We start from the raw sequence: 286606 nt of genomic DNA on the forward strand, positions 1-286606 counted from the left end.
TGTTTTTTTTCTTCCCATCATTAAATATTGCATTTATCATAAATGCATAAGCAATTTCTCACACCTTTCTCTCCTTGTTTTGGCTGTATTTATAAAAACAACTATAAGAAATGCACATCACTTACAAAACACAATTATTCTTGTCTGGTTAGAAAACATTAAATACTTCAAAAACGCAGTCCGTGTCAAAACTTTATTTCTAGATTTGGTGTTTATTTTTTCTGTGTATGAATGGATTTAATCCTGCAAATGAACTCTTGAAAAAATAAACAAAAAGGAACGTACGTAATGCTCTTATCTCATTTTTATTGCAAAGCTGTCATATCCCAGTCAACATTAACAAACTATAGAAACAGACCTGAAAAGAATTGAGGCAAAGTCTGATTTATTTCCCTACAAAGAAGAGAATTACATCATTTTTAGAAAGTTCTCAATGGCTTCGTTCACTTTCTCCAGTTCAGTTTGGCTCTGCCGTAGCTGTGGAGAAATAAAAGGTGTTATTTACCCAGAATCAACGTGCTGCACAGCCTGAGAAAAAAAAAACACTGCAGTTCAATTTCTTTTTCCCACCTTTTCAGCATCCTGTTCCTGTACCTTCACTGGCACCTTTTTCACGTAGTCGCTCTTCATCATTTTCTCTCTCAACTTCTCCATCTGTTTCTCCAAGTCACTTTTTTTAGTCTTCAGCTTTGAAACTTCTTTCTCCACATCGATCAAACCCTGGGGAAGAAAATGGCCACGGTTACATGATCTTTTTTATTCGTAATTAAATTATTCGTAATGAAAGTGTTCCGTTTCTTGTTCACATACATAAATTAAATAGTAATTCCCGAATTGAGGTTGACATGAAACAATTGGTTTATTCCGCTTTAGGTCGGGGGTTGGGAAGGGCTCAGATTGGACAGAGGGAGAACGAGACGTGTGACTTCTATCAGGATAAATCAAACAAACCTTTTCTTTTCGGCTACAACATAGAAGACCACATGAGAACTGTTTAATCTTTTATTGTTATTGTAGTTTTGAAGCAGCAGCTCAACAATAACACACCATTTTGCTTTGCTCTGCAGAGTAGAAGAGAGAGAGACGTCCGTACTTTGGTCAATCAAAGCCAGCAGTTAATCCTACAGCTGTTCTACCTCCACTACACAGGACGTAATCTTGCTTCGTAACAACAAAATGTCCTCAGGTTACCCAGGGGTGCTCAAAGCATGTTCAGAGTCTCCATAGAAACTCATGAAGGCCTGGGAAGAATGAGCAGCCTGCACAGAAATTAATCTTTGGACCATCTTGTAGGAGTGTGCTATCTAAGGAACCTTAAGATTAGATTACGATTCAGGCTGCTACTTAATATATATAACGATTATCACAATTTTAATGATCATCATAATTTGAGGCATCTTTACCCACCTATTCAGGGTTTCTTTTTTTTTTCCCCTCACTATGTGGTTATTTCATACTTTTAAACAAGGTATATTTGTCAGTATCCATTAATTAAAGTAACCAAACAAAGGTATCAACATTATCTTTTATTTATGTCAAATCTAACAATACAAAGGAAAAAATAACAAGCTTATTCAGTAAAAAATAAATCAAGTCTTCCAAATGTCAAAGAGCTGCATAAATCCCATAACACACTAAATATTTTGCTATCCACTTTCGTTACGTGAAGTAATCGTGACTGAATCGTACTGTTTATAATGTCTATTAATAGAACAATCAATGCATTGACACACTTCTACCGTCATGTTGTGAACCACTACAATATCTTCATGAGAATGTTAAAAAAAAAAAAAAAAAAGAACGAGTAAAGACCCAATGTGTGTTTTAACTGACAGAAAAACACCCACCTTGAGTAAAAGGTTGACGGTGCACCTGTCAGACGCGATGGCCACAGCACAGCCTTGTGGAACGGCCTGGTTGGACGTCAGAGGAACGACTGCCTGAGAGTAAGACAGGGTTTCAATCTGCAGACTGTATTTCTGCACCATGGAGGCCGTCTCTGAATCACTGCACTGCAGGTAGCCTACGAGGAAAAACAAATGAGACACATTTAAAAACAAAGAACTGCAGCTTTGCAGTCCCTGTGTGTGCAACTATTCATAAATCACTGAGTATCTGGGATAGTGATGCAGTTCTATGTAAACGTTTACATTCTCACCCTATAATAACATTGACTAGCTTAACAGGCTGAACACAAACTGATGTGAGAACTCAAATATTTTGATGAACAAATTTTAGGAAACTAATGTAGATTTTTTAGATATTATATCGGACACATTTGGTGTAAATTTGATGAACACTGCTTTCATTTAGTTTAATCCAGCATTAAAGTTGCATTGTTAACTTTACACTAGTGCCGTTTAAGATTTAAAGAAGCATAAAGTAAATAATTACATTCTAAAACAAAAGAAGTGCATATGAAGGCGTGCAGTGTTTAGTGGTGGGATAGCGTGTAGTCTTACAGTCGGCTCTGGCCTTAACCAGGTTATAGTCAGCACGGAGCGAACGGATCGTCTTCACCACAGTCATGATGAACTCCATGTCTCGGTCCACTTCCTCGCTGTTCCAGCAAAACTGCAACAAATCACACAAAGGTTCGGTGCTTCTCACATTAAAAAACAATCCTAAAATAATAGATGAACCTGTTTTTTGGTTTTAGTGTTTTTTACATGATTAAAGTTTAAGTCCACCCTAAAACCACTTTTTCTGCTGAATACATATAGGATTAGGTATGAAGTAAAATGAAATCAAATTCATTTTAGTTGAGGGGCCAAATACAGGCCAGTTTAATCTTAAGTGGGCCACAGATTATAGGCGGTAAAACAAGCAATTTTAGCATTTAATTTAATTTGGAGTAAAATGTCAGGAAAATTATAGGATTTTGGAAAAACTTACAATTTGAGATTAAAAAGGACTAACATCATGTGATATAGGCATGGGACAACTGAGCCCTGTAAAAAGAATTGTAAAGTTTCATGAAATTTGTGTATTTGGTTGTAATGAGATTTCAAAATCGAGTCATGTTTTCACTGTCATTTTTACTTTCTCCTGCGGGGCCGAATGGGGAGCTTTAAAGGGCCGGATTTGGCCCCCGAGCGTTGAGTTTGACACGTGGTCTAAGTATTTTAATTTAGTGTATTTAGTTGTGAAATGTCAGAGTGACTACTCTCTACGGGTTGAACACCGGCTATTACAATGGAATTTTGCTATTGGCTGAGATTAGATCAGTAGGTCAGTGAGGTCACTAAGACTGTTGGCCCCGCCCCTCCTATAAAAGATGGTAGGAGGGACTGGTTTCCTCCTGTTACAGCACTCAGTGAGTATTGATTGAAAGCTCCATGTGGAACTGTGCAGCGCTGTGGAGGCGGGGCTACTGTGACTGGGTGTGTCTTAACTACTCTAGGAGAAACGCCCATAATCAAGGCATTTTTGAATTTCCCCTAAATTGATAGCTGTCATCCCTGTTTCTACACTCACCTCCTCCCTCTCGGGGTAGGATGTGATGCAAATGCTCGGTGGGTCGGACTCAGGCTGTCGCCGTGGTAACCTCTGGTAGAGCTCCTCGGTGACAAAGGGCATAAGTGGAGACAAAAGGCGCAGACCAACTTCTAGACAGGTGTAAAGTGTCTGTCTACACACTCCAGCTTGCTGCTGGCTCACACTGTCATCTTCTGCTTTACTGAAGACTGGCTTCACACTTTCCTGGTTAACAAGAACACTTTGTTAAAATTCTTTCAAAGACATGAGGAAGGGAAAAAAAATGCTGTTCGTTGGAAAAAGTAGCAGACATGTTCAGATCTTTGTTCTCAAAGTTTCTTACAAGGTAGACGTCACAGAGCTCGTACAGCCAGAAGTTGTAGATGGAGGTGGTGATGGTTGGAAAGTCATAAGCCTTGAAGGCAGCGTCACAGAGAGAAACAGCAGCGCTCAGTCTGGACAGAATCCATCGGTCTGATACGCTCTCTTCTCCAGACAACTGAAGGAATCAAAAGACAGAGTTTCAGGAAATAATCTGTTGTCCACACACCAAGAGTTAATGCAGGCCAGTCTATGGCTGTGTTTAAAATAGCACACTCCGAACTATACACTACAAACTCAATGAGTAGAAACCGTCCACTATATACTATAAGTATAAATAGGATGGTTAGGATGATATGAGCTTTCCCACTGAAGAATACTTCAAAGTTTCCCAAGATTCATTTGGAACCTACAACAAGAAAAACCTGAAGCACATTGAGGCTAAATATCTCCGTTGATTTGAAGTGAGAAAGTGGCCAAGTAGAATATCAACATGTGCTCATTTGATTCATAAAACTCATGGAAACATTTCATACCGACATTTCAGAGACCCTCCATTGTGCTACGGACAAAACTTCCGGTTAACTTCGTAGTACCTTAGTATGCTATTTCGAACACAGCCTATAGGTCTATCCATCAGGAAAGACTCAGAGTCAAAGAGTTGTCCAAGTTGATCGCTCACCTGGGCTTTTGCTGATGGTACAAAGTTGTCTCCCAGTGTCTTCATGGTGAACTTTACAGCATTCCACAGTTTGTTACAGAAGAAACGGTAACCCAGGATTCGGTTAACGTCCAAGTTAATGTCCCTGCCTGAGGAAAAACCAGCAAAATCAAACTATTTGGTAACTATGATAGTCATTATTTTACAAAAGAAACTGAGTGAGATTGATGATGATAATGTAAGTATGGAAAGAAAAGAGCACAAGTTCACCTTGGCTGGTGTAGGCACACAATGCAAACCGTAGAGCATCTGTGCCACATTCAGGGATGCCACTTGGGTAGTCTGACTTCTGGCCCTGCTTCGCCTTCTCCGCCTCCAAAGGATCCAAGTTGCTTTCCATCAACTGGGCATGTAGACCCTGGAGGACGGGGGAAGGCAGGAAAAGACGAGTGTGTTCATTATTTTTCTGTTAAGCTGCTAATGAAATCACACTGTAATGCAGAGAATGTATGGAGCAATGTTCAGATAACGACAAGGTCTTCAGTGCCCTCTAGAGGACAGGTCTGCAGTGACCAACATTTCCTCCCACCCCCCAAGTTGGACAGAAGACTGATGGACTCAATAAAAGCTTGTTGAAAGTAGAAAAAGTGTTTAATAAAGATTATACAACAGTGCAGTCTGCTGGGGGTTGGTTGCCATGTTAAATGAAACCCAAATGAGAGAAAAGAGGGTTGTGTGATGGGCTTTACCTCTAGGGAGATGCCACTAATGACATCTAATGGGTCAATGACATTTCCCAGAGATTTGCTCATCTTCCTTCCGTGAGCATCTCGCACAACAGCATGGAGATAAACCTTCAGAAAAATAATATGAAACGCTGTTAGCACCGAGTCATCACATCCGGTTATGTTAGGCGTTAGAGTGGGCGGGCAAAATGGGTCTCACCTCTTTGAAAGGCAGCTTCCCTGTCAGTTTGAGGCCCATCATCACCATGCGAGCGACCCAGAAGAACAGGATGTCATGGCCTGTTTCCAACAAGGTGCCAGGGTAGAAAACATTCAGATCCTGATTCTGAAAAGAAGAAAAAACAACACAGTTCAGGTGAATAAATTGTTGAAGCTTTTATCTGATAACAAAGCCTTAGTAGGTTCAGTGAACATATTGAGCTATTCATCAACAGAGATTGAGATGAAAAAAAAAAAAATTGCTATGTTTTTAAAAACAGCAATTAATCAGACGTCATGATGAGAAACACGATTCATAAACGTATCACAGTCCTTATAATCGTAATGGAATCAAATTATGAGATGCCTAAAGATTCACATTTTTTGAAAAATGCAAGGTCGTCATAATGACACCAAATGCGTTTTGGGTGTCAAAATCGTGCCTCACGCCCATAGTTGGAAACTTGTGCACATTGAATCAGTACGCTTGTCACCAGCGTCGAAGATGCTCAGGACAAGCTTCCAAACAAGTTGGGAAGGGAGCGCGTTGAGGGGAGGGGCTTCTCTGATGCTGGTGGTGTTCATACAATGGATGATATTGTGATGATCAGTTACGTTCATAATTCACCTCGTGACTGTGAAGTGGTGGGGAACATTGTGTTGAGAAGGCTGTTTCCGGTCAGATGTATTTTTGTGTGACTCAGTGCGTGCACTGTGATGTTAGAGGGCTATAGAGAAGTGCGGTTGAATGGAGAATAAAGTTTGGAGTTCCTTGCTGAACCCTCGTTCATCGGCTCTATATTATCCAGAGAGTGGCTTGGCTTTATTAGAGCCTTGGCGCCGTTTCTGGATTCACCAGAGCTGCGCTCGGACAAGAGTGGCTTTCAGCGCTACTTCTGTCTCTCCCAGGCCCAGTTTGACGACCTGCTGACCAGTATCGGCGCTCGCATCTCCTACCAGGACACCAACTACAGGCACTCTATTCCAGCAGAAGAGTGCCTGTCCATCTGTCTACGCCTCCGGTTAGTGTTTTTTTTTCATTATTCTGAATACATCACCGTTGGTGAACGCTCCCGATTGGTCGACGCGCCACAAAATGCCCCAAAAGTTCACGAATGCCAACTCCAGTGTCGGCCGTGTTGGAGGTGCCGGATGCACGTGAAAAGCTTTAAATCCCAAAACTCACGGCGTCCGCCGTGCGAAAAGCGGACCTCCGACGCTCCCTAGAAGCGCGCCCACCATATATTTTCGATGTAACCCTGATGTTGTCGACGCTTTGGACGCGTTTGGTGTGAACGTGCCATAAATGGATTTAAACACTTTGTTTTGCTGCTTTTTAACATTTACTGTATTTCTTTGTTTTTTGGTTCAAACATGCCCTTTGGATTGCTGGTCAACTTCTTCCTAAAATAATGTCAAGTTAAGACCAGCAATATTTTGTTTAAAAGGAAACTAAATTTGTAAATATGCTATAATTTTTTTTACTGAATTTAAAAAATGAATAGGCAGAATTTTGTAAACATTAAAAAGATGTCTACTACGGTTCATCGTGTCTTTACTCCTTTTAGAAACATAATTCTGTAATAGCTGCCTAGTAACAAACAGGATTAGTAACAAAGCTCTGGTTTTCCCCTCACTGATTCAAATACAACCAACTTTGCATTCAAACTCCCTTATAATATACATTTATATATCTAAAGCTCTCAGTGACGTTATGATAATAACTGCCTCATTGTGAGAACCACTGGCTTTAAATGTTAAAATGCAACAGGAGACGATCCTCTGCAGACAGAGCTGACTTTTGTTCTTACCTCATTCGGCCACCCAAAGATGGAGAATGGGAAAATTCCAGATGAGAACCAAGTGTCCAGGACATCCTCATCTGAAACAAGTATAAAAAGTGTTGAAATCTGGAGGTGAGTGAATATAAACGTTAGCATGCTTGAGACAAATGAACAAATGTGAATGAAAGGTACCTTGTTTTAAAGTGATTTTATCAGTAGACACGTTGAAGCGCTTTGCCGCCTTCGCTCTGGCTTCTTCCTCTGATCTCCCACTCACCCAGTAATGACCGTCAATGTCCTGGAGGGTAACACATTACAAAAGGAAATAAATCTCAGAAACAAAGACATTCACAGTCCGGATGCAAACCGCTTTCATCCCTCATCAGAAAAGCCTCCGGAACTTGATAATAATGATAGAAATCATCTCACCTCTCCTTGATTCACTGAGGGATCATCAACAGTGACGAAGTAAGCGGGGATTCTGTGCCCCCACCACAGCTGGCGAGAGATGCACCAGTCCCTGAAAGGAAGACGGATGGCTTCAGTGCAAGGCAGAACTCTGCATATTAATATTCACAATTTGCTGCTTCGTGGAGCTGAAATCGTTTGTTGGTAATTGATCAGATGATGACAAAAAAAAGTTACCTGACAGTTAATTTATAAATCAGTTGAACATGAGTAATCCTTTTCAAAAAAAATTAAAAAGAGTGCAGTTTCTGCCTCTGAGAATCAGCCACACAGGACTTATAGCCAAAGACTAAAGAACTTCATCACAATTATTCTACCATCAGTTATAGGATGCTTGAATAAACAGTTTTGCTGATAATAATTGATTTCCCTGTCGAGGTTGGAACAAAGTTTTGCAGTGACACCTTTCATTTTTGATGAATGGTTTGATTCCTGCTGTTTTTTTTTTTAAACTTGTCTTTTCACTTGGTAACACTTTTTCTTGTACGTATTTCTCTGAGTACGGTAGGTAGAACTGTAATAAACACACACTAAAGCAGTGTTTTTTTAACCTTGGGGTCGTGACCCCACGTGGGGTCGCTTGGAATTCAAATTAATTGTAATTTAAATGTTTTAATTGATTTCATTCTTTTCAAAATACCGGTAAAACGCCACACACAATTTCAAACAATTGTATTATACACTTTCTCAAATAGAATAGAATAAAATTTGCTTTTGCCGCAACAATTAAAAAAAAAAGAGCAGACAGTAAGAAACAAATAAATACCAACATAAGATAATAGTGCAAAATGTAAGAACTGTAGGGCATACATAAATTAAAAATTAATAAATATATAAATCTAGTTCAAATAAAATGCTGTATAAGAATATCTGAGTTGGTGCATCTTGTTGCTGTGTGCACTAATCCGGGCTACTTTCTATTTGTAACACATTATAACAAACAGGATCAAAAACTAATTCTAGAGAAAAAAAAATGGCACTGTGGCGTCGCCAGAAATTTGTAATACAAAAAATGGGCTCACGACCTAAAAAAAGGTTGTGAACCACTGTTGTAGGTCTGATCACTAACAATAAATCTCCATACAAAGAAGTTCAGATATTGACAGCATGGTGCAGTGCCAAATTGCCAACCCTGTCCTTCTCAACAGCAGGAAGTAACCATTGACTTCTGAAAGCGTAACGTCGTACACAGGTATCAGCATCAATGAAAAGAAGTTGAAGCAAGTGAAGGATTTCCAGTTTCTTTGAGGTCACACCTCAGAGAGCCTGAGCTGGATGGGAATACAGCTCACACTGTTCCAAAAGCTCAGCTTAGTCTCTTCTTCCTGCAGACTGAGACCAAACAAGCTCCATCCGGCAACACTGATAAACCCAGACTGCTGCACAATAGAGAGAGTCCTAAAAGACTGGTGTTAGTTTCCTGCTTTTAACTAAGTGGGTTAATGGATTTGCTCAACATCCCACACTGATTGTCCACAGTGGTTTGAAACCAGCTACCCTGTGTCCACGAGACTGCTTCCTTAACCATTAGACTACCACTGGCCCTAATAAGAAAACACTGCAGCGGGTCGATAAGACGGCTCTGTGGATTGTTGGCTCCACCACTCCAGTGTCTTCACCACATCTGCTCACATAGTTTCACATTTATTAGTTGTAGGTATTGTTTTATTTTAGAAATTTCATGACAACTTTGCAATAACAATAAAGTTTCTTCTTCTTCTTGTACCTGATAACACTGGTCAGTTTACGCATGCGTTTACTTTTTTGGCTAAACAAAGCAAGCAAAGCTTGGTTTTCAGATTTCACAACTACCGAAGTGACAAATTTGGTGCTCCATCAATGTACGTATGTATATATGCATGAGGACTGAAGGCTTTTCAGCATGTTTTAATTTAACACTGTAAGAAAGGATGTTTTAATGAGAAATGTAGCAAAAAGACAAAGCTTGTGGTTGTTGTACCTTAAAAGCAGAAGAAAATTAACGGACAAAAAAAAAAGCAGGGAGCTACCTGATATTGTCCATCCAGTTGAACCACGTCTTGAGGTGGTGGTCGGGGATGATTTTGAGCCTTCCTTCTCGGACTGCATCAGCAGCCTGTTTGCCCATATCTGTGCAGCTCACATACCACTGAGGTTTCAGCAGTGGCTCCACAATATCCTTAGATCGACTGATAAGAGTGAAAACACAGCAGAATTTAATGCTAAAAAAAACATGTCCTTAACTTGAGTGCATAAATTGATTTCACCTGCAGACTGGGACAACCATGGGGTTGTCTTTGGTCTCTTTAAACTGGCCTCTGTCCTTCAGCGCCTGCAGCACAGCTTTTCTGGCCTCAAAGCGTTTCATGCCCTAAGGGCCAGACAGAGGAGTTACACTGAGCTCACTCTGAGCGTCATACAGGAAATGATGAGACACTGTACCAGGAAAGGAGGAGGCACATTGATGAGCAGGCCACTCTCATCCAAGATGTTGATGAAGGGCAGATTGTGTCTCACTCCAACCTCGTAGTCATTGTGGTCGTGGGCAGGGGTAATTTTGACAGCGCCTGAGCACAAAATGTTGCAGTGGAATCAATGTTTGTTAAAAAAAAAGGACTATTACTTATTCTAATTGCACATAATGAACAATTATGACCAGCAGACAATGCCACTGCTTTGAATATCAATCCCTTACCAGTGCCAAAGCTCATGTCCACAAAATCATCAAAGACGATGGGCATTTTGCTGTCAGAGAAGGGGTGCAGCACCATTTTCCCCTTCAAATGCTGATATCTGGGGTCAGCAGGATGGACAGCTACAGCTGTATCTCCGAGCATAGTCTCAATACGAGTCGTGGCCACAACTACCTCCTCATCTATGGCCAATGGGGAAAACAAATAAATTAACCAGAAAAACCACCCAAAAAACATACGGGCACCCCCGGATCATAACGATAACATTCAATGCTGTAACCTGACATACCTGAATCAACCACTTTGTAGGCAAATGAAACCAGAACCCCAAATTCCACTTTTTCCTTGTATCCAGGCACAGGCAGCAGAGTTCTGCCAGTGAGCTCCTTTTTATCCACCTGAACAACAAACAGCACATTTAGCCACATAATGAGATTGCTTAGCACTGTTAATGTATGCAATACCTTTCTCAACATTTGCCTTAGAAAATCAATTCTAAAATAATAAAAAAAATTGTCCAAACTGTAAGTGTATCCCATCTTGAATAAACAGACTTAGCTCAACAAAGTTTCATAACATCTCTTATTTGGAGGCAACTTATCAACATAAATGACAAAGAATGTACAGGTGTGTTAACAGAGAAAAGTAGATGGCTACATTTGGGAACTTGTGCTGTGATAGAAAAAGAAGTTAAACTAATGAGGACTGGTTGAATATTTAACCAAAAGCCTTTTAATTTAGACAGTCTTACCTCGATGTCAGAGATGGCAGAGTTAAGGGTGCAAGACCAGTTGACCAGCCTTTTACTCCTGTAGATCACTCCCTCTTCATGCAGGCGGATAAAAGCCTCTTGAACAGCGTAGGAGAGTTTCTAACGACAATAAGAGAGATGTTAATTCAGGCACAAAAAAAAAAAAAGAGTCCATCTTTGGATTTTGTTCTGGAACAACAGAACACTTACATCGTCCATAGTAAAGCAGGCTCGGTCCCAGTCCAGGGAGGAGCCCAGTTTTCTCAGCTGGTGGTAGATGCGGTCTCCCTTCCTACAAAAACACAAAAGAATCCATGCATCTTGTGTTTCTTCTCAGTGATTTGTTCTCATTCCGTCTGCTCCGTTACTGCCCTTCTACTCACTCGTTCTTCCATTTCCAGATCTCCTGAATAAAGCTGTCTCTGCCCAGATCGTGGCGGCTCAACCCCCTCTCTCTCATTAGCTTTTTCTCCACCACCACCTGGGTGGCAATGCCAGCATGGTCACATCCCGGGTTCCACAGCGTGGTCTCACCTCGCATCCTGTGCCTGGACAAACAAAGACAATTATCAGCATAAAACAAAGTAAAATGTCACAAAGAAACCAGATGGACTGTAGTTACCATCTAGTCAGTGTGTCCTGAATGGCGTTGGTAAGGGCGTGGCCCAGGTGAAGAGATCCTGTCACATTAGGTGGAGGGATGCACATCATGAAGACGCCCTTAGGGTTCTCCTCACTAATGTTCCTCTGATAAAAAGGTAATAGTGGACAGAAAAGTTATTAAAGACAAACCTGAGGAGCATTTTCACCATTCTATAGGATAAACTCCCTCACCCCGTACTCCGGTTTGAAGAATCCCTGCTTCTCCCACCAGGAATACCAGGCAGCCTCCACATACTGAGGACTGTAGGAGTCAGGAAGTGAACTGACAACATCTGAAACCACGACAGCAAAAGGAAAAGCTTGGAGAAGTCAAAAAAAAAAGCCAGCCTCACACAACGTTAATTCTAGTCGTACATAATAATACCTAAACGGGTACAAATCATGTCCATTTCTATCCAATGCATGTTGATTAAATAAACAAATGTATTCCATCAAAAAATTTGAGTGTTCCTTGATGTCCTTGACCATAATGCAGTCTCGTATTTTATCTACATACACAAACAGTTTCTGTGTTTATGTACCTATGTTTATTTTAATTGTCGAACAGGCTTGTCCTTGGCCATGTCGTCATTTTTTTGCCTCAAAAGGACATTAAAAAATCTATTAATGTTCACCATCTCTCCTTATTAATATATTTTCAAAAAATGGCAACCATTTTCGATCTTAATTGCAGTTCAGATTGTTTTTACAAGCAGACTTAAAGCATTTCCTTAAAAAACTGAGTATTCACGCCCATCCTATGAAGAAAGTGAGCTGCTTTTTTGCTACTTTTTACACTATGAAAGTTAATTCTTCTTTGACTAAAGTAAACAAAAAATACCTTTTTTTTCTCCCAGTGGAGTCTGGATGTTGTATGTAATCACCCCCAACTCCTTTTTCTCAGGTTTGGCCTTTTTCTACAAATTAGTTAAAAAAAATAAAATATTTAAAAAAGAAAAAGAAAAGATGAACTATTTGCATTAAAGAGATTTTCCGTTAGGAGTTTAGGGGCATCTGTACCTCTGCTGGAGGCTGTGAACTTTTCTTCGCCTCCATTTCTTTTTTCTGTTGAAACTTTTCCAACTTCTCTCTCTTTTTTGCTTCTTTCTTCAGTTGAGCTTCTGTCTTTGGTGCGCCTGAAACAAGATTTTGAAAAGATAGCATAAGCCCTGCTAATGCTAACAACTGCTACAGCCTTGAATGAGTTCTAGGACATTCATACCATTAGCTGTAGACTTAGCAGAATCAGCAGCAGGACCAACATCAGCAGCTTTTGTGTTTACAGGAGCGTTTGGTCTCTGAGTGACGGGCTCCATCTTCTCACACAGCTTGACTTCGCCCAACACGTTCAGGAACTGTGGTTGATTGATGCAGGTTGTGAACCATCTGGTAACGTTGGTCACAGCCTTCCTGTCCGATTGCTCCAATGACTGGAGATGAGAAACATATTTAATTGGGAGCATTAAGATGACAAAACGTGCACACACCACACTTACGTATTTAAATGGTAGAAGAACAGCTGCTGCTACAGCCATATCAGCCACGGTAATGCTCTCCCCCACAAGGTAGGTTCTTGGTGCCAAAGCCTGATCAAGAACCTTTAAAACACGCATCAGCTCTGCTCGCGAACTCTGATGAAGCTGAAATAAAAAAACACACAAAATTGGTGTAAAGAAATGGAACATCACATGTACGCCATTGAGGATATGAAAGAATTTGGGTACCTTCTTATCCATTCCTCCCACCCCAATCAGAGGAAATACCACAGCGCAAGATACTGGCATTAGCTCGTTTTCTGCAAAACTGAGCCACTGCCACACCTGGCTTTGCTGCTTTAGGTCTGACCCCACCCTCTTCCCCTGAAAAGCCAAATACCAAGACACAGCAGTAGACCCACACAGGACGGAGTCAGGACCCCCAGTGCCCAGCACCAGGGTGGGTCTGCAGCGAGCATTCAGCGACCCAGGAGGGTTTTCTGTGAGAACACGGGGGCGGGAGGATGGATTAAACTCTGCAGCTATGAGAGGCAAGAGGCTTCTGAAGTCATCAGGGTGATGGGTCACGTATAGAGTCGCCATCTCTGGAAGAGACATTTAAAAGACACTGAAATACTCAAATTCCTTCATAGTGTAATCACCATGCTTCACTATTGTTGTATGATGGCCCACTGCCACCTCATACCTCAGATTTTAAAGATTTACATTATATACACAATGTAGCTTCACTTTGACATCATGAAGCCTTACCAACTCCTTACCATCTGTTTTTCTAATCAATTTCTAGCAATAGATGTATTCTCATTCAAAGACTACCTTTTTACAAATGTTCATTTAATATGACAGCATACTCTCCCATCTTAAATGGCATTAGCTAAAAGAAAACCAGCTCAGAAAGGTGACGACCTCTTATTGTACTTTTAAATAGATGGTTCTGTGAATGTAATACATATATGTAAAATACCCAGCCCTAGTTTAACCAGTTTCAACTAATGACAGCTTGCTGTTAATTTTGATTGATTTATTAGGGCGTTGAAATGAAAGAGAAACCAAGCTCGTTGTGCAGTTGGATCTGTGCCGACACTGCATTCATATTATTAATTAAGTATTTTAATATGCGTCGCTGTTCAATGTTCTGAAACTAGTGAGAATTCGTAGTTTATATTTATCAAATGGTGCATGTGGGTAACATCGTAATGAGCGAATTCTCTGTGTTGTCTTGATGTTAAACCTCCATCGCAGCCACCTGTCAAACACCGACATCAACTGTTATCGGAAAGGCTAGTTAGTTAGCTTCAGCTATTCTGTCCAACTAAAACTTTATTTTTCCCAGACCCTCTGTGATTTGTATCCTGCAACTCTGCGTTACATTGACTCTACGGAACGTTTAAAGGAAACCTAATAGGGAAAGTGGTAATAACCTGTAAACAATGAGGGAAACGTACCTGTGAATGAGCGGCTAATAGACGTCAGCTTAGTTAGCACAGATGCACACACGTGAGTCCGTCACCAGCCTAGCCGACTGATGACTGATGCAAGTGGCGGAGGGAGACAGTTCCGGGTGTCACTGACGCTACTTCCGGTGCAAACAGGAAGTCAACAACACCGCTATCAACAACAAATCAGATTAAAACATACTATTAAATTCCCCTTTCGTCAAGGATCGCATTTAACTTTATTGTTTATTACTGTGTGGGGTTTTTTAATCTGTTTTTTTATATTCTAAATAAATTACATCTTCATTGATATTTGTTTACTATCGTTTCATTTTTAATGTGATTTTCTTTTCTTTTTTCAGATGTGCACAAACGGTATTCCCTGTTTTTTTTTTGTTTTACATCAGTGTTAACCATAATACTAATTCATCTTAAATGACATGAACAAATTATGAGTTTGCGTTAAGTTGCTGTTCCTTTGCCAAGTTCAGAATTTTGGTATTTTGTAGTAAACCGTGAAATGCCGTATTTGTTTTGTTTTGTTTTTTGTCGGAGTCAATTTAAAAAAAACAAAAACAAAAAAACACATACTATTAAAAAAATATTGAAAGTCAATAAGTAAGTAGGTAAATAGTAACAACAAACAAGACTGGATAGTTTTCTTTCTACAAAATAATTATGTATATTCGAAGAAAAAAATTATAATGAAGACTGTCTTTTTTGTTATCATTAGCATGCTTCCATTCCTTTCACACTTTCATTTTGGTCAGTTTTACAGGGTGCTCCAGCCTCTCCATCGTAGTTTGCCTTTTAAATGTTAATTAATTTTATCTAAAAAATGACTAAAAGTCCAGAAACAATATTTTCCTCACACAGTATTTACACCTGCTGCAAGTTTTAGGTCTAATTTAGCCAATTTCATGTTTATTTGTGTTTTTTTTAAATTGTGTTACAACCAGGAAAACTGTCCTGGGTACAAATCTACAATGTTCTATCTTTCATGCAACATTGCCAAACACCACTCAATAAAGGCCCAACATTGGACTAGTTAAAATTTCACATAATATCAGTTATCTGGGTGGATTTCTGCTCAATTGTGTGTGTCAACTTTACCTCGTCTTCCCTCTCTCAAAGTCACTGATTGATACCTGATCCATTTCACCATAATATTAGTAGAATTAGAACTAGGGATAATTTTGACACTAAATGTACGACTAATAATCATAATAGCAATTTTCAATCAAATTGGGTTGACAACTCTTTCATTGCTTCATTTCACTTTGCTCAGCTAGTTTAAACACCAAATGCAATCATATCCGAGTCTAATGCTAACTCAAGTAGAGGGGGAAATTGTATTGGCTATGAAATACCATGGAGCAGAACAATTAAGCAAAATAATGAATAAACAGATGGACTGGCATCTTGTCCAGGGTGTACCCCGGCCTAATACCAATGAAAGCTGGAGATGGGCACCAGCAGACCCTAGCAACCCTGAAAATAGGGAGCAAGCGGGTCAGAAAATGAATGGATCAATGAATAAACATGGCACTCAAGTACTGGTCATCAGATACATACAAGATTACAGGAAGGGGAAAAGAACACAACAAGACATTTCTTAAATTTTATTAGGTGTGTGCTAATGCAATGGTTTTCAAATACAACATTTCTTCTTCTTCTGTGTAGTTTTACGGTGGTTGGCAACCAAGGCCAAGAGTATTACCGCCCATACTTCAAAATTTAAACACTGTAGATCTTTTTACAGTAAGTTAGTAACTATTAGATTTGAGAGTCTCTTAAGAAAAATAAATCCAGATTTTTTTTAACCTACTAAAATGACATCATATTCATACAAACTAACTTTTCCCATTCCCACAAACAAACAAACAAATAAAAATTATTCAGATCTTTCCCCAAAGAACCAACCCAATCCACCGAACACTAAATCTACAAGACCTACGACAAAACCACCTCCAAGTCGAAATCCTTTGAAGACTCCATCCCCACTCCTCCAAACGAGCCTCCCCAACCCTCCACCCACTGTTAGTGCTTGACTTCCCATTTCTGATGCCACTGACCCCACATAGCCCCCGCTCTCCTTGCACAGCCCTCCTCCAAAACGCTTCAAAACCCACCAAGCATTACCTATGGTGCCACCAAATATCCCCAGTGCATCTCCCATCAAAGTACCCGTGCCCATAACCCCTGTATAGCAGCTGTTTAGCAGGGCCCCAAGCATGGAAGAAGTGCAGTAATAAATATTGTAGAAGCCATTGTATCCAATTCCAAGTACAGTTTCAACAGCTGAGCACATCCCTGACAGGAGGTCGGAGGTCAAGAGGTAAAAAACGTTGCAGGTGTCTCCAGGCAAAGCACAAAGCACTCCAAGGTCTTCCTGGAGAACATAGACCACCTGAAACAAGAGCATAAAAGTGCCGTGAGGTTTGGGTTTTTTCTTAAAGTTTAAATAAGGAAGTGACCCAAAGGCGCTGCAGAGACTCAGAGTGAACCTAACCTGCAGGTCATACCTCATTCCAGTGTCAAAGAGGAGCAATCTGAAAAGAGGAGATCTAGGTGGGACATACTCATCACTATGCCAATAACTGTGGCTACAATGAATTATTCTTAATATCTATATATATTGTTTAAAAAGTTACATTTTTTGACAGACTGAAATATTTAATTTTAATGTATTTTAATGTAATGTACTATTTACATTTTTTATTTGTAATATTCAGCAAGTGTCTTTAATTTTGAGAATAAACCAATTTTTTTCTCACTGTAAAAAAAGTTTTTTTAAAAAACTTAGTTGTTTAAAAAACTTTAAATATGAGTATTTTATTTTGGATTATTGTCTTGTGTCATCCTTTTGTCGTCTTGTGCATTTTTTATGTAGTTTTGTGTATTTTATTTTGCTCATATAGTGTGTTTGAGTAATTTTCTGTGTTTCTGGACTTGTTTTATGAATTTATGCTCTCCAATTTCTGTGTTTTTGTTGTATTTTTTTGTTTTTGGAGTAGTTTGGTATATTTTTCAGTGTTTTTTAAGTAAATTTGTGTATTTCTGCCATTTTATTTTCCTCTCATTTTGTGTGTGTCTGTTTATTGATTTATTTATTTGTCATTTTGTGTGTTTTTTTTGCTTGTTTAATTTTTTATCCTTTTCTCCAATTTATGTGTGTTTTTTTTTCTTCTAATTTTGTGTTTTTGTAGCCTGTTATGTGGTTTGGCATATTTTTCAGTTCAAGAAATGTGAATAAAGATTGAATTTAGATATATTTTAATTACCTGTCCAGGAAACTCAGTGATTCTAGAGAAGATAGGGTTGAGCGGGGCTTTGAAGAGGTACAAGGTGGTGGCGAGGACGTAGACTATGGAGCTGCTTGAGTTTGTCTCCTGCTCATCATCCGTCTCAAGCTGAGCTGCGTCTGACCTGACAGCTCCTGATTGTATTTTCTTAGCCTGAGAGTCACTGCTGGTCCTCGACGCTTCTTGAGTGACATCCTCATCATCGTTTTCAGGATCAATGACTTTCTCCTGAGTTATTGATGACTCTCCGTCTTTGCTTGCATCTGTGTTCACGTCTGCATCGCCTCCTTCTTCACTAGCCTCGTCTGCTTCAGATTTTCTTATAACGTCCAGTTGCTCAATGTTGTTTAAATCTATTTTGGCAAAAAACGCTCCACTGTCTGCATCTCCACAGCCTTCAAAGAACAACTCTGTCACTCCCAGCACTTCCTCCAGCTCCTTAATGCTCACTGGCCTCAGCCCTTCTCCTGTCTCTTGGATTATGGCCACACTGAAGCCATCTTTCCCTTCTGGGGCAGAGCAGCAGACTGCAGACCACAGTGGGGTGGTCTGACACTGTTCTTCTCCATCCTCCGCTGCCCCAAAGCTTCCCGCCCCCATCAGAATGTAGAGGTCACCCTCTAAAGTGGTGCAGCGAGGATAGATGCTTGACTGGACCAATGTTGTGACTGTTGAGTCCCAGTTTTGAAATGGCGAGTCTGGGGGTGACAGAGCATGAGATGATCCCAGTCTGAGAAGAGCTGGTATGGCTACTTTTGAGTTGTGTACTGGTTCCTCTGGAATCTGACAGAAACACAAACAAAATCAACACATTTGTACAGTATGCTGTTTATAATAAGTTGTTTTTAAGTTAAAAATTAGTCAATTTTGTTGTATTGGATGAGTGTTTAGCAGAAGTGAAAGTAATGAATCACAGGTACTCATGTTGCTTTAGGCGTACTTGTACTTTTTTGAGTATCATTAATTTTACTTTTTAAAAAAGTAAAATAATTAATTTCTACACCCAACGGTTACTGAGCAAATTATTATTTTTTGTTTTAAAATAATCAACGGACATTGTTGAACTAAAAAAAAAATTAAGTGACCAGACAACAATCAAATGCATCACATCATAGCCGACCAATCAGATTAAACGTAACGCACCGCGCCACAACAGCATTGAATGCTGGGTATTTTCTCAATTTTAGAGTTCATAAAGGTAGCTATACTTAGAGCCTGATAGTTTTATTATTTTGAATTGAATTCATTGGTGTTATTTTATCTTGAAAAAACATTTTGACAAACCATTTGTTTTATACAGATGCCTTTGTAAAAAAAATAATTAAGTTACAATTGTGCAATTTATTTTTAAGTTTACATGTTAATTGTATGTAAGGGAACAATGGCAAAATTTCTTACCAAAAATAAACATGTGGGGTGGAAGAAACTTTTACTTTGAGTACTGTTTAATGGATCTACTTTTTACTTGTACTTGAATATTTTATATATGACTTTTTTGCACTTGTACTCAAGTACAATTTAATTCAAGCAACAGTACTTCTACTTGAGTAGGATAAATCAGTACTCTTTATACCTCCGATGTTTAGTAAGCCAAGCAGCAACCTGAAGGTTGGTGATTTAGTTCCCCACTTTCTCTTTTGTGAAGTTTTTGTTTATTTACATTTCATTCAAATAATACTCATTCTGCATTAATTTGCATCTGTTTCTCTTGGTGAGTTTCTGTCCATGCTCACTCAGAGTAAACCTAAACCTTCTTTACTTAGATATTACCATCCGAGAACAATTACTAAGATTAGGAATCCCAAACTGTGCAAGGGAAAAAAAAATATGAATGTTTTTGCAATATTAGGTTACAGTTTATCACAATGAATCTTTGAATAATAAACGCATTGTAAATAAGCAATAACCAAGTAGTAAAATATGCAATAACAATCTTCATTTCATTTGTTAAATAGTTAATCATTCCAGATTACTTTGTCTCGTACGCGCGATTACCTCATTATCCACTTTATTACTGAACTGCTACTGTCGTTATTATTTAGGGGACAACTTCCTGTTTAGTAGGTGAGGTGGCAGTTTTCAAGTGACATGTAAATAATGTGACCAATTTCTTAAAAAGTTTTTGTTTGTAGTAATTCATAAATTCTTTCACTAAAAAAATAAAGATTGTTTTATGTTCATTACAAGTGTATAGTTTATGAACAAAACTCTTATTTTGAAAGGCTAGAGCTGGACGTTGTAATTCTGCATCTAAGGCAATGACAGTAAACTGCATTTTAGAAAGTTGGGCCATCTGTTTACACTAAGAAAGCTAAGATCTTTATACACATTTTATCAAACAGGAAGTTGAACCCATAACTAGAAAGTAGCACCCCTGGAATAAGATGGATCTCACAATCAAAAACTCTGATCACATTAACACAATTAAAAAAAAATTTTAAAAAAAAACCAACAAAAAGTTAGAGTACAACATTTAATATTTTGAAGTTGAAACTTTTAGGAGCAAGTAACTCAAATCTGCTCCTAAGATATGTAACAGATAGCTCCAAGTGTTCCATCTTCATGGTGTGATATAAATTAACTATTTAATGCAGATTTACACACAGTTCCTTTAAACACAGTGACAGACGTGTCTTTACCTCAGGCTCTTTTTCTATTACTTCTTCTCCTTCTCTCTCCATCCATCCATGGCTGATATGGAAGGCAGAGTAGACAGCAGTGTCACAGGCCTGTCTGGTCAGAGAGGCAAATGTACGCCCCCCAGGCAGTCTGTGGCAGAGTGAGCTCAGCGACGGCCCCGTAGAGGCTCCCTGTGGAGGCGTCTGTCTGTAGAAGCAGCAGCTGCAGGTCTGCAAGTCGCCCTCAGAGCCATCCTCATCTGGACAGGACAGGCCTGGGCCCAGCAGTGCCAGCAGCCAGAGAGCTGCAGCTGCTGCACTGACAGCAGCAGCAGGACGCATAATGGAGGTGGAGATGTGATGAGCTCAGCAGATCTCCCCTCTCTCTCCCTTACTCACGCTCGGACAGAGCGAGAAGGAGAAGCTTATAAATTATCCAGTTTTTCCCCCCGTGTAGAGATGGAAAAAGATAAGTTGGCCAGCATTTGCTAGCTCGGCGTTTAAATCACCCACTCCACGCGTCGTCTTCCAGCATGTCTGCCTCCTTTGAGTCATCCACAGTTCTGCTTACTCCTTCATTACCTTTCACTGACAGCCTCAGCCCCTCCCTCCTCCACCCTCTGGCTGCACCTCTCCTTTACCCACACTCTGATGCTCTCCATGGCTACACCTACAACTCCCTGTTAAGTATACAAACAGAGCCCACACCCTTTCTTTCTTGCATTTACCTGTAAGTCCACATTCCTTTTAACAATGTTATATAATCTTAACTTGATTGACAAACCTGTGCTGCTCAGTAATCCTCCCAGTGCTGACTCTGGAAATCAAACAGTTGCTATAAATCACGAAGAGCAACTCATCGAAATCTAATGTGTATATATACACACACACACACACATATATATATATATTTTAAGTCTGATAATAGAATTGTCCAGTGTTCAGTTAACCTTTAAAACTGGGCCAATCACACACTCTTTCATAGCCAACGCCTTTTTAAATGTTAAGACAGGCCTGTTCAGGCCTGACATTGGCACTAACTGCAAATTGTAAAAGTCAGCATGAATTCCCACATTCCAGCATTGAATATGTGTGGGAAGGTGGAAATTTGGCAAGTATACTACATGTTGCTACAGAGCTCCAACCAACATCAGTCAAATCAAAAGAGCAACCAGGATTCCTGTACAAAAAAAGTCAAGCAAGCAGTCCAAAGTTGTGTAGTAGTAGTAGTAACCCAACAATGGCAGTAGTTCCTGCTCATAGTTTCAGAGCAGCACACACAGCTTAAAGAGAACAAAAAGAACACAGAGCTGTGCATTCTTCAGCCACTGAACAGTGTTGCACAGTGAAGCTCTGGAATGAATGTTAAAGGGTGTGATTTCGGGTGGGGCATTAATTCAGACTACAACATGTGTTTTAAACCTTCACATGTTTTAAATGATTGAATGTTATCAAAAAAACCAACAAAAGACTGTAATTGTTAGTCCAGTTCTGAGCTACGCAGCAGGAATGCTGTGTTTCTAAAAGTGCAAACTACTACACATTATTTCTTTGGCTTCACTTTGCACTTCAGCATTAAAGCACTTTAATTAGCACTTTATAATCAACGATGTATAATCGTTATGGTCCCAAAATTTCTAAGACTATCTTTTTTCTCAGCACTATATGTCACTTAGATTGTTCACGGTTGTTGTATGTTACCTGTCTTTTTTAATATGCCCTGTGTGTTTTATTCCTTTACTGATGTTTGTTTTATTATAACACCAACATGCAAATGAGGGAGGGGATGGAAATAATCCCTGTGGCTACAATCCCACATATTTAGATGAAAATGTTTTCTTTCTTCTCATATTGTCCCATTTTTAAAATAAATAAATAAATAAAAATCATAGGTTTGGTTAGTGAAGGTTAGTAAGTGAGTTAAGCAAAAGTCTGTTGGACTAAAAAAAAAAAAAGCATCTGTGTGTATTATTTATAGTATTTATAGCAATAATAATATTTAGCATAAACACAGTAAGAGAACTGTTGGACAGATTTGAGGAAACCAAGTAAAATACTTTTTTAACCTTTGCAATAACAAATAAAGGATAATTATGGTACCAGAATCATACAACAGTATAATCACAAAACAAGTAAAATATGTATTACTACGTTTGACGGTCAGTCCTCTCACTGAATAACAAAGCAAGTTGGCTTAAAAATATAAGTGAAACATATTTGATTTTGTATCATTCTGTTTATTATGGTGTGAGAACATGACATTTCCGAACAAAAAATAAATAAATTAAGGGTTTTGATTATGACGTGTTTTTCAAATAATGAATTTGAATTTCAGTCTTTGTAAATGTATCAATTTTTTAAATTGGAACCACTTTTAAAAAATATAACTGGCGTCTGTGAAGGAAACCTGAAGAAACACGAGTCCAATATGTACTAATTTGGCCCTTAAATAACAACATGCTTTTATTATTTATATTAATTATTAGGATAAAAAGGTTATTATCAAGTCATGATGCAATATTTCAATGCGTTTGACATTTACATGTACTATAAGCTTATATATATATATAAGCTGTTTTTTTAAAGATATTTTATCTGTGTAAAGGAAACGCACACCTTTTTACATTTACAATTTTCAAACTGAGAGTGAGTTTGTATACAAAGTAGAAACTAAGATTCCATCTCTCTACTTTGCTTAAGTAACTTTTGTTCAGAGTATTGACTATATAACACATTTAAAAAAAAAAATCACAGTCTTCTGGTATTTGGGGTGCTATTACAACTCTGGGCCACAGGGGGGCGTGTGGTTTTCATTTAGCTTCATTTGCTCAGCCCACTCCGTCCCCTACCTCACCCCACTAGTAAACTTTGATGGACACTCCGGGTTTGCTCCCTTTAAAGAACAGCCAGCTCACTCATTAGGGATGTCAATGACCAGCTCAGGCTCGTCTCCCTCTCCTCCTTCATCCCCTCTGTCGCTCTCTCCATCACTGTCGCACTCCTCCTCCCCTGCATCGCCGCTGAGCATCTGTCTGGGGACCCAGCTGAAGTGGCCACTGGCTGTGGGAGGAGCTGCAGAGGCTGATGGGTAACTACCACCCATTGGAGTGACAACCTGAAAGGAGCAGAATGTAGTAAGATATGTCGGGGGTGACACCAGGGTTGGGCTCAATTAAAATTGTAATTGCGTAATTGATAATTAATTACAATTATGATGTAATTATAAATGTAACTGTAATTGAAAAATTATGTTGCTGTTGTAATTAATTGAATTGTTTTTGTTCTTGTATTTTATTCTCTTCTGGAAAGTTTGTTGTTGGGAGCTTGTAGAGTGAAGGTGTTTGAGGAGAGCCAGTGTCATGGACTGAGTTTCCTCATACTGAGATCAATTATGAGCATATATGCGTGCACATGTGCACTACCGGAAAATGAATTTTTTTCTAAAAAAATAAATAAATTCAGTTTTGTTTATTTTTGCTTTCAAAGTGAATGGACACGCATTTTATTAGTTTATTGGATTAGGGTTTGGGTTAAGGTTAAGGTTAGTGTTTGTGTTAAGGTTAAGGTTAGTGTTTGGGTTAAGGTTAGTGTTAAGGTTAAGGTTAGTGTTTGGGTTAAGGTAAGGGTTTGGGCTAAGGTTAGTGTTTGTGTTAAGGTTAGTGTTTGTGTTAAGGTTAGTGTTTGTGTTAAGGTTAGTGTTTGGGTTAAGGTTAGTGTTTGGGTTAAGGTAAGGGTTTGGGCTAAGGTTTGAGTTAAGGTTAGGGTTTTGGTTAAGGTTAGGGTTTGGGTTAAGGTTAGGGTTTGGGTTAAGGTTAGGGTTTGGGTTAAGGTTTGTGTTAGGTTAGTGTTTGGGTTAAGGTAAGGGTTTGGGCTAAGGTTTGAGTTAAGGTTAGGGTTTTGGTTAAGGTTAGGGTTTGGGTTAAGGTTAGGGTTTGGGTTAAGGTTTGTGTTAGGTTAGGGTTTGGGTTAAGGTTAGTGTTTGGGTTAAGGTTAGTGTTTGGGTTAAGGTTAAGGTTTGGGTTAAGGTTAGTGTTAGTGTTCGGGTCCTTGTCCCATTCATCATTTTCCTGAAAATTGCATCTAAATCCATTCATAACAGACTGACAGACATAAACGGAGGGTAAAACATAACCTTAACGCAATTATGTCATAATTGTAATTAATTATCAATTACACGATTACAATTATAACTGACCCCAACCCTGGATGACACAAAATAAAAAGACAAATGCTGCACAAATGATAGCAGCAAAATCCCTGATAGAAAAGAACTATTAGATATTAAGAGCAGGATGTGTATGAATAAAGAAAAAAAAAGATGAAAATTGCATGAAAAAAACAAACAGTACGATGCTTTGGAGCTTGTAAACAAAAATGAAACAGACATTTGGTTTCAATGTAGTTCACTCTCTCTTTTCTCCTCTCTCACCTTTCCCATGGTGTCTTTCTTGTTTTTTGGCGTCTTTGTTTTTCTCTCTTTCTTCATTCTTTCTGCTGATGGAGCCAAATACTCAGGTGGGAAGGGCATCTGCCCACCACACACACACACACACACACACACACACACACACACACACACACACACACACACACACACGCACGCACGCACGCCCCAAAACCAACCAAAACGTAGCACAACCACACACACATATTCATAAAGACAGTGGAAAAGACAGAGAGACACACAGAAAACACACAAACAACAAAATGAAAAATACAAAGATGTGGAGGGCATCATGAATCTTGAATAAAGGAAGTCAATGACATACATTTAAATTAAAATGAGCAGAAAATAATATTTTAAAAAATTAAAATCGTGAATGTGTTCTGATGGCTACATGAAAACAGCAGCAATGGTTGCAGATGGGTGTAGGAACAGAGGAAGAGAACTTACAGTGTTTAGATATGATCCTGGAGTGGACGACTGCAGTGGATTTACACTGGCACGAGACAACAGCGACAGATGAGAGGAGGACGAGGAAAGGCACGCCGCAGGAATATTTCTACGCCTGAAAAAGAAAAAAAATCAATGTGAGATCAAAGTTCATTTTCAGTGGAATAAATAATGCATGTGTGGACAAACCCTGCTTTATACTGCACTGATAAAAGGGACACGTTTTTTGTCCATTCACTTATTGAGATATATTTTCTGCTGTCGAGTATATATCATTTAAATCGGCTCAATACATTTCTGACAACCCATCTATTCTTAGAAGATTCATTTTTCAACAAAAAAAACAGTTTGTTACAATAAATGCAATTAAAAAATTTTAGTATAGAAAAAAAAACAACAGATTTAGGAAATTGATTTTATTAAAATGTTAATAAATGGAAATTATAGTAAAGCACAATGAATCAGATGTACTATACTATACTACATTTGCTATGGTTTGAAAGTTTAAAGAGAAGTATCTAAGTTTCTACACTCCACTGGTTGCATTCAGCATCGTCCTCAGGGCTCTAAAGTCAAAAATTTGGGAGCATGAAGAACTATTTGGGGGCATTGAACATATTTATTAATAGACAAAAACATGCAGCACCTCACACATTTGTAAATAGCATTTTCTCTGTGAAGTTAACACAAAGGATATTATTTGTAAGGGTAGTTATAAGCCCAGTTACAAACCACTTTTTGATTATTAATGATCATCGATGAAATTTTTGATCACTGCTGATTATTGATCTGCCCATGTAACATCAGTGAGCTGCTGATTTATTTTACTCCTCTTTTGAGTAACACCTCACAGCACCTTCAGTATCGTTTAGTGTAATGGAAATATCCCAATTAGGAGGACTAGCCTGATTTGTTTTACAATTTGAAATATGTAAACAATCTTTGGAAATTAAGAATAGATTCATAATTGTCAATAATAAAACCGTGGTTATTGATTGTTTTTTCTCCCCAGTTGTAAATGTTTTCTTATATTTTAACTTTTTTATTAATATACATAAAATATAAACCTATATATATATATATATATATATATATATATATATATATATAATAAAACCGATACATTTTCCCAATTTCAATATTAAAAATGAATCTATTGTAAAAGTTCTCTTTATCAGAAATAAAAAAAGGTGATTTGGTCACAATCGATGAAGAAAAACTGTTAAAAATAATATGCATTTATTTATGTTTTATTTATTATTGCAGTAAAGCAGCCTAATGTTATTTTATTGAAAGTGTCTGGAGGTACGTTAAACGTAGCCATAGTCCCCGGGACTATAAATACATTTCCAGTCTAAGGCGCCCCACTCTCCGCTAACATGGGTTCCGCTAATGTGGGTTCCGCTAATGTGGGTTCAAATCCCACATTTGACAAATAATTTTTTTCATTTTAACATATTTAACACGGCAAATTCCACCTTTACGAATACATATCTGACAAAAATAAACATTTTAGGGTTAGGGATAGAATTAGAGTTAGGGATAGGGTTAAAATTAAAGGGTTAGCGGGGTAGCTAAAAATAAATATGAGCTAAAAAACAAATGACATAACTTTCACGTGACCTAAACCGGCCAATGAGGGGTGCTGCGTATCCATAGAGTGGCAGTCTATGGAAACATTTAACGTACCTGTAGCCACGGCCTATTTTATTTCATTCTCTTTTTAGTTCACTGAGTAGATCTTACTGTGCTTTTATGCATTTTTAGATGCTATGACATAAACTCTGGGTTATGTGAAAAATAATAATACACACTAATTGGCACATTTTTTTTTTTTTTTTTTAAACTAATTTTACTTTGTGATTAGCTTTAATAATTGTTTGCAAGCTGCAACCCGCTACTAAGACCTACATATTTGAAAAATCTTGAAACACTGTCAAGTTATGCACACGAGATGCTAAGGTATCATTTATTAAAACTAAATTTCCCAGAGAATGTGATGTTCATCTCATTTCCCTGCAGCTTCTCTACAAAGTTAAGAAACATGTATGTTTGTTTCATTTAAGTCTTTTCATTGGCTAGAAATGATTGTTTTTGTCTAAAAAATTCTATATCACTCATGTTGCCGTATATTTGTTTATCTATTTACTTAAACATTCTTCTTACTTCTTTGCAACCTCTCGCTCTCGTTCTCTTTCGCGGGGTACCTCTCCTTCACTGTTATCCGAAGAAACTGTTGCTTCTGAATCTGGAAGAGAAGAATAAAAACTTAAGATAAGAGATTGAAAGTGTAAGGTGAGTAAGAAACACTGGAAAAGTCCCTCTCAGTAGTTCTAACTTGGAAAACACCAGGTTTCTTTTCGAGATCAAGTTATGGACAGAACAAGAATTTGCATTTGTGTCTCTATTGGACAAATCATCAAATTATCCTTTAACCTGCTTACCAGATTGTATCGTAGTATCGGCCTCGGAGCTTTATTAGACAATTTGAGATTCTTTCTTACAAAAATAATATGGCACAATAAAACGAGGCTCTATTCAATGAAAAAGCAACATAAAGCGTCAAACTTCAATTAAGCTCATATATTTACTGTGACATTACTAATAAACAAGGCGGATATCCCACTTTTTAATGTTTTGTGTGTTACAACAATGAAGCATGTGACAAGGACATGAAAACAACAAATCTCACCCAAAACAAATATTTGGTTGGGAACGGTAGAGCAAACTTGATGTGATGAAAAAATGACATTAAATATTAAAGATAACTTACAAAAATTAATAAAAAAAATTACTCTCAAAAGAGACTAAGTAGTGGACTACATCAAAAGATGTGTGACAAAAAGGCACTCTTTTTATTTATTCACAATTTATTTGCATGTATGCCTTTTAAACTTTTGTTTTGTCATTTTTTTCATTGTTTTCTTTGTTTGTTCTGTTCTGTTTTGTTTTGTACTGTTTTCTTGACATACTTAATTAATACATATATAAAAAGGAGTGTATTTTTTCAATGACAGTTTTCTGTGAATTTTTTTTATCTTATTTTTTGTTAATTATTGCAATAAAGTATTTAAAAAGTGTTTGCTATGACTGGTAACTGTTTATATTTACTAGTATCATCTATGGCAGGGGTTCTCAACTGGTCTCACCCTGGGACCCACATTTTACCACGGTCAAATTGTGACCCAGTTTTTTTTTTAGAATTCAACCACAAATTAATTTTTTTCTCAATTAGCTGTTTAAAACACACGTATATAATCTTTTTTTTAAAACATAAATCTCTATATTTTCCTGTGCAACATGCATTTCACAGCAAAGTTTCTTTCAAAATAAAAGACAAGTCCAACATGAGAGATATTAAGTATTAATTTATTTTTGACCAGCTGTCCGTGATCCACCCAGTACAGGTCTGCGACCCACTTTTGGGTCCCGACCCACCAGTTGAGAATCACTGATCTATGGAAATGTGTTAGTTTAAGTATGTTTATACACGTTTGATTAATGCTACCTGATGAATCTTCGTCCACTCTTTCATATTGCAACAACCTGTCCAACAGAAAACTGGAAAACAAACCAAAGGTGTTATTTATTATTCCCTTTATCAGATTTACATCCCAACCTTTAATTTAAATCCTGAACCCACCTTTTGTCTCTGGAGACTTTCAGGAGTTTTCTCTGAGCTCTCCTCAGTTCCTCCTGAAAGCATTCTTGCTCCTGGGAAGAAAAAAAACAATTATATTTTGCCACGTAAAATTCTGCCCCAGTAACAGACATTTAATCGGACTATGGTCACTAAAGTGCAAAGAACTCACATAAACGAGGAACTTCAACTTCCGTTTAAGGTTTTTGTATTTTCGCTTGTAGTCGACATCGACGTCCGCCTGTCCGTTCATCTCTAAAACACAACAAAACCACGAACCCAACATACAATCTGACATTGGTTAAAAATAAACACCTCTTCCTATGATATTTAAAAATCGAAGACTGTCGACAGTGTCACCAAATTTGAGCACATTGGGTCGGAGGCTAAACCATGTTAAGCTAAGCTAACCATTCTGCCAGTAAAAATGTTATCTCAGGACGCTAGTTTGTTAAAGTTACATGGCTGTGACACAGTGGTATTTAGCATAACATACATACATTATATTCTTATGTATTCGTATAACATGTAAAACAGTTAGAGAAGATGTTTAATACCTTTAGCTTGTGTCAGTCTGTGCGACATTTTCTTTGTTTACATCCGTGACGTCATATTTACGCGTCGTGATCGCTCGGAGTTCATTTTTATTTATAGTTTTTAATTTGAAAAATCGCTTTGTGTTGCATATTTTTACCACTTAAATAACCAATAATTTCATGAAATTTTTTGATGAAGAAAAGCCCAAATATAAATATACTGCAAAAAGTAATGCATATATTTTCTTATATAATACACCAAAAGACCAATCATTCTTTAAATGTAGTCTTTTTAATCCCTTTTTAACACAATTTATACTTTGTTAATTCTTTTGTTAAATAAGTTTTCTCATTACGATACTGTTTGTTTCATTTCATATATTTATTATTTTGAAGATTTTGTTATTAATTGTGAAAATCAAAAATCAAGAGATCAATTACTGTCAAAATGCATTATCTTAATACTGGAAAATTATTTTGTAAAAAGATAACCCTAACCCTAAAACAGATAACTACACAACATATTGTAATGTTGTATCCAGTTGTTAAAATCCTTAAACATTTACAGCTTAATTTTGACCTGTGACCATACCGAGTAAAACACCTAAAAACTAAACTATAAGTCCTAACTATTTTTTTTTTTCTTTTTCTTCATTTCTATGATTCAAAACCTACAATTTTACAATTATTCGAGCAACAAACAATATCTGTAGTGTCAATATGTGAATTTGTTTACTCTTCAAATGTATTGGAAGTGTTTGGGATGTAATAGAATTATAAATAGATTTAGAATCTTTATTGTGATTCCACAGTGTGCAATGAAATTCGGGTACTGTACCCACGTAAGGTGCAAATGGAGTTACACATCTATAATGTATGTCTGTATATGGAAATGTTCACGTTTGAGATTTGTGACATGCTCATCTGTAATGAATAGCATCTAAGCCAAACCATGCAGTGTAGTTTTTGTTTTCTGTATTATTATTTTTTAGGAAACTTTAAATCTGTGAGTGAGTGTTGATATCTGATTTTAATGCATTAAGAATTTTTATACATCCCTTGGTGAGTGTTCATACTACAACGGACTCGAGTGTGGTGTCTGTTTACTTAGATTAAGAACCACAGGACACCATTATTGGAGTGTCTTAAAGCATCTCTTGTGGGTTTTTTCTATAATCCCATTGATTGTTTATGCTTTTCTTTTTGCTTCCCTACAAGCTACATATTGGTGTTTACAGTTCATTCGTGGGAAAGTGCAGTCACTTTCCAAGTCCCACCATTATGAATTATAGATGAAGAACATTTGCAGAGCTGCTGCTTCAGTGCACGTATTCTCAAAGCCCTCTGCCAGACCCAGCCCTGAGTGGACGTTATGGGGTTGTTGAGCAGAGATCTGTAAAGTCTCAAAGATGGTTGAGAAACCCAGCGAAAAGTAAACACAGGAGGTGTGTGTATTGGCACTAGAATAGAGCTGATGTTTATTGAAGGACATATTAATACCGACACTGCATTTAACAGAGGGCACTCCCTTAAAACTGCACTGCACGAAACCCCGCATGAAAATCAAAGCCAATCAGCATCTTCTAAAGCAACATCCAGGCTCCACAGCTGGTGTGCTGCATCCTCTAGCCTTTCACAAACAGTAAAGAGCTAACCTGTAATAATAAACATCCTTTGTGACTCATTAATGGCAGGAACTGCCAACATGATATATAATATCTCCAGGCTGGCAGCCTTTCTCATTGTTTCCAGAGACACTGGCAGACAGAAATAGACTCTTCTATGTCTGCAGTCATAAATTGTCACTGCCAACTATCCGGCAAGCCCCCATGGCAGCTGCAGTCATCTGCAACTTCACAACCCCTTCTTTTCATTAGTTACACTCGATGGATTCATATATTATCACGTCGAGCTGTGACTACTGATCTGAGCTTGTCAATATCTTTTTTTCTTGAGAATTTTTGGCTTGATTGTATGTCCTTGTTTGGTCACCCATGTTTTTACCGTTATTTCTTTCTTTAGCTGGTTGAATTGACATGTTCTTGTCACTGTTTGTTTTACAAGAGATTGCTTTAGGTCCTTGTTTTGTTTGGAAGTCTGGGAATCTGGAATGTACCAAAATCACGACAAAGACACCAACAACAACTGCAATAAAAGCCTTCTGCGTGATCATAAGGTAAGTGACACGTTTTATGAGGTCCACCTGCTGCTGTGTGTGAGACAGCTGAGATAGTTCTTCTCTTACCGTGCAAATGAGGACGTTTAAAGGTTGAAATTCGATAGCAAAGCCACTTCTTATACCTGATATGTTTCATTAATCTTTCCTTTAATCTAATCTCTGTGTGTGCGTGTGTTTTTTGTTTGTTTTTTTTTTTACAGGAAAAACTTATCCAGGCTATTAAAAGAATCAAGCATGAGGTAGATGTTTGCAAAGACGCTGAGAGAGAAACGTACATAGATTCAGTGGAAGTCGAGGTACTGTGAATGACTACTTTTCCACTAAAATACATATGTCACATAAATACATTTCGTTCAGAGCTTACAAAGGTCATCACCGATCTTATTTACCCTTTAAAAAAAACATTTAATGCTTTCAGACAGAAATGTGTTTTGGTTTTGTTTGTTTTGGTATCAGGACAGGTTCAATGAACTGGAACGGGAAATCAGAGCAGAATTTCAGAACCTCCATCGTTTCTTGGATGAAGAGGAGAGTAGAGACCTGGAGCGCCTCGAGAGGGAGAAACAGAAGCAATTAAAACAGCTAAAAGAGAGGGAGAAGAAGATAGCCCAACAAGGCAAGGACCTGGAGAGAGGGATGATGGTACTGAACAATAAACTAACTGAAGACGACAGTCCCAAACTGCTCAAAGTGAGAAAATATGAAGCTATACTTGTTTTGTTACATCTGAGGGGTTAGATTTCTTTTGTTCTGATGCAGATTAGGTATACATAGTTCCATAATTCCATTTAACCCCACTCTAGCCAAAGTGACCATCTAAGATGACCTCTGCAACTACGATACTGAAATGTCAAGGATTGTAACATCAAGTCCTACTATGGATTCTATAATAAAGCAATCAGGGTTGGGGTCAATTATAATTATAATTGCGTAATTGATAATTAACTACAATTGTAATTTTAAAAATCTGTTGCTGTCATAATCATAATTAAATTGTTATTGAGCTGAGATAATTGACTTTGTAATTGTAATTTCCACAAAAATTCTATAAAAAAATGTAAATTTTAATTTAACGCAAAACTGGGGAAGAATGTTAATTAAAATTAAATTGGGCTTTAAGCCTTTATTGTCATGTATATGTTGTTACACATATATTGAAATTTGTCCTCTGCATTTTAACCCATCCCTGAGGAGCAGGCGGCAGCCATTTTGCGGCGCCTGGGGAACAGTTCGGGGTTAAGGGTTTGAACCGGGAACCCTCTGATTACAAGGCCAGCGTTACCGTTCTAAGTACAGTTCTACACATATGTAGTCAACAATTATTAAGATATGTATCATATCAATCTTTGCCACATTTTACCATTTTCATTGATTAGGAAGTCTATCAAGGAAATCAATAAATAGGAAAGAAATTAGATGATAGATATTTGTTTTCATTGTATTCTACAGCTGATTTAGGACCTGTTATTATAAGAGATGCTAACAGAAAGCTAACACAAGAGGAAGGTTAACTTTTATTACGTTATTTATTTCAGGCTCAGTAATTGTGATTAATTGTAATTGAACTTTAGTAATTGCCATTCTGAGCATAAAAAAAATAATTTTAATTTAAGAGTAATTGGGAAAAAAAAGCTGGTCACTGTAAACATAATTAAAATGTAATTGAATATGGGTAGTTGAAAACATAATTGTAGCTGAAAAATGTAATTAACCCCAACCCTGAATACATTAGTTATACAGGTACTGTGATGTTTCTTAGTTTTGATGCTGCATCTGACTGGTGCTGTTAAGCAACCGCAGGCGTGTATTGACACAACGGTTTGGAGGCTTGGTTTGGAAAGTCAAAATCAATTTCTAATTTAAAAGCAAGCGCTGAAAAGATGCTATTGCATTGGTCAGCATTTAAGAAACTGCGTGATGATGCAGAGTACGCATGCCATTTAAATAATGCCACAAATTTTGTTTTGCTTTTCCCATTTCAGGAAATACAGGATCTCATAAAAAGGCAGGTTTTTTTCATTGTGTGGTTTTAATCACCCTAATGAGTGTTTTTATTTCACTGTCCCCACCTTTTCCTTCTGAAACTATCAATCATGTGTGAATGTATGCATGGGATCAGTCAATCTTTCCTAGCCTCTCTGTGACGTTGTCTGATTGAGTGATCCAACCATTCATCATTCAGCCATCCCTCATCCCGCTCTCTCTATAAGCAGGTCTCAGGTCAGCTTTGTTCCTCCACCAGAAGTAGACGCAGAGGTTCGCTCTGGTCAGTTTGTGGGGCCCATCCAGTACAGAATATGGAAGCACATGAAAAACTGCCTCTACCCAAGTATGTTTACATTTATTGTTTTCTTTTTAGAAATCAAGTCAATCAACAAAGAAAAAAAAACTCACTGCAGTTCCTTTTTTAATTGCCTGTAGATGTAACATCTATGACCCTGGACCCAGAAACAGCCCATCCTGCCCTGTCCTTGTCTCAGTCGTGCACGTCAGTTTGGTTTGAAGAGGATAAAGACATAACCGGCTGCACAGCTAACCCACGACGGTTCCATTATTATTACTGTGTGCTGGGACACCAGCGTCTGTTTTCTGGCCGACACTATTGGGAGGTGGAGGTGGGCGGCAAAACAGCCTGGAGACTCGGGGTAGCAAGAGAGGACGTCCCTAGAGGGGAGATGGATGCTACAGGAACATCCAACGGCCTCTGGACACTGGCCCTAAAAGGTGGGTCAGTCGTAGCCTGCACTGACCCAAACCCCACCAAGGTCACCGTGTCTCTACGCCTTGTTCGCATTGGCATCTTCTTAGACTGTGAGAAAGAGGAGGTGACTTTTTATAACGCCGTGACCATGTCACCAATTTACACCTTCTCCATGGAACCAATCACAGTCCCTTTATTTCCCTTCTATAACCCATGTGATGCAGATGATGGAAAGAACGTAGCGCCAATGAAAGTTTTTACTCCTGTCCTGTAAAAGGCTGTTGTTCCCTCATTTGTGTAACAATGTATGCTGATGACTCTCCTCTTTGTTTGGTTGAACATGTTATTTGTATTCAATCTTGGCCAAGAAATTGAGTTGGTTTTTGACTTGATAAAGTGCAAAAAAAACAACAACATAAATTTAGCAAAACCTTGTATTCTGTACTTGCTCTTCATGTACTATTGAAGGTGTTGATGTTGAAACTGCACTGATGGGCAGTGTTTCCAACCAGTGTTTCCAACGTAAAGAACAGATTTGTGCATATTTGGATTATTTGAAGGCTATTTTAATATGTAGCCTATATGTCTCTTGATTAAAAGCTGTTCATTTTTGTTTTTGCAGCTCCAAATCGAACAAAATCCACATATTTTAATTTAAAAACCTAACATTTCCACATAAGAAAGCGTGAAGGAAAAATACCCTTTTAACAGGAAGAAACCTCCAGCCAAATTGGACTGAGAGGTGACAGACCATCTGCTGGACTGGTTGCAACCAAAAATTGGTTGAGTTAATTTACAAATTGTGAGGTAGTTTAAAAAAAAATTATATTATTAAGTAATTTCATTTTATCTTATACTTGTATGAGATAATATTTTTATACGTACCACCAATATGTAAAAAGAAAAAGTAAAGGACCACGTGAGACCAAAAGTAAGGCCATAATTTGTAGCAATCCTGAGTCTTCCAAGTTTTAAAGCAAGTGGAATCCACATTATGCTGTTACCTTTGGCCTGGCTGTTCTTATTTATATCCCTACCATGACATGCCAGGGTGAAGCCATGAAAGCCCAAAGGAAGACAATGTCCATAGTGAGGCCTGATATGTGACAGAGGCGCGTGATACATGCAATAAATCATTCTGTAGTGACTGGGACAGAAAGAGAACTCAGACATCAGATATACTGAGTGTGTTGTACAAACAGGCAGAAAACACGACAGCATGTGACACTGACTTTTATTTTTAGTATTCCTTTAGACATGAAATAAAGAAGCTTTAGAAAAATTCTGTGATAGGTTGTAAGAGACCACGTGGGATGTCCGGCACAGGCAGATCAGAGAGGGTTGAGAACACAGCCACACTTTAGAAACGACAGGAGGCCTTTCCTCTCATGGAAAACACTCAACTCCCTCTTGCACCCGTTAGATTTGAGAATTCTGGTCCCACCAAATCAAGCCTTGCTTGAAATTTAATGAATGAGGAAATCAACCGTCTGCATTCTCACCATTCCTTTTGTGCCTTTCGCACATACAATCACTATTAATGCTCATTTTAGCTTGACATTCATATCATTTTAAACTGCTTTTTTCCCCCTTTCATCTGAACAATAACAAGCTCAGCCATTTGCAACAAACTATGCTACAAACATGATAAATAAAAACAAACTGTCGTACATGGAACAGCCTAAGTTCACAACTCAATCCAGCTCCTTTCCTTAAAATTGTGCACTTTTAAATTATATTTCTTTCACAATCAGTGGTATCACCATTCATTTGGCTCTGCAACCAAGACATATGGGCCCAAACGAAGGAGTGTATGACAGAATATCGGCTAATATAAACTATAAGGCAATAGAACCAAAACAGGGGTCAATCAAACATCCTCATTTTGTAGTGACCATCACACTTGACATGAGTACAGAAACAATTCTCTTACATTGTAAGACAAGGGGGAAACAGGCACGTAGAAACTTTGCTCACAACAGATCACGTGTATAGAAGTGTTTTTTTTTTTCTTACTTTATACAAACTGGTTCTGCATATTTTAAACACACTAATAAATATCATAGTGTTGACAAAAACACAGAAAACCCCATCCTGTGATGATGGACACACACACACACACAAAATAACAGCCTGTGGACATGCTGCAGGTAATGCATCACTGGATGTTGGTTAATCCTTTTATTATTACAACGTGTAAATATTGTGCGATATACAATAGTGTGAAATTATAACTTGTTATAAGGAATAAGTACAAGTATGTTTAGCAATACCAATTAGTTCAGGAATTTCAGTAGATATATATATATAGTTAATAGTGGATATATTTATATATTCTATACAGTATATTAGATCAAGGGATGATGAGGAATTCTTATTAGTTTTCTTTATTAACAAGTAAAATACAAGAACTTGTCTATACAATAACATTAAGTCAGAATGGGGTTAAACTGACATGCAGTATTTACAAAGTGTGTTTATATCTGTATTAAGATCAGTGTTAGTAATGTTAAAGGAGACCCTACTTTCCCCCATGGATCCCCTCTATACTGTCATGCATTTCCCTATATAAACCTATAATTCATGAGTTTTACATTGACCATGCGAGATTGAGATTGAGGCACAAAAAATGCTTTTCTGTCTTTTTTTGTTTTAAAAATTGCGGTAATCTAAGTATCAAATCTGACATCTAAATCTAACCATTATGGCTTGTTTTAGATACTGACATGACATTGTATTGTGTTAGAAAACATTGTTCAGTTTTCAATGAAAGCTCTGCAGAAAGGTCAGTGGATGCTATGGACATTTGCCTTTACAAGCTGTTTGTTTTGTGCTTATTTTAAAGGCTTTTGTCGATTTGAATTCAATACTTAACAGTCATTTATTTGCCTGCAGTAAGCTTTGGACATGCATCAGCACACCTCCTTTATTTAGAGTCAAATTATATTGAGGCGTGGCTTGACGTTTAAAGTCAGTCAAAACCCACACAAACACACATACACCAGATTTAGAGTCTCAAGTCCAGACAGTGTGTGTCAGTGACATTTATATAGTTTTATACTTTCGTCGAGCCAAGAGGGGCAAAGAGAGCATCTTGAAGCTATTCTTTAATAGTACAGGACTCAGGGGAAAATGTATGAGAGAAAAAGGATCCCACTTTAATTATATAGGTTAGTGTTAAAATTCAGTTTAAAAATGGAAAGTGAAAACAAATAAAACGGAAGGAAAAATGACAATAAATGAACAAAGAAGGAAATGTAAATTTGGCACTGACTAAAAGACTAAATCCAACCACAAAAAATGCCTTTTTCTATGGGAGAAGCATCCGATTGAATTATTTAATTGTTTTTAATCAAAGAGCCCATTACTGACTGGGAACAAAGGATGTCCAAATGAGCATATTTCTAATTATGAGTTGTAGAGACTTTTATGGAGTCACTGGGAGACAACATTGCTTCAATTTCCGGATTATTCAGCATTGATCACTATAATTATCTACTATATCCAAAGGGAGGGTGAATCTCAAACATGAGACATTGATAGCAGTGTTTGTGTTATTAGTAGAAGTGCTGTGAGATTTTTTTTTTTTCTCTAATAAAACAGGTGAGATGACGGTGGGCTGTGATGTTAAGCCTCCAGAGTACATTTTTGTTTTTCTATGTACTGACAAGCTCAAGCATCCAAAATCAATTTAGATCACATAAGGGTATCTGGACAGAAATGTTGTAAACCTGTCTGAATAAAGGCCTTACGTGGAGTCTACATTTCAGTCGTAAACTCTGCAAAGACTTTAATATTTGCAGAATGGCAGTTTTTACAGAAAAGTAAGCAGGTGTGTACAGCTAAAACGTTTACCAATCAACTGCCCTGTTTGTTTGCACAGAATGAGTTAATATTAACAAGGTAATGCTCAGGCATTAGTTGTGGTAGCTCTAAATTGTGTTTTAAGAGGCATTTGATTGTCTGTGGGTGGTGATAAGTGGAGGAGAGCAAGAGGCGGGGCCTACTTTGTGGGGATTTATTGTTAATTTCTCAGTTGGTGGTGGTTGTATCCTCAGTCGCAATAGAATCTTTGCTGGCTTCAAGTACCGCACCACCAGATTTCAGCTCCACTTCAGGGCTTTTTGGTGGAGCTGCTTTAGGAGCAGAGCCTAGTTTTGAATCCACACCTGGTTCTGGTGTACCGTTGGTGATGGGTTCTGGTGTGGTTGGTTTAAGAGGTTCGGGTTTGGGGTTTAGGGGGCTTTTACTTACAGGTGTAGAAGTGGGAGCCTTGGGAGAAGCAGGCTTTAGCTCAGGACTCGGACTGGGTGCTTGTGGCTTTGGCTCAGCTGGACTCAGACCAGCTTTGGGTTCAGGGCTTGAGGCTGGGCTTAGTTTGACGTCTGCTGTTTTAGGCACATCCAGCTTCACATCCGAAGGCTGATCAGGGGTTTTCTTTGTCTCGGGGGCTGGGCTGACTTTAGCTTTATATACAGGACTGTGCTTATTGTCCGTAGCTGGTGGAGCACTGGGTTTTGAGTCAGCAGCAGGCGAAGGAGTTGGCATGGGTTCAGGTGCTGAGATGGTTGCGTCCTCAGAGTCAGGGATCTGATCGGTGGCATCAGTGTCAGTGTCCAGAGGAAGGGCAGTGTTAAAGCCAACGCCAGAATCACTGGTCTCTAGGTTTCCAACCCCAACCTCTTTAGAAGAAACTTCCAGACCCTGCATGTGTTGAACGAGAAAACGAGGGAAGGAATATTTGTAACTATAACAATCATCTAGAAGAGAATAATCATCAGTGTTTTTTGGACAAATTGCAGAGGGAGGATATGACAGGTGTTCAAATAAACTGGAGGATTAAATTAGAGTAAAACAGGAAAAAGCGGCTGTAATGCATTGCAGGGCTTCAATGAACTGAACTCATAGCATTGGCAAACACAAATGTTGTCAGCCTTGATTTGGAGGAACACAGTTGGAGTAGACCTGAGGTTTTCTGGGAGATAGTTTCAAATATTTTGTGCATACAAACTGAAAGCTAATTTATTCTTTTATTTTTATTTTTGGTAAATATTACACTGATAAATCCCAGAAAACCTAAAAGGTCAAACCAGTGAAAAACCGAGCAGGTATAACTTGACCCTAAACCGTTCAAAGCTCTATAAAACAATAGTTAAATCAATTCATTCTTTATTTCACATGAAGCCATTGCAAAGAAAAGACCTGGACTGATGTAATCCACTTTCCTTGATCTTAGTGAGGACTCTAGCAGTAGCGTTCTGTATAAGGTGCAATATTCTAAACGTAGAAGACAGCATAAAAACACCATTAAAACCTCTGAATGATAAAATTTAAATGAAAAAACATGTAAGTGCAATGTCTCACTTTGATGTCCACCTCAGTGCTCTGAGACTTCTCTGTGGTGTCGGCCTGGGAATGCTTGGATTCCTCGCTCAGTTTGGTGATGTTTTTCACCACCTGTGCAAATGCGCAAAAATTTAAAATGAAAAACTTGAATTGCATACAAACATGCATTATCATCCAACTACCTGTCGGAAGGCCTCTCCTTCATCCTCTTTTCCTGCATTCTGAGCAATTTTTTCCAAAGCTGCAGATCTCTTGGCTCTTTTCTTTATTTTGATCAGGCAGGACAGAAGACAAACCAAGAGAAGGAAAGCCAGCAGGACCGACAGGGCAATAATAGCCACATAGAGAGACTCCAGTTTGTAAGCTTGATAGAGGCGTTGAAAAGCAAGAGAAGGACAAAACAAAGGGATGAAATCTTTAGAACTTCCACTTATGCAATGTATCACAGATTCCACAATAAGTTCCTGGGCTTTAAACTTTCAGTCGCTCTTTGCTTCAATTTTTTCTTACGTTCAAGCACCAGATGAACGGTGGACACAGTAAATCCCCGCATGTCCGTAATTTTGAACTGGCCTGCGTCTGAGCTTTTGACCTGATCCAGATAAACCACTGAACCATCCAGTGAGAGACGGTCCTGCAGACCCAGTTCGGTTTGGACCTGCAATGAGGAAATTCTTTAGTTAAGAAGGTTTAACCATATCATTATTACCACGACACAAAAACCATAATCCTAGCACATCTACAGCAATTAGAATATTTAACTTAATTATCTTACTAATATAGCGCAGATAGTCAATCAGTAACTTGGGTGCAGCTTTTGTAGCTCATGGTTCCCTTGTTACAAGCCTCGCAGTATTTTCACATGACATTAACTTTGGTGGCTGGTTTGATCAAAGTTTAAAACATATTTACAACACTTTTAAAATTGACTAACTACTGTACAGGCTACATACAAGCATACATCTGCAGCTACCATATACTTTTTTTGAATCTGTGAGTTTCATAGACATGACAAAAAGAACAGTCCACCTTACATCTGTAAACTCTCCATTTTCCATCAGGAGACGAGGAGTAAGGTCAGAGCTGGGGGTGTAGTAGAGGTGGACCAGTGCCTTGCTCAGTATCAAGTTGATCTTCAACCTTTTACCGAACTGCAGGGTCACAAAGTTGTGGTGCTCTGAGAAAGATGGAGGAAAGGGAGGACACTTAATAAATACATCACAGCTCTGTTTACAGGCCTGTGGATCATCTAAAGTGCATTAGCCTACAAGAACCCATTAACGAAACCATTATGACAGACAAGTGCAGCATTAAAACAGGGTGGAAGAAAAGAGCAACATCCTGAATGAAAGCCATGATGGTTAGAAGCGAGGAACACGGATTCAACAAAAACAAAAGTAACCGCCATCACTTGCATTCTCACCTTTGACATTGAGACACTCTTTCCTTTGAATTAGACCTTTATTGTCCCAGATGGTGTAGCTGCCCTCATCGGCACCTGTGACAGTTTTTAGGGTGACGTAACGTTCGCTGACGCTAATGCGGCCACGGTAGGCCTCTGGGGACGTCTCTGTCGTGGTCAGCACCACCAGAGCTGGTCTAGAGACAGGGACGTACCAGAGGATGATCTTTAAAGGTGAAACAGTCTCATTTGTACACCAAGAAAATGAAAAAAGATGAGATTACTTGGATGTCTGGTTGGCCTCAACAGCAAGGGGCCGATACTCAACGGTAATTGGACCAATAATCCCGGTTAGAGGTATATGGTAGTTGTCTCCATATTTTATAATTTGTTCATTGGTACAATCTAGGAGATAGAAAGCAAAGTAAAGATCATAAGGTCATTGTAGGACAGAAGAGAAGGAGTGAAGAAGATAGAGGCAGATGTCCTGAGTCAGGAAGCTACTAAAAAACAGGACAGACTGCAGAGAAATGAAGCAGCAATGATCCAAAAATATCAGGCTAGCAGGAATAAAAGAGGTAGATGTGCACACATGGTTAAAGAACAGAGGCAAGGACACAAAAAGACAAGAAAACAGGAAGAAAAAGAGGAATGGGAGGCATTGGATTGTGGCTAAAAGCAACATAATTACTGCCTGACAGCTCCACCATACACTTACATACTGACAAGTTACACACACACACGCGCACACACACACACCTCTTTATCACCCAACAGCACGTTGCACCCTCCATATGTCACTGTATTTGCTTGTTTCTGTACTAAAGTAGCATTTGTCCACACTGGGTTTGAGAAAATAATTGGGCTCAAGGCAAATCATGACGTAATAACGAGTAATAATGGTTATCAGCGACGGTGGATTTAATCTGCATTCAGAAGTGGAAGACATTTAATTTCCTTGTTTTCCTATAGAAAGTGTCATCTCAGCCTCTGCACCTGCTTTTCCTTTACAGAGTAGCAGGGGTTACTAGATTATCCAGGTTGACAATAGGCTCATGAGGAAAACTAGACACTAGTCACATAAGACAGACACACATGATTAAACAATTTGTAGGATTCAAGGGAATGAGTTGAAGGGAATGAGCTGACAGGAGTTGAAGTGGTAGTGTAGGGATGGCTGAAACTCAGCAACCATAAAGCTGCAGTTTTTGTGGAGTATTCCAAGCCAGCAGTAATTTGTTTTTTTCCAAGAAATTAAGCTTTGTTTATTTATAGAATTATATTTAACCTTTATATTGTTCCTAAAAGATAAATTGCAAAATGTGTGGATAGAATTCTTTGATGCAAAGTTCAAGAGGCTCTTATGGTGTGTGTATAGTTGGGACTCCCAGTGGGTTTCCTTACCTCTGACTATGAGCCTAATACGCTTGACATCCTCTGGGGTGTCGGGATTCCTCAAGGTGTACACCCCCTCGTCTCCCTCACCCACGGACTCCACTACAAGGTGGCTGAGTTTCCGGTTGAGTTTGACCCGGGGGTTGATAGTTGTGGCGCCCCTCATCAGGACCACTTCAGGTGAATTATAAGCAGACTGGTTGCGAAACATGACCTCCACTGTAAGCGAGGGCAGCTGGATGTGCAAATCCTCCCGTAGGAACAGGGTCAAGGAATCCTCATCATCTAGATCATAGTATGAAGGACAAACTTTTAATTGTAGAGCTTAGTACATATAGCTGATGACTTCAACTTAAAACACTTTTTAAAAAACTTTTTACCTTTAATTGGAGCAGAAAGAACTACAAAAAAAACAAACAAACAAAACATTCATTAGTATACTTTAGCTGACCAAATTAACCTGGACAGTGCACATTATTTATTATTAGCAGTGCCCCCTGAGGGCTATTTATGCAAAATTCCATAACTATAATGGGTTTAAGTATTGATGAAAAAACATACATCATTGCCTGAGCGTACCTGTGCTGATCAAAACACCAAGCGTGATAATGCCGACTGTCAACATCATGGCTGATTTGTCCATACCTAAAAAGAAAAACGTGTCAGATTTTCTCTGTAAATAATTCAAGTGTTATACATACTATATGTACAGGAATATATTAAATCATCTTTGTTTATCACAACCCATGATTAAATATTCAATAGTAGTCGATATTCAGTTTGCAATACATATTTACAGTACGTACATGTAAATACATAACAACAAAAAAACATATTTTTTGGTAAGAAAACAAGACAAAAGAAGGTTGGAAAAATAACCATTCTTTTGTTTGACTTTATACCACTGGATAGAATTAAAAACTTACCTTTTCAACTCGATAGGAATACGAAAAAATAAAAACTAACCATAACAATCTGGTGTGTAGTAAATTGCGTGGATTTTTTTAACTGACCTCCCTGTTGTGATACCACTCATACCCACTACGATACATCTTGTGGCGTTTTAACATCACAATATCTCGTTGCACAATATATATCTTCCTACTTTTCATATGTATATGCAGTATGAATCCTCGATAATCGAAAACTGTTTGTAATCCCTAATGATATAAAATGCTTGTTTTCACCCAATAGGGTAAATCCTCCTTTAGGTGTGAAACAGCCAATTAATTGCTTAAATATAGATATTCATTGACCTCTAATTGAGCCAAAGTTTCCAAATTTATCAAAAAATTTATCAATATTTTTTAAATAATCTTGCTAACATGTGCAAAAGCATTTACACACCCGCTGACCCCTGGAAAAACGTTAAATCAATTAGTTAAATAGAATAAAAGACATTTAAATCCAATACTGTAAGAGCTGAGTCATTCAGTAATGTCACTGTCAATACTGAGAAGTGTAAAATTTTCCACAGTGTCGACATGAAAATGACTAACATGCACTTTGGTGCCATCATATCCTCTGAGAGGAGTTATCCTGAAGTGACCTATCATGATCTTCCCAACACAGACACAGACTGCAGCTTTACCATATTCTAATATTTAGTATTGGTCAACTATAAAGAGAGATAATTTCTGCAATAATCAGCTTCAATTTACAGTTTCTGTAACTGATGGTGCACTGAAGGTGTGAGTGATTGTGAAACATCAAGGAGTGATTCACTGTTGAAAGCACAGGAAACCCCTGTGGGGATTACGGTTGGATGGTGCAGAATTTAGGTCGCAGAAGGCCAAGGTTATCGATATGCATGCGGAACACCAACCTCATCATAATTGTATGAATGTGTCGCATTAACTGAACTGTAAACATCTGTGTATAAAGAGAGTTATGGGACAATATTATTTGTCTTTCTTTCTTCTTTTATCTGTGTACATTTAAATTGAACTTGTTCTGCTTTTTTTTTTTTTTTTTAGAACTTTATTTTTCTCTTTTTAGTAACAAACATGAGAAAACATGGCAATGCAAGAAAAAAATATAATATAAAAAAAATAAATAAGGAAAAACATGTTGGGTCTCAGAAAACCAAACAAAGCTGACATGAGACAAATAAACAAATAAAAAGACGGGCAACTGTAACGTTGTAGTTAAAGCCTCCATTCAATACACCGCCCTCACTTTTTGTTTCCACTGTTCCACCGTTGGTGGCTGTGAATTCCTTCACTTTATTGTCACCATTTTCCTAGCAGTCATCAAGAGTATATGTAGCCGGTGCTTTTGATCTTTTGTATACATGTTTTCAGGAGTCAAATCAAAAAGAATCTGGCTTGTCGTGTACAGTAATTCATCTCCCATAACTTTATTTATCTCCATTTTTACACCCCTCCAGAAAGGAATCAAAATTGGTCAGTCCCAAAATATATGAGGATCGTCACCAACCATTCCACACTCTCTCCAACAAATTTAGAAACCACCAAATGTGCGTTAAAGAACCTTATCTTTGTCTTCCAATCAAACTCCTTCCACATCTTACTATTAATTCCTTTATGGCAACCACTACAAATTGTTTCCCACGCTCCATCTTCTATTATCAGATTCAGCTCTAGATTCCATTTAGTTTTGATGAAATGAGTATTGTCCGATGTATCCAGTAGCAGATTTCTGTATAAATGAGAAACATGTTTTTTTGGGGGGTAGATAATGTTTTATTATATGAATCAAGTAAGTTTCAACATTTGATGTGGCAGTTTTCATTGAATTCCAATTTTTATGGTTTGTGATATAGTGTCTAATCTGAAAGTAACGGAATATGTCACTCCGGGGTAGAGAGAACTTGTCTTAGAGATATGAGGATGACTGTAGAACGTTATCACAGAACAGCTGATCAATAACCTTGAGGCCTCTGCCTTCCCATCTCTTAAAGGTAGTGTCCACTGTGGAGGTGGGGGGAAATCTGAATTTCCGGTAATCTGCATTGAATTTGCTCTGCTTTTAAACCCTAGATAGTGATGCTTGTTTCTTTCTTTCGTTCTAGCTTTTTATCTCTATCTAATCAACCCCTAAAAACTCCCCATGAAAAGATAATCAGCTTCCAATCTCACTGATGCTTTAAAAATCTAATTAATGTGGCTCCGTTTTATTTTTAGATGACAGACATTCAATCAGTCTGTGATACAACTTGTGCAGAGAAATCCATTAGGATTTGATTAAATACCTGAGTGCATTGAAAATTTAGGTCAAGACCGGGTTTAAATGTCAAAGATCGGGCTTTAGTAATCAGATGTCCATATCTCATAAAGGAGAACTTTTATGAGGGCCACTTGCCTTTGGATCATTATCAGGGACTGTGTATTGATTATATGCCTCAGTTTAAACACAGAATAATTCATGAATCTCAAGATAATTCAAATCACAGCGATCTGAGCAATGACTCGGCCGGCTTTCCTAATCGGATATGTCCAGAACAATAAAAGCAACAGAGTATCTGATCTACGGAAACCCATAATAGCGCTCGGTGGTGGAGGCAATGAGCTAAAGCACTGAAGGGGATTAAGACGATGTGAAGTCCTCGTCTACCGTGGAAGCAGCAAGTGTTTGTGCAAAAAGGATCGTGCTGCGGTTTTAAATTTACAAAGCTCAGCAGTGGAGAGGAAGGGATCACCTGCAGTGCTACCAGTCACACTTTGCAGTGGCTATCCTATCACACACACACACACACAACACAGAATACGGTATATGTGTCATTGTTACAGGGAAGATATCTCTTGTTCCTGTTGGACATGAATGCTGTAGCATTAAGACATTTGCACACAAAACATCCATCCAGCATGTGCAAAACAAGACCCAGTTTAAAAGAGATACGCTAAATAAGTTTGTGTTGTTTTCCAATCTTTCAAAGTGCAATTTCCATCCCATTAACTTTCTAAACAGAATTTGTAGCAATCTGAAGGCCCATTTCATCTTTAGCTCTGTGTCTGTACCTTCACTTTGGCAGAGAGCCAGGAAGCCATGATTTATTGCATCTGAAACAAAATATGAAGCGGAGCTGAGTCACACATGTACGGAAGCGGATTAGGGCCGATTTTGATGGAGAAAATAATTTTGGGCAAATCAAGAATAATGTCGAAATGTCAACAATAAAGTAGAAATGTTGAATTTAAAGTTGAAATTTCGAGAATAAAGTTGAAATACAAAGTTGAGATTACAGTAGAAATACTCAAAATACCACATTGTGATAAAAGTCGAAGGTTTGCTAATAAAGTCAAATCTACGGAAGCTGACGAGGGTCAATTCACCATATGACAACAAACATGCTGTGTATTGATGAATGTGTTAGATTAACACTTCAAAGTTGGGTTTAATATCAAAGACATTCTTTCTCTTTTAGCTCATAAGCATAGCGTTGTAATCTCTTTAAGGAAAAAAAAGTCAAGTTTGGAAAAGTTTCAGTCCAGTCTGTGGCTATTGAGAAGCTACGGAAACAGATTAGGGCCAGTTTTGATGGAGACTGTTGTCTTATATAGTGAAATGGGCCTAATGTCAGCTTCCGTACGTTTGACTTAATTAGCAAACCTTTGATTTTCATCATGGTATTGTATTTTAAGTTTATTTTAAACATTTTTACTTTATTTTCATCTTTTTGGTTTTAATCTCTATAGTATATTTCAACTTTATTCTCGGCATTTTGACTTTATTCTTGATTTGCCAAAAACTGTTTGCTCCATCAAAGTGGCCCTAATCTGCTTCCGTACACTTGACATCGTCTCTTGTTAAAGAAATTCTGAGAGGCTGATTTACTAAGATCTCAAATTAAGAGCGTAAAATTTGATGCACACGCTAATAGTTTGCACGGGGTGTTTGCCTGTTGCATTGCCAACAGGCCAATGCAGTTATTAACAGGTCTAAATGCGGCCAAGGAGAGTGACCCACGGGTGCAATATGAAGTTTAGCAGGTGTGAGGGGAACATATTTGAACAAATGTTGCAACCTGATATTTCATATATTTTATTATATAGATTTAGGTTTAGATTTTGCTTGCTGTTGCTGAAAATAAACATGTTTTGTTTTAATTATACTTTGATTTTGCAAAAAAATAGTGCATTCAATGCATTCCCTCAGTCTGCAATCAATTTCATTGACTTTTTTGCTACTTCATCTCTTTCTCTACGACTTTATCTTCATTTTCCCTACATTTTCTGACAATACATTCTATTTCAACGACAGTTTCATTTTTACACCTGCCATTTCCATCCTGCTGACTTCCATATTTTTCTCCTTATCTTATCCAATCAAAGCCAGTTCAACTGACACGGAAATTAAAGCCCCAGTATGTGCCCCCCCACCCCACCCCCAAACTCACTGCTCACCACAGGGACAGACAGATCTTTGTCTGCAGCCTTTAAAGAGACGGAAATGCCTTCAATGACTGCAGATGTGGGGAAGCTACAAAGCAAACCCTGTCTTATACACGTTTATTTTTCACAAGCGTTGGGAGAGAACTTGAGGTCACGGTTCCACTGATGAGGAGGAGGCACACTGGAAGTTTACGTGTGTAAATCACGAAAAATAAACAAAGACAAAAAATCATTGTGTTTTAGACAATAGCATTAGAAAAATGTTGCAGGGGTAGAACAATTTAAACACATGAGCTTTCTCTTTAAATAAAAAAGAAGAGGTTTCTGTTTAGTATCTTTTATAGCAGGGGTTCTCAACTGGTCTCACCCTGGGACCCACATTTTTCCAAAATCATTAAATTGTGACCCTTTTTTTGAGAAATCAACCAACCAAATTTATTTTATTTTTAAATAGCTGTTGAGAACACACACGTATTATCTTTTTAACACATTATAACATAAATTATATGTTCCTGTGCAAAATGCATTTCACAGCATGCCTGTCAAAATACGTTTCTTTCAAAAGAGAGGACAAATCCAACATAAAACACACACTAAGTTTTGATCTTTTATCAGCTGTCTGCGACCCACCCAGTGCAGGTCCATGACCCACTTTTGGGTCCCGACCCACCAATTGAGAATCATTGCTTTATAGTATGCTTCTTAGTGTGCACAGAGGTGCACACTGTACCCTAAACCCACAGTAATTTGTGTGTGTAAATCATGAGAAATAAACAACAACAACAACAACAACAACAACAACAAAAATCGTTGTTTTAAACAATAGCATTGGAGAAATGTTGCAGGGGTAGAACAATTTAAACACGTGAGATTTCTCTTTAAAAAAACAGGTTTCCGTTCAATAGCCTGCCCAAAAAAAAAAAAAGTAGTGTTGTATTTATCCATCCTAATTCAGCTTTAGAGAACTGAAGCTTATTGCACGTTTCCACCATATCACTTTCATCTGTCATTTTAACTCAAATCCATCAACATTAAAGGAGTTACTCAAGTTATTAGGAATATATGAGTACGATGAATGTACAGACTGAGTGTATGAGCAATATGACGCTAAAGGGGCTGCTGTTAAATGGTGTTGTAGGGGTGAGACAGCAAAAAACTGGGAGTATAGCAACTCCTTTGATAGCGTAAGCTGCTGCTTTAAAGCAGGGATGCTAAACTCATTTTAGTTTAAGGGCTGAACACAGAGCAGTTTGATCTGAAGTGGGACACAGGTTTTATCCAGGAAAAAAGAGCAATTTCATAAATGTCCTAGATTGTATTTGCACTTAACGCAATGGCACAGACAATATCCAAGCAGTAAGTAAAAGACATCAGTCACTGCAGGATCTTCACTAGAATTTCCTTGATTTTGTGACCAATTTTTATTTAAAGCTGAGGAAAATTTCAGGATTTGGGAAGAAGTTCAGAGTTTCTTCTAGAAAATTTGACATTAAAAATGGCTGTCATCATGTGCTGGCATGGGAAAACTATGCATCCTGGCAGATATAGTGGAGTTTGTTTGAATTTGTGAATTTGTATGAAGCGGAGATATCTACAACTGAATTAGTTATATGTTAGGGTTAGTTTTATGTTTATTTGTTTTAATTGTGTGTGAACTGTTTGACTCCAAAATGAATATACAGATTTTAATGACATTTTCAGGAAATGCTGTATCACAAATAGGATAAGAAAGAATGGATTCGATTTTGGGGATGGTCCAGATCAATATACTGATTATAGATCAGTAATCAGTTTTAAAATATTGAATAATCCCTATGTGCAGCTCTTTGGGCTGGTTATACAACACCTCCTGCTGGTGACTTTGCACATTACATGCTCTAGTCATAATTTTCTGTTTTCAGGACATTAACAGCACAGCCATGTGCCAGAAATTTCTTCCACTTCCACCACAATTGATCCTGGCACCATGATCAGAATCACTGATCCATTTAACTGTCATTGTCAGGCAAAGAGGAGTTTTGGCTCTTAGAGGAGGTTCTCGCACTCTGAGTGCTCATGTTTTTACTTTCTCCTGAGGACCAAATTGGATGCTCTACAGCAGTGGTTCTCACATTGTTTTGGCTCAAGTACCGCTTCTGTCTGACGACAACATTTTGCCCAGAATAGTATGAAAAAACAATGATAGAGCATAATGATGGGATGAATGAGTAATAACACACATTTTAAGCATTCAAACTTTGTAAATTAGTGGAATGAAACAGTATTTAGTGACTCATGAATAGATATATTTCTATAGTTTTTCAGACTGACACTTGTATTTTTAGTTCAAGATTCTTTCCATCATGATTGTCACTTTTAACAAAAACAATTGACGTTAGAAATCGTCATTTTTTTTCTTTTCTTTTTATGACATTATTTGTTAATTTTCCGCTCTTTCTCTCTCAAGTACTCCATGTAGTGCCATTGTGTACTCGTACCCCCATTTGAGAAGCTTTTCTCTACAGGAGTGGATTTGGCCCCCAGTCCTTGAGTTTGACACTTGTGCTTTAAAGTGTTAATAATAGAGCATATGAGTACATTATTTCATTTTAGCCAGACACAATAAAAATGAGCATTGCAATAAAACGTTTACACTCCTAATACACTTTCCCATTAACTCTGACAAACGTTTGTAAAATGACAAATAAGAATGCTAATAAATAATAGACAGAAAATGAAGGGTATGAGGTATAAAGCTGGCACTGAATTTGAACAGAAACATAAACCGCTTCATTTCTTGCTGCAGAGGTAGAAAATAGTTCAATCTCAACCATCACCAAAGTCGCCAGTTTGCAGATATTTCCACATGGTGAACAACAGCAGTCAGTGATGATGATGATAATAATAATAATATAATAATAACCCAGTCGGCTCTCACCTCTGCACCGGACAGTTGCTGAGCACCAGCCCCAAAAACCTGCAGAATTTAACCCGTCGCGCTCCGGGCAGGTCCAGGAAAGCACCGCTGCACACGTATGAAGGAGAGGAGGATGAAACACGTCCACACTGCGGGACTCAGCGGTGGTGGTGGGGGCGGACGATGCTGGGCTTTGGCTCCAGATGTGTGTGCACGTGTCCACTGGGGCTCAACATCTGTAGGAGGCTCTGAATAATGGAGACGCTCGACCCGCGGCGGAAAACACCGTCCGGCCACCCTTCGACTGCTGAGGACACCCACGGTCATAGGATGGAAGGAGGAGGAGGGAGGAGGAGGAGGAGGGAGGAGGGAGGAGGGAGGAGGAGGAGGGAGGAGGAGGAGGGAGGAAGGAGGAGGAAGGAGGAGGAGGTGACTTCATCCAAAGAGATGAAGAGGATGTTGCTACATCACACAGATCTGAAGCCAGAAATGAGCGTGCTACTACAACAAACTACATTTCTCTGCAGGTGAAGCTACTGTTAAATTACATTATCTCAAGGCCGGAAAACCAATTTATGAAAAACACATGACAAAATTTGTAGCGATGTCCCGATTCAACTTTTTCACTTCCGATACGATGCCGATATTGCATCCTTGTGTGTTGACCGATACCGATATCGATCCGATGTGATATCAGCACGAATCACATACTTTTGTTACTGATTTTGTAGTGTGGAATGTTAGAAAAGGCTTGATCAAGTGATGTTACTCAAAATCTCACCCATTTATTATTAAAGCTGGGGTACTCGCTTTATTTTCTCTATATTAAAAAATCTATATATATATATAGTGTATCGTAAAAGTATTAATTTTTGAAAAAATCGTACGTCTGCGCCTTATAATTAAGTATTTTAGTTAATAAAAAGCAGAGCCCACAAAGGAGCCTCATCATTGGCTGCCTTGATATATAGTGAAGCGTATGCACGGTGCGAACTTGTTTTCAGTTTTGGACTAACTTTTTTAGTTTTCCTTCTAGACAGGTAATCTAATGTTCCATTTTCCTATATTTTGTGCGCATCCTTTTGCGTGGCGACGTGATTTAGCGGTAGTGCACGTTCAGCTCTCGTGAACAATTGTGTGCACTTCCGTGAGAGGAGGAGACTGGGAGGGATAATCAGAGAGGGGGTTCGAATGCAGCCATGTCCCTCTGTCATGGTTCAAGAATCAGGTAGTGCAGCTTTAAACAATTGGTTACATAAATATTAACCTTCAACATAATATCTAAAGTATTCTATAGAGGTGTCCCAATCCGATATCGATACCGAAGATTGTAGATTGCAGTCCGATAAAATCTAACATTTGTTTTCTGGCTGATATCGAACTGATATCCAATATCAATATTGGACCGATATCAATATCGGATCAGGACACCCCTAAAAATTAGAATGTAAGATCCAGCCTGCAGAAATAGTTGACGGAATACAAATTAAAGGAAAAGCATTGATCGTTAAGTAAAACACTATTTGGAACAAATTAAAAAAATTTAAAAAAATAGATGAAAACGAAAAGTAATTAACAAATCTCAATAGAAATCTCTTTAAAATAAAATAAAAAGTTAATTTTAATATAATGCATTTGATTCATTCGACAAGCCAAGTCTTTTTCCCATTCTTCACCATTAACAAATGCAAAATCCAATGAAATAAACGAAATGGATAATACAAATAAAAAGTCCAATCAAGCTTTTAAGAAAAAAAGAACAAAAAAAAAAAAAAAAAACACAAAAGGAACAAAAAAATAATTCTTTTAGTTGACTTACCCTGGACTTCTTGGAAACCTTGTAACTCAAGTGAATATAAAGTAAATATAGAATAAACAATAACATGAATAAGATCAATGTTATTTAAAGTACAAAAAGAGCCACTCTGCAAATAAAACACAGACACAAAGACATTCATGACAGTTCAAAATTTAAATCAAATCCTGTCATCGTGACATTCTTCAAAAAATTATAATGTCTATGCAGGAACTTTGTATAAAAGGTTTTTATAACATCCCCAGCAATGGGAAATAACATATTCAAATACATTGTATATATATATTAAAAAAAAGATAAATAAAAACCTTACTCATGGCTCTAGTTGATAATATTTTATTTATTGTTGCTTTATACAGACAATTCATATCACTTTAAGCATATGAAAGTTTCTTGTTAGGACACTAGGCAAAAAAAACACAAAAAAACAAGACAAGCTGATCGCTCAAATCTCCTTAAAACCGCATGGCTAGATTTAAGGATTCGGCATATTACCATAATAAACATGGTGTTGTCTACAGTTAGAGAACAGGCAGTAGATGGAGATGTCATGGACTTAAGTGTGTTATGTTGTGTCTGAATCTGACTGTAGCTAAAAGGATAGATGGAAGCCCTGAGGGAGTTGGTGGTCCAGGCTAATGGAAACAAGTGCAACAAACACATCAGGAGGTTCATGATTATCTGACAATAAAAGGTACAAAGCTTTTCTTATCAAGACAGGAAACATTATTATTATTATTTTTCTATTTACTCATCACAGGCCGATGGACTTAAACAAACAAGCCACTGGTATTACCTGTTAATCCAGTGACTTTTTTCCACATCTCACCATCGTCACAATGAAGAATCGATTCAAAGATCACAGAGGTGCAGGCTTTAAACAGCATCACTTCCTGTTTTTCAGTAGTTGAGCCAATATAACAAGACCAAAGTGTGGAGGATGGATGGGTAATTATTGCACATAGCATAACATCAACATTACATACTTCAATAAGTCCCAATTACTGTTACAGTCAATGTTACAGAGGGAAAACTGACAAAATCTGAAAGGGTTTTTGACAAAGTTTATTAGATGGTTGAAAACATTTCTTAACCCACGTGTCCTCCGTTCTTTAAAGTTGTCAACCTTGTTAAAAATACTAAATAACTAAATTACTATGATGTTGATAAAATATTGTCATACATTACATACATTAAATTTCATGTTTTTCCATCAATTCATTCTCAAACCAGTAAGAGAGACAAAGCTGACTTACAAACGGTTTATCAGTCTAGTTTGAAAACAAAATCCAAACTAGTCTGCAAAGTATTGCCAAAACTCTCCCTGACCTTAAGATTATGTCTTCTTTCTGCTTCTTCCTCTGCCTGCTGCAGGTTGCAGGTTAGCCATTGGAGCAGAGAGCTTGTGCGTCTGGAAATCAATACTCTGCTGTAAGATCCCGGTGAGAATGAACTCAGCTGTGACGACTGGAAGTGACGCGGACAGAGCCGGTGCGCAAAGTGGCCAGTCGTCCTCACAGGAGATCACCAAAGTCTGTGGCTGAAAGAGAGATCAGAGGAGTTAAGAAGTAGCATAACGGGAAGTCGGCTCGATTTTTCTTTTGGTCTTATCCTTTACCTATGGGTACAGTTTCTACTTCAATCTGATTAAAACTAATGACTTTTTTTTTACCATCACATATAGACATAGGCTGTGTTCGAAATAGCACACTCCGTACTATGGGCTACAAACTCAAGTAAGTATATACTGCCTACTATATACTATAAGTATGGTTAGAATGATTAGGATGATGACCATTCCCACTAAAGTATACTTCCAAGTTTCCAAAGGTGCATTTCGACAAAAAGTGGAAGCACACTGAGGCTAAATATCTCTGTTGATTCGCCACCTTCAAAAGTTCTGAAAGCATTTTATCAACATGTGGTCATTTTTCCCATAAAACTCACGGAAACCTACCGGTATCTACAAAAAAGTTTAAAAAAAACTAATGGGAGACAAAAAAAAATGCTTTTATTTTGAAAAGGGGACACTTAATTTTTAGCTTAAAGCTGGTCCCAGGACAATTTTACATTCCGCTCACAATGCATCATGGGGCGGTTGAGTATGACTAGTGTACCCATCGTGCATATTTTAAAAATGTCCCGATATAGTATACGTCTGGGTAATTCTCGTGCACTCAGGGGTGGATTCACTAATATCTGAAATAAAGGGCGGTGGTCCAGTTGCTTCCCTAAATCCTTTAGTGATGCAGGTTCCTCACATGCTGCGCAGAATTCACTAAGATTGCAGCAATCATTAGTGCACGAGCAGAACTGGTGCAGACCGCCCCTATATAAATGAGCGTTTTGCTCTTTTCATGTGGAGACATCGGTGCGCACAAGCACACTGACATTTGAGGAAGTTAAATTTGATACAGATTGACTTATTTGTCTGCTGCAAATATTTAATAATGTACTAAACTAAATAGAAACATTTTAAGTTTTTTTGTTTGTTAAAAAAAAAAAAAAAAAAAAAAAAAGAAAAAAACTTAAAAACCTCACGATAGTTTTTTCCCTTAATTTAATGTGGGTGCTCCACCAGGACCTGTAACTTTGCTCTGATCAGTCCATGAAAAATAGGCAGATTTGGACCGAAACCGTCCTATTGATCTACCATTGATCTGAGTTAATGCAGTGTTTCCTCACCTGCACCTTGCTCCTCCCATATTTTTGTTCCCCTTGGGAGATTCGCCTACTATGCATATTCATTAGAGGGAAACGCGTTAAATGGAATGAGGGCGCATTCTGACGCGCTGAAGTTGTGCAGTCCAGATTCCCTGGGCTTTGTACTCCATATTAATGCATGGAGTGACGTTCGCACACGTTTTAATACCACTAAACCTTTTGTAAATCTGCTCCTCAATCTTTCCATACCATCTAATGTGAACGCACTATATACTCATTTTGACATCAGACTTAGTATGAGTAGCACGTTAGTATGACATTTCAAACACAGCCATAGTGTAGGCCTCATTGATCAAGAAATCAAAAATAATTTCCTTGATGATGTAATGATGTGAAAATTTAAGAAAAGATGTAAGAAATAGCAGCTTGAAAGTTTGTTTTGATCTCTACTGTAAACACTCACTTACAGTTTTGTGCATTGCATTGTGGGATGTGGAGTCCCATAGTCGGATGCATAGAAGTGTTTTTACTTCACGCTTACCGTGATTTCTTGGGTTTGCACCAGAAACTCTGCCAAAGTGACTTCCCAACATATTTCTGGTGTGTTCACGGACTGAAAGTCGTGGCAAAATATTGGCATGTTTATTTTGGGGTTTGCACTGAACGTTCCGAATCCGGTTGAAATTGAATGCCTCGCAAAGTGAGGTGATATCATGAGGAATAGCGGAAACAAACTAGAACAAAAATGGTGTCAAGCGAATCACAGTCCTTCTTGTCTGGTGAAGAAACACAAGAAAATCACTGTAAGAATGAAGGAAAAACACTTGTTTCCATATATGGGACTCCACATCCCAAAATACAATGCGTGAAACCTTTCCAAAAATGTCAGTAAAAGAGTGTTTACAGTGGAGATCAAAACAAACTTTCAGACTGCAATTTCAACATTTTACATCATTGTTTTCGAGAAAATTATTTTTAATTTATTCATCTATAAGGCCTACACTATGTCTTTATGAGATTAAAAAATGTCTCCAGTAGCTTTAACAGTTGTAACTCAAAGGAATGAATGTTACAGGAATGTCCCAATGACTGATTTATTTTGCATGTTGAAGTGACTGAACTGAATTCCTGATGTGGCCAAAAAAAAAAAAAAAACTTGTGTCAAATTACAAGTGCTAAATGTCTAATGTCAGCAGACACAGAACTGCTGATGAAAAAAATGTATGAAGGAAGCCTTAGAGAAATCTAAATAAGTCGTATCAAACAGTGAATGCAGTAATGGTCCATTTTATGGGTCAGTACAGGCTCATAAATCTTCTTTGAGCATAAAACTAATCTTGAATCAGCCAGGTCATTCCCTTATAAGCTGATTTCTGAATGTGAGCTACAGTACGTGAGAGGCTCTGTGCTCACCAGCACCTTTTGAGACGAGGGCATCTTTGATAAAAACGTCGCTCCACTGGAAGAAATGATTTCCTTCATGTGAGCTGGCTCTGGCTTCACAGACTTTGTCACATGGATTTCATATCCCTGAGGAAAAAAAGACAACACATACAGTGGAAAAAAGTAAATGAAACAGTTGTTTTTTTGTCATGTCATTCAATCTTGGGGACAGACAAAAAAACAAACAAACAATAAGACACTGTTATTTGTCATTGTATAACAGCTCCTATTATCTTTAGATCTTCTAATATGCCACTCCTTTCGAGCCTTGCTGAAACAAAGAGGCAATAGAAACCAAACACCTGACACAGTCATTGCACTACCAGGAAATGTTGTATTACAGTATATGCCACAAGGATGTGGAATGGATGAAGGATAAAAACAAGAGGCTATAGTGCTCCGCCTCCTGTCGGGTAAAGGCCAACGATGACAGAGTTACCTCTGGATTCCCCTCATGATTTACTTTTCCCTACCACACATGCAAATATAAATTGATTGGAATTGCATTGACTAATGAAAGCACTGGGAGAGTGCAAACCTCCGCCAAGCACCAAATATCCTCTGCCACATTCTCAGTTATCTAGATCAGTGATTCTGATCATGGCATCATCATCATTCACAATTTAAAGGCTTGGAAGAAATGTGTATCTCCATTAATAACAATACAGTAGGTCCAAATGTCTGGGCACACCCATTTTCTTTGAAAAATTGCAATTTTGATCCAATCTTGATTAAACTTGAGGGGATAATTGAGGAACCAACCTGACATAACCAAGTAAAATTTAATAAAGATCAGTACATTTTGAACGAAGATATTAATTCTTTCAAATTGAACCAATAAAGAGCAATAGTGATTTTTTAAACCGATCTAGAATCAGTGTATTGATACAGATCACCTCCAAAATGTAATGGAATGTTCCATAGCACAAGCTCTGTCTTATCTAATCTGTTTAGCACTTCTGATGTAATTCTTCTAACAAATAAATAAATGAAAAATGTATGAAATTAGTACCTCCTTGCCCGAGGTAGTAATATTCATCAGTTTCCGTCTATAATATGTAATCTAACTAAACCTAAACTAAGAAGAAAAGCTTAAAACATGTCAGATGACATAAGCTATGACTATAATGCCTGACTTTTTTTGTTGGCATGTAAAAAATAAGCAAAATTCCTCTTAGAGATAGAGGATGTGGGCGGGGCATGATGTTAAATGAGCTAATCAAAAGTCTTTGAAGTGTGGGAAGAAAATACATAATCAGAAATAATTTAAGTCGGCTAAGATCATTGTAAATGAAGTCCAATAAAGAAGCATTCTGATGACTAAATTAAAACTCAATCAAATGTCCATCACTAGACTGAAAGGAAGACTGACTGACTGGCTTGTGATTTGCTCTGAAAAGTTACCTGTAGAAGAAGCTGCTGGTGGGCATTTTTCAAAGAATCACTCAGACAGAAACTGAACTTTTTCTCTTGCTCTGGATCCTTCACTAGGAAAGCATTAGGATCCAGGAAACTCCCAGCTTTCCCACTCTGATGCACAGACAGAAGGAAAACCAGTCAGAATGTGTCCTCTGTATGAACTTCTGCCTTCATCCAACAGTCATCTCACCTTTTCCAGCCAGTTGGTGGTGACCACGGGCACACCTTTAGCCACAGCGCACAGGAACTTGACGGTTCTGCGCACTTTGTCCGTCACCAAACAGTTCATGTCGTCCACGCCGTTTGCCACGACGCCGCCTAAACGGGCCAACACCTTCTCCCCAGCTTCATCCACCACACCTGTGAACAGCACCTGAGAAACAGAAGGTGGTTTTCCATTATGAAGGATAAATGTTGATTTAAACCATTGGTTTTAAAAACTCTCTGCCACAGGTTTAAATTCACATGTGAAAGTTCAAGTTTTCTACAAAAGAAGAAATACTATTGGGTCATTCCCTGTAATTTTACAAAGGGCCCCGTGCACTTTGGTCTATGACCATTTTTTTGTGATTATTCAATAGGCACACTCTACATTTTAAGTTTGATCGGATGAATACTTTTTGCGATATGAACAATTTAGTGAGGAGGGGATGTGTTGATTTTTGTTTGTCCTTGTTTTTCTTTCATTTTCAGCTTCCAATATATCAGGAACTGCACCACATAGGAAACTGGAATTTGGTATAGTAATACAGCTCCACCTACTCTCTCAGAATGTACAAAAAGATCTGCTATACATCCGATCTGGTGGACATGCCAGCCCCCTTGGAGCTATGTACATAGACTGTTCAAATCATTATTGATTAGTCACATATATGCATTGGTTAACTTATTAAGTGATAGTCTGTTGAAATCAGAATTTTTTTTTTTTTTTTACTATTTTCATATGCCCATAACTGCATGTGGGAATGTAACAAACCAAATCAGATCTGTTTTCATTTATAGTATAAAATAACTATTTCTTGGGATATTATATCCCATTCTTTATGCAACTTGTTCATTTTTATTTTGGATCCCAACTTTGGGGTTATTTCATCACTAGCTGATATTGAAAATCCTTTACATGAGGCCATTGTAGCTTACCTCTGTCCTATAATCATTTCTTCTTTATTAGTTTAAAAATGGCTCAATAAATAGCAGATACACTGCCCAACTTCATCTACACACAGAAAATAGTGCAAGTGATTGTCTCATCTAGCACCCTCCAAAAAAGCAACAGTATTTCATTTTGATATAATTCTATCAACAACTAACTTCTTATAATACCCCTCTTGTGCAGACTTTGTAATAAAAATCTCCAAGAACTTACACACACACACACACACCTTATAAACCTGGCTCACAGCTCTTAGGCGACCGCTGACTGATGCTGGCGAAGCAGCAGAGGAGCGAGGACTTTTAGCAGCTGGAGATGAGACAGCAGAAGCCTTTCGCTTCCTGGATAAATGACTGGTTGGAGTCGGGGGAGGCTGCACCGGAAACAAAGACAGGAGTGGAAAAAAAATTAATAGTGGGAGATGATGAGAGAAGGCAACAGGACGAAACAAACAAACAAAAAACGGAGTAGGAATAAATTTAAAAATAGAATAAAGATTTAAATGTATGAGTAGGAAATGGCTGCTTAACTGAATTCATTTAGTTGTAATAGTGGTGATAAGAGGGAAAGAGAAGGAAACACAGACTGGCTCTGATGGTGATGGTGGTACATAATGAGGATTACAGAGGCTGACTCACGAGTGCAATGAGGCCTGCAGCAAAGGCAATAGCTTTCTCTACAAAAATGGAAATCCTACACACTAGAAGAGTTCCTAGTTTTTATTTTTTGGAACTTCACATTATTAAAGACTAAAGTTACCTCTGATGCCTCCATATTTGCATCTTGGGTCACGATGATGTTGGATATTTCCTTTTCTTCCACCTCTTTCTTCATCTTAGGGACGGCTGATGACCGACCTCTTGCTCTTCTGCCCAAATTTCCCACTTCCTCTTCCTCTTTTGATGGATTTTTGCTCTCTTCCTTCTTTGCTCGAGCACTGGATGCCCGGGTCCTCGTCTTAACTTGAACAGCAGGACTTCTAAATTCACTTCCAATTTTTCCTTCACTCTCTGCAGCTTTTTCTGTCCCACCATCATTATTATCAGTGGTGTTAAACCAGTCCTTCTTTTTACCTTTCCCTTTGCTCTTGCCCTCATCACTTCCCTTCCTCACATTGGGAACCAAAGCTTCCTCCTCATTGTTCTTCTCTGGTTTTTGACCTTGCCCTCTGACATTTCTTTTCAGATAGAGTGCTTCTTGTTTGGGGAATTCTTCCTCTTGATTTAAGGATTGTTCATCTGTAGCTGCAGGTTCAGAGATACTTATGGTAACTTGCTGCTGCTGCCCCCTAGTGGTAGAGGAACGCTGGGTATATGCTTGACTGGATGATCTCTCTGTTTTTCTTCTCCTACCGACTCTTTCAGGAGGAGTCGAGTGTGTATCACTCTCACTGATCACTTGATTGTGAGAGTCTGACACCAGTTCTGTTTTCCTTCCTCTTCTTCCTCTGTTGGCGGAACTCACAGAGCTTTGAAGGTTAGGCTTTGAAATGACTTCTGGTGGATTTACGTGAGTACTCTGAGGCTCTGCGGCAGGGATTGTCCTTCGACGGGTGGTCCTGACTGGGGTGACCTGTGGGGTATCACTGAGCCTCTTCCCCCCCCTACCTCGACCTCTTCCTTTACTCTCCTTTGTTATGCTGCTTAATGCAAACCTCTCTGGGCTAACAGAGTTTGAAGAATTTGAGTGAGATCTGGTTCTTCTTGCAGGAACGTCATCTTGTGTCGAAACTGGCAGCTCGGATATTAATGGAGCACCTGTTCTAATTGTACCTCTTCGAGCTCTAGCTGGAGTTTGTGGCTCTTTTTCATTCTTTTCGTTTTTATCTTTTGCTAACACCTTACTTTTCTTCACTTTTACCTGTTCACAGTGTAGTTTCTTCTCTTCTTCCTTCTCTTTCTGTTGCTCCATTTGAGCTGCTACTTTTTCCTCATTTCTTTGAGCCAATTTTGCTTTTTTTCCTCTCTGTGGTCTGCTCATCTGCCCCTGATCACGGTTGTTTATTCTTGTATCTCTTTGAGATTTTTCTCTCTGGGATCTCAGCTTTGCTACATTATCATCCTTGCCGCTTTCCATTTCCAGACTTTGCTCATCTTCAGATTTCCGAGAAGCTTGATTCAAGTTCACTTCATGACTTTGCTCAACTTTACATTGATTCAGAGGCTGAGTTTCACCAGCACAGACTTCAGAGGAAGTTTGGGACTGTGACTCGTCTTCAATCTGGAGTGGCTTTGCTTTTCTTTTTAGTGGGCCTAAGATCAAGTCTGGACTGTCTTCTTCTTCATCAATAACTGCTGGCTGTGTGTCAGCACAAGCAGCATCCATGCTCGGGGCAAGTCCTGTCTTCTGCTCTTCAGCTTTCTGATTTTGACAGCCCTGAATAAGGTCTTCCTCCTGGTTTTGTCCATTCTTGGATTCAGCAGTGCAGCCCTCAGCACTCATAGAGGACTGTACCTCGTCTTGTCTTGGCAGTGGCTCTGCTATACTTAGATTTGATTTTGGTATCGAATCAGCATCACTTTCTACATCTTCACCTACATCAGTGGGCGGACTTTCATGGGCTTGTATAGGCTGCGTTGCAGCAATAATCAGCTCATCTTTAGGTGACTTTTCTTTTTCGTTTAGTGGAGGAGAGAATTCTCCACCATCGCTGTCCTCAGTGTCTGTAGTTTGCATGGGCTGAGTTTCACTTAAGGTATGTTGTTGGTCTTCTTCCTTCTGATGTTTTACTTCTGAGTGTTGTGCAAATCTAACATGACTAGAAACATTTAAGCTCACTGCCAAAGAAGGAACCATGAGCTGGGTTTCTGCCATGGTGGGAGTAGAGGAGTCTGTAAAATCCATAGGCTGAGTATCAGTAGAAGCAGAGTTTTGTCTCTCTTCTTCCTCTTCCTCGCACCCCGCATCATAACAGGATGCTGAGATGTATGCTTGTGTGGCCTGCAGTGCCATGTCTTCCTGCTCCTCTCTATCAAACACTCCTGAAGTCATGGCTTCCTCCTCCTCCTCGTCATCAGTTGTATCTACAGAGACATTGTCAGCATTGGAGAAGGCAGCGTAAGCTTGGGTCTCCTCCAGATGAACTCCTACTTCCACAGAAGGAAACGACTGAGGGCTTTCTATTGCTAACGCTTTGTCATGTGACTGCAGGTGGCTGCTTTCAGACAATCCCAGTTGGAAAGACTGTACACGGCTGGTGTTGTCCTGTGATTTGTCCAAAGCCGAGTCATGCACTAATGCGTTGGTTGTCTCCATACTCATCTGATGAGCTTGAGGGTGAAGGATAAAGGACTGTGTCTCAGCTACAATAAAGTCGTCTTCTGCTTGGCTGTTTGAGCCGGGAGACATTTGTACAGGTCGGACCTCAGGTGCTACTGCACATGGAGGACAGAGTAGTCAAAAAGAAACAAGTTGGTTTTCTATACATCAACAACACACAGAACTGTTTTTGTGGTTATTACTAAAAATAAATTCCTTACATCTAAATGTGCCTGAAGAGGAGCTTGTGAAAGCCTGAGTCTCCATTTCTTCAACTTCATCTAAAAAAACCAAACAAACAAGGAAAGCAATTTTTTAAACATTTTAAACACTGGGATTTAGTTGGTTGCAACATGTTTGCCTGTAACTGTTTAAAGTAATTACGTTTTAAATTATTTATGCATTTGTCCAAAACGGGTCTCTGTTGACAATGAGACCTTGCTGTCTCTCTAATGGGGCTATCCTATATGTATAAATAGCTGCATCTTTGAATAATTTTGACTGAAGATCACAGCAGCCATGACAAGGGATTACTGAAGATTAATGCTACAAATATACATTTCAAACTACACTTGGAGAGGCAGTTGTAAGCATATGAATGTGTAGATTACTTTGACATAGTGATACTGTAATCATTATTACATGTAATCTTCTCTTATTATCATCTGTACTTTCATTGTTAAGTGTTTTTTTTTAAAAAGCTCTATATAAAATAAAGACATTATCATTTTTATTAAAGTTTAAGTGTGTCTCGGTGTCGGTCCAATATCAGGAAAAAAACAAATAAACCAAAAAAATGAGTACTGGATTATATTGACCTGCATCTAAAACTTCTGATATATTGTAAATATAAATTGTCTCTTAATTTCTACAGTAAATCATATTAATCTGAAAACCTGTGATTTTTAACATCTAATTGTACATATCCCTGATGAACAAATATTAAACCAATGAGAGTTCGCAGTATGCACCCAAATACACCTAACAATAGAAAGACACCAAAGTGCAGCATTTACTTACTGATAAGTTCTAAAGGACTGGAGGATTTACCTGTTAACTGGATAGGAGTAGAGCAGTTCTGCAGGAAGGGAGCCAGCATCCCAGGAGTGTTTTCTCTCTGCAAGCCTGGAACTCGTTCCTCTTCGATATCTGTATCCTTACCTTCCACATCTGTATCACTATCAGCACAAACATCAGGTGGGTTTGCACCATCCTCCACAGGAGCCACAGCAGACTCATCGACATCAGTATTTGCATCAGAGTCGGACTGTGCAGCTTTTGGCTGAGGAGAGACAACGGCCGCCACTGGAAACGGAACGTCATCATCATCCACATCTGTGTCACTGTCAGAGAGAATGTCTAACTCTGCACAGTGTGGTTCGGTGACAACAGCATCTGTAGCGGATTTATTGATGGTTGATGCAGGGAGATCATCATCTGTGTCGCTTTCAATATGTAAGCTTTGAGGGACAGCAGGGACAGGTTTTGGCTCAACTAACCCTAAATCTGAGTTTTCCTTTTGCTCCGTCTCCTCATCCACATCTGTGTCACTGTCAAGGTGGAAATCGCTGAGCTGCTCTGAGGAAGCACCATCAGCTGCACTCTGAAATGATGTGGACTTTGCTTTTGTGGCAGCATCAGCATCTGACATGACCGCATCTTCACCCTTGTCAGAATCACTGCTCACTGCGATGCCTTCAGGCTGAATATGTGAAATTACAGGAGGAGGGGTGTTGACACGCTTGTGAGAGGAAGGAACACTTTGGAAACTTCTACAAGGCACGTCTTCATCCTCATCGATGTCTGTGTCACTGTCAATGTCAAACCGGAGCAAATGAGGAGGCCTGTCAGATTGCTGGGCTGTGTTGCCTAAGGATGGAGCTGCTTCCCCCTCTGCCACATCAGAGTCACTGTCCATGGTAAATACAGGAACTGCATCATTGGTGGATCCTGAAGGAGAATCGTGCAGGCCAGATTTGTCTAAAACAATGTCTTCTTGAATCTGATGTTGGTCACTGCCCTTAGAACGTGTTCCATTCTCTAATACACTATCGTTTACAATCTCCGTCTCCTCAGTGGTAAAGCAAACGTGTTGCTGTGACCTTTTACTGGTGGAGGAAGACGGTGTGATGATGCTTTCATCCTCACTGTATAAATAAAAACACATTTGAATCAAAAACTGAAAATAAAACATTAATGTGGAAATAATTTCAATCACACAATAATATAATCTAAATATTTTTTTAAAAATTTAAAAAAAATGGGTATTTGCATGTATACCTTTCAGGTACTGTGGTGCTTGCAGGACTCAGGAAAGTTGAACACTTTGGACTGGATTTATGAGAATCTGAATCAGACACAAAGAAACGTGTGAAATCTTATTTGAAATTCATTTTAAATCATATGTGGACATGTTACATACCGTAAGTCTTCTGCAGTCTTTCGCCTCCTGTTTGGTTTTCTGAATCCGAATCAGACTCTGGTACTAAAGTCCCCTGCTGCTGGTTTGGAGTTTGCTCAAAAAGTAAGCAGCTTTCTCTGACAGGACTCCTTTTGGGTGACTCTGTCAGCCTTAAACCCGAGATGCTTGTGTCTTTTCTGCCTTCCTCCGTGACACTGTCCTCCACTCCTGAATTTGTGCTCCCAATAGTATTTGCGTCTGCTTGAGAAGATCCAGCACCGGGGCCACAGCTGACATACCGACAAGGGATGTCAGCCACCAGCAATCCGTCAGCATCACTGAGGGCGTATCGCACATTGGGTGTTAGCTTCAGCCGGCCTTTATGAGTGCCGTTCATGCTCCCTCTGTCCCAAACCAAAGCCTCCATGTCCATTTCATTGTGAGCGTGTCTTCTTCTATAGACGGATACACTGATGGTTGCATGCTGCTTGGATACAGAGGGTGCTGACAGGAGCAGAGTGCAGGTGCTGGGATCACGACCCAGCACGTTCTCTCCCAAAAACAGTGGAAACTCTAGGTAACAAGGATGAAAGCAATAATTTTAACAGAGGTGTGCCGATAGAACTTTTTCACTTCTGATACGATACAGACATTAGAGCCTTCACATGGATCTGATGCAAAATCAGCAGAAACATACATACTTTTATTACTTTTATTTGTAGTGTGGATCGTAGAAAAGTCTTGATCAAGTGATGTTACTCAAACAGAGAACAACAGCCAGCAACATGAGGGAACAACTGACCCATTTACTATTAACAATGGCATACATGAAATCTAACCTTAAAACATAAGAATATTCTACAACTCAATAAATTAAATTCAAAATAAATTAGAAGACCCTGAAAAATAACTTCAACTGTACAGGCGTCATAGTCAGTTAGGAAATGTTTGTGTTGCTTGGCAACAGCCTCTTCTCCCTTCCAGTTGTGGACCTATTTGTTTTGGCGGAGCCAAATAAATGATTAAATATACAAATAATTATACTTTTGACTAATAAAATGTGGGTGTAGAACTGTTGTATAAAAGCAATATCACACTCGAGATTGTGCTGAATATCAGACCGATATCAATATTAGATCGGGACATCCTTAAATTTTAATGTTCACAATTAATCATGTTAACTATCTTTGAGCTTAACGAGAAAAGAGTAAGGGGAGAAAGCAGCACATTTTGAAACATTGTATGTAGTCATCTTTTTAAGAAATTCAAAATCGTATATAAAATCCATTAATTTTAAGTTGTAAAAGCGTATACGAGTACAAACGAGGCTAACTGTACAGTTGACTTGATTGCTCATCATTTTTGTATTTCTGTATTATGTCTTGTTTTTATTTATTTATTTTATTTTATTGTGTGCAGGAAAGCATTGTAGGGTTAAAACTTCAACAATAAACTTTTAAAACCTAAAGTATCAGCATGAAAAGTGAACTCCTCACCTTTCTCAGGGATGTGTTGATTTTTCAGGATGCACAGCTTGGCCAATGGTTTCCCTCTTTTATTCTCATTCTCTTCCTCATCTGACTCCAGGATTGAGTCACTGATCGCCTGTGTAGCATCCATTCCTAACAAAGTGTCAGAAAGCTTCATCAGCACCACATCCCATAATAAACGAGGGCAAATCCAGACATGTCCAGAGATCCACTGCAGAGCCACTCCACCAAGCTACTCATAGCCAGGGAAGCTAACTCATTTAAACTACAGTTACACTATCTGAGCATAGGATTAAAAAAAAAGTTGCATTACAATACCAGTTTAACGTTTTCCTGCTGTTCTCAGCTTTCAGTAGATGCCAATGTAACGTTTAATTAAACTTTTTGTTGTACATTTAAACTAAAACTGCATTAGCAAGTCATCTTCCGGTGTTACAGATCATCTGGTTCCCCCGTTTCATTAGTGACTATTTTGCGTTTTTGTAAATATTTGTTTGAATATTCCTTTAAATAAAAACAAACAAAAAAAACACTTCTTCTGAAACTTAGTTGAATAAAAACAACCTTATCAGTTGCAAGGCGGGGTTGAAATTAATTCATTACTTAAAATAACGTGTCGGAATACATTTTATCAACACACAGCTACCAAACACGATCACATCCAAATCGAATATTATTCACAGTGATCTACAATGGTCAAATTGTCTATTATTATGTTTATTATACTTATTCATTATGAGCGTCCTCTGTAACCAATAGCAACAGCTGACACAGTGGAGGAAACAGTCTCTAGCTAACACGGAAACCGATCTAGTCGAAACACTTAATATATTGAAAACATTAAGAAAAATATGTACTTCTTAAGATCAACTTACTTCATAAAGCATGTCACATCACAGTTAAGTGCAATACGAACCTTAATATTATGTAAACCGTTTTAGCTTTCAGCACTACTTGTAGTTTTACTTATCCAAACACCACTGGCTACCTGCAATGGCAAAAGTCTAATTACATTCTGTAACTTTGACGAACATTGATATGAACAAATAAGAAAATAAGCTTTGATTAAACACAATGCTTGCACCAACCTTTACATGCCTTGCTTTCCTCGTCCAGCATAAACAATGTGCAATGACTTCCTGGTAAAACTATCAATGTCGACAAGAGGGCAGCATGGCTACATTTGATTGGTCAGTTAGCCTATCACTCATCATTAAACCTTTTTCTATTGGTTTGTGCAGAAATCTCTGGATTCTGATTGGACCAAAATTGCTTGACCGTTGTCGCACACCTAGTAAGTTTCGCGCCATTCACAATTACAAATAAGTGTACTTTAATAAATAATAAATGGAAAAAGTAAACTATAATTGCAAAAGAGACGTTGACTTTTGTAAATCACTATGTATATGAAAATATGTCAGTGTCTGGTAGATAATAGTTCCCATTATTTACTTTACTGGTGCCCATTTTAAAGATAGTTGTGTGAATTTTACTTGCACTGTCACTCAAGGGCTAAAGGAATTTATCTGGATAATAATCTATTTCTACTAAAACAACACAAATAGGTGCCTTGCTTTGGCAATACATTGTTACAGCCTAATCAAAAAGTACTCCAACATTTTTTTCTGTTTCCTAAGACATTTCATCTCGTTCCAGAACAAGATATTATAGTATTTGTTATTTGTAAAATAAAAAAGAAGAGAATAGAAGGCTTTTATTGTCATAATACACAATGTAGAACGAAACTGAAGGACAACTTTGGTGGTGGACGAGTTCAGGTATAAAGAAAATATAAAATTACCAGTATACGTCAATGGTGTTGTTTTGATTATGCATTTCATGTGACCTTATAGTCACACATCTACACTCTTAAGCAGCAATTGTACATTAAAAAAATTGGGGGTTTTGTTCCATTTCTATAGGTCTTGATATGTTTTGTTTGACATAAATGACAACTGGAGAGCAGAGAAAAGGCTAAGCATAACATATTTGATATTCCAAATGGAATTTGGTAATTATTAAACTCTTGCAATCACAAGTTCCACATGTTAAGACCAAGTCTCTAAATAGATATTTCCATTATTGTAGCCTTCATTGTGTACTTTATTGATTTTATAATCTGCATATTTGCTGTTGTATATTTAATATTTCAAAGACTCCTTTATTTCTGTTTATAATGATGTAATTCATACTTTAAGACATAAGTTGATTTATTTGTACTCACATGGTGCTTTTAGTACTATTTGAATACTGCTGTTATAGTGAAATATTTTTTCTACTAGGGCAAGTATGGTTTTATATCAAGTGAATCACTGCTTTCTAGTCACTTGACTCAGTTATGTCATACATCAGTAAAATACTTTATGGTTATAGATTTTTTAAAACATAGATGAAGGAGCAAAAGAAGAGCAGTCCAAAGTACAGAAACGGGATACGAAGGAATATCAGAAAAGAAACAAAAACAAATTGTTTTTAAAGCTTTTATTTCAGGTGAATGATGGAATAGCTACCGTAATCTTTTTTTCTTTTTCTAGCTTTGCTTTTCACTATCTTGGTTTCTTGTGGTGGTTTCAACTTATGCGTCTTGGATGTCTCGGCTAAAATATCTTGGGTCCCTAGGCATCTTCTTCAGCCTCCTCCTCAAATTCCCCCTCTTCTTCTGCTGTGGCATCCTGGTACTGCTGGTACTCAGACACAAGGTCATTCATGTTGCTCTCTGCCTCTGTGAACTCCATCTCATCCATACCTTCTCCTGTGTACCAATGCAAGAAAGCCTTACGGCGGAACATGGCGGTGAACTGCTCGGAGATGCGCTTGAACAGCTCCTGGATGGCTGTGCTGTTGCCAATGAATGTGACGGCCATCTTGAGGCCACGGGGTGGAATATCACAAACGGCGGTCTTGACATTGTTGGGGATCCATTCGACGAAGTAACTGCTGTTCTTGTTCTGCACGTTGAGCATCTGCTCATCGACCTCCTTCATGGACATGCGGCCACGGAACACGGCGGCAACCGTCAGATAACGCCCGTGTCGGGGGTCGCAGGCAGCCATCATATTTTTGGCGTCGAACACCTGCTGGGTGAGCTCTGGAACGGTGAGGGCACGGTACTGTTGGCTACCTCTGCTGGTCAACGGAGCGAAGCCGGGCATGAAGAAGTGCAGACGGGGGAAAGGCACCATGTTGACGGCCAGCTTGCGAAGATCGGCGTTGAGCTGGCCAGGGAAGCGCAGGCAGGTGGTAACTCCGCTCATGGTAGCGGACACCAAGTGGTTCAGGTCTCCGTATGTAGGTGTGGTTAGTTTGAGTGTGCGGAAACAAATGTCGTACAGAGCCTCGTTGTCAATGCAGTATGTTTCATCTGTGTTCTCTACTAGCTGATGAACTGACAATGTGGCATTGTAAGGCTCAACCACGGTATCTGACACCTAAGGGATGAAATATAAACAATTTGATTCAGCCTCGTGGATTACAAAGGAAAACAAGTTCAAATAAGCAACAACACATGGCTATCACAAGGCTAGAGTTACCTTGGGGGAAGGCACCACGCTGAAGGTGTTCATGATACGGTCAGGGTACTCCTCCCGGATCTTGCTGATGAGCAGGGTTCCCATGCCAGACCCCGTACCCCCCCCAAGAGAGTGTGTGAGCTGGAAGCCTTGGAGGCAATCGCAGCTCTCTGACTCTTTACGGACCACATCAAGGACAGAGTCCACTAGCTCTGCTCCCTCTGTGTAGTGACCCTTGGCCCAGTTGTTTCCAGCACCGCTCTGACCTTCGGGGCAGAAAGAGAAAAACTGTCAACATCCATCCACATTTTATATAGAGGCTACTTTATTTATTATTTTAATTTATTGATTTTGCTGTACCAACCGAACACAAAGTTGTCAGGTCTAAAGATCTGGCCGAAGGGTCCAGACCTCACAGAGTCCATGGTGCCAGGCTCCAAGTCCACCAGAATGGCACGGGGCACATATTTGCCTCCTCCGCAGGAAAGGAGACGTGAGATAATGGGAAGAAAATAAATATCAGCTTAATATTTCAATTGATTTTTTTTTTGCGTCACCTGACACAAACTGTAAAAAAAGAATTATATATGTATTACAGGGTATAAATCATTTCAAGGGTAATTATAATTTGAAGCATAAGATATGCCAATGCCAGCTTACAACTAACCTGATGCCTCGTTGTAGTAAACACTGATCCTGTCCAGCTGCAGGTCACTGTCTCCGTGATAAGTCCCAGTGGGATCGATGCCATGCTCATCGCTGATCACTTCCCAGAACTGCAGACATAGAATTACAGGCATCATATGACAGTCAATCACCAAGGAATGTACGCATTTGTACATTAGCTTTGCAGTTTATGCATCAGGGAGTTTAAAATGTTATTACAGTGCATCTGTATATTTGGGATTTAATGGACATTGTAGAGATTCCTTCATTCTAGAAAGCCAAAATTGTCATTTTTTCCCCCTTCAACACAGCTGGTAATGTTTCCATTCTGTAACTGATGACTTGGCAGAATGCAGCTCTCTCATATGAAGAGGGAACACAAAGAAGCTACAGATCACACTGGAGGCCAAACTGAAAATAAACTATCTGCAGGGAGTCACACTACACTGAGCACTGAATATCTCCTCATTAGTATTCATTTTGTCTCTTTAAAGTGTCCACTTAGACCCTTTAACTGCATGCAGAAATTACAGTAAATTGTATGGCTTTGTCATATAGTAGACTATCATTCCCATGTACATCTTTTTTTTTTTTTTTTAAATCCAGGGATTTCTGCCAATAGCCCTAGGAAGAGGATTTAAAGCAACCTGAATAAGCAGAAGAATTAGCATTATTTTACAAGCAGGAATTTGGCAGAAAGGAGTACAATGACCATTTGGTATTTTTAAAATTAAATTGAGAAATAGAATCTTAAAGGTAATTACAGTACTAAAAATTAATCAGTGAAAGAATGAGGACAATAAGAAGGCAAAGCCACACCCTGACCTAATTCACAACAATGTAACCCCTCAGCAGATCTATCAATCATATTCACTGGACATCTCAGTCAAAGGACACAAAGGGGAAGCCTTGCTGATCAATTCAAGAAACCAGATAAGGAAAGTGAAAAAAATAAATCTATGACCAAATTATTATTACTCTCCAACACCCCTGCAACAATAACCTCCATTGGATCCCTTTTCATATTAACCATTTGAGTAGCAACATTTTTCACAAATACATACTGACATTTAACTACAAAAGCTTTCATCAAAATTTGCATATTCGGTCCAATTGAGGATGCACTGACTTCACCCTTTGTGCATTCAGCTGTTTCCACCAGCGACCCCCCACCCACCCCCTAATTTGGTTTGGGAGGGGAAAACATGGATTAAAAAAGAAAGGCCCTACTTTGCTAGACATGAACATCTGCCAGTAGATAAGTCTCAGTGTACTATATACCGTAAAACAAAAAATAGGTCATAAAGGGATGGGGTTGCTGTCTGTGGCCAATAAGCAGTTGTAAAACTGTAATAATGGAGCAAATAAATTCAGCAGATTACATTGATGCTGCTAGACTGGGTTGGTGTGGTAATGGAATACTCCTTTATGATGAATTGGAGATGGAAATTGAATAAAGTGTAAAAAAAAAAAAAAAAAAAAAAAAAAAAAAGTTATATGGAATCATGATACTTATAGAAATGTATTCTTTATAGAGCATATGGTATCTCTGAATGATGATCCAGTCCATCTTTTCTTTATCAATTATCCTTGCCACACCCTTTCACACTCCCCCTACTCTCTTCTCTCCATAAGCTGCAGTCTACCTTTACAGCCCAGGGATATAAAATGTAATCTATATGAGATACTGAACCATCAGGCTTTGAGTTAGATTTTTTTTTTCTTTTTCTTTTCTTAGTTAAATACCAAGCCTCTCATCTCAGTTTTCTGTCACTGTGTGCAATACCAGTTAAATCTACCTTGAGCAGGACAAAGAAAGCAGCCCAGCTGAGTAACAGAAGTGACACACAGGCTAGTTTTCTCCTCTTCTTTTTTTTTTTTTTTTTTTAACCAATTAATGTCCTGTGATAATATGAATTCACAGTGTTGGGACACATACACGCCCGCTGTGAACAAAACCATGGCACAATGACACAGTTATGTCGATCTATGGCTGAACACACCCACCTACCCACCACCTACCCACCAGTTACCGCAGTGCACTGACTGGAAAATGAAGCACCACCATACGAAGGATGTTTTCTGATTCATCATATTAAAACCTATATATATATATATACTACATTTCAGAACATCTATTTGCAAATAATTGATATCATCTTATATTCTCTGAAATGAGTGAATGCACCCGTGCTTAAATAAAAAAGGGGTGAATTTGTCTTAAAATGATGAAAAAAAAATAAAATAATAATAATCACAGTTGTATTCTCTTACCTTGGCACCAATCTGGTTACCGCACTGACCAGCTTGGAGGTGCACAATTTCCCTCATGTTTGATGCAAAAGTTTATCAACGAAGAGCTGAAAGAGTGGAACCGGGAGGATCCTAGTAGTAGACCGCAGACTCCGACCGAAAAGCAGGACAATGGATTTATAGGGTCTGGGACAGGAAAGGGCGGGACTTAACTGGAGAATCAGCTGAGGCGTCTAGTGATTGGCTGAGAGGATGAGGGCCCGCCCCGAGGTTGGAGGAAGAGGAGAAGGAATAAGAAGCGCTGCAGCAGTGGTGGTGAGATCATCAGAGTTTTAACATCTGGTGTCTAGATACACCCCTAACAACTGAAATGTTAGCTTTCAAAGACGCATTTTAATGACATAATTTGGTGTGTACATAATATAGATATAGAGGGGTTAATATGAATTTGAAATACTTTATTAATCCCTGAAGGGAAATATGGAATAAAAGGTTAAAATTTACTGGAAAAGCTTTGCACAAGGTCTAGAAACGTATTTACGGGGATAATTTCTAACCCTTCATCTAGAAACATATTAGTGAGATCAGGCACTGATCTTGAATAAGAAGGCCTGGCTCACTGTGTCCATTGGTTGAAAACAAAACTTTGATCACGTCAGCAATTAGAATAATTATTAATTTGGAAAGGAACAGGAAAGAAACTTTATTTTGTTGATGTTTTGTGTATTGCATATTTTTGGTGTGTTTTTGTTGTCAACTGGGGTGTTTACGGAGTCATTTTGTGTATTGTAGGATTCCATTCATCCAATTTCTGACCCGTTTGCTCCCTATTTCAGTGTTACGTGGTGTATTGTAGGATTAATTTCGTTTATTTTTGTGGCATTTTGTGCAGTTTTGAAGTAATTTTGTGTATTTTTGTAGTAATTTTGTGTTTTTAAAGACATTTTGTAAATTGTTATTTAAGTCTGAGTATTTTTTATATCATTTTGTATATTTTGTTACTTATAATTGTGTATTTGTAGCCATTAAGAGGATTACTTCTGTATTTTTTCAATGTGTGTTTGATAGGCCCTGAAACACTATTTTTGGTTTGCATACAAGTGTTTACATGACCTCAAGGTCAGCAAAAGAGTTGGTCTGCATGTGATATATGACCATGTTTGTGACACCTCTTGGAACAAGGAGGGTCCAATTATGAAGATATACAGACAGACGCAGAAACAGAGAGAGAGATGCATAGAGAGGCAGATATGGCAATGACAGGCCATACCTGCCTGCCATTGCCTGGTTGGTAGTTGGATGGGAGACCACTGAGAACTCCAGGTGCTACAGTGGGGTGGCAGTCGCTCTAGTGGTATCTGTCATTGTATCCTTGAGCAAGGCACTTCACCTACATTGCCAAGTAAGAATGTTGTGTGTGTGTGTGTGTGTGTGAGTATTGGTGGTGGTCAGAGGGCTGGATGGTGCACTATGGCAGCCTCACTTCTGTCAGTCTGCCCTAGGGCAGTTGTGGCTACAAAAGTAGCTTACCACCACTAAGTGTGATGTGAAAGAATAATGCCATGTAAAGCACTTTGAGTGACCAAAAAAAAGATACAAATCCTATGCGTTATTATTATGGCGGAACACAGACCTCTTCCTCTGTCCACGTGTGTGTGGGCTTGGTCTACTAAATTTTGCTTGTGAATAAACCTCATTGAAATTGCACTATATACTCTTGTCATCTGTCCTTGGAGCTGTTCAATTAAAATAATTGGGAAGTAGGTAGAGAAAACCTTACAAAATCTTGTGTAATTCGGGGGTAAAGTTGTGTAATTTTTCTGTCATTTTGTGTGTGAGGGCCACTAGCTGCCCATGTCTGCCACCCTAGGGGCACGTAACCTGATGTTAGAAACCACTATCTGATGGTTGATGGATTGAAGATACAGTGAAGATGCACTTGTGTTAGTTTCCTCTTTCTGCCTCTAAGCGGCGCTGTTGTCCACATACACACATAGTGAGGATGGGAGTGGTCAACAGGCCCCGCCCTCAGCTTGCTCACAGACATTTTTGTGATTCTCGTTGACTGGCGACGACTCACGAACTCAGAAACACGTCCTCCGTGTATTCAGAAGATTCGTCAATTTCCCTCGAATCCATATTGGTAAGTGAAACGAAAATACAATGTTTAATCGTCTTCTTAACGCAGACCGGTAGACTTTTTTTTCTCTCTACACGGACGGTCGAATTACGTTGGCTAGCGTTAGCACAGAAGCTAGCTCTCATAACGGATTACCAACAGTTTTCTTCTTGTCCATCTGGTTTCAATACTTTATCATGAATGGTCCAGAATGTGTCGCTATTGTTCGGTTTCCTGTAAGATGGAGGCTGTAATTAACTGGACTGACAGGAGAGGGAGGAAATGGCGATGTTTACGGTGGAAATGATTGACATTAGCGTGTGTGGTACAGTGCATCCGCGATGCATTTATTATCACCACACGAATTTACGATAGTAATACACTTATTATTTATCATACATTTGTATTGCCTTCGCTCGAGTTGACTGAATTGTGTTGCTGCTACTGATGTAGTAATAAATCATTAACATGGCGTTATCCAGTTCTAATAGTAGTAATTATATTGTAATAAAATTAATGTACTTATTTTTACAACATTGATTGGTAATCAATTGATTAAACAACAATACATAATGATGGACCATTAGTCTTTTTTAAAAGACTAAAAATTTTAAACAAATATCAAAGACCATAAATCCATTTAAAAAAGACATACACAGAGCTCAGAAATTGCATTGAAAACATAAATAAATACAAAATTATGATTATATTTGTTATAAAGATAAACAACACACACTAAAATAAGAATACTGCATACCTGACATGAAAATTAAAGGCCGTGGCTATGGGTACATTTAAAAAATCCATAGACTGCCACTCTATGTATACGCAGCGCCCCTGATTTGCCAGTTTAGGTCACGTGATTGGTGCACCACGTGACTTAAAGTTCCGTCAGTTTTATTTGAGCTGTAACCCTAAAATGTTTTTTTTTTTTTTTATCCATATATGTATTTTTAAAGATGGAATTTGATATGTTAAAATGAAGAAATATATATGTCTAAAGTACGATTCGAACCCACGGCAGCAGAAGGAAGAATCTTTGAGTCAGGCGCCTTAGACCACTCTGCCATCCTAACACGGTGAAAACTCAGCCACATTACACTTATGTCATAAAAGGTCCGGCAACGTTATCGGTCGTACCCATGGCTACGTTTAACGTATCTATAGACACTTTCAAAATTAATCTAGGCTTGTTGCTTAGTGTAGTCTGTAATAAAAATGTAAGGTTGAGGCCCCAACAGCCTGCGTCAGGAAATGTTATATTGTTCCAATAAAGAAAAGATGGTTCATTTAATGAGCTATCCAAGAATGTTCATATTTCATCTTTGCAGTAACACAAAATAACATTATCAAGTTAATTTTGTAAATAAATGATGGAAAGATTTTACTTGTCTGACCCTTTTTAGCATAGATTAGTAGATGAAGCTCTCGACTAAATTGTATATACCAGTGTCTCAAGTGTACAACAATGGTTGTTTACTGGGGAAAAAATTCTAAGAAAGTGCAAAGACCAGCCATCTTTACAGATCTATTAAATTTAATTAGTATTTGTGTTTACAGTTTTTTTTCCTATTAACTAATTTCTCAGTCCTCTAAATATTTATTTCCTTTTTGTTGTCCTACCCAATCAGGAATCAAGATGTTTTACACTTGTGGACCCAATGAAGCCATGGTGGTGTCTGGTAAGGGCTGCCTCAAGCTCATTCGTTCATGCTGTTGATTTGGTGTCATGATAAATACTCTATTATCACTAATAAAATACTTCTATGACCACTGCAGGATCCTAGTATTAAAAAGGGTAATGGCACTACATACTCTTTGGTACAATTAAATGTCAAAGACATCGGGATGGATTTTGTCATCACATGATATTTGTTTACTTTAATTGTGCAATACACACAGAAGGTTTGCTGTAACAATGGAATTTTCCATTGTTGCGTAATGGCTTGAAAATTACATTCCTCTTTCACCTGATTGTGATTTGTGTTGAACTGGGTGAACGTACCCTGCACTTCTTCAAAGGTTGGAGTACAGTACATGTATTGTTTCAGGGTGAGGTCAATTACATTTTTCAATTACTGTACAGTTACGTCTTCAATTATTCTTGGTCAATTACAACTAAATTATGATTACAGTGACCAAACATTTTTTCCATCTAATTTTTTTTTTTTCTTCCTTGGAAGTAAATTACAGTTACGTTCTCGATTACTACAGTTCAATTACAATTAATCACAATTACTGAGCTTGAAAGAAATGCACCTATAGAACGTGACCTTCATCTTGTGTTAGCATCTCTTATGATAACGGGTCAGTTTGGAGTCTTAAATCAGTCTTAAATCAGCTTAAATGCACTAAAAAATATAATCTGTCATCCAATTTGTTTTTCATCTCTTGGTAACCTTGGTATTAATATTTTTCAGTGTGGGTCAGTGTAGCCCTAGATTTACATTTTTTTTTAATTGTATAATGATAATCAGAATTCACTGACTGGTAGTTTAAGGGTTGTTTAAATTAAATTAGATTAAATGAAAGTGCAATTTACAGTTTTTATAGAATGTCAATGACAATTACAAATTCAATTATGATTACGACAGCAACATAACGTCATCATTCTTAATTACACAATTACAAAATTAATTGACCCCAACCCTGGTTGTTGTGTAATGTTTGTGTCCCTCCTCAGGCTTCGGTCGATCACCACCTCTGATGATCGCTGGTGGACGCGTGTTTGTCTTCCCGTGTGTTCAGCAAATTCAGAGGTGATTCATTACCATTCAGTGTGTCAAACGAAGCTGTCTGACATGACAGAGATGAATGTCACTTTGTAGATGCTATTGATGATGTGTGCTCACTGGTCTGCTGCTGCTGTCCTAATTTCACATTCATCCCTGTCTCTCGGACTTCCCATTTTTGCAGTCAGTTGTTTCACCGCATTCTTGTTTCCTTTTTTTTCCAAAGGTCTTTTTTTTATTGAAAGTTAACAAAAAAATAGCTTTTACTGTACAGGGAAATTTTTTTTCTTTTCTTTCCCCCACCATAAAAAAACACACACAGGTCACCAACCATCCAAGCATGAATCAAGCTTCGTCTATACGACAGAAAGGCATAGCAAAAGTCACATTCTAACTAATAAAAGTTTAGGGTTGCAATATACAAGTCAGTATAGATAAGGGCAGTCCTCCCTCCGAGCTCTGAAGGAAGCTGAGTTGTGTTTAAGATCTATGTTTCCTTTTTTTTTTTAATTATTATTTTTTTTATTGCTTTCAGAATCACACTCAACACCCTGACTCTTAATGTGAAGAGTGACAAGGTCTACACTCGCCACGGTGTACCTATCTCCGTCACTGGCATTGCTCAGGTATGTTTAAATAATGGTCCCAAACAATTTAGAAGTTTGAACAATAAAAACTTTTTCCTGGATTTATATTTTTTGCACGGCTGTGAAGATAATCAAACAGTTACATGCACATGCTTTATTGTGTGACATTAATGAGGATGTTGGAGAATATTTATTGTTTGTTGATATGGGTTAAACCCTGGTATTAATCTTTATGTGCAGAGATTAAATATTCTCCTTCTGTAGGCCAGGGGTTCTCAACCTTGGGGTTGTGAGAGACTGGGAGGGGTCCACCAGATGCCTTAAAGAAACTAAGAATATTTTCTCAACATTTTGAGCCATTTTTGTTTAATTCTTTTTCTGCTATTACTGTACACCAAACTTGCCATTTTTAACCTATTTTCATCACTTTTACTTGCCATATTTTTGCTCCTTTTAATGCATTTTTTTCTACATTACTCCCATTTCTGCCACTTCTCCATCATATTTCAATGCATTTTTTGCACATTTCTTCCCCTTTCAAGACATTTTTGTCACTTATAAACCCTGTCCACCACTTTTCCCACCTAATGTTGCATATGTTGACCCTTATTATCACTTTTAACCTGTTTTCACCATATAGCATGCTTATTTTTTGCCAATTTAACCACATTCACGATTTGTCATGCCTATTTTTTGACAGTTTATACTAATTGTTTCTACTTTTTAAATTGCATTACACACTTTGAACCCTTTTTACCACCTTTTCTTTAATCTGTTTTTGACCACTCTAATTTGCAACTTTTAGAATCAGAATCAGAATCAGAATCAGAAGAGCTTTATTGACCAGGTACAGTTTAGAACAATACGAGGAATTTGACTAGGTAGTTGCAGTGAAAGGAGACACATCAACACACCGGAGCAGCCATTTGCGGCGCCCACAACCAAATTCTGTGGTTTCTAAAATCCTTCTCCACCATTTTTGGTCATTTTATTTCTGATTAAAACAAGGATTTACATCTTTAAGATGACTATATACTTTGGTGCAAATAATAATACACTTCCTGGATAACAGTGGCTATTATTCAGATAAATAAATAAATAAATGTGGTTATTACAGATTTATAAGAATAATGGACCATAATTTTGTTGACTTTATGGATGGGCCCCAAAACACTCTCCACATGACTGTTCATGTTCAACCACCTTCAGGTACAGTGGTGGACCTTGGTCTCTGGCACCTTTATTTAGGGGGTCGTGGGCTGAAAAGGTTGAGAACCACTACTGTAGGCAACTTTGAGTCAGTTTTAGATGGATTATATAAATATTCTCTGCTAGCTCTATTAGAAAATGTGCACTTGTTAAAGATAATTTACTTGTAAATTAGTGCATCTCATTATTTATGACAAAGGCACTGTAGAAAAATGAAATGGTGACTATTGTTAACACTCATGTTAACCTAGAAGAGCTGCTGCTTATTTTGGATGTTTTCTTTCTCCATCCTTTCCCAGGTGAAGATTCAAGGTCAGAATAAGGAGATGTTGGCCACGGCCTGTCAGATGTTCATGGGCAAGTCAGAGATGGAGATTAGTCAGATTGCCCTCGAGACCCTGGAGGGACATCAGAGAGCCATCATAGCTCACCTGACAGTGGAGGTTAGTGTTCTACTGTTTGTTTCAATTATCATATTTATCTATAGACTAAAATTATATTCAAGCTCTTAATAATACTCAATTAATTGTGTTTTTCCACCTTTTTTTCTGGCGTACAGGAGATTTACCAGGACCGTAAGAAGTTTTCCGAGCAGGTGTTTAAGGTGGCTTCCTCTGATCTGGTCAACATGGGGATCGGTGTTGTGAGCTACACGCTGAAAGATGTCCATGATGATCAAGTATGTTCTAATCACTGTGCAGTGTCAGCCTGGCCTTACATCATCCTCTGTTCAAAAGCTTTTAGTGTGCGACTATGTCATTGGTTACTGTAAAGCATTGGATTGATATTGACTGTCTTTGGTTTCCTGCCAACGTCTCTTTGCAGCTGAGATGAATCCTCTCTAAGTGCGACTGTAATACCCACAGCATTTCCTGCTGTAGCTTTCATCTCAGTGTGTACAGTACACACACAGGCTACGTTTACATGAGGGCTTTATTCCCCTTCAATACAGAATAAAAGTTAAATCTTCTTTTTAAAAAAAGATTAAAAATCATATTGTAAACACATAATTCCGAATGAAAATGGCCATTCTGAATTGAACTTAAATCAGAATGTAATTTTTAATTCACAATAATAATAAAAAATCCTCGATATTGTAAAGGTTAATTCACTTTAAATTAACTCCGGTCGTTCTGCGCATGCTCATCGTGTGGCGATGACGTCCTGGTGACGACATATTCCAAGATGGCGGCCTAAAAGCAAGCATTGGACTTGAACCAAGACTATTTAATAAGAGCCTTCGAAGACATGTTTATAATGAAAAGAGTGGATGGACGGAAGCATAAACATGCGGACATTCAGACGTAACACACACACACACACACACACACACACACACACGGACACCAGCAGACGATCGGGGACATGAAGCACGGCATCAGGACACAGAGCTTCAGAAATATAGCGTGGATCGTCATAAAGTTCTCCTTCTATTCAAAATCCAGTAGAGTGGAGGCATTGCAGTTGTTGCACTAACCTCTGGCTTTGATTGGCCTAAGTACAGTCATGCACCTCCCTTCTCCCCCTCAGTTGACCAAAGAGAAAAAGTATGTTATGGTCAAGTTGCTGCTTCAAAACTACAATCAAAATAAAAGTAAAAATATATATTATGAGGTCTTCCATGTTGTAACCGAATGTTTTTTTTCTTTGGTAAATATGAATACGTCAAAGTTCACCCTTTGTCCACTCAGAGCTCTTCCCAACTCACAGACCTAAAACGGAATTAAATAAAGGCGAATAAACTTGTTTCCATGTAAACCTTAATTCGGTATTACTATTTATATGTAAACATGATGCAGGATAATTTAATTCCAAAGTAAAAAAAAAACATCACGTAACCGTGGCCACACTGTTAATGTGTATCACTCTCTCCACAGGACTACCTGCACTCACTGGGCAAAGCCAGGACAGCTCAGGTGCAAAAGGATGCCAGGATCGGTGAGGCGCAGTACAAACGAGACGCTGTCATCAGGGTATGTCCTCATCTTTACTGCGAATAATCTTTTTAATAAACATGTAACAAACATAATCTGACAATTGGTTTACAGGAAGCTCATGCAATGCAGGAGAAAGTGTCAGCTCAGTACAAGAATGATATAGAGATGGCTAAAGCCCAGAGAGACTATGAGCTAAAGAAAGCTGCTTATGATGTGGAGGTGAACACCAAGAAGGCCGAGTCTGAAATGGCCTATCAGCTTCAGGTATGTCCGCTTTGTGTCCAAGGTTGAAATGAGTTTGAATTCATGCTTTCTTCTTCATTCATTCATCATCAGGTGGCGAAGACCAAGCAGCGTATTGAGGAGGAGAAGATGCAGGTGCAGGTGGTGGAGCGCACTCAGCAGATCACTCTGCAGGAGCAGGAGATTATCCGCAGAGAGAAGGAGCTGGAGGCCAAAGTGATGAAGCCTGCAGACGCTGAGAGATACCGTCTGGAGAAGCTGGCAGAGGCTCAGCGGTTTGTAGAAGCAGCTCCACACACTCTGTTACATGCTGTGTAGCTTTAAGGAAGGGCCACATAAATCAGCCTGTTTTCACTCCCCACAGCCTGCAGCTCATCCTGGAGGCTGAAGCTGAGGCTGAATCCATCAAAGTGAGTGCTGTCACAAGTTTGACTCTCTTTCTGTTGTGAAGTAAGGTGTTAATCTACAGATGTCTTCTTGTTATTTACTATATCAGTTTAATGTTAGTGGCTGTGTGTTTTTGCAGATGAAGGGTGACGCAGAAGCCTTTGCTTTGGAGGCCAAAGGTCGTGCTGAAGCTGAGCAGATGGCCAAGAAAGCTGAAGCTTTCAAGCAGTACAAGGAGGGAGCCATGGTGGACATGCTGCTGGAGAAGCTGCCTCTGGTTCGTACTTAAATAATCAGACGAAACTAGGGGTGGGCATTGACACAAAACAATATATCCTAATACTAAACAATATGATATACATCGAGATATCAATAATTACAAATTTTACCTTTACAAGTACAAAATGGTATGAAATACCATTTATTTAATTTTTATTAAAACTTGCTACAACCAGTAAATGGTAACTAATTCCAGCACCAATATATAAAAAACAAGTGTTATGATGAATAACACATGACTAATCAACTTCCAGCTAAAATGCACTGAAAAGTGAAGTAGTTTAAAAAGGTCTGATGTGGTTCACTGACATCTAGTGGAAGGGCGTTTACGTGCTATGTATATATAAATAAATGGATTTGGACATTGTTTTTTATCAATACTATAATTGCGTCGTAAAATATTGCCATATGTCGCGAAATCGATTTTTTCCTACATGTTTGGAGACTTTAGAAGAGTTGGTCATCTTCTTGTTTTTGCCACTAATTTGTGTAAACACTTGTTGTGCAGATGGCCGAGGAGATCAGCAAGCCTCTGTGCCAGGCTAAGAAGGTCACCATGGTGTCCAGTGGAGGCTCTGAGGTGGGAGCTGCTAAACTAGCTGGAGAAGTCCTGGACATCCTGACCAGGCTGCCAGCCACTGTGGAGAAACTCACTGGAGTCTCCATCAACCAGGTACAGAGGAGGACGTGTGTGTGTGTGTGTGTGTGTGTGTGTGTGTGTGTGTGTGTGTGTGTGTGTGTGTGTGTGTGTGTGTGTGTGTGTGTGTGTGTGTGTGTGTGTGTGTGTGTGTGTGTGTGTGTGTGTGTGTGTGTGTGTGTGTGTGTGTGTGTGTGTGTGTGTGTGTGTGTGTGTGTGTGTGTGTGTGTAAAAAGGGTTGGGGTCAATTACAATTGCAATCACATAATTAAGGAAAATGAAGACGTAAGTATAATTGTAATCATCTGTTGCTTTTGTAATCGTAATTTCATTGTAATTGACCTCAGGTAATTGACTTTGTAATTGTAATTACCATTCTATAAACACTGTAATTCACAATGTAATTAAACACAAAGCATACATACATAGTTAATCATTAAATATGTTTTCATAGTCATATCAAGTTAACCTGTTAATTCTCTTGTGGATCATTTTACCATTTAAAAAACATTGAAATCGAGGACAGACGTCCACACCATAAATATGAAAACCAATATTTTTATGGATTTGGAATCCTAACAAAGTAAGAAAGAGATGAAAAACTAATTAGATGATAGATCATATTTTTTAGTGTATTTACAGCTGATTTAAAACATGGATCAAAACTGACTTGTTATCATAAGATATGGTAATAGAACACTAACACAAGAGGGAGGTTATATTTTATGGGCTTATTTATTAAAAACTCAGTAATTGTTTTTAATTGTAATTTAACTTCAATAATTGAGAATGTAACTGTAATTGAATTACAGGCTGGAAAATAATAATTGTAATTTTAGAATTAGGAAAAAAAACCAGGTCAACGTAATCGTAATTGAGTTGTAATTGAACATGGATGATTGAAGACGTAATTGACCCTGCGTGTTATGTGTTGTGACCGCCTCCACAGAACACGCCACAGACCACTCGTGTGCATTAAGCAGAAAGAAGTGATGAAGACGCCTCCACGCCTGCCCAGTGCCTGGAAACACTGTATTAACTCAGTACCTCTGTGGTCTTGTCATCTTATGTGTTGGTGCATGTTTCACACACGTAGCTCTCTGTAACATCTTTACAGAAACAAGCCATTTCTGTCTTTACGAGGTTCCTTCTTGTGTTGTTTTTAAGTCCTAACATTCGCCGCCACATGGGGGTGTAGTTACAGATTAAGGATGGAACGCCCAGTGACTGGGTCCATAAATATTGATTCCTTTTAAAACTCTTCTTCATTTGGGAAAAAAAACCAATATCGTTCTTTAGAGCTTTTATTGTTGTCACGCTCCGTTACAAAGGTGATTTTATGTCTCCATCTGTTTTTGTTTATGCATAACATATCATATTCTATCATAATGTTGTGCATAATCTTACCCAGATTGCCCCAGTTTGGCATCTGCTTGTGTTTTCAGAAATATCACGTCCTGTTCTACCTTTTTTCCTCTTCTTTGGTTCAAATGGTCTCGTTATGAATCTGACGCGGCAGGTGAAGGTTTTACTTTGTTTGGAGGATGTGGTTGATGGAACAAAGCTGTAGGTTTCTTGTTGAACGTTTTGGAAGTTAGTTTTGGTGGACGTTTATTGCTGCTGCAGTGTTTTCTTCGTCGCCGATGTTGTTATTAACAAACATGGACCATCGTAGATTAACCAACCCACTAACCAACCCGTGGCTTCTCTGCTTGCTTCCTTGAATCTAAACTGAAGAGTAGCCATGTTGTGTTTATTGTATTCCTAGTAGTTTGAGTGTTTTAGATTTTCTACGCCAGAAAAAAAAAAACAGCACTTCTCGTTCAGGAGTTTTAAATTTTTATTTTCGTTGTGAGTTTTTAATTACTGTTTAAACTGGTTCCAGGTGCCAAGCCCTATGCATTGTTACCGTTAAGTGCCTGGTCATGGGTTCTCGGGTCAAGTCGATCTTCTGCAAAGAAACTGTTTAAATATTTCTTCTCTGTCAGCGAATATCGTTTGATATCCAACTGATGTTTTATGTAATCCGTCATCACTATTGATGACTGTAGATGAAAGCCAAAATCCACTTCACTTCTTTTGTTCTTCTTACTAATGCTTTTCTTCACAAAATTGTTTTTGCATGTTTGTGCTTAATTATATATAAAAATAGATACTATATACCGAAAGCTAAAGGCTTATGTCAATTATTCACAATCTTGTGTATTGAATTATTAAATATGGTTTAGTCACTAAAAGCGTGTTTTTTTTTTTTTTTTTTTAATCTTACTATTGGAAATGTTGAATATTGTGTGAGCCTGTTTTACCAAGTCAACATATTTGCTCATATTTAAAACCTGTTAAGGATAAAGGAACTACCTTGTTGCACTTGATGCGAGTCCATAGGGGACAGCACTTACAGTGGGAGCCAAGATATTTTCTCCTCTGTTAAGCTCCACATGCCATTCTTCTCCAATATTATAATTACTAAATGGTTGTTAAGTAATTATTAATCTTTCTTTTTGGTCTGTGTTAAGTCTTATGATAAAATACCCTGTGCTGCAGCAAGTAGGAGGTGCTAAAGCAGAAGTTCCCCACCTTTTTCTTTTTCCAAGTTTGTGTGACCCCTGGAGGCTTTTCTTCCCTCAAATTATTTTTTCCCATCATGTTATATTGTGTTACTAATTTATAGTAACCACTATTACTACATTTTATTTTAACTACATTTATATTTGAGAAAATGAAATAATAGAAATATAGATTGTAGATTGTGTGGTGTTTTTATTAATTAATTAAATTGTGCAAAATATATATATATATATATATATATATATATAAAATATACCGGTAATTTAAGTGAGTTTTTTTTAAATACACATTTCAGGTGATCCCATTTTATTTCCAGGTGACCCCAAGGTTGAAAGACCCTGCAGACTTAGCTACAATCCTGGTTAGAAACACTTTGTTATCCTGGGTAAAATAACCCTTCTATCCTGAGAGTAGTAAATATAAATACTAGAGATGTCCCGATACAACTTTTCCACTTCCGATATTGCAGCCTTGGGTATCAGCTGATACCGATATTGATCAATACGATATCAGCACGAAACATACATACTTTTATGACTTATTTTGTAGTGTGGAATGTTAGAAAATGCTTGATAAAATCTGATATTCGTTTTCTGGCTGATATCTGACCGATACCCAACATCGGATCGTGACACCTCTAATAAATACATTATGTATTAAAAAAATTTAACAAAAATAATCAGACCTCTGTAGCAGCTGCAATCCTGTAAAAACTGACCAATCCATCTCGAGCACCAATAAGGATCAGAAAGGCCTGAAAAATGATGCAGAGTTAATGGTTTCAATGGTATAAATACTGTTTTCCAATGCATTTTTACTCTGACATCAAATCAGTCCAAGATTGGTTAAACGTCACCAAAAAGATGCTAAAAATGTGTGACACCACGCATTTAAAAAAAAAAAATAGAAAATTGCATCAATTACAGTTTGTGTAAAATACAGACTGGATTTATTTGAAAAGATTACTTTTATTAAAACATCTACAAAATTAGACAGCACTGTGAATTACAGGAGCATCAAGGTAGCAAGCGTTTTAACAGACGCAGAAGACCCCAAATGTAAGTTTTCCATATATTAGTACAAGAAAATACAATTCTATCCTTAAAATATGTACATGCTGTGATGTTGATCTTCAAAAAAGGGAGAAAATCAGACATGAGGGAGCGTCTAAGTACGTACAGTATTTATATAAAAATATGGTTTTGTTTTAACTACAGTGTAAAAAAATGACTGAGGGGCACAAGCATTCATTCACAATCAGTAAACGTGTTACTTCATCATCATTGCTGTGCAGTAATAAAGGTAGACAGCAGCTCTACCACAGTTAGCCTAATATAGAAAGGGAGTTCATTTACACTAAAATCAGGGATTACCACATTCTCCATTTCCTCACTAAAACATCCCCATCAATGATGGCTTTAAAAGGCCAGAGACAGAATCTAGCCAAGTTTTTTTTTTTTTTTAAACATGTTAAACATAAAAAACTGCTAATTTTGGCTGCCGCTCCATTGAAAACAAAAAAAAATATTTTACATCTCATGGTTTTGGCAAAAGATTGAGTTAAAAACAGGTTCTGTCCCACATCAGACACCTATTGGTAAATTCCTGGAAAGCACAGCAGGTCAAGTTTAATCTGAAATGCACACGGACAGGAATCATATCGTTCAAACTCATCACAAAAAAGGAGGTTCATCAGGGATTCAACTATGCATGTGGGGTTTAAAGTGCAGCTGGTGGTGGAATTTGTTCTTTTTTGTGACTGAAAAAACAGCCAGATACAAAAACAAAGAGTAACACTTCACTTGAAGTTTTATACATAAAGGCTGACATTACGCTGTCATTATTATAACAGGACACCTGTCATTGTTAGCATGAATAAGGGATCATAAAGGTTGCCATTAAGTGTCGTTAGTTACCCTAACCCCAGTAGATCCCTCCACCTAACCCAAAAAATGTCAACATAGCTCCCAAGGTGTCACACTTAATGAAAGCCTTAATAACACCTTATTCATGCTAATGACAGATAATGACATCATAATATCAGCCATATGTATAAAACTTCAAATAAAGTGTGACCAAACAAACAACATTAATTATTGGACGTCTGAAGACAACGCACTCACAGGATTGTCTCTGCGCTGGAAATGGGTTCAGTCTGTGTGCTGCAGCGTTAGTCATTCCTCTGTGGTCGACACGTTCAATGGGAGGTGATTTGCTTTTTGGCTTAAAACTGGTGTCACTGGTGAACTTTCTGCCATCACTGAGCAGAGAAAGACAGCTGCTGTCGTCTGGTCCCACAATGTGAGAGCTACACATGAGTCACTGTTGGGGCTGAGATTTATCACTTTGGTTCAGGATGTATTTTATGCACGACTGAAAGAGTTTGATTAGGTGAGTGGAGCTGCACAGAGACCCATTCACATTATAAAAATACACAGACAATCCCTGCAGTGTGCATTATTTTAACCTGCTGCGTTAACGATCATCTCCTGGGGTTGCTATGGTCACAGTACAGAGTGAAAGTTGGCTTTCTACAGCTAAAAGTCACCAGATCACACAAAGCATCTGTGATCACTGAAGAAGACAAAGATCCCATGCAGACAAGCACCCACCACCACCACCAGCTCTAATATGCAGCTCTACCACAGCTGGGCTTAGCCTTGTGTTGTGTTTGGGGTCTGACCTGTAAATGAACCGATCCAGCGGCCTCTCAGCCCCATCCACCCTAAATGTACTACAGTACCTACAACAGTAACTCCCCGTCGCACTGCAGCTAAACAGCCTCTCCACGTGAGCGGTTTCACATCCTCAGTGTCTGATCCTACTTTACACCATGTTCATGGCGTCCTCTGTGAGGAAGGAGTGGATGTGAGCGAAGGATGGGCGGAGTTTGCAGTCTCTGTTCCAGCAGCTCAACATGAGCTCGTAGAGACCCTGAGGACACACGGCTGGTCGGCTCAGATACACCTGAGGACAAGAGGAGGAGCATAATGACACTGAGGACAAGAGGAGGAGCATAATGACACTGAGCCACTCCACTGTTAATAAACTACAGCATTGGTTCAATAACTACAGTGTGAGAAAGAAGATTTACAAAGAATACCTATCACTTCCTGCTCAGTATTGTGTACCTACCTGTTTTATTTCATTTTATTATTACACTGACTAAACAGTCCAATACAAATTATACTCTTGTGTGTCTATGTACACACAAAAACCAAATAAATAGAACTCCTTAAACAAAATGGAAGAAGAGATGTGCACACAGTGTTCACATCCCAGCACTTCTTTGAATCTTTTCATCATATATCATCACACTTTATACTCCACAATACTGAATCTTTAAAGGTGCAGTCTGCAACTCATAAAAGTGACTTTGTCATATTTACCAAAGCTGTCACTATGTAAGGACAGCTTTACCTCAAACTAGTAGTTTGTGTGAAAAAAAAACAGGCTCACTGTGTGGCTGCTGTGACACGTGTTGTTGCTGTTGCTGCTGCTGAGGTGTGTGCACAGAGAGAGAAGTGCTGCAGTAATATGCTTTTAACAGAGCATGTTAAATTGCTGTGTTGCTCTCGGACTAACGTTAGCTTGTTAGCTCCTCTAAGGGAGGGACTTTGGAAAGTTTGGAGGCAGGCAAAGAGAGCAGCAGGGAGGGAGGTGGAGAGAGGAATTTGAGAGTTGCGGACTGCACCTTTAATTGTTGCATGTGGAGTAATGTGCTACAGCACAGTTATTAATCACTTAACCTTAAGTAATCCAATGAAATTAAAGATACTCAACAAAAAACAATGATCAAAGATGCATGTGAGCAGAGCTGCTATGAACCCAGATAATAACAGTTTTGTTATTGTCATATGTTAAGGTTTTAACAATAACAAGTTTTACTTTGATCTCCTGACATGTTTCGACTGTCAACTGCCAGTCTTCTTCAGAAGCGTGTGCTGATCGCTTTGATGTTTCCTTGACTTACGCATAATCATTCCCGCATTTTAGTCTTGTGATGACAAAAATAACCTGCTGGAATTATTGTTACAGTTATCTGAATGAATGAAACCATAACATATTATTCAAAAAAAAAAAAAAAAAAAAAAAAAACAGCTTGCTGCAATAATTACAGTTTAGTCTTTGTTTGGTGGTGAGCAGCAATATTTTAATTTAAAAAACGTATCCGATCAACCTTTCTGCATTACAGAGATCAACCACAAGAGGGCAACATCATCAAAATATCCAGAGTCAGTACTTTACTAGGTAGAGAGAACATTTGATGTGAAGTGAGAGAGAGAGAAAGTGAGTGAGTGAGTGAGTGAGTGAGTGAGTGAGTGAGTGAGGTACCTGTCGTCCTTGGTCTCTGAAGAACTCTCCAGCGTTGTCGATGACTTGCTCGTCAGTGAGGTTGGAGTACGGCTGCTCCTTACAGACGCTCAGCATTTCCCACAGAGTGACCCCGAACGCCCACACGTCGCTGGCTGTGGTGAACTTACCCTGAGAGTAAACAGCAACAAACACACTTAGGTCACCATCTATTAAAAAAAATATTACTAGACCCCCCACCCCCCCTTTCAAAAACCTCCCTAAAAGGTCATTTTTGAGGATAGAAATTAAAAGTGTTTTCAATGACTCTACAAAATGGAACCAACACCAGTAACTAAGGGGAGTCATGGATTTACATAATCATTTTTGGACTTGAAAGTTTAGGTTAATTCTGTTAAATGAGAGGAACCAATCATAGCAATGCCCTTTTCCATATACGCCTAATCCTATAAGCCACTTTTTAATCTTTTTTTTTTTTAACCTTTATTTAACCAGGAAAGTCTCTGAGATTAATCATCTCTTTTTCAAGAGAGTCCTGGAAGTAATCAGGAGTAGGGAACTTGCTCAAGGTCCCTCCGGTTACAAGCCCAGTTGTGTAACCACTAGGCCACCACTGCCCCACTTTATGTAGGAAATGGGTTATACCAGTACCTTTGCCTTGTCTGTATTTCATAAATGCCCATGGCTACGGGTAAGTTAAACGTATCCGTAGACTGCCACTCTATGGATATGCAGGGCCCCTCATTGGCCAGTTTAGGTCACATGATAGGTGCACCACGTGACTTAAAGTTCCGTAATTTGTATTTTAGCTCATTTATTTTTAGCTACCCCGCTAACCCTTTTATTTGAGCCCTAACCCAAACATACTCGGGCTGTAACTAACTCTATCCCTAAAATGTTTATTTTTGTCGGACGTGTATTTTTTAAAGGTGGAATTTGCCGTGTTAAATATGTTAAAATGCAAAAAAATTATTTGTCAAATGTGGGATTCGAACCCACGTTAGCGGTGAGTGCAGCGCCTTAGACCACTCAGGCACATTGCGTTTATGTAGAAAAGCTCCGGAAATGCACCCATAGTCCCAGGGGGTATGGCTACGTTTAACGTACCTCCAGACACTTTCTTCATAAATAATGTCAATTTATGTGTCTGTGAAGCATGAAGCGTGTCAGAAAACAAACGTTTCCTCACCATGAGGATGCACTCCCAGGCCATCCAGCGTATGGGCAGCACCGCTCGGCCCTGGATCCTGTAATAATCTCCAGCGTACAGATTCCGGCTCATGCCGAAGTCAGCTATCTTGATGTGACGCTCTCCTCCCTGGTCCTCACTGCTCTCACCCTTCTCACCTCCGACGAGACAGTTCCGCGTTGCCAGGTCTCGATGCACGAAGTTAAGAGACGACAGGAACTTCATTCCAGAGGCGATCTGGCTCGCCATTGAGATGAGAGCTGGGTAGCTGCCGCGGGAACAGGGGAGAAAAGGAGCTTTAAAAAGTCATTGTGTCCATTTGTGTTCTAATAGATGCGTCTTCATTGATCTCTATGGTTACCTGATGGTGGGAGAATTATGTGAAGGCCCCGTTTTATCCAGAAGCACTCGGTGTGATAGATACTGGTTCAGATCTCCACATTCCATGTACTCGGTGACCATACAGAGCGGGTCGCTGCTCACACACACGCCCAGCAGACGGATGATGTTCGGGTCTTTCAAGCGAGACAAAATCTTCACCTCCTTTAGAAAGTCATTTCTGGAGAAGGAGATGACAGCATGAAATCTCTCTGAGAAAAAACGATGTAGTCCCAAATATAGGCAAAAAACGCATTATACCTGTGCAAAAAAAGACAACCCAGAAATACAACCTCAAATATCTGCTAATGTTTGATCCAAACATTGTTTATTCTTGTTAAAACTGTATTTATGTTATATATATATATATATATATATATATATGCACAGTATGTATGTCTGTGGTTTTTTTTTCACCTGAAGTAATGTAGAGTATTAGGGCCACAGAAGAAGAAAAAAAAGCATCATGCACTTCAAAATCGATGTCAACTTGTTTTTTCATTATGATGCTGACTGTTTGTTCAAAATGCCTGCCAGGCAGTTTGAGGAACTGGTTAAACTATACTTTAGAATAATTATGGATGACTGTTACTTCAAAGTGCAAGAACTGCGACTATGCTTACGTGCTTCATCATTAGTATGATGGTCAGTGTCCCCGCCTGTCACGCGAGAAACCGTGATGGGTAGATTACATCATTATTCGTCCTGTGCTTTTTTCTTATATTTACAGAACATGACATTTGTTTGGATTACCTTTCCAGGAATTAACAGTGTTTTAGGTGTGATTCAGTACACCTTGTTTATTGTATTTTTGCAAATGCAATTTAAAAATCTGCAAAATGGTGACTTGTACTGTACCTGCAAGGTGACTGTATAAAAATGGAGAAGATTTAGGATGTCCAATTGTGTCCTGGTTTACAAAATCCTTGATGAATAGGATAATGGTAAGAATAGTTTAACCAGTTCCTCAAACAGTTAGCATAATGAAAAAAAAGTTGACATTGATTTTTGACTTTTTTCTTGAAGTGCATGATTTCTTTTATTTCTTTTTTAACCTTTGATTTTTATTTTTCTTCTTCAATGGCCCTAAAAAATCTCAACTTTGATTTTTGACTTTTTTTCTGGTGTATGAGGTTTTTTTTTTTTTCTTCTGTGGCCCTAATACTCTTCTGTAGTGATGTGATTGTCTCAATGTGAATATTTAAGTGTGATTCTACACATGCAGACACATAAGAAACTTGTATTATTTATAAGCCAATAAGAAATTATTGGGGGTTTTTTTTTACACTGGGGTGGGCTCAAATAAGTTTTACTTCATCCCACTTCATTTCTGGGATTTATGTTTTACTTTATACAGACTTGATTTGCATAGAACACATTTGCTTTTTTGTGCAACCTTTTTTGTGTTAGTTTTATTGCCTCGGTCAAAATAAATCCATTTTAAAAAAAAAAGGGGGAAAAGTGTGAGACAAAACACTGGTAGGACAACAATAACAACACAACAATGTCTTCATTTAAAATAGCAAAAAAACAGCAATATTGTAATGAATGAATGAAAACTCAGCTTTGTACATTTTATTCTTTATTTTAATGTATTTTTATTTTTGTAAAAAAATTGATGGAAATAAATAATTAAATGTAAATCTAAAACACAAAGAATGTGCAATATTTTTTTATTTCAAACATTCCTTCATTTCCACTAAATATTCTCTGCTGTCATAAATCTCAACCATCTGCAAAAATGCTGCAGTTCAGAGAACATTTGAGAAAGTGAGAAATAAACAAACACTGACCTGGCATTTTTGGAAGCATCTGGACGTAAGATCTTTACGGCGACCAAAAGAGGGCGACCTTTCCTGACGTTGAAGGGAAACTCCAGGATCGGGAGGTCCTGTGGGTTCTCGATTTCACACAGGTGCACCTTTTAAAAAAACCAAAAAACCACAAACAGCTGCAGCAACAATCCCTCTCTTTCTCTCCCACCTGCACAGAGTGCTTTAATCAGGACTCTCACCTCCCCAAACTGCCCCTCTCCCAGTTTCTCCTTGAACATCAAGCACTGTCGCGGCAGTTCTGGCAGTGGAGCAGCATCTGCTCCGGGGCTCGAGGACGTCAGGGCGGGAACGGCATAGGTGTTGTTACCGCTGACCCCTTGAAGGCTCACAATGTCAGCCTCAGCGTAGTGGGGGACGCTGGGAGGCAGTGGGGGAGACACGGGCGGAGAAAGCGAAGGGTAAGGGGGAGAGCCGGGGTAGGGGGGAGGCTCTTCATGCGTGTGAGGGAAACCCTTCTCCATGTCCAAGTCTAAACCACAAGCTAGAGCGAGAAAGAAGGGACAAAGAGAGGAAGGAAACTGATGGTGAACTATTTGGAGTGTCTGTAAACGACTGGAGAAAGAACAGGTGAACACGTCAGGCTTGTTGTGAAAGGATAGTTTGGCTTCCAAGTGAAACAAAAAAGATTATTACGAGCGCACTAAGAAACTTCAGCCATTCTGACCTGCTACGACACGTGTCAAACTCATGGCCCGGTGTCACGGTCTGAGTTTACCTCCGTACTGAGATTATAACCATAATCCTAACATAATCCAATAAACAAATAAAACACGTGTCCGTTCAGTTTGAAAACAAAAATGAAATAATTTTTTAAGCAAAAATTAATTTTTTGGTAGTGTACATGTGCGCACTTGTGCATATTTGCTCATATACAATCTCAGTACAATGTGAACACAGACCATGACACCGGGGGCCAAATCCGGCCATTTGGAGCATCGAATTCAGCCCACAGGAGAAATTACATGGAAAACATGAATCCTTGTGTCAACGAAACTTAACAGTATTTACAGAGTTTTCCCACTGCTTATATCACATGATGGCAGTCATTGCTAAATGAAATACTGGCTCTTTTTTAATTTGTCAATTTTATAATATTTATATCATGCACTTTTATATCAATGCACTTTTATTCAGATTAACTTTTATACTGATGACCTTTTTATTCCGACAGACTTTTATCGTACCCTGTTGTTGTACTTTGTGCAATGACAAAAAATATTCTATTCTCTATTCTATTCCATTTTTAGTGTTGAACTGTTGAAAAAAAATCTAAATTCTTACAAAATCCTTCAGTTTTCTGCAAATTATTACATAAATCACCCAACCATCCATTTTCTGACCCGCTTGTTACTGTTTTTAGGGTCGCGGGGATTATTCCATAACATTTCATTATTTTACATAGAAATTGGTCACAAAATAAAAAAAAAATAAAGTGAAGATCCTGTTGCCACTGATATCTACCAATTATTGCTTGGATATTGTCAGTTTCTAACATATTTTGTATTTATGTATATGAAGAATTGCAAACTAGGGCACAATAATGTTGAAATTGCTCGTTTTCCCTCCTTAAATCTGATCTGTGGCCCACTTGAAATCAAACTGCTCCGTATTTGGTCCCTGAACTAAAATGAGTTTGACACCCTTGTGCTGCGGGGTGAAATATGATTGTAAATAAACATGTGACGCTCTCATTTATCTGCAGGAATAATGATAATAATAAACTATCATCCAGATGCAGATCCAGCACACCCTGGGGACATCTAGATAATGTTCATTTATCACCAGTCATGAACAGTGGCTCTTTCCAACTTCCTAACACATACATCAAAAAGTTATATGTACCATTTTGGTCTCCAACTTGCAAAATAAACACATGCATAGGATGGTTAAGGCTTGCTCACTGATAATTAGAGTCAAACAGAGAGACCTGTGTTCTCTGTGGGAGACTCTGGATAGCCAAGAATATCAGTAATACAAACGGTGCAATGGTAGCCTTACATTAGAGAGGTGGGATTATGACTGTTCATGATTGTTAGTTTGACTGCCAGTACTGGCAGCAAATGACGGTTGGCTAGGGTCGCCTGCTACACCCTCACAAATCCTTTCACTGGCTTATATTCTTAGACTTCATGAGGAAAACTAATCCAAAGGAAGGAGACTGTCAGCTCGTCTCATCTCAGGTGAATCTATCGTTCATGTTACAGAGATGTTCTCAGAAGTAAACATTCGTACTCTCTGGAGCACGTCCCAACTGTTCGTCCTTGACGTCTCAGATGCTGACAGTAAGCTGTCTGAGAGCACAGACACCCTGCCAGAGGACGGAGCTGCGATCTCACAGGCATTATGTCTCTAGAAACCTCAGGAATATTAAGAGCTCTGTAATGAAACGGCTTCATTTCACTTCTTAGCTTTAAGATCCATTAGGCACTGTGAGAATGTCACTCTAACAGATCTCAACAGGTTATTGATATATTGAATGTAATGAAAAATATTGTGCCTCTCCCTAGTTTTAGGCTGCAAAACTAAAAAAATATTTTTTTTTTTTTTATTATTAATGGGGGTAGGCTGACATACAGTTTACAAGACGAGATTATTTACAATATTGCGCTCACGACAACGATACAATGTTTTTGGAAAGGGAAAAAATACCACAAAAAATGGAGTTTGAAAAATAACCATATATTTATTTGTCTAAGTCTCTACATACTTTTACTTCGGGACAACCTTGATTACTTCATAAGAATAGATATATATAAAAGAAAAACAAAACAAAACAACTAATAATAAGAAATAATATTTCCAATTGATGTTCTGCATCTCTTGTTATTCAGACTCATTTTGGTGAAGTTTGACAAAGTTAAGAGTGAGGCTATGTTCTAAATGTCATACTAACATTCTAGTTATACTAAGTTTTAAGTCAAAATTAGTGTGTAGTGCGTTCACATTAGTTGTATGCGTAGTACGCGATAAATACCCGAATCTATACTATATGAGGACATTTTTTAAGTATGCACGGTGGGCACACTAGTCATACTCAACCACCCCATGATGCATTGCGAGCGGAATGTAAATTTGTCCTGGGACCGGATTCAAGCTAAAAACCAAACATCCCCTTTTCAAAACAAAAGTATCACTTCTTGTCTTTTATTAGTTTTTGTAATCGCTTTTGTTAATAGGGCTCTTGTTTTGAAGTTAACCGGACGTTTTGTCAGTAGCACAATGGAGGGTCATGGAAAATCTGTGATGTGTACACGTAAGTTTCATGGATGAAATGAGCACATGTTGATAATGTAATTCACTTTCTCCCTCAAAATGCTTTCAAAACTTTCAAAGGTGGAGAATCAAGAGATATTTAGCCTCAGTGTGTTTCAGGTTTTTGTCATTGTAGGCTCGAAATGCATCTTGGGAAACTTGGAAGTATATTTCAGCAGGAACGGTCATCATCCTAATCCTATTTATAGATTATAAACAGTGTATAATTTATTAAGTTTGTAGTGTATAATACTGAGAATGCCTCAGAGCCATGAGATTTGTTCTTGTGTTGTATCAAGTCTGAACAGCCAAAATATCCCGTCAAACAAGGCCCGTTACCCTAAAGGTGGGTGAGATGAATAAACAAGTAAGAGATGAAGGTTCAATGCAAGCAAATGAGACTGATTAGATCCAGGATTAAACTAGTGTGACTTTACATCCCAGTGAGTTACACATACAGACACACAGTGTGGTCAGGCTCCAGCTGACTGTGCGGCCTCAGCCGGGCGACTCTTACCCTGGGGCACATTCAGGCTCTTTTCTGGAGCCTGTGTGACGCATGGGACCACTACGGCTCGGGAGCCATTTCTGTGATCTGGTAGGAGCACGTGATAGGCCGGGTTGTTTAACAGCAAGGCTGGGATGGGGGCACATACAGACAAATACACGCAAAAACACACAAGAGGTGGGGTACACGCAGGCATGGTACACAAGAACACAAAATAGACAACAACAACAACAGCCATTAACATGACTCTGTTAGCATTTCCAATGTGAAGTCAAGGATTAAGTGGGGTTGCATTGACACATGGAGCACAGAACAGAACAGCATGGCAAGAACAGGCAAGTTAACACAATTCAGGCCACAACCAAACATAACAAGAACCAGTGGATGAAACTATGTTTTCTTGTTACTGTTGCTTCAAACCCACACAGGCGCCCAATAAACCCGACATGCCGACCCCCTGTGGCACAGAGCAAGTGAAGGAACCAATGTCTCTCTACTTTTCCCTTGTTTTTTCCCTTTGCTCAGAACAATAGCTCCTCTGTAGCCCCTCTGTGAAGTGCATCTTCTCAGGCACTCTTCCACACAGGGAGTTTGGTTTTACTTACTGTTGTTTGGCTTGCTCAGATACCATCAAAATACAATTGTTTTCCTTGACATGCAAGCCACAGTTAGGCCCCAGCTGTTTTTTTGGGGGTTTTCCTTTACTCGCCGAACAAGTTGATACACTCTACTGTGTGCAATAGCACGAACATAGCCGTGCAAACAAAAGCTGTCAGAAGAACCATATTCATGTTTGCAGATGCTCAAATCCTGCACATATGGAAAGTTGCACTGCTTCACATTTTCCACTGAGCCAGGCCAGCTGGAGGTGGCATCATGTGGTTTGCATATTCTACTGCGTTTTCTATGTCAGGCTATTTATGTTCTGAATCAAGCCAATAAATACAAATGTTGAAGACCCCCTGCAGGGTCTGATCATTTGGAAAGCAGATCAGCATGCTGGTCACATACCTGTGCTGTCTCTAGGATCTCTGGGTCGGAGCAGAGCGCTCGGCTCCTGATACTCTCCTTCTCCCTCTCTGTCATGCTCCCGGTCGTCCGGGAACGTGTGGATGCGTTGGTAGCGGCTAGAGTAGCTGTGCGTGTTGTTGATGACCACGTTGTCTGATGGAACAGAAAGGTGAACCCGCAACTCATCTCTGGATAAACTTCCTTGGGCCTAAAAAGAAAAACACATTTCAATCCAGGACATCAGGAACATATTGATATTGATAATTAATTACAATTATGGTGTAATTATAATTGTAATTTTTTTAAATCTGTTGCTGTCTTAATTGTAACTAAATTGTAATTGAGTTTAGATAATTGACTTTGTAATTGTAATTGCCATGACAGTTTTATAAAAGTTGTCATTTATAATTTAATGCAAAACTGGGCAACCATGTTACAGTCCTATACACAAAAAAAGTCTCAGATGCCCACACCAAAAATATGAAAACCTATATTTTCATTGATTAGCGGGTCTAACAAGGTAACCAATAGATAGGAGATAAATTAGATGATAGTGTAATTTACAGCTGATTTAGGACCCGTAAGAGATGCTAACAGAAAGCTAACACAAGAGGAAGGTTAACTTTTATTAAGTTATTTATTTCAGGCTTAGTAATTGATGAATTGTATTGAACTTTAGTAATTGAGAACGTAACTGTAATTGACTTTGAGGATAAAAAAAAATACTGTAATTGAATTGTAATTGGAAAAAATGCTGGTAACTGTAATTGAAATGTAACTGAACATGGTTGACCCCAACCCAGTTGTAGGCTTCTAAATAAAAGTAAACAATTGGCAGAAGTTTTTATTGGAAATAAAGAAAGAAAATATTTTGAAGCTTGTTGATTGCATCAGAGCTTTAAATGTGATCATTTAAAAATGTGCTTGTCTGAAACATCATGTGGACTTCAGAATAGGAAAATATGAATCCCTGATTTTGAAAAATTGTTTGCGTAAACAAAACAATTTAATTTTCTATATAAAAAAAAAAAAACAGGCTGATGAAAAGCTTATTTTCGCAGTCAAAGATGTGTGCAAAGCTTGGATAACCTTGCCAATGCTGCACTTTGGAGTGATAAGGTGGTGCAGCTACATTAGCCTCGTACAGAGATCTTGTGTGTTGATGTTTTTGGTGCTGGGTGAGAGCTTTATAATGTCAACAGTGGGAGTCAGCTGACTACTGCTTCCTGTGTGAATAAGAATTAGCTTCTTCCTGCCGTGCTGAAGGATCTCACCCGATCCTCCGCTGGTCTCCAACGGATCATTTATAATCAAAGAAACTTTTGTCCAACTCATATTTGTCATGTGTGTTTTCCCATTTGTTCTGGTTTAGAGACACACAATATCAAGTGTTTTTACAAACCGTAATTATTTATCTGCAGAGTTACTAACTTTTTACTTTACAGGCATCTTAAAGCTACTTTCTAAATTTTACTCCACCCAAACTAATCTTTTGCTACATCTTAAAACTTATCAAAGCATTCCTGTCTAGAATTAGAAATGGCTACACAGCTCATACAAAGTGTCTGCACACGAGAGGAGGTCAACAAAAATCAAGGTTTTCCACATTCAATGAAACAAACCATGAAAGGTTTGGCTAACAAATAGTACTACATGTCTATTCTAGAGGTTTGCTTTATTTTGATTTCTGTTATAGTTTTAAATAATTCTTCAGCTAGAATGTAAATAAAAAAATCACACTTAATATGCTAAGGTTTCATTTATTCAGACAACATTTTTCAGGAAATTCACTTTAATTTCCATTGCCAACTCAGTCAGTCTTCCTCAGAGGCGTTTGCTGATCACTTTGATGTGTCCTGAACTTGGCATAACTGTCAAGTTGGCCACGTCCAGAAAGAACTCATAAGGACACATCAAAGTGATCAGCAGACGTCTCTGGGGAAGACTGACAGTTGAAATATTTCAAGAGATTCAAGCAAATTTCAAAGTAAATTACCTGAAAAAAGTTGTCTGAATAAATGAAACCCTAACATATTATTTACAAAAGACGACAAAATGAACTTGCTGGAACTAAGATAGCCCTTGTGACGCATGACAGGAGACAAAATTATTTAAAATCAGTTTATGGTGATTAGTCTACTCTGACATCTAAGGATTGATGTGTTTTCTAGCTGTTGCTGTTTCAGGAATCAAAAGAAATTCAATCTAGCACTTTGTCCCTTTGTAAGGCTATTAAAGACTTGCTTATTGTATTTGGTTTGTGAAATGTTTCACAATAAGAGAACATCAGCTGATACCTGTAAACTCCCAGATTACATATTGCAATCTTTATTACTTAGGGAAGAAATCTGTGAAAAATGAGAGGTAAAATAACATCAATGAAAAACTTGTTTCATGCTTTTTTATTTATCCCGTCAGACCTTGAATTGAATCACAGACCGACTACTTTCAGTAACTAAAACGCTAAATGAGATTTCTGCACTCACCTTTCCAAGTATCTTCTTCCAGTACTGCCTCCAAAGAATGACAGCAATCACAGCCAACAGCAGGAGGATGATTCCCACTAGGCAGCCGATAAGTATAGCTGTATTACTGCTGTCATCTTTGGCGACAGGAAGCCCAGCTTTTAGAGTGACGGCAGCATATTCAGATCCTGAAAGAACAGGAGATAATCGTAAATGATTATGAGTACAGATCTATTCTCTATTTACCATGGCAACCGTGTGAGGATCTGTTGTATATGGATCAGGATGTTTGGGTATTTTTTTAGGACTTAATAAAAATCTGATGGTGAATGTTTGCATGACCACACGTTTAGATCTTTCTACAGCAATGAATCAACACTGCTTTGTTGTCAAGTTTTAATCGCAATCATCCAGGAACATCCTCCTCCCTCGAGGGTCACACGTGGCTCGTCATTTGAAAAACGAATGAAAGCGTTTCATTTCTATACTTTGGAGTGAACTCTGCTTTCAAACACTAAGCAGCCTGGGCTGAATAATTTAGCAGACTAGAACATGCACCCGTAATGCAAAGCGTTTATATGCAAATACCAAAACTCAAATACACGCATACACAAAATACTTACAAATGTTCCTTCCTTTATTAGTTTAACACCATGTGAGTAATAAATAAACCCAAACCGCAGCCAGTAACGAGTACACAGCAGCAATATGCCACAAAAACAATTTCCAGCTTTATAACAAGACTGTTATTGTTCAGTCGTGAGGAATAAAGCCAAAAAGACTTGCAGCTTATAGGACCACTGAAAGCCAAGCTGGTATTTAACATAAACAAAGTTCAGTAGAGCTCTGTTAGTGTGTTTTCCTCAGGCTGTACATCTTCAAACCCAGGAGGCAAAGCCCAGAGCCAAAGCCGTCCCAGTAATCTCTCCTTCATTATATTTCACTCTCCTCTGAGCAGTGGGACAGTTTTAAGATGCTGGAAGTTGGCCAGAGCAAATAGAGCACACCCCACCCCCACACACACCTTTGCTTTAGCATCTCTCTCTCTTTTTATTTTTACACTTTCTCACCTGACAGCGTCCAGTTACCAGTGGTGTCCATCATGGAGGTGTTGGTGGGGGGTTCTGAAGGATTAAAGGATGGACAAAGGAGGAGTGGTTGAGAAAAGAGGAGATGGGGACAGAGAGCTGAATGATTAGGGGAGATATTTACCCAGGAGTGGATTGTAGCTCATTTTTATCATGTTAGTAATTCAAAGTGTGAACAAGTTTACCTTTTTTTTTAACAAACATACAACTCTGTAGGGGTGTGCATTGCAAGGCAAATGTATTTGTATATCGCATTTCATACAATGCGCTATTGCAATGAATCTTACGATACAATTCACAAACTGCATGTCCCAATACAATATATCCCAATACGATATACAATACATCGCGATTTATAGTGATATCAATAATTACAAATTTCACCTTCACAAGTACAAAATGGTATAAAATACAATTTTGTTTATCAAACTGTCAAATTTCATTTTTCAAAAAAGTTAAACTTCTGCTTATACAAAAAATTCTGATTCTGGTAAGTTCGGAAATTAATAATAATAAAAAAGTAACCACATAGATCTATCAAAGTGCCCAGTATGTTTTATGAAAATAAAGTGCAATCAACTTCTAAGCTAAAATGCATTGAGGAGTGAGATCATTTAACAAGGTCTGATGTGGTTCACTGACACCTACTGACTGGGCGTTTACGTGTTATGCATATGTTAGTGCTATTAAATGTTTTTTTTTTGCATTATAAAAAATATGATTACGAAAATCGATTTGGATCTGTCTTGGATCGATACGATAATCGCATGGTGAAATATAGCAATATATTGCAGAATCTATACGTTCTTACACCCTTACAACTCTGACATTTATTTTTGAAACAAAAAACAAAAGAACGGAAGCTGAATCTCATCCCATTACCGCTCGCTATAACAGGGAAGCAAATCAAACTTGGGCCTATTTTGGCAAATCCTGAAATTGGTTCCGTTTCTGACATATGGCATATTCACACTGCCAACATGCCTGCACTGAGCACAACTGGGTGGAAGATAATGGTGTTGGGTACAAAAAGGTCAGAGACAGCAGAGGAGGCCGTAATGATGTGGGAGCAGGAAAAAGGAAACCAGGAAGAAAAAGTAAAGAAAGGAGGAAGGAAATCTCACCTGAAGGTGTGCTGTAGGAGGAGTTTTGGCTTGTTGTGGGAGAAGAGGATGTGAGGTTTATTTGAGGAGGAGACAAACTGGTGTCTGCAATCCCAGGAATATTGGGTGGAATTAAATGAGGGTCCTCCTCAAAAGGCTCTGGATGAAAATAAAAAAAAATAAATAAAAGTATGAGAGGAGGATGTTTCAGGTTTTTATGGGGGAAAAATGTCATTGTTGTCACAGTGTTTCAAGATGTATGAAAAACTTGATAGTGTTTTGAATGTGAGGTGACTTGTTACTTATTAAGCATAATGATTGACTGTGTTAACCTATTAACAGAGTAACACTGTTTAGTAACCAATACAAGTTTGTTCAGTCGAGTCTGAGTGGAAGGAAAACGCAGACTGTGTAGTTGTTTTTCAAAAATAATTAATCTCCAAGTGTACATTTGAGCACTCTGACGTGATCGATAGACACACATAGATGCGTGGCTGAGGGGCAGAAGAAGAAGAATCTGATCCCTAAATGCCTGAATCTCTCTGGATCCACGCCCAGCTAATGATTTTAGTCTGCAGAATATTCCCCTCACAAACAGCAGCAGAACTCAGTTGGTGATAAGGGAAAAAAACACTGCAAACAGATGATGGCTAACTCCAATAAATATAAAAATGCATTGGTTTATAACTCAGTTAATATTCTGTGAATGCAGACTTTACTTTTTGCTAAAACGCTGTTTTAAGAACATTGACTTCCAGTTTATTAACATTTAATTTCGTCCTTTACGGTTTTACTTTTATCTATCGCAATAACACAACCAAGACAAGAGTTTTTGCAATGTTGAAGGCATATTGCTTTGATGCACATCTCCCTCTCGGCACTAACAAGAGGTGATAAATGGATCGCTACCTGAGAGGAAGGAGATCTCACTGATGAGCAACCATCGGTCTGCAAAGTAGAATTTACAGCGTAGGATCTGAGCTGTCCGTCCACCGAGTCGTAGAGAGATGGGTCGTGATGAAGGGTCCTTCAAATCCTCAAGGGGGACGGGCAGGGTGAGGGAAGGAGACGACCAGGGCTGAAGCAGGCCAGGCTTAAACAGACACTCAACTTTGCTGAAGACCCGCACACCTTGTGTGTGACGATTGTTACTGTGCACCTACAGGTGATGGACGAAGCAGAAAAGGGCGTGCGATTAGTTAAGACCATGTATGGATGCTTGCAATTCTCAAACTCTTTGTATACCTGACATTTATGGAAATTTTAAGATTATAACAAATGTTTACTTATTTTATTTTAATAACATATGGCTCTTAGTTAGAAAAAGGGTAAGTTCAGGGAAACTAATTTTAACAACAGTTGATCGTACACAAAAAAAACACGTTTCAAACAATGTGTTTTTTATTATAGGACTGTTTAAATACAAACTTCAGTGATTGTTTCACATCTCACTGGTTGTGATCTTTAAAGTAAAATCACCTTGTTAGAAAAAAAAGCATAGCAAACGTGAAATGTCAAATAAAAGTGCATAACGCACGCAAACAAACGCAATAAGTTTTATTTCTTAACTGATTTAATTTCTCTTAAGCTTTTTAGAGTTGTCATTATGCATTATATTTTATTCTTTATTTTTATATTTCTTTTCATCATGAGAAGGAATGTAACTGATGAAAATCACAAGAACAAGGAATGGGACCAACCATCTTCCTGTTATAACAAGCAGATGAAGATGAAGAAGAAAGCCTTTAGGGATGACAGGAAGAATAATGACAAAGTTGAAAAGCTGGACAAACGAGTGACAAAGTGCCCAGAGCTGCAGATCTGAGTCTTTTTTTCCTCTCTGTGAGAAAGACTTGGTGCTGAGGCTGATTTGACAGGCGAGCTGTTGACCACACAATGAAGGCCCAGCTGCTTTAACTAGACCCACATGTAAATTCACACAAGATGCGGAATGAACAGCTGCACCAGATGTGTGAATGCCTTAAAAGTATTTCTATCTATAATAGGGTATGCAGTGCATCTTGGTTTGAAAGCCGGGGTCTACTAAGTCAACAAAACCACAGATATGATCAACTCCTTCTGAGAGTGGAGACCCTATGGACCAAAAAGCCTAATTTCAAAGCCAGCATTACATTATGAATTATGTTTTTCTTGTTTCATCATAGTCTTACTTTCATTGTGAATTCTCTGTGATCTTTGGTTAACTTTTTCAAGGAGCTTACAAAAATTTTCTGCAAGTCCCAAAGGATTAAACTGAAGCTCTGTAAAAGCAGACGATAGTGGGTTCACTCTCTCTGCTGGAGGGGGGCAGGTCACGACTGTGTGAAGGTTAAAGAGCAGATTTCCCAGTGGGACAGTGATTAGGCACAGGTTAAAGAACTGTAGCCTGTAGAGATAAGTCCATTCAAACTTAGCTTCAGGTTCCCACTCCTTATTTATTTGACCCATGTGTCGAACATATCCGCTCGGCCAGGCCGACATAATGGTGAGTGTCAGCTGAGGTTAACGTGGACATACCACAGGGGAAAAGGCAGGAAAACACTTTAAGTACCATAGAGAATGTCTTCTCAAATGCAACATGGGTATAATAGAATGAAAGACTAAAACAGAAAAGCTAAGATCAAGAAACTGGTAAACCTTTTACCAAGCCCTTTAACGGGTACCTGGAGTGAATTTTAATTACAAGCTCTACTAAAGGATCACATATATTATATGAGGCCTGTGAGAGACAGAACCACCATTTATGCCCCAAGTCGTAGACAAGTGTTGTGACAAAATCTGTGACCAAGAAAATGATGGGTCTAGTGAAGAGGTTCCCAACCTTTTTTGGGTTTTGACCCCATATTGATATGACAAATGTCTGGTGACTCCAAAGACATTTTTTGTCAAATGTATTTTTGATCATGTTTATTAAAGTGCTACAAAAATCAATCAGATATTTTTGTACTGCATCTAATTTGAAATAGATTTATATTTGAGAACTTTTAAGTATAGGATAAAGTTATTTGCTATTTATTGTGTGTGATGTGTATTTGAAAATGTTTTTTTTTTTTGGGCGACACCATTTTAATTCCAGGTAACCCCAAGGTTGAAAAACACTGCTTTTATGCATTTATTAGCAGACTTCGTTCCCCAGAGCCACTGTTTTGTCGGGTCACCTTTCTTAAGTCGTTAATATCTGTCACCCGAGAAAATGGCAACTTCGGTGATGGAAGTCCGCGAATAAATGCAGAACCGGCACAGCCACCATTTTCTTGGGTCACAGATTTTGTCACAACACATGTATAAGACTTGGGGAATAAATGGCGGCCACAGCTCTCACAAATGTGCCAGTTTTCCTCCTTCTGGATGCTCCACTTTTAAAGAAAATAGCCTGACTAATTTACAGTATATTATCTTCTGATTGGGCTTGCAAATAAAATTCACTACAGCTACCTTTTAAACACTTTGAAAAATTACTTTAAAAGACAAGCAATGAAATTCAAACAATTCAGTTTGCTCTAGTAATGGGTCAACAAAGTTGCAACTCAAACTATGTTGCTGTACATCATCATACCACTGGTTGCGCCACAAATGAACCCAATAGAAAAACAGTTAACCAATAAAGCCGCAGTGTGAAACAATTCAGTGACACACAGAGACAATAACAGACACACTGTCATAATAAACAATGGTGCAGTGAAACTAATAAATTAGCCTCAGAACCATTCCAGAACAAATGCCACCCCCTGAGATTGCAATTGAACAATGTTATCTTCGTTAAAAAAAAAAAAAAGGGGGGGGGAAAGTGGAGTTTGCTTGAGAGGTCATGCTGCTTGAAGCTACCAGCACATATTAGGAGTTTCATCTGAAGAAATTATCTTCCTAATGTCTTTACTCAGAATGGCACGCTCATTTTGGTAAATGAGATAATTAATAGACCAAATAAATGTGTTTTACGTCATCTAAACCATTTTTTTAATATAATGACAGAAAATGTAATGGATTATTTATAAGCAATTATGGATCTATATAGAGCAAAAATGGTTAAATGTACATTGAAACAGACTCAGTTAACACCAGATTTTTCATACAGCAAAATTCTCTAAAGCTGCAAGCTGTGCACCAAAATATGCTTTTGCATATTTAATTACACTTAATGTTTCAGCAGAGATGACACTGACCTACACTAGGTGTGACCATGAAGTGCTGCTGAGCTGATTGTTTAAGACACTGTAAAACTTCGGAGTGTGGCGAGTGGCCTGGTTTCAGGACTTTTGTAGCTTAGCTTGATCCATATTGTACAGGATACCTCTGAACTATATCAACCACTGGGCTGATTTAACATCTGTTGTATACTTGTGGAACATCGGCTGAAGAATATCAGACATTGCATTAGTGTGATACAGTATTATGAGATAAAGAACAGCTCTTGTGCATTAGCCACTATTAAAAAGAGATACTAATATTTAGTGCATAAAGTAACCACTGGTGGTTATTGCAGTGTATAAGCACTCATCTGTGTGGGTCAAACTTTTTAAACACTATTTAAAAAAAAAAAGTGAACTTATTTAGACTCACCTGCATATTGTGGAAAACACGTGGCTTCTCAAAGTGGAACTCAATATCCACACTGCCTTGCCCAAGGGCTTCCCGGCTCCAGCCCAGGTAGTCGTAGCCCGGCCACACCCTGAGTTCCTTAGTTTCGATGAAATCGTCTCCTCCGAGGACACCATCGCACAGTTGACCTAGGCCTCCAAACTGCATGCTGCCAACACAAACACACAATGGCTCTCATTTATCAACGTTGGGTGACATCGGGTGTTGATAAATGCGACAACTGCATTTCATCGTCATTAACAAATTACACCCTCAAATATTCCTGGTTCAGAGACCACTGAGTTCAAACAAACACTGACAAGGAAATAAACATTTCCGAGATGAAAATTAACATCTTCACAGCTGAGGTAAAGAAAAACAAAATATGTGCTGTTCAGTGGTGTGAAAACCACTGTTTTCACACCACTTAATTTAAGGAGCTCATTTGGAACGCTCTGTTGAAGAGAATTACGAAGGAAGTGAACAGTGTTTCCATATTGGAACGGATTCGAGATGGTTTAAATTACATTTTACTCATCAACAGCCTAAAAGCGTAAATCCCTGATTTTTTGATCAAGACAATCCTTTACACTTTGGTCAAGAAAAAGTAGATGAGTCAGGCTGGCAAGCACGAGCCCGTGGACCCCAGATCTGAACATACGAACAATTGATAAATGAGGGCTAAGGACCCTAATCAGAACTGCTGAGTTTCAAAGGAAATGGGTGCACAACACACCACGCACATGCCCCACATGCATACAGTGTTTGTTTTTCTCAAACATACATGTCATACGTACAACAAATGCAAAGTAACACAACAAGGTCACTACCCCAGCTCTGTGAGTTCTCTCACATCTGCCCTGAAAATGTCTGCATTACATCAAAAGTGAGAGTTCCAAAAAATTTCAGGCTCATTAACTCCACAGCCTGTGCAAGTGTGGACGCCCACCCCCGAAAATTCACTCTTCCTTAGCACATGCCAAAACATTATGGCCAGGAAACGCTGCTCAAATCCCAGAGCAACTCAGAAAAATAATGTCATTCCCATTTGATTAGGCAGTCAGAATAAACTTTGAGGGGAGGATTTGGCTGAGAGTGTGCTTTACTGCTTGCAGATGTGATGAGCCACGTAGACGAGCGTTTGGCGTGCCATTGATGAAGTCACATTTTTTCACCACACATTCCTGGCTGTTCAGTTATCGTTATGATGGCAGTGTTTGCACAGCATTGACTGCGTCTGTACAGTGGGTGTGTAAGCATCCATTCAAAAGGAAAATGTTTCAGATGCTCAAGTGGGTGAAGATTTTACCCTTGTTCGGTGCTTCCATCATAGGTGGAGTCATTAAGGTAAACCGGCATCCCAGGTAAGTGCATGACATGTCCCACTGGAGCGGTGTAAGCCTTCAACCCATCTAAGAGGAAACAAAACATTTGATTAAACTCAGGACAAAGAGAACTGTGTTTGATAAATGAGATATTTAAGCTTTCCGTTTCAATCCCAGGCAGCTACACGTCTTGAGAACATTTAGTGGAAATTAGTGCTGCAGGGAAATGCCTACAGCTGGTTTTTAGGCAGTAAAACAAATGAAGGGTCAGCTCCTCTGGACCACTCAGCCCCAGCCACAATTAACCAGGGAAACCCAAGCCTCTTAGCTCCAATATACAGCTAATCATCCCATTCCTGGTTCTCGGGGCTGACGTCAGCAACAAGGACTACAGCCCACCACTTTGCTACAGATAATAAACATTACAGGATGTGTGCAGAACCCTCTGTTTTCACATGTGCGTGTGTGTGTAAAGAACAAATTTTAAACCATAAACATAAGAGAAAGCATTTCGCTGCCTGATGAAAAAAATTCAAGTACTGTATGAGCTATAAAATGCTGAAAGTATCTTTCATCATGAAGATTCCACATGAGCTCAGGCCTAAAGATGAATTGAAGTGCATCACCTCAGAAACCACAAGAGAGCCCATTTTAAAACGATGCTCTCTTTAAAGACAAAGTCATGATTTCACTGTCAGGGAAAGTCTTGATTCACAGGAAGGCCCAGTGCTAGATGAGGGAGGCAGATGGGGCAAGAAAGGAGGTGAGTGATACTCGTAAATACTCAGTACGTCACTGTTGTGATTTAGAAATGAAGAAACTTAACACCATTTATCAACGTGAGGCGGCTTTCGTCCAAGTGATCCCACTGGCTGCAAATTACATGCAGTGCCTCAACTCACTGTGGATGTATAGCAAAGACATGCAGGTTTGAATCTGAGATGGTTACAATATGATACAAAAGTTAAGCAACAATCTTCAGAGAGAGACACCAGATGGAAAAACATTAAACAGCCCACACTGTTTGCTTTGGGATTTTTTGACAAATTTTGTATGATTTTAACAAAACATTTATTCAATCATTTTTGCAGTTAAACTCAATGTTTTTAAGAACTGCCTGTATCAATTTACTATCAGCATGATTTTCTGGTGTTAATTTGGAAGGGGACAAAGAAAGAAACTACAGTATTAATATGTGAAGACTTCATGACTCTTCACATATTACACATATTCTGTATACAATTCAGTTTGTATACAGAAGTTTATCTGTAATTCAATTAGTAAGCACATTGTTATCCATTGTTCTTCTAAGGACACTTACCATTCCATACGCAACCATAAAGCTCTACCCGAAGGCACACGCTCATGACCCGGTCAGCCAGGGGGTAGAAACGCACCATCCGGGCCACAATGGGAGGTCCGAGATCTTTCAGCACAACATCATAGGTGTTCTCATTGCCTGAGACCTCCTGGAGGAGGAGAAATACTAGTATTCAGTTCTTGTAGTTGTATTACTTTCCTGTCCCGGCTGTAACCTCAAGGATTTTAAAACTGTCATCTGAAGGCACTCAATGAATTTTCATCACCACGTTTTCTTAAAAGTGATGAATATATAAAGAATTTAAAGAATGATTTCTCTTTTCCTCACTATGCAAAGATGGTAAGACAGACCAAATTTTAGATATGGAGCCCAAGGCAGATTTTGATTTAGCAAAGCCCACAGGCTGAATATTTCTGAATATTTGTTGTGTTAGTAAAAGGTCAAGAAAATATGGTTGTGCTGGGAAACAAGCAGCATATTCCTTTATTCCTTAAACAGGGCCAGACGTCCACTCCCATCCTATCGCATGAGAGTGGTATAAAACAGTGAGCACCCAAATAATATTGGACATTTACCAAATGCAACAAGATGTGCTTTAACTTGCACAAGGCAAGACATTGATGGCATTGTTGAGAAATGAAGTCAGATCTTGCCAGAACAAAAACATTATTAGACAAATCTTAGCTGGCGTAACTTCAAACAGTTTGATCCCCAAAGGAACAATATCTAAAGTAGGAGCAGATGAATAATAAAGTAAGACTTGATTTATACTTAATAAGACTAAACAGCTCTGGGATATTGAGTCATTTCCTGTCAATAATAAAGAAAACTCCTTCACTGTTTCTGGAATTAATACCTCAAAATCTAAATTTCTGACATTCCCATCCCTCAATTTGTGTTATGCCATAAAAGACTCGCATCAACATCTAAACAGTACCTACCTCTTGGCTCCAGCGGTCCTTCCAGGTGATCCATTTCTTTCCATCTCGGGAATATTGGAGCCGATAATTGCGGGCGAACTCCTGGCCATGACCGTCAGCATGGCGACCTTGGGTTCCAACCAGAGCCAGGAAATGGAGTTTGTGGAGGTCAACCTAGATGTGATATACATCAAAAAGTCACATTATTTCAATAAAGACAAGGTGCACTATGCATGAAACACATAACACTTGAAGATTCCTTTAAACAGCAGATCGATTGAATTGATTGCACTGTAATTTAGCATTAGCCATATCATTACAGCTACTACGGACAATAAATTCCAAGGGTCACTCTTTAAGTAGAGGACATTAGCTTAGCAGATGGGCTCAACTGATGCAGTAGTGATGAATGAATCTGTAGATCAAACCAACCCTAACAACGAATTGTTGGATAACAGTTTGTTGTTCCTTGCAGTCAACTGTTTCTCATGAGATACATGATGAGTTACCAGTGCAGGTGGAGCAATTTAGGCCAAACATTTTGGGTAACCTTAGTAAACCAATGTTTTTAACATGCATGTTTTGTTTGGGAATGGGATCTGTAGCGTAAGCCCCTCTGGATTACCCCATACCATAGAGTTTTAAAGGGTAACTAAACAAAAAAAACCTTTCTTCTGCTGAAAATAAATGTATTTGGATATGAAGTAGTTTTGTTGATTGATTCATGTCCAACTTTTGGCCTTTTAGTTAAAGTATTTTGATTTAATATATTTTGTTGTAAAAATGCAAGAGTGAGTGCACACTATGGGTTGAAACCCAGCTAATACAACCAAATTTTGCTATTGGCTGAGAACAGAGGTTTGTTACGTCTGGAACCACCACTGTTGGCCCCACCCCTTCAATAAAAACTAGCATCTGTTGACTCTAATCTGAGGCGAGTAGGTTGGATTGAGAGAACTGTGAATAGAGCTCTATGGTGAGTATTGAGTAGGTAGTTAGAGTATACATTGCAATGAATATGGATGGGATCTCTACAATTCATATTTAGAATTTCCAGCCTAGAAATACCTCAGCCAAACCTCTGGGTTTAGTTATTATTTAAGGCCCACTGTCAGGCTTTCAGAGAAAAATTCAATACATTTGGGTGTATTGGAGCACAAACACGTCTGAAATGTGCACAATTGAAGCTCACAAGGAATGAGTTGAGATATAGAATTTACATGTGTCCTTACCTAGATAAATATAGAGTTTACAAACAGTATTTTAGGAGCTGCAGTTTCTTTGATATGCAACATGCTACACCGGCTCCCAGTCAGCCTCAGAATATACTTTAAAGTTATGCTGCTGCTGATGTATAAATCTGTGAATGGGTTTGGTCCAGAATACATCACTAAGCTGTTAGTCAGGTATGAACCCAGCAGGTGCCTCAGATCTATGGACACAGGTCAGATAGTGGAGCGCAGAGTTCACAGTAAACATAGTGAGGCTGCTTTTAGTTATTATGCTGCAAAGAAGTGGAACAAACTGCCAGCAGAGCTGAAGTCAGCATCCGATGAGAACATATTTAAATTTAAGTTAAAGCTCACTCTTTTTCTACTGTGTATGATTGAGAGGGAGATTTTGGTCATGGTATTGTTGATGTAATGTGTGTGTTGATGATTTTAAATGTTTTTACTGATGATTTTAATGTTCTTATTGATTTTTAGCTGTTGAATGTTTTCTGTTGCACTTTTATGATCATGTGAAGCACATTGAGTTGCCTTGTGTATGAAATGCGCTATACAAATACATTAGCCATGCTTTACTCTATGCATAAAAATCCCTGTGCAACCTCAGTATAAGGCGACATCGTCAGCGAGAGTCGCAGATGTTCCAACTGTTTAATCTCTGAGGAAGATCATTGATGTAAACAGCATTTCTCAACTGTTTGTAAACAGAACCAAACCTGAAGGTATTCTGATGCACTAGGAAAGACGGCTCCAGCTGGACACCACGCTCCGTCGCCCTCTCCAGTGCTCAACCTGAATAATGAGAATTTAAGGGTCAACATCCAAAATGGCAATGTGAGGCATCTCACCTAAAATTAGGAGTTATTTGCTCCAAGAACAAAAAAAAAATCCCTCCTACTTTGCCAAACATTCCCAGGCAGATAAAACACACACACCTAATTTAGTAGCAGGCAGAGGCACAAGTGAGAATTTATATCAGTGTTTCTTCTTTCCCACAGTCACACATACTGGAATCCACAGCAGCCATGTGTTCATGTAGAAATGAGATAATGCTGCATGACTGACAGATGATTAAAAGCTCATAGTGAGGCTGCAGACGGATAGAAAAACCAGGAAACGCATAGTGACCATGAAGAGAGCTAAGTTGACGAAAAGAGCAGACTGAAAATTACTGTCTCCTCCACATTCTTGAAACCTCAAAACAAGATGTGGTCTAGACCAAGCTTTGCCAACAGGCTTGCCACGACCACACACAAAAACACAGTGCAAACCTTTTCGCTTGGTTTATTCATTTTCAATCCAGCCCAAGAAGTAAAGGTCAATCAAATACCACATGCTAAACACCCGATGACCACCAGCTTGGCTACGGTGTGTCTGTGACATTAGCTCGACTGACTGGAGGAGCTTTGGAAAAGATGGCAGAAAATATCTGCACACAGATGACTTGGTCCTCAATCAAAATTAAAGTTGTTGCTACACGGTCAAGCACTAGCAGGTGAGACTCAGATTATAATTAATCCTGAAATGTTCCTTCAGTTAAAATACGTCCAGGAACCAACGTTTACATGTTGCGAGAAATCCAATCCGCCTTGTAATGTCACGTCACTAGGCAAATAGAGAGTCTGTAAAAAAAATATTAGAATGCATAATTATTGAATTGCATTGATCCCCTGCTTGGCTACTCAGGTGGATGCTTTGCTTAGCAAAGCTGACTTACAGCCTATTCTGTGTGAAATTTCTTTGTTCACATTATTTCTATGGTACTAATCAATGAAATAAACACTTTGGGCATGTGTATGAAGCCCAAATAGCACTTTTATGATGTTTAAAGCACAGAAAAGTAGATTTAGCGAAACATGAGCCCTTAAACGCACAATTCAGTTTTTTAGGGAGAAATCTGTTTTGTGTGCTCGTTCATATTACACATTAAATGCATCTTCTGTCAATTTAGAGTATGAACTGAATACGACCCTGAAGTGATCCGCATACGCTAAAGAGATCCTGAGGAAACACGTGACCACGCATCACACACTGGCCCTCACTTACGTTCAGATCTGAGCATACGACATGCGTTCGACAATATTCAAGTATTTATCAATTCTGACGTAAGCGTACGCTATGATCTGGGACCTCATGTACAAAAGGTACGTACACCCAAACACGTGCGTACATCAAAATCCTGATGATCAGAAACTGGAGAGGGCGTGAAAATGTGCGGTCTTTCTGAACACTAACGCTTTCACTCCAGCGATCAATAACTGCCACACACACTCCAGACTGATCATCGCGACCAACTTGTGCGATGTGTGAGCGCGGGGGGTGGGGGGTGTGGCGTTGTATCGGTCAGAGGAGGGAGACAGTGGGGTTGGTGATTGACGTACCAGTGAACAGACTTTACTTTCATGGATTGATGGCTTTAATGATCAGGAAACAGAGACACACATTAAGCCTGATGTACGCGATCAAAACGTCATATTCTGCGTTTATCATCATTATGGTAGTCGTATAGCATTTACATGTCTTCCTTAATCCGCTATCCAAAATTCTTAACACACACACACAATCAAGCATTTAGCAAACTGTGTGTGTCTATATTAATGATTATATTAATTCCAGTATCTTCACTGTTGAATTATCTCCGTCTTACATGTTGCTGTTGGTCTAAAATGTTTCAGAATCCCTTCTTTCCTGTGTTGCTGGTGGTAAGAGTGCAGATTTTTCTGATGACGCTGAGGGGAATCCCAGCGTCGATTACATTTCAATATGATTTACATATGTAAATGTGGGCGTGAACAGGGAGGGACATATGTGCACTCACATCCACACTGATTTAGATGTTCAAAGGAGAGGTGCGTGGAGCCCGTCCTACGCACAGATTTAAACATCTGAATTTTTATGAGCGTACGCCTGTCTCTGGATTGAGACGTACGCTTTTTTTTACAACATTTTATACGCAAGTCTTTGTACATGAGGCCCCAGATCTCACGTCAGGTCTGCCCCCGTGTACACAAATCTGAGTTTGTGGATTTGTGGAGACTGAAAATAATTATTAGACAAACCTCAGTTGTCATTTCAGGTAAGTACTGTCGACAGTTAGAACAGATAATAGATTAGTTTTAAAAATTAAACAAAATAAAATGAATTTTTAAAAAGCCCACATTATGACTGATACCACTTTTTTGGTTTTCCTTTCATGGAATAGCGTATAACCCCCTCTAATAAAGTCTGCACAACCAACGTTTGCACAATAACAGTCAACAAATTTCAAGAAGATTGAAAAACAGTTTTTTCACCTGCTGCTCCTTTTTGGACACAGAATTGTGACGTTTATTGCATTTCAATCATGTAAAGGTCGGATTATACGACCTGGCCACTCAGACAACAGTCGCATTGCAAAATATCAGATTTAGGACCATGTATGAAATTGGCCTGGGTCAGAATTGAAAAAAAATCTGATTTGTGCTGTTAAAACCGTCTGTAACTGATCAGATACAGGTTGCATTTGGGGGGAAAAAATTCCTGAGACATTCCTGCAATAAATTGATCTTAGAAGTGATTTTGTATATGTTTGGGTGTACAATAAGTGGAAGGATGCCAGAAATCACAATAATTTTATCTTAAAAATGAATAATTGTAGTACATATCACATCAATAAAATGTAGTTGCAACTTGTTTGATACATGCACACAATTTTTTTTAAAAATTAGGATTATAGTCCACACAGCTCCGCAGAGTATCAGATTTTCAAGCTGTGCTTCCTTCTTCCTGACAAACTACCAGCACACTTTAAATCCCTCTCTCATTGTTCTCATTCACAACGTTAAACAAGAGCCCTAATTTGTCTGACCAAGAGCTTTAACAGCAGTGGAAAGAAATCAGCATTTGTATCTCTCCTCAGTCACTGTCTGTCAAACCTTGTGTTTAGATTCATTCGTCCAAAGTGTTCAGCTCACCTGCAATCACAGTGAGCGTTCCCTTTTCTAATGTTGAACGTCCATCCTCTGCTTTTTCTCCTCCTCTCACTGGGTCTCCCTAATGTGTCTTAAACTAAACCTTGGCTAATAATCATTCCCACATGTTTAACACACAGCCAAAAAACTGAGACCAACAGACAGATGGAGACAAATGAACACACATACACAAAATGCTTTCACACGTGGCCGTAACATGTTACAGGTCCAACTAGGCACCCATAAATCTGACTTCACCACCAGACAGACATGGTGGTAATTCAATTATCAGGAGAAGACAGAAAGCACCACCTCTAATGATGATCGGAACTTCCTCCTACTTGAGTAATTTAATTGTAGTGCAGGGAAACGTAGGCACACTCATTGCTCCACAGGTGTATAGATCATCTCCCTCTTATAGAAGCAGGGCTCTGACATTTTGACTTTTACTGTTGCTGCATCATTGATTAAGTAGGTCGGATAATCGTCAAATAACAATCATGTTTTTACAGAATACAGAACTTCTGCTTTAGGAGCTTGTGAGTCAGTTTTCTTAATAAATGAATCATTCATATATATATATACACTGATTACATGTAAAATGGGTATACACAGCATTTAAAACAATAACCACCCCAATTTTAAACATACAGCTATACACCCATCTATAAATATTTATTTTAAATGGGATTCTTAAAGGCACACTGCTGACCTTTTGACCTAAATAGTTGACCCATATGTGTTATTTTAAATGATTCCTCAGGCCAATATACAGGGTTTGACAGTATCAATGCTCCAAGCAGGGATACCCTCTTGAACTACCTACCATGTAAGTTTGGAGAGATGAACCACCTTTGGCCAGGTCATGTGACCTGGAGAACGTTTCACTTTACGGCAGTCACGTGACCACAGGCTCGGATATACATAGTTCCCACATGACGTCACAACATAGGGGCATTTCCCGACCCAGCACCATTGTTGTGGGCAGCTGAAACAAGGTTAGCCTCAGTTCACAGCCAAAAGAGCACAATATGGTAGTTTTCAGAATCAGAATCAGAAATGTTTTTAATGGCCATGTACAGTTTTAAGGACAGTACAAGGAATTTGTCTTGGTAGTTGGTGCACAAAACAAAAAACAACAAAAATAAATAAAGAAAAAAAACAAAGAACAACCCAGCAACAATAATAATAATAATAATAATGATAAATATAAAGGATGAGGCATAAATAAAGGATAGATAGAGAATAAAGGATAAATATATATATATATATATATATATATATATACAGTGCAGCAGATAATGTCATCATGGAGGTGGTGTTCGGGTGGGGGGGGGGGGGGTTCAGTGGGTGACTTGGGGTGTGTTCATGTGGATGGTGGCAGAGGGAAAGAAGCTGTTTTTGTGTCTGGAGGTTCTGGTCCTGATGGACCGAAACCTTCTTCCAGAAGGGAGAGATTGAAACAGTTTATGACTGGGGTGGGAGGGGTCGGCCACAATCTTTCCTGCACGCCTCAAAATCCTGGAGGCGTACAGGTCCTGGAGGGAGGGTAGATTGCAGCCGATGACCTTCTCTGCAGAGTGGATGATACGCTGCAGTCTGGCCTTGTCCTTGGCCGTAGCTGCAGCATACCAGATGGTGATGGAGGAGCAGAGGATGGACTGGATGATGGAGCTGTAGAAGTTCACCATCATCTTTGTTGGCAGACTGAACTTCTTCAGCTGCCGCAGGAAGTACATCCTCTGCTGAGCTTTTTTGATGAGGGCGCTGATGTTCAGCTCCCACTTGAGGTCCTGAGTGATGATGGTCCCCAGGAAGCAGAAGTACTCCACAGAGCTCACTGTAGAGTCTCCCAGGGTGAGGGGGGTGAGGGGGGCTGGGTTCTTCCTGAAGTCTGCCATCATCTCCACTGTCTTTAAAGCGTTGAGCTCCAGGTTGTTCTGGCTGCACCAGGACACCAGCCGGTCTGTCTCCCACCTGTAGTCAGACTCGTCTCCATCAGAGATGAGACCGATGATGGTCGTGTCGTCTGCAAACTTCAGGAGTTTGACCGACTGGTGAGAGGAGGTGCAGCTGTTGGTGTACAGGGAGAAGAGCAGAGGAGAAAGAACACAGCCCTGAGGAGATCCAGTGCTGATGGTCCGGGGAGCAGAGATGGTTTTTCCCAGCTTCATGTGCTGCTTCCTGTCAGACAGGAAGTCTGTGATCCACTTGCAGGTGGAGTCTGGCACGTTCAGCTGGAAAAGCTTGTCCTGAAGGAGAGCTGGGATTATAGTGTTGAAAGCAGAGCTGAAGTCCACAAACAGGATCCTGGCGTAGGAGCCTGGGGAGTCCAGGTGCTGGAGGATGAAGTGGAGAGCCAGGTTTACAGCATTGTCTACAGACCTGTTGGATCTATAAGCAAACTGCAGGGGGTCCAGGTGGGGGTCGGTGATGTCCTTGATGTGGGAAAGCATGAGGAGTTCAAAGGACTTCATGACCACAGATGTCAGAGCGATGGGTCTGTAGTCATTAAGTCCTGTGATCCTCAGCTTTTTAGGGACAGGAACGATGGTGGAGACCTTAAAACAGGCTGGTACGGTGCATGTCTCCAGTGAGGTGTTAACAATGTCTGTGAACACTGGAGACAGCTGATCAGCACAGTGCTTTAAGGTGGATGGAGAGACAGAGTCCGGTCCACAAGCCTTACGGGCTCAGGGTTTTGTCTCCTGAAAAGTCTATTTACATCTCTCTCTTTGATGGAGAAAGGTGTCTCTGTGGGAGGGGGAGGGGGGGGGTGGAGATAGGGGAGAGAGCCTCTGTAAGCAGCTGTGTTGAGACTGTAGCTTTGATGTGGGGAGTGAAGATGTTAGAGTGAGGCTGGTCAGAGGTGTGAGGGGGGTTGGAGTCAGGTCTGTCCCATTGTCTGTCAAATCTACAATAGAAGTTATTCAGACTGTTGGCCAGGCAGAGGTCGTTAGCAGCAGCAGGGGCTCTGTGCTTGTAATTTGTAATTTGCCTGAGCCCTCTCCAGACAGAAGCCGAGTCATTCGCAGAGAACTGATGTTGTAGCTTCTCTGAGTACAAACGTTTGGCTTTCTCACCTCCTTTCCAAACGTGTACTTCGACTCTCTGTACCTGGCTCTGTCTCCACTCCTGAAAGCGTCCTCTTTGTCTGCCCTCAGCCCTCTGAGCTTAGCTGTGAACCAGGGTTTGTCATTGTTATAACTCAGCCTGGTCTTTGATGGAATGCAGCTGTCCTCACAGAAGCTGATGTAGGACGTCACAGCGTCTGTAAACTCATCCAGAGAACTGTTCGCAGACCTGAAAACATCCCAGTCAGTACAGTCCAAACACTCCTGGAGTTTCTCCACTGCTTAACTGGTCCACTGTTTAGATTCCTTCACCACAGGTTTACAGAGCTTCAGCCTCTGTCTGTATGAAGGAATCAGGTGGACCGTCACATGGTTGATAGGCCCAGTGCAGCACGGGAAACGGCGTGATAAGCACTGCTTAGTGTGGTGTAACAGTGATCCAGTGTCTTCTCCTCTCTGGTCGGACATTTAATTAATTGTCTATATTTGGGGAGCTGGTGTGAGAGGTCCCCTTTATTAAAGTCACCAAGCACTATGATAAAAGAGTCCGGGTAGGTCCGCTCCATGCACAGGATCTGGTCGGCGAGTGTGCGCTGTGCCTCGCGCACATCAGCTGACGGTGGGATGTACACACCAACCAGGATGAATGAAGTGAACTCACGGGGAGAATAGAAGGGTTTGCTGTTGATAATCAAGGATTCCAGGTGAGGAGAGCAGTGCTGGAGGATGACTGTCACGTCGTTACACCAGTTGCTGTTCACATAAAAGCAGATTCCTCCACCTTTCGTCTTCCCGGTGAGCTACGCGTCTCGGTCCGCTCTGTGAAGTTGGAAGCCGGCCAACTGCAGCGCAGAGTCCGGTACCGCTCCACACAGCCACGTTTCCGTGAAGCACAGAACAGAAGATGAGGAGAAGTCTCTGTTTCTACCCAACAGCAGCTGGAGTTCGTCCACTTTGTTACACAGTGAGCGCACGTTAGAGAGGAATATCCCCAGTAACGGTGTGCGTCGGCCGCGCTGGCGGAGGCGCACAAGCGCACCAGCTCTTTTTCCTCTCCTCCGGCGCTTCACTGCGTGAGCAAAGGTGAGCGCACCTTTGAGTAAAATGTCCAGTAAATCCACAGAGGAAGCGATGAAAGTGGGAAATAAATCTTTGGGGATTGTTGCCCTGACGTTCAAGAGCTCTTCTCTTGAATAAGAGCAGCCAGTTGCGGATTTTACGACAAAAACAAGACAAAAAAGTGCGCACTAACACACCACAGCAGCCATCCGCGGCGCCATCTTGCCAAGTAAGATTGGTGCACCAATCGCTGTGATAGTCGAGTTGAACATGGATTCTTTAGTAGGGGAAGTCGGCAAGTCAGATCCGTAACTTTGGGATAAGGATTGGCTCTCGGGTCTCGGTCGAGCTAGGGTGCAAAGCGGGGCTGGGCTCGCCCGCCTCGCCGCGTCGGTGGCACTCCCCCTCCACTCCCTGGCCTCTTATGTGTAATTTATTCTACAGGTATTAAACCAATCACTACCAACATCTCACACACACAAACATACTGCAGTGGTCAAATTCTTTTGCACTCAAATGTCCTCTGTTACATATTTGAAAGCCCTTTCATTGTTTTTTTTGGTATTTAGTAAAAATGTGACAAAATGAAAATTTTAAGGTAATTCAATTATGTGAGCATGTCTGCACTGCATTATATCCCCAAAACAAATCAGGGACTAACAGGAATGATAGAAAAAAACAACCACTGCAATCCATTATCGCATCGCTGTAATGTAAACCACATGGCGTCTGTCCTTTGGATGATGTCATCCCCACAGTTATAAAGTGTCAAAACTACTGATATTTTTGCTAATTCAAACCATTTAATCTCCATCCGATAATCTTCTATGTACTTAAGTCTTTGCTTGTTGTGATTTCCAAACGTACTCTAGGGAAAGTCAGTGTGCTGTGCCATTTATGACATCATCACTGTTACTGAAAAACGCTTTTCAGACCAGTGTTCGGTTACTGTTTAACTCCAAGACTAATTACAATTTATTTTTACAGAAGTTTTTTTGCTGGGAAATGCACACACACAAACACATGCCCACACACAGACGTCCCACCTTCCATGTTTGGCTTCAGTGGAGTCCGACCAGGCACTGGAGGCTGTGATGTCAGAGTCTGGGATGGTGCCATCCTCCATCCCGAGGGCGTAGCGACACTGAGCTGCAAAAAAAAAAAAAGCACGAGACATAGCATGAGATGGAGACAGAGGCCAGATTAATACACTCGTTAGATTCTCATGGGTATGAAGCAAACCTGGGAGAAAGCCTAACATTTCCATTAGACGCTCCAGCCGGTGCTGGCCATGGTGTGTATGTTATGTCATCCCAAGGAAAACTGGTGATTATCATGCTTCATAACCCACCCGTATCGGAGAAATATAAATCTTCCTTCACTGTTATTTATTACAATGTCTCTCTCAGGGTTTGTCCCTCCTAATGGTTTATTGTAATGTTAACCGCCTCTGCTAAATCTCTTTTGTCCAGTCAAAATGGGATTCATATAAAACAGTCATTAATCTCTATATACATTTCAAAGTGCATGCATATATATCATCCCCCCAGTGAGGCCCTGTTATCTGTTTTATTTTATTTTATTCTGTTTGTTTATTTTTTCTCTTCTCTTTTCAAGAGGCTCTCAGTCAGATACAAAGTCACCCCTGCAGGGATACTGCACACCTTCCTTCCCATTTAAATTACTTTAGGGTTAACAGTAAGAAAAGGAAGCAGGCAGGACTCAGTTATCTGCAGTGACGGCACACCAGCAACAGCAGTATCAAATGATACAGATAGCTGGGTCCAAGGCAGGATTATTCAACAGCTATCTGCCCTTCAGTCCATCACGAGCAAGAGATTGGTGGTGGGTGAGTGGCTAAGGGAATGTTTGGTCAGTGATAAAGTGGAAATGGGTCCCGACAGTGATATGGAGGGTTGGCTAAGGGTAACAGCAGGAGGCGAGGAGAGCAAGGGGGCTGGATCTAACTCAGATTCTGTCATTGAGTCAGCGAACAGGAATGTTGGGCTGCATGGCGAGCCCTGAGAACCCCCATCGAGTAAAAACACACACAAAGACTCACAAGTGTACAAGCAACTATACGCACACATACCCACACACACACTGCAATCTAATTTGGTGATTATATAACTACATCCTTCCCATTATTCTAACGCGTGCCAGACACCTGCCATCTGCAGTCTTTACACCTTGCACACTCTCCGACTGTCTTTGTCCTCAGCTCTCACCTCCTCCTTTTTTCTTTTTTCATAAGATTTTAGCAGATGAATGCATCGCATCTGCCCACATTGTCGAGCTTGATCCAAGTCCACTAACAAGATGTGCACGTGTTTCCATTCATTAACCAATGTGGCATCAAAGTCATTTTGTGACAACAGGAAAATGCTATAAATCAACCTGTCAGTGTCATCTGACAGAAAAGTCTGTTTTCAAAACTATTTAGGCAAGGCATGAGAAATCTATTTGTATAGTGCATTTCATACACAAGGCAATTCAATGTGCTTTACATAAGTAATGGTGTAACATTTAGAAAACAAGACAGAGTTTTAAAAAACCTACATAAAACATTAAACAAGAGTTCAAAATAAAAACATTAATGATAAAATGGTTGAAAATCTCCCTCTCAGTAGAGAAAAGGAGAGCATTTTATTTAGATTTACAATGTTAATACTGGATGCTGACTTCAGCTTTGCTGACAGTTTGTTTCACGTATTTGCAGCAAAACAACTAAAAGCGGATTCACCATTTTTTGTGTCAACTCTGGGCTCCACAATCGGACCTGTGCTACAGGAACTTTCACTAATCGAGCAGTTTTCCTTTTCTAAGCAGTCCCACAATACCTCTATCAGACCATAGTCCTCTGGGTTCAGTGATATAGTTCCTATTACAGTTTACAAGATACATTTCCAATAATTTAAATAATTATTATCACAAGAACCTTGTTTAATAAAACAATCTGTAAACAAATACTTACTTGCTTCTGCTGCTTATCTTATACCATACATTTGTACGTGATATGTATTATTTTTACATCAAAATTACAAACTATTTTCTTAAAAATATACATATTGAAAGCAATACTGTAATTAATGAATAAAGGCTAGGAATTGCAGTGAGTGATTAAAACAGGACTCTTTACGCTGAAACAAAATTGAAAATCTCATACAAGGCTTAGGTTTCATCAGATTAATACATACATACATTTTAGGAAGTTATATAGAAAGTTGTACAGTTCAATCTGTCAAACAATTATCCAATCAATAGATTCTAAATGGTGCGAAAGACATCAAATCGTTATCTATGAGTTACAAAGTAAAGAAGTGTACTGCTCGTCTAATGCACACTGGTTCCTCCGGTTGTACCTGAGTGGATCACATTCACAAACTACCTACTTTGCCCAACATCTTGACTGACACTTTTATGAAGTGCCTGTGCGTTATGGGTCTTGACGAGAAGGCGGGTGGGTGGGAGGGTGTTCGGGGGGGAGGTCGGCATGGCTACCTTACTCTCCTATTACACAAGACTGGCAGGCAGACGGGGAGAGACACAGGATAGCCTGTTGGTAGTGGACAAAGAATGAGCCTTACTGATCTGGGAATGTGTGGAGAATGTCGAGCACAGGGTGATGAGGAAAGTACAAAGTTATAAAACAATGCCAGGGTTTGGGAAGGGTTAAAAAACAAACAAAAAAATGAGCAACAGGTTAGCTGATGACGGTGTGCTCTACTCCCACAGGTTTGAACCATGGTGGAAGTCAATATACTGACTGTAGAGGTGAACATGCGTGTCGGAGGATGGATGTGTTTTTGCTTTCTCACTTTGGGTCTTGTGGAGGTGTGGTTGGATTTGATAGGCTGAGTAATTTCACCTGCATTCACCACTTGTTGTGATTCAGTTGGTACAAAGAAAGTGTAGCTGGATTTCCATTACAGATTTTCGCAAAATAAAAGCGATATTTCTAATGTAGACAAAGTATAATTGCGGTTTGAACGTGTTTCCATTGAAGGTTGTTTTGGGCAGGAGCCTCATAACTCATGTGAAATCTCATCCCGCGAGACTTTGCTGCAGGAAGATGGACGCTCCTTGTTTGCTGTCTAAATGTGGCAGTAATAATTTTTAAGTATAATGCTAAGAAATTTCTCGGTTTCCTCTTCTGTTTACACGTACCGCACCATGTTTTCTTAGAGAGAAGTGGTCATGTGACCAGGTACGTCAGGTCATGTGACCATGTGCGTCACGTCGTGTGACCATGTGCGTCACGTTCTGCTGCATGTATTTGCGGAAAGTGCTTCCATAGCGCTTTTGCAACATTTCAATATCGAAATGTCAGAAATTCCGCCTCATGAAAGAATAAAAATTTTAGCGATATTTCAGTGTTTTTCAAAATTCAGGTGTTTCCATTACCAGTTTTTATTGCACTATTTACATTTTGCACATTTCCAAGGATAATGGAAACGCAGCTTGTGAGGCAAAGAGCAAATATCTTTTGTTGATCGCTGAAGTAGTTGAAGTTGCCGAATTTGTGTATAGCTGCTGAATTGTTTGATCATTCAAATCAATCTGTAATATATGTTTCACTGAAAGGGTTTAAATAAACACCCTCCACTTTGCAGGAGAGTCTTCAGTATTTCTCTTTCAGGGCATCAGACAGAACCCGCCCTCTGCTCTCAGTGACTAATTTAACTTGTTTGATAGTCATTCATTGTCTTGCTAAACATGAATAAGCTCCATGAATGGAATCTGGATGATGATGAAGTGTTACCCACCTGGGTTAAAGTGCCACTCGTGTTCATCTGAAGATGACACCGCCACAGCCAGCATGGAGACCACAACAACTGGCACCAGCCGCAAGCTTGTCACAGCCATGACAACAGCAACACACCTGGTTACCTGTCCGGAGACACGCTGATGACTACAGGCATGCCTGTCACAAAGAAAGAGAGAAAGGTGCAATTAGAGCAACATCCATCTCCTTATCCCTGCCTGGGGCTGCTTAATCTGTGCTGGCCACCATCAAATCCCAATTCAGCTCTAGCAAGTTTACATACAAGCTTACACGTTGCATGACACATTCATTTGTTTTTAAGCTGTATGGTTTTTCTCACTGTCACCAGCATGTTGTGGTGCAAGTATATATTTCTACACTTGAAAAGGGTAGTAAAAACAGGTTAACTCTAAAGATGTGATTGACCCTTCCTCTAGAATGTTGATTGCCTTGAATGAGCAAATTGCAGAGTTAAGGAATCTTGTAAGGAATAAACACTAAACGGATAACACTGTTGAATTGGACAAATGAATGCCAATAGTAGAGAGGGAGAGAGGGCAAAGGGAAGGGGTTTGTTGTTTGAATGTCATTATATAAAAAGTAACCGAACATGGTCTGTGATCATTTAGAGTCCATGTAACGTCAACATGATGCAGATGTTTTTCATATTTTAAAAAAACAAAAACAATTGACAGCTACATCCTGAGCAGTTCCAGTTTACCCAAACTAGAGCAATCTAAAATAAGATCGGCCATAAATCTCATTTTTTAAGTTTATAAAGAACCTGCTAGCAAAAGTAGATATGATTTTAAGGTCATTTGGGAGCAGGAAGTTTGTGGTACTGAATCATTATGTTAACAGTGAACATCCAAATTGACTATAAACTTAAAATTGGTACTGCTCTGTTTTTTAGAAAGACAGTCGGCTGTAGTCTTTATAAAGGTGGGATTTACTGCAGTTCTGCCGTCTCTGGATTTATAGTAAATTTTAGTAGACTTGAAAGTCAGTCTAAAGTAATTTCAAAACAAGCCAAAATGAGTGCTTTTTAAAATAAACACTGATGAAATTTGGGGGGGGAAAAAAAAAGAGTTTTAGCTTTAAATTATGGTAATGTGATGTCAACTGTGGAATCAAGAGGAGAAGGGACCATGTGATAAATGGATGTCTGAAGTGGGAGTGACAGCTGGGAAAGAGAGAAAGGACCCACTTTCCTCCCAGTAGACCCTCTGTGTTTCGGCTTCATCTCTGACTAGCCGACAGCTGACACACAGCTGCAGTGACAGAAGATCTGTGGGGGGAGTGGGGGGAATCACTGAGAAGGAATGGATGGAAACAGAAGGAATAGCAAAACTGGTAAGGGCACAAAAGGGCGGAGATGGCAAGACAAGGGCAGCCAGCAATGACACGGGTACGTGTGTGAGTATTTGGGAAGAGGGAGGTGTTAGAGAGTGACTTATGGCCTGGTGGTGTGTGTATGCATGGGTGTGAGGGGTGCATATGTGGGCATACAGAGATTTTGCAGGGATCACAAGTGCAGCTGTCCTGAATGGGAGACAACCTGTATGTGGTGCTTGTGTTCAAGTTGCCAGACAGAGTTGGACATGCAGCTGATGTCCTTTTTTTTTACTGAGTAAAGAGGAAAAGAAAAGAAAAAAAACCTTGTCTTAATTATGAGCATGTAAGGGAGTACATGAGAGATGACATTATGCTGAAATATGGGGCTTACTGTACAAAGACCAAGAACTAGGGCCATGATTCCCATGCAATCCTCATATCAAGAGTTTGTTTCAACAAATATGAACAGCACATCATCACCGTTTCCTCTGCCAACACGAGACCAAATGTTTCCAGAAAGAAAAAGGATGTCCAACAGTGACCTCAGAACATTAAACTAGTCTGAAAGACAAGCCTTCGCCAGTAGCAACAAAAGAGGTCCCAACCATCTGAGAGCATTGTTGTTGGAAAAGTCAAGTGGTGTCGAACAGCTGTGGTTTGAGCTCAGAGAGAAGAAGAAGGCCCTGCTGTGCTCTGGAGGCGGCGGATCAATCTACGCTCACATTCTGTCTCAGATAATCCACAAGCAGGACTAATGAATACTTATGAGCCACGGCTGTTTCTAGCCAAAGCAGAGCTCACCTACAAAGTATACACATTGCAGGTCTGTTTTCATGAAGCACCGGTTACATCATTAACGATTCTATAAATAGATCACTTCAGTGAAAAGCTGGCAGTAGCCCTCAGTTTGTGTTGCATCAAAACACAAGTTTTGCTCACTATTCCACCAACAGCAAACTGTGTTCGGTTAATATCACTTTTGACTCTGTTGACTGTTCTCCAGAGCACATCACAACATATTGAATCCCTTTTAATGCAGGTATTTATTTTACTGGCTTTGAAATGAAAAAAGAAAAGCAATTTTTGTTTACAACGCAGAAGAGTGAGACTCCGGAGAGTGACTGAACAAGATTTTACAAAATTCTTGATTAAAACGTGTGTCTGATTCTCAGGAGTACCAAAACAACTTCCCACCAGACGACTCTACTTGTGTAAACGTCACCTGGTGCTTAAATGTGTGCTTATTTCTCAAATTATGTTTTGGTCACACCAGAAAAGATACAAGATATTAGTTTGTGACTTTGTATAATTGCTGTAGAGAAAATTAAACTGCAGTGTCAAAGTGTTGCTGCTTGATTGATGGTTATTGCACTTGGAACTCCCTTTTCCCCTTTAATTTGTAACCTTTGAAACAAGCTGTTTTCAGAGATAACTCAATGCAATCAATGTATAGTAAGTAAACAAAAACAATTAGAGCCAGAGCTTACTTCTATTCTGTCAAATGCTAGATTTCCAAGGACATTTAAGCTTAACTATAGACACAAACTAGCAGTTATTTCAGAAAACATTCTACAAAAAAAATGTAGCCTTCTTTAAGAATGTTGGTGTCCCAAAGTGTGAAGTATCCAGTCCCAGCCAGAGTAACATGCTGCCAGTTAGTCATGAGTAATGACCGTGGAGAAAAAACAGACTTGTGAGCTTTTTGTTTTGGATTTCCGTCCAAAACAAAGTTTGTGTGAAGGAGCTGGGTGAATGCACCGCAACCCACTCCAGAATCCTGGAGAGAAGGAAGCACACGGTTTCAGTGTTAACAACACTGAGGATGGTAAAAACTTTGGCAGACACAGTGACCAAGACCATAAGACAGACTTAAGAGGCTTCCCTGCCTCTGTGTGTTTCAGGGAAAATGACTGAGATCCTGAGACTTTGGAAACTATCGTTTTAGTCACACTTTATTCACAGAGAAAGAGGTTGAATCAGCAGAGTCAATTAGAGACATTAAAGATGCTGGAGGCAAAACATTTTTATAAAATAGACATAGTGTAGGCCTTACGATATCCCGATAAGAATGAAGGAAAAAACACTTCTATGCATCTGTCTATAAAACTCCACATCCCACAATGCAATGCAAGAAACTTGCCCAAAAATGTCAATACCGTGTTTACAGTGGAGGTGAAAATGAAGTTTTGAGAATCAATTTCAACTTTTTTTTTTTTTCTAAGAAATTATATTTAATTTATTTATCTATGAGGCCTTTAACAATGAATTTATCTGACTTTTTTGTCTCAAGCAGCTTTAAAAATAACTAATTTAGATGAGAATAGTGCAGTGAGCACAAACAGCACAGCAAAACACACAAAGCCAATAAACAGAGGGCAGGTTCAGTCACAGCAGATCAGACAGAAAACAGTGCACACCGACACAGGAGTGAGAGGAAAAACAAAACTGCAATATTGAACACACACCAGGGAATGTAGGGAAAGCATTTCAGTGATGCAAAGACTTGAAATACTCTTTCTCAGATAAAAGACCGGGGCTTAAATCCACACAGAGCCAAGAAACTCTGAGCAGAGGTTGCATGTTCTCCTAAGCATTTGTTGATTTTATTGGTCTTTCCAAACTGATTATCGGGAGGAAATGAGTGTGTGATTGTCTATTTCTCTGTGTTAGCCCCACATTGAACTCAAAATTGGCAGAGTTCAAAGTTCAAATCTGTTCAGCTGAAGAAGTAAGAATAGAGAAATTATTAAGAGAATAAATGAGGGATTGAGGCTTTGCAGCAAGCAAATCAACTATATCAAGCTAGGCTTTTTTTAAAGATACAAATTAAAGGGTAATCTAAAACTTAGGAACTGTGTATTGAGTAACATATTCTTGGAGACAGCAGAAAAGAAAGAGCAGTATTGAGGAAGCCGAAGTTCTTCGCTCACTTAAACAGTGGTTAACTGATCACATAAAACTTGACTCTTTACACTCGCATATACATTTACCTCCCTTTCCTTTCTGTTAAAAGACCACAATCTCAGCACTGAGTATAGAAGCTCACAGACCTGCAAAATTTGATTGCCTGTGGACCATTGGAGACTCTTTTTATGTTTGTTTGTTTAAAGCCAAATGCTAGCAGCAGAACTACACAGAAGTGATAAATGTGTTTAAAATGTGTTAACGGTTTGCTGAAGGCAATGTTCAGGAACCTCTTAGACAGTTAAGGGACTTTTCTTGGCAGTTCTTGAAAATGATTATAAAGCAATGCAGTATAATTCTGAATCATTAAGAACATTTGGCAGTTAGACAGAGATAAACATCATGGCAGAACATTATGGTCGAGAAAAGAAACAAATCCCTGACCTGGATATTCAGTCCCATTTCATGCCATTGCTAATGTTGACGGATAGGGTAAGGGATGTTTCCTATACTGGAGGCATCGTCCAATGCCATGAATAGGCTATATGTGTGCAGTATATTCATGGGCAGTGAGTCGCTAAGGCATATAGGAGCAAATACAATATATAGCACTGTATTTAGAAATGGAAGTAATCTGGGCTTTTGCGTCATCACAACATGCCTAAGGCTAACTGATTTGTTACATCTGCCTTTATAGACAAACATACAGTAACTATGTGTCATCTGCATATAGTAACAAATGAATTGTAAACAGTCCTTCACTGATGGGTAAGCATTACTTTTAATTAAGTACACTAAAGACATTTGCGGTGCTTGAACAACATTAAACTGAAAAGGAGCAATATTTTGTGTGTTTGTCATACATTTATCATCAATTTTCCCATTCATGAGTCACAGCATTCATCTATTGAAGGAAGAGCGACTCATGGCCTTAGGTAGAGGTTTAGCCCAGTTTTACTACAGGATGCTGTAGTTAATAATGGATGAGTCAATGGAGAAAGAGGAAGGGACTGACCACCGGACCTGAGTCAGAAAAACAAATGACAGTGTAGCGAAAAGAGAAAGTGCTGCATGTGATAGAAGAAGTATTGAAGGGGGCAGTGGGATTGGAGAAAGAGACTGTTTTAGTAAGGATAGAGTCATTCTGTAAGTCATTAGATAACCAAACTGAATTTAAACAACCATACACATGGGAAGATGGTAACATGCTACCATAAAGCTGTGCAGTCTTTACAAATCTAATTCCCCTGCATTGTAAAATATAGGAGAAGAAAGTACAGAACAAACAATAATGCGCAATATTTATTATTTCATTCATTCAATCATATTCTGTACTATTCTTTTTATTAATCGTGGGAATCTTTAGGCACCACAATTCATTTGGATTACAATTATAGGCACTACAGATCAAATATGAATCAAAGAGATGCACCTTTTCACAACATTTCTCTATTTTTCTGTGACCACTGATGAATTGCAATTTTTAAAAATAAAGCATTTGCATTTAGACACAGGAGACAAATTTCCCTCTGTTACACTTCATCAAACCAGCAGAAAACATCTGTAGAACGTTCAGTTAAAACTGCATAACAAAGTGCCAACATAGCAGCATCATTGCTTGTAGCATATACAATACAATAACAAACATTAAACAAAAATGGCTGTTTTAAATTATATATTATACACAGCAGCAGCTCAACCATATTGCTTTTACAATACTAGTGCAGTGCCCGAAGGAAGTATGTATTGCTATAGAAAAGTGTGAGGTTAAGTATCTTTTTCATGGATGGTCAAATGAGGTTGTGTTTGAAGGTGGGACGTAAGGCCCTAAAAAAAAAAAAATCAGTTTTATTTTTTCCCAAATTCCATTTTATTTCTTCCCAAATTCCGTGTTTTCCACTTACATTTGTTAAATTCTGTTTTGTTTTGGGGTTTTTTTTTACAAATATTCATTTTTTTTTTTTTTTTTTAAATATATTAGCTTTTATCTTCTGTGAGGAAACAAAATACATATTAATTTAAAAAAAAAAACCCATACTTAAACAATTCATTTTTAATGTTACCTTTTAAAAAAACGATTATTGGAAATGTATGCATTGATTATTGATTACTGTTTCAAAATGGCAATGCATTGATTATTTTGCCCACTTCTTCTCTCTATATCCCACCACCTATAGGACATAGAAGTTATCAGGTCTTAATCCTTCAATAACTGAAACAGTAGTACCATACTTTCCCCAACAATGTAAAGCATCGACTTATTTTTGCATGAATAAAAAAATCATTGTTTTTCTGAGTTTGCTCGAGGTGAAGCGTTGCTCAGCACATTTTTTAGCCGACAGAGACAAATGGTGACTTTTTTTGTCTGTAAATAAAAAGGCCTTCATCAACAGAAAGCTCACAATCTAATTTGTTAGTGTGGAGACAAAGCATTACAACACATCTACAGACAGATGCACAACACAAAGAGGTTGGACAGTTTGAAGAGCAACAAAAACCAATCACTTATTTGTCTATTTTAATGTTTGTTTTGTTTTGGGGGTTTAGTAATGGGGTTGTGAATCTTCATTGGTCTCACAATTCGAATCTATTACGATCATCATCCCAACAATTCAATTCGATTCCGCGATGCAGAGCAATCTGTTTTATCCTCTTTTTGCTACATCACTGCCTATGGTTGCCTATGGTTACAATTCCATTCCTTATCATTTAGAAAGTGATTCAAATCAAAGTAATACTTCTGTAGTCTAGCTGCTGCGTCTAGTGTTGGTCCGGCTGAAAAAAATTTAACTGAATGTGACAAAAACTTCAAACTTGAGTCTAAACAGTAGAGTTTAACAATTTGAAATTAAAAATGACTGCCATGAGAAAAGCACAAGAAAACTGTCAGCCCTGACAAATATCTTGGAGTTTATTTGAATTTGTGTATTTAGAGGGCTGAGATATCTGCAACTGAACTAGTTGGTAATTTCGACAAAGATTCATGTTCTCTCTGTCATCTTTACCAGTAGCTTCTCATGTGGGCTAAAATGGATGTTCTAAAGAACCAGATTTAGCCCCCAGGACTTGAGTTTGACACAAATGCTTTCAGGCTACTCATTATAATGAAACACAATCTGAGTGAAGTTGGCAGGCATGCAATATATAATGTATTTTTTACTATTTGATGCACTGATTTGTATTCTGATCCCAAAAATCTTGAGGGTAAAATGTCTCAATCTTTTCCGGCTTGACTAGTTTATATGGTAAAGTAAGATGGTTTCTAAAGAGATTTCCTGCTTTTTAGACATGAACTGTGTCCTGTTCTCATGCTTGTCTTCTATTTGGTCAGCGTGACCTTTAGAGCTCTTAGTAAATATGAACCCTCTACAGACATCTGTGTGACTGCAGCACAGATAGATAACACCTACTCAAGGTCCTTAGAGGAATGACTTCACTGTGTTTTGGTTAGTAGATTTAGTATATCCGACACCACTAAATATACAGAGACCGAGGCAGTACTCAGATACGTAATGAACCCAGACCCATTTTGCTGAAGCTCCAGACATCTGGGCCTGTTTGTCTGTCTCAAATAAATCCCATTTTGTGTGCATCTGAACGACAACGACTCTTCCTTTGGCTCTTGGTTTGTCTCTACAAAAAGCCACAACATTTCCCATAATCAATCCAGTCTCCTGTTATTAGCATTACAGGACATAGAAAATACATTACTTAAGGTCCTTCCCATTTCACCCATTATCAATAAACGGAAACCCACGACTGATCACATACACTTCATCTGTGCCATTAAACAGGACTTTGATTGAAAGTACGAAGAGAAGTACAAGAGTCCAACCCAGAGGAAACCTCACTAAAATTTGGGCAATAGTGGCCTAGTGGTTAAGGAAGTGGGCTTGTAATCGGGGGGGGTCACTGTTTCAAATCTCACCTGGGCCATCACTGTGGGATGTTGAGCAAGTCCCTTAACCCTAACTGCTCCCCAGGCACTACACTGTAGCTGCTCACTGTTCCTCGGGGGATGGGTTAAATGCAGAGAAAAAATGCTGTGTATGTACCTGTACATACACGACGAAAAAACCTTATTATTAATTGTAAAAATCAATACTCTTAAACCATGAGTATCACCACCTGCTGAGGAAGGTAGGTCTCAGGAAACATCTTTCTTTTGTTACAGTTCATTTATAAGATGTGTCATTACAAGTATGATGCTACGCTTGAAGCTTAATTTAGAACGAGCTTTGCGTTGGCATCGAATCAAATCAGGAGAGCAATGACGAGTCAAACTTCAAGTAAGTAGGCAGAACTTTTGCGGGTAGCGACTCATGAAGCATTATTAATAGTAGAACTATTTTCAAATCAAAGCTTTCTCACAGTTTTCAATGCACTGCAGAAGGACTCAAAAAAAGATACAAGTATTGTGTAGGAGGTAGAGATTGTTTGCATTACTCCCCCCAAATGAATTAAGACATAACACATTTTTTTAAAAGCTTTGAAAAGCAGAATTATTTAAAAAAAAAAAAAAAAAAAAAAAAAAGGAACATACCTGATCAATGGGAATGAAACTCTAGTTTGTTAAAAAAAATTGCAGAGCAATCTGTGAGAAAACAGTGAGAAAATGGCCTCAAGCTTCACCTGCTGTACCTGTCCATACATGCTATTACTGTGAGTAATCCATCTGGAATGAGGTGAGATCCTTCTCAGCTCCAGGTGAAAGTGAGTTAATGAACAAGGGGCCAGTGTCACGCCGGCGAGAAAGTGAAAGCCGAGTTATCTAGTGCCTGAAAATTAACCGTCACCACCCCTGTGATGACAGACGAGCTTAGAGCTTCACCTCAGTTGAAGCGCTCGTGTGAAAAGTCATTATGAGAAACCAAGTAGGTATGAAATAGCCAGTGACGTACCGTGAGCACTAGGATTGGGTAGGCAGGGGGTTGCAAATCGAGACCACCAATGTCAACACCAATGACAATTTCATATGTTTCGGCTGGCAAAGTGTTAATCTAACAAAATCAAGATCTTAAACACCATGAAAGAAACTTAATTATTTAATAGCAGCCTCCATACTCTCCCAACAAAATATATCTTATGACATGGCAGATCATTCATTGTTTGTGTTGGAAACACGAAAACACAGAAACAAGGAGAAAATGACGAGAACAACTCAAAAAAGCCAGTTCAGTGAGGTGCATCCACAAAGCCAAACCTTCCTTTTGTACCATTCACTGTGGAAAGTAGAAACAATTTTCTGACCTTTCCTTTGCTGAAGGTATGGTAGCTCAGGTGTTGGTCTCCCATCTTTTAAAAGTTGTCATTTTTCCTCAAAAGAAAATTACTTTATCGTCTTTAGTGTGTCATCCTGCCTATATTGCTGCTTCGAGCTGGAAAACATACAGCGGCCACGCTTTATCAATTCAATAATGCATTGTGAACGTACGCATAGCATTTAGAATAGCACGGATACGTCCAAAGGCAGCATAGCGATCTTCCTTCTTAAATATATGGTTTTCATATTGGGGAACTGACTGCGCATGCGCAGACACATAAACACAGGATAAGGGGCCAGAGGCAGAGCAGCCTTGTGCCTTTGGGAGAGGGTGACCCCCAATTTCCACTGGATGGGTCTCTGCTGCGTTACGTCTTCACCGCGCCACCGGATCTGATAGGTTTCCAGTTTAGTCTATGTGTTAACGGGTTTACTGCGGTGCGTATCTGCTCTTTCCCAGCTCTGACAATCCAGTGCCCTCCGCCAGATATACGCAGGGCTTCTATTTCTGGCAGACACCGGAACACGACGCATCAATCAGCACAAAGCAAATGAAGCTAAACAGGAAATTAGGCACGTACGCCGCAATAAAATTACTTTTGAAAATAAAACACTTCAGATTATATTTCAAGTAACTACATCACCAAAACATCATAATGTGTCAAAACAAAATCACATTCACTATATTGTTTCCTCTCATACTGTAACTGCAATGTAAACTGCAGCAACTTTGATTTGGTTCATGTTTTACTGGTGCAGTTTTATCTCTTCTCTGTTGGCTGTTACTAAAAAATGTGGCTATGACAAATCCAGAGAGCCCAACCTTCTTGTACTCCTTCGTTAAAAACACTGACCCGTTTATCTGTTTATTGTTAGGTTTATAACACATACCTTTAACTGCGTTTTTGTGCGATTATATAAATATCGTGAAAATGCCTCTGTCTCGTGACGTCACAGTTGTCCAACCGGAGTGCACCGTGCTGCACTCAAAACGCAACCGGTGGGGATTCCCGAACGGTGCACAGCGGGGCAAAACCGGAACGGTGTCGTGGCGCAGCGGAGACGTTTCCAGTGGAAACCCCCAGTGCGGCCTCCTCCTGCCTTAGAGCGGAGTGAGACTTGTGCAGCGTCTGTGCCGTACCAGGAAAATTGAAAAATAAATTATAATTATATTATAATTAAAACATATTTAAAATATCAATTCACCCTTGGGTAGGCACTGCCTACCCTGCCTCACTGGAAGTAGCATCAGCAAGTTAATGACAGGGGAGTCTGCAAGTGTCTCTGGTTTTGATTTTGCACACTGGATACTTGATGGCAGCAGTGCAATACTGAGCCGCGGTCCAATTCCCTGAATTCAATTTGCACAGTCCCGCTGCCACCTGTCACAAAACAAGTGAGAAGAAAGAGGGGGAGAAGGCATGTGACAGCACAGTGATACTCTCACGATGGGCAGAGAAAACGGCCACAAACCGAGGCAAAGACAGGCCAACAAAGACATGTCGTGAAGGAAAATCCCCAGCAGGGATTGAACAAATCACTTCAGAATGACAGAGCGAGCGAGCAACTGAAGCCACTAAAGTTTGCCTGCAGGAGGTTTGACTATTCTGGTTAAGTATTTTTCATCGAGTGAGCAGAAAGAGAAATGAAGACAACAAGAATGAAATGGAGTGAGGGAGGGAGTGAGGGAGAGGGACAAAGGGTAAAGAAAAAAGGGAGAGAAAATGCTTCGAGATCAGGTTAGACAGGAAGAATTTAGCAAGACTAAGCATTTTGAGTCAAAGTGAAAAAAACAGTCTGAGTTCACCCAGCCCTTTGACGAGACTGTTCTTGTCAAATGGAAACTAAAGCGAAGAGGTCTAATCAGACGTTTCTCCTCTGTGTAGTTTAATGTTGAGCTACTGCAGCAAAAAAAGAAAGAAAGAGGTAAACACTTAACATCCACAAAATCTATAAAGAGTCAGAGCTTTCCTGAAACTTCAGCCACACACACCAGCACAAACACCTTTTTGATAAAGCCTCAGGCAGAGGCTGATACCTCTATCACACTTACACTCCTCGCACTACTTCTGCTCCTCTGCAGAAAAAAGTCTCATAAAAAAGAGCTAAATTACACATCTCACAACGGATTCTTGATGCTAATGTGTTCTTCTGAACTTCTCGGGGGAAATGTAGACCTGCCTCCATACTGAGGACTCAAATCAATCACACACCACAAGGACATAAAGAAAGAAATGAAAAAACTTTGATGTTAAACACCTTTTCCCGTCATGTTCCAAATGGATTTCAGGAGCACTGACTTTTTGCCAAGAGCCATAATTAATTATGTGTAGTTTACTGAGCCACAGGAGGTACGTGTGTGCTGACAGCTCAGGAAAAATCACCAGAGAAACCTGGGAAAACTGCAAACTGGAGAAAACAAGAGGAGGAGAAAGGAATCTTTATTTCATTGTTTTTCCTTCAAAGTTTTGTTGAATACATTTAAACTTGTTTCACATTGTCTGTTAATCAACTAATAACACCGAGAAATTAATGATGACATGTTTTTTGTCTGTGGAAGGAAACTTTATTGGGCAGACTGGGTAAACAAACATGCAAGATCCGCACAAAGGCCACCAGAGTTTGAACGAGGAGTTTGTTAGGTTAATAAATCCAAGTCTCTAAACTAAGACTAGAAGTGATTATACTGTCTTTGTTTGTCCGTCCCCTGCAGGGATCAGCTCTACCTGAAACAGTAATTTCTTCACGCAAAACTGAACACAGCTTTGGGCCACCCTGACAGATAGAGCAAACCTAAATAAGATGACTCAAAGACTGAGAGTGGAATAGATAAGAGAAGGAGAGAGGAGGAGGGTGTACGACACCAGGTGCTGCTTCAAAGGCATGAAGAAATAAATGATGGCAAAATCTGCATTGAATGATGGATGTGGAGAAGGAGAGTGATTACCATAACGATCAATTATAGAGCATCAAACGTATGCTGGTTGTCAGGGAGGGGTGGAGGTATGGGCAATTGAAGCACTGATCTTGACTTTTAGCTAAAATCACTAATGATATCAAATAGATTTAAAACTCTCACTGAAGTGTCAGCACTCATTTTACTAGGTTTAAAATGACTTGTCAATTTAAACTGATTAGGAAAATAAGCCGATTATCTGACTCAATGCATCATTAACTACCGTAGTTAACGGAACAACCAAATTATTTTCATTAAGCACTGCTGCCATTACTTCCCCAACCAACGACAAGAGTTTACCGAAAGAAACAAGACCTTGAGTGTCTAAAGTGTGGGACCAGTGCGGCATGTTCATTATGCAGCATTAGCTTTTCATACCCGCACAACAAAAAGCATCTATTAAAAACAGCAAACTCAAACAGGTCAGGTATATTTTCTCTTCAAAACAAGCATGTTTGTTTTGCGCAATAAAAAGAGTTTAAAAGGATTGTGTCACATAAATCTGTTAGTTAAAGACTGCAAAACTTCAACTGTTTAAAAAGATTTATAGATTAATCGATTATTAAAAGAAAAAAGAAAAAATTGTTTACAGTAGCCCTACATTCTACATGTTTGTTAGTGTGAACGAGTTGTCAAACTTGCCTTGTATTTACCCACTCAAACCACGGATGCAGTTGAAAAGTCCAGATGTCAAGACGCTACAGGAAATGGTTTTGGACAACAGGACGATCAGTGGAGATGTGCTTTTTTTCATTGTACTGTTGAAGGAGGAGAAAAGCGTGCAGTGGGCTGTGGCCTAAAAGTGTTTGGCTAGACTTCTCACTCTGTCTGTTGGGAGCCAATTACAATTCCCTATATGAGTGTTGTGGGAGAAGTCCCATTAAGAGCTAACTTGGACTAAAGCATCGTTATCATTATTGTGTTCTTTCAGCTGCATCCCCATAAAGACAAGGACACTCCCTCCTTAGGTTCACAGTCTGCTACCCACAACCTGCTAGGAACCTTTTCAGAGAGGTCAACAACCAGAAACACAATGACAACGTTACAAAGGAGTGGGCACAGCAGAAACAATGACCTCAATATAAGCAAACAGACTGAGGTCAATGATCAACCAAATGGGGCAAGCAAGTTCCCAGCTTGGACTAAAACCTTACACACAACACATTGTAGGTTTTCCAACAGCTAAAGAACAGCAAATACATACACATTCTATTGTTTTTTTTCATTCCTGCACAGAATTAAGAGCTTTCGGCGACTTTGGTTGGAAAACAAGAAAGCAGCTCTTCTTAGCAGCTTGCTAATATTGCTGAACAGATCACATTCAACAGTGAACAAACTGTTCATAATGTTTGATACATTCAACAATCAGTTAAAAGATACTTCTCAAGCATGCATACATGCACCTACTCGCATCACAGCTATATCCAATGTCTTGTTGCTTCTGCTCTCCCTCACAGAACATAAAGAGCAGATAAACAATTCTTATGGGGTGATGTAGGACAATTAACAGCCAGATGCTTATAGACAGCAATTTAGCAGACACTTGTGTGCTTGTTTGGAGATGCCGATTATCTGTGAACACGGAAAAAGCAGAAAATCCGTTTTTTCTTCACTCTCTTTATTTAAAAACTGGCACAAGACACTGAAACACCTCCATTGCATGTTTTGGGACAATTTCACACATTTATACTAAATTATTCCCGGAAAACAGGTCACAATATGCAGTATTTCCATGGTAACGGATGGCCTAGGGACATTGTAAAGCTATTACGACATAATCTTGTGTGATTTCAGCTTAACACTCCCGTAGTTATCTGAAGCATATACATGTAAAATTAATAGGATATACACGATCAGGATTTTTGGGCCGATTACCAATCAGTGAGTTAAAAAAAAAAAAAAAAGGTTGTGGTTTTTTTTTTTTTTTTTTTTTTTAGATATTATAGTGCAAATTCCTTCGGTACTACCCGATACAGATTCAAGTAAAATCAAACGGTACCAATTTTTGGGACTTAAACGCATCCTTATGACTGAAGGAGTGGTAGAATTGATGGCCATTAAACTGCAAATAAATGCACTGGTCGCTCGACCAGTGTGCAGAGTGAGGGAGCGTGTGAGACCGGAGCAGATCAATTATAAGCTGTATGCCGTTTTTGAGTGATTGACAAAATAAACATTGGAGCTGTTGAATGAAACAATGACTGCTGCAAAGCAAGGGAGTTAACCCCAAAGCTGACACTAGCTTCGGCCCTTAGTGCATGAATAACCTAGAATATATTTTTTAAAAAAGTTATATAAAGAAGTAAATGTTTATTGAATATTATGACATTTTTTTAAATATTCCAGTAGCCTTTGATTTTCAGAAAAAGCACAAAGTTTCTCATTTATATTAGCCCTTCAAATAAAACAAAACATGCATTCCAAAAAAAAGAGGGCCTAAGTTGAAAACGTTCTGTTTCCTCCCTCGTTATTCCACATTTTGTAAGAAGTCAGCTCCAAACGGGCGAGTTGGATTTTGCCCATGTTCCTAGAATGTGAGCTCCTCCCTCTTCAACTATCTAACAGCAAAAACAACACTGTGGTTTAATATAGAATATATATTATACTTTATTGCCATATATGTAAACACAAACTGCACCACTGGATGCCCAAACTGCACTACTTTTTCTGCTGCCGATCGTGTTGGGAGTCACTGCTTGGAGCCATTGTTTACACACCAGTCTATGCAGCGAGACCCGACATCGCTTGTGAACTGAGGAGGAAACATTGGGGATGTTTACGGATTCCTGGCTCACAGCGCTAACAACGGACTCGGTTGTGGAATTGGACAGCTTACAACTTTAACGAGGTGACAGAGAGCGGTAAGCGGAAAGGAGAGAGTCTGGCTGCGTTTGTGTGCGGAAAGAAGAAGCTGCTGCTGCTGCTCTGTTCCTGCAGCAACACACACACTTTTCCGACTCAAAAATTACTGCACGTTGTTTGATTGCATCATTACGTCACACGCTACTATTCGGCCTTGCTTTTAACTCACTAAACCGAATGACGAATGTGGTTTTTTAGCAATATTCGGTCGAATATATTCGGCCACGGAATATTCGGTGCATCCCTAACAGGAACGCATTGCTCCGCTCTTTTAACATGGTCAGGCTGAATAAACAAAACAAGCGCACGCTCACAAAAACACACGCATACAAACACATTCAGAAACTAACAGCAGATGCGGCCCCCGCTATCAGAGCCAGTAGACTGGGGAAGAAGTCCGGTGCTCAGCCGCTCCGTTTCAACCGAGAGACTTTTTTACCATTTGCTCATAGGTTTTCACCAAAATACTGGCCGATCTGACATATTAATTTTTAGGTTTTACACCGATCTGATTTGCTAACAGTAGTTGACTCCATTAATCCTTACATTAGCCTAGCAAGTTTAATATGATTTTGTAATGTTAAATATCCAGGAAAGTCTTCAAAATAGGTAATCATGGTGAAACAGAAGTAAAGCAGAAAACTAAGGAAAACCTAAAATGGAATACTTCTTGTGAGATGCAAAGCATCAACAGTGAGTATTTCCAACCTTTGCCACACATGCACAGATCGAGGCCTACAGAGAGAAAGTTATATTTTACTGCCTTTTTTGTTGTTAAATTGTTCAAGCAACCTCATCTCATTCTCAAAAAGTTCAACAATACTTCACCTCCTCGCTGCCTGCTCATTCCCCAGAGCCTAGTTTTTACACATTTCAGTCAGGTCTAAAAGGTGACGGCTTGCTGCACCACACACACCCACTGAAACACAATATTAAGTTCTCAGTCAGGCTGCCTTCACAGAAACCTAGAGGGACACACAGGAATAAGATGAAAAGGATAACACCCTAATTTTTCAACTTGAGACTTCCCCAATACCTAAGATGGTAAAGTTAAAACAAATATCTGACCACAGTTGCCACTTGTTCTGTAGAATTTACTTGTCTGAAATTTTTTTTTTTTACTAATTCACTATTGTTTATCTCGTTTTTCTAATTACTTATCTGCCTATCTAACCAGACCACTACATCTCCAGATAGAAAACACCAAGAAAGTACGATAATGTTTACAATTACTGAATTATTTTTTTTAAATCCTATCATGAATATCCTATAACTTTCAACGATACTAGGTCCTTGGTTTTTTACACACACTAAAGACTTAAAATTTCTAGAGCATTTAAAAAGCTTCAGGATTCGTTTGCTTGGACAGTCCGCCTCGTTTGGTGGTGTGAACACGCAAACAAAGCCTAGAGCGGATCAAACAGACTATTGTTTCTGCTGATCTCTGAGCGTTTCCAATTGAAGCCTTGCGCTGTGAACAAAAGTGCACTCGGCGCAGACTAAAAACAGGAAGTATATCGAAGATGACATGGAGAACACAGCATTGTTTGCTGGTGATGGCACAACACATGGCATTAAAACCACCAAAAACATGGCAACTTGTTGCTGCTCCATTGTTGAATGTTGTAAAAGAGGAAACGGAAAAGGCTGAAGTTTCTGCGTATTTTTAAGTGCTTGCTTTGACCCATAGTTGAGAGCCTCTTCTTTGGGTTTCTGTTTTTCTGCCTAGAGAAGTTTGTACGGCACCCTCAAGCGGTTAGCTCATGCAACGTCACAAGAGGCTGTTTTGGATTGGATTAAAAGTTGCATTTGGAATGAAAACCACGGTGATAAAATTATCAGCTGTCCTCTTTCTGCCGATTTGGAACGAGTCCACATCTAAACTGGTATGAATTGGGCCATATCCTCGCCAATACTGGCACAAGGTAAAATACACCAAGAGCAGTCATGGCTCTAAGTAAAAGTACCAGAAATTACTACATCCAAAACAGTCAAATCTTTAATAAATCTAATGTACATTTGAGGAGAAAACCACAGGCCAAAACTCATATTGGAACACTGCCCTGCCCATTTGTAAGCAATACAAAACAGTATCTACATCCTGTTCAAAGTCCAAACAAGCTGAAAGCGTATCCCCAGAGCCTGAAATGTTGACTGTTTCAACACAACTCCTTCTCCTCTGCTAAAGTCGGCTGCCCTGAGCTGACTTCATGTGACTGATTGGCTCCACGGCGGAGAAACACCTCATTGGGGGCAAGAGGTGAATGAAACCTGAGCTGATGCTTCTGCCAAAGGTCACCAGTGGTGCAGTCAGGCCACAAGGTGATGACCGCCAGCTGGATGTGCTGCCGTCATGCTTAAAGTTGTGCAGAGCTAGTCACAGAATTACTGCAATCCAAAAGTTTAAACTGCAGGAATGATCTGGTTTAGCTGGGATGTTGTGTGACTAAGGTGAGGGAAAGGAAGAGGGATGACTTATAGAGTTTGGAAAACACAACTCCTATTGGATTTCATGGAATTGTTTGTAGGCTACTCAGTAGTGTGATCATTAGCAGCCTGCCCTCTCTGCTAGAAGGCAGATTCTGAGCATGATACACAAGTTATGAAGGACAAGGAGTGCCACAATTAAAAAAATAAATACATACATAGTTCATTAATTAAATGCATTTTACATTTAACTTTCATTCTGAAATGTATTAAGTATAAATAGTTCACTAATTATTTATTTATTTCATGGTGTGGTGTTGCAACACTTCATAAATTAATTTAATCTGTCAAACCCTCTCGTCAAAGTCTGTGGGGGTGGTTTCCTAACACTTGATTGGTTACCTGCACATCAAGTCAAGCTCAATAGATCCCTGATAATGGATTGAGGTAGAGCTATTAAACATTGTTCTGATACACTGGGTTGCGCTATACTAAAAATGTGTGATATATCGTCGTTCACAATATATCGTCAAAAAAAATGATCACTGGTAAGAATATGTAATCCCATGGTAGAAACGATATTAGCGAGGGGCACGGGCCATTTGTCCCTCAATTTAGCCAAGAATGCCCCTAAACACCTTGTTCCAGGGGCCAAAATTGCTCACAAGGTTGTTGTAAACAACTTATTATTCTCTGAAGCGGAACGCTGTTTATGGCAGCATCGATTATGAACTGGAAACTCAACTAAAGCTAACCCACCAACACACAGACTGGGCTAAGAGCTAATGCGAACCTCTCCATATAAGTAATAGGCCGGTAAAAAGTATACGTCTTACTGTCATCAAACCACAGAGAGCCACCGTTTTGTTTATGGTCAGATTTAACACTTGTATGAAAGGATAAAAGCTAAACATGTCACACGTTGTGTGAAATAAATGTTAGCATAAAAACTAATGTCACTATTCATCCATCCCAACTTGTAAAACGCAATACTTTAATTATATTTTGCATGTCCACAAGACAAAGCTGGCCTCATTAGACTAATGTAACTATTGTGATTATTACACCTAAATACACTGAATGAATAAATCATCAAGCTTGATCTGGTTTAATTATAGGAAATCAGAGAAATGTATTTATCAAACATAACTTTATGTAACTCATAAGATAAACGAAACAAGGTTCAGCAGTAGTAAAAACACTAATGAAGTTATTTTTGCTTTTCATGTGTTTTTTTTTTTTAAGAAATTAATTTCATTTTAAGTGAGGAAATAAATGAATTACATATATAACAGAGTGATCCACGTGCACTAATATATTCCATGAAATATCAGCTCATGAGCTTTTTTTTTAATGAGTCTAGTGTTGGTGTATTGAAATGTATTTGTGTTTGTATGGAACCTGTTTACACTTTGAGTTGGGAATTGTTTTATTTATTTATAGTTAAAGGATGTTAATTATGTGATGTTTATCGTTATCGTGATAAATACCAGAAATTATTGGGATGATTGCTTTAGTCCATATCGCCCATCTCTACGCTATACAATCTGTACCTTGGTTTTGCGCTACATTCCTGCTTCTACATTCTCAGCGAGATCTACTAAAATCTCTCTCACCAACTCGATGGAAAGTTCATGCACATCCTCCATTGTCGTAGCCATCATGATTGGCAGGAGTGAAAACCAAAGCAATGGTTTTGGCTGGATTGACGTTAACCCCGCCCCCACAGACTGTGACGAGCGAGTTTGACTGATAAAATTAATTCATGAAGTGCTGCAACACCAGACCATGAAATAAATAAATAAATAGTCAACTATTAATACTTCTTGCTTTTCAGAATGAAAATGAAATGCAAAAGTGATTTAGTTAATTACTGGCACATTTAATTAATGAATAAATGGTGTATTTAGTTATTTAATTGTGGCACGCCTCGTCCTCCATAACAAGTAACCCACTTCTAATAAATACAGATCAGTGAATTTTGGAGGAAAATCACTGAAACCTGGCCAGGTTTTCTCTGGCTTACTCTAATTTTCTCTCAATACTTCACTTTTGATTCCACAACACCAATGTGAACATGGGCCAGGCCCAGGTCACTGTAAAGTAAAAGTAGTTCATAGACTTTGAAAAAGAATAAAAACTGGAACACGAAACAATGCAGTCTAAAAGCATGATGTACAAGCTTCTTGCATACAATAACTCTACTCCTGATAAGTAAAGATAGACTATTGACGAATAGATAGACTTTTGATGAATTTAAGTTTTTCCCCCTCTATTTATTAAAAAGGAAGTCGCACTTAAGCTCTAGCCTTAAACTTAAAGTGAATGTTTTAACTGCGTCTGTAAAAAAAAATCTGTGAGAATACGTTTGAATGAGGTTGTCCCATCCAGAGTTAGTTTTGCAAACTAAATATTTTTGTCATAGACAAGGCAATGATCCAATAGGAAGTAAAGTGATCGTGTTTGCAAATGTAAGATGGTTCGTGGTCATACGCATTGATCACATCCAATGTGTGTGTATTTACAAACATTAATACCATCATATATCAGCTTAATAAATGCTAATTGAATCTTTCAACAACAAAAAAAAGAAAGTCTTGATCCAACGGCTGGACGATATGAACGATACTCATATTTAAATATTTTTCTCAAAATGGTGATATGATATTCAAGACTCAATAAAGCAGAAAGACAATTCTGGGTTAAATTTGTTGATATAAAATGCCACACAGACATTTATTAACCAATAGCTGCACAATATGTTTTCTCTTATAAGGGACAACACGTGTGAGTAAGTTCTCCTAAAGCAGGTATTTTAATACAAAATAAGCTATAAAATAACAATATAGTGATATAGGAAATATTGTTATTTTTAATATAGTAGCTTACCACGACATTTAATATAATCTTGATATAACTTGAATCTCGATACAAGACAAAACCTGGACCAGGGATGGGCAACTTTATTGTGATATCTGATCTGCCAGCCACATTATCAACATTTATGTCAGCATTACAATAACGATTGATCTGAGCATTAATACGTGAGTCTTTGTCTGTGGTTTTGTTGTTGAGCCATTGTGTGTGTTTGTCATTTTGGTGTTCTTATTGTTGTAATTATGTGTATTTTTCTGCATTTATGTTGTCGATTTGTGCCTTTTTGGGGCCACTTTCTGTATTTTCCTGTCATTTCGTGTATTTTAGGAATTTTTATTTCTTCAAACTTCTTGAAATACAATTTTGGGGGATTTATTTTTAAGGGCTGCACAAAACTTGACCAGTTGCCCATCTCTCACCTAGACTATAACTGAAATAGACCTGATGGCTAAAACTATGTTGCATTTTAGTCAAAAACAAGAAAAAAAAAAAAAAAAAGAAAAAAAAACTTTGGCAAAAATTAAATCAAATTATCCTGTGAAAATGATCACTGTTCCCAGTACCATAGACTAGTAATTCTTTAGAAAGTCATATTTCTGGACAAAACAAACGCTTTGTTGGGTGTTCATGGATTAGGATTCTTTGTGGTCAGAGGTAAGAAAGAAAAACCTGCCTTGGCCCCCACACACTGGATGATGACGTTCTCACCACCTCGTTGAGAACAATGTGGATCAGCACAGTTTGCGGTAAGTGTAGCCCATGATGTAGTCTGTCAGAGTATCTCAGCCATGCAGTCTCTAAATGCCACCATATATCTGTTGCTCAGCGCTGAGCGGAACGTTACACTCCTTCACACACGGTCCGTGGCCAGCGTCCAGATCAGCACCCGGTCCACGACCAGACTCACAGACGCCAAGTCACAGAGCGACGGACACACGGATACAGACAGCTGGGCTTTTAGCCGCTGTAATAATATTATTATTATGGCTGTTTATTAGAGGGCGATACGCTCTGCCAGAGGAGACACACTGAGGATAAACACGAGTTTGTCAGCACTTACTTACCTGGAAAACAAGGAGAGGTGAGATGTGACAGCGCTGCGAGCTTCGCATCAAACTCTTGGATTTGTAGAGCCGTGAACTACACACGCCCAGTAGATAATCCAAAAGTGAGCCGCTGGTGCGTTCAAGGAGCCGCAAACTCAGATAACGGAGAAATTAGTCCGAGGGCAGGCTGCTTTTCTTTGTGTCGGTCTTAAAGTGAAGAGTTAAAAACTTGTGGACAGTAGCGGTGTTAGTGTAGTGGAGCCCGTGCGTTGTTCTGCCCTCAGACTCACACTATCTGCGCCACTTCCACACAGTCCGCTCCACACCAGGTGCTCATTAACATGACTGCACCGGTCACAGCCAATCACAGGCAGGGTAAGGTGTCTGATTGAATATTATAACAAACGACTCGTCCAATCACAGTCTGCAGTGGGAGGGATCTGTTCTATGTAATATTAAATCCAAAATAGGCGCTTTTGTGGGCATCGGGCCTGATTAATGTCATTTTAATAATTAACTAAAGCAGGGGTTCTCAAACTTTTCAAGTCCAGAGATCCCTTACAGGAGATAATAATTTTGAAGGAACCCTCATACTCCTTACGTCATTTAAACACATTTACTGTCATTTGTACCTCTAAATGCAATAGGAATAATCTATTCTTTGAACGTGTATTTTAGATAATTGTAGTGGAAATTAACTTAGTAAGTACCTGTACTAGTCTTGTATGTAGGATTACCAACAAGAGCACTCAGAGAGTGCAAACCTCCACCAAGCACCAATATATCCTTTTTTCTAGATATTATCTGGATCAGTGATCCTGATAATTGTACCATAATCATTCACACTTCAAAGGCTTCTAAGAAACGTCTATATGTATATGGTACATATACTATAGAGGGTTTTCATGGCTCGTCATCAACCCAGAAGTCGCCATTTTGGAGATAAAGCAGCAGGTCTACAAACAGCACGCAGACAAGAAAATCCCTAATTTTGAGACGAATTGGTGAACTATTGTCTAGTTTTTGGCTGTACCAATCGGTCAAACAGTGAGACACATTTGGAATTTCCTAGATCCTGGTTTAGCTTTGCAAGCCACAAGCGCTTCCTTTCCTCTGATAACTTGTGAGATTGTTCTCCCTGATTTGTTACGGTTTTTAGGCAATCTATAAAACTCCAAATGTGTCTCACTGTTTGACCGATTGGTAGAGTCAAAAACACGGCAATAGTTCACCATTTTGTATCGAAATTCAGGATTTTCTTATCTGCGTGCTGTTTGTAGACCTGCTGCTTTATCTCCAAAATGGCGACTTCCGGATTGATGACACGCCGTGAAAACCCTATATTAGTAACAGCACATTAGGTCCAAGTGTATAGAAAGCCATATTTTTTTTTTCTCAAAATCGCAATGAAATGCTTAATCCAGACCTGATCTGGATGAAACTCATGCGATAATCGATAAACCAGTCCATTGTAGCACAGTCAAATTTGATAAAGATCTGTAAATTATGGACCGAGATATGAATGTTTAAAATTTCACCTATGATGAGATAATTTTTTTCATTTTTTAAAATGGATTCAGAATCAGTATATTGATCCAGATCCCCTCCAAAATGTAATGGAATCTTTCAAAGCTTAAGGTCTATCTTTAGTAAACATTTTGTCAAAATCTCTTTAGTACTTTTGACGTAATCCTGCGAAAGGACAAACAAAAAAATAAAGGCCCATGAAAACATTACCTCCTTGGTGCAGGTAAAAACTAAATGTGCACATTTATTTGCACAATTTTTTAGCCATTGAGATGGCCATCGCACTTGACAGTGATACAGCAGTGTGTCATGCCCAAAATCCATATACCGTACATGTATGAATATTTTTGTTTGTTTTATTGGTGTATTGGTCCCCATATGGAGTTATACACTTTTGTAATCATACAACATGAATATTGTTATTATTCCATTTTAAATTATTTATCATTCCCCCAAGCTAAGGCTCGAGGACCCCTCAGGGTCCTCGGACCCCAGTTTGGGAACCGATGCACTAAATAACCATTTCTCTATATGAACCTGTCAAATATGGTTTTGGCTAATTCATTGCCATAACAGTTCTGAACCATCAACTATCTGACCCCCAGAAGGATGTTGGACCTATGGATTACATGACCAACTTTGATCTTCAAATAAAACGCCATTTTTAGTTCCAGATACTGGTTAGTGAATGTGTTGAACAAGTTGGTTAACCTTCCACAACCTTTGCCCATTTCACATACTTCTAAAATTCTATAGACAATAAAATATTTACTTTCTCTGTAAAGTTTCCCACTGGTGCAATGATGAAGAGATCAATAACTAGTATTTACCTAACATTACTTGAGATATTTGCTGACGGGATTAGAATGTAACATTATCACAGTACAACATAATGATTTATGTTTTTGATAGTATAAACAACTTCAATAAGTTACACAACCTCTAAACATCTGGTCAGGGCCATTTAATCTAAGCTCACATCTGTGTGACTTAGTATTTACCTATAAACTAAGGAAACTTTATTACAGACTTTTGGTGGTGTAACTGTATACCATTACTGGCTCAGGGCTATTATACCTTGGATTGAAGGGTTTGTAGCAAGACACCAAAAAGGACCCACAACTGGGACACTTTCTTGATGCAGGACACAAACACAAATATGAGACGTGAGAAAACATTATATATTATGTAGGCAATATAGACAATATCAAGAAAAAACAACTTCAAAGAAGTCAGAAAGAGATGTAGGCGACTGGGGGTAAAAATGCAGTTTGGCTGTTGGAGTTGCATGCTGGTACTTGCCTGTCTGACTGAAAGGGGAACACTTAAGCAGGTGCTCCATCAACAGTCAGGGACGATAAAGCACATTTAAGACTCTGAACTCCACCTTAGAAAACAGGAAGGAGGAACTCTTGAACAAAACTAAATGACTGAAATCTTATCAAATACATTATAACTTACTAATTGAATGTGAAAGTAATAATAGTGTATCATTTCACAAAATATAAAGCCAATCTTGTTGTGCCTGATACATACTGTACACCTTTTGGTCGTTGACTACTGGATACCCCTGGAGGTATCTGGTGGTAAATCAAAGGCCAACCAACCCCTTTAAACTATCCATGACCCATTTTTGTTTGGTCATGTGGTAGGATCCATTGTCATGCTGAATTAAAGCCACTCCCACCAGAGAATACAATATCCATTCACTGGGACCCTAAGGACCAAGAGTTTCTCTGCAGAACAGTGCCCATATCATCACATACTCTCTGTAGCCCTGCGTACTTCCTGTTATCAACGAATGTGTTGTTTTTTGTCATGTAAGTCATGCACACGCCACTAGCCATCGTGTCAAAGAATGCGTCACCAGAACCAACCTAAAATTAAGCTATCCAACATTTTTAAGTGGACCAAATATGACAGCTTTTACAGCTTTTAAAGCTTCTTTCCCCCTCAAACAGGGACACTCCAAAAGAGCAGGAAATGCTCTGATCCAGTCATTTAGTCATAATCAATTTATCCTTGTGCTGGCTCATTTTTTCTCTCCATTTAACACTTTTTGAGAATAATTTATTTTCTTGCAGCCAACTAATGAGTCATGCACTAACACCATCAGACACAAAAAAGATGGACATAATGTTTGAAATGATCAGAATGTAAACTGGACGATAATAGTGATGTATAAAGAAAGCAAAAACGTTCAATGAGGATCAGAAACAGACCCGCAAAATACCGAGTCGTTATTAGTTGCACATGTATTTACAGCAATATGTTTTTGTATTTGAGACTGTTTTCATTACATTTAATGAATTTCATCTCGGACTTGAAAAACACATCCTGTTCTTCTAATAATGCTACATTCCTTGCAGCCGACTTTCATTCCTCTCTCCCTCACCTTTTCACCCTCCCCTCAGTCCTCTCCCCATCTTTCTCCATCTGTCTCCAGCCCTCTATGTGTTTGCAAAGACTTGTCATCTGGCCTGGCCTCTTTTCTCCTGCATATCATTAACATTCTCTCATCACTTTTTAATTCAGAGGTGAAGCAAAGCAAAACATTACTCTTTCTCTGAGTTTAATCTTTAAACGCTACTTCCCCTGGTTTGTATTCACAGCATAACCACAGCAGAGTTTTCCCATTAAGCGACTCTGATATCATATGTTATTCGTCCTTGTTCTTTTCTGGAGTCTGTTTCAAATGGTCAGGGCTTTATTTTCTCATCTCTGTTTCACAGGAATGCTAAGCAAATAAAAAAAGGGTGGTGCAGTTATTCTTGAGTAAAGAAAAGGGATATTGTGCAAACCAAGGTGAATATTTAAGAGTCATTATCCATGGCGTCACCTGCTCAGTGATCACTGAATCAGGAAAATGATCCTGCTGATGTGGGCAGTAATTTTAAAGCTTTTGTTATTCTGCTCTCCAGAGCCTCTCCCTTCTGGTTTTCATCCCTGTTCTGTCATGGACTTCATCCAACTGGCTCTGCTTTGTTTGTTGTCCCGGTAACCGTAAATCCCCTCGACAGAAATTATGACTTTTTCACTATTATTCCTTTAGTTCCTTGTGCTGCCTTTCTCCTTTTATTCTCAGGGCTCACTTTCTCTTTGCCCTGATCCTTTTTTTTTGTACTTTTTTCTGCTTTCTCTTTCACAATAAAGCAGCTCAGTCTTGGCAAAGTTTGGGTTTGTTCTCACTAAGCACCTCCTCTTAACCCCCACCCACCTTTCCTTCTTCACTGACGCCGAGTGAAAACCAGTGGAGCATAAAAAGCAGGTCTGATCCTGTGAGGAATTCCCACAGGGAGAGATGAGCAGGGAAAGAAGAGAAAGTTATGGTTGTGTATAGCAGGTCTCGTGAGTCAGCAAGAACGGTCAAGGTTTTATCGGTGTGAAAGAGTAAAGGAAAGTTATTCATTTTCAGTAAAGATCCATCATAAAAAGGAATCAAATGTTTTAAATGTAGAAGGTTTCATTTGAAAACGTCTCTGTAGTCCTAAGAGTCTTGTTTCTTTCAGTTGGAAATGATGGTTAAAAACTCCCTCTCAGAGGAGGTGACAGTTGATCTATTGCCTGTCATTCACCTCCCACCAAAGTCCACACATGTGATATGGAAATTGAAGAATTCAATACAAAGTTATTTCATGGAACAACACACAGAGACATACACTCTCTCCATGGGCAGTGGGTTCAACCCCCTGTTGTGGTCTGACAGCTGTGCAGATTCAGACAACACAGATCAGTTCCAGAATGCAAAGCTTGCAGTATGTTGGGAACCAACACAAAATCACATACCAAGAATTCTACTCTCTAAAACATGTCCGCCAGAGGTTTCTTCTCTGGGAAAACCCAAAAACCAATAACTGCCATTCATTAACCACGGTCAATGAAGCTTCATTTGGAAGATCACTCACAAGCCAGTGTTGAGCATGCATGTGTTTATGTGTGCATGTGCGTGCAGTTGTGCTCCACATTCTTCAACCCATTATTGTGTGTTTACTGGAACTTGTCTGTGCTCTGTCAGGCTCCAGGGCAGGATGTGTTTGACTCGCCCCTGGAGAGGATCTGGGAGTGTTGGAGGTGTCAAGGGTCACAGGGTCCACAACAGACCCTGAGGGGGGAGTTTACTGGGTTGGGCTTGATTGGTCTCAGATCTTTCTCCTCTGGTGTTTGGGAATGATGACAGATGTCATATCTTGTACACTGTTGTGTAGTTTCTCTGTTTTATTTTATTGTTTTGGTAATTAAAGGACATTTGTTGTGCTTTAAATGGATTTTAATAGCACTTTATTTTTATTTAGGCTTTTAAACTCCTTTAAGTCAAGTGTATCATTTTTTTCTAAACACATGTTTTTGACATTGACCAACTTTGGAAAAAAAAAAAATCAAACACACATCGACACATTGAACTATTCATTCATTCATTTTCTGTACCCACTAAAGCCTTTACAGGTTCACAGGGGACTGCTGGTGTCGATCCCAGCTCACATTTGATGAAACATATGGTACAAGCTTTACTGGACACCACTTTAATGCCAATCCAATACAAAGGGGCAGCGAATCCTTCAAACACACACATCAACACTCCTCTAGCCATAGAGACTCCAGCCACACATATTGATTGCGGTAGGAAAATAAAGGGGTACATGCAAACATCTCAAATAAACATCTGTATACTAGATGGATTCAATGAATTGATTATTGCTTATATTTTTGATCAAGGGCCTGAAATTATTTCATCAGGGAGTAAGGGTGTATGAAAAAATCGATTTGGCGATATATCGTGATATTTCACCATGTGATATCATTTCGATCCAAAAAATGCCCAAATCAATTTTTTTAAATTGCGCTAACATGCATAGCACGTAAACGCGCAGTCACTATGGTTTCAGTGAACCACATCAGACCTTGTTAAACAACCTCACTCCTCAATGCATTTTAGCTTGGAAGTTGATAGCGCTTTGTTTTCATAAAACATACTGGGCACTTTGACAGATGTGTGTCGTTGAAATAATTTAAGAACTTAATAGAAATAGAATCTGTTGTAGAAGCTAAAGTTAAACTTTTTGGAAACACGCAATTTGACAGCCATACCAGCCTGTCATTGCCTGATCTCGTTAGATATCAGAAGCTAAGCAGGTCTGGGCCTGGTTAGTAGTTGGATGGGAGACACTGAGTATTCCAGGTGCCACAGTGGGGGACAGTTGCTCCAGTGGTATCTGTCATTATGTCCTTGGGCAAGACACTTCACCCACATTGCCTAGTGTGAGTGTTGGTGGTGGTCGGAGGGGCCGATGACGCACTATGGCAGCCTCGCTTCCGTCAATCTGCCCCAGGGCAGCTGTGGCTACAATAGTAGCTTACCACCACTAAATGTAGAGTGACAGAACAAGGCCTTAATACTGTAAAGCGCTTTGAGTGTCTATGATGAAGCGCTATATAAAATCCAATGTATTATTATTATTACTTGTTCTCGCAAGTTTAAAAAATTTAAATAAATTGTATTTTATATCATTATGTACTTGTAAGTTGGGAAATTTGTAAGTACTGATATTACGATGTATCACAATATATATTGTATTATTTATATCGGGATGTATCATATTGTGACAGGCAAATTGTGAATCGTATCGTATCATCAGATTCATGGCAATGCACACCCCTCGCAGTATGTGGCCTAAAGGATGTGTCACTGTGTGTGTGTGTGTGTGTGTGTGTTTCAGATGAAGTCAGGAGCCTCTGGGCCCCCCCTCAGCTGTGGTACTGCACTTGTGCCTTTGCTTCCTCGTGTCTGGAGGTACAAGGGTGGGGGTAAGGGCGAGGGGCGGGGGCATTTGTGTGTGATGAGGAATCTGTTTTGGTGTCATGTTTCTTCCCTCCTCTCTCTGAAATCCCCTTCTGTTTATCTCTACACACTCACATCTGACAGCTTAGTGGACTGCAGTCTCACTTGTGGCATTTGGTCGGCTCCTACAACTGTTGCCCTCTGTTCAAACTGTCACTGTCAGACTTCACTTCCTCTTTTTTCCTTATTCCCTCCCTCCTCTGCTCGCCTGTCTCAACCAGCCGCTCATTGAACACACCCCTTTCCTTCTATAATCCTTCTGCTAACTCCACCAACACTTTGAAAGAAAAGTAACTATAATTATCTGAATCTTCTTTTGTCTGCCTCTCCACCCTGTCATCTAAGAAATGACACGCTTGGATAAACAGTTCCTCTCTTCTACAATATCTATACGTAATGCTCCCAAAGACAGTGTGTGAAGATGTAGCTAAAGTTTTCCTTTAACTGCTTTAATTACTATTCACATCTCAGAGTAGTCCTCTTAAAGTCCTGCTGCCTGAGGTCTTAGTTTCTATGGTAACTTAACCCTGCTCCACTTCCATGTTCTCCAATCCAGAGTATCAAAAAGTGCTGTAGACTCCCTGGCAGGTTGTTCTCAGTGAGAGTGAACAACGCGTCAGACTGAAAGGCCTCGATATGTGGGTGACAAGAAAGAAGAAGAAGAGCTGATGTGTGTTGTGTAAACATGCATGAGTGTGTTTCGTCTGTTGGAGAAAGGGGTGGACCATGGAGAGAGGCACTGGCATTGCTCGGCAGTGGGAGGTGGTGCTAAAAATACCTATTGACACATAGGCTCCAACTCACAAACAGGGTCACTGAGAAGTACACAAACCAGTCACCATTCATGCATCACTAGGTATAGACCAGAGCTGGGCAACTTCTATCGCAGAAGGGGCCACAAAAATGTGTTTGTTTCATCGAAGGGCCACAATATCAACCTTAGGGATGTCCCGATACAATTTATTTTATTTTTTTTTCACTTCCGATATGATACCGATATTGCAGCTTTGCGTATCAGCCAATACCGATATTGATCCGATGCATTATCAGCACGAATCATACATACTTTTATTAGTTATTTTGTAGTGTGGAATGTTAGAAAAGGCTTGATAAAGTGATGTTACTCAAACAGAAAACAATAGTCAGCAACAGTAGGTTACTGTGTTGGGTTATGAACCATAGTCACCTATGGATAGAAGAGCTGGAGCGGAAATTTTTTTATCGGAGAGCTTATATCGGTGATTTTAGATGCAATCTGATAAAATCCAATATCCGTTTTCTGGCTGATATCGGACCGATATCCGATATCAATATCGGACGAATATCCGATATCAATATCGGATCGGGACACCTTTAATCAACCTTCATGTCAGCATTTAAATAAATGATCAATCTGAGTGTTAACACAGGAAAGAACAAAGAGTTTTTATAGTAATTTTGTGTGTTTTTCAGTCATTCTGTGTATATTTGTTGTTGTCTTGCCTGTTATGAGGCATTTTGTGCATTTCTGTTGTACTTTTGTATATTTTTCCTCTAAAACATATGTTTTTTGGAGTCATATTGTGTATTTGTGTTTTCATTTTGCGTTTTTTTTGGAGTAATTTTAGTTTATTTCTGTTGTGGTTTAGTTTGTTTATTAGTACTGTGGGTTTGCAGTGTTATTTTTTTCTTTCTTGTCTTTTTGTGGACTTTCATTTTGTCATTTTCTGTAATTTTGTACATTTACAACAATTTTTGTTGTCGCTTTGTGTTTTTGGAGTTACTTTGTGTATTACTGTTGTCGTTTTGTACATTTTTTGTAGTAGTTTTGTATGTATTTTCTGTGTTTTTCTTGTCTTTTGCTGTATTTTCCTGCAATGTTGAAATTCTTTGTGTATTTTTCTGTCTATTACTTTGGGGGCCGCATGAAATTAGATCTAGGGCCGCCAGTAAGCTGGTCAGAGGGTTCAGTTAAATGGTTAAATGGACAACAACCCACCGCTTTCCAGTGTTATAAAACAATGAATCTCTTTGGGTTTGCATTGGCAGATCTCATGTTTTGGTGAGCTAGATGTCAAACAGAGAGCAGGTCTTCTCTAAACTCAAGCTCATTTCTGCTGTACAAACAAGCCCAGCTGCACTCAACAGCAGGAATATGGGAAAAGCTGCTCTGTACACATCACACTAACGGTTTACTTGAGCAAACACTGTATTTGAATTGATCCCACGGTTACAAACTGCCGAGACAGTTAGCGGCGCAGTAATCCCTGAACCAGAGAGACTCTTATTATTCGGCTTCTTCATAAACGTAGCTTCACAACATGAGTTCATGACTCGTGTCGTTTGGGTCAGTATTCAGTGAGCCATGATAAATGAACCAATTCTACCCTACAGGGATTTCTAATGTATAAAACCTTTTTTAACCTAAGATAGAATTTAATACCAAAGTCGGAATCTCACTGATAAAACAAACCCAAATGAACCCTTGCTTAACAGTTACAAAAGTACATAATCTGTGAACAAACTTCAATGTAGCGTACTTGTGCCTTATTGAACTTTAAAACCTTATCATATATATGTATATTTACATCAGACCCCTCTGAAGAACACTGGCCGTTGATAGTCGAAACATGTCAGGACTGGAGATCAAAGCAAATTTCCGGGGAAAAAAAGTTGCCTGAATAAATGAAACCTTAACATCTATCTATCTATCTATCGATCTACTGTATCTATAAAGCAAGCAATGTGTCTGTCTGTTCCTCAAATATCAAATATGCGAATCAGGCTCAGATTGAGCTGAGACTTTCAACATGGCTGCTGCTTAGTTCAAGGGTGTGCAACATCAGATTTGTTTGGACTGCAATGATACCGTTCATAAATCATTTCATAAAATTGTCTTAAATGCAGCTTTGCAGAACAGCTCTGACAGGTAGTAGTCATGGTAACTCATAATGAGTTGAAAGCTACATAGAATCTACAGGAGTGACTACACAAAGGGCTTTTAAAAAAATAACTAAAGTTGGTCTAATATCCTAAAAAAAAAAAAAACACCCATAAATACTGACCAGCAGGTGAGTAATAATAATAAAAAAATGTGTGTGTGTAATTCAGAATTAAATTTGCATTAGGAATTGAGTGTTTACAAGGTCAGTTTAAAGAGGATTTAACTTTTATTCTGAATTAAAGCTCTCATGTCAACCATCCATGAAAAAGCTACTTAATCTCCCACTGTTCTATATCAAGACATACTTGATACGGGCACTGCACTAGTATTATTTGATAAGGAGACAAAATGAACTTGCTGGAATCGCCTCTGAAGAAGACTGGCAGTTGACAGTCAAAACATGTCAGGAGATCAAAGTAAATTTTCAGAAAAAACATTGCCTGAATAAATGAAACTGTAACATATTGTTCAAAAAGAAGACAAAATTAACTTGCTGGAATTAGTACGCGGAAGTCGGGGACACATTGAAGCGAACAGCAGATGCCTCTGAAGAAGACTGGCAGTTGACAGAGAAACATGTCAGAGGATCAAAGTAAATCTTAAGGAAAAAAAGTTGTCTGATTAAACAAAACCTCAACATATATGTACATTTTAAAATGAAATAGTGTCTATAAGCACAGCACATGGCATGTTGCAGACATTCAGCCTTCCAGCCCCCCACGGTGCTGCAGCAGCACCAGGACGCCAAGCCGGAGGACAACTGCCTGAACTGTAAATCAGTGTGTGATGAAGAGAAAGACAGGGTGGGTGTGTGTCTTGTGTCTGTCTGTGTGGTCTGTGCATAGGCGTGACTCTGCTCTGGACTTCTTGGACCATTCACTACTAGAGTACACAGAGAAGGCCCCTTGGAGCTCTTTATGAAACTCTGCATAAACTCATGTTTAAACCTCAGAGGTGAAGGCTTTGCCAAAGTGACAGTGCTGGTTATGTCAGTAAAATATTTCAACACATAGCGACAGTGAGTACTATAAAATGGGAAGCCTAATCAGCATGGCACACCTGACTGTAAACTGTAGCAGAAAAAACACAAGTTGAGCTGGATTTGATTGTCCTCTAGTGACAACAGAGGTGCACCTGCCAGCTGGGAGAAACTTACTGTAATTTATAATAATGAGACACTTTTTTACTGTTTCTATGACGGCACCTGGGACTTTAGACAATCTCACTAATGTGGCTGTAGTTATTCTTCCACATCCTGAAAAGTTTGAGTAAAATTCACTCTCCTGTAAAGGTTTTTTGTGCGTGCATATGCGTTTCTGTCTGCACCAGTCAGAGGACAATATAAATCCAGACTAATGAACTTTTTCTGCTCTGCTTATGCTCCAGCACTCACATATAAACAGTTCATTACTCAGAGGTCACAGCCCTGTTTGTTGGGGTCACCAGAGGAGCAAGAATGGGCCAAATACGCTTAAGGAAATGGGGAGAGAAGGGGAAAAAGAGGGCGAGAGTCCCCACAACAACCTGATTACATCATGAGAAAGGTTCTCCTCCCTCAAACAAGCAGGGGAACACTGAAATTCAAACCACATGGGCAACACCGGCGTGACCAACACTGGCAGCAAACACAGCAGAATTGAATTAACAGTTTTGAAATTGATGTTGTCGTGCAGCAGTAAGTCTGAGGTCTTTGTGTGACAATGATTACAACCATAATGTTTAGAGCTCTGACTCAGGCTAAAATAATTCCAGTTCATTACTGTCCTTCCCAGCTCTGAGTCTACCAAGTTTACAAATTGCTTCTGCGATTACTGAACTAATTCATATACAGGTATAATACAAACTGCACAGAACGAGGCAATTTCACTCATTTCTAACCTTTGTAGTTCTGAATGTTGCTAAAACCACATTTCCTGATAGGGAATTGGAGGCATTGACTTACACTGTCATTCAGTCAGTGCACTGTTCACTCAAGGAGGATATATAAATATGTAAGGTTCACATTACAAAAAAAAAAAAAAAAAAAATCAGATTGCCAAAAAAAAGTTATTTAAATTTTGTTGAGGGTGTTTCTTTTTTTCTTTCTGTCATATGCAACACTTTGAGCCGTTCTGTTGTTTAAGCAGATCCTTTCGCTGCCAAGCTTAACGTACTTTATTAAATACAGTTGTGCTGAGCATAAAGTGGAAAAAGATTAGGTTGGACCCTGCACTTTTTTTTCACAAGATGGTAGACTGTTGTTATAGCATTTATTTCTTTCTTCCTGGAAATAAAACAGTCAATTGCTAAATCAGAGCAATAAACATATTCAGATATTTCTTTAATTATTCTGAGAAGTCTCCAGAATCATGTTACAATATGTTTCAATAGCTCCATAAATACTTCAGCTCAGACATTTTTTAATGGAGGGTGTTTAATTGTATGTGTAGATTTTAATAGACCATAATTGACAACCCAAAAGCTGACGTCTGTTCAGATATAAACACTTTATTGCAGAAAGCAGTCAAGTCACAAGTAGACAGGAGGAGGAATGAATGACAAGCATCTGTTTATGCAAAAACTAATTTTACACAAAGACCAGCTGGAGAAGAGCAGAACATTTATTCTTCCAGAAAATGAACTCATCTTACCTTAACTTTATTCTACCACGGCTTCCTTCGCTGTCAAATCTCTCTCTGAACTTTAACTGAGACTTTATTATTTGGGAAGGTCCTGCTGCTGACATTTTAAATTAAAACATGTCATTATTCTGTCTCTTTTTGTCCTTCTGTTCTCTCTGTAATAATCTAAATGTGTTGACAGCAACTTGTTCAAACATTTCATTGAAATGTAGCAATGCAGAATGTGTGTATGTATGTGTCTGAGATTGTCAGTCTGTATCCTGCCATAACTCTAGGCTCCAGCACTCTGGACCTAATCTAGATAAATGAATAGAAAATAAAAATAATTAAACACAAAATGAATAAGCAATATGAGATTTGGTAGAGGATGTTATTGAATCATATTAGCAGTTACTAATCTATCCTATATTATTTGCAAACACAAAACTAGAGAAAAAATGTCAGATGCAACGTCTGATGACGCCATTTTTTCTTCTGACCATCACAGAAAAAAGGAAAAAAAAAACCTCATATAAAGATGTGCATTTCAAAGAGCCAGCTATCTTAAAATTAGAAACTCATTCAACATCACAACACAACTTTGTGCAAAGCTGCGTTCACTTTCACTGCCAGCTGATCTGTATTTACTGCATAAACACAGCAGCATCAATCTTGTAATTTTGTTTCTCAGCCAAATACACTCTTTTCCCCCCATGATGTCAAATAAGCCCTAAATAGATTGTTAAGCAGTCTTGGTTTGGATCAGAAAGACAGCACTCTTACTTGCATATAAACATGCTAATTATAAACAAACCCGTTGCACTTCACACCAGAAACCCATATCTGCACTGACAGAAAATGTGCTGGTTTTAAACTCTGTGCTTTATCTCTGGAACAGCTTTAACCAGCATTCAACCCTCACTCTGAACAAGGATTTAACGATCATTCCAAAACTATCACTCTGAGACACAATAAGCGAGTCAATAAAGTACTCTTGAATAGAGTCATAACACTGCTACCTGCAAAACTATATGAAATATTGAACTAAAAGTCTCCACAGGCTCAGATCAATAAAGATTGAGAGGTGAGAGTCACATGAATACAGATTAGAATTTTGTTTTTTTATAAATCCGTACCTTAACTTTGGCATTTCAGCTGTGAGGTCACCTATCAATAAAATGATTGAAAACCAGCAGGTTTATTACTCCAAGCAGGAGGATAGTTACTCTGTTCATTTGTCATGCAAAAATAAATAAGATGAAATCACACCAAACCAAACCAAACCTATTCCTGGGAACTATGCGGAAAACAACGACTTCCAGGTCTGAAAAAGCAGAGGCACAGCATGAAATACATGAAGACGCTCTGTTTCTCACTAAGAGACAGGCATGATGGATGAGAATATATTGCGTTATTGTAGTTGTTAAGTGAGGAGTAATGATGAAAAACAAGAAGAAATGCAGGAATAGGAAAATATAGGAATGAATGAGTGCTTAAGCAGACAGAGAGGCTTCATTCATTCTGTCTGTCTAGTCTGTTCGTCCTTTATTCACTCGCACTCATTTTCTTGGAGGACATTGAACATGTTGACAGCAAATCCAGACGGTTTATCATCCTCTCGTCTTGGCTGTCTGAATCCCTCGTCTTCATCATCCCCATCCTCATCGTCATCTGCATCCCGGTCTCTCTCTTCCTCAGGCTCAGTGCTAGACTCTCCATCCTCCTCTTCTTCTCTGTCTCCCATTCCCTCTTCTTCCCTCAGCCTTCCTTGAAGTGCCATAATATCTGACAGGTCCGTGTGATTTTCCCAGTGTTCTGCAGACCAGAAATTATCCCCAAATAGAATTAATCCCAAGCCTCAGCTATTCAAAGATTATTTTTTTTCCCAAGTGGAGGAAAAGAAAGCTTCTCATACCTCTAAGGCAGCTGTATCCAGTGGGTCTGAGGCAGAGACACAACCTGCCATCAATGGCCAGCCTTAGCAGACTGTTAGCTGCTCGGTACACGTCGTTACGAGCCGCTTTTGCCGTTTTATAGCCTCGCCTCTCTGCCCAAGCTGAAAAATAGAACAGCAGAGGGACTATATTTCTATTCTCAAAAATAATGCATGTCAGAATTGTCTTCATACCGAAATAGCCTTTGTTATTGTTACTAGAGATAAAAAGCAGAACCAAAAGCTGCCAATCATAAGGTCAGCATTATAAACCATGCATGACGATCTGGTTTAAAAGACTTGCTGCTGTTCTAAAGACTTCCCCCTTTCAAAAAAATAGTTGACTTTTTGTATCCATATTTCATGACTTTTCCTAATTTGATGGGTACAATTGATTAAGCATAAAATTATCATGATATATATATATATATATATATATATGTGTGTGATGAACACATATTGCACGCATTGGTATTCCTCTGGGGTCAATTTGACCTCAAGCTGTCTTAGCTGCGTAAAACTTGTCTGTCTTTATTTTGACCTGGTGGTGGCGCTGCAGGAAAGGTCATCACCACAACCAATAGGCTTCACAATCTTCTGGTCATTATTGTTGTCAGTAAGAAAGTTTGGAATATTCAAGATTAATTTATTTTAATTTAAAAGAGTGTCCTGATAATGGCCCAAGAAAACAGGTCAAAGTTTCATTATAAAGAGGTTATTTATATATTCAACATATAAACAAAGTGCCTGACACAAAAACTTGGTCAACAATTTTCTGAAAATCATTTCCTGGAGGCAAATCTCCCTGGGGTCAGATTGACCCCAAAGGTTAAATGTATTGGTAATATTTGAGGACAATAGGAGGGTTAAACTTATCACAAGCAATAATAAGGAACAGTGTGGAACCTTTTTTCCTCCCCTTTATGGAGACGTATGTGGCTGTTGGTAATTTAAACAGAGGACAGAAGTATCTGAGCTAAACATTGCGCACTAAAAAATAAAAACTGCATAATCTTTCGAAAACTACATCAACCAAATTGTAATTTTGCTCTACCAACAGGCACCCAAAAGGAAATTGCTTCATGACTCATGTTGGGGGGGCTGTGTACCCGTTTACCCACAGTTTAGGAAACACTGTAATAACTAATGGGTCAATCTCTCACCAACAGTGACAGTGTGAATCCTGCTTTCACTAAAGTCTATCTAAACTTTACCTCAGTAAACGTTAAAAGAGAGTTATAAATAGGGATCCAGCTCACCCTCACACACATCCCAGGCTGTCCAGCATTGATCCTTTGACCCATGGTCACCATGATAAGGCTCATTATCCAGCAAACTGGGGTGTTTGAGCTTCAACACAGACAGGAAGGGGGTCCTCTCGCAGAGATACCCAACGGAGCTGTACGGTTCTTGTAGCTGAGACACAGGGTAGATACCTGCCAGGATCTAAAATAAAGAAAAGAACAAGAGCCACAGTTTCTAAGTTTTGTAGAAACCTTTTGAGTAAAATGTTAAACCTGCATAAGAAACATTGACTTCTGTAGCACATATTTCAACTCAACAACGTGAAGATCACTGTAACAACAAAGAAAAAAAGCAACACCTAACACGATAAAAGATGTGGAAAGGTCACTAAAACATTAACCACAGCCATTCATTTACAAATATATCGTATGAGTGCCCTGGTAGGGATTCATGTCATTCTGGAAGTGGGCCTTTGCCGTACCTGCAGCGGTCCATCAACCAGGGAGGGGAAGACCAGCCCGGGGCAGTCACAGAGTTTGACCGTTGGGGTGAGGTAGTATGTCTGGAAGTACTTTGTGTGGCCTGGAGTTCGAGATACGCTCACGACCTTCCTCCCAACCAGACTGTTGATCACAGATGACTTTCCAACATTCGGAAAACCTGGAGGAGAAAGGAGTTAAGATGACCATGAAAAAAAAAAATACATTACAAGAGCAAACTGAGCAAACTATTGGACTAGTGAGTTATTTTCACAACAACACAAAAAAAAATAGATTTTGGTAAACTCAAAAGTCCTTGGTGTTTAAATAGCAATATGTTCAAACTCTTTGCTGCTTTAACACAAAATAATCAAAGAATATAGCATGATGAGCACTTTGGTATAATAAACCATTAAGTATCTTTGAGTCAATGTGGCTACCAGGGTTGGGGTCAATTACATCTTTAATTGTCCACGTTCAACTACAACAAACTCAATTATGATTACGGTGGCCAGCATTTTTTTTTACAATTATGATTTTTCTCCTGAAAGTCAATTACAATTATGATCTCAATTACTACATTACAATTAATCACAATTACTGAGCCTTATCTTAAAAAAAAATCTTTCCATTTCCTCTGAAATTTGGGCTTTTTACCATTTTTTTGTTATTTCTCATGCCTTACTGCATTTTCACCCCAGTTTTAAGTGTGCTCATCATATTTGAATTTGTTTTAGCGTCTTATAATAGCCTTATTTCATTATGAAAAAAAAAGTCCAAAGTTGTTATATTTTCATGCCATGGCACTGAGTTTTTATAGATTTTCCATGCCAATGACAAAGTCAATTATTTGAACTCATTTACAACTCAAATATTATTATAACAGCAACAGATTTTTTCAAATACAATTACATAATAATTGTAATTAATTATCAATTACAATTATAATTGACCCCAACCCTGGTGGCTGTATTCTCCTTAGATATTACCTATGCAGCCCAACGTGAGCACCCCGTTTTTGTAGAGCTCCTGTGTGGGGCTGCTCATTTCCATAGCACTGTCACTCTGATGCTCTACAAGTACTGACTCAGCACCTTCATCTGCACCCTCTCCATCTACTTGCTCAGCGCTAGCATCTCTCTGAATCTTCTGTTCCCAGCTGGACAGGTCAACTAGAAAAGATAAGCAGCACAAATGTTAAATATGAGGCCAAAATCTCATGAACAATCTTGCATGTTCACTGTTAGGAGAGGAAATGAGGAGCAGAACAACCTCTTCCAGCTGTTATCTCTCGGCAGGCCTTCAGGATCTCTAGTGGACCTCCGGCGTGACTCCAGTCAGCCTTTCTTCTCATCTTTTTCTTCTGGAGCACTTGAAATATTACAAGGATAAAAAAAAACACACCCAATGTTAACATAAAGGTGGCTGTAGATGAAGCAATATTTATTGTTATCAGAGCTAGAATGAATAAATCACAGGATGGAGGCTTTTTGGTCCTTTTTTCTTTCTTGCACTCAGAGGATCTTCTTTTTTCCCTCGCTCCCTCCTTTCCCTGCTTGATGCTCTTTTGTCTTGTTTTAAACTAACAGGAGCCTCTATCAGCATCCCGACACTGAATGTAATCATGGAATAATTATTTGGTTCTTCGCTTTTGATCAAATCTCTCTACTAAATGGACGGGCAATGAGTCCGCAAGTCCTGAGGACGTGGAAGAAGTCCACCGCCAGATTGGAATTCATGAAATCGGGTCTTCTGCTGATTGGATTTGGCATTTTCCTGATTTTTCACAAAACTGGATTACGTTGGCAGCACTATTGGAAGCCGCAATCATCGACGAAAGGAGCCGAACTCTCAGATGGATTCCACGTGGAACTTTAAGAGGTGTGGATAGTTTGTTTCAAAGGAAATGGCCACACTATTGGATTACTAATCGAACTGACCCGGAACAGTAGGGCTGGCAGTCATGTTATAGCTAGCCTGTCTCAAAACACCTTTTCTATTCGCATTCGCCCCCCCCGGATGTACAGCCTGTCAAGGTCTGTTTTTCTTCTCTCCAAACTCTTCAAGGACAGAATGTTGATTCGACGCTCTGACCTTTCCCTCACACACCTTCCCTCTAGAGGTCATCTCTACGGCAACACCGTCCCACGTCATTGGCTTTTGAGGTGCACTGTGTGAGAGTAAGCAGCAGAGTCTTGAGTAAACAGGCCCATCTCAACGAACACTTTCATCACTCTTCCTACATCACTACATATCCTGTCTTTGTCACAGATTCCTCTGGCTCCTTCCCAGCAGTTGGCAGTAGGAGGCGCGCCATAAGGACAGCGCCATACTGTGGCTGACCTGCGAACTATACATCCTAAAGATCCATTCCCTGTGCTAACATGTTGTATTATATTGAATGTTGTGTTAGTTTTTGTCACGATGTTGAATTGAAAGTTGTTAGTTTTTGTCACGATGTTTGCTGAAGTTTTTACATTATCCCAAACTCCGCCCCTCTCTACAAGGGCCTAGTTTGATTCTTCTTTCTACCCATTGTTTCATATTTTTCATCTAAGAAAAGGAGTGCCGCCCTGCTGCTCGCTGCTCCACAGTTCTCCGGTTCCCCCATGTTATGTGATTTAGGGGTATCCTGATATGATATTGATATCGAATATCGGTCAATTATCAACCAGAAAACGAATATCGGATTTTATCAAACTGCATCCAAATTCTCTGATATAAGCGCTTTGATAAGTTTTTTGTTGTTTTTGTCCCTGCCCTCAGTTGTTCCCACTATATACTGACAGTAAAAATAACTGAAGTGAACTTGAGTTGTTGATCAAGCCTTTTCTAAGATTCCACACTACAAAATAAGCAAATAAAGTATGTGTGATTCATGCTGATATCGTATCGGATCCATGTCAGTATCGGCCGATACTCAAGGCTGAAATATCAGTATCATATCGGAAGTGAAAAAGTCGCGTCGGGACATTCCTAAGATTGTCTTTTCATATTTCTTGGTCGATGTAACTGAAACTGAATTTCCCCTCGGGGATTAATAAAGTATAATCAATCAATCAATCAATCAATCAATCAATCAATCACCTGTGCTGTAGGGCTGTCCAGGGTGAGAAGTGAAGCAAACCGTTTGCAGGTGGGGGAACTTGGAGGCCATGTAGTGTTTCCATGCAATTACCAGTGGGGGAGGACAAAGGTCAGCTTTGTTTAGCACTAAGATCACCTGCTTCTGTAGTTCTCCTGTGATGTAGTGGTACAGGTCAGGAGGGAACTGAAGCGCCTGCAAAGGAGACAATACAACTTCCTTATCTAGCAGATCTAGTTCATGTAACTAATGGGTAAATTCAAAAACAATAAACGATGCAGTGAACAGTATTTAACCATTAATATTGTTACAAAGCAATGACGACAACAAAAAGAGCATGAGTGACATTCATTCATTTTGGTTCCTACAGCTCTGGGATTATATTCCAATAATTACAATTTTTAAGGTAACCAAACATACAATTATGATTGCAAACAAAGACAAAGTTAAACCAGTGTTTTTCAACCTTATGGTTGTAATCCTATGTGGGGTCGCCTGTAATGGCTGAATACAATTATATATTTTTACAATTATCATTTTTCAAATAAAAACATCACACATGATTTCAAACAACTGTATTCCAAGCTTTCACTTTTTCAAAAATAAATAAAAATATCTGAGCTGGTGCATTTTGTCACTTTGTAAACTAATCCTGGCTATTCTACAGTATTTGTAGCACGGTATAACAAATACGATGAAAAAAATAATATTAATAATTAATGAAAAAAAATGTCTAAAATAGGGCTACAAGGGTGAGCCCAATGCTATACAGTTGAAGTTGTTACAAGGCCGGTTATATTCTGAACAACATGCCACTCCATCACCAGATTAACACAGAGAGAATAAATAAATTACATTTAGATTGTTTTAGATACTACAATCACCCTGAAAATCTCATCTTTAGAAGGTAAAGTTCAAACCTCAACACTTCTAAGCTATAGATGAATGTTGCTGACCATGTCTCCCTCTACTGGTTAAATCAGTCCAACTAGTCGTGTATAGTGTTGAGATAACTTACTGGGTGTCTGATGTCCACTATCAGCAGAACGAGGTCAGACATCTCTAAAACCCTCCACAGCTGTCTCCATGTCTGAAACAAAGAAGCAAAATGATAGAAAAATGATTACATTTTTAGTTTTTAAATACATTGTTTCTATAGCACGACTTAATTATTGTGTGTCAATATGAAACTATTTCATATGATGGGTTGCCTGGTCTAAAAGTAGAAACTCTTATTTAAAACCAACAATTATTCATTTATTGTACTATAATTATTACAAACAACTAAAATACTGGGCAAAAAAAAACCTGAGCGAACTTCATGCATTCATTATTTATTTTAGTCCCATCATCTCTGGAGAGGAACGCGTTTGTTTTTGGAGAGAAATCAAATGGTGATTTATCCTTGAGCAGGGCTGTTTAACTCCTGTTTTAATCGAGCCATCCAGCCAAAATTTGTTTTTATAGAAAAACGAGGTTACATCTTATAAAATGAAATGCGTACTGTACTCCTAAAAAAAATAAAAACAGGAGAAATTGTGGTAAATATCCTGTTGGAATAAGAGTTACCACTTGCTAAAAGTTAATTGGCCTAAATACTGTAAAAGTATTTAATTCCCTCATGTGTTTTGCTGAACAAGCATTAGCAGGATTTTAGTTGGCTCTGCAAAATAAACCTACAAGATGTCAACAGATTTTTCTGGTCCTGTTTTTGCGATATGTAGCTCCAACTCTTTAGAAGTGTTTGGCAGTTTGGACAGAATTAAAGTTTTAGCCATTAAATCTATCAATAAAACATACATTGTTCACAACAGAGTTAGGGTGGTATAAATAAATTACAGAAAGTGTTTCTTTTAAACCTTAAGGAGGAGGGGGAAGTCAATAGATAAATAGATAGCTTTTTTCAGACTTGGGGTCTATAAAAAGGTCCAATTTTACTTATACCAGTGCTTCCAGAGCTGAGATGTGCAGCGGGTGGCACTGTTTTTAATGTTCACTAGTACAAGGACAATGTCATTTTCTGAGTCATTTAGTTCTAAGATCAGCAGAATAAGTCACTAACCTCCAGGTTGTGTTCAAAGTGGCTGAGAGAGCCCACTGGGTTTCTAGAGTGCAAGTCTTCCAAGTAATCTCTGTAAGACTTTTCTTCTTTTCTCAGCAGGCTCTCACGTGTCATCTCATAATTCCAGGACGGTCGCCGAGGAAAACCTAGACCTGGAAGTGAAATATTATTTCAGTTTTAATGTATTACACAGCGACACTATCTGTCGCTGTGTTTAAATCGAGGCAAAAGCCCCGATTTAAACACAGCGACACTATCTGACCACACAGCTCAATTAATCATTTGAAAACCAGACCTTTCTCTGAAGGGTAAATGTCATCGATGTCGATCTCAAGTTCTTTGTGTGAAACCTGTTGTAGGGCCTTTGTCATGGCTTGTTTTTTTCTTTTTTGTAAAATCTCTTTGCTCTCTTTCTCAAAGTGCAGACGAAACCTGAAAATAAAAAATAAAACAATGTTAGGCAGAGATAATACAGTTCTAAAGTGAGAAGTACATGTAATTTAGAATCAGATAATTTGGCAGTCAATAATTTCTAATCCCACTTCGAATAAGTAATTTCCACAATATCAAAGCTTCCCAAAGCCTTACACGAGTACAAACAAACACCATAGATTACCTCTTTTTTCTAAATAATAATGAACTAGTATCTAACACAGCAGATTGTGCACTTAACTACTGACTTTTTTTCAATATCGGCCATTGGTTCATTTTAAATTTTTTATTTAGCACTTTAGAGTAGCCATTAAAGGATGTATATTATACATCTATTCGAATGTATGAATATACAACAACAAAAAAGTGATAATAATAATAGCATGTGCATGGGAAAAGTAGGAGCCAATAGGCTTACAAATAAAAAAAAACAATATAATAAGATAAGGATATAAAATAATAGTGCCTGGTCAAATATCCTTATCCTATTATATCCTTAATAGGATAAGGATTTTTGTTTTACTTGGTATATTTAAAGTTCAATAAATGTTAAGAGTTATATTGGTGTATTTAATTTAATTTATAAAATATATATTTATATCATATGAGTGTTTCAATTAATTATCTTTCATAATCAATGTGCTAAAACAACAAAAAAAAAAAGTATATCGGCCTCAAATATTGACTTCCAAAATCGCTTTCTGCATCAGCCTTTGAAAATCCCATATCGGTCGACCTCTACACTTAACCAGTTTGTAATTTATTTTTTTTATTTGTCTGACTCAATCACATAATTGCTTATTTCATGCACATTTCAAATGTTAGTTTTCAGGTTTACAGACCGGCATTTCCTTTCGTTTCCCTTGGTTCAATATCTTCAGCAGGTATCAAAAAAAAAAACAATATTTAGGATGGCTAATGTGTTATTCCAAGCTACTGGCGTTTCCTCTGCATTCAAATATTGTAGAACTTACACACTGCTGTGTTTTATTCAGGCCAAATTGAAGTTATTCATTAATGATGGTTAATACATTTATATGATATTTTTGAGGTCTTTTTAGGTATTTTTGTGAGATGTTATGTGACAGCATAAAAAAACACAGCTAGGGAGAAAAGGTTATTGAGGAAAGTTTCCCAAAGAATAGTAACCTTACCAACTCACCTGTTTGGGTCATATCTACTTTCTGTGGTGAACGGCTGCTGATTGATTCTCCGAATATCTGTGGTCTCACTGTCTGAGGTATCGGACTGACGCTCTCCTCGCTCCACGCTGGCATTACGACTGCTGGGCCCAGAGCCTGTGTCACCTGGATCATAAAACACAAGGTTCTCACTCAAAAACAAGTTGATCTTCAAAATATTTGAGTTTGATTGATTCAAATTCTAAAATAATGTTTTAATGAATAATAATAAAAAAAAAAAAGTAAAATTCAGATGTAACACTTATATCCACTCCTTGTTATCGTTTATATCTGCATTAGCGGATAAAACAACTCGGATATGTCAAGCAATGGGATTTAACTAAATACCTGAAGGTGTGCTGAGGTATCTGATCCCAAGACATTTATAGGTTTGGAGTCAAATATCAAAGTCATTCATTTGTTGTTCAATTCATTCTTTGTAATAGACACTGATTAGACTTTTCTTCTTCTTCGTCCAAATCATCTCATTTTAAATTACATAAATTCCATACATGTAGGTATAATTAATCATTAATATCTATACTGTATTTAAAAAAACTAAAATAATGTAACATTTTCATTTCAAATCCATCCTAAATCATTCAGTGTCTTTATTGACATCATTACCATCACGTGTGCATGAGGTGGAGGCTAAACTGAATGTTATTTAGATATTTTATAATTGAGTAACTATAAATAACAGGCTAAACATTAAAGCTAGCTAACACTGGCATCCATGTCCATCCCCTGCTTCATGACAGTAGTCCTAGTCACTGTTTGTTTTTAGTGCTGATGTTAAAGTTACATGGTCAAACATGCTAATTGCTAACAAACTAAAAACGACTCGTTGAAAACATTGAATGAAACAATATCACTACAAACACGTGTCCCCACATTAAACCATGTGCACAGTTGGGACGCTGGTCTATTTATTCTGAAGATCATCACACACACCCTCAGCGAAGGGCTAATGCTAACATGCTAAATGCTACCTTACCTCTCTTTCTTTCCCGTTTGACTTGCAGTTGTATCTTCTTCTGTTTGTTGCTAAATGGCTTTTTCCTCGGCATTTTTTACAAATCAGCAGTGGGCTAAACATATATGCATGTATACAATATAATTAATACCAATGTAAGCTCGTAGCTTTTAAATGGAGGTTATAAACACGGTTGAAGTTTCTCGAATTCAACGCTTCTCAGTGACGCCATATCCGCTGCAGTCTGCGGAGAACGTGTAGCAAACCGTCCAAAGAGTGACATCTTAAAAACACAACACTACACTTCACTCTTAAGAGGAAACTTAGAAAACGCCATTATTCAATAAATGTACTGACACATTGCACAGATATATCGCACTATAGAGTGTCAACTGATAGCGACCACCCCTAATATAGTGGTGGTTCAGTCACACATTATATAAATTTTTTTTACTTTGATATCCCGACATGTTTCGACTGTTAACTGCAAGTCTTCTTCAGAGGTGTCTGCTGATCGCTTTGATGTGACCTTTACTTCCACGTAATAATTCCATAAAGTAATTCTTGTCATCTTTTTGAATAATATGTTAAGGTTTCATTTATTCAGACAACTTTTTTCTCAGGAAAATTTACTTTGATCTCCTGACATGTTTCGACTGTCAACTGCAAGTCTTCTTCAGAGGTGTCTGCTGATCGCTTTGATGTGACCTTTACTTCCACGTAATAATTCCATAAAGTAATTCTTGTCTTCTTTTTGAATAATATGTTAAGGTTTCATTTATTCAGACAACTTTTTTCTCAGGAAAATTTACTTTGATCTCCTGACATGTTTCAACTGTCAACTGCCAGTCTTCTTCAGAGGCCTCTGCTGATTGTTTTTCACTTGACCTTGACTTCCGGGTAATGTTACATAAAAATTATAATTATTATAAAAGACAAAAATGACTTTCTGGAATTGTGCCGAAGTCAAGGTCACATAAAAGCGATCAGCAGATGCCTCTGAAGAAGACTGGCAGTTGACAGTGAAAACATGTCAGGATATCAAAGTAAGTTTCTTGAGAAAAAAGTTGTCTGAATGAATGAAACCTTAACATATTACTCAAAAAGAACTTTCTGGAATTAGCAAAAGGACAAGTACAAGAGCAGGAATTAACAGGACAAATTAGGGGCCTGGTTGACCTAGTGAAGGAGCAGGACCAGAAGTAGTACTAGATGGATTATTAATGGAAAATGTCAAATAGTATTTGGGTTGAAAACAAGAAAAAATGGGAAAGCTGACAAATGAAATTGCTCTTCTAAACATTTAACATTCTATGAGACTGAATAGTAAGCCTGCATCACATGACAGATGGGATGAAATAGCTCTAGAAGATGCCTTTGGCATTTCCTCCTTATGCTCTTCTCTTGTTTGGACCAGTTCTATAAGAGATGTTTTCTATCCTCTAGGAAGGCTCACAGGTGTGTTTGGTAACAGCTGACTCCACCATATCCAGTCTCCTGGCCTTCTTGATCAGTTTGTAAGTATACAAAATTATATTTCTCAGTTTGTCTCCCAATCCTAATGGATGCATTGAAAGAACAACAGTCATCAAGGCATATAAGGCCAAACAGAAAGAAAAACCCTTGTAGAAGTTTTATTTTGTACAAGCAGAAAATTAACACAAAGTTGAGAAGCTTCAAATGTTTAAATAAGTATATAAACATTGTTATTGTGGGAGTAGCAAGACTGAAGACAGACACAGCAGTACAAGAGCAGTACATAACACCCGAAAAGTTAGTATGAAGGCCTACGATCAGGTCTGAATGTTATATTATTGACAACATCCAGTCAACGCACAATCATAATTGGAGCATTCATAGTCCACTGTATTGAATGCTTTTGTATCAACACTGGTGGGGGGGAAAGAAAATCTACCTGTAGTGAATAAAATTCAACTCCTAATTTCATTAAAAGATAAACAGTTGCAAAGCTGTGTGTGTAAAGATGTGCCGGGGAAGATATTAAAAAGAAGTGGTCTATCTTAAAAGCTTCCTACAGTGAAACCATCACTGTGATGGTCTCAAAACTGCTTTATTGCAGCGTTTGCGTACAACTTTCTGAGCAGACGTTACAGCTAAGCCAAACATAAACCAATCAAACAAGGTAGAAAGAGGAACAAAGGCAAAAACGTTATAAAAATAAAACAAAACACATTGTCTTCAGAATATCGTCATCTCATTTGCGCCAATTGCCTCAAGCCATCATTCAGGCACAGTCATTTAAAGATTTATCCATCTCTTTTACTTTTATTGCTTAATTTTCCACTGCTTGTTATTGTCACTGAATTCTGACTTCCCCTCCTTTCTTCACCTCTATGAGTTTAGGTGTTCCACTTGAATGGTGGACGCAGACACGGTAAGACAGAGGTTCTTGTGGGAAGTGATATCGGCCACGTTGATGGGCTTGTACTGGATGTCACTGGCAGACACAGTCTTATAATGATGCAAGTCAAACGGACAGGGGATTGCTTCTAACTGTGGGTAGTTGCTCTGGCTTTGACCGTGATGGCCTCCGCCGCCCGCTGCCCGACCGCCTGCGTCTCTGGTTCGGTCCGACGCCCCGTCCGCGCTCTCCCCCTGGCTCTGACCGCCAACCTGACGTAGGGTCTGGATTTGCGTCTGCTGTGCCGGGGGTGTTGGTGCGGTGGCCGATGAAGTCAAAGCGTCTGGGTTGTGTTTCTCCATGTGCTTTACCAGATAGGTCTCCTGAGGTGAAAGGAGGATGTTAGAAGATACATGACTACGTGGTGGAAAGTCGCAGTTGGAGATCTGATGCCACAGACAAGGCGACTCATTTGTTAAGGTTTCATTTATTCAGACAGTTTTTCAGGAAAATTACTTTGGTCTCTTGGCATGTTTCAGCTGTCAACTGCCAGTCTTCTTCAGAGGCGTCTGCTTATCGCTTTAATGTTTGAAAAACAATTGTCGGAATAAATGAATCCTTAACATATTATTCACAAAGACGACAAAAAGAACTTGCTGGAATTATTACGCAGGAGTCAATGTAAGATCAAAGCAATCAGCAGACGCCTCTGAAGAAGACTGGCAGTTACCAGTCAAAACATGTAAAGAGATTAAAATAAATTTCATGAAAAACAATTGTCTGAATAAATGAAACAGTAAAATATTATTCAAAAAGAAAACAAAAAGAAATTGCTGGAATTATTAATTTTTCACACAGATATGTTCATAGGAATTGGACTTACTGAGGTATAAGTGCGGTTGCAGAGGCCACAGGAATAGATCCGAGCATGTTTGACTGTGTGTGTGGACATGTGCACCTCCAGACTAGCAGAATCGATGTATCCCTTATTGCAGTTGGGGCACTTAAAGGGCTTGTCTTTGTTGTGTTGACGTCGGTGCGACTGTGGGGCAGAGGCGTAATTTAATACCGTCAACAACAACAACATTCACACATTAGGTAGAGAAGATGAAACATGACAGACCTGCAAATTCGAGAGTTGTGTGAAGGATTTCTCACAGCCAGGGTGGGTGCACCTGTACGGGCGGTCCCCAGTGTGAATCCTGCATGGATAGATGGAAGACAATCTCACCTGTCCAGGATAAATCTGGGACATACGTGAAACCCAAATCCGGCGGCTGAGCTCACCTGCTGTGCTGCTGGAGGTGACTGAGCTGTCTGAAACACTTGTGGCAAAAGGTGCAGGTGTAAGGTTTCACCCCAGTGTGGATGCGCACATGCTGGGCCAAGTAGCTCGAGTTGGCAAAGGACTTAGTACAATGGGGACACTTGTGGGGTTTGGACTCTGTGTGGTTCCTGATGGGAGCATGTAGGTGGGGGACATTGTTAGTGAAAACAGAATTATGAGTGGAAACAAATAAAGATCCTGACATTTTCCAATATCTGAATTCAAACCTCGAGCTTCTATGTTGGGTTGAATAAACTATGGACACTATGGCATCTTATTCCAATATTACAGAGCCTCGAGTCATAATGATACAGTTTCATAAAAGTTAGATTATCTGCCGTTATAATGTTGCAATGGTTTACTATCAAAGCAAAACATTTCTCCATTTTACCTAAACATTTTAACTAGTCCAACTAAATTTTTCAGCTACTTTTAAAGAAATCTGAACTATGACAGTATTTTGTGACAGTGTTTGTTTCCATTATTCAACTATATACACACCACTCTTTCACTGAATGCATAGCAGCAAGTTGACATGTATTCACGATAATTGTATTGTGTTAAATCCACCAATGCACAAATATGTTAAAGACAATACCCTGCAGGTTTTAAAAACTTTGACCTGCATTGTCATGAATGATCACCATATTTGACCTCCCATCCATTTACACAACCTGGATTACAGTTTATAGATCATGACATGTTAGATGAAAAATTTAAATGGTTTCATAAATGCATCAGCAAAAAACAACAAGCCTCTACATATGACCGACAACTGTTATGAGGAAACCAGTTAAAAAGCAGAGCATGACAGCAAATAATCAATGAGTGAAGCATTGATAAAAAAAAAAAAAAAAATGACAGAAGCAAAGAGTGATTACCGTACTTCAAAAACCAATGGTGCTTAAAACCCAGCAATTTGTTTTTGCAAGATATCTCGAAATGTGTGTGTTTGTGTGTCTATGTCAGAGCACTATTAGGATACTGAGAAAAGGAAGGGGAGCAGAGAAATGCATGATGCAAAGGGGAATAAACTGCAGACAAACAAGAAGAATGGGACACAAACAAACACTGAAAGAAAAGGAGTGAACGGTTCTAATTTCAAGCAAAAGTTGTATTAAAAATCCATGCATCCAAAATGGATTCAATATTGTAGAAACTATGGAGAATAAATTAGAGCCAAAAAAATAAAGGCTTGACTAAAAAGGTCAATGTAAATAACTAATAACATGCAAGCCATTCTCCTCCATGGCATTACTGATGATCAGGGTAGAAGGGCATCAAATGAAGCTTGGCAGGACGTTTGGAGGAAAGGGATTAATAGGGTTTAAGGACAGGGAGCTGGGGTATGGAGAGGAGTGGGGGGGGTAGGGGTGCAGTACCGTGAGTGCTGCTGTAAGTGACTGAGCTGCCTGAAAGATTTCTGGCAGTAGGAGCAGGAGTAAGGCTTGGCCCCGCTGTGGATGCGGATGTGCTGGGCCAGGTAGCTGGAGTTGGCGAATGACTTGGCGCAGTGGGGACACTTGTGAGGTTTGGCCTCTGTGTGCGACTTGGAGTGGATCTGCATGTCAGACTTACTGAAGAAGGTCGCCGCACACATCCGGCACCTACAGACACAGAAAGGGGGGGAGGAGGATGGGATGGAAGAGTGAAAGGAAAGAGGAGAAAAAGATGAACAGAAGCGCAGGAGAAAAAACAAGAGAGGGAGACAGGAGGGAGGGAGGGAGGGAGGGGGAAGAAAATGGCAAAATGAAAGAAAAGGGTCAAATTTAACAAAGGTGACAAAATCAAGACAGAAAAAGGATGAGCGAGGGGAGAAACCAGTGAAAACCGAAGGTGAAAAGAACACAGACACTATTAGGAGTTAAAGAGTGGGACCCAAAGTGAATGCAGCGTGCAGACAGAACAGAAGAGGCTGTGAGGTGCGTGCACAGCCAGAGAGCGTTATCAAAGCAGTGCTGAGGGGTTTAGGGGAATTACTAAATCAGCCATCAGCTACAAAGCTCTAGCACAACATGCTGGGAGGAGGCTGTCAGTGTATGTTGGGCTATGCCTTTTATCCAGCAGTGCTCAGTCACAGGTCGATGCTAACTGGACACAGACGACAGCTGTACTTGCATTGGATTGCACAGCCAGAGCAGAGATGAATATATATAGGGGTACAGCAGGTGTTTGTTTCCATGGTAACGTACCTATATGTTTTGGTGCTATCCTTAGGAATACGTCCCTCCTCTCCATTGGAAAGCTCGTACGGGTCCCCAGGATGATGCTGTAAAGAATCAACCCAAGGTAAACAATCAAGTGACCAATGGGCTGCATCCTTTTCACGCTCCGTACTTCATACCTGACCACCTGAAGACACATGAGCCAGGATTAGTGTCTCACTCTCTGGTCCACCAAGAGGACCGATCCTGGACACAGCCGTCACCTTCTTCTTTCTCCCTCGTTTGGAGGGTGTCGGCATCACGACCACATGGGGGGATCCATTCCCTTCTTTCTTGTCTGTAAAACCATCAACACACACAGGATAAGAGGGATGTGTTTCTCAGACAAATTAGTGCAGTGCATTGAAAAAGAAGCGTGAAAAATCAAAACATGTTGTCCAAAGCAGGGGTTCTCAACCTTAGGGTCAGGACACCATTTGGAAGAGGGCCGCCAGATCCCTTCAAGAAACTAAGAATATTTTTTGAACAATTTGAGCCCATTTTTTTTGGCTTATTTTTTACTTTTTTTCTGGAACTACACCAAACTTGCCATATTTTAACCTATTTTCATCACTTTTTCTTGCCATATTTTTGCTCCTTTTAATGCATTTTTGCTACATTACTCCCCTTCCTGCCACTCACTAATCAAATTCTGATACTTTTTCTGCCTTTTTCCCCAATTTCAAGACATTTTCTGATTTCCACCACTTTTCCAACCTGATGTTGCACATGTTGACCCATTATTGTCAGATTTAACCTCTTTTCACCATATTTCATGCTAATTTTTTGACAACTTAACAACATTCACAATTTGTCATGCCTATTATTTGCCAGTTTAAACTTATTGTTCCTACTTTTTAAATGAAATTAACCATGTCTGTGTATAAAAACCTTCAGGTATAGTTGGGGTCCCCAGTCAACAGCATCATCCTTCTAAATGTCTCTTAAATAAACCATTTTTCAATCTAAAAAAGACTGTCTTTGCACTTGTTAATCCTACCTATCTTAAACAGCCTTTTCTAACTGTTTGAGGAGAACTAATGGAAAATATTTTTTTAAAAAGAAAATAGAAATGCATGACTTCACATCTGTGTGTGTGTGTGTGTGTGTGTGTGTGTGTGTGTGTGTGTGTGCACACGTCACCTTCAGAATGAAGCGCTGAAACGATCATGGTTGTTGTGGGATGGCCGGAGACGAATGACTGGGAGGAAGTGGGAGAGACCAGCGTTCCCTGAGGAGTCGTGATCACCAGACCAGCTACAAAGAAAACCAAGCACAAACAAAATAATTTTAAAAATGCACCCAATAACTAAGAGTGTAAGAAAAAAATTGATTAGACATTATATCGCGATATTTCACTGGGCGACTATCGTATCGATCCAAAAAATGTCCAAATCAATTTTTTTAAATCATGTTTTTTTTTTTAAACAAAAAAACATTAAATTGCACCAACATATGCATAGCCCGTTAACAACCGGTCACTAGGAGTCAGTGAACCACATCAGACCGTGTTAAACTACTTCACTCCTCAATGCATTCGAGCTTGGAAGTTGATTGCACTTTATTTTTATAAAACATACTTTTATAAATGTATGTGGTTACATTTTCAAAAGAATTTGACAACTTGACAGAATCAGAATCTGTTGTTGAGTCAAAAAAGTGTATTTTGACAGTTTAAATAAGCATACCACTTGTTTTTTATATTGGTACTTGAATAGCAGCTAGTTATTATTTACTTGTCCTTTAACGTTTAAAAAAAAAAACAAGAAATTGTATTTCATACTATTTTGTACTTGTAAAGGTGAACTGTGCAATTGTTGATATTGCGATATATTGCGCTGTATATACTGTAGTATTGTTTATTATCAGGATATATAGTATTGTGACTTTCAAATCGTGTATCGTGTGGTCAGATTTACGACAATGCATACCCCTAAAAATAACTAGAAAGCATGAGGTATGAGGTTAGGGTTTATTGGACATATTATTTGGAGATTTAAAAGTCATGAGGCTGAGCAGGAGGTGGTGAAGATGAAGATGCTGCGTTTTTTTTTCTGAAAGTGACCAGAATTAGATTACGTACATCAGAGGAACAGCTCAAGTAAGAGAGGAAAGAGGGAATTAATTGATCAGATTTTAGCAGAAGGAACGGCAAGGCAAGAATAGAAGAATTCTTGAATGTAGTGAAGGAAAAAGTATTTATCTTCTACATCTTTAATCTCTGAGCCCTCGGGTTTGTGCATGTATTCAGAGACAGCTGTTATTTTGTCCCTGGTTGTTTCTCATTTCCATAAATAAATTATTTCATGTGCTACTGTTACTTTATGAGTCAGTGCTAAACTCTTCTCGGCTTCATTTTTGCTGGAGCTTTTTTTTTTTTTTTTTAAATTGTTCTCTTAAAGACGGCAGCACAGACCACAAACAGACCCACCTGCTTTCATGAGGCCCGCCGTGGACTGGACGGGCAACACTGTGATGTTCTGACTGCTGTGTGGAGGGTGGAAGTGTGCAGCGCTGCTGGCCTGCCCTCCTCCATCTGTCTTGGCGCCCAGGGTGGGGATAGTGAGTAGGGCTGTTTGGTAGTGGGGCAAGGACGACGGAGAGAAGGAAGTGCCTTTTTCTTGCTGCTCTTTCATCTTATTCAGAAACATTGCATTCTCAATCTGTGGAGGGAAAGGAGAAATAGTTGAAACACTGTGTTCTTCATCTCATCACGGAGGTCAGCGTCGCAGTGGAGAACATTAGCTCCTGATATAATGATGTTTTCATAACATGCCCAAACATTATTACACTGCTTAATGAAGGTTATTGTTCACTTCCACTTTTGATGAAAAACAGGGCACTCATTCCTATTTTTCTTTGAATTATATGCTCACAAGCTGTCAACATGGTGTCCAAGACTGGTCTCCAGCTATTTAGCGCCATATGCAAAAAAACCAAACAAACAAACCTGAGATGCAGTGCTCTGGTAGTCTTCTATTAAAACCAGTATTCATTTTATTTGTGCATCAATAGCTTGTTTGTTAGATCAGAAAACACTGAACAGTTTTCAGCTCCATGTGCCGCTAGTTCTCCCCTTATAAATGTTTCGTTGCTGCCCAATATATCCTGACTGCTAACAGGTGCAGAGGATTAGCCTTGTTATTCCTGTCAGCCGTCAGTGGACATAATGGTATGGCTGATCGTGGAAGTAATGTAAAACTCTCATTCAAACATTATAACAAAAAAACAAGAAAAGAAAACTCTTTACTTCTTTTTGGCTTCAACACCAAGCCTATGAAAGCATCAGCAAACATAAATAACATAAAAAATATGGTTTCAAATGCTTCAGTTTATACAATCACTATTGTGGAAAAGAAGTAGAAGAAGAAAAAAAAACAGGTTTTCTCAAGCGCACTCAAAACAAAACAAAACAAACCAAAAATCAAGATTTTTTAAATGAGTTCATATTATTGACAATGTTTAGTCCTACCTGTGCCGGCACTGTAGGGACATGAGACCAGAAATATGATGAATTAAAATGAGAGTCTTCCATCATCTCTGCAACAACAAAAAACACCAGATATTTTTTAAAACAAACTTGGTGAGTAACATATGTCTTATATATCATTTCTAATCATTGCATTGTAAAAACAATTTTTAAAAAAAAGTCTGAAAACAATAAAAATGTGAACCAACGCATTGATTCTGTAAAAAAAAAAAAAAAACGAGGACATTGTTCATAAACTGGAAGCTACTGTAAAAACTTTCCAAAATAGTTGCTGCACCGAGGAGGGGAAGTGAAAACTAGGACTTGTCAGCTCAAAAAAAATTACCACAGATACAGAAGAACACTTAGACTCAGTATTGACTGTGACTATTAAAGTAATTGATTAAAGGAAACGTGTTACATGTAGAAGTAAAAAAAAAAAGGTGTGTAAATGTATATGTACAAGTATCCATAGTAACAGGCCATTATCTCTTGGACATCAATAAGTTAAACACTAACAATACTTCACTAATATACTGGCACGAGACTTTGGATTATTGTTAGGTATAAAATATAATATAATATTCAGGGAGTATTTGTGTACTTTCATTCTAGAATGCTGCCTGACATGTTGAACAGTGAGATTTGAAATAAATGCATAAAACTAGCTTAGCACATTGATAATATTATGATGTCACTGACAAAAACAAAAAAGGTGACACCTGTAGAATCCATAACAACAAAATGGCAGTGAAATTACATTATTACGGTTTAAAATGACACAATACACACGTGATGATTAATCATTTATAACTAAAGCTTTGTGGGACTGAACCTTTGGATCTTTAAATGTTATCTTAGCTCTGATCTCTACAGGATTTAAAGCACATGCTAACATAAAGATACATGATGCTAACAGCACGGAGACACTGCAGGCTGCACCGAGCAGGCCCTGCAGTGTTACAGAAGCTTTATGCAGACACACTGTGAGTCCTTGCTGCCATAATGTCTGTAAACACCGACGAACATCAAAGTGAGCAAAGCACAACATTTCTGAGCAGTGATAAAACGCCACACGCCATCCCGACGGACTTCCGGCTGCGCACAGGCGGCTAAAAAAATCCACTTCAAAGCTATCACCGAGCGCATAAACAAGGGCGGTGTTTACCGGGAGCGACGGGTCTGAAACCCTGCCGAGGGCCCGGACGACCCGGTACCCAAACCCGTCCGAACCTCTGATGACCCTGCCTGTCTGATACCTCACGGGTTTTCCCCTGTGGTAAACCAGCTATCCCCGTCTCAGCTCCACTTCCTCCGGATAAGGTCGTCAGACAAAAGGACGATGTTGCCAGGTTGGGCACGCCCGCCAAATTGGGCCGTTTTGCCATCCTTTTCGCGGGTCATTTATTGGTCATATCATGAATTAAACGTTTAAATTTGGACGTTAAAAACACAAATCATGTATACATTGTGGTGTTATATGCATGAAACATTTCCTAGTTGAATAAGATACAATGACGGGTCTAACTGTACATAGTCTTTCCTGAATGCTTCTACAGTCAATGTGTAGGCCTATCACGTAGGGATCGTCCATAATATGATTAGTTCTAGATGTAGAAAATAAACACGTTTATCCTCAAAGATTTCTGACACATGTTAATTCCCAAAAACACTAAAGACTCGGAGAAGGGGCGAATGAAGGGATTTACACGGAATTTTGACAATTTTGGGGCGGGAAACAATGACAAGTATTGGGCAACTCTGCAAGGGAGATGCGTAATTGATGATGTCACATCCGGAAACTGACAAATACTTTAGAAATGTATATAGTACGAATAAATGAGATTATATCAAACCTAAAGGGCCTTTTATAGATGCTTGGAATTGTTTTAGTGGCAGATCGTAATAAAATAAAAATAAAAGTAATTAAAAATCAGCGTTTTTTTTAATCCGCCCCTCAGGTAAAAAAAAAAAAAAAAAAAGAATTCGGAACTAAAAGAAACTAATGATGTGTTCAGGTACTGTCTTACATATGACAGATAAAGTAGGAGCTGGTTAAAAAAAAAACATTAAATTTGAAAACTTGTACTTTATTTATTTTTCTTTCACATTTTTAACACGAAATTCTCGAGCTCCCCACGAGATGTCGTTGTAAGGACAGCTTTACGCTAAAACCGTCATCGTCAACATCCGGCAACACGTTTCACACAAACACTGAATCCATCCGTGTGATCCAGCGTCATCAGTGCAGCATCTCCACTGTGTTTTCCTATATAATAACTGGCCATGCTGGCTGTGTGAAGATTCCCACATAGGTCACAGTGCATAGGTCACACACAGTGGCTCAAAGTGCAGCGCCTAGGCTCCAATGGGTGAAGTGAGGAAGCTGCAGAAGAAGTTGAGGCAGATTGAAAATCTGGAAATTAAAATCAGTCTCACACCAGAGGAGAGAGTCAAGGTACAGCCAGTATTTACCTGCTTTGTGTGTGTGTGCCACGTACATGTTATGTAATGTGTGGCATTATGTGTTAATGACACGATTTTTGACATTAATGCGGTTTGGTGAGAGCTGGGCGTTTTTGCCTTAAAAAAAAAAAAAAAAAAAAAACTCGAGTATCGATTCGATTTTCGATTTTTTTTTTTTTTTTTTTTTTAAATGCACTTAATAATGACTGCAGACATCAGATATATTGTCAAAAGTGCAACTTTATTTCTCTGATTGTCCTCAAGAGTTAAAATGCATAGAACAATCCCAAAATAAAAACTAAATGAGGCTCTGTCATTCAACAATTACAAGCTTTAACCCAGGTTTAAGCAAAAGTGCAACAGCAACTTCACAGTAGCTTAAGTTTTCTGATTAAGAAATCATATAACTACATATTCTATAACATATAACATTACAATTAAAAAAAAATAATAAATACTCCCCTTGGTTAGTTAGGTCTGTTAGATGTAGCTGTAACACATGGTTACCTGTGTGCCTCAATAGTTAATGGTCTAAGCTGCTACACTCCTTGATATTGTGGGTTTTGTTAGCGTGGGTTTGAACCCCATGTTTGACAATATGTTTTCTGCATTTTAATATACTTAACACGGCAAATCACACCTTTAAAAATAAATATCCGACAAAAATAAACATTTTAGGGTTAGGGATAGAGTTAAGATTAGGGTTAGGGATAGAGTTACAGTTACAGTTAGGGCAAAAATAAAAGGGTTAGCGGAGTTAGGGTGAGCTAAATTGGGCAATGAATATGTTTAACGTACCCGTAGCCGCGGTCAAAATTAAACATGCCTGTGGCACACATATAGCTTACTCAAAGGGTAAACAAAGAGGGGGCTGGCTCACATCGGAACGCGAAAAAGTCAGAAAAAACTGTGGTGGGGAAATTAAGAAAAAAAAAAAAATATATATATATATATATATTATTTTATTTTTTTAACTCGAATTATCAAAATAAAAATCGTTTTTATCTACAAATTTCATTAATCGATTAAATACATTTTTTTGCCTGGCCCTAGGTTTGGGTGAACAATCTGAACTTTTCCTGTCTGTAATTTAGTTATTATAATGTCTGAATAACTTTCCTCCAATACAAACACATTTAAACACGGATCACACAAAGAGCTGGCCTTATTACCTAATTAAGTATCTTAATGTGCATTAAAGATGCAGGAGTTATTATTCAGTGTTGGAAAACTAATAGTTGTGATTAATGTTTGATTATTACATCAATATTTATGACACATTTAAAACTAATGCATTTGCACTTTATTCTGAGCGTATTGTGATGCAAATAGGAATGCACACTAACATTTGCTTTGCAGACAATTATGTCAACAAACGAGGTGCCTTTTAAACAGCAGTATTTTGCATCTGCCCTTTGCACCATGTTGTGCATTAGGAATGGGCTGAAGTGGTCCTGGAGGGCTGCAGTTTTGTTGGTCTTAGATGTCTCCCTGCTCTAACACATCTGTATCTATGTTTTTATTATTAATATGTATCAGTTCATGTAACAGGGACAGTGTACAATTATTAAGTGTGTCCCGATCTCATATCGATATTGGATAGCGTTCCGATATTTGCCTGAAAACAAATATCTGATTCAAATTTGCGGATTTTCCGATTTTTTTATATTTTTTTTCATTTATTTTATTCAATTGTAGAATACTGTAAATAAATACTGTAATTGGTTAATAATAAATGGGTCAGTTTTTCTCATACCTACTGTTGCTTGTTCTCTGTTTGAGTAACATCGCTTGATCAAGCCTTTTCTAACATTCCACACTACAAAATAAGTCATTATTATTATTTTATTCAAGAAAAGAGAGAGAGAAAAAAAACAAAGTATGTATGATTCATGCTGATATCGGCTCAATATCGGCATCGGCTGATACCCAAGGCTGCAATATCGGTATCATATCGGAAATGAAAAAGTTGTATTGGGACATCCCTAACATTAATAGCAATATAGAAAGGCAGTGGCTATCCGTACGGTTGCTGTATCAATATACCGACATTCTATCCGTACGCAGCGCCCCTATTAGGTCACGTGACTAAGACTAAACCTAACCCCAACCCTAATTCTAAAAAATGTTGCGATATTGGATTAAAGCACAATAAAAAAACACGCACTTCCCCTTTTTTTGAGGCAGTGTGCTGGATTAAAAGGTTCAAAGATGTAATCCTAATCCTAACTCTAAACCTAATCCTAATACGCTACGCACTTGTACTTCGGTAACCGTACCAATGGCACCGGGGTTTGTCTGTACAGAAACAGTACAAATAGACACTTTCATATAGAAAATATACCAGATTTAGCCAGAAGGCTATTTTTCATCTGTAGTCCCTGATCTCATCTAATGAAGGTGTCATGCTGCTTTCTTTGCTTAAAAACTCTGTAATGTGTCTGCCTTTATGATCATGTGTTGGAGTATGTAAACATATACGTAAATCTTGCAGGATTGCAGCCCTCAAGGACAGGGTTTAGATATCTCATCCTGTGCACACACGCTCAAATTCTGCATATATTTAAGGATAAACTTTATCATGTGATCAGACTTTTATTCATTTATTCATTTTCCCATTGTGTTGAACCGAGTATGGTTTTTGTAAAGAATAATATATATTAATAGTGATTGTAATAGGTCATTCCTGCTGCTAGAATAATCCCCATCAACCGCCCAACGATGCTAAACTTAAATGGCACTGGTGCAATAATGATGCTTCAAAGGTTTATAAGTGAGGCTTATTAAACCTGTAATAACAGTGTGAGCCCCATAAAGGTGATTACCATGAATTATTAATAATGTAGCACTGAATAATTTGACAGGTTCTGCTCCAGGAAACCTGGAGATGTGATGATAACATGTTGAGCACAGCGCTAGTCAATAATTACCGGTCGGTACCTGTGTCTTCAGTAAAAGCTTGTTCAACGTTCAGGGATGAGAACAAAGCTGAATGCTGTGAATTAAAGCAAAGACACAACTTTCAATATTTTTTCATGCCATCTCTGATTGGCATTAAGGAGAATAATTAGTGGACCATTAATGATAAAGGTGCAGTTTGCACACCAGAAACAAAAAGGGAGCTGACTCATGTCTGGCGAGCGACATTTGATTCAAAGCATGTTTCGTGTCCTAGTTTGATTTTGTTGAATATTAATGTTTAATCAAATTTTAGTCAACAACACCTTTTCACCTGAAATAAAATGAGACTAATAAATGCAAACAGAAGTAACCGGAGCAGTTAACATTGTCATTAATGACATGAAACAGAGACAAAGATATTTTTAGACGAATACTAATCTGAACTAATCATCAGTTCATTATATATATATATATATATGTCCTTTTCTTTAAACTTGCAGTCTGTGGTCTCTGCATAATTGTAAAGCTCTATTCACATGTATTCACAGGTTGAGTTGGTTATGGAAAAGAATATCTTGTGCTTTTCTAAATTCTCCTTCCTTTATTATGTACTGACCTGCTCATTGAACTCTCATTTCACCCAGCCTGGCTTCACTTAGACAGGCACCTTTATGTTTATAATGTTTAACACATCTCAAACTGAAGGCTCACAGGCTAAAAAAAGGCCATTCAGAGTGATCGATCCGGGCCACAAACTGCATTTGTTTAAAAGTCAAAAGAAATGCATTAATTAGGAAATGAAACAAAAAGGATTTTCTGTTGCTAGTATACGTTTTTTTTACTAAATGCTTTGCACCGTTATCTGTCCGTATCAGAGCAGATTGAAATGATCCGGTTTATATGAGAAGGAACAGGGTCGTAAGTTTCCCTTGGACTAAAAGGAGTTTGACACTCCTGAAGTCTGGCTTGTGTTGTGGACATAAATATTAAGTTTATGCACATATTAGTTTGTAAATCAATCTAGCTAATTCAGCATGTACAGTAAATCAATATGGCAAGATAAAATACTCAGGCTTGAGTGTTTGCAGATAAATAGATACCATTTTTCAATGTTGGCATTATAGTATTGATTTCCAATCAAATGCACATTTTGTGTCACATAAACAGGTATTAAACCCAACAGAATGATTTTCAAAGGCCTGTGCAGCGAGCATATTACTTGTAATTTTACATCAGCCTCCTAATTAGCCCAGGCTGTATGGGATTTTAATATAAATATGTACTATGATGTCTATATACTAATCTTATTTAATAATACACTCTTTAACTAAACAACATTACGTGATATACAGTTATTGTAATTTTCTTCCCCTGTTTGCCATGTTCAATATGAGCAGCCAACACTGGGGCCTTTAATTTGAGAGTTAGAATTGGAAAGGTTAGTTAAGCACCAACTTACTGCATTCACTTAGTTTGGCATTATGATGATTGATTATGGCATTAACGATGTGACAGTAGTTACTCTGCTGCTGGGAGATTACATTTCTACCCATGCATTTCAATACTGTCTGGTGTCAGATTCTTGGCGCTGTTTGCATTTTCATTTCTTGTGAAACAACCCCTGGTAAGTTATATTGAGTGTATGATTCATGTGGTAAATAACCTCTATGGCACCAAAATGAGAGATGTTTTTGCAGTCTAGAGCAGTCGTAAATAGCGAGCGCACTCCAATGTGTGAGGAACGTCCACTTAATTTACAGTAAAACTCCCCCTCCTTCTTATTTATTCATGCATATTTCAAAGCTCGGTGTCTTGGTTGGGACTTGGCCGTATGTTCTCTAGATGGATGCGTTCTAATAAATCCTAAACAGGCCGAACATTTTGCTTGTGCATCTAAACATCTTGGTTCATAAGCGTCCCCGTGCATCCCTCCTTCTCAGATCTCCAGAAAGGCGGAGCTGCGTTCCAGATTGGCTGAGCTTCAGCTGCAACTTTCTGCTTTGCAGCAAACTCTGGGGATTGTGGGAGACGCCAAACAAGAGAAGATGAAACGACAAGTGTAAGGAGGTTTGGGAGAGGTAACAGTGGCGAAGAGGGGCTGATGGAGAGAAGCGTAGTCCTTCAAAAGCATCAAAATACTCTAATTAAAGCCTTTGATTTTTATTTATTTCATTTTTTTATGCACAGGTTAAAACTCTTAAGAAAGTCAGACGATGTCATGGTTTTGTAAACAGGAAGTTACGACTCATTGTAGGGTGACATGCAGGGTTAGGGTCAGTTCTAATTATAATTGCATAATTGAATAATAATTACAATTATGATGTAATTATGATTGTAATTGTATTTGAATCTGTTGCTGTTCAGATAATTCATTTTGTAATTTTAATTGTCATGGAAATTATATGAAAACTGTCAGTGCCAAGGTAGAAAAAGTGGAAAAAATTTGGATATTTTTTTTTTTAGAAAAAACTATCATAAAACCCTAAAAACTAGTTCAAATATGATGAGCAGACTTAAACTGGGCTGGAAACCCAGTAAGGCAATGAAAAATGTGGAAAAACACCCATATTTCAGAGGGGTGGCAATTACTTAGTAAAACTAAAGTACGGCCAAAAAAAAAAAAAAAATGAAAAAACATAGGATTTTTTTTCTGAGATAAGGCTTATCATAATGCAAAAAAAAAACAAAAAAACTTAGACTTTTTTTTATCGTAAGACCCTAAAAACTAGTTCAAATATAATGAGCACACTTAAACTGGGGTGAAAACGCTGTAAAGCATAAAAATAACAAAAATGTGAAAAACATTTTGGAGGCATGGCAAAACAAACATTTTGGATTATTTTTTTCTGAGATAAGTCTATCATAAGACCCTAAAAACATTTCATGGGGTTATTTCTTTCAGGCTCAGTAATTGTGATTAATGGTAATTTAAATTGAGTAATCGAGAATGGAATTGTAATTGACTTTCAGGGGGATATATAATATTGTGATTTTAATTGTAATTGGAAAAAAATGCCGTTCACCATTATCATAATTGAGTTGTAACTGAATATGGATAATTAAAGACGTAATTGACCCCAACCCTGGTGATATAAACATCACTAAAGGATGTTGGCCGCCCCCTCAGATGTCTGGGGTGGGCGGATCAATGAAATCTGCCCATGCAGCTGGTCATTAGGAAGTCGTATTTGTTTTTAAGACTTTCATTATATTTACAGGCGTCCTTACTGCACTGTCACAATCCATGTTCTGTGCAGTTAGCATCTAACGTTTCCGTTTTCCTGGCACAGGGCGGATGCCTCTGAGGCCCTTCCATCACTGCCTCCACCAGCTTCCAAGATCCTCAAGGGAGAAAAGAAGTCCAAATCTCAGGCTGCACCGGCGCCGGCTGCCAGGCACGGAGAAGCAGAGATAGGAAGACAAGGGAGCACGGAGCTAGGCAAGGTGTCAGATCATTGTCAGGACCTGTCAGGAGGCTGCCCAGAGTCTGAGCCGGATCAGCAACTGCAGCAGGAAGGTGGGGGGGACATTAAAACAGGCGGCTCACAGGATTAAAAACAATTTAGTGTTTAGTATTCATTCATTCATTTTCATTTCAAAACAAAAGGAACAAAAAAAACTCTTTGTGTACAAAAAAACAATCAGAGATGTTCAAAATAATATATTTGATCCATGTACACTTGTAATTGCAATAATATGTTTGCTCCTAAAGGAGTGGGAAGAAGAAAGACTTATTTAATCCCACCCCCATTTCTTCATCATACTATTTTCACCATATTGCTTCAGTCTGTTTGGACGAAATACACAATAAGTACTGAACAGAATAGGAAAAAAAACGACTAATAATCAGTAACTTAAGATATACAAGAATATAATGCAAAATACCAATACCATTAGTAGCATTAAGCTAAGGCTGTGCAAATAATTGAAATTTTGTTATGATTTCGATTATTACACTCAACGATTACAAAAATGTCATAATTGAGAAAAAATTGTTATTGAAAAATAAATAAAACATTTTAATGCACGCACATGCAAACTTCACCCCTCTTAAAGCTAAAGCTAGCCTAGCATGCAGGCTAACACGAGGAAAGTTGTTGCCAGCGCTTTTGAAACATGGCAGGAGAAATGCAGCAAGAACACTTGGTAAACAAGCAAGACAAGTCAAATTCTCTTGTATGGGAAGACTTTAGGTTTGATGATGAAGACCTAGTGCAAAGACACATCACATGCAAGAAGTGTTTGGTTTGTTTAACATACTTGAATTTAGTGTTCGAAGAATTTTATTTATGTTTAAAAAATATATTTTACATTGTTTTGTGCAAAAAAAATAACTTTTTGATTGACAAAATGTTTGAATAATTGTGATTTCAATTAGAACTAAAATATTCATGAATATAATTTTTTTTATAATGGATCAGCCCTACATTAAGCCCTGCCCCCATCCTCACTGTACTGTGGCCAGATCAAACGTTTATAAAGTGACTTGAAACTCTGAATACTTTGGCATTGTTTTTGTTGTGAATCCAGGCTGTTCCATAGTTTCACTCACATACAGACGGACACAAACTCATCCAGGTACTTCCAATCTTAGGTATTATAACATTTCTAAAGCCCCTGGTACCATGAGGGTTCACTTTAAAAAAGAAAAATCTTTGTATGTTGACAGGTAGAGATTTTTAAAAACGCTTTAAATAAAATTAACGGAGTATAATATTTCACAAGGTCAAGGATTTTCAGTAACTCAGATTGAATAAAGAGATTATTAGTGTGTGCTAAATATTAAGTCTTATGTAGGATTCTTATTGCTCTTTTTTGTAATAGGAATTCATGAATTAGTATGAGTTAATATTATTATCTAAAATGTAAGCTTGACATTAGCTGAGAAGCTTTGTCAAGCGTGTGTTTTTTTTTTTGTACAGGGTGAACAGGTTTTGCATCTATGGAGCTCACCTAGCCCCAATCCTTGCTGTGGCAGATTAATCCATATTGAGGGCCTGTGAAGATTAACAAGGCAGGGTGCTGATGAGTCAATGCGGCTAATTACAAAGATCATTGTTGTTGTTTTTTCTCAGAAATGGAGTTTCAGTGCCTCAAAGAATCTTGGGAAAAGGCAAAGTTTCGCTTGCGGCTGTTGGAGGGTCATAATGACATCGTCACCTGCGTGGTTTCCGTCGACAACCTGGTGGTTTCTGGAAGGTAAGGCAGTAAATTAGCATAATGAATGAGCACATTTCATTTAACCTATCGCCAATAGCTGCTGCTCTCCCCCGCTGTCTCACACCTCTTTAATTTTTCTCTCCCACCTCGAGGACTTCACTCCATTTTATTTCAACCGATGTCGAACTCATTTAACTTTGTATTTCCCACCATCCATCACCGTACTTCTTCATCCTGCTGCGACCTCTCATTCTCACTCTGCACCTCTTGTTTTCTTTCAAGTCGAGATACAACCGTGAAGGTGTGGCACGTTCCTACGGCAACGGAGCACAAGAACCTGGGAGGTCACACGGGGGCGGTTACCGCTCTGTCAGCCCCTCCTCCTGAATACTGCAAGAGGCTGGGTGAGACTCGTCCTTTTAAAAACGTGTCATCACATTTAAATTGAGCCCAGTAACAACGTGGGTAACCAAACTGGGTCATGGAGGGCTGCGGTTCTGCCAGTTGCCACACACCTGAATCTGATGAAAGTGTTACCATGCATCTCTGCAATGTAATGAGCCTCTCCTTGCATTTAAGTGTGTCCACAGCCATCCAGGAAAGGTTTTGGACACTCATGCAGCAACATTCCATAATAATAGAAAGAATTTGGCACATCTAATCCTGATCAACAATTAAATTGAGAAAAAAATTATTCAAAGTTAAACAAATTGAGCATTAGTATGATAAAATCCATTACACCGGTACGTATATGTCATTTTCCCCCGATTTGCAGATTTCTACCAATTTCATTTTCAAATGGATAATTTTTGTGAATCATCTAAATTTGTTCAGGTCAGGTTAGCTTAGGTACCTTATCTTTATTTGGTGTAATAGAAAATGAGCTAAGCTTAGCGCAGATTTTCACCAATGACAATACTCGTAGCATTTCACTTCACAAATTCATTTTTTGCAACGCAAAAAGTCACTGTAAAGTGTAAAAAAAAAAAAAAAACAGGACAAAATACAACAAGATAACCAAAACACTTAAAAATCGGACGTGGCTGGGAAAGCCTTCTGTGTTTATTGCAATGACTTGGTTAAGTCTGGTTCCTGTGGACATGTTTCGTTGCTGGATTATGCATCTAAAGTGAAAAAAACATGTGGAAAAACTTGCCATCCGCCATAACAGCTACTCATTGACTCTGAATTTGCAAAACACTCGGCAACGCTTTCGGAAATCAAAGAAACAACTCACTGGGGATACGATCAACTGAAGAAACCTCAAGTGCTAAAGACATTGTTAAGGAGAGAGATGCTGCACAGGAAGAACATATGATGGGAATTAAAGAGGAAGGCAGTGCAGAAGTTGGTAGAACTTGCTGGAAAGAGGAAGAAGCTTTTAAACTAGTAGAAGTGCAAATTGTGAACTTTAAATAATGTAAATATTAATAACCTATAGCTATAAAACTTTTGTTGAACTGAAGAGTTAAGATTATGAGAACCAGAGCAAAGCATTGATGAAAACACAGTAGGTAGACTTTTTATTAAATATTTTCAATTCACTTCAATTCAACTTTATTTGAATTGCATCCTGTCTATAGTTGTGGGAACCTCTGGGTACCTCACGATACGATACGATACGCGATGCAAAGCTCACGATGACGATTATCTCACGATATGACAATACTGCGATTATTGATATATTGGTCAGAAATCAATCTACGATAATCTATGACTTAAGAAAAAAAAAGATTAAGTGAAAAAATAATTTTTTTATTTTATATCTCTGAAAAACAATAAATTGAAAAAGCGTTCTATGAACAGTAACACTATTTTAGTGCAACATTTCTGTAAATAAGTGTCAACATACCAATGTAAATGAATACGTATCTCCAATAGTGCTTTCTGTAAACAAAAAATAGGGTTTTTCTCAACAGTGACATCATTATAGTGCAATATTCCAGTAAACAATGTATTGGTTCCTTCAACAAACAGTGACAAAATCTCTGTGAAGACGTACCTGCACATTTTAGTGAAAAAGCAGAAAAGGTTTAAAAAAAATTATTATTATTTTTTTTAAATCAATACTTAGCGTGACCATATCAATAATCAATCATGCGGATAAATGTTGCGATATATCGTCGTATCGAGTTATCGTCACACTCTTACTTCTCTATAATATCAGCTCTAAGCTTCAGCGTGGCGACGCCCCCTGAACCCTCCCCTCATCACAACCACAAACACATTTCAGCTAAATATAGATTTTGCTGTTGCCATCCCTGATCATATTTGTAATACAGGTTCGCCAGTGTTTCATAGAGGTTTCTAAAAGTGTGGCTCAATCATGACTAACTGGGCTTTGTTGCTCACATAGACCTACAATGTGTGTGTTAAGCCCAATCCTTCAGTTTGGTAATTATAGGAGCAGTTCATCAGATCAGCCCTATTGAGAGATAACCTCTGCAGACACCCAAAGAGTTCACTGTCTGCCTGAGGCTGGCTGCCTTCCATCATTTAAACTCCAACACCCTGCCAGTGCCTGCCTCTCCACCTACTCACACTCCACACCTGCTACTCCAACCAACAATACACAGTCTGAAAGTGCAAAGAAACAGTGATTACAGTCTGCTACCTTTTTTTTTTTTTTTTTAAAGAAAGGGTTTGTTGTCTTTGGCCACCTTACATCTCCCTCTCGCATTAATATGTCTTTCCTAATCTCTCCCTCTATGATCAATCTTCCTCCTGCCAGCCTTTTCTCTGTCTTTGTCTGACAAGGAGAGGTTCATTTTGAGCGGCTCAGCGGACTGTAATGTGAAGATCTGGGCCCTGAGCATTGGTACGGCTTACACACACACACACACACACACACACACACACACACACACACACACACACACACACACACACACACACACACACACACACACACACACACACACACACACACACACACACACACACCTTTTTATATATATATCAATGTGGATGGAGCCTCAGGGCTCTGTCTGGGAAGAGTGTGCACATTGTAATGAATGTTTGCCTCTGTGAAAAATTGCCTGCATTAGGTTTTATTGAATTAGTATTTCCCTTTTGCCTTCAGGGCAGTGTGTTCGCTCTATCTACACTTTCAACGCTGTGACCGCGCTCTGCTTTGTGCCCGAGGACGACGGCTACATCATCACTGGATCAGGTGTGTGTCTTTGTGCAAACACAATGCACAGATTTCAAATGAAAGTGACTCATTTCTGGGTATTTTTTTTTTCTTTTTTTTTTTTAATAATCCATATGAAACAAAGACAATCTTAGTGTCATCAAAGTATGTGATGGTGTTTGGAATATTTAGTGCGTTGAATCATATTGTGGCATCATCTGCTATTGAGTTAGAGAGCATAGCAAAGGGCTGGGAACAGTGAGTTGAGGCAGTCTGGCTCAGGTGTGTGGAACGATAAACAGTAATGACTGCCAGTCGTCTGTCGGCACATATTAACCTCACTCTCCGTCTCACCCCTGCAGATGGGGGGAAAGTTCAAGCCTGGAGCTGGCACACTTTCCAACACTGCCAGTCAGTCAACGCTCACCAGGAAGCCGTCACTTCCATCCAGGTGGGGTGTGATGTCACTCCATGTCCTCAGAACAAGAGTTCACACTCGGGGCGTTCCAACTGCTTTCATTTACAACCTATTTTTAAACCATCGGTGGCTTACGATAAAGAAAGAAAGCACTTTCAAAGTTTTGACATGCTCTAAAGTGGTTTCAGATGTCTTGATTAGGAATTTGTGAAAAAAGCCTCTTTTCACATCAAATGTCTGCACTCACATCATCACACAAACTTCACTTATTTAATAAATTACAAAGGAACCAAAGGACATGCAGAGCTGCTGTTAGCTTACTGTACATTTACATTTATTGAAACTCAGAGCTGCATATTCATTTTTATTTCAATTTGCAATCATCTGAATATGCCCAAAGCATTAGAGTTTAGCACATCACTGTCAGCGTTTTTTATTGTTTACCATGCAAAGCAATACGGTAAATCCATTTATGGGCAACAGCAGCGCAGAGACGTCTTAAGGCTGTTATTCCACGTTTTTTGATTTCTTCTAATGTACACACACCCTCTCTGTGCACACAATCACACACAATAAGGACTCAAATCTCCATGACAACCATGTCTCTCATGGCCCTCCACAGGCTCAGGGTCCGCTGGTGTTCAGCGGCTCTGCTGACGGAGGGGTGTGTGTGTGGGAGAACCAGTGTTCGGATCGAGACCCTTTGACGCTGCTGCACCACTGGAGTGGCCCAGTGACGGGCAGCAGAGGGGGGCGTGTGACTCTCAGCCCGCGTGGGGACAAAGTGTTCCTGGCTTATGGTCACGCATGCATCAAAATCCTTCAATGGAGAACAGGTGATTTTTTTTAAATTATTATGTAAAGTATATAGATGTATTCAGGCACATGAAGCAGAAATTAGAATCATTTTATTGTCATTGTGCATACATTTTCACATACAATGAAACTGTGGCCGGAGGCCTCGGCTTCCATCGTCAAGAAAAACGGCATAAATAGTCGGAAAATATAAATAGGAAAGTGAAAGCTTAAATAAGAAAAAATAAACAGAATATTATTCCATTATGAATAAAAGTGCAAGCCAAGGTTGGGGCCAATTACAACTCAATTATGATGTTTTTTACCCCCCCAAAAAAAGTAAAAAATTACAATGATTATTTATCCTTGAAAGTTAATTTTAATTATGTTCTCAAATATTAAAGTTCACTTACAATTACTCACAATTACTGAGTCATCACATAAAACTTAACCTTACTCTTGTGTTAGCTTTCTGTTAGCATCTCTTATGATAACAAATCAGTTTTGACCCGTCTTAGATCAGCTGTAAAATACACTAAACAATATTATCTTTTATATATAGATATATCCTTTTTCTCATCTCTTGGTTACCTTGTTAGACTTCCTTATCCATGTTAATATAGGTTTTAATATTTTTGGTGTGGGCGTCTGAGCCCTTTTTGTGTCTGTATATCCCTCGATTTACTTTTTTTTAATTTTTTTAAATGGTAAAATGATTTTCAAGACAGCTGACAGGTAAACTCGATATGAAACATATTTTACATATTTAAACATATAAGTTTTGCATTCAATTCAATTGTAAATTAATGTTTTTAAAGAGTTTCCATTACAAAGTAATTTATCTGAACTAATTGTATTTCATTATCTGTTACGAGATTACATTTATAATTGACCCCAACCCTGATGCAAGCAGTGCTGGGCTGTGTGCGGTAGTTGGTCACGTGTGTGTGTGTGTGTGTGTGTGTGTGTGTGTGTGTGTGTGTGTGTGCGTGTGTGCGTGTGTGCGTGTGTGCGTGTGTGTGTGTGTGTGTGTGTGTGTGTGTGTGTGTGTGAGACACATGACCACACACAGATAGTTATTTGTGTGCCAGGTGGGCCCCATCTGCATAATTCCTGAACAAACATCTGTCCCAATTATCACAGGAACGATTTCCAGACTGACCAATCACAGCAGCATCACCGGGGTAACAGATTGTGTCCACCAGACAGGAAGCCTGCTAATTGGCTCCTGCTATGATGTTGCGAGTGGCGAGAGTTCTCTAAATCGTAAGTCATAGAACTTGACTCTCAGTGGGAAAGCACAGTGAGGATTTAAAGAGGAAAATGTTAAGCTCATGCTGCACCCTGTTGACCTCCAATCCTCTCATCGCTCTCTCTCTCTCTCCTCTTTCTTCAGTGTTCGCTCTGCCTCAGTGTCGCTATTTGGCTTCTCTGACCTGGCCTGAAGCTCCCAGAATCCTTTGCTTTGCATCGTGGGCGACAGGGAGCGGGGACCACCGATGGGTCACCGGAGGTCGCGACCTCGTTGTATGGGAGCAGCTCCCGAGCTCCGGACGACAGAAGTGCGTGTCAACACCTCCACCTCTGAACAATTCAGTCACTGCTGCTTTAACTTAGCTCCGATATGATTATTCATCATCTCTTTTGTGGTCGTCTGCTCTGCTGATTGGAAAGCTACGCTAGGCCTTAATATGTGCAAATGATTTGACGTGCCTTTGACTCACACATCTATTAAAATGTGTTTAATTAACTGTTTGTGTGAACGCTACAGGGGTGACGTCACCGTGAGGAAAGACGATAGAATAGATTCGAGCTTACTGGAGTCAGAGGGGGAGACGGAGGAAGACGAACAGAGCGATGGTACACACACACACACACACACACACACACACACACACACACACACACACACGCGCGCACACATTAATTCCAGCAAGTTCATTTTGTCTTCCTTTTTTTTTTTTTTTAGATATATAAGGTTTTGTTTATTCAGTCAAGTTTTTTTCAGGAAATGTTTATCTCCTGGCATGTTTGACTTTCAACTGCCAGTCTTCCTCAGAGGTGATCGCTTTAACGTATCCCCCCCGAGTTCTCTCATAAGGAAAGATAATCCTTGTCCTTCAGAACCTATATAAACTGGCAGATGACGGTCGAAACGTGAGATGAAATTTCCTGAATAACTTAAACTTTAACATTCACAGGTTTAATTAGTTGCTCTGGAATTACAAATTGCTCACTGTTAATTTCAAGATGATGCTTGTAACGAATCCTCACAACTGCCTATGTTAAATTTAGATTTCGAGGAAGAGGACGACAGTGACGGATGCAAAGAGTACCAGCGTGATGGATCACAACACGAAGTGTCTGGCTCGTGGTTTCGCTGCGTTCTTCAGTGAGCAACGTCACTTTGTCACACGAGGAGACCGCGGCCTGCAGCCATGAGGAGGAAATGAGAGCGTTGTGTGTGTGTGTGTGTGTGTGTGTGTCTGTGTCTGTGTCTGTGTGTTGTGTGTTGTGTGTTGTGCGTGTGTCTGTGTGTGTGCGTGTGTGTGTGTGTCAAGCGGACTGTTTTCTATGAAAATATTTTCACATGCAATAAAGGTGTCACACTGTGACTCTCTTCCACATTCGCATCCGTGCTTGTTTTATTTTCACTTGACCCCGCCTCTTTCTGAGATAACTGCTTCATCGTCGATGATGCTGGTGCAACTGGTGTAAATGAATAATGCATCCGTTCCATCCTCCATCTCCTCCTCCTCCTCTTTGCTCTCCGTCCTTGTCCTTTGCTGCTTTTATAAACTGAGGGGTTTGTCTTTTTAATCCCCAGTCTCCAAATTGAGCATATTAATGTTGTCCTCAGTATCACTTCTGTTTGCTTTTTCTAAATCTTTATTCTTCCGTGTCCATTTTAATTGAACTTGGTTAAAAAAAACAAAACCTCACATAATTAGCATTTTAATCTCCTTCCTACAGTCTTTTGCCCTCACTATGTCGCTCTCTCTCCACTCTCTTGCTCTGGCGGACTCTACATGTCTCTGTCGCTAAGGCAACCGATGCTTTTTTTTTCCCCCTGACTTGCTCTCTGTATCTCCCCCCTTCTCTCAGCTTCCTCTCATTCCTCTCTCCACTGCCAGAGGTAGGCATGATAACTGATATGTGTCGGAGTGTGTGTGCATCTGTGTCCATCTCTGCTGACATTTCTGTGGCATTTAGACAGTAGTTAGAAAATGGGGAAGTTGCCACTCTGCGATCAAAGTGCCAGACAGTGTATTGGCTCCATGCGTGATGCTTCTGATGATGATTTACGTGCTCCGCTCAGGTGTGTGGACTGAAAGTGTGTGTGAGAGAGCAGAGCGGGAAAGGGCTGTTCACTTCTGGATGTTTTAGGAGGCACATATTGATGAACATGTGGCGCCTCATCGAGTTTTTAAATTTAAACAAACGCACCTGTGAGAAGTGTGTATGTTTTTATGTTAAGTGACAGTAGGGTTTGTGCCAAATACTTATAATATTGTGTGTTTATTTTATGTGGGAAGATCAAAGACAAAAGCAGGACCCTCCCTCTGTCTCTCCCTCTCCATTCCTCTCTTGCCCCTCTGTTTCATCTTCCAGAGAGATGATCGGAGAAGAGTGAACGGAGCGAAGCGATGGAGAGATGGTAAGATGGACAGTTTCTGGAGTGCAAAGAAAAATGTCATCCTGATTGATGCCTGGCAGTGGAATTGATGCCTGGACTGTTGAGGTCATGCAGATCAGCTGTAAACTGTCTTGGTAACTTCTCAGCCTTCTCCCATCTTCTTTCTCCAGTTCCATCTCTCCTGTCGCACGACTGACTGCCCTCATCTTCTTCCTGGTCGCTCTGGTGACAGAACCTTCTACCTGTAACCGCGACGATGGCGAGGAACCGGCTGATACTCTGTTGGTCACTGCCCAGGTTACACCCACTCCTTTGTGGGCAGTGATCTGGGGTCCCACGCAACAACTGGATGATGAGACCTACCACTTTGCCTTCAGCCAGGAAACTGACCAGCTCTCCCAGCAGGCCAGCACCACCTCACCTGGAGATCGGCATCATCCAGACGCAAGCTTAGCATCCAGAGAAAGATCCTCCTTAGAGTCCATTAACCAGGAGGGAGCGGAAGGTGTGGACGCAGAGGCTGAGGAGACGGAGCCTGAGGAAGGTGGGGATCAGGAGATGCACACGGAGGACTTTAAAACAAAGCAGTTCATGTGAATAGACAGCACCTACAAGGATTACTCCAGGGAGTGAGCTATCATCAGTGAAGGCTGACGCCTCACTGTGAGCAGCCATCTGTGAGGGAAGCCTAATAAAGTTTCATCACTCACAGAGAGGGATCTGTCACTGTCAGAAGTGCAGAACACTGGGACTCAGTGATGATTTAAAGTCAGATCTGATGACTTCATGAGCTTCATCTTCTGTTCTGGTCACAGTTTGACATGGTCATCATTTTTACCTTTGTGTGTGTGTGTGTGTGTGTTACAGTGGACCCACAGTTCTACGTCACTGTGACCATCTCGTCACTGCTTATCCTGACAGCCGTCATCATTACAGCTAAACTCTGGTAGGTTGATAAACTTTTTGTGTCTTTACCTGCCACTTCCTGTCAAACACCAGAAGTTGTGTATTTACATTTGTATTGTCTGTGTATTGTTATAAATCACAGTTTTCCAAAAAAGAATATATACAAAGCGTAACCGTTAAGGAAGTAGGCTTGTAAACGGAAGGTCACCAGTTCAAATCAGACTTGGGTCATCACTGCGGGACGTTGAGCAAGTCCATCCATCCATCTTCAAACCCGCTAATTCCCGTTTATCAGGGTCGCGGGGGTCTGCCGGTGCCAATTTCCGGCTCTCATTGGGCGCTGGGCGGGGGTACACCCTGGACAGGGCGCCAATCCATCACAACATTGAGCAAGTCCATTAACCACTACTGCTCGTGTTGTTGAAGGAAAGAATCTGCTAAATTAAACTGTAATCGAGGGATCTTATTATTCGCTGCTGGATTCAAACACAGACTCTCAGCCATCTTCTCTGACTACTAGGCCACCACTCCGTTTTTACTTTAAGAAGAAAGTCTATATGTTGGATAACATAGTGTTATTCACTGAAGCTGGATGGAAGTCATTTTATACCGGCTTATCTTAAACAGGGACATTGGGTGTTAGGCTTGTCTATGTATCTTTCACCAGTATATGTCACAGAGACATCTCAGGCCAATGTACATTAGCACTGTGCGAGCAATTTTGGTAAATTGTCATTAATGTAACATTCACCTCTTTGGAATATGGGAGGAAATCAGAATAAATGGAGGAATGCCAAGACGAGCACATGCAAACACTGAGGTTTTATTTCTCCCCATCAAAGCTGCTTGATGGGAGGCAGCACTTTGTTCTAAAATAGGTGATTAGCTTTAGTAATGGCACTGTAGTCATGTTGAAAACAAACACAGAAACACTGGAATTAACTCAAAGAATTATGTACATAATAACTGTAACACAATATTCTTTTATTGGCTGTTCCAGTTAAGGTTCCTCACAGGTTCCACTCATGTCCATCTACTTCATTCCTATATAAACTTTATTTATACATTATTTTACTCTTTTGTTGCCACATTTTTTGTCCAAACCACCTCACTGACATCTAACCTGCCAACAGATACATCATCCTCTCACTTTTGTTTTGACTTTAAAAAGCCAAGTGTGTCATATTTTAGACATTAAAAGCCTGGAAATGTGATTTAAACTTATTAACAATGTTTGATTGTCAACATTGGTCCTCGCGATACAAAATGAAAAGCCTTTAGAGCGATGAAGAGGACAGATGTGCAGCGTTGCAGTGAGAATTACACTGACAGATCCAGATGTGTGGAGGTTCACACTGATTGGTGCGTCATCTTCATACGTGTGACTGTGGATTACGTAATGTGAGAGTTGAGCAATTGCCTGCTAATGACTTTATTAATAACTCTTGTGTTGCCGAACGTCACGATGAGCCGTTTACAGCCTTTCAGGTTGCAGTGATTTAACACTCACTGTAAACAGCAGAATGGGAGGAACGAACAAACGCTGTGATCTGTTGCTCGCAGACTTCTCCAGTGTCAGGGTGCATTAACAGCTCAGCATCCCTTAAATCCCTCTCTGTGGACGTAAATACACGGGCTTTTGTCTCTTTGTGTTACATTTGCAAGGCAGGTAGAAAGAGCTCGCTACAAAACACGGTCATTAGGTGAAGATGGGGGGTCAGGTTACGTACCGAGGCACCTCCTCAATAACGTCCAGTTTATTTTACCTCAGAGTTTTCATACTCATCTTTCACTCTCTCTCTCTCCATTTCTTCTTCACATTCAAGCTTTTTTTCTTTCTTTGTTTCCCATCATAAATTTTTATCTGCCCATCTCATCCAAATTACTCTCCCTTTACTCTTTGTTTCACAGCATGACTAAGCATCCATTTGTTCTTATTTTTCCACTCTTTTCAATACTCTTCTTGATTCCCTTTGAACCCTATACTACTCTCTGCCAAAGAGGTAATAATATTTTCAACAATGTTTATACATTTGTTTGTCTGCCTATTAGCAGGTCAATGTCAAAAGACCTCAAGACCTTACGTCATGGAAGAATCAATTATATTTTGGAGCGGATCAATGTACTACTGATTCTAGATCCGTTAAAAAAAATCCAAAAATCCCAATCTGTCATCATTGGCGAATTTTTAAAAATTCATATCTTGGTTCGTAATTGACTCATCTTTATGAAATTGATTCAGTTATGTCGTGTTGGTTCCTAAATTACGCCACAGAGTTTAGTCCCAATTGGATCCGGATTGCGCATTTTGTTGCGATCTTTCAAAAAATGGTGGAACCCAAACATGTGGACCTACTGTATCATTAGTCCCTGCAACCCTGAAAAGGAGCAGGTCGGAAAATGGATGGATGTGTCGTTATTAATGGGGATAGAAATTTCTTCCAAGCCTTTAAAAATGTAAATGAACATAATCAGAATCACTGATCTAAATTACTGTGAATATCTGACAAAGAGGATATTTGGTGCTTGGCGGAGGTTGGTGCTCTCTGGGTTCTCTTGTTCACAAATAATATCTACTTTCTTTATCCACATACCCAAGGTTCTTCTGTTTTTTTTTTGACAGTGTCCTTTTCCTTCAGTTATGGTCACTTTTTGTTCTTTGTTGATCGTCTCTGTGCAGTCTGCACTCTTCTTATCTCCCTCTCACTCTCCCAGCACCACAAGTCTGAGTCTGTCCTCAGATCCACAGATAATCCTGTCACTTGCTGTGAGCTGATAGAAAAAAAGCCCAAACTGGCACTCTCGTTTTAATAGCTGACTTTACCTGCCTGTGCTGCTGCACGCAGAGCACTCTCACCATAGCTCAGAGTTAGAGTTATGGCCTCTTTCTATGAGTTGGCTGGTGCCTTAGTGTCATAAATGTGTAAATACTGCCATGTGTTGGATGAGAAAGTGGTTTGAGCGAGATGAGGCTACAGATGGACTGAAACGATGCTCTATGGTGGAAATTGGCCAGTGTCCTTTTCATTAAGATCCTCAAATAGCAGCATATGTGTCCGATGATTTTCCAAAGCCAGAAATTGTCAGTGTGGTTAAGGTAATCAGTGAATAAGGTGGTTTTTGTGTGTGTTTAGTGCCATCAGTGTGAGAACTGAGGGGAATGAAAGTGGAGAATGGCTTTTCGAGCAGTTAGAACAGCTTTGTTGTGCCTCTCGTGTTTTTAAAAGCTGTAACCTGTGACTCGGCCTCAGGGCATCACTTTAACTCACTATACTTCATCAAAGTAATGGTCCATGTTCTCAGTGGTACGTCACTGCTCTGTCCAGCTTCTACAGCCTGTTGTATCCTCCCTCCCACAGAGCTGTGATGAGTCCAGTACGTGCACTAATTCTCAGCACAGTCGTAGTGTAGTAATGCTAAAGGGCTCCTGATGCTTCCCATCTTCACACCCCATGTTTTTCTGAATATTATATCAAAGTCCAACCCTGACATGCTTTGGTTCAACCTTCTTTTCATCTGCTTGAACTGAAATTCTGTCATCTATTGTGTTTTCCTCTTCTCTTTACTCCATTCCTTCTCTTCTCTATCAACACATTTTTCTGCTCTCACTGTTCTTGCTTTCTCCATCTACCCCTCTATCTCCATGCTTTTCTTCCTCCATCCATCCATTTAACTATCCCTTTCCCCCAGTTACGATCGCAGCTGTTCTCAGCATCCGCCTCCGCTTTCCCGTGGCGTGGCTCCCCCACTCTCGCTGGCGCTCCCCCGATCCCTCGCTTCAGAGGACAGCCGGCAGACGCTGCACAGCACCTCATCCTCCTTCACCGACAGAGAGAGGTAATGAGTCGCCTCAGCAGAACCTCACAGTCTGAGTGTGTATGAGTTTTATGTGAGTCTCTAAACACCTCTTTACTTCTTGTGTGTGTGGGTATTGCATTGTGAGGATGCACACACGCAGTGTAATTGGACAGTGGTGCTATTCACTGAGGAGTAACAAGCCTGGAGTGGTGGTGATGATGATATATCAGTCTTATAAACTGCATCTCACAATGACTCATCACGGGTCCATGGAAACATCATCCATCCTCCACGTAACAATAGTTTTATTCCAGCGTATTTTAAAGTTAATCACAATCAGGATAATTATGGAGCTGCTCATCACGCCTCTTTCTCACTTCCTCTCCCCCCATCAACTTCCTCCTTCCTACTATTTTTTCCTTCTTCCTTCTCCTCAGTCTTTCTCCCTCACCACCCTTTCATTCCCCTGTGAGGCAGCGTTCCTTTTGCCACTTTATCAGCTTCAGGCCTTTGTGCTCCACTTTTCTCTTCATCTGAGCTCCAGAACCTTCCAAAAACCCTGCTCTCTTTCTTTCTTTTCTTTCCTCCTCTTCTTCTTCTCTGTCTCTTCCTGTGTTAGGATCCCAGTTGTAAATCTCTGAGGAGACTGATTTATCCACGTGGTAAACATTGCTACGGGGGCCTGCGGAAGAACATCAACACAACCAGAGGGTGTGCCCCAGAGTGCCGTTTTACTTTCCTCTGAAACTGTGAAATGAATTCTGGGATCCCACATGTTCCACCATCACAAAACACTTCTGCTTCCCCAAGGTCTAAAGATTTAAAGCTCATCCTTCGCCGCTCGCTCCTTCCCTCTCGGAGTGAATTTCTTTTGTGCAGTTCTGCGTCACTCCAACGTACCACTGAAATTTCCACCCCCCTGTATGGCTTCGAGCTCTACCAAGCTACCTACCAGTTTCATGCTTCAACCTGCCATGACTAATCACAAACAAGCAGCCATGCAGCATCCTATTAGCCCCGTGATGATGACCTACCTGAGCTTCCAAAAGCTGTTTCCAGGGATGTAGCAGCCCAGGTGATGCTGTTCGCTACTAAAACCCATCCTGCTGACTGTTTTCTTCATCAATGTAAGCTCCCTTTTTGCGGAGTGGCAACTGGTTAATAAATGGTTAAAACCTCATTTTCTGCATCTTCAAACACTGAACAGGGTATTTCACAAAGCTGCTTGGCACAGCTGTAGCCAATAGGCAATGTGTTTAACATGTCACGCTCCAAAAACTGATGTTTATTCATGCTTTGGGCGCCGGAAATGCAAATAGAGTTGTGTGTGTGTGTGTGTTCCAACCTGCAGTATGTAGAAGGGGCTTTTGTTATAGTTTTTCTTCATGATTTGTTCTCTTAATTATCTGGCTGACGTTGGCTCCCTTTGTTAGTTTTTCTGAGCAGATTTTGCTCCTGTTGAACTGTGTTGAGGTGTGTTCACAAAATAGAACACTTCATCTGAAAAATCAATGTTTCCCCAAAGGCTCATGGTAATTAGTAACAGTAAAGTGCACATGTGATCAAAGGACTGAATTTTAGTGATTTATCAGACAAACAGATCATTCCTCCTTGTGCATTGTATTAGCTGGGCACGCCAAAGGAAAGTAGCATCTTTTTTCTGTTACCTCTGATCGCTCTGCATGAAAACGACATAAGAAACTTTCTTTAAATCTATTATCTTATTTATTATAAGTGTCTCTTTTATCAACGAGTGGTGCAAAGTCAAATGTAAGTGTTGCCACTTTTATTTTTTTTAGTAGCTTTGAACAATGAATTCCTACAGTTAGTCACATCTTCACTGCAGACGTTGTGCTGGTGACATCATATGTGGTTTCTATAATCCTCCATTGATTCAGTCGTGTGATTTTATCGCAGCATTCCTGTAGCAATGTGGTCTCTCTGTAGCATGGACGTTCAATAAAGACTCAACTCTGGCGTTTTAGCTTCTATCTGTATTGGTACTAAATGAACACCCCAGGGCAGGAGTGAGCTGTTCAGTGCTTTACAGGAAGTATAAAGCCTACAGTGGGCTTTTTAATGCCTACCCATGAATTCTTCTAATCTCTCTGACGTCAAACAAGATTTTCTCCACTACATTTTCAACCATGGGTTTGGGATTAAAAAAAGGCGGACACGTGCCAGTCATGTTTTCACCCACGAGGGAGTCTTTTATCTCCTCACCTCCTAAAGATTGCTCTCGCTTTAGGAGGATTATCAGGGAGCTTCGTGCTCGTGTCCTTTGTGTACAGTTTTTCAAAACAAAATGTCAATACAAACAAAAGCTGACACAGGGAGAAAAATGCCACTTGACGAGTGTATTGACATTCTTCGCCAGGAAGCCACACAGTTTCCATCTCATCTGGGCATATTACGGATCAACCACAGACATTGATTGGGCTTCACTTGGACGTTTAGCAGTTAAGTAACTGTGAGGATAATACAAAAAGTAACTGTTGCAGTAATAAGTAAACACAATGAAGCCAAAGATGGCAATACAGTCACTTATAATGATCACAATATTAAAACTAGTCAGTCATCTCTACACCCAAAGGTTTCACGTCAGTTTTAATATTGGTAAATGCTGTCACATTTAAAATTGTGTGGTTACAGCAGGGGTGTTTTAATTGTTTTATTCCATCTCATCAGAGGTTGAATTAATCACAAAAACATGTTTAATCCTGCAGATAAACCTGTTGAAAGCATTTGTTAGCAAATCATTTACTTCCATTTACTTCTGTTTATTCCATTATTAATGCTAACACCAACCATCCTCACATCTTCCTTAACTACATCAACAAACTGTGGTCTTCTGCAACAATTTCCTACAGCTCCACCATAGATGTCCCTCTGATGCACTAATTTCTAACATTGTCAATCACAGTTACATCCAAAGAAACAGGATTTTTATATTCAGGGTCAACTATCCTAAAGCTGGGGAAAAAGCGATAGAGAAAATAAAAGTAAAGGCAGTGTGGACTGGATGGCACAGGTGTAAAGAGTACTGATATATCCTACTCAAGTAGAAGTACTGTTACTTGATTGAAATTGTACTCAAATACAAGTACAAGTAAGTCATACATAAAATTAGGGGTGTCACTTTAACGCGTTAATTGCGATTAATTAATTACAGGCAAAATTAACGCGCTGAAAAAATGAATCGCGTCTTCTTTTTTTTTGCACCGCAAACAGCGCGGAACCTCTCATTGCACGCATTCCCGATGTACCCAGAACTACCGACTCACCAACTACAACGGTCGAACCTGAGGAGTCGAAAAAAAAAACACAAAACACACCGGATGGGAAACTATAGCCCAGTTATGTGCAAATTGTGCAAGAAAGAGTTTGTGGATCACCAGAGGTCTGCTAACCTCCAGCGGAGCTCTTCCAACTCAATGCTAACTATGTAGCAGCTAGCACAGACAGCGGTCCTTCGGACGGTACACACGACCAAGCAGACAGAGTGGCCCATACTGGACAAGATGACAGGGTTCAGAGACAAAATGAACAAATTCCATGAGTGACAAATGAACAAAGTGAGTGGATAAATGATTGTAGTGAACAGTGACTACTATCGGCGGTAGAGGATGGCTACTCCTACTACTAGAAGTGACTTAATTTTGTGATGAACAATGTTATTTTTGATGTGCTAATTTACAGCACTGTGATTGATGGGTCTGTTTCATTTATTTTATATTATCTGAAGGAGAGAAAAAAACAAGTTCGGTGTTCATTAATTGTATTGCTCAGAAAAGTGTTCTTAATGTTTATGATGTGCTAATGTATAGCACTGCATATAGACCTGATGTTTTATTTCATTTCTATTATTTGGAGATTGACAAAAGTACACATCAATATTTCCCCTGATGGTCTAAACTAAAGGTGTCAGCAGCCGTTTATAGTTTCACATACAGAGGAATGGAAATGTTTCAAGTCTGTTAAAAACAATAAATGACTTTAAAAAGCCACTTTGTTAAACATCATTTTTTCGATCTGCCACAATAATGTAATTCAAATGAAAATACCTCAAGTTGAGGGCATTTCTCAGCAATTTTTAGGTGAGATTAATTAATCACAATTAATTAATCGCACAACACTACATAAAATTTGGATTGGAGTTGTAGAGACCCCCGAAGGAAACATGAAGAAGAACAATACTTTCTCAGCATCACTGCAAACCTCAACCTTTCCACCTTCTCTCCCCATAGTTTCATAGTCTCACTACAGATATCCATGATGTCTGTGATAATTTTCCTCATCGCCTCACTGTTGATTCCTCACAGCGTGACCACACTCAGATTCACACTTTTGCCAAGCACACATTTAACTTTCATGTTGCACACACATGCCAGATAGCAGTTTGGCAATTGCAAACACCTCTAGAGGTGTACAGCTGTTAAAATTCACATCTCAATCTGTTACAAAAAAATAAATAAAATTAAGAAGAAAAAAAATAAAACCCAGAAAGGCTCATACTGAATTAAGAAGTATTCCTACTGGTGAGCTGGACTTGATATAAAAAAAGAGCCCTGGGAGAAATGTACAGTTAAGAGTAAAAAATCTTTTTTCCTTGTCAGCTTTCATTTTTAGTGCTGGTCAGATAATCTGCGTGATGACAGAGCAAACGCCGCCCGAAGACTGACAGATGGACTGGATGGGAATGATGGAGGCAATTTATACTCTATGATAGAGGTGCAAGGAAGGGTGGCAGGCAATTTCAACTCACAATCCCAGCATTGTATTAGAAGCTCTGGGCAAAACATACTCATCTAAAATATGAATGCCCCTGGTGAGTGCGGATGCGTGCGTGTTGCCCTGCTGGTAGCACACAGAGGAAGCCTCGGCCTTGTAATACATTAGTCTCTTTGGGGGATATGCCCTAATTAATGGCTTGACCTCCTAACAGGCAGCACCCCTTCTGCGAGTTAACATTTAGCGCTTTATACCCTCCAGAGATGCAACTGAAATGACAGTGACAATAACAAGAGTCGAGTTAAAGGACTTTGTTTTATTTCCTAACAATTTACATCAAATCTTTACATCCCAACCCTGCATAGAAAAACAAACACCCAACTACAAAGCAACAGGGAAAAATAAAAAAATTTAAACCAACAATCATCCACACGTAGGCTCCATATAGACTTATCCTGTTTTAATTGATTCATGCGGTGAACTGTATGCGTTCTCTGCTCAGTGTTCTTTATAAACAACAGCGGGAATAGTAGCTGCTCCACCTGTTCCATCCATCGGCTCGGTGGGATTCTGGAAAAGGTGACGAGAAAGGATCCCCATGAAGATTCTTAGTTGGGATGTGAGAAAGTGTCTTTGACGAGGACGTCTGTAAGGAGTATTGAAGTAGTTGTTTCGATGTATTTTATCATCAACAAAAGTCAAATAATCAGTTGGGGGTGTGTGCACCAGTCCCACTGCCACCATGTCCCGCTTTGTTTTCCTTCAGTTGGACTTGGACCAGATTTTCCCACTGCCGCGCAATCTGGGAACGCAAGAAGAAAAGAGTGAATTGGTGCTTACATTTTCAGAATTATTTACACAAATGAACACTTCCCATGCTTACTTTGTGCTTCTTCCTTCAAAATCAGAGATGAAAACTGGGTGCAAAAAATGTATTTTTTTTTGTTAAAAGATAAAACAACATTGTTTCAACACCAAAATGCTCTGTAGTAGATTTATTATGCAAAACATAAGGGAAGAAATGTGACTATTCTTTATGAATAGACGAGGTTCCTTTAACCTCATCCTCTATTAAGTATTGATGTGAATCCTCGCTTTAATTAAAGGATTGAGGCTAAGCTGTCATTACATAATTTAGCAAAATTAGGTGGTTCTTCACTTGAATGTAGCGTGGTGCAGAGTGATGAAAATTACAGGCTCCGTACTCCACGATGATGTGACAGGCAGTAGCAGAACAATCAGTCTTTGGTTCAAGGGGCAACGACAAGCTGCCAGTGAGCAAAAGCTCGTTTTATTACCAGAGGGGGCGAGTGATTCTTTCACAAGACAAACATGCAGTATTTGTATCTGCGGTGACATTTCAGTATTCATAACGCATGTGAAATTAGCCAATGGTAATTAAGCAGGATGGAAGACAGGGCACAGATAAAGGTTGATGGTAGAGTTATACAACTGTAGCTAAGTGGTGCATCCCATAATGTAGCGACAGCTCGTAGATGCACAAACATACACACATGAACACACAATGCACAAAAACCAACCAACTATACTGGCAGCAGGCCTGAACTGTACTATGAAAAACGTGTAAACTCTCTCCCTAAGAGTACTGGACTGATAACTTTAAAACTGGAGACATTTTTGTTTTTCGAAGAACCAACAACATCAAAAATAAATGTAATAAATGAACCTTGAGGAAGAAGAATCAGCATTTTGGTGCATTTTTTAACTGCAGGAATAAATAAATATATTTGTTAAATAAATAAACAAAATAAGTGACATGCCCCAATTTTCAATAAAACATAGTTTGAATAAATTATTCTTCATGGTCAAACACATTTTTGGCTTGATTTAAGAAAGGTTTAGTGATGGAAAAATTGTTGCAATTTTTATGCAAACAGTGTAGTCTCTTGCATTATAATAGAATATATTTTTTGAGAATTTACTTGGAGTCAAAGTGCAGCTGCTTCCTGGGAATAACAAAGTGAAGCGTCGCAATACTCACCCTTTCACCTTTGAACTCTTTTTGCCTGGTTGTCGTGGCTCCTGAGAAGAGGCGGGGTCTCGTGGTTCGGCCGGCTGGTCTGCATCTTGATTGGATGCCGTTCCGGCAGGGGCGAGGCCTGATGATGGAGAGGCGGCGCTGGCCTTTAATGTTTTCTGTAAGTTTGAGACCTGATGGAGAAGTTAAGAGGGATTCAAAGATGAAGAAAAAAAAAAGGTAATAGAGACGGATGCTTGAATAGACTGCTACAGGTTGTACATGCGGCAGTCTTTCTGTTTATCCCGTCTATTCTGTTTCCAAACCCACCCATCATCCAAGGAAAGGAGCTGATTTTAAGTTAAGTTTTAAGCACTATCATATTTACTGGAGAACTCCCAAGGTTATGGTGCTTTAAGTAAACAACTCCCTCCTGGTGTTTTCGCAGACAAGCTGTGACCTTGTTGCACAGCTCATTGGCACAGACAAATAACACTACTTAAGAGCCTGTGAAATCTGAAGCCAGTCGACACATCACATTTTAGACACCTGAGGCACTCAGCACTTACAAAATTGGTACGCTAATAATTTGTTTTATCAAGCCTGTGTAACCCACATTTAGTTATTTATTTATTCATTTCTTTTTTTGCGCCCACTTCCCGTGACGTGACCCCAAACTTCTTTTAGATCATGGGTCATGGAGTTCACTTCCTCCTTTGTCTCCATTGTGACTGTGGCATGCTACCGGCAGCATCTCAAACATTTGACTGTAGCTCTCTAAATCAATCATTTGACTGTCAGCCATAAGTCGGTATTGAACTCAACCCGTTCAATACTCCATCTGGAAAACTTCGCAAATTTCCTGTCGGGCCGCGCATGGAAGCTAAGCTCTGACAACTCAATTCGAAGGTCAGGTTTTTTTTTTGGACAAACTTTTGGAGTTTCTTCTCATAAATTTTGATCCATGCATCTCAACTCCCATGGCGAGCTAGATCAATGAATCGGTAGGACAAATCCTCACACCTACTGCTGTGGATAAACCTTTCTTTGGATTTATCACTAGAAGTCCCATTGAGGGGTCATTTGATCTTTATACCTATAAAGCCCACAGAAGGGTAATTTGACCTGAAGGTCTTCACCTAACACCTTCTACTAAGCTGCAAACAGACGCTTTTGTTGTGTAAACAAGGCACCACAGGAGGCGGAGCCACTTTTTTTCAGTTCTTGCTGAGGTTTATTGATGAGGAGTGTGTGACATGAGAAATATACAAAAGAACAACTGAGATTTGTTTTTCGTTTGCTTTTATCATAGTTTAGGAAAACAGGAAAATAGTACAAAATACAAGTAATAAAACAAATATTTACAATTTTAAAAAGTATGCATTAATAGGTGTGTGTGTATGTGTGTGTGTCATTTCAGCACTCACTCCCTCACTCAGCATTGGTCGGAACATACCTGGCACTGCCATGGTATGTTCTTTCGACATTTGCCACATGTGTATTTGTAGCAGTCAACACATCGTACAGAGGCACAATTTTTCTTGCATCGATGGTTGACCTGACACTTAGCCCTTTTCCCAGGACCAGGTGTGGGAGGCTATTGAAGAAGAAGTTGCTCCTTGCATGCCTTCTTCGCACCCACATGAGAGTTAGCCAACTCTGTTACAAGCTCAAACAGGAAGTCTATCCGTCTCTCCTGCCTCCCGGTGCATGTTTGATAAAGCACATATGCATTCAGTGCTGCCATGTCAATCATAGTTGTAGAGCACTGCGACTGGCCATTGCCGTGTTCCTGTGTGCACACTGTACTGCTGGTCCATCACATCTATGCCGCACTTTGTGGTGTTGTATTGGGTGATGGTGTTTGGCTTCCTTTTGGTGGTATCCTCAGTCTCAACCATGCTGTTTTGTTGCAATGTACTGCAGGAAACAGCAGCGAGTCTTTGACGGGAAAAGCTGTTCATCAATAGTGATGTGTCGACCAGGGTTGTAGGATGTCATGCAGTTGGTGACAGACAATCCCCACATATCGGAAATTGCAGCAAACCTGTCGGTCTCCGTTCGCTCACTGCGTGTGAACATGTCGTCAAAGCGTAGGTGTCGCATGATGTCTTGGAAGCGGTTTCGGGACATAGTTGCAATGATCCGTGGGTTTCCCAGGTTTGCTGACCAGCTGAAATGAATTCTCATTTGAGGGTAAGCTATAAGCTATTTCTATAAATATGCAAATTCGGACCATTTCACAGCTGGCCGGTGACCCTACATGACAATGTGAGAAATGGTCAATCGAGTCCTCTGCTTGTTATAAATGAACGATCCTCTCAAAACTCCCGTTTGTACGCCTCTTTTGTGCCATCCATTTTCATACCCGCTTATTCCCGTTTAACAGGGTCGCGGGGGTCTGCCGGTGACAATCTCCGGCTCTCATAGGGCGCTGCGCGGGGGTACACCCTGGACAGGGCGCCAGTCCATCACAGGGCAACACAGACACAGACAACCATTCACTCTCTCATTCACTCCTATGGGCAATTTAGAGACTCCAATCAACCATACAGTCATGTTTTTGGATTGTGGGAGGAAGCCGGAGTACCCGGAGGAAACCCACGCAGCACGGGGAGAACATGCAAACTCCACACAGAAAGGACCCAAGTCCACCCCAGGGCTTGAACCCAGGACCTTCTTGCTGTGGGGTGGACGTGCTAACCACTAAGCCACCGTGCGCCTCTTTTTGTGCCACAGTCAGCCAATTGAGCAACAAACAAGTGAAATCTGCATTACAGTTGATGATACTCATATCCAATGTGAGAAGCAGTATTAGTTAGAGTTCTTCTGCTTCCTACTCTTGTATTTTCTCTATTTACTTTTATTGTTGATAGTTTTTTATTTTATCTACTTTTTTAACAACTGTAAAGTGTTTTTGAAATGTGCTTATAAATAAAATGTATTGTTATTGTTGATAGTAAAGCTAGATTTTCGAGTGTGAAAAGCACAGTATGAGTTTTCACTTTGAAAAGGTAAATTTACGAGCTTCACTATTCTCTAACCAGGTCCATGATTATTTTTATTAAGATATTATTTTACAAATTTGAAGGAAGTGCACAAGATGGACAGGCCAATAAGTGAAACAGCACTGTTTAGCTGATTTTTTTTTGTTATCTGTCCTAATAGTGCAGAGACTACTACTACCGTACTACTTACTAAATCTCCATTAGTTTGGAGCATTTTGTAAAGGCCAGTACTAACAGGCTTAACATGTCAGTTTTTCAATCACCTTTTTCTAAAAATAAATAACAGAGATAATTATCACATTTCTAGTCAGGGTTCTCGCCAGTGCTGTTGAGCGCAGGACCCCCCGACGTTCAGTTTTCAGCAATGTAGGGGGGATTTTCGGTTGTTTTTTTTAACTTTTTCTAAATCGGTACCGTCGTAATGATTGTTGCACACTTGGAGACAAAAGGGACTTTCAGGCATACAAGGGTTGTTTTAACTCTCTTTTTAATCTAAGTAACCGAGAAGCACATACATCAACTGCACCATCTATTTAATACAGGCAATTTGCTTGGATGCTCCTGTCTTTACCTGAGGACCCCTGTAGCCCTTTAGCTGCCTGTGTGTACTGTCCAACATAAACAGTGTTTCATCCAGACGTAGCGCACATGAAGCTGCTCGCCATGTTTATAACTCGCAACGGATCATTCTACATGCACGCACACAAATGTGAACATCGTTGAGTTGAAACGTGTTCGGGCTTATAGAGACATCGGCTTCATTCTGGTCTGGGCCATGTTCTCTCAGGCCGGGTCTTCTTTTTTCGGTCCGATTAAAGCTTTTCACTAAATCTGGTCCTCAGAGTTCAAAATGTAAAAATTTTCCACACCGGTGGTGCTCGCTCGCACACCACGCGATCCCCCTATACTGAGAAAAATTCCTAGTGAGAACCCGTTAGTGTTTGTATCAACATGTACAGTGTGAGCAGTGTTTAGGTGATAAATGCCGACAGCTTTCTAGCAACCCAATTAAAACCTCTGTAAGAAGGTTGTACCATGCCAGAAATGTTTAAATGTAATGCGAAACTATTATATATGCAAACAAACACTAAAGCAAATTCTTCATGTGAAATCTATTTTGTTACAATCTAAATGTAAATGCCAGATATCCTATGTCATTTAATCACAGAACAAGTGAAGAGGGGCATTTGTCCTTTACTGTTGACATTCGAAATCGCGCAAGAAAAAGACCTTTAGAGGTCTGTAAATTAATAGCCAAGAGAGAACTTAAATAACACCAGCAGCTGGGAGCTTAAAAACAATATCACGTCACATTTAATGGAAGAAATAAAATGTAGGATTGGATAAGATAGAGCAAACCTCTGTTTCCACTTGGACTTTAACCTTAAGCTGGCTTTCTCTGTACTGGTTCGCCCTGGAGACCTGCTCCTCGATTCCACACAGCACTGCCTCACAGCCTGTACACCTGAGAACGAGAACGATGGACCAGGTTCTCAGCTTGATGTAACTTTAACTTGTATGTTTTGGCTAAAAAAGAGCAAACACTGACCACTCCTGGAGAGTGTTGATTATGTTTGGGAGCTCATTAGGGCCGAGGTCGCGGCCCACGCTGCAGTCCACCTCCACCTGCTGGTTCCTCTGGTCCAGTTTGCCCTGGATGATGTCGCAGTAAACGGCCTCGATCAGCAGGTCCTCCAGCTCACGAACATTCTTCAGCTCCAGCTGCTGAAGGAGCAGCGAGTAAGGCAAGCACTGAGAGGAAAGGACAAAAAAAACAACCCAGAATGAGATGTTAATTCTGCCTCTGTGCGACAGAGAAAAACAAAGCAGACCCCATTACTTGGAAACAGTTGGAAGAAAACGACTCCAGCGTGGCTGTGAAAATACTTATTTGTCTAAATGTCAACAGTGGAGGAAAACGACACAAGTTTAAAGATTAAATAGCAATGCTGGGCAATTAGCTTGCTCCAAGTCCACATCTGGAGACATCAGTGACACATTAGGCAGACAAAGAGGTAGAAGAAATAAGGATAATGAAAAACTACATTATAGAAAAAAGTACGGCAATGGAAGATAAATACATTGAATATAGTAATGATAGATTAGGTGCAAAGAAAGAACAGGGCTAGATTTAGAGTTAAAGAGTGCAAAAGATGGTTGTATAAAGTAGTGACCTAAACTCATACTTTAATACACCTATGGGTATTATAGGATGTAATTTGTTTCTAATATAAATATAAAATATAAAAAAACAAAAATACAGCTACAGGCTCACTAACAAACCCCCTACACATGAACTTTTATTTGAAGAAATAAAACATGAACGAACTAGAAGAAAAATTACGAACTGGTGCTTTAAGGAGAATTTTTAAAGCCTGCAGCAAAATGTTGGATAATAGAAGCACAAAAATCAATACGACACTGAAGGCCATCAATAACAATAAAACACAGGGAAGGACTTTTACCTTGAGGTTGGAAGCTAAACTGATGATGGACAGATGGCGGAGTTTGTTTCTCTGTGCTGGGGTCAATTCTGGGAGAGAGGCTTCTCTCTCTGAGGCAGAAGACAAAAGTGTATCATTATATTGTCAAAGATATGCTCCCAGCCACTCATGATTAAAACCAGGGTTGTGAACAATTAGAATTGTGTAATTGATCATTAATTACAATTAAGACAAGATATTTTTCTGTTGTAATCATAATTGAATTGTAATTGAGTTCAGACAATTTACTTTGTAATTGCATGTGGCATGGAAATTCTATAAATCTTTTTTTATATAATTTAATTAAATGCAAAACTGGGTAACAATGTTACGGTTCTATGGCTTACACAAATGTGGTTAACAATCATTAAAATCAAGTTTTTCTGTCATTTCTCTTGAGGATCATTTAAATCTAGGAGTATACGTCAGACACCCACACTAAAAATATTAATACTAATATTTTCATTGATAAGGAAGCCTAACAAGGTAACTAAGAGATGAAAAACAAATTGGATGATAGATAATATTTTTTAGTGTATATTACAGCTGTTTTAAGACATAGGTCAAAAAAGAGAGGTTCTATTGCGTTATTTATTTCAGACTCAGTAATTGTGTTTAATTGAATTTGAACTATATTGAACCGGTAAGTGAGAATGTAATTGTAATTGACTTTCAGGGGGAAAATAATAATTGTAATTTTAATTGTAATTGGAGAAAATGCCGGTCATTGTAATCATAACTGATTTGTAATTGAACATGGATAATTGAGGACGTAATTGTAATTGAAAAATTTAATTCAACCCAAAACTGATTAAAATCCTGCTTAAGTAGTTATTGTCAATATGTTTAGTTATTTTCTAGTGCATTTGCAGTTGCTTTTATTGAGACTTTCTCAGAACGCCATTACACATCACTATAAAGTAAATGTTTTCCCACATGGCAGTGCTCAAAACCAAAAGCAACTATGAAGTAGATTTTATTTTACTCCCCCAGGAAATTGGTTATATTTTATCATATATTTAGGCGTAAGTAGAATTCTACTTTTTGTTGAGGGTATTAAAGGGATCAAGGATTCCTGCTTCTCATTCGCTGTGATCAATAACCAATCAGTAAGCTTGATAATAGGTTAACCAAGCAGATAATCAATTATATTTATATGTGAAGAACATGTCCCCAGTGTATATTTGAACTGGTTTCAAGCTTCTGTGTCAAGCCGTCTGCCCTCAGGCTAAGAGGTAAAGCCAATAGTAAAATACTTCTCACTGCTGCCTTATTAGTTATTTATATTATGCTGACACTGCAATACCTTTGTAATCGCAGTAGGTTCCATAGGCGAAGAGGTTCAGGAGCTGATACACTGGTGCATGAGGGCCATTCTCCAGCTGTGGACAGAGATTGGATTTCAAAAAAGAAAACAGAACATAAATAACACCAAACAGTGGCCATGGCATACCAGAAGATCTTAGAGAACAAAAGAATTTAAGAATTTAAATCAGAAAAACATACATACACACAAGGCATCGATTCAATTTAGAATTTTTTAAAAACTCATTTTGGCTGCTATTCGTTAAAATCCAACAGTTGGCAGAAGACTGCTTACATTTTGAAGTAAAGGTTTATTTTTGTTATAGGGCTGCACAATTAATGAAAATTTTAATCGTGATCACGACTTTGGTTGCCACGATTAAATTAACATTATAGTCTGCAATATTTACAATTAAAATATGGGGCTCTGGTGCATATCAAATCAGGCACTTTCTCAACCCTTGATTAATTTGGTGGATTGATGAGAACTGTGAGCTGTAATTGTATCGAATGAGTAGCATTTCGTGAAAGAACTCTGTAATAGTGTATTTATCTAGTTAACCCTGAGGGTTAATTTCTTCTTTTTAGTATAATGTTTATTTAAATCTTCATTTTGCACTGTAAACTGTTCATATATTGTTTTTTTTTTTTTAAATAAATAATAAATAATTGTGATTACAATATTGATCAAAATCATAGTGATTATCATTTTGGCCATAATCGTGCAGCTCTAATTTATAAGACTGTTTATTAAACTTTGTGAAAATACTTTAATTTCTTCTTTCTATTAAACTTTTTCATGATCCTCTGTGTGAAAAAATACAGGCGATACCAATAAATTACCAACTGCTTTTCTCAGACATGTCATTTTGAGACACAATGTCCTCAGCAATTTTCAGCTATGCCAATTCTTCACCATTACCTTCAGAAATGTTGTTTCCTAAATAAGGGCAAATGCAATTTGACGGCAGCTCTTAAACGGGGCTCAAAGCTTCAGTAGATATTCCCACAGGTCTCACTCCGCATCCGTTCCTTCTATGGCGTTCTACTTAGTGATGGAACAATCACCTAGAGAAAGCTTTTCACTCCAAAATGAGGCTTTTTTCTCTTTGTGCCCACGCAATTTTAATATACAGCACTGGAATAAATTTACCCTGAGTGATATTCCATTCTAGACACTTTGTTAACCCTGTGGACACCGGTTTCTACTTTTCAAAGGTAACATTTGAAAAGGATATAAAAAAAACATGTTTAATATGAAACACGCTCAATTTATCATGAAAGAACTTTTTTGTTTTGTTTTTGGACAATTGTTTGTTATCGTCTGAGGGGGAGATTCTCACCAAGTACATTAACAGTTAAAAAGAAATTGCTGTTTTGCATGCTTGAATAATAACTGAACCCTCTACCCTTTTTCTCAATAAATCTGCTCTTTCTGCATTATCTCTCACCTGTGCTGCTTTTGTTTGTTTTGTTTAATTTAAAAATGAATATAGTAACACTCCCAAAACTATTTGTTTTGAAACAGTCTTTCAGTAGAAAGCAGTAAAAAGATTGGCCACCATATTTTGAAAAGAGTGCAGCATTCTGAGGTTGTGTTGTTGAACAATTGATGTGTTAATAAGGAAACAGCATTACTACTAAACCTCCTACTTACCTCTTTGACATTAGGAAGCTCCAGGATGTTAGAAAACACATAGAGGCCTGGAGTCTCCAGCAGAGAGCTGACAGCCTGGGCCAAGGCTGAGCCTGACAGAGACAAGAGCTGCTCCACCTCCATCTGATGCCCAGGGACACAATCAAAAGACACATTAGGTGATATACATTCAACTATATTATATTATATATTCAACTTATTTTCTGGTGAACCTAAATCTAATTCCAAGACTGTGTGCAGACAGGGAAATTAAGAAAAAGGGATTGACAGAACAAATATTTCATGTACAAAAATGAGTAGGAAAACGTGGTTAAGAGAGAAGACCATGGAAACTTGGATGAATGTGATTAAAATTAGTTGTCCTGATCATATCAAACATCTCAAATCAGCCAACTTAAACAATTTCTCAATTGATTGGGGATCAGCATTCCGACCCGATAAGCTTAACTTTAGGTTATGTATATAACCCCGGTTCTATGAGTAATATGAGTGAGATGTCTCACTATGGGATGCAACCTCTGTCTGCATTCCTCAGAAGCAATTATTTCAATGTGCCAATCCTGATTGGCTGGTGAAGCACGTCCGTCCGCTAGGGGGTCACCCACCTCCTATAAAAGGAGGACATGGACCATTCAAAATAAGCACCTCTTCTTCTCGTTCGAGCAAGAAGGGTAGTCTGGTGAGACATCTCACTCATATTACTCATAGAACCAGGGTTATATACATAATCCAAACTTCTATTTCATATTATTTTGTGAGATGTCTCACAATGTGATATGGAGTCATGCTTATCGAGCGGTAGCAGAAAAGGGATGTGGTTCCCCCGGAGGCACCACCCCTCAAACAGCCTCCACCTTGAATCATAAAGAGACCTAGCGGAGGGGGCTCGAGCACTCTGTATGGTGGAGATCACACTCTGTAATAATCCCACGGCTGACAGATTGAGCCACTCAGGGGCCAAGCCAGACGGTCTGGACACGGGTTGAAAACTGTGCCTTTCCCCTGTGACAGCAAGTCCCTGCGCAGAGGGAGCTGCCAGGGACGTGCACACAACAGCTGGTAAATCTCCGCCAGCCAATGCATGGCCGGCCACAGTGGAGCCACCAGGATCAGTGTGTGTCTGCATTCCCTGACCCTGGACAGGGTGGAGGAAATCAGAGCCAACAGGGTGGAACGTGTATAGAAGCATGCAAGGCCAAACGTGCGCGGCCAAACGTGCGCTAGTGGGTCTACGCCGAGGGGAGCCTCCGTGCTGCGCAGGGAGAAGAACATTGCGCACTGCGTTTCCTTCAATTGCGAACAGGTCCACCTCAGCCTGTCCGTAATGGGCACACAGCTGCCGCACCACCTTTGGGTGCAGCATCCATTCTCTGTAATCGGTGGATCAGTGAGAGGAACACCGTTGACAGTTCCAAGTAATTTATGTGAGCGCGCTGGCGGATCGCATTCCAGCAACCCCTCACAGCCCCGCCCTCGTAGGTCCCTGTCAGGCTGGCGTCCGTGGAGACCACCTTCCTGGACGTAACGATGCCTATAGGCACAACACCCGTCAAGAAGCCTGGGGTACGACAGTGGCGCAGAGCCGTGCCACACTCTGGCGTAACCAAAACCCTCCGTGTGCCATGACGCAAAGGATCGAGCCCATGTGAGGCCACCCACAGTTGGAAATTCCTCATGTGAAGGAGACCACGGCGGATCACAAGGACGGCCGAAGCCATCAACCCGAGTAAACGAAGACACAATCTGAACTGAACAGATTTTCTCGTTTGAAACAATTTGAGACACGCCCCGAACGTCTTCACCCGCGCCGGTGAAAGACGCGTGGTGAACGGCACTGAGCGCAGGGATAGACCCAGGAGAATTATTTCCTGTGTAGGGGACAACACACTCTTTTCCACATTCACCACAAATCCCAGATTTGACAGGTGATACAGCAGAATGCGTGTGCACCCTGGCCTCCACCTCTGATTGTGCCAAAAGCAGCCAATCATCCAGGTATGCAGCCAGGCAAATGCTCCGCTGAGGATCGCAGCATCAGTGCAGCACACAAACACCCTCTGGCTGAAAGAGAGGCCAAACGGGAGAACAAAGTGCTCGTAACACACGCCCCGGAAAGCAAACCATAGGTACTTTATGTGAGAGGGATATATTGGAACGTGGAAATACGCGTCTTTGAGGTCAACAGATGTGTACTAATCGCCCTGTTGCACCAGACGCAGTAGGGAGGAATGTGTGAACATCCTGAAAGTGTATTTCCTGAAGTACTTGTTCAGGGCCCGTAGGTCCAGGATGGGACGGATGCCGGATCACCCTCGTTTGGGGACCAGAAAGTACCTGGAGCCACAGGCTCAACGTGCTGGGAACCCCAGATGGAACCCTGAGCAGCCGCAGTTTCCATCAGCGGAGTCTTTACTTTACCCGCCTCCACGGGGACACCGTGAGGGGGGAAGGGGTCCTGTTCAGACAGTTGTGCCAGTCTCCTGTGGAGGCTCCGTACGTTAAACATGGCGCAGTTCTTACATGAGTCCGGAGTTTCGACCGCCATGAGGGCATGTTCCAGATTATTATTATTATTATTATCATCTTGTTATTTGCACATTCTAGTCTAACTACTGTTTATATTTATACTTATGTTTATACTTATCTTTTCTAGTTGATTGTTTATTATTGAATGTTTTCACTATTGGAGAGAGCACAGTTTGACCGAGTCAAATTCCTCGTGTGTACAACATACACTTGGCGAATAAAGATGATTCTGATTCTGATTCAGGCAGTTGGGTCAGACTTGTGCCTGTCCTTAGTGGAGATTTTACCCCCACATGGACAGAGGCTAGCCCCAGAGCATCCCTCTCCCTAGATGAGAGAGGCCTTAGCTTCCATCACCGTGTGACACAGTCAGGAGAGATGGTGGAAAGCTTACGCTACCACAAGGCGGCTAGCACAGGTGCTAGCAGGGATGCAGGCCAACATGTGCTGGACCGTCTGAGACTTCGAGGACAGCGTTGGTTTTCGAGACGGCAGCTTTCGCTTTTGTCCAAAGCTCGGATACCGTAGTACCGTAGACAGAGTAGCCGGGCAACACACTTTTGTGAAGGCCCAGAGGGAGGACCGACGTGCGCACGAGCCCGTAAGCGGCGAGGGCAGTGGGACCGAAACGAAAGCGAGGTGTGATGAGGTCAACGCACCGGCCTAGCGGCAAGGAGCATGCAGCGGAGCTAACACCACAGTGAAAGAGCCGCTGGGGACAAACGTGTGCTGGAGCAACAGCGTTGGAAGGAGCCGTCAGTCATTGTCAATCTTTACTTCATACAAAACAACAGTACGCAATTTAAGTCAACTATGCATGGCTACGCTGTACCCCCCCCCCCAACATTGAGCTGTTCAAACTTATCCTGAGTTACCATTACCTGTCAACAATGAGCAGTTCAAACTAATCCTGAGTTACCATGACTACCTGACAAGCTGTTCCAATATATGATTTACCATGACTACGTGTCAACATTAAGGAACACACAGATAGACAGAAAGAGGTTCCTTGCTCTTAAAGATAGATAGATACAGTAGATAGATAGATAGATAGATAGAATCAGAAAGTCACAATACTTGGAAAGGCAACGCAACTAAAATTCTGCTTCACTCAACCTCTTCTCTGGTGCAGTATCAAAAGCTGCATCTTTGTAAAATGTTACCGTCTGTACTAAAACCTGACAAATAAACACCACAGCTGGATGTTGGCTCGGAGCCCCTTCAAATCAATTCAAATAAAAACACAAACACCCCAGTGCGCAGAGGATCTGCTCTGACTTTAATTCCTCATTTTAGTTTTTGATCCCAACAGATGGATTTGAGGACCCATGTGAAGTCAATACCACAAGCACATTCTAATACCATTGCAGTTGCATTCGACTGGCTTCATTAGACCGGCTGCAGCAGATGTGGTGAAGCCAAACAAATTAACTTGTGCTGTGTAAAAAAATAAATACAAAATAAATTGTGCCTATAATAACATGGGTGTTTTTTTCTCTCCAGGTGCAGAGAACAGGTGAGGCCTGATGGATTACTTTGTAAATGTATACAGTTTAAAGGAAATCAATACTTAAGCAGAGGGTTATTACATTATCCCTTCTGAAAAAAGAAAGAAAACTCTGAATAGTAATTTCTAATTAGCTCTAATTATTGAAAAATATCCATCCATGTGGGAACATTTTAAAGATGGTATCCCTGATCCAAGATGGCTATAACTGTGTATATGGATGCAAATGATGATAAAAGTAATCATAAGTGGCCTTTCCTTAACTTAAAAAATGTATACAAATTTAATTTAGGAGCAATCAAGAAAAATTTTCCAATTCCAAACTATAGTTAATAAAAATATGCTACTACAGTTGTGCAACTGAAAATTATTTCATTTGTCAAGTAATTGGGATTTGTAAAAAAATAATTAAAAAAATAACTAAATGCTTAGCAAATTGGTTTGCTAGTGAGGAAAATATTCTCCTTTTACTTTAACTTCCTTTTAAGTTTGCATTTTATGAAATTCACATTCTTCCATCTAAAATGTGAAGAATGTGAATTTCATAAATGAAAACTTTTTACCCATAAAAAAAAAAAAAAAATAAGCAAATGGTTCTTTTTTTAAAATCAGGTAAACACTGAAAAATACCCAAAATTAAACTTAATTCACTACAAAATTAGCACCAAGTTTTCACAAAAGACTGAATTTATGGTACTTTATAGCATAAATAAATCCCTTTAAAACAACAACAACAACAAAAAAAACATTATAAAAATAGAAGATAATTTGCCCTTCTTGTCATCAAAATGGCCAAAAGCCACCTGAATATGATTGGGTCGTGACCCCACGAGTTAGGAACCAATTGATCCATTCTTTTGTTGGGGTAATTTACACGTAAATATAATGTGTATCAACTCCGAGGGTGGGTGGAAGTTCTAAACTTCATATGAAGAACAATGTTTTGGTTAATCACCGTCTTATCAGGTTTGATCTAGAATCGCCGTGTCTGTTACTCAAAAGTGGGGACAACGACTTATTTCACTCACTACATATTATGTGAGTCATTATGCAGCTGACAAAAAGTTATATGGCATAGCTATTGTGACACTGTACTAATAATGACAGCTCCAGTTAAGAAAGAACACAGCAGCATGTGTCATGTTAGCTCAGCTGTTAGCAGCTAACTAGCCGCCGGTTTAGCAAAAAGGGTAACCGCCTAGCCAGGCCTGGCTTAAAACCAGCTATCCAAGGGATTGAAATACGCCAACTATCAACCTAGAGAAACAAACATAATGTAAAACTAAACTGTTAGGTGTGCTTTTGTAAGTTAGAAAATTACCTTGTGTGGTTTGTAGCAGACCTTTCGGGTTAGCTTCCTAGCGCTGTCAGCACACGTACGACAACAAAGCAGCGTCTTTTCTGATTGGACAGCGTGATGACATAGACAGGAAGTGAGTGCCTGTCATCAGGAGTCCAGTGAATAGTTGAGCGCCATCTCGCGAGCAGTGGGTGAATACCATGTTGAATGTGATTTACCCTCATAAGACTGGAAAATGACCCAGAATCTGGTCCTAACGGGGTTATATGTTACAGTCTTTTAAATAGTTTTTTTGTTTGTGAGTGTATGTATTTTATGTATGTACAAATAGTCTGCGCATGCATGCATGTATATGTACACATATTTAGCGTTTTTGTACATCATGTATATGTACTTGTATAACCGGACGCATATGCGCATGTGTGTATATATGGATATATGTAGAACTCTGTATATAACCTTTTCCCCTTTAATGAAACTTATCATAAGTTAATCATATATTTTGTTCTCTCTCTCTCTCTCTGTCTCTCTCTCTCTCTCTCTCTAGATAAGATAAGATCAAGTAAAATATCCTTATTGTCACTGTACAGCGAAATACTGTTGGAGCAATCCAGTATAAATAGACAGTATGCTGTTAAAATAAATAAATAAAAAAAAAAAAAAAAAAAAAAAAAATATATATATATATATATATATATATATATATATATATATATATATATATATATATACATAATTTTATTTAATTCTTTTGCACAACACAAATGTTGCTATTTTTAATATTTATCTTTTTTGTGTATAAATCGTTCTATGTCACACTTGCCACTCTCGGTGCATTCCTTTTATCATCTTCGTTTGCTCCTTTTAGCTTCTTCTGTCTTGCTGGGAAGGGAAGGTGAAACATATGCATGTTGTGGAATTTTGTGGAGACAAACTCAGAGTCAAAGATAATGTTTGGTTAGGTGTTATTATCACATGTACTGCAGCTTTACTGAGGCCAGCCTGTACTCAGGGACTTTGTACATACTGTTCTATGGTGTGCAGGATGGTAAAGAAAAAGATGACTGCCCATCTTTTCCCAGCTGTCTCTGCTCTGCTCTTTGGCCAGTTGAGGTTGTGGCTGCTGAAATAGGTAGCAATGATCACGAACATTTCTCTAGCCCTCAGGACACTGTCGGCATGGCTTAACTCTTAAGAAGAGAAAGTGAAATGAAGTCAGGTAAAAGGACGATGGAGAACTTTAAATCAAAGGCAGCAGGAAATTAGTGTCATGTATGAGTGTATACGTGTCTCTCTACCTGGCTTTGAACAGCTCAGGCTCATGGCAGGGTATTCTTCACACAGTTGGATGTAACATCTCTACGTGGATTTTAAACTGGCTGCTGAGAAGATTATAGTTACACTATCAAGTAATAGTGAATAACTGAAGAGTCAGTATAACTGAAAGAAAATGACAATCTTAGAGCTTCCTTTATACTTAATACAATATTTCAGGGTAAATGATGACTGTGGGAAAATCAATGACAGTAAAAGACAATACAATTATTCACAGCATTTAAGCTAATTGATAAGGTAGGGATACATGGTTTGCTTTGATCAAGTATGAATACTCAAACTCTTTGACTGGATATTAGTTTGGGCTCAGGCCTCTGCTACATAACGAAAGATGCTGATGCAAACAACAAACCAAGTAGTCGATTATCTGTTAAATCAACTGATAAACCCAGAAACTAACTAACTAACTAACTAACTAACTAACTTTGGTTTCTAAACCCATGGCTACACTTGTTTGTGTCTATTTGACTCAGTAAATTCCTAAACAAAAAGGAAGGGCAATGCAAACATCAGTGTCATTAGTAAAATTCAATTAAAGCTCTAAATAGGTCTTTGAGTCAGCTGATGGAAAAGACTTAGAAGAAAGAGTCAATCACTGCTGACATTATGCCACTCTGTCTGAAGACAATTAATGTTTATGGCGGGAATTCAAAGCAATCTACTAAATATTTGTTGTTATGTTAATGAGAGTACAACTCTGATATGCTTGTGTTTTCTCATTTTCAGCTTAACAACTCCCTCTTCAAATAAATGATCATGCAGCCCAATACAGTCAGTGAATCTCCAGGAGAGTTTATTGCTGCTCCTTCTGAAATAATTGGGTTTGTATGAGCTCCCTTGCTGCTGCAGGAAATTATCATTTACAATCTGGCTTCATTGCCAGATATATTCCACAGATTTTCTCTCAATGGTGTTTTGTGTTGCTTCCTTTATTTTTTTGGCTAAACAATCAATCATTTTAGTTGAAAATAATTCCATAAAGCCTTCTAGAAAAATAAATGAATGTAACACAGGTCATTTATACAGAATTTGAGCTTTAACTTGTACGAGAGGCAGACCCAGATGTTAAGATTCTTAGATTAACCTAACAGAATGTACTAGTTTTATTTATTTTTTTATGAGATACTATGTTTGATATTGTTACATGCTACTGTTTAATGCATTATTTTTGGTGCATTGTAAAGTATACTGTATACAGAGTTGACACTTTACCTATTTATTTAGTTTAGCGGTTATTTTGGAAATATTTCATACCGTGTGGTTTTCTGTTTTTGTTTTTAGAGCTTTGCATTTCTCTTTTTTAAAAAATAAATGAAAAGCAGTGAAAAAAACACAGTGTTTTGTGTTACTGTATCTAAGTTATTGTGTTGCTGATTTAAAAGCGTGTTCATACGATGGAAATGTGTATCCATTTGTCTTCAGTGTTACATTTTGACAAAGGATTTATATGTTTTGATGACCGTGCTTCAATTTTCCAGAAATGTTACTGGTTTATTTCCAGGTGTGATGTTTTGTTTGCTTAAGATTTGATACAGTTAACACACACAACGCATTAAGAATTAAAACATCTAAATCTACTGTGTTTTAGGATCCTAGTTAAACTAGAAAAGGCATCAGGGCAGAATAATGTGTTATAAGAGCCAGTCTATGAGGGTAAAACAAAAGCATTTGTTTATTATTGACTTACCCTGAAAGGTAATAAAAACGAATTAACAACAACTATTTTGCTTTTCATTTTTCCACAGTGAATGGTGTATTTTTGTGAGCCAAAAAAGTTATGAATTACCAATACATTTCAAGCTTTATGTCATAGCATACTTTTCATTGTGATGGAAAGTGCATTTCCATCTCTCTCTCTTTCCTGCTGTTTGTGTAGGCTACGTGTGTGTGTGTGTGTGTGTGTGTGGGTGGTGATAGATCAAACGTGCACAGCCCCACTGGTGTTCTTTTAAAACGAGAGACTGTCCTCAAAAGCACATTATCAGGCTGAGCCTCCACAGACGGCTGGTTCTGCTAGAGAAATATTTCACAATTATGGACTTAAGTGCTTTTTTCTATTACATGACCCACAGTGAACTGGAGAAAGTGCTTTATCTTTTTTATTGCCAATTATAGGTGTCCAAAAGCACACTGAGCTACAATAAAGAAAGACCAATCAGCATGGAACAGTAGGGGGGGGGGGGGGGGGGGTATTCTCACAGACAGAAACAGAGAGACAAATACACTAGGCTGCACAGAAGTTGGAAGCTTTGTAAACGTTTAGCAAATATGGAGCAAGTGAAGAACAATCACTGCCAAACTCAGTCTGCAGGAAGACTTTGTCCTCCTAGAAAAGGTCATTTTGAAAAGAGGTTTGATGTTCAGTGGGACCGTTGTTAGCTCATTGGTGATATCAAGACATTTCTGACTTGAATTGATTTTTTTGTGTATAGACAAAGTCACGAAATCTCGCTTTAAGTAAAATATGAACCAATGTAGAACAATTAATGCAGTGTTTTTCAACCTTGGAGTCGTGACCCCATGTGGGGTGGCCTGAAATTTGTTGTAATTGATAATAAAAATACTAATTGAATAATTTTTTTAAATTCTTTTTCAAATAGAAACTGTATTCTATACTTTCACTTTCTCAGATAAAAATCTAGTTAAAATAAAATGTAAAGAAATAAAGAAATACAAATTTAAATAAATAAAAAATATTAAAATATCTGAGGTGGTGCATCTTGTCTCTTTGTGCAAGACCACTTCTCAAATAAAGGTATAAATATTATAGTGTAGTTGATAATGGATGTGAGAGATTTGGTTTTGGTGAATAATAATAATGTGTGAATGATAGAGCATTCAATAACAGTACGTCGTTCTTCAGTGTGAGGGCCCCAAAAATGGAAGTCATTTAGGGCCCCATAAAAGCTTGGCCTGACCTGCCTGGACATGTTGGTACCAGTTATTACTGTTAGTGTTGACGTGGAAGAGTTATAAGATATTGTGGCTTACAGTTGTTGCACTTTTAAAAATGCAAAAATTGTGGTGTCATGTTGTTCATAAGGTAATGATGTAAATTTAAAGTAGAAACTGCAATAGCTTAGCATTAGCATAAACCTTGCATTGACATTAATGTAGCATTAGCATTGGGCTAACATTAGTATTAGCATTAACCTAGCATTAGCATTGGGCTAACATTAGTATTAGCATTAACCTAGCAATAGCATTGATCTAGCATTAACATTAGCTAGCAATAGCTTAGCATTAGCATGAAGCTAGCATTAACATTAATGTAGCATTAGCATTAACCTAGCAATGGCATTAACGTAGCAATAACCTAGCATTAGCCTCGCAACAGCAATGATATTGTAGTAGAACACAAAAATCCAGTATAAACAGTAAAACCAATTAAAAGGCTTGTTTACACTGTAGTATTAGTTAAAAATCCAGTATAAAGGGAAACCAGTAAAAAATCGCTCTCAGGGAATTTGATGCAAATCCATTGAAAAATAGCCAAGATACAGCATTTAGAATGTGATGGCGAGAAAATGGCGAAGGATTTTCTGGTGACATCATAGGCCCCTCCCACTGATCACAGACTGTTTCTTCTTTATCAGCAACCTGCTACCATCTGTCTCGGTTCCTCCAAAATTATTTTCAGGTCAACACAACAAATCGTCTTTCCGTTAGAGCTGTTAGCGTCAGACAACACTAAAAGTGGCGCCATCTGGGAACACAAGGCTTGATGGGTAATTTTCACATTGAGTCTTATTTAGGGATGAACAGTCATCACGTGTATCAAATATGAGGCAGTTTGAACTTTGTATATTAGTTATATGCATTTTTCTATTATGGCGTGCACCATCTGAGAACGCAAAGCATGATGGGTAATTTTCACATTGATTTTTGTTTAGGGCTGGACAGTGATCATGTGTATCAAATATGAGGCTGTTTGAACTTTGTATATGAGAATTATATGCATTTTTCTATTATGGCGTGCCGTAAATTCTAACAGTGAACATGACCGTAAATGGTGACAGTCAAAAACGCAAGGCATGATGGGAAATGTTTCAAGGCAGTCATGAATAGGCTTGAGCAAATGTCATTTGTGTGAAATTTGAGGCTGATTGAATTTTGTGTGTCAGAGTTATATGATTTTTGATTGTGGCGTAGAAAATTAGCATTGCAACTTCGCGGCGGTACCACGACCATGTCGTTAGAAATACGCAAATTATTTTAATCATTTTTAATCTTCATTGAGTCCTTAGTGTTCTGGTCGAGTTTGAAGCGAATCGGATGAAGCCCCTCAGACTAATTCACGCAAATGCATTTCCAGGGCGAAATGCCATTTTTGACCTTTGGCCCAAGATGGCTGACTTCCTGTTTGGTTTTGGGCGTGGTCCTAACTTTTTGCTAATCTTGGGGTCAAGAATTCTGTATGAATGGGGCATTTTTGCGACTATAATGAGTGTCGTGCGCATATTTTTTTAACAATTTTTTTAATTTGTGCCAAATTATAAAATTTTTCAGCGGGCCTAAGGTGCGTGCAAATTTTGACGAGACTACAAGCATTCTCAGGGGGTCAAATTAGCAATCAAAGATATTTTTAGAATAATAATACCAGCAATTACTAATTAAAATTAGTTAATTAATTATTAATTGTCAAATACGCGATTACAATTATAATTGACCCTAATAGGGGGTTCAATCAGTTTTCATGTCATTCTTTTGGAGGTTTGCAGGTAAAACCACAAATCCAAAGCTGGCTTGCATGAATGTGTAAATGTGAGTGTCTTCAATGATGAAAAGATGAATAAAGGAGCTCATGAACATATTTGAAACCCATGAATTCTAGACCTCAGCCTGTAGCCAGTCTCTGCACCTTTAAAATTGTGTTGGGAGGACAGCTTGTTCTGTGCTGAAGATGAACTGTTCTCACACTAAGACTTGTCTGATATTTCATCTTCACTTCCTGCCTGTTCTGATTTTTTTTTTTTTTTTTTTTCTTTGAAAAAAAACAACAGACTCAAGAAATCTTTAAATTGTGCTCAGTTAAACTTTCATTTCAGGAGGAAGCACAGGAGGCTGAAAGCTCCAGTGTTTGTACTTGCAGAGCACAGTGAGTGCGATATTGGCACAGATGGAGGTCAAAAAGCCAATAAGTATCAGGAGGGGCAGTCTGGCTCTTCAAACACTCAACACCCCTATTACAGTCCCTGGGAGCCTGATTAAACACAAAGCAGTGCACAGCAGACATGTTGTTCTTACAACATTTCGTTTCCCTCCGTGTGGCTCTGAGAGCAAAGTTCAAGTACAAGGAAATTGCAGCGCTGAATGTAAATGTTAGGAGGCATAGTATTTACCATGCACATTTCCCAGAGGACATTATACTACTAGTCACACGTATGTGATGAATTCTAATGCTTAGGTCACACTGTCTCATAGTAACATAACGACAGATGTTGTTATTATGTTATTACTATATTATTTCTGATTTAAAGTTTAAAGAAAAAAAAGAATTCTTTAAAAAAAAATAATCCCCATATTAAAAACCAATATCTACCATTCTATTCTCACTATTTACATTAATAATTTTAGACATCATCAATTCAATTCTCAGTAGAAATCGCCATTGTAGATATCTTAATCGTCATTACAACTAGTCGAAATTGACTTCCATTCAAATTTAATTTCAGATATTTAAAATTGATTTTCCACATGTTACAATTTCAAGGCCACATATCCATTATATAATTTTGACCAGTTGCAATTGTAATTGTTGATATCTACAATTCTATTCCCACTAGTAACAATGTCAATTGTAGATATCAACAATTCAATTCTCACTAGTCATAATGTTAATTGTTGATATCTACAATTGTTCTTACATTTCAGATATCATTAAATTCTGACATTCGAATATGTCCCATATATCCAGCATGCTGTATTTAATACTCATAATGTTGTAGAAAACGTACCTTTTTGTCAAAGAAACAATGTCAATAGAGTTAGCAGCACTAAAAGAACTGCAACGAAATACAGTTTTGTTGCCACTCTTTTCATGTGTGTCCAGAGAAAAATCCATTTATTGTAACCTTTGTGTTTGTATTAGAGCTCATTTTCCACACTGTGATGAAGACTGTCCATGTGATGAAGATGAACATGTTATCGGCTTCTCCTAATTGAGCTCATGAACAGAGTTCAAGGATGAGAAACTTCCAACTATCTGCCCTGAATAACAAAAACAGATTCAGTGTAATGACTACAAATTCATTAAATTCAGATAAAAGCGAAGGGAAACTTGTTCAATTATTTTCCATTTCATTTTATCAACATACTGTACACACATTTTGCTTTTAGACATGCCAGTTTGTTTAAATGCATTCATACTTGTGTATGTGCATGTGATTGTTTGTGACACATGCCAGTGCAGAATGTACCCTATACCATCCCACTGCAATAAACCAGATGATTACATGAGCTTTTAAAGATTTGATTTGAAAACAATTATTGGACCTGACAGGATGAAGAGTTTATATCAGCATTTATAATCTGGCAGAGTCTGCCATACATTTTATGTATTTAATGTGAGCTTTGTTCATTCATCATAAGAAAGAAAGCAGGGCATCACTTAAACAATAAAAAAAATGATGTATTTTCACTACATCCCATTAGTGCACAGCGGTATCTGAAAAAATCTATCAAAGTCCAGCTCTGGTACACTGATGTAAAACTAATGGCATCTCTCTGTGCTCCAGGATCAGCCTGTTCCTTCTGGTGTTGGTTCCTCAGCGTCTCTCGCTCTCCTCCACGTGTGTGTGCTGTCCTTGTTAACCTTCCATTTTGCACATTGTACTGTACTGTACTACACACTTGGATGTTTTATTGAGACACGATCTCCTGCTGCTTAAACAAAAGTAGTGACCTCTGCTTGGAATGAGATTCAGTTTGTTCATTTATGTTCCCTGATAAAAAGGGGGATTCATTAAGCAAAGCTTAAGGAATCCCTTTTTGAGTCACTTTTTTTTGGCTTTGTGCAAAGACATTTTTGGTGCTTTTTCAACTTGCCCTTGTTGCACAATTTGATGTACAATTGCTTGTCCTTTTTCCACAAACTGCTCAAAAAAAAAAAAAAAAAAGAAAAACATTTCTGAGAATCAGACACATCAGAGTGTGTGATTTTCTGTCATCACAGTGAGCTCTATCAAAGTGAGCTCTATCAAAGTGACCGCTCTCCCATTAACTGATGCCGATGTTCGTGTTGGCTTTTAAATTCAAGCTGACACTACTTTACCATGCACAGTGAGTTTCACAGGTCACACCATCCTCTGCTCTACTTTTTCTTCATCCAGATTTATTCTTAAAGCTGGGGTACTTAAATTATTTCCTGTAATTAAAAAAAAAGTCTTATTAGCATCATATAGTATATTGTAAACATAATAATTTCTAAAAAAAAAGTATTAAGTATTTTAGTTAATAAAAACCCAGAAGACAAAGTCTTGGCGGTCACCCCCTCCTGCTTAAATCACAGGATTTAGAGAAAGGAGGGGTGAGCAGAGCCCACGAACGAGCCTCCTCATTGGCTCCCGCGATATATGGTGAAGCGCGTGCACGGTGCAAACTTTTTTTCAGTCTTGGACTAACTTTTGTAGTTTTCCTTCTAGACAGGTAATCTAATGTTCCATTTTCCTATATTTTGTGTACGGTTCGAATTCAGCCATGACCCTCTGTCATGGTTCAAGATTCAAGTAGTGCAGCTTTAAGATGAAGTTTCTCTCACAGACAACTCAGTACAGAAATATGTTAAACTAGAACTTAGCTCTGCATCGGTCTGTTTACGTCAATAACAATTTGTGACATTATATCAAGTTAGTCTCTCATTACAGAGGTAAAAAGCTTATAGAGTGTGGGTGGTTTCTGTTACACAGTCAGAGCTTCACTGTTTACTCTGACTAGTATGAATACCATAATTAACAGCTCAGGGAAATTAAAAAAGACGGCAGACTTTAAAATGAGCAACGTTTAGATTATTTTACATTAAAATTGAATTATTGAGTAGGCTGTAATTACTGATGAATTGTGTTTTAATGAGGAAGCTTTAGAGATAGAGAGCAGGAGGGACATTAGGACACTGGGAATTGGTCATTAATCATTGATAACATTATATTATTTTGTAGTTTGTTTGCACACCCACATTCTAATGAAAGGCCCTACCAACCTCTGTCTTTTAATCTGGGGGCTTGAGCCAGGACCATAACCATCTAAACCCACTTTGTGCAGTGATGTGTAGCTGCAACACTCCCAAGGCTTAGAATAAAAGCAGGGGACACATTTTATTGATCAGTAATGTGATGAGAAAATTAAAAACAGACATTGTATTTATCCACTGTGCAAACAACAAAAACAAGGGTTTTCATATCATCAACGTGTTGAATTTATACTGTATTCTGTGGGGTTTGCATAAATATATACAGTATGTACAATTTGACAAAAAGACACTAAAACACAATAGTATGTCTTTGTGTCTACTGTTGAAGAATGTCGTCACACATGTTGCATACGCACTGATGCCTGAGGTCTAATTAAATGTTGTATAATGTTAAGAGGACATACTATATATATATATATATATATATATATATACATATATAAAGATGATGGCATGTGCTCTCTGGTGCACATGCAAGCGGCGAACCACATCAAGAAGAGACGACTTGCTATTTGATGATGATGTAACAACTTTGTACCCAATCAGAGATGTTGGTGAGCTGACGCTTGTGAAACTGCTGATGTGACGGTTTTCATAGAAGAAGGTCATTGGCTGACACTATGAGCTCTTGGGTGCAGAAGTACTAAACGATTAGGTTGTAATTTCATGCTTTTTACAGCAACATCTTAAAAAATAAAATTAATATTGCACTTTACATATAGCTTGGCTATACCTTTTTAGCTTATGTTGATCCATGTTCACTCAAAAGTAAACATTTTTTTCCTCCCATTTCTTAAGTTTGTGGAAATGTAATAATCAGAAGCTGGGAAACCTATAATAGGGTGAGGTGGGTGGGTACTATATCGTATTATTAGATCTGATTAGATAATGAAGGGTCTATAAGTAATACATTACCAGTTACAGTATTCCAAGTACAATAAAGTACCTTTTAATAAACAGTGGCAGAGCAGGACATAAAAAAGACAATCGGCATTAAATAATTATTATACAGAATTTAAAATCATGAACGCCGACAGTGGCTGACAATATAAACAATGATGAATATCAAAAATTGCTCCTCAGGTTAAATTTTAAATAGAAAAACCCTCCCTGAGTGACTCAAGCTTTAGAATGAAAACGTCTGTCATTTAGAAAGTGACAGTCCCTCTGTGCTATAACCCTCCACACTGTCATCAATCACAGCATACAGAGAAGAACAGCAGAGACAGGAAAATCCATCTCGCTTGTGCTGACTGTTGTCACGTCCTTTGGGATCCATCTTTTTAGGAGATCCTTTTTGGTTTCGGACTGAAAAAAAATTGTAATCATCAGTAAACACCGAAAAAGCTCGCATATAAAGAACAACAACAGCAACATTTGTGTTTGTGTCAGGAGCCATTTACGATGTAAAACAAATGGTTTTACGTACTTTTTGCACTGGCAGAATTGATGCCTACCAGGTTTCATCTTTCTCTGAGGTGAACAACAAAGAGAAAAACCCATTGGAATATAGAAAGGTCACTTATTATATTATATAATGACATTTCAGTGGGATTTATTATGGGGGGGTAAGAATAATTATCTTTACTTTTCTTCTGCGATGGCAGAGGGTAAGAGTAATAACAAGGAGGAGGATGAAGATGACTGCACTGCTGCAAATGGTGATCAGCATCCATGCACCCAGCTTTACCTCTGATAGACAAATAAACAATCAGAATGAGCAAACCAAGCACACAGTGAGAAACTTTTATATGTTGGGGAAAAATAGGCGACTCATTTGCCTTTTTATTCCTTAACAGTCACAGAATATAAACTTACAAAAATTATTGAAATCAAGGGGAAACTAAAACCCAGAAACATCTGTAAACATTTCAGAGACATATAGGCTACAGGAGACAATTCTGCCCCGTACTGCATGCACAAGCTGTAATATCACCAAGTGTATCATTGTACTAGTTGTTAGAACTACTATCTTGACCAGGGAGCAAATACTTATTCCTGGTTATTGTTTTCCGGAGTTTTATTGGGCTCAAATATTTCTGCTTTTTTAGCCTTCCCTAATGAGAATTGGCTTTATATTTGATGTAAATTTCAAGTTTTTTTTTTTTTTTAGCAGACTACAGATTTCTGTATTTAAAACATGATTTATTGTCACTGAGTATCATATATTTGCAAAATTTCACAATCTGTAACCACTATGGTCCTACTTCGAACAAAGATTAGCCATGTACAGACCCTTTCCAAAAAATTAGAATATATAAAGTTGTTTAATTTCCATAATTTCATTCCAAAAGTTAAACTTTCATATATTATCGATTCAGGGCCCACAATTTAAACAATTTCAAGTATTTATTTGTTTATTTTTACATAATTTGGGCTTCCAGCTCATAAAACCCACAAAAACAGGATTTCAAAAATGGAACATTGCACCCCAAATCATGACTGATTTCACACTGGACCTCAAGCAGCTTGGGTTCTGTTCCTCACCTGTTTTCCTCCAAACCCTTAGACCTTGATTCTCAAATGAAAGACACACTTTACTTTCATCAGAAAAGAGGACCTTGAACCACTGGTCAACAGTCCAGTCCTTTTTCTCCTCTTTTTTTTTCTGCACAAACTGAAAAGTAAATGGTGATTTCTTGAAATCCCGTTTTCGTGGGTTTTATGAGCTGGAAACCCAAATAATGTAAAAATAAACAAATAAATACTTGAAATTATTTAAATTGTGGGCCCTGAATCTATAATCTATGGAAGTTTAACTTTTTGAATGGATTTATAGAAATTAAGCAACTTTTCCATGATATTCTAATTTTTTGGAAAGGGTGTAGGTCATGTGGAAGCTTAGAAAAACATGCAAACATTAAATCAGCATTAATATCAATACCATGTGCTCCCTCCTCACTGATCTGCAGTGTGATGATTTCTGTCGTGAGCCACACGTGGCCTTGCCACAGCTCACATCTCCACCTCCCACTATCACCAGTGCCTGCTGCTTTAATGGTGAGATGGGCTCCATGATGGTCGGATTGCTTTAGCTCTGATTCGTCAGGAGAAAACCATCTCAGCATTGCATCAGAAGGCAGCGACTCAGCCGTGCTGCAGGACAAGTTCACTTCTTGACCAGAACGTATGTTTGTTCCCACCGAGGAGACAACTATGGATGTGAAATAAAAAAGAGAAAGATGTGAAAGTCAATAGTGTGATATGTGTGGTTTTAAGAGCACAGTATGAGATTCATGTTGAACAGATGTATTTTTGACCTTTTTACACTGTAATAAAGTCTACAAAAGTGCATAAGAATGAAAGTTTAATTTCCACAAAATATACAGACTAAATTTGGTACATCTCTGAATTAGCATTTTCTTTTGGCTTCTTCCTTTTTCAAGCGATACCAACCCATCACCTGAATTTTACTTTTTTTAAAAAGTCCTAAAACTGAATAATGAAACTGTTACTAATTCATGTAATACATTTTTTGAAGTAATTTTTATGGGCAGTTGTGGCTACAGTAGTAGTTTACCACCACTGTGTGTGGAGTGAAAAAAAAATGCAACGTAAAGCACGTTGAGTGTCTATGAAAAGCACTATATAAAACCCAATGCATTATTGATTATTATAATATAAACATTTAGCCTTTAAATACATGTGAATGGAGCAATTCATTGAGCAATCACTGAGTCATTTAATCAAATATTGTATGTCGACCTCCACAAGCTTGTGTTTAAAGTGCTTTTTATAGCATGTGCAGCTTCTAAATGGCCTTTGATTCCTTTTAATAGTTTACATGTAATAGTCTTTAAAGTCCTCTTTTTGTTTAACATTTTAGAATGTACTATATTCATCTAAATACTTTTTTATTAGGATCAATTTGATAATGATATAGCCATAATCATCCATGTCCTGAACTACACTCGTTGTTTTTTATTTTATGGTTATTTTATCTCTCCTTATGGTAATCTTATCGTCGTTATCTGGGTCTCGTTCCTGACGCGTTTCAGATGACAGGCCTTTCACACCTCAGCGTGGTTTCACTGGAACACGGTGTTATTGTACTTGTGTGCGGCAGATGAACCTCATTATAACTCATTAAATCATGCAGGTAGATAAATGTTCTTGCAGCTGAATTTGAAACATGTTACATGAGGGACACTTTGACAAAAACACTGGAACAGTAAATGAGAGAAAAAAGGCAGAGAAAGTAAAAGGAAGATAAACATGAGGAAAAACTCCAAAAAAAAATGTGTATTAATGGCCTTGTGTTACATGTTGTAGAAGTGTCTGATTTCGGCTCCAGTTCTTTGACAAATGGGATTTTTTCCACCTTTAAGTTCACAGTATACATTTGAAGCCTTATTTAGGCACCACATGTTGGTTTCAGGTTTCTCTTCAGAACATATGTGTATATATATGTGTTCTCTTTCCTGTTTTAACTGAGAGTAGCGTTTGACTTTGCTGCCCTCAGATCTTACCATGGATGGAGGGTCTAATTTGGACACTCACCTTCACTTTGTATTAATAAAATGCTGTTTTTATCAAGATGGTTTCTGCGGAGAATTATTCACATCATCACGTCAACATTTATATAAAGGGAAACCCACCACATAGGTCTGGGACTTACTTTGCAGTATGTCCACATGCACAGACCTGCTCAGAGTCACACCATTTCTAAATGTAAAGGAGCAGACGTAGTCTCCTCTGTCTCCTTCCACACCCTGATCTCTGGTCAGAGAGAAATTTCCTGTTTTTAAATCTGGTGCAGGTCTCAGTCCTCTGTCTTCATCTACCTTCCAGGTCAGTGGATCCTCTACAGAGAGGATAAACAGCCTCTGCCGCTCAATGGAAGTGACACGCAAGGATGGTTTGGGCAAGAAGTGCCACTGGATCTTCTGAGCACCCTTTTCTTTCACTTGTTCCCATGTTATGTTGGCACGAAGAGAGCAGGGAATGGAGAGGGGGGAGTTTGTAGACGTGTACTGACGTGGAGGATCAAAAAATAGGTCTGAGAAGATGAATTATTAAAAAAAAATCAGCAAGTGTACACTCCTGTTTAACAAATGAATACGCAAACATACATCATTGGGGTCAATTACATTTTTCAGTTACAATTACGTTTTCAATTACCCATGCTAATTTGCAATTCAATTTTGATTACAGTGATCATTATTTTTTCCAATTAAAATTACATTACAATTATTGTTTATCCTCAGAAAGTCAATTACTAAAATTCAATTACAATTAATCACAATTACTGAGTCTGAAATAAATAACGTAATTAAAGTTAACCTTCCTCTTATGAAAACAGGTCCTAAATCATCTAAATATACTTATACACTAAAAACAAATATCATCTAATTCATTTCCTATCTCTTGGTGACCTTGTTAAGCTTCCTAATAAATGAAAATATAGGTTTTTATTATTTTTGGTGTGGGCGCCTGAGCATTTTTTGCGTCAGTATACCACTCGATCTGAATCTTTTTCAATGGTAAAATGTGGGAAAGCTTGATATGAAACATATTTGAATAATTGTTAAGTACATATGTGTAGAACTGTACATAGAACTGTAACATAGTTGCCCAGTTTTGTGTTAAATTATATTTTGACAATTTTCATAGAATTTTCATGTCATTTACAATTACAAAGTCAATTATCTGAACTCAATTACAACTTATTCACGACAGCAACACATTTTTAAGAAATTTAAATTACATCATGATTGTAATTGATTATCAATTACGCAATTACAATTATAATTGACACCATCCATGCACACATAGCAGAATACTCACCAATAACTGTAATAAAAACCTGGGCCCGGGCTTCATTTTCTACAACACAGGTCCACAAACCATGATCTTCACTGGTAGCGACTTTGGAGACTGTCTCATGGTTTTTATGTTCTCTCTCCTTCTGAGGATTTATCCAGTGTATGTTCTCATTCTGAGGAGTCCCCACATCACAGCCCAAAGACAGAGACTCACCAGGCAGCAGCAGCAGAGAGGTGGGTGTGGCTATCACTAACACAGATAAAAACAACAACAATGTTAATACATAAATAATAAATACATTAATCCAAAATAAAAAAAAGTGAACAAAATGTTCTCATGAGTTGGTCTCAGTTGTACTGCTTTACTCTTTTTTACCATTTAAACTAGTGTTTTTCAACCTTGGGGTCAGGATCCCATGTGCGGTCGCCTGAAGTTTAAATGAGGTCACCTGAAATGTCTAGTAATTGATAAAGATAAAAAACATATCTTTTTAAATTATTGTTCTTTTTCAAGAACACACAATCTTAAAAAACTGTATTTTATACTTTCACTTTTGGCAAATATAAATCTAGTTCAAATAAAAAGCAGTAAAAAAATAAATCAATTTGTCACTAATTCAGGCTACTCTGTATTTGTAATACAATATAACATACATGATGAAAAAACTAATTCTGGAAAAAAAAATGTCTTTGGGGCCGTCAAAGAATTCTTGATACCAAAATGGGTTCACGATCCAAAAAAGGTTGGGAACCACTGATTTAAACATACACCCATGCAGTAAATGATTTATGTTATTGTTAATGATAATAAATGTAGTCCAATAAAGAATTTAGATTGCTAACAAGTCCGTTTAATGGGCTATCACGGTTAATCGCACAAATCAAATTACTTTTACCAACACATCATTTTGAATGGAAAAAAAACTAGATCCAACATCACAATGCATTCCCTACCTAAAATAGTCCACTCCTCCGCACCCCTTCCATCGTCCCACCCTGACTTCCCCTTCCCTGTTGCCTTCCCCCTCGCTGCCCTCTCGTTTTATATTCTCCCTTTAATAAAGTGTTTCTTACTCTTCCTTAAATTAATTTATTTAATTGCAATAATAAAACGAGCATTGCTGTCATTAAAAGATTGCACTACATATACAGTGTTGAACTTCGACAGCATGTGCAGAAAAGATGGGCAAAAATGAAAAACATAGATCCAACCAAAATATTGCATTCTTACCGCTGAGCTTGATTAATTTGTATTTGGTGGAAGACGAGACAATTTCACCATTTAATGTCACTTTACAGAAAAATTCTCCAAAGAATTCTTCTTGGAAGTTGGTGACTGTCAGTGCGTGGGTTGACAAACTCAGTTTTCTGTTCCAGGGCTCAACTGCAAGGCAAAAAGCTTTGTCAGCATTTATTCAATGACTTTTCAAAATCTGTTCATCCTAAAATCCTCGCTTACCTTGAGTGACTTTTCGTCCTCCAAAGGGGTTGAGCCAGGCTAGTTGAAGCCCATTGTCTTTACCAAAATACCAGTATGTGTATTTGTTCTTAATATCTTCTGGGGGTTTGAGGCTCACACTCTCCCCCACCTGAGCATAGATCACCTTCTCATTGGCTGTGGGAATGTTGGGAGTGTTATGGCAAAAATGAGCAAAACCAAAATAATGATAAAAATCATATATCTAGCCATTTTTAAGTGTGTCTTACCAGTTGTTAGCACGTTTAGAGTGAAAACAACGATAAGAATGATTTTGATCAGGTTCTCAATCATTTTGACGAATCTAGAAAAACAAATTAGGGGCAAATTAAGACCTGAGGCATGTCACAAATAAGAGATTGTAATAAATTATTGATTGATATTGACTTCTTAAAGTAACAGGTAGTTTAATGTAGGTTTTAAGGATGATTTAATACTTGCAATCTAGTAAAGCACTGATTGAAATCTCCACATTGATAAACCCAACCCCTCCTTCAACTAATTTCCCATAATCCCCCATTGAACCGCCAACGCCTGAGCAAACATAAACAGTTAGAGAATCAATTGTCTACAAACGGCACTTTATTAGTAGAGGTGGGAACCTCTGGGTACCTCACGATACGATACGCGATACACAGCTCATGATGAAGATTATCTCACGATATGACAATTCTGCGATTATCGATATATTGGTCAGAAATCAATCTATGATCATCTACGACATAACAAGAAAAAAAAAAAGATTAAGTGAAAAAATTAAATTATTATTTTACATCTCTGAAAGACAATAAATTGAAAAAGTGTCCCATGAACAGTGACACCATTATAGTGCAATATTCCAGTAAATAAAATATTGGTTTATTCAACAAACATTGATAACATTTCTGTGAAGACCGACCTGCACATTTTAGCGAAAAAGCAGAAAAGGTTTTCAAAATGATAAAATAAATCTTAAATAAAAAAAAAATGTAATTTTTTTTTAATGCAAACATATGCATTTACCGGTAAGTTGTTTAAACAAGGCCAAGTTTAATGTCAGTGTTCCATGATATAGCTGTCCGTTTACCTTCATTTTTATCACTGTATGGATGTTTGGCTTAAACAATGTATTAATGTGCATGAGCTGAATGTACATCTTCCGTCCAGACCCAGACTGACACACAGCTGTGAGTTTGATTTTCCTTTACTTTGGTTCCTAACCAGCAGCAAAATCACATCTGTGTCCTCGACAACTCTAAAGCACATTGAAATGCCTTGTGTATGAAATGTGCTATACAAATAAAGAAGCATCTTGAAAATTTCCTTCATCCATATTTTTTTTTCTTTTTGCAAATCACAGAATATGGTAGAATATGGATCATTATCTCACATTTCAGCCGTGAACACACACAAAACACTGATCCAGAAAATAAACCATCTGATAATGAGACGCCATCACTGAAAAGGTGAAGATAAGTTAAAAGCCGTCACAGTCGCCATGAGTTTGGCTTTTGTTTCTTTTAGAAGGAGATCAAAGTCAAACTTTGTTCAATAATAAATACAATACAAGTCTTTTTCTCCCTAATTAAGAGCACTCAGAAATGCAGTCTTTTACTGAGCACCACTATTTAAAATACAAAGACAGTGACAGATCATTATGGCCTTTTTCTCCACTATTTTACCCTCTTCATTAAAACAGTACCTTGTGCGATGTATGCCGGACCAATTATCTTCGAATCCGGTAATGATGTGACCTGTCTGAAGACACGATGTTCAATACTAACTGATGACAACTGCAGAGATCAGTGTGAAGATAAGTTCAACATGCGGTTTGGAGACGTGAACCACAAAAAAGCCATGAACTACTCATCAGCAGGTCACATCTCTTTGGTTTTCCCGTTTGCAAAACATTCACACCCGCCTCAACCTTAAACTGAGACAAAACCTGCTTTTGATCAAAGACTGAATCTTCGTCTTGAAGTTACAGTACTTTGATGAGTAATAATAAGTCACTGAAAATAGTTTTTGGATATTTTGTTGCTGGGCATCTGACCCTCAATTAAATGCATTCAGTCACCAAAATGATTCTAAATACTATTATCTGAGCTACATAAAACTAGATTTATATATATTATCAAGGCTTTTGTTAGTAGCAATGTTGTTTTTAGTGGGGGATTAATCATTTTGTCCAGAAAGGACAAATAAAGGCGTTAGAATACAAAATCCAGCCCAGTTGATAACATTTGATGCTGATTGAACAGAAGTTACTCTGGAAGCATTGCATTGAAAGTGGACTAAAATGGTGATTTTCCACTTGATGTAAAGTTCTGCGTTGAACAAAAGAACAAACCACAGACAGACTTCTTTGAGCTGATTTGTGCACTTTGAAGTTCGTGTATTCAATTGATTCAATTTCATTTTATATCAGGTTTCAAAACTATCTAATGTCAGTGAGAAAGGGCTACAAGTTAACGTAGGTTAATTATTGGTTTAATTAATCCAAGTATGGTTATGTTTTGCAAATTAATATAAATGAAAAATAATAAATGACTGGTAATTATTGTTTTTTTTTTTTTTTGGTTTTGTTTAGTAAATTCCATGCAGATACGAGGAATTTAAACCTAGATTTTCTTCATATGAAGAAAACATTGTATGGAAACACAGGGAATCCACTTCATCAGCAGAATGATGTAATGCTTTATAATGGTTTGAACAGCAATGGCAGGTTAACAAATGGTTTAAAAGGTAATCGCAGAAAATTTGAATCCAGAAGTTTCCTCTGTGGAATATTTTCCACAGTTCAAAAACACAGGATTTTATTTTAATTTACATTTGAGTCTTTGACCTGTTCAGATCTCACTTTGTCTCATTTAATAAGTATATTTATTAAAGCATGTGATGGATGGATTTTTTTTTTCTTTGTTGTTTCTGATTGTATGTCACTTGAATGTTCATGTACATATACATATACTATTTAGTTTAAATGTTGCACCTGCACTCTTATCCCATTATTATTATTATCTTATTATCTTGTTATATTATTCTATTTAGTTTTGCACATATTAGTCTTTAACTACTGTTTATATTGTTTTTCTGGTTGATTGTTATTATTTAATGTTTACATTGTTAGAGAAAGCACCAAATCAAAGTCCTCGTGTGTATAACATACATTACATGGCCAATTAAGTTGATTCTATATTAAGTGTTAGGAGCAGCTTTTGAGATGATTTTTATTCCTCGTTACATTCGCCTTTAAACCAATTAGATTATATGTTTAAAAAAGTAACCAGGTTCAATGCAAACTTGAGAATATCAGTGGTAAAAAAAAAAATAAAAAAAAAACTATCAATACATGGATTGCATTATTATTGTCATTTATTTCCAAACACATTTACACTCATGTCATGTTCATTCAGATTTCCCATTAACTTTCTCTCTCTCTTCACAGTCTGTTTCGTTTCTGATCATCTTCACTCTCTCTGCTTCACTTTCCTCTTATTCTCAATCTCTCCCTTCCTTTCTCTGCCTTTCGTGTCACCCCGATAGGCTGGGGTTACAGAGGGGGGACGGACGGCTTCTGCAGCATCTGTTGGGCTGTGATAAAGAGAGTAAAGAGGAGATGTTTTCAAGTTCAATAAATTCAGTGTTGTGAAGACATTTCTATGATGCAGACATAAAAAGATGGCTTTATTTGATATAAGAAAATAAAAACCTCTTACTGGTCACACAGTGGTACCACGTGTTTTGGTTTCAGTGGCTGTTGTAAAGTGTTTGTCCTCTGAAAATGTCTCTATTACAAACAGTAAAAAGAACATTATCATTGAATCAACCTTTTTGTTTGAATATCAGTTTAAAAACATGAACAAAACTGAAGATGGCGTCCGATACTTGCCTTTGCTTTTCTGAACTTCTTGTAAAAAATAATGGCAAAGATAACAAGGCCAATTAAAACCAAGCAGCCAGATACCAGTGTCACCCACTTCCACCAGTGAAACCTACTCTGCTGGAAGGCAGTAGGAGGAGGATCAGCAATACCTGTTGGATGGATGGATGAACAGATGGATGGATGGTTGTTGTATGGATGGATGATAGATGGATGAATAGTTAATGGATGGACGAATGGGTGGATGAATGAATATTTGATGAAAGGATGGATGGATGGATGGACAGATGAATGAATGGATGAACGGATGGATGGTTGTTGTATGGATGGATGATGGATGGATGAATGGATGGATGAATATTTGATGGAAGGATGGATGGTTGATGAATGGATGAACGGATGGATGAATGGTTGTTGTATGGATGGATGATAGATGGATGAATGGATGAACGGATGGATGGTTGTTGTATGGATGGATGGATGAATGAATATTTGATGAAAGGATGGATGGATGGATGGATGGATGGACAGATGAATGAATGGATGGATGGTTGTTGTATGGATGGATGGATGAATGGATGGAAGGATGGATGGTTGATGAATGGGTGAATGGATGATGTATGGATGGATGGATGGTCGGATGAATAGATGGGTGGATGAATGGTTGGATGGATGGAGGAAAAAAAAGATCAAATTAGTCTCCAACATCAACAAAATATATATTTATTCTAATTATTAAGTTATTTTCCAAACCAAATCATAAACAGAAAGGATGAATTAAGGTGATAAGGCAGTACGTACAGTTGTCACATGTTATTGGAGTAACTTCTGAGTGAAGACTGGTTGTTGGTGTTTGTAAAATGAGAACTGGAGGAAAAAACAAAACATTACAGGTTTACAAAAACAATGCACTTTACGGTAAGGATGGTCATCAATAACCTACCATCTACTTGTATGGTCACATTCTCACTGAATATCTCTGGGCCACAGGAGAACGTGCACTGCCAGATGCCTCCATCCATGGCAGCCACTGGCTTCAGCTGGACTGTTGGAGACGCTGAGGGCCCACGTCCAGCTGGACCTTTCCACTGGACCATGGAGCCGGGGGTCAGACCAGTCACTCCACAATGGAGTATGGCCTCGCTGCCCAGCTGGAGAACACCAGAGGGGGTGACAGAAACTGGCAGAAAAAAAGGATGAGGAAGTGGATAGAGACTGACATGGTGAGAGAGAAACACCACAAAGAACTAAACCTAAAGTCACAAAACAATCAAAACAGAAAGTGTCTATTTGTATGGTTGCTGTACGGTTACCGAAATACAAGTACGTAGCGTCTTAGGTTTAGGGTTAGGGTTAGGTTATAACCCAATTTCGCAACAATTTTTAAGACTAAGATTTAGTCTTAGTCACGCAACCTAAACTGGCCAATGACTGACCTATCACGTGGCCAAATAGGGGCGCTGCGTACGGATAGGATACCGGTATATTGATACGTATAGCCACTGCCTGTAAGACATATGGATACAAAAGGACTCAGATCTGATCTACAGCAGGAGCAAATGTGGCTGCAAGCATTTTGTAATCGGATATGGTTAGAGGGTCAATAAAAACTTTCTCCACTATAAGTTTGAGAACCCTCAATGCAGACGTATTGGTTTCTTCCTATAATAAAACACACACGCAGTGATTAACTTAATCATAGTGATTTAAAGATGATATCATGGAGGTAGATTTGTGTCTTTATTAGTCAGTCAAAAATAAGTTTTCATCAATCAAAAAAGTATTCTCAAGCAATAAACTTCACTTCAATGAAAAACCACATTTTCAATTATAGAAAAATAGTGTTTGAATGCAAATAAATATTTGTCACCCACAAAATTGCAAATTAATGTTTTATTTGAAGTAAAGTTTTTGTCTTTGGGACATATTATGTGTAGGAAATGTTTGTCTTGTTCTCAGAGTTTCTGGCAGCTGGCCTGTGACTGTCCTAAAAAAAAGATATATAATCTGTTTACATGTGTAAAAATATTTTCTAAGTATTTTTTTTATTAATTGTTATTTTTTAAATATATTTTTTATAATGTTTTTATACAAGAATGTAATACCTCATCATTCATTTGCACCTTGTTATTCAGTTTACCTTACAACCTCCTTGTTTTCTACGTGTGTGCATATAATTAATATTTATTTGCATTGAAGCATTTTTTTATTTGATTGAAAAGGTTTTTTTTATTGAAGTAATGTTTCTTTTTTCGATTGAATAATAAAGACTCTGATCTACTTCCATATTATAGGAGATTAATCAATGGAAATGATCTTTTTGAAAAAGGTTTAATTAACCAGGAGAGTCATATTGAGATGAAGAATCTCCTTTTGTTTTGTTTCTTTTTTTTTTGCCACCCTCTACTTGCAAGACTGCTTCATTTTATTAGTAACATGAAACTAAATCATGGTAAATCATACTGTTTATAAGTTTGATTGGTTATTTTGATATGTGATTTTTCATTCTCACAACTTTGAAAAATGTTTGAACTTGTTTGTTTAATTTGTGCATTTGCTCGTCTTTTACGGCTGCTTTATTCATTTTCTTATTGGGAAGAAAAATGAACAAACTTTGAAACTACATTTTCAGCAAACTGAAGCACAATCTTGGTTCACCCTGGATAGGCAGCAAAATAAAAAAAAACCACACACACACACACACACACCATGCTCGTGTGTACATACAGTATCAGCCCAGTCTGCTGTTTACCTGAAACAACAATAAGTGAATGCTGATAAGTCTTCTTGTCGGCCTCACAGGTGAACTGTCCAGCATCTGCTTCTGTCACTTTGCTGATGACAATTTTAGTTTCCTGTTTCACCCTCAGTCTTGCCGTCACTGTAACAAGGAGACACACAGTACAAGAACAATGTCCAACAATGGAAGGTTCAAGGTGACTTTGTTTTACCAATAGTACATTTGGTCCACAGTGAATCAATCTACAGTCACATCAAAGCACAGGACAGAAAATGGGGACGATTGAGGAATAAAATGAATACTGAAAATGAGTAAATATGAATGAAAAACAAACCAGGGCACCCAGAAAGTCCAAACCTGCGCCAAACGCCAAATATTCTCTTGGCCAGATATTGGCAGTAATCTGTATCACTGATTTGATTTGATTTGATTGAATTTTGAACATTTAATTAAAAATAAATAAATAAAATACATCAAACAAGGCAAAGAGAGAACAAATGGTACAAAAATCCTGCTCGTGAAGCCTATGCGTGTTTGAAAAGGAGTAGGAGGAAGTATAGACTTATATGATCCTACCCCTTGTAATATCTAGTACTATACACATAATATTCTTATAATATACACCTATTTATACTATATACATACATATATATACACAATTCATTGATATATATCTATATAATTATACATTTCATGTGATCCACTATACATTCATCTGTCCACACATACACAAGTATATACACACCTATTTACAATTTTATCCCTTTAACACTTGTGCTTCGAGAAGACAAGCTTTATGTATTCATGTTTAAATTGCTTTAAATGAAGTCATTTTTTTTTTGTTTCAGCACACAAACTGTTCCACAACCTGGTAACGCTTACTGACACACAAAAGCTTTTTTTGTTGTCCGTGCGTGTAGTTCATTTAGTCTCTTAAGTTATAAGTCTCAGCTTTTTCAATAAATCATTTCTGAATATCAAGAGTATCTTTGGTTACAATTTTGTCAAAATCCATTTGGTGCTTTTGATGTACTGCTGAAAAACAAACATAAAAATAAATAAAAGCTGGTAAAAATATTACCTCCTTGGCAGAGGTGATAAAATCTGTGAAAATGTTGGTTGAGGCAAACAAGTCAGGACTAATGTGTCAAGTCACCTGGTATAAAGTTCTGGCTGGTTTTAAAAACTTGGCCGGTCTTCCCGTTCACTGAAACCAGCTTGACATCTTTGTGACACCATTGCAGGTGTGTGAAAGTGTCCACTCCACACTCCAGGGTGACGGTCTCCCCAACTTTGGTGACCACGACTTCACCTGCAGCCATGAAGGCTCCCAGCACTGGAGAGAAGATCCCAGTCAGTGTGTGATGTTCATCTAAGAACATATTTACACACTGTCTACTCACCAAAACCAAACCCTATAATCAACTTCATTTCACATCCAAGGTCAGAGGGAAAACCTGTGAAAACAAGCTTCAAATTAAAGGTCTTGCACAATGATATACAAAAACAAACCGTTGATTTTAGTGACTAATAATTGAAAATGTAATGAAAACGAAGTTTAAGCTTTTATAGTTTCTATTATGTGCAGCAGTGACCTTTTGTTCAAAGTAATTTCTCATACTAGGAGACAATTAAAGTTGACTTTTAATTTGACGCTGACTAACAATCAGTTGTTAATTTTGATGTGAAAGGATGGGACATAATGTAAAATGAGCTGATCACAAGTGAACTCTGAGTAAGAAGGTAGACGCTGGGCTGTGTGGTAGGATGATATTAGCTAATAAATGTAAACTGGACTAACTCGTTTACTACATTAACAGTTTTTCGTGACTAAAATGATTGCAAATGAACTAGAACAAAAATATTGTCAGAAGACACCCTGTCATCACTGTGATATGTCAGCTTCATAACCATTTTCTGTAAATTCTCATTCCTAATTTCACCAACAATGTCTTTTCTTTTCACATATTCTTTGTATTATACTGCTTTTATTATGTTTTTATTGTAAAGTGTCCTTGGCTGGCCTGAAAAGCACTATTTAAATAAAATGAATTTAACTTCCTATTGAGTTGTTTTTTTTTACAATGTCAGTTAAATATATCTTTGTGCAACAAATCGCTGATAGTGTCAATGATAAATTCTGACTTTTCTATAATCTAGATTCTGTTTAACATAGCGAAGTTGGCCAATCTACCAAAGGCTGGCTGAAATACATTTTTTTTTTTTTTAAAAAAACTATTAATTATTCATTCCAGGCATGGTAAAATCATTGAACAAAAACATCCCAAAAAGAATAAAAATTACATTTTATAGTATGCATTTAGAATAATCATTTTTAAAATAGATATTAACCCTTTAAAAATACATTAAATTCATAATAATACAGATAAATAAAACTAATACATAGCTAATATACACACACCTATCTATATGTATATATATATATATACACACACATTAGAATACATATAACACCTAGTATAAAATGCACTAACTGCTTGACTGAAAAAATGCTTTCTTTAAAACAAAAAAATAAAAATTATTTAAATCACTGTCTTCTAGTCAGATACGTTAAACAACCTTTAGAAAAATTTTGTCGGTCTTACCTTTTTTGAGTCAGAAGTGTATTTTGCTTCATGTGATCATGAAACCATTAATTCCTCTAAAAGTAAATAGGTCAGTGCAAACCACAACTTTGCAGGTCACGTCTGTGCACCTCTTTAAATCTAGAATTTCTTGCACTGCAGCTTATTGGCAAGAAGCCCAAAACCGTTTGTGGCGTCTAAAAGACAATATTGCACTTTCAGCACTTAAATATTCCACATTTCCTGGTTTACAGTGTAAAAAAAAAACAAGAATACATCAGTGTGACAGAAAGACACGTCTTTATTTGTCACAGAAGTAAGAAAGCAGTCAGTTTGAAAATAGAAAAAAAAAGAAAAAAGAATGACCCACCCCGGGGGAAAGAAAAAAAACAAAACAAAAAAAAAAAAAAAATCAGCCACACAACTTCTAAGAACATTTTCATTTGGTGTTTTTTTATTTTTCAAACACACACTTGAACCTTAATGCATGTTTTTTTTTTAAGCTAACAGTTTCTCTTAATGTGAAGGTCACATGGTTTTACTGGGACTGGTGAAGGAGATGTCAGGTGGAAGTGAAGACACTGAATTGTAAATCAATCAAACATTGACAAAAAGGGGCAGTGACTACTGAAGGCAGTGGAAATCAATAGTCAAAAATCATGACTGAAGAGCAAAGTGGGAGTCTTGATTTCTGGAAGCTCATTTCCCGGAATCATTTGAAAACTGAACCGAGAACAGGATGTTTGAACACACCTGTTTGTTCTCAGGCAGCAGAGAAGCTGCGGGATGCTTTGTGATTATATGCGAAAAACAACCAGCAGCCCCCACACCCCACCCCCCACCCCTACCCTGACCCTGTTTTCTGGTTTCCTGCAACATTTCATTCCCCTGTGCAGTCAGGTGTATTTACACTGTAGACAGTAATGAAGCATGTCAGGGAATTTGCGAGAGCCGGTCAGCAGTGCGACTACACGTGTTCTGTGTGTGTTGTTAGCGTCATTCACACAACTTCTTTTCCCCAACCAGTATAAACGTACGCATCTTCTCATTCAGGCACTCTACGGTAGAAGTAGAGGTACCCCAGGTCTTTGGGTGGTTTCTCAGATGCACACACTTTCTGATCGTTAAAGATGACCCATCTGCAAAACCAAACACACGAGTCAAAAAGAAGAACGTGAATACTTTAACCTATAACCATCAGGATTTACGGACGCTTTCCTAAACTTTAACTGTAGTGCCCCCTGCTGAAAAACCTGAGAACAATTCCTTCATTATGTCATTACAACAGTTTGCCAACTAAACCCTACATTAGGGTAGTGGTTCCTAACCTTTGTTGTGTCTATATTTATATCACAAATTTCTCTTTAAAAATATTTTTTTGATCAAGTTTGTTAAACTGTGTTACAAATACAGAGTAGCCAGTATCAGTGCACAAAGTAACAACAAAAAAAGACAGCTCAGATATTTTTATACTTCATTTTATTTTAACTAGATTTATATTTGAGAAAGTGAAACTATAGAATATCATTGTTGGACAATGTGTGTGGTGTTTACATGTGGAAATAAAAATATTTTAGGCTCTTTGAGATTTCTGCGACTTCCTGCTCTGTATATCTATTTCTGTGATATTATGTATCTTTTTTTTTAAATTGTGCAAAATAGATAAATACAAATTAAAAATTAAATTAAATGTTTTATTTTTAAAAATTATAATTGTAATTATTACTAGACATTTCAGGTGAACCCCTTTTATTTCCTAACGACCCCACATGGGGTCACAAAACCAGGGTTAAAAAAAAAACCCTGCATTAGGGTATGAAGTAGTGTTTCATTAAAATGAGTCGGACAAGAACCGAAGTATTTCGATTTTGGTGTATTTTGTTGTAAAAATGTAAGATTGACTGCCCTCTATGGGTTGAACTCTGCTATTACACATTTTGTTGTTGACTGAGAATGGAGGTTTGTGACGTGTCATGAACCAACACTGTTGGCCCCGCCCCTCCAATTAAAAACTAGCACCAGGTATAGTGAGTATTGAGTAGGTAGTTAGCAGAGCATAGATTCTTTGAATATTTTACAGTACAGAGTGGACGTGTCTTGAATGCTCCAGAAGCCCCGCCCATAATCAAGGCATTTTTGTATTTTCAGCCAAAACCTCAAAGTTTAGTTACTCTTTAAGGGAAGGAGTCTGACAGTAGCCTATCAGAGCAAACAACACACTAACTCAATAAAGAAGTTCACACATTTTGTTCCACACTTACTGTTGGTCCTTCTTGATGTGACAGACGTAGTGGCCGCACATGGTGCTCGTCCCCATGTGGCTGATGAATGCAAACAGCTCGTATTCTGGGATTAAAATAAATAAATCAAAGTTAATAAAACAAAGTATTTGAACCAAATAAGGTTAAATATTTCATAGTTGCAACCACTTTGGTGAACTCTACTCACTTCCTGGACCATCTCGGACTCGGGGTCCCGGTGGTGGCTCCCTGCCGGCCTCGCTCTCTGCAGTAGAGCGACCTCCTTCTGATACATCCATAGACTCCAGATCGTCCAGGTGAGAGAAGATCCAGTCCACGGCGCGGTCCAGGACGTTACTCTAAGGAAACACGTCCACACGTGTACAAACACTGGCATACAAACATGTAACCCTGATATCTGTAATTTATGACGTGTTTTGCAGAAACTGTGAAATGCTCTCATCTCCAAGCGAGGGCCCTAGAGGACCTATTCTGGGAACCGCTGGATAAGCCATTTTTAATTATCACTACAGGCGTAGAGTTTCACAGAAATTTGAACAGATTAAAAACTGCACCTCGTAAAAACATGTTTTCTCATTTTAGCTTACTGAGGGGTTTTCCAGAAAGCGGGTTATGTTCAAACTCTGAGTATGCTCGGGCTCAAATGAGTGGAAAATCAGAGAAGAGATATCTCGTCTTCAGGAATGGGATACTCAAACTTTGTTACCATGGTAACATTCTCCGTAAACTCAACCTGCTCGCTGGCAGGTTTTGTCTAAGAAACCCTGGGTTTCCACCTGGCTCTGCCCACCTGAACACCGCTTCTCAAGGAACAATTGAATTTACCTTGACACTTCTCTGACACACATTAGTAACATCACACACCACAGACGTGCTCACATCATTACAAATGTTGTGCCGCTTTATGTTTTTTGCAAACGGTAATTTTCTTTATAACATTGTGGATACAGAGCATTTAGGGAAAAACACAGAGGTTGATCTGCATTAAAACGCCTACTGACGTCTTTTGTAAAGTTCCCTGGATACAAACCCGTGGCAAATGTAAAGGAGAAAATGTCAATTTAAATTAATATACATTTAAGTCCCGACATTAACTTTACATAACGAGATAAGGGGGTACGTTTGAGAAAGTAGGGTCGGGGGTTCGAATTCAAGCTCACTCATAATTTCACTCACTCAAATAAGTCTTTTTTGGAAGTCCAGACAACTCTAGCAACTGCATTACATTAAAAATCAATATAAATGATGCGACGTCAAGAAGCCGTCACTGTCTCTATAGCCGCTGCAGTGGGAGGGCTGTACAGTGTACACTTTCCCAACTTATTGGGGCCAAATGAAAGTGAAATTATAAATACATTTTGAGTGAACTCATCCTTTGAACACTCCATAAGATGAGCATTTAAACCGTAAGTACAAGTGGAGCCGTCTATGAAAAGTGCTGTAATCCTACGGCTGTAGAAGAAGTAATCAGCAGCCCCGCCTCCTCAAACACATTTAATTCATACTATTCCCCGGTCGTCACGTCACTGGCGCGATGAAATGACCAAAAAGCGTGACTACGCGGGCGCTTTAAGCAACTATAGTCACTGAAGTGGCGCTCTGGGTGAACGCACCCCTAGAACAGGCTCATATTCCACACACGCTTCTTATTTCACCCATTGGAATGAAATAAATCACTCTCTTACAGGTGGTTGCCATGGTAGTTTGTGTGATCTTTGCTCCATTGATGATGGCTTTTTATGGCGCTCGTGCACCTAAGTAACCCAAGGTTTACATACTCAGGGTTGATTGACCCACTTCATACCCCATCACGGGGTATGTTGACCCAGAGTTTACGAATAGACTCAGTTTGTTGAACCTACTTTCTGGAATACACCTCTGGTCCATCAATTTCAAAGTGTTTACTGGGAGCTACAGTGTGCTTAATTGAGTAATTGTGTATATTTCTCTTTGACTGTTACTAGTCACAGTGAGGAAAACATTTAAATATGTATGGTATAGTATTCTGAGATAAACTGTAAAAAGTACTAAATACTAAATTCTGGTTTAGCATCTTTATATTTAAATCTGAATAAAATGACATGGATGTAGTTATGAGCTACTTCAATAACTCAACTTAAAGTTAACTAATAAGTTTCTATCTAGGGGTTTTTCTTAAATTCATGATCCTAGTTAGATCCACATCCTAAATTTCAAATGGACTTTGGTTCCAACCGTTGCTCGCAGTGCTTTGGTTGCCTGATCTCGGCTGAAGCCCATTGAGACGATGGTGGCCAGGTGCTCTTCAGACAGGCTCTCAGTGGGTGTGTTCCCGGGGCCGGAGCTGCAGCCTGGAAGCACCAAAGGAGCCGAAAAGTCTGTAGCACACCAGAGGAGGATGCCATGAAGACAGGGGATCCATCAGACAAGCTAGCGATTAGCTTTAAGATTATGTCTTTGTTTTACATACCTGCATCGTCCATATGGCTCATAATCCAGTTCATGGCAGAGTCAATTCCAGTGTTCCCAGTGTAGTACACAGCTTTTCGGCAAGATTCAAGTGGGAATCCCATTTCGCACAACTGGGACACGGTTGCGTCGTCAAGGACTGGTGCTAAGAACAAATTGCAAATAGAACAGTTGGATTAATTAAATGCACTTTAAAGTGTTTATGAAATATTTTCCAACACACTAAATTTAACATATTTTAGAATAACCATTTTTACTAACACTAATGAAACAAGAGGTGATAAACTTATTTCAAAATGTAAATTAAATGATGTAAAACTAAAAATAGGCAACGAACAGACTCGTGGAAACAGAAAAGGAATGAAAAAGAAAAAAAGGAACAAAGGGAGCACAGAGGAGGAGGGAAAAGAGCAGAAATGACAGACTGACACAGCAGTGGGGAGTAGAGCGAGTCGTCTTCGTCGTTGCCATGGGAACCCAGGATACCTTTAACCTCCACGTCTGGGGTCATGAGTGGGGGCGGGGCCACCTCTGGAAGCAGCTCCTCCCCTGGCTGCTGGCCAGTTGCACGCAGCGCGCTCAGGTCCAGAGTGTCGGGAACGTCGATGCTCACATCTGCAGGAAGGAAAACACAGATGTCAAAACTGAGGCACAGATCAGCCCCAACATTTCTCAGAGGCCAAACTGACTCTGTGTTGATGCAAACTCTCAAACACAGGGGTGTCAAACTCATTTAGTTCAGGGGCAAAATACGGAGCTGTTTGAGCTTAAAAGGGCCACAGATTTGAAGCGGGAAAAAGAGCAAATTAAACATTAATGTGCTCCGGTTTATACTTCCACATATTATCAATAAAGTATATCAGTCCAGACAGGACCTTCAAGTAAATTTTCCCTAATTTTGAATACATTTTGTGGAATAATTTAAAGAAAACTTCAACAATTTGTGATTAAAAATGACTGCAGTCCACATATCTGGTTCTTGTTTTTGTTTGTTTCCCCCACTCTTTTTTACTTTTTTTAAAAAAAATCATTCTCACCTGGGTACCATTATGAATAACATTGCTGTGCAAAAGTAATGCTGAAATACGTTCAGATCTGCTATTATTAAAATACGATTGTTACTATCTGTCAATCACAACATAATACAGACACAGCTGTAAGAATTTTATAAAATGTAAAAAGTTATAAAATTGTGTTTGAAAATGTACCAGTTTCTCTACTTTGAAAATAAAAAATAAGTTCTAAAAAAACCCAAAAAAAGCTCTGCAAATATTGTGGATTTTGATTTAATTTTTATAAGTGGAGGGGCTGAGTTAGCTGGTCATTTACAAAATTTTCATGTTTTTTCCTGTCATTTTTTAATCATTCTGAAGCAGGCAGAATTTGATGCTCTAAAGGGCCGGTTTTGGCCCCCGGGCTTTCAATTTTATTACGCAAACAAAGAAAGTTACCGCAATACTAAATAAAAACCTGCACTCACCCAGTTTCTTCGGCACCCAGTCGAGGCCAAAGGTGAACTTCTTAATCTGGATGACGAGGTGGTCCGGGAAGGATGCAAAGCGAGTTGTTCTGATATATAGAAGAAAGATATGGGAAATCAGAATTATTGATTAGAAATCTTGTTCATTAATGCTGAGTGTGTGTTCGCACGTACTTGGTAGCAGTAGATTTGGCTTGGACAGCTGAGCTCCAGAAGTCTGTGAGGACCTCTGGTTCGCAGAGGACCGCCATGCACGCCGTGAAGGGGATTTGTGCCCGAACCGTGGGGGCTGAGGAGTCCCCCTCCTCACGGCGACGCTCGGCCTCCTGAAGCTCCTCTGAAAAGGACAACTTTGGTAGTCAGATCATTTAAAAAGGCAACAACATCAACCCTAGTGCCAGCGTTATTTTGTAATGCTCCAGAACTTTCCAAATCATAACAGGACAAGAAAAAAAGATTAGGAAAATACCTTTTTAGTGGAATTTTGTCAAGTTTAAAGAGAAAGTTAACAAAGAGAATCTTTTAGTCATTATTTTAGGTCACAGCACAGAATAAAAGGACAGGGATTGTTTTTAGGACAACCTTAAATCCTGGTAAGCAAAGAACAGTCTGCCTTTTATCCACTCCTCACCTGTATTTGTAGCCTGGTCCATTGGCACTGGCAGCTGGACAATGTAGTCCACCCGCTGTGTGTACTTTGCTTTCTGGGATTGCTGACACACGATCCTGTCCTCAACAAGGAACCTGAAGGCCTCGGATGGGTTTTCTCCCGAGCGACAGTTTCTCTGTGAAGGTAGAAAAACTTTCATATGGACGAGGACAAAACACAAACAAACAGTGTAACTATTACCTCCACCATATTAATGAAGTGCAGTAAAAACTCCTGAGCGTCTTGCTGTCGATTGGTGGAGAACTCTGCGTGGCCTCGGCCAACAAGTGCTTTGAACATTTGTGGTGCTATTCCAACTTGGTCTCCCTGCAAGCAGAGCATTAACATTTAGAAAAGATGGTGTGCATCCAAAAATGGAACTCGTGAATCCACAGTGAGAGAATTGCTTCCTCTTACCCTTGGTTCAGATGAAGCATTTTCATCTCCAGGGTCAGGTGCTGGCTTGGAATACTCCCCCGACAACAGACCATAACCAAGTTTGGCTCTGGGAGGAAGAAACAAAGCACCGTCACTTATCCAACAATTCAAACTCACACAGGAGGAGGATTTGGACAAAGGCCTGGATGTACCCATCTATTCATCCAGAAGAGAAGACCTTGTCTAGTTTCACATGATACTAAAAAAAACACATTTAGAATAAGACTGTGTCAAAGAAAATACCATTTAAGATAAAAACATTACTATTTCAACCTGTGTGGTGGCAAGTAGGGCTGGGCAATATTTTTTTCTCAAAATGGCAATATACAATATAAATGTCAATATTTTTCACTCAATAAATAAAGACAATTCTAGGTTCAATTTGTTGATGAAAAATGCCACACAGGCACATTTAATAACAAACAGCTGCAGAATATGTTCCACTTTCAGCTTTTTCCCCTATAAGAGACAGCATGTGTGAGTGAGTTCTGTAGTGTGGCTTGTTTAGGGGAAGGTGCCTTTCATGCTGTTCTGAGAAGTAGCAAAAACAGAGACTCATAAAACTAGTATTTTAATACAAAATAAGCAATAAATCAATATTATAATTTTCAATATCTCCAAAATAGAAAACTCGATACATCTTGAATCTCGATATATTGCCCAGGTCTAGTGGTAAGTATTGTAAAAAGACGGAGTTTTACTTACACTTGGGTTTTAAAGTCCTGGGTTGGGTCGCTCGGTGCCTCGTCAATTATCTTGTCAATATTAGACACATACCTAGAAAAGGCAGAGACAAATGGGTATCAAACTATTTTCATCAATGCTGGGTGTAATGTAATGTCATAAGAAGGGAGTTAAAATTATTTACTTGCTCTGGAAGTCTGGAACGGTAAAGAGCACTTGCATGACAGAATTGAGGTAGCAACTGTTTCCCAGGTTCTTCATGCCTGTCAGGCCGGGGCCAAACAGGGGCCGCAGGGTCGTCCCAGACTCTTGGATCACCTCCCACTCCCCCACGCGCTGGTTCACAGCGATCTCCAACTCAGTCATTGTCCGCTCAGTCTGAGGAGACGGAGGCACAGAAAGCTCAATCAGCCAAAGAGAAGAAATAATAGCATCAGGCCAATCAGACTCAGATATACTTTATTTATCCCAGGGTAAACTTTTTACAGATGCTCCAGAATATTTGATGAAAAAATAAACACTAAAACTTAGAAATGGCATAAAAGAAAATGAACATGATTAAATAAAAGACTGATAATTAAATAGGGTCTAAACACAAGTGCAAACCTACAGGAAAAAAATATATAAAATACTATAAATTAGAGGTGTGTACTGCCTGGCATCTTGCAAATTTTTTTTATATATGACTTAAGAAACAATGAATCTGTAAATGCGTACACCTTCATGAGAACATTATGTATGAAATATATTTTATTGGCATATTTATATGCCAACAACTTAAAATAAGAAAATAACATACAATCTGCTTGTGGCTTTTAAACCATCTTTGACTTTAGTGCAACTTAACTGAGGTATATGCCTAGAACAACAAATAAATGCAGAAAGTTAGTTTTTAGGTTTTATTAAAAAAAAAAAAAAAAAAAACACAAGCTGGTCAACATGCCCAAGTTTAAGCACAATTCTTTGTGCAGGTAAAATGTCTCCTGCAGTGGAAAAGACTTTCCTGGTTAAATTATGTTTTTAATAAAATAAAATAAAATAAAAAAAATCGATATGTATGCATTTAGAATCAATCCAAGAATCGTGCGACGTAATATTGTCGAATCGATTTTTTTCAACACCCCTACTACAAATATAATACAGATAAATACAAGTATAGTACAGTTGGTCATCTACCAACTACACTGTAAAATAAAGAAGCTGTTGTGTTGAAGTGATGAATTGTACAGTTTGATCGTTACAGACTGGAATGATAAGACAGACGACAAAACAGGGACAAATGCTGCACTTTACTGTTCTTTTTTTGCCCTCTGTAGGAAACAATCATTAGCAATAAAACAGGGAGAATTGCAGAACACAGTCAGAAGCAAAGCAATCTTTTCCAAATGTTAAGTCGACACTACAAAAGATAACAGGTGGCTAATGAATTAGCAGCGGCAGATTGTCAAAGAACTTCCAGATAATTAGAAAAAAAAAACATCTGGTTCAATGTGGAAACAATTAGCACAATGTTATAGCCTTGCATGCAATGTGTGTTTGACGAAGCCTTACAATACCTTTAAGTTGTACAAAACATAGGATTGTGTGAAAATTATTCAATATATCGTCTAATAATGTTTATCTTTTACAAATAAAAAAGAAGGAGTGACTTCACATTAATTTAGGGGATCACAGATCGCTGATGAGGCTGATCCTCAGCAGGCTACACTTGAGGTCCCTGCAGGCGAGCGGGATAAGCTTTATTTTCATGAGCTTTGATGCACTTTTTTTCCCCCAACACTTACATCATGCCTAATCAGCATTTAGCAGCTGAAGCTATAAAATCATCCCCTTAGGTTGTGCAATCTCTCTGAAAGCCTTGGAGAGCGTCTTAATTACTCTTCATCAGTCAATGCTCCCGCTCCTCGTCATTAACTCATTCAGTGCCAGCCATTTTCAAAATTTATACCCCTCAGTGCCAGCCGTTTTAGAGCATTTTGACTCATTTTTAAAGACCCACATAATATTTTGTACTATGACCAGATTCTGAAAGATTGAAGTTTCTAATTTCATCAGAAAAAAGAATTTTGTTTCTAGCTTGTTTTGTTCTTCTATAATCCACAGTTGAATAGAGGCAAGTTTCACACAAATCGCCAGTTTGTGACAAAAAGCTGAGAAAAACCTTTTTTTCTGAAAAAATCTATTAGTGACTTTGAAGCTTTTTTTTGCTTTAGGGACACCTCAACATTGGTGTCCTTCTATAAAACTACAAAAACAACACTGAAACCGGGCTTTTGATAGCAACATTACTTATTTTGCTATCTATGTCAGTTGAATGGATTTCTTACTGTATTTTGGCATTCCTCCCGTTAGTTCCCACACACGCAACTCCCTCCTCATCCCAGTCATGCCGAGTGTCAGCACTTGCCCCGTTTTTTTTGATCGTCTTCTCTCACCATCGCAACACTCTCAATAGTCCACTTAGGTTCCACACATGCTCTGGTTAAGTGTGCGCTGCTGTGAGCTGCTGGGAACTTCAGCATCAACTCTTGTAGCGCCATTTTCTGTCTTGTAAACTTCTGTCCTCTCCCTCTGAGCTCTGCCTATCACAGGTGATCTCTCATCCAAAGGTGCACTGCTGCCACCTACATGTCACCAGTTGGTCACTACATCATTGTACAAGTTACGATATTCACAGGAGAGCTTCGTCACACTGTCTCCTAGCAACCCCAGCCATCTATACACGTGAATGGCACTCAATGAGTTATTCACACCCGTTTCTCATGTGTGTCACTACGTCCTGTGTCCATCCTATGCTACTCGGACAGATTTTCTGCATTTTTCCTGTAGCTGTTTGCCTTTTTATTTCTGCATCTGACTCCCTCTGCTTACGACTGTTCTCACAGTATCAATATACGTGTGTATGTATATAAAACGTGCAGTGTCATTCCATATTCCATATACAGTGAGATTTCTGTAAAATATTTCCCATCCTCTGCTCTACAGCAGCAGCTGGATTTCAGCACTCTTTAATAATACAGAGAAATCAATCAGTTCTCAATGAGGCAGAGCCAGCAATAAATGTCTGATTGTGTGCCATTAGGGGAAAATAATCCAGCATCTCTCAGACAGGCTGCACTATGGAGTCATTTCACATTGTGTGCACCATCACTTCTGACCAGAAGAACTTGATAGCAGGTAAAAAATTATTACATGCGAATAAAGAAGGCTGCATCAGAAACTCTGGGAAAAAAATGTCTGAAAATCAAAGGGGAAAAGAACACTTGCCTTCTCCATGGTCATCATGTCGATGCCAAAGTGAGATAAGTGCTCAGGTAATTTTGAGTCCAACACCATGTCGTCCTCGTCATAGGAGTACACATCTAAACATTGTGTCAAAAGTGCAGAAGCTTCAGTACAAAGCACATAAACTACCACAGAATCTCTAACGTGTTGTCATATTCTTTACTTACCGGCACCGTCAGGAGTGATTGTACCCAGTTTGACTGCAAGTGGGTACCCTGTCTCCTGGAAATGAAGGAGGGCGTGGTTGTTACCTCCAGATCCGTCAAAATACCTGCGACCGCAACACACTCTGCCATCGGTCAAGTTCATCCACAGGTTTTCCTGGAGCTCGCAAATTTCACATCGCCACCCACTGGGACAGAATGGACAAGACAAACACAAACTCAATGTTTTACAGGCAAATATTTGGCTTCATGGGTACGTGTGGTGAATTTCAATTGCAAGTTCTATCAAAAGATGACATATACAGGGTTTCCACACATTTTTCACAATGATTTTTCAAAATGTTTCCAAAAAAAATTCCCAAATTTCCATTGCTTGGTTCTGAAGCACTAAGATCTTTTTTGCAAATGCATTTCCTGGTTTTTATCGTATGCCAGCTGAAGTAATTTTACCTACGCAGAGTTTTAGAAATGAGCCGGAGAGTGAATTTGCGTCAATTTGTGAGATCTCGTGATTACCGCTCTAATATGTTGCTGGTATGCAGCACTTTCACTTTGAGATAATGCTTAACATCTTTGTGGTTTAAGATATTTCCAAAACAGTTCAAATATTTCATGACTTTTCAAGTCATTTTTTTCTAATTCCATAAGTTTTCCAGGAATTTCATGACCGTAGGGACCCTGCATATAATACTAGAGGTTTTGTTGGGTTGTTTTCTTTAAAGGTCCAGTATTATGCAAATCTTGAAAAACGTTGAGCTTTTAACCTTGTTACAATGTTAATTCCTTATCAAAAACACCCCCAAAGTATTATTGGGGTTCATTCCTGCATCTCTGAAAAATCCTCAATAATCCTGCTCTCTGAGCTGCTTCTCTGCCCTCTTCTGAAAAACAAGCAGTTCAAATTCTCGTGACGTCAACAGAATTCTGAACCGTCCCCTCCAGGAAGTGCCTGCTGCTGGTGCCGCGCCTCCACAGTGAACATACACGCCCATTCTCTTTGGTGCTAGAGGCATGCATTTGTTTACCAATTAGAAATGTCTCAGTGGTACTTTGTGCACTTCAAATTCAGTATCGGACTCTGGGTCGAAAACTTAAAGCTCCACAGAACGCTCCTTCATCTCTGGAACTGTTTACAAAGTTTGGTGGGCGTGCCTGTTGCCCATGCTGCCAGGGCTATAGTACTCACATTGGGAGAGGCGGTGCTCCGAGAAACCGTGTGTCTCAACTTCAATATTTCTTAAAATTTTTTTGCAAAATGTAAAATATTACCCATATGTGGCTGTAGGTGATTTTGGAAGGTCTTAATAAAGCATGATATAGGATCTTTAAAAGTCTTTTTTTAACAACAACCAGGAGTTCATTTTTGCCATCAGAGTCGTAGGAGGAGTTGTGACACAATCCTTGACCCAACTAAATGGTGATTCCGGTCGCTTCCGTGGAGCCACTATCGTCGTAGTGGGTGTTGTGACCCAACACAACGGTGGTTCCGGTCATTCCGATGGCTCAAGTCCATGTTTACTCGTAAACTTTAGCCACCGACAGCCACTGAAGCTGGCAGTTGATGGTGATTCCACGAAAGTTACGAAAATCACCAAGTAGTTGGTTCACAGATTGCCTCACAACTCCTATGGATAACATGGCAGCAAGTATATCTGATGAAATGGCAGGTTAATTATCTCCTGGTTACTCAAAAAGGACTTTAAAAAAAAAGAAACCAAAAGCCCTCTTGTATTATACATGGTCTTTTGATAAAATTTACAATTAAAAATCACTACAGCTACCCTTTAGACTGCAAAACTAAACTTTGTAAAATAGTTTCCAATTCTACTTTATATAAGACCAAACACACTACCTCATGCAGCATTTTTATTCAATAACAAAAACCAGATTCTTCTGTTAATTTTATTGACAAACCAACCGAGTTATCCGAGGACATTCAAAGGGAATTGTTACTAGTTACAATCAAGTAGTAAATTATTTTAATCCCCTCACCTGGGAGGAATCTTGACTCCATTGTCAAGCTGTTTCAGATCCACAGCGTGCTTAGATTCCTGTCTCACCTCTCCATCCCACTGTTGAACTTGTAATGTATGAGACACTGAATCAGCTGCCATGATCCCTGCCATTGACAGGGACACCTAAAAAGGAAGAATCAATTAAAACACTGGAAATTAAAGCATGAAACATGAAAAATATATAGTGCAAACAAAGGCTGTGCAATGTTTTGATTGGTTAAAAATACACTTTGGTATTTAATCCAACTCATAAAAGGCTCTGTATCTATATGTATTGTAGCTGATTTATGTATTGGAAATGATTTCTCATGGTCAACATATTAATAATTACTCCAATACCATTCTATAAATAAAGCTAAAATTTCAATTTTTTTTTTTAAAATAACTTTCCACAAAACGAAAAGGAAAAATTACCCGCTCTTTCACTACTATAGGCATATTGGCAAGGTTTTCTGATGTTATCTCCTGCCTGTCCGGGAGAATAACCACTTTTACATCTTCCTCATATTGGTCTTGATCCACATCAAAACCGCCTTCAATCCCTGGGCACAACACAAGCAGAAACTGGTCAACAAGTCCTATAACAAAGGACAATTGTGATAATCAGGGTTGAACAAGTACCTATTGCCAGTCTGGTGGGCTTTTTCTTAGGTGGGTGTCCAGAGCCAGAGCTGTTGTCGTCCTCTTTCTGTTACAACACGTAGCGATTGAGAAAAAAAGCACAGTGTGAATCGCAAAAGGAACAAATAAATATAAAATCAAGGTAGCTTTTTTTTCTTGAACGCTTACCTTGGCCTTACGAGTGCGCGTGATGTGCAAGTATGCCCTCTGACCTGTGCGAGCGTGGTGCCTCTCCACATACTGACTCCCAAAGCCCAGGAAACTGTTCATGCACACATACAGGCCACCTTCAGTCTCCTGTTTACAAAGAAAAACAGAGAATTAAAATTTTACATTTTTTAAGTCATTATTTTGACACCACCAATAAAAACTTACAAAACAATGATTTTACCCAGTGCTGGAGAATACAAGTAGTAAAGACTATGTTAAGAATGCAGATATTCAAAGGATAATTCGATTTAGACAGTAAAGAAGAACATAATGTAATAAAACAGACACGATCAAAAATGAAAAGTTTAAAAGTTTATAATTGCGCTTCACTGCACAAAGAAAGTGTACTACGTTTTGGGAAGCATTATAAGTGAGATAAACCAATAACACATTTCACTGAAGACAACATTTCTTACTGGCAAAGACATTTTTTGTTGTTTTTTTATGTTAACCATAACTTAAGGGTGCGGTCTGCAATATAGGTCGACCGATATGGCATTTTCAAAGGCCGATGCAGATACCAATTTATTTTATTTTTTTAAATTTCAGCCGATTGCCGATATCTAAAGCAGATAAAACATTTTTTAAAGCACTGATTATAAAAGACAATTACAACACTCATATGATATAAATGGTTGGGATGTCCCGATGCAACTTTTTCATTTCTTATATGATACCGATATTGCAGCCTTGCGTATAGGCCGATACAGATGTTGATTGATAGCATGAATCATACATGCTTTTTTTTTAATGAAAAAAATGTTTACTTATTTTGTAGTGTGGAATGTTAGAAAAGGCTCGATCAAGTGATGTTACTCAAACAGAACAATAGTCAGCAACAGTAGGTATGAGAAAAACTGACCCATTTATCATTAACCAATTGGTTACATGAATTTTAACCTTCAACTGAATACCTACAGTATTCTACAATTGAATAAAATAAATAAAAAATGAATTTCTGAGAAAAAAAATAAATGGAAATTTTAATTCAATATTAGTTTTCAGGCTGATATCATACCAACATCGATGACTGAACCGTACACCCCTAATAAATGTATATATTAGAAATAAAATTAAATACACAAATAGAATGCAATAATTTATTGAACTTTAAATATACACGTACACAACCAAGTAAAAAAAAAAAGTACAGGACAGGTAAGTAGCAGTAAAGCGCAAATATACAATGTGCAAGTAGTCAGTTTAAACTATTTAAAGCTTCTTTCTTAACTTAAAGTATCAGTAATTAAGTTCACAAAATAAACTATCAAACAGTAACCTGAAAAGTGGGTTGTAAGCCTATTGCTTCTACCTCTCCCATGCACATGCTCTTATTATTATAACTTTTTTTGTTGTATATTCATACATCCGAATGGATGTTTTTTATGTTCTTTTTTATTTTAATGGCTACTCTAAAGTGCTAAATACATTTTTTAGTCTGTAATGCCTTAATTATATCAAACACAATGACATTTTTGTAAAACCAAAAACGCAGTATGGGGTCAAAGTAACAAAACTTTATTGGTAAACGACCCTCACAACAGTACATCTCATTTTGTAAATAAGTAGAATGAAACTTTATTTAGTGCCTTCTGAACATATTTATGTCTACAGTTTATCTTTACAGTCATCTCCCACCTGGCGTGGGACCAAAAATGACCCTTGTATTTTCAGTTCATGTTCAACTCAAAATCATTTCAATAAATCATTATTGTGATTATCATTTTCAACAGAATATAAACAAATCGCCATGTTTTTAATGCTTTTATTTGTTACATTTTCCAGTCTCTCATGTCTTGCTCAACAAGTATAGCTTGGGTTGAACCAACAACCTTCAGATCAGAAGACAACCTGTATATAACATAGTGCTGAATTTCATTTGATGATTAGAAAAGTGTGTTTTTAAAACATCATCTGTGTTTATTTAGTAAATCCAATAATGTTCTTCGCTAGAAATCGAATTTTAGAATTATCAACTAAAATTAGATTATTATTGATTTTGACAAAACGCTGACTCACAGCATGGTGACACTTATGTTAATAGTTATAGGACTGAATCGACATCAAAATACACAGCTAATAAAATCTGGAGCGGAAATTAAAATGTAAAGCACCTGTGATTTAACAATACATTTTTTTAAATCAACATAATTAACTACATACTTATATTCCAATCATTAAATAAACTAATAGGGAATTTATGTTATCCCCAATGACTGCTGAGTGGATAGCTAACATGCTAGCACAGCTGAGTTCTCAACATGATTACAGTGACTAGCCTAGCTTGCTGCTAGCTAGTCTGTTAGCATCAACGTAACTTGAGGCTTTTATCATGATAAAGTTAATTGATTAAACGTAATAGTGGAGCATAGTTTGATGCCACCAGTGCGATGTTCATAAGAGCCGCAGTGTTTGCTACGTTTGCTAAGTGTGGGTGAAAGATGACGATAGCTGGCTCACCGGGGAGGAAAATGACAAGGCGCATTCGTCTTTGTGGACTCGGTCCCCGGGCTTTGGGACTCGAATGGTGGACAAAACCGACATCAAAACCTCTCCGACGTCTGCCATGGTGAGTTCACCGGTTCTGCCTCTCAGTGGGACACTTGCCGGTGTGAGTTTGGACCCCCAGCCTGTGGATTAGTGGCTCGGAGGCGCGTCGGTCAATGTGGCCGAGTGTGTTTGACTGAATGAAGCTGTTTTCTGTTGAACGAAGGCCGAACGACGCGCACCGCTGCCACCACTTACCGTAAGTCCTGTAGTAGGCGCACAATGGGATTTCAACTTCTCAGTGCGCTGCATCTATGTACATTCCCATATCATTCTGACGTCACAGCAGCCAGATTTTTTTTTTTTTTAACAAAATCCATAAAACTAACCAATAAAAAGAAGTCTGTCCAAACATTAAATTTGATAAAGCATTTATTTAAAGATTAGAATTCTGACCGCTTTGTAACATCTTTAACTTAGACTTTTTTTTTAAATTTCCGTTATACAATGCCTCTTTGTTTTTATTTTTTCATTTTTATATTGCTGTTGTTTATGATGTCATGTTCTATGCACTTATTTGTTCTTTTACTGAGAATAATGAATGTACTGTGCATAACATTCAATTAAAAAAAAATTAATAATAATAAAACAATATATCTTAATACAAAAGAGTAATCAAAATGTACCAATTAATGTCACTTTTTTTTAACTGGCTATAATTTATAATTATTACAATCATTTTTAAAAAAAAATATTTTCTTTTCTGAAGTATTGTAATAATTGAAATGTATCAAATACAATTACGTACCAGGAAGCCCCATAAAAACAGTAACATTTTAAAATTTATAATATTTCAAAGAGGGAAAAGAAAGAAAGAAAAAAAAAACTATATAATAATGTTTTAATGTTTTATTATCTCCATTTATGTGTAATACTTATTTACATTTAACTTTCTGTATATTTTAGAATTTTTTTTTTCTTGTAGAGTTTCACGAGCTATATGCAACATAATTTATTTCATAATGTACCTTGTTGGAATATGTATGTTTTGAATAACAAGTACAATCTATTCTATTCTATGTAACAATATACATACCTAGGCCTATGTATGTAACTACAATAGAGCAAAGCATGAATAAATTATGTATATAAATCAAATGATAAGATTGATAATCTGCATTTGTATACAAACAGGCTTATCTTTGGTCAACTTTTCAGCATCAAAATTGAAACATATTTTACTGTATGACTACAATTTTTGTGTTAAAAACCTCTGTTTTAATAGTGCAATGGATTCAAATACCAGTTTAACAAACTGCTCACTATTTGACTATGCAAACATTGTCCTATGCACGGTGCAAGACAATGAAACGGAGTAAGTTCAGAGGAATGTAGAATGTAATGGGGCCTCTTGAGTAGTGTCTTATCTGCAACTGTCATAAACAGTTTTGCAGTTTGTAGGTGACATTGTGAAATGTAGTCGAAGTAAAATTAATGTGAATGTGAACATGGGATTAAAGAGGAATGTGTCGGCTGAACCAAGAAGTGTGACAATAAGATTAGTTTTAACAAAAAAAACATTCACAAGTTATAGTAACTGCAAAGCTTGGGTTCCATTGTGAATTAAACTGAAAAACATTATCTGTATAAATGAATAAAGCAATTGAGAATGGGAACAATCTAATAGACTGCACATTATCTATTGTTGCCTCTGGATTTCCCACCCCAAAGCTGCTGACTGGTTCAAGGTTAGTGCAACAAATGAACTGAATAGGCCTATAAACCATGGGGTACTTCCTTTTGTTTGAGTTGTCAATGTGTCAGCAAGCTCTTCTGAACCCTTTGTTCTGTTTGGCCCATCTGTAACTGTGCTTGTCGTTGGCTTTCTGTTGATTTTGACTTTGATGTTTAGATTTCTTCACAGAATTGGTTCACAGGTTGAAAGCTGTTCATGAATATCTTTTGAAAATAGGCTAATAGAGTAAATAATAGGCTTATAAATAACGAATAATGTTCTATATTTAAAAAAGGTGATACATGTTTGGTAGTCGCCTTTTTTGTGTAATAAAGACAAAAAAAGTTCAATGTATTCTCTCCTTCTCTTTTTTTTAAGTATTGCAATTCAGTTTGACTGCTATTTTATGCATCAGCATTCTCTTTAGTTTCACTATTGTTTCAGTCATTAAATTTAAAATTATTTTTGATCGGTTGATTAAATTTGTAAAGGATTTTGTCGACTAAAATTACTCAAATCATTTTCAGGCCTTGCAGATCCACACACAAATGTTCATAAGCGTTGTAAGAAATATGTTATTTTGTAGCTATATTGAAGGGTTTTATTTGTAAATAAAGACATGTCTTTGTATTTGTATGCTGTAATTGTTTGAGTGTGTCAAACAACAGCTTCTTGATTCTTATATATATTGTATCTGTATTATTATTTTTACATTTGTATTATCTATTATTATTATTATTATTATTTACTCTAATGTGTGCGCTTGTATTTAATCCTATTTAATAAACAGTCTTTTACTTAATTGTGTATGTTTTCTTTTCTTAGCATTTCTTCTTTTCATCTGCAATATTTCTCGGGCCATACGTGCCAAAGTAATCTCCCCCTTGGGATCAGTAAAGTGCATCTGATTCTGATAGGTATGTTTCTTATTTGCAAAACAAAATCCACTAGTATTTTGTGCATTTGAAACGTTGGCCGTCAGTAAAGCATGTTTTGTGTATTTTGGCATGATTTTATGCAGGTACCTTTCTTATCTTCTTTCAAGGCTTTTAAAATGACAATTAAATCATCAAAAATGATCTTATAATTGATAAATACAGTCTTCCATGTTGGTTATAAACCAGTTTGGGAAACACTGTTGTAGATTAGAGCTTTTTAAAAAGTGAAAATGATCTTTCTAAAACGGGTAAAGTAGAGTAGGGTGGTTCTAAAGTGGGGGAAGGAGGAATGGGAACTCCATCTCTGCTGTAACATTTCCATAGTCCCTCCTCCAGCCTCTGTCTGTCTGTCTGTCTGTAGGTCTGTCTGTCTATAGGTCTACATGTAGGTCTGTCTGTCTGTAGGTCTGCGTTACTGAAGCATGGCGCTGGGCTCACAGTCTCTCTCTGTGTACGTGGCATTGCTGTGTCTGTCTGCGGGTCTGTTGTTCGTTTCTCGGTCAGTCCATGGTGTCGGTAGCCCTCAAAGCTCGTCGCTCCTGCAGCCCTATGACTTCCTCTACTACAGCGGGGTGAGGGCTTACTTCTCCGGGGACTGGAGCAGAGCTGCGGAGCTTCTGGAGAAATCCATCGAGACCAAGCAGACCCTGCTGAAGGTCCAGAGGAACTGTTACCAGACCTGTGAGGAAGCTGGGTCACACTCCTTCAGTCAGCTGGGTGAGATGGTCCACTGAGAACACTGTAATAAACACTATTTATTCATGGTTGGCGTGTGTCTGCCAGAGGTGGTAACATCTGGTGATACGATTCGTATCCCGATACATAGGTCACGATACGAATATCGTGGAATTTCATTAAATTTGTAGATTTAGGGACGCTGAGATATCTACAACTGAATTATTTAGTAATTACACAATGATTCATGGCTTCTCTGTATTTTTTTTAAATGGTCAATTTAAACTTTAAATAAGCTGCTGATCAACTTTTCTTCAGGCAAAATATAATGAAAGTTACTGGTAAGAAAAGAAAAAAAACATTTTAATATAAGCTAGTGAGATCTTTCTGAATCATATTTTAAAGGTAATGTATTAATAACACGCAGATTTTGAACAAAGAGCACAAAAAACTGCAGTTATTTGTAATATGTAAGTTATAATCTGTTTAAAATGTTTTTTTTTAAGTGTTTGTACAAAGTTTTGTTCAAAATTCTGAAGCAAAATGACTGCTTTTCTGCTTCCTGTGTGTAGACACTGTGAGGGACTCTCTGTGGGACCTGTGGCTCCTGGACGGGGTCCAGCAGAAAGCCGAGTGTTTGAGGTTCTGCACCGGACGCCACATCACACCCACTGCGCAACTTCCTGTTTCCACTGACATCGATTATGAATTTGGCACTCGCAACCCATACAACTTTTTACAAGTCACCTACTACAAGGTGGGATGTTATTGTTCCCCAGGCAGCCATAAAGAACAAACTGACACACATAATTCCTTAAACCTCCTAATGATTGAAGGCTCTGTATTCCATACACTCTTTCTCCACTAAAGCTGGAGAAGCTGCAGAAGGCGGCGGCAGCAGCTCACACCTACTTTGTGGCCAACCCCAGTCACCTGGAGATGAGGAACAACATTGAGAAGTACCGACGCATGGAGGGCGTGACCGACGACGACTTCCAGGACCGAGAGGTTGAGAATGAGATACACTGGGTGAGTATGGGAGGAGCCATTGAATAGACAACAGATGTAGTTTATTCTAAACTATTTGATAAATCCTGCTGTAAAATTTGTCACATGTGCATTAGGTAGTTCATTTTCAGGTGTGATCTAAAACTGCAAATCATGATGACTTTTTTTGCTCTGCCCTGAGCACTATGTTGAGGTGCATGAAAATTGCTTAAAAACACTAATCCACAATATAGTCACAAAATGCAGGAGACATATGACTATTACAAAATACACAAAACCAATGAAAAACAGTTGGTAAAATTTGATATTAAAGGTGCCGTCTGCAACTCTCAGATCCTTCTCTCCCCCTCCCTCCCCGCTGCTCTCATGCCCTGCCTCCAAACTTTCCAAAGTCCTTCCCTCAGAAGAGCTAACAAGCTAACGTTAGTCCAACAGAAACGTCACAGTAATATAACATGCTTTGTTAAAAGCATTTGCTTCTCTCTCTCTATGTGCACACACCAGATTCTAGCAGCAGCAACAACACAGTGTCACTTACAGCAGCCACATGCAGGCTGCTGCGCACACACATAAACAACACATGCACCACAGAGTTCAATTACAAATCAAACATATTGTAAATCAAGCAGCAGTAATTACCTTTCAAGCAGAAAAGTCACCAATTCCATCTTCTACTCCTCCAGACTATACACTGTAAAAAAGACAGCGTTCCATCCCGGGAAAGGGGAGGGGCCTGTGAGCAACAGCTGTCAGACAGTCTGATTGGTTCTATTTGCTCGGTGCATTCTGTCAATCTGCCAAAGGCTGCAGGAGCAGCAGGGGGGGCTCAATGAGTCTGTTTTTTTCACACAAACTACTAGTTTGATGTAAAACTGTCCTTACATAGTGACAGCTTTAGCAAATATGACGAAAAGTCACTTTTATAAGAGTTGCAGACTGCACCTTTAAAGCAAAAAAGGAAAGTAATGTTATGTGATATAATGACTTTTCCTTTACAAATATAATGTATTCATGTTCCAGGGGCCAGCCTTCAATTGACCTCCTCAGCTTCCATTTGTGCATCTTTTTAGCGCTAATCAAAACGCATCACCTGGCGGGTCATTTACCACACGGTGCCCAAGTATAATATAGAATATAAAGATTGAACCCATCAATAGAAAAAAAGATTACACTGAAAAGAGGTCACTTACACTAAAGATGTACACTTAAAAAAAAGGAACAGTCAATGCAGGCTTGGTTTCTTAAGATCATTTTTATTGTCTGTATTGTACATGATTTTTGTAAAGTAAATAAAAACAGCCGTTTATTATCAACTAAGGACTACAAGCAGTGTGACTCACTCATTCTGATTTATTCAGTCCTCTTTGGTATAACACAATGAATCATAAATGATTAATGTAAAATGGCACACACAGCCGTTGTTTCCAATTTTCCAGAACTGATAATCAATCTGCATTATTTTCTTTATAAATTCGGTGTCGGATGTTTAAAACTGAATTATTGTCAGATATAAGGAAAATAAAACTGGACAGCTTTTTTTTTTCATTATTTAGATGCAAATATTATAATGAAATATTATAAATGTTGCATCCCTGTATCAAAGCTCTCTCTCTCTCTCTCTCTCTCTAAACCAATTGAACCAGGTCCTTTATGATGCTGCACTCCAGCATGAGGCCTCCTCTGACTGGACTCAAGCAGCAGAGAAATGGAAAGCCTGCGTGAATGAAACCCTGCGGCTGATTGAGGACTGCAGGGTGCTGTGTGAGGTCGCGCCCCAACACCTGCCGGAGGACAGAGGAGTGGACAGCCTTGATGGAGCGTTTGAAAAGGCTGCAGGTGAGCAGGACTAGTCACATGTTTCTGCTGGGGTTAGCGTTTCAGAAAGACAACAGAGTGTCAATTTCCTTGTTTTGTTGTTTTTTTTTCTTTCCCAGCTCTGAGTCTTTCTTTGCTCTCGTGTCGACACTACTGTGTGACTCAGGTCGCCACACGGCCTGGGAGGATTTCTGCACAGGAGGACCACCTCCCCACACAGCTGGAACATCTGCACATTGCACAGTTTAAAGGTTGTTCAGTCTAGTTTTCTATTGTTAAACATGATGTTATTACATAATTAATCTTTTTTCCTCTTCTCATAGCCAGGGATGTAAAAGGGGCTTTGCGGACCCTTCGCTCTCTTCTGATGTTCTACCCCTCTGATAAAGACTCCTTGGACAACCTGCAGCTGTACTATGAAACACTAGGGGGAGACACAGAGTCACCAGAGACACAGCCTGCTCAGGTACCATCAGGTCCAACACACCTAAATTAATACATATTATTATTATTATTATTATTTTTAATGAAGTCAGATTAAATACAGTCTTACAGCAGATAATATCTTGCAGCAGATTGGTGGAAAATCCCTGGTGGTGTAAATATAAATCCAGGACAAAGCTCACACTTCTGAACCATTGCCCCACTTTGTTAATTAAAGTCACCTGAAATAGTACGTTTGTCTCTGTTTGTCAAACAGGAGATCGTCAGCTATGTACAACGCTCTCTGCAAGAAAAGAAACTTCTGTATTTCGGTGTGGAAAACCTAGACTTCAGTTTTACAGACCCAGTAAGTTCTGACGCCAGATGAATTACTTCAGTAAAAAGAAAAATGGATGCTTTAAATCAGAGATGAGCAACTGAGCAAATGTGAATGTCTTATCCAAGGGCCACATTGTCAACATTCATGTAAGCATTTGAAATAACGACTGATCTGAGCATAAATACAAGAAAGAACAAAAGGTTTCTGTGTGATTTTGTTGTTGTTATGTATATTATTTCCCATTTTGTGTGTGTTTGTGGTTGTTTTGTGTGTTTTTCAAGTCATTCTGTGTATTTTTGTTGCTGTTTTGCCTAATTTATTGTTCTTTTGTTAATTTCTGTTCTCAATTTGTATATATTTTTTTTTTGTATATTTTTCAGTTATTTTGTGTATTTTTGAAGTAGATTTGATTATTTTGCTTGTCCTTTGTGTATTTTTGGCATCTGGCTTCGAGGTCGCCTGTTGCCATGACAGCTATAAATAGTTTCTCTACTGTGTGCCATTTGCTTTGTCTTGTTTGTAGGATCTTTGGACTCCAGAGGATGTTGTACCGAAAGCTTTAAGAGAGAGTTGGAAGTAAGACTCACACAAAAACCATCATACAGCCCCAATAGAAATGAATGGCTGTTACTTCATGATGGGTTTCTAATGGCAGAGCTGAAAGAGAGAAGATCAATGAGAAAATTAAGGAGGGAGAGAAGCAGGAGGAAGTGGATGACAGTGGATTTTTTTCAGGTGGGACTAATATTGGAATTTTTTTCATTCTCGTTTCTCGCTTCTCCTTTGTGACTTATCCCTCCTCCTCCTTCCAGGGGGTCCAATCCATCAGGTGGGTGTGACCATCACTATGGATGATGAGGTCATGAATGGGACCAATCGAGTCGTTCTTGATGGAGTCATGACGGAGAAGGAATGTGATAGGATCCTACATCTAGCAACAGTATGTTCCTCTTGTCTCACCCTCTCTATTGGTGTTTCTACGCTACAACTCTTCATCCAAAGTGTGCATGTGAGCGTGCATGTGTGTAGAGTCTCACTGTATCTTATGTTTCCCTGCAGGTTTCTGCCTCTGTTGGAGACGGTTATGGAGGACGACGGTCTCCACACACGCCTCACGAGACATTTGAAGGTCTGACTGTCCTCAGGGCGGTGAAGGTGTGTGTAGAGAAGTTCTTGTCAGCGATGTGGGGGGGGGGCATTTCTGCCTGTTTTGACCCTTGGCTGTGTCTCAACTTCACAGCTGGCTCAACAAGGTCTGGTGAACCATTCGGACGCACAGCTGTTACATGAGCTGGGTGAAAGAGTCAGAGTCCTGCTGCACTCTTACTTCAGGAGCCCCTCAGGGCTTTTTATCTCCTTTACACATCTAGTGTGTCGCAGTGCAGTTGCAGGTAAAAGCCACACGTTTCCTTTGTTTCTCTGACAAAGAAAACTCAAGTTCAATCCATTTGTCCAAGCAACTTAATTTAATTTGTTTTTCTTTAAATTATTTTCAGAGAAGTTCATAGTGTTATGTATTATTACAAGGCAGTATACAGGGAGGAGAGATTATTTGCATATACATACAGCATTATTGAACAAACGATTAGGGATAGACCAATATGTATTTTTTATTTATTTATTTATTTTTAATTTTTTTTTTTTTAGGGCCGGTACCGATACCGATTTTTTTTTTTTCCCATCAGCCTTAGCCGATTTTCCTGAGCCAATATTTGGAGCCGATACTACTTTTTCTCTCTCAATTTACATCATAATAATTACACAATGATGATAACAAATGATACGAGTCTCAATTTTTAAAGCAGGAACATTTATTGAAATTAACAAAGGTGAGGTAGAATGACAACAAGTAAAAAATATTTCGGCTCTCTGTAGATAATGCGGATCGGCGAACGCAGCAGCCCACATCGGCCAATGCCGATACACGTAAAAAATGCAAAAATTGGCCGATAACATTAGCCGGCTGATATATCGGTCTATCACTACAAAGGATGAATAAGTGACATAAATAAACCTAATAAAGCATGCAAGATTAAGATAAGAACAAAAGTAAAATAAAACACACCCCATCCAACCCATATCTACTCGCCCCACCCCAAGGACCCCAAGAATGGATCCAAAAGTTAAAAAAAGTAGTAAAGCTGTCCATAGTAAGGCTTTAAGAGTTCAGACAAAAATGATACATTATCAGGTTTAGCATGGTGCATTTCAGCTGCCCAACATTCCATGTTTTCAATATCAATAAAATCAAGCCACCATTTCTACACAGATAATATATGGGGAGGAGGGGCTTAACTTCATTAAGTTTAGGTGTGTAGAAGTGATTTCCAGCCCACATACGTAGAATGCAAGGCAGGTCCTCCACAGAGTGATCTAAGACTTCAATGCACTTCATAATTTTTACTAAGAATAAAATCGTTTATGTTTTTATTGATCATCTGTAAATATGTTCTTCTTTATGTTTAAATGTTTTAAAATTTAGGAATAGCTCAATTATTTCCACACCTATTTACTGTACACAGATTGTTGCTTGTTTACTTCTCTTTTTCTTAGAATCATTACATAATTTTCCTTATGATCATTTTGACACTTTGAGCCTAAAAGTATGATTTTTGCCCTCAGGTGAACAGGAGGGTAGGCTGGACCTTTCCCACCCAGTTCATGTGGACAACTGTCTCCTTGAGCCAGGGACCAATCAGTGCTGGAAGGAACCTCCAGCGTTCATCCACAGAGACCTGAGGTACTTTCAAACACATTGCATGCTTTTTCTTTGAATTAATAGTGATTTTTGGGAGAAGCTGAGAGGCAACGCTTGAGAATGTTGTACGTGCAAATAACACCCGAATAATTAGGAATTCAGTCAGGAATTTCTTTATTTGCAGCTTAAAGGAGTTGAGTTCAACTGCTTTATGTGGTGAAACCAATACTCAGTGGTTTTCTTGTGTTTCTTTTTGTACAGTGCCGTGCTTTACCTGAATGACAACTTTGAAGGAGGGGAGTTATTTTTCACAAACCGAGATACCAAGACCATCACAGTAAACCTATTTTATCCTCTGATTACACATTTGCTGACTTCAGGCTTTCTTTAAAACCTGCGTTATTGGTAAACTTCTGTGTTTCCTGTTCTTATCCAGGCACGGGTAAAGCCAAGCTGCGGTCGACTGGTGGGCTTTTCCTCGGGACCGGTGAATCCTCACGGCGTGACAGCGGTTAACAGCGGCCGGCGGTGTGCGCTGGCCTTGTGGTTTACAAAGGAAAAGCTCTACGGTGACAGGGTAAGCACTGCAACCTCTTAACTCCTCCTCTGCATCCTCTGCCTCAGGCCTGGTTTGTCAACTGCTGCTATGTGGCAGCTGATGCCGTGACTCCAGTCTGGCATAACAAGACCAGCTGAAGCGCAATGCAAATATGCTGCTTGTTTGCATGTTTTTTTCTGGACAAATAATGTCATTGTCCATTAGTTTGACAAATACTACGTGAAGAAAAGATCATTTAGTGTCTAATGTTTGTGTTTCAGACCAGTGTTTCTCAAGCTTTTTTAGTTCAAGTACCCCCTTTTCTCTTATTTCTGAATCCAAGTATCCCCTTTTGTCCGACTAATACATTTTGCTCAGATTACTATGAAAAAACAACTATAGAGCATAATGATGGAATGAATGAGTGATAACTCACATTTTTAACAATTTGATTTTGTAAATAAGTGGAATGAAACATTGTTTAGTGCAGCGGTTCCCAACACATTCTTATACATGGTGTCACGACCCCAAGGTTGAAAAACGCTGATTTAGTGCCTCCTGAATAGATTTATTTCTATAGTTTTAATCATTTCTGGTCATCTCCCGCCTGGTGTGGGACCAAGAATGTCTCATGTATTTTCAATTCATTTTCTAATCAAGATTATTTCCATCATCATTATTATGATTATCAATTTTGACTAAAAATAAATAAAATAAAACCCCATTGTTTTTATGCCTTAATTTGTTAGTTTTCCACTATTTCTCTCTCAAGTTCCCCCTTTAGTGTCATCGTGTACCCCTAGAGGTACACATAACACTGTTTCAGACGTCACTGCTCCTGCTATGTTGTGAGCTCTTCTAAAGAACTGCTGCACATCATTGATATTTATTCAGGAAGCTGTAATTAACTATTGAATGAGCAAAGATTTACATCATGTTTGCACTGGCAACAGGAAATAGAGAAAGAAAGGATTATTTTATTTAAATCTATCATTTTTTACTGTTCAGGAGCGGGAGGAGGCCGAGGACCTGTGGATCGCAGACGGACACGCTGCACTAAACAAGGATGAACGGGAGCCAGAGGGCAGCACCACCGCTGCTCGCAACACCCGGAACGCCCAGATCCCAAAGGAGGGTAGCAGGGGGCGAGGCAGGGTGACGGGGGGCAGAGATGAGCTGTGAGAGCCATGACCGACCCCACAGACTGCACGTGGAGGACTACTTTTTATACAGACAGTAAACACTGAGGAAAAACTCAACACCTCGTCTCCTCATGTGTCACTATTGTTGTCACAATAGTCATGTTGCTGCATTACTTTGACGTTTGCATGTGAGTGTGCGTATGTAGATATTGTTTTTGTTTTAAGTACAGTACATTTTTTTTAAATCGACAAAAGATTAAAAAAAGACAGTGTTTTAAATAAGAAGGGGAATAAAAGAGGAGGAGGTGTTAAAGCAAGGGCTGCAAAATCGGTAAAATCACAAAAAATAAAAAAATTTTTTAAAAAATCCAGAGATTTAATATTTTTCTCAATAGTTGAAACATGAGACAAGACAAGACAGAAAGGCAGAGGTGTGTAACTAGAAAGGTAGGGCCATTAGCAGTGGTGGGAACAGAGCGAGAGGTAAAAAAAAGGGAAAAAGGATAGAAATAGAGAGATTACAGTTAATCCGGCATAAATGAGTGCATTTGTTTATGAAGCTTAAAAAATCTCCCATTTAGAATATGGAATAGTAATCCAGCGAGAGATTATTTAATCATTCAACATTCTGTGGAGTGACACTCGACAGCCCACTTCCATCTTATCCTCCCCATCATAACCAGTGCCTCCATTCACCCCCTGCCTTCGTCTTCTGCATTAGGTACCCAGTCAAGTACTGTTTATGGCCCATATTAACACTCTCACTCCCCCCTGTGTTATAATCCCCCGCTGCTGCAGAATTGGGTCGGCTGTCCTGTTTAATGGAGCCTTAGCTTTTACCTTTTTGCTCCCTGATACACACTGAAATCATGTCGTCCCCTCAAAGTCTGTGGTAATCTTCCCATAAGTAGGTGTTATTTTTCCATAATGCATCCTGGATATCCTCACATTAAGCACTCCAACTGTCTTCTGTTCTAATTTTAGTTTTTGCAGAAAAGTGTACATCTGATTTTAGTCATTGCTTTACATTTTATTTGAGTGATAGAAATGATGTGAGTTAAGAAACTGTTCTGAACTCTTCTGAGCATCTACTTTATCATTTTCAGTCTGATACTTTATTTCTTTGTTAAGGCGCATCAGAAATAAAAAGCCGTATTTGTCAGGATTTAATGTTAGAGACCCAAGCCTTTGTTACAATTTCATGCCACGGCAGCTGTTTATGGATGACACGTTAGTAGTTTAATCCTGTCATCCCTCCAACCCCTACTATCCTGTACCCCCATTTAGTCAAAACAAGTTCAAAGGTCAGGGATCATTTGTAGCTCCCACAGTTAGGAAAAACAAGTTGTTCAGACAAAGAAATCCCTTGTTTTGTTTGTTGATTTTATTGGATGGAAACTAAATCAACCTTGTTTTAGGCTTTTTTAATTCAAAATTAAAGAAGCCTCTTAGAGGAGAGGTGAAACAACTTCAAGCTGAACTTCAAATCTGTTTTTTCTTTCTTTTCTTTTTTTCAATTAAGATTTTATTGTATTTATGGAATTACTAAATAAATACATTTATTTTATTGCATAACTGTGACCATCAACAGGAAGGGAAGGGAAAGAAAAACGTTATTAGAGGAAGGATATAAAAAAAGAGTGCAGTGTTACACTGAGGTGAGGGAGAGGGAACAGGGAAGAGGGAGTCAGGGTGGGATGATGGAAGCGGGCAAATCCGTTTTTTCTTAGAAGCAACAGCAATGGTGTCTTACTGCTAAAAAAACAGGGTTTGAGTCCAGCAGGTTCAAGTCTTTCTTGGTTTAATGTCACCCTGAATGTGCGTTCCCATGGTCCTGCAGTTTCCCACAGTTACAATAATATCATTCTGATCAGGATTAATACACAGCTAGTTACAGTGTCTCCTACAGTCACTGAGGACGCTCCAACCATTCTATCAGACATGGTTTGGGACTGATGGAGGAAACAGCCAAACTCCACACAAAAAGACAGGGCACACCTGTGCTTCAACCCACAACCTTTTAGCTGTGATGGAGCATTAGCTATCAACTGACAGCTTTCAAATCCTGATGCCCAAATTTTAACGCACAAATTAGTTTATTGGTGTTACCACGTAACGTTAGACAAACAACTCACACTGTAAAGAATCAGGTTCGGCAGTTGTTCAGATAACACAACAAAATTCCAATACAAATTCATGTATGGAAGATAAAACAGTTTTTAGTTTCTAAATATTTTATAGAATGCAGTAGTAGTAGTTTATCTTTTTTATTTTAACAAGGCCATTCAATGGTTAATAAATAATCTCATTTTGTCAACAGTTAAGCTTAAGGAACACCCATCCCTGTGCAGGATAAGTGCACATATAAGATGAGACAAGTGTGTTTACTTTTGTCTGAAACGTAATGCCTGTATATCCTGTTTGCTACTTAGAATTTTGGAAATAAGACAAACAGAATTTTTTGAAGTCCCAATCCACTCGAATGAAATATTTAGGACAACTTTGAAACAAAAAGGATGAAAAATGACAGTTGTTTTTTTAGCCCAAGCTATTTATTAATGCAATTAGCATTGTCAGCTTTTCTTAAACTGCAGCCCAGAGCCTCATGTTTAAAATATCTGTATTAATCATAAGAAATGAAAGCATTAAAATAAAAAATAAAAATACACATTTATATGGCCACAGCTGCAACAATTACAATAATGAGCATAAAACTCTTTCGTTCGTTATTTTTGCCCAACAAAATGAATGAACCAACAATCTTCATTCAATAATGCAAAACCCAAATCATGAATTGGGTCCAAAATAGCTTTTTTTGTTATGAAATATTGACAATCTTTAAGGTAACTAATAGCACAGACAACAGGACGATTCCTAATGAGTAGCTAACCCTGACTCGTTTGTTGCTTTGAATCAAAATGTGCAGTTTTCATTGGATGATCCTGTTGTTGGATGATCAGTACAAAACTCTCCAACAATGGCCAAAAATAATCCCAGCTTGCATCATGGCCATGGTATTCCTGGTCTGCCATAAAGTTGTATCCCATAATAGAGAGTGTGAGTAATGCTGTTTCATAACTAATGCAGGTGATCTGCTGTTCATGCTTAGCTGCTGCTATGTGCACAGTGAGAAACTCTCCTCTGGATGCCTGCAGGTATTTCTTTCATCAGCGCTGTACCCCGTCTGATCTCTGCACGTCTCCCTCCATGACCTGCAAACTTTCTAATATTAGCTCCACTTCAGGTTTACCAAACACAAAGCCCCCTGTCAGTGTGAAGTCCTGCAAAGACTACCTCAGCACCATAAAAAGCCATGTTTCCAGGTCCTTCATTTTTCCTCCTACCCCTCCCCACCATGATTTCCATTTCTTGGATTTTAATACAGATCTACCCTGACTCATGTCTTGTGATATGACCCCTCAGCCTTGTTCTGCACCTTGTTTGGTTTCCTTTGCTGTCTTTTTCCCCCCTTTCTGTCTCTCTTACCCCAACACTCAAACCCCCCCCATCCCTGCCCTCCCACTCCTCTCTCTGTCCATCCCAGGGTTTATCTCCTCATCACTGATCTCTCTTCATCCCTCCAATCCTCATCTGTTCCTCATAGGAATAGAGGACAGGGTGAGTGACGAAGGAACACTGCCTACGCTGTGTGAAACCAAAAGTGAATGAGCGGTGGAGAGGACAGCGGTTCTGAACTTATGACCACAACCAGGACACTGCTGAAGGACGACTGACCAAAGAGCCATCGAAACACCTCAGAGGGGTCACCTGTTGGTGAGTTAACCAACTTTGTTCCATGAAGATGCGAGACTGACATGTTGCTTGGGATGATGATCAGAAGATTGGACAGAACTCATCTTAAGCCTGAGATGAGGAATTCAATTGGTTAAGATCCTGCGTTGTGATGTTTTGTCTCCAGAAATGTTCTCAGAGCATCTTAGAGTTATAATGTGTTGTTTAAAAGAAACAACTGACAAAGTTTTCATAGAACTTTTTGGCTTAGTTTGTTTTGGCAAAGCTACAAAGGACGGCTGATAATGTAATGATGTAATTCAAGGCAAGGCAAATATATTTGTGTAGTGCATTTAATACACTATATGTAGGCATGCAGGTAGACATTTGCCTGGCAATGCTTTGATAATGATGGCTACTAGTCAATGCAAAGTCCTGATAATAAATACAAGCGAACAGTAGGACACACAGATTTGTCGTGGTGTCTTTTGTAATAAAATCAGTTTATAAAATCATTAAACAGCAGGCCTAGTTTTTACATATGTATATAGTTGTTCTTCTCTACCTTCTATATAAGTCTTATCCTCAGTAAGGTTGCTGGTGTTGGTCGGTTCCTATTGAAGAACTCTCCAGGCATAAATTTGAGCACACTGGACAGGAATCCAGTGTTTTTGCAAATTAAAGCACGCTCTGACACCAGCTCTAAGGTCCAGTCCCGCCTTCCATCATCACCTTTCCTCCACTTCATCCTCTATCTGTCCCCTCCCTCATTTCCATCTCACTATCAGCCCCCCATCCCTTTCTCCATCTCTTATCCAGATGCAAAGAGCAGTCAGTAATCGGATGAGAGCAGATTTGATTCAAAAGGCTTCCCTTAAAATCTCAGCCAGCAGGATTTAAACTCACTCTCCTGCCTGGGCTCTTACCGTCCACCCCCTTTAACCACCCACCCCTACCCCCTACCCTGTTAGCTTGCTCTTCTCTCTGACACTGTTAATGCACTTCACTGTCATGTAAACTCCTAGCTGTCATTTAATCACATGAAACAATAGCAGAGACCCAGAACCAGGATGGCAAAAGGGTAATGGCATGACTAAAACACTCATTTTTGATGCTATTTGCACATTGAGAACAAAGGCAAGGACTTAAATCCCCTGATAGCAACATCAGTTTGAGGTCATGGCATCATACTAAAGGTGCTAAGGTGTTTAAAACACTGGAGGAGTATAAAATTAAAATTTAAAACTGTTTTTTTTTTTTTTTTTTTTTTACAGTTTTACTCCATCATACGCAGACTTTTGGTAAATAGGGATGAGTGCATACAAATCCAATTACATTCTTTGACAAAGTCACTCCCTTCTTCACTGCCTTCCAGTCCTTTTTCACTTCAAACAAATTAGAGGCAAATTTACCCGGTGGTGTATTTAGCCACTGATACTCATTCAAATCCAATCCTGAAAGAGAGGAAGAGGGAGAGATCACGGCAGGAAGACGGGCGATAAAAAAACAACTCGAGTTCTGGAGGTAATGATGACGGAAAAAGCTTTTTTTCTTGACTGAAAAACAAAGATGTTTCTAATATCTGTTGGGTTTGATGAACGTTGTGTTATTCTTCTTGTGTTCAGTGAGTTGAGGGTCATGTGTCGGGCCTTCCAATATCCAGTTTTTGACTGCCTCTTGATTACATTTGTCACACTGCCTGAGTCTGACCATTAGGTGATTGGTTTACTGCTCATTTCATCATGATATTACCAAATTTAATAGCATCAACATTAGGGTGAGGACTCAGTGGAGTGATAAATGGCACAAACTCCCCTTATCAGGGTTGTAAAAATGTAGCAGAGTGGGAGGCGACTGGCTGTGAGCTGATACTCTGGTGACATTATTATACAGGACATACAGGTTTTTGTGTGTACATTTAGGGTGAGGATTTGTCACATCTTCTCATGAGCAAACTTTCTCTGTTGACGTTTGAATATTCATAGATAGTGTGCAAGCTCACACTGTAGCGTAGGTGTGTCCTGTGGGTTTTGCTGCGTTCGTGTGTATTTACGAAAGTTTGCAAAGCAGCCGAGGGCCGGTTTGACTTGCAAAATATCGATACTTGGTGGACTGACACCAGTGAGGATAACTAGCACAGACAGGAGCTGGGAAAACTTCACCATGAAGCAGTAGTGCAGACAAAGCTGGTAAACCATGGAATGTACTTTATTGTTTTCTGATGACCAAACTCTATTTATGTTATTTGTTCTCTCTCTTTACAGGATTCTCAACTTTCCTGATATCTCTTATTGTCTCCATTGGTGACAGTGCCTGACAACCATCGCCATGGGTGAAATGGAGCAATTGCGAAAGGAGGCTGACAACCTCAAAGACCAAATTACTGTGAGTGGAACCATCGCATAAACCAGCAGAGCATCCAAACACTAACAGAACCCTCTGAAATACAGTATTTGATTTTTGTTGTAACATCTTAAAAGTAGTGAGACAGTCCTTACATCTTTATGTCCGCAGCTTCAAACTTATTATTTATGATGAAATGTTTTATAAAGTACCAATTTTATTCCAAATGCCAGTACTGACACATTTCTGGGTGTCACTGTGCTCGCCCTTCAGAAAGACCAAGGTGTTTACTTGACCACCTTGATTTGCATTTTTTCAGGCAGCTCGTAAGGCAATGCAGGACACCACGCTGCAGGAGGCTGCGGCCTCCATCAATGTGGTGGGGCGTGTCCAGCTGAAGACCAGGAAAACCTTAAGGGGTCACCTTGCAAAAATCTATGCAATGCACTGGTCAACTGACTCAAAGTAGGTACCGGTACAAATGTTGTACAATTCAAGGTTAAACACGGTTCCTGTCTTACGTTGCTGCCAAATTCAGATTCACATTAAACACATTACGCAACAAATATCAAATGTGAATATTAGCTACCTAATTTTTTATTAATGCAGTCTCTTTTTCAACTGTCAGACTATGTGTCAGCGCTTCACAAGATGGAAAACTCATTGTGTGGGACAGCATCACAACTAACAAGGTAGGAGTAAATCCCTTTGTCCCTGTTGGGGGATGATAAAGATTACGTTGACCACCATAACTTCAAGTGTTGCAGTTTATGAAGTTAGGAAACAAATGAACTAAAACTATAAAATCAAATATGCACATTTTATTTTAAATCCAAGAACATACACTCGAAATAATATCAAAACTGCAAATATTGACTTGTTTAATGTTGATCTAGAATGATCCAAAATCAACACACCTGCTTTGCATGTGTTAAATAATCATTGTTATTCTAATAAGTTCTTATTCATACTGAGAATTTTTCTCATGACATTCAATTATTTTTGAGGGTTAAGCGTGTTTGTCTCCTGTGTGTCCCCAGGTGAATGCGATTCCCTTGAAGTCCTCATGGGTGATGACCTGTGCCTACGCACCTTCAGGAAACCTGGTAGCCTGTGGCGGCCTTGACAACATGTGCTCCATCTACAACCTCAAAGGAAAAGACGGGAACGTGAAGGTCATGCGTGAGCTGGCAGCACACACAGGTAGCAGAACGACAGTGGTGTAAAATCTTGAATCTAATTTTGCCATTTTACGTGAACTATCTCTGTTTTTGTGCAGGTTACCTCTCCTGCTGTCGTTTCCTCAGTGACAGTGAAATCATCACCAGCTCAGGAGACTGTACTTGGTAAGAGTACAGCATGAATTCACCCTTAACAGATGTTCAAATCCCTTAAAAAAGTAGTTTATTTTCAGAGGTGAAAGTAACAGATTTCAAGTATTCAAGTTACTGTAATTGAGTTGCTTTTATGGGTACAAGTACTTTTTTTAAGTATATTTCAAAATCATTAATTTTACTTGTACTTAAGTATATTTTAAAATAACTAAAGTAATTCATTACATTTCTACACCCAACTGTTACAGAGTAAATTACAATTTTTTGTTTAAAAATTATGAAACTACAAAAAATGTAATAACCAGACAACAATGAAATGCATCACATCATAGCCAACCAACCAGATTAAACATAATGCACGCCACCGAAACATTTAATGCAGGTTATTTTCTCAGTTTTAAAGTTCATAAATTTAGTTATGCTTAGGATTTTTTATTTTTTTTATTTTGAATTGAATTCGTTAATGTTAGTTTATTTCAAAAAATAATTGTACATTTTGACACATTTTTAATTTTATACAGATGCCTTTGTGGAAAATAAATTAAGTGTAATTGTGCAAGATTTCGTCTCTTCCTTTTTAAGTTTATACATGAGATGTTTACTGTATGCAAAGGAACCGTGGTAAGATTTATGACCAAATATAAACGTGGGGCGTGAAAGTAACTAGTAACTTTTCCTTAGAGTACTATTTAATTGAGCTACTTTTTACTCTTACTTAAGTATTTTATGTATGACTTACTTGTACTTGAGTACAATTTCAATCAAGTAACAGTACTTCTACTTGAGTAGGATATATCAGTACTCTTTACACCTCTGTTCATTCTTGTGATTACATTTTGTCATTAATTGTCCTTATCCTAGTGTGCTGTGGGACATCGAGACCGGGACTCAAAAGACCATTTTTGCTGGACACCAGGGAGACTGCATGTCCCTGGCCGTGTCCCCAGACTTTAAGTTTTTCATCTCAGGAGCGTGTGACTTCACAGCCAAGCTCTGGGACATCAGGGAAGGCACATGCAGACAGACCTTTGGAGGCCACGAGAGCGACATCAACGCAATCGGGGTGAGAACGAAGAAAGCTGCTCAACATCCAGTTGCCAACACTGACTAGATTTGTCT

The 286606-nt window shown here is 38.7% G+C and overlaps 20 protein-coding genes across 35 annotated transcripts in view; 7 read left to right on the top strand and 13 right to left on the bottom strand.

Annotated features, from left to right (window-relative positions):
- The window catches only part of LOC114477867 (protein ABHD16A-like), a 21860-nt gene extending 21682 nt beyond the window's left edge, over window positions 1-178 (top strand). The window contains exon 20 of the mRNA XM_028470527.1: window positions 1-178. This exon is cut by the window's left edge and continues 233 nt beyond it. The gene's annotated coding sequence lies outside the window, so the exon portion shown is untranslated.
- Window positions 179-386: 208 nt separating this feature from the next.
- On the bottom strand, window positions 387-14800 carry LOC114477865 (valine--tRNA ligase-like). Of its 2 annotated transcripts, XM_028470525.1 has the most exons (29): window positions 14662-14800; window positions 13445-13800; window positions 13217-13360; window positions 12943-13150; window positions 12741-12856; window positions 12562-12637; window positions 11913-12013; window positions 11701-11825; window positions 11462-11626; window positions 11289-11370; window positions 11079-11198; window positions 10617-10725; window positions 10330-10509; window positions 10077-10201; window positions 9902-10005; window positions 9665-9823; window positions 7617-7707; window positions 7380-7485; window positions 7215-7285; window positions 5405-5530; window positions 5209-5313; window positions 4730-4877; window positions 4481-4608; window positions 3821-3976; window positions 3478-3702; window positions 2463-2574; window positions 1848-2023; window positions 571-720; window positions 387-477 (listed from the first exon to the last, which is right to left on the bottom strand). In XM_028470525.1, exons 2-29 carry the CDS (start codon window positions 13796-13798, stop codon window positions 409-411), a joined length of 3831 nt encoding a protein of 1276 aa, XP_028326326.1. In that variant the 5' UTR covers window positions 13799-13800; window positions 14662-14800; the 3' UTR covers window positions 387-408. The 2 variants fall into 2 exon arrangements, with proteins under 2 accessions (XP_028326326.1, XP_028326327.1); XM_028470526.1 differs by lacking the exons at window positions 12741-12856; window positions 12943-13150; window positions 13217-13360; window positions 13445-13800; window positions 14662-14800 and having other exon boundaries at window positions 11913-12015; window positions 12563-12582.
- A 1460-nt stretch (window positions 14801-16260) lies between these two features.
- Window positions 16261-21183, bottom strand: LOC114478050 (uncharacterized). Its single transcript, XM_028470847.1, has 3 exons — window positions 20597-21183; window positions 17937-18740; window positions 16261-17062 (listed from the first exon to the last, which is right to left on the bottom strand). The coding sequence occupies exons 1-3, from the start codon at window positions 20915-20917 to the stop codon at window positions 16547-16549; spliced, it is 1641 nt and encodes a 546-aa protein (XP_028326648.1). The 5' UTR covers window positions 20918-21183; the 3' UTR covers window positions 16261-16546.
- Window positions 21184-21952: 769 nt separating this feature from the next.
- Window positions 21953-29698, bottom strand: LOC114478140 (INO80 complex subunit E-like). The gene is made up of 8 exons (XM_028470988.1): window positions 29667-29698; window positions 29282-29364; window positions 29113-29183; window positions 28978-29030; window positions 27636-27717; window positions 25470-25584; window positions 25005-25103; window positions 21953-23690 (listed from the first exon to the last, which is right to left on the bottom strand). The coding sequence occupies exons 1-8, from the start codon at window positions 29692-29694 to the stop codon at window positions 23487-23489; spliced, it is 735 nt and encodes a 244-aa protein (XP_028326789.1). The 5' UTR covers window positions 29695-29698; the 3' UTR covers window positions 21953-23486.
- Window positions 29699-31464: 1766 nt separating this feature from the next.
- On the top strand, window positions 31465-34960 carry LOC114478125 (zinc-binding protein A33-like). Its single transcript, XM_028470968.1, has 7 exons — window positions 31465-31617; window positions 31710-31821; window positions 32025-32120; window positions 32281-32514; window positions 33807-33829; window positions 34038-34153; window positions 34246-34960. The coding sequence occupies exons 2-7, from the start codon at window positions 31756-31758 to the stop codon at window positions 34797-34799; spliced, it is 1089 nt and encodes a 362-aa protein (XP_028326769.1). The 5' UTR covers window positions 31465-31617; window positions 31710-31755; the 3' UTR covers window positions 34800-34960.
- Window positions 34961-35742: 782 nt separating this feature from the next.
- Window positions 35743-51282, bottom strand: LOC114478554 (uncharacterized). 3 transcript variants are annotated; one of them, XM_028471687.1, is made up of 12 exons: window positions 50940-51282; window positions 43248-43313; window positions 43049-43069; window positions 42678-42953; window positions 41558-41678; window positions 41295-41470; window positions 40906-41048; window positions 40382-40529; window positions 40054-40235; window positions 39890-39982; window positions 39751-39802; window positions 39096-39229 (listed from the first exon to the last, which is right to left on the bottom strand). In XM_028471687.1, the coding sequence occupies exons 2-11, from the start codon at window positions 43309-43311 to the stop codon at window positions 39770-39772; spliced, it is 1257 nt and encodes a 418-aa protein (XP_028327488.1). In that variant the 5' UTR covers window positions 43312-43313; window positions 50940-51282; the 3' UTR covers window positions 39096-39229; window positions 39751-39769. The 3 variants fall into 3 exon arrangements, with proteins under 3 accessions (XP_028327487.1, XP_028327488.1, XP_028327489.1); XM_028471688.1 differs by having other exon boundaries at window positions 39100-39229; window positions 39728-39802; XM_028471686.1 differs by lacking the exon at window positions 39751-39802 and having other exon boundaries at window positions 35743-39229; window positions 50940-51277.
- Window positions 51283-53054: 1772 nt separating this feature from the next.
- On the bottom strand, window positions 53055-67698 carry mdc1 (mediator of DNA damage checkpoint 1). The gene is made up of 12 exons (XM_028471528.1): window positions 67651-67698; window positions 66569-66694; window positions 65094-65645; window positions 64952-65018; window positions 63722-64818; window positions 62893-62952; window positions 60173-62787; window positions 59643-59786; window positions 58451-58633; window positions 58246-58371; window positions 56812-56928; window positions 53055-54274 (listed from the first exon to the last, which is right to left on the bottom strand). The coding sequence occupies exons 1-12, from the start codon at window positions 67679-67681 to the stop codon at window positions 54071-54073; spliced, it is 5322 nt and encodes a 1773-aa protein (XP_028327329.1). The 5' UTR covers window positions 67682-67698; the 3' UTR covers window positions 53055-54070.
- Window positions 67699-69028: 1330 nt separating this feature from the next.
- tubb5 (tubulin, beta 5) lies at window positions 69029-73150 on the bottom strand. 2 transcript variants are annotated; one of them, XM_028470029.1, is made up of 5 exons: window positions 73012-73150; window positions 70739-70847; window positions 70436-70543; window positions 70093-70337; window positions 69029-69990 (listed from the first exon to the last, which is right to left on the bottom strand). In XM_028470029.1, the coding sequence occupies exons 1-5, from the start codon at window positions 73066-73068 to the stop codon at window positions 69178-69180; spliced, it is 1332 nt and encodes a 443-aa protein (XP_028325830.1). In that variant the 5' UTR covers window positions 73069-73150; the 3' UTR covers window positions 69029-69177. The 2 variants fall into 2 exon arrangements, with proteins under 2 accessions (XP_028325830.1, XP_028325829.1); XM_028470028.1 differs by having other exon boundaries at window positions 70436-70546.
- Window positions 73151-74984: 1834 nt separating this feature from the next.
- On the top strand, window positions 74985-84930 carry flot1b (flotillin 1b). The gene is made up of 13 exons (XM_028471269.1): window positions 74985-75133; window positions 76741-76791; window positions 77793-77868; window positions 78377-78467; window positions 79937-80080; window positions 80197-80316; window positions 81515-81610; window positions 81686-81838; window positions 81911-82092; window positions 82182-82227; window positions 82344-82481; window positions 82992-83156; window positions 84070-84930. Exons 2-13 carry the CDS (start codon window positions 76749-76751, stop codon window positions 84097-84099), a joined length of 1284 nt encoding a protein of 427 aa, XP_028327070.1. The 5' UTR covers window positions 74985-75133; window positions 76741-76748; the 3' UTR covers window positions 84100-84930.
- Window positions 84931-86636: 1706 nt separating this feature from the next.
- ddr1 (discoidin domain receptor tyrosine kinase 1) lies at window positions 86637-147051 on the bottom strand. Of its 3 annotated transcripts, XM_028469935.1 has the most exons (20): window positions 146741-147051; window positions 125054-125211; window positions 121334-121436; window positions 112921-112996; window positions 110997-111149; window positions 110056-110203; window positions 108719-108821; window positions 107392-107578; window positions 103741-103990; window positions 102853-102990; window positions 101711-101764; window positions 100662-100828; window positions 98176-98383; window positions 97174-97293; window positions 93584-93885; window positions 93363-93490; window positions 91553-91750; window positions 91192-91459; window positions 90024-90173; window positions 86637-88655 (listed from the first exon to the last, which is right to left on the bottom strand). In XM_028469935.1, exons 2-20 carry the CDS (start codon window positions 125151-125153, stop codon window positions 88515-88517), a joined length of 2994 nt encoding a protein of 997 aa, XP_028325736.1. In that variant the 5' UTR covers window positions 125154-125211; window positions 146741-147051; the 3' UTR covers window positions 86637-88514. The 3 variants fall into 3 exon arrangements, with proteins under 3 accessions (XP_028325736.1, XP_028325738.1, XP_028325739.1); XM_028469937.1 differs by lacking the exon at window positions 101711-101764; XM_028469938.1 differs by lacking the exon at window positions 97174-97293.
- Window positions 147052-161123: 14072 nt separating this feature from the next.
- Window positions 161124-171282, bottom strand: gnl1 (guanine nucleotide binding protein-like 1). The gene is made up of 12 exons (XM_028471776.1): window positions 171023-171282; window positions 170007-170151; window positions 168708-168844; window positions 168413-168564; window positions 167369-167440; window positions 166353-166545; window positions 164538-164636; window positions 164255-164437; window positions 163268-163446; window positions 162801-162987; window positions 161524-161664; window positions 161124-161423 (listed from the first exon to the last, which is right to left on the bottom strand). The coding sequence occupies exons 1-12, from the start codon at window positions 171093-171095 to the stop codon at window positions 161158-161160; spliced, it is 1827 nt and encodes a 608-aa protein (XP_028327577.1). The 5' UTR covers window positions 171096-171282; the 3' UTR covers window positions 161124-161157.
- Window positions 171283-173029: 1747 nt separating this feature from the next.
- On the bottom strand, window positions 173030-181766 carry znf384b (zinc finger protein 384 b). Of its 2 annotated transcripts, XM_028469685.1 has the most exons (11): window positions 181532-181766; window positions 180367-180434; window positions 179326-179557; window positions 178038-178151; window positions 177035-177192; window positions 176883-176959; window positions 176073-176297; window positions 174651-174818; window positions 174487-174565; window positions 174247-174405; window positions 173030-173746 (listed from the first exon to the last, which is right to left on the bottom strand). In XM_028469685.1, exons 1-11 carry the CDS (start codon window positions 181749-181751, stop codon window positions 173354-173356), a joined length of 1893 nt encoding a protein of 630 aa, XP_028325486.1. In that variant the 5' UTR covers window positions 181752-181766; the 3' UTR covers window positions 173030-173353. The 2 variants fall into 2 exon arrangements, with proteins under 2 accessions (XP_028325486.1, XP_028325488.1); XM_028469687.1 differs by lacking the exon at window positions 176073-176297.
- On the top strand, window positions 181589-211700 carry LOC114477424 (F-box/WD repeat-containing protein 7). 2 transcript variants are annotated; one of them, XM_028469689.1, is made up of 14 exons: window positions 181589-181715; window positions 187671-187789; window positions 189021-189247; window positions 190806-190929; window positions 191173-191294; window positions 193622-193708; window positions 193973-194062; window positions 194386-194474; window positions 195064-195277; window positions 196380-196502; window positions 196633-196798; window positions 197008-197096; window positions 197532-197791; window positions 211677-211700. In XM_028469689.1, the coding sequence occupies exons 2-13, from the start codon at window positions 187776-187778 to the stop codon at window positions 197630-197632; spliced, it is 1446 nt and encodes a 481-aa protein (XP_028325490.1). In that variant the 5' UTR covers window positions 181589-181715; window positions 187671-187775; the 3' UTR covers window positions 197633-197791; window positions 211677-211700. The 2 variants fall into 2 exon arrangements, with proteins under 2 accessions (XP_028325490.1, XP_028325489.1); XM_028469688.1 differs by lacking the exon at window positions 181589-181715 and adding an exon at window positions 182390-182821.
- Window positions 197992-207339, top strand: pianp (PILR alpha associated neural protein). Of its 3 annotated transcripts, none has more exons than XM_028469693.1 (6): window positions 197992-198372; window positions 198849-198894; window positions 199044-199417; window positions 199741-199819; window positions 203470-203616; window positions 204197-207339. In XM_028469693.1, exons 2-6 carry the CDS (start codon window positions 198884-198886, stop codon window positions 204216-204218), a joined length of 633 nt encoding a protein of 210 aa, XP_028325494.1. In that variant the 5' UTR covers window positions 197992-198372; window positions 198849-198883; the 3' UTR covers window positions 204219-207339. The 3 variants fall into 3 exon arrangements, with proteins under 3 accessions (XP_028325494.1, XP_028325493.1, XP_028325495.1); XM_028469692.1 differs by having other exon boundaries at window positions 197995-198372; window positions 198773-198894; XM_028469694.1 differs by lacking the exon at window positions 197992-198372 and adding an exon at window positions 198383-198555.
- Window positions 208605-224190, bottom strand: cops7a (COP9 constitutive photomorphogenic homolog subunit 7A). 2 transcript variants are annotated; one of them, XM_028469691.1, is made up of 9 exons: window positions 224094-224190; window positions 218740-218862; window positions 217084-217159; window positions 215760-215848; window positions 214844-215046; window positions 214654-214759; window positions 210311-210480; window positions 209192-209225; window positions 208605-209110 (listed from the first exon to the last, which is right to left on the bottom strand). In XM_028469691.1, exons 2-8 carry the CDS (start codon window positions 218860-218862, stop codon window positions 209213-209215), a joined length of 780 nt encoding a protein of 259 aa, XP_028325492.1. In that variant the 5' UTR covers window positions 224094-224190; the 3' UTR covers window positions 208605-209110; window positions 209192-209212. The 2 variants fall into 2 exon arrangements, with proteins under 2 accessions (XP_028325492.1, XP_028325491.1); XM_028469690.1 differs by lacking the exon at window positions 209192-209225.
- A 10619-nt stretch (window positions 224191-234809) lies between these two features.
- Window positions 234810-242581, bottom strand: cd4-1 (CD4-1 molecule). Its single transcript, XM_028470980.1, has 10 exons — window positions 242519-242581; window positions 241068-241141; window positions 240820-240975; window positions 240592-240744; window positions 239383-239610; window positions 238214-238594; window positions 236480-236749; window positions 235184-235287; window positions 235025-235068; window positions 234810-234903 (listed from the first exon to the last, which is right to left on the bottom strand). Exons 2-10 carry the CDS (start codon window positions 241129-241131, stop codon window positions 234879-234881), a joined length of 1425 nt encoding a protein of 474 aa, XP_028326781.1. The 5' UTR covers window positions 241132-241141; window positions 242519-242581; the 3' UTR covers window positions 234810-234878.
- A 1660-nt stretch (window positions 242582-244241) lies between these two features.
- On the bottom strand, window positions 244242-250190 carry LOC114478080 (T-cell surface glycoprotein CD4-like). Of its 3 annotated transcripts, XM_028470899.1 has the most exons (9): window positions 250046-250190; window positions 248843-248896; window positions 248596-248775; window positions 247452-247580; window positions 245643-245879; window positions 245501-245566; window positions 244709-244851; window positions 244536-244606; window positions 244242-244410 (listed from the first exon to the last, which is right to left on the bottom strand). In XM_028470899.1, exons 2-9 carry the CDS (start codon window positions 248868-248870, stop codon window positions 244287-244289), a joined length of 978 nt encoding a protein of 325 aa, XP_028326700.1. In that variant the 5' UTR covers window positions 248871-248896; window positions 250046-250190; the 3' UTR covers window positions 244242-244286. The 3 variants fall into 3 exon arrangements, with proteins under 3 accessions (XP_028326700.1, XP_028326701.1, XP_028326699.1); XM_028470900.1 differs by lacking the exon at window positions 250046-250190 and having other exon boundaries at window positions 248843-248915; XM_028470898.1 differs by lacking the exons at window positions 248843-248896; window positions 250046-250190 and having other exon boundaries at window positions 248596-248822.
- A 253-nt stretch (window positions 250191-250443) lies between these two features.
- Window positions 250444-267025, bottom strand: usp5 (ubiquitin specific peptidase 5 (isopeptidase T)). 2 transcript variants are annotated; one of them, XM_028470897.1, is made up of 20 exons: window positions 266740-267025; window positions 264238-264366; window positions 264070-264136; window positions 263863-263990; window positions 263426-263571; window positions 261437-261621; window positions 261252-261346; window positions 258169-258362; window positions 258006-258077; window positions 257280-257367; window positions 257064-257189; window positions 256845-256998; window positions 256388-256550; window positions 256214-256302; window positions 255220-255348; window positions 254735-254878; window positions 254500-254642; window positions 252473-252623; window positions 252286-252370; window positions 250444-251163 (listed from the first exon to the last, which is right to left on the bottom strand). In XM_028470897.1, exons 1-20 carry the CDS (start codon window positions 266845-266847, stop codon window positions 251070-251072), a joined length of 2490 nt encoding a protein of 829 aa, XP_028326698.1. In that variant the 5' UTR covers window positions 266848-267025; the 3' UTR covers window positions 250444-251069. The 2 variants fall into 2 exon arrangements, with proteins under 2 accessions (XP_028326698.1, XP_028326697.1); XM_028470896.1 differs by having other exon boundaries at window positions 255163-255348.
- Window positions 267026-269787: 2762 nt separating this feature from the next.
- p3h3 (prolyl 3-hydroxylase 3) lies at window positions 269788-280570 on the top strand. The gene is made up of 16 exons (XM_028471774.1): window positions 269788-270156; window positions 270687-270871; window positions 270985-271143; window positions 272766-272958; window positions 273057-273188; window positions 273261-273403; window positions 273638-273727; window positions 274224-274276; window positions 274356-274435; window positions 274513-274640; window positions 274760-274855; window positions 274941-275091; window positions 276323-276440; window positions 276660-276735; window positions 276835-276975; window positions 277945-280570. The coding sequence occupies exons 1-16, from the start codon at window positions 269862-269864 to the stop codon at window positions 278116-278118; spliced, it is 2214 nt and encodes a 737-aa protein (XP_028327575.1). The 5' UTR covers window positions 269788-269861; the 3' UTR covers window positions 278119-280570.
- A 2628-nt stretch (window positions 280571-283198) lies between these two features.
- gnb3a (guanine nucleotide binding protein (G protein), beta polypeptide 3a) overlaps window positions 283199-286606 on the top strand; it is a 5635-nt gene continuing 2227 nt past the window's right edge. Inside the window, exons 1-7 of one of the 2 annotated variants that reach the window (XM_028471312.1) lie at window positions 283199-283334; window positions 284075-284195; window positions 284473-284618; window positions 284782-284845; window positions 285194-285356; window positions 285433-285499; window positions 286349-286550. In XM_028471312.1, the coding sequence (XP_028327113.1) occupies window positions 284139-284195; window positions 284473-284618; window positions 284782-284845; window positions 285194-285356; window positions 285433-285499; window positions 286349-286550 (699 nt within the window). In that variant the 5' untranslated portion in view covers window positions 283199-283334; window positions 284075-284138. Of the gene's footprint in view, window positions 283335-283788; window positions 284000-284074; window positions 284196-284472; window positions 284619-284781; window positions 284846-285193; window positions 285357-285432; window positions 285500-286348; window positions 286551-286606 lie in introns of those variants that run through there. The other variant, XM_028471311.1, reaches the window with a different exon arrangement.

This window comes from Gouania willdenowi, chromosome 16 (genome assembly GCF_900634775.1).
Source record: "Gouania willdenowi chromosome 16, fGouWil2.1, whole genome shotgun sequence".
Classification (NCBI taxonomy): domain Eukaryota; kingdom Metazoa; phylum Chordata; class Actinopteri; order Blenniiformes; family Gobiesocidae; genus Gouania; species Gouania willdenowi.

Coding starts and splice junctions, on each gene's coding strand:
- LOC114477865 (XM_028470525.1), bottom strand. CDS start 13,798: ATGGCGACTCTATACGTGACCCATCACCCTGATGACTTCAGAAGCCTC. Junction 11,627..11,700: donor CAGGACACACTGACTAGATG/GTAACTACAGTC, acceptor TTGTTTGTCCAG/GCACAGGATGCGAGGTGAGA. Junction 2,575..3,477: donor CCTACCCCGAGAGGGAGGAG/GTGAGTGTAGAA, acceptor GATTTGTTGCAG/TTTTGCTGGAACAGCGAGGA.
- LOC114478050 (XM_028470847.1), bottom strand. CDS start 20,917: ATGCGTCCTGCTGCTGCTGTCAGTGCAGCAGCTGCAGCTCTCTGGCTG. Junction 18,741..20,596: donor TAATAGAAAAAGAGCCTGAG/GTAAAGACACGT, acceptor TGTTTCTGTCAG/ATTCCAGAGGAACCAGTACA. Junction 17,063..17,936: donor TCACTGAGTTTCCTGGACAG/GTAATTAAAATA, acceptor CTCTTGTTTCAG/GTGGTCTATGTTCTCCAGGA.
- LOC114478140 (XM_028470988.1), bottom strand. CDS start 29,694: ATGTCGCACAGACTGACACAAGCTAAAG. Junction 25,585..27,635: donor GAGCGAGAGGTTGCAAAGAA/GTAAGAAGAATG, acceptor TTTCTTTTTCAG/GCGTAGAAATATTCCTGCGG. Junction 23,691..25,004: donor AGAAAGACACCATGGGAAAG/GTGAGAGAGGAG, acceptor TGCTCCTTTCAG/GTTGTCACTCCAATGGGTGG.
- LOC114478125 (XM_028470968.1), top strand. CDS start 31,756: ATGTACCAAAATCACGACAAAGACACCAACAACAACTGCAATAAAAGC. Junction 31,822..32,024: donor GCCTTCTGCGTGATCATAAG/GTAAGTGACACG, acceptor TTTTTTTTACAG/GAAAAACTTATCCAGGCTAT. Junction 34,154..34,245: donor GAAAAACTGCCTCTACCCAA/GTATGTTTACAT, acceptor AATTGCCTGTAG/ATGTAACATCTATGACCCTG.
- LOC114478554 (XM_028471686.1), bottom strand. CDS start 43,311: ATGGACAAATCAGCCATGATGTTGACAGTCGGCATTATCACGCTTGGT. Junction 41,679..42,677: donor TATTAGGCTCATAGTCAGAG/GTAAGGAAACCC, acceptor TCTATCTCCTAG/ATTGTACCAATGAACAAATT. Junction 40,236..40,381: donor CGTTCATCTGGTGCTTGAAC/GTAAGAAAAAAT, acceptor GCCTCTATCAAG/CTTACAAACTGGAGTCTCTC.
- mdc1 (XM_028471528.1), bottom strand. CDS start 67,681: ATGCTGGACGAGGAAAGCAAGGCATGTAAAG. Junction 62,788..62,892: donor CTCTTCAGGCACATTTAGAT/GTAAGGAATTTA, acceptor CTCCATGTGCAG/TAGCACCTGAGGTCCGACCT. Junction 54,275..56,811: donor CCTCGTCTCAAAAGGTGCTG/GTGAGCACAGAG, acceptor TCTCTCTTTCAG/CCACAGACTTTGGTGATCTC.
- tubb5 (XM_028470028.1), bottom strand. CDS start 73,068: ATGAGGGAAATTGTGCACCTCCAAGCTGGTCAGTGCGGTAACCAGATT. Junction 70,547..70,738: donor TTACTACAACGAGGCATCAG/GTTAGTTGTAAG, acceptor TTTCCTGCGGAG/GAGGCAAATATGTGCCCCGT. Junction 69,991..70,092: donor GCGTGGTGCCTTCCCCCAAG/GTAACTCTAGCC, acceptor TTCATCCCTTAG/GTGTCAGATACCGTGGTTGA.
- flot1b (XM_028471269.1), top strand. CDS start 76,749: ATGTTTTACACTTGTGGACCCAATGAAGCCATGGTGGTGTCTG. Junction 76,792..77,792: donor TGAAGCCATGGTGGTGTCTG/GTAAGGGCTGCC, acceptor GTCCCTCCTCAG/GCTTCGGTCGATCACCACCT. Junction 83,157..84,069: donor CTGGAGTCTCCATCAACCAG/GTACAGAGGAGG, acceptor CCGCCTCCACAG/AACACGCCACAGACCACTCG.
- ddr1 (XM_028469935.1), bottom strand. CDS start 125,153: ATGGCTGTGACAAGCTTGCGGCTGGTGCCAGTTGTTGTGGTCTCCATG. Junction 121,437..125,053: donor CGAGTGGCACTTTAACCCAG/GTGGGTAACACT, acceptor TTTTTTTTGCAG/CTCAGTGTCGCTACGCCCTC. Junction 91,751..93,362: donor GATGCTTCCAAAAATGCCAG/GTCAGTGTTTGT, acceptor CTCCTTCTCCAG/AAATGACTTTCTAAAGGAGG.
- gnl1 (XM_028471776.1), bottom strand. CDS start 171,095: ATGCCGAGGAAAAAGCCATTTAGCAACAAACAGAAGAAGATACAACTG. Junction 166,546..167,368: donor TAGTGGACATCAGACACCCA/GTAAGTTATCTC, acceptor TCTCCTTTGCAG/GCGCTTCAGTTCCCTCCTGA. Junction 164,438..164,537: donor AGAGATAACAGCTGGAAGAG/GTTGTTCTGCTC, acceptor TATCTTTTCTAG/TTGACCTGTCCAGCTGGGAA.
- znf384b (XM_028469685.1), bottom strand. CDS start 181,751: ATGGCAAAACGGCCCAATTTGGCGGGCGTGCCCAACCTGGCAACATCG. Junction 176,960..177,034: donor ATGTGTCTTCAGGTGGTCAG/GTATGAAGTACG, acceptor GATTCTTTACAG/CATCATCCTGGGGACCCGTA. Junction 174,566..174,650: donor CACCTCCAGCAGCACAGCAG/GTGAGCTCAGCC, acceptor CTATCCATGCAG/GATTCACACTGGGGACCGCC.
- LOC114477424 (XM_028469688.1), top strand. CDS start 182,732: ATGGGTGAAGTGAGGAAGCTGCAGAAGAAGTTGAGGCAGATTGAAAAT. Junction 194,063..194,385: donor CTACATCATCACTGGATCAG/GTGTGTGTCTTT, acceptor TCACCCCTGCAG/ATGGGGGGAAAGTTCAAGCC. Junction 197,097..197,531: donor GGAAGACGAACAGAGCGATG/GTACACACACAC, acceptor TGTTAAATTTAG/ATTTCGAGGAAGAGGACGAC.
- pianp (XM_028469693.1), top strand. Junction 199,820..203,469: donor ATCATTACAGCTAAACTCTG/GTAGGTTGATAA, acceptor CCTTTCCCCCAG/TTACGATCGCAGCTGTTCTC. Junction 203,617..204,196: donor TCCTTCACCGACAGAGAGAG/GTAATGAGTCGC, acceptor TTCCTGTGTTAG/GATCCCAGTTGTAAATCTCT.
- cops7a (XM_028469690.1), bottom strand. CDS start 218,862: ATGGAGGTGGAGCAGCTCTTGTCTCTGTCAGGCTCAGCCTTGGCCCAG. Junction 215,047..215,759: donor GTTTAGCTTCCAACCTCAAG/GTAAAAGTCCTT, acceptor CTTTCCTCTCAG/TGCTTGCCTTACTCGCTGCT. Junction 210,481..214,653: donor AAGTCCAAGTGGAAACAGAG/GTTTGCTCTATC, acceptor CTTCTCCATCAG/GTCTCAAACTTACAGAAAAC.
- cd4-1 (XM_028470980.1), bottom strand. CDS start 241,131: ATGATTGAGAACCTGATCAAAATCATTCTTATCGTTGTTTTCACTCTA. Junction 235,288..236,479: donor CAGTGAGGAGGGAGCACATG/GTATTGATATTA, acceptor TTTGTCTATCAG/AGGTAAAGCTGGGTGCATGG. Junction 234,904..235,024: donor CAATTCTGCCAGTGCAAAAA/GTACGTAAAACC, acceptor ATTTTTTTTCAG/TCCGAAACCAAAAAGGATCT.
- LOC114478080 (XM_028470898.1), bottom strand. CDS start 248,821: ATGTTCTTAGATGAACATCACACACTGACTGGGATCTTCTCTCCAGTG. Junction 245,880..247,451: donor TTCACTTATTGTTGTTTCAG/GTAAACAGCAGA, acceptor TTTTTCTGCCAG/TTTCTGTCACCCCCTCTGGT. Junction 244,607..244,708: donor AGAAGTTCAGAAAAGCAAAG/GCAAGTATCGGA, acceptor TGTTTGTAATAG/AGACATTTTCAGAGGACAAA.
- usp5 (XM_028470896.1), bottom strand. CDS start 266,847: ATGGCAGACGTCGGAGAGGTTTTGATGTCGGTTTTGTCCACCATTCGA. Junction 264,137..264,237: donor CGCGCACTCGTAAGGCCAAG/GTAAGCGTTCAA, acceptor GTGTTGTAACAG/AAAGAGGACGACAACAGCTC. Junction 254,879..255,162: donor GCTCTACTCCCCACTGCTGT/GTCAGTCTGTCA, acceptor ATTTGTTCTTAG/CACCAGTCCTTGACGACGCA.
- p3h3 (XM_028471774.1), top strand. CDS start 269,862: ATGGCGCTGGGCTCACAGTCTCTCTCTGTGTACGTGGCATTGCTGTGT. Junction 270,157..270,686: donor ACACTCCTTCAGTCAGCTGG/GTGAGATGGTCC, acceptor TCCTGTGTGTAG/ACACTGTGAGGGACTCTCTG. Junction 273,404..273,637: donor CAGAGACACAGCCTGCTCAG/GTACCATCAGGT, acceptor TTTGTCAAACAG/GAGATCGTCAGCTATGTACA.